Source organism: Siniperca chuatsi, linkage group LG14, assembly GCF_020085105.1.
Source record: "Siniperca chuatsi isolate FFG_IHB_CAS linkage group LG14, ASM2008510v1, whole genome shotgun sequence".
Lineage (NCBI taxonomy): Eukaryota > Metazoa > Chordata > Actinopteri > Centrarchiformes > Sinipercidae > Siniperca > Siniperca chuatsi.
The window spans coordinates 6,698,672-6,987,029 of record NC_058055.1 but is presented as its reverse complement, the minus strand read 5'-3'; the positions used below and the strand labels follow the sequence as shown (position 1 = coordinate 6,987,029).

The 288,358-nt window shown below is 40.6% G+C and overlaps 16 protein-coding genes across 45 annotated transcripts in view; 5 read left to right on the top strand and 11 right to left on the bottom strand.

Moving 5' to 3' along the window:
• LOC122888446 (flotillin-2a) overlaps window positions 1-9,288 on the bottom strand; it is a 19,653-nt gene extending 10,365 nt beyond the window's left edge. The window contains exons 1-3 of one of the 3 annotated variants that reach the window (XM_044222901.1): window positions 9,103-9,288; window positions 5,443-5,524; window positions 2,329-2,419 (exon numbers count right to left, since the gene is read on the bottom strand). In XM_044222901.1, coding sequence (XP_044078836.1) covers window positions 2,329-2,419; window positions 5,443-5,524; window positions 9,103-9,151 — 222 coding nt within the window. In that variant the 5' untranslated portion in view covers window positions 9,152-9,288. Of the gene's footprint in view, window positions 1-1,721; window positions 1,813-2,328; window positions 2,420-5,442; window positions 5,525-9,102 lie in introns of all 3 variants that reach the window. The other 2 variants (XM_044222900.1, XM_044222902.1) reach the window with 2 other exon arrangements.
• A 1,956-nt stretch (window positions 9,289-11,244) lies between these two features.
• Window positions 11,245-21,328, top strand: si:ch211-283g2.1 (sodium- and chloride-dependent GABA transporter ine). Its single transcript, XM_044222896.1, has 14 exons — window positions 11,245-11,291; window positions 12,501-12,703; window positions 13,189-13,323; window positions 13,415-13,619; window positions 17,376-17,508; window positions 17,592-17,726; window positions 17,920-18,023; window positions 18,126-18,250; window positions 19,207-19,319; window positions 19,439-19,579; window positions 19,665-19,764; window positions 19,947-20,047; window positions 20,170-20,337; window positions 20,431-21,328. The coding sequence occupies exons 1-14, from the start codon at window positions 11,260-11,262 to the stop codon at window positions 20,581-20,583; spliced, it is 1,848 nt and encodes a 615-aa protein (XP_044078831.1). The 5' UTR covers window positions 11,245-11,259; the 3' UTR covers window positions 20,584-21,328.
• Window positions 21,329-21,408: 80 nt separating this feature from the next.
• Window positions 21,409-36,520, bottom strand: dhrs11a (dehydrogenase/reductase 11a). Its single transcript, XM_044222903.1, has 7 exons — window positions 36,138-36,520; window positions 24,298-24,507; window positions 23,335-23,429; window positions 22,938-23,067; window positions 22,647-22,739; window positions 22,480-22,545; window positions 21,409-22,380 (listed from the first exon to the last, which is right to left on the bottom strand). The coding sequence occupies exons 1-7, from the start codon at window positions 36,267-36,269 to the stop codon at window positions 22,339-22,341; spliced, it is 768 nt and encodes a 255-aa protein (XP_044078838.1). The 5' UTR covers window positions 36,270-36,520; the 3' UTR covers window positions 21,409-22,338.
• Window positions 36,521-37,522: 1,002 nt separating this feature from the next.
• On the bottom strand, window positions 37,523-46,054 carry ggnbp2 (gametogenetin binding protein 2). Of its 2 annotated transcripts, XM_044222886.1 has the most exons (14): window positions 45,918-46,054; window positions 44,943-45,068; window positions 43,979-44,059; window positions 43,546-43,799; window positions 42,977-43,075; window positions 41,489-41,602; window positions 41,159-41,368; window positions 40,842-41,016; window positions 40,546-40,734; window positions 40,285-40,414; window positions 39,237-39,362; window positions 38,954-39,102; window positions 38,659-38,868; window positions 37,523-38,286 (listed from the first exon to the last, which is right to left on the bottom strand). In XM_044222886.1, the coding sequence occupies exons 2-14, from the start codon at window positions 45,033-45,035 to the stop codon at window positions 38,083-38,085; spliced, it is 2,034 nt and encodes a 677-aa protein (XP_044078821.1). In that variant the 5' UTR covers window positions 45,036-45,068; window positions 45,918-46,054; the 3' UTR covers window positions 37,523-38,082. The 2 variants fall into 2 exon arrangements, with proteins under 2 accessions (XP_044078821.1, XP_044078822.1); XM_044222887.1 differs by lacking the exon at window positions 42,977-43,075.
• A 437-nt stretch (window positions 46,055-46,491) lies between these two features.
• Window positions 46,492-49,927, bottom strand: pigw (phosphatidylinositol glycan anchor biosynthesis, class W). Of its 4 annotated transcripts, none has more exons than XM_044222891.1 (2): window positions 49,789-49,927; window positions 46,492-48,162 (listed from the first exon to the last, which is right to left on the bottom strand). In XM_044222891.1, the coding sequence occupies exon 2, from the start codon at window positions 48,157-48,159 to the stop codon at window positions 46,666-46,668; it is 1,494 nt and encodes a 497-aa protein (XP_044078826.1). In that variant the 5' UTR covers window positions 48,160-48,162; window positions 49,789-49,927; the 3' UTR covers window positions 46,492-46,665. The 4 variants fall into 4 exon arrangements, with proteins under 4 accessions (XP_044078826.1, XP_044078827.1, XP_044078824.1 ...); XM_044222892.1 differs by lacking the exon at window positions 49,789-49,927 and adding an exon at window positions 48,845-48,985; XM_044222889.1 differs by lacking the exon at window positions 49,789-49,927 and adding an exon at window positions 48,505-48,795.
• LOC122888437 (unconventional myosin-XIX) lies at window positions 49,138-62,389 on the top strand. Its single transcript, XM_044222885.1, has 24 exons — window positions 49,138-49,393; window positions 50,676-50,823; window positions 51,760-51,908; window positions 52,409-52,522; window positions 53,568-53,700; window positions 53,787-53,856; window positions 53,985-54,087; window positions 54,200-54,296; window positions 54,396-54,472; window positions 54,966-55,056; window positions 55,274-55,439; window positions 55,683-55,756; window positions 55,865-55,986; window positions 56,168-56,281; window positions 57,196-57,372; window positions 57,457-57,594; window positions 57,709-57,816; window positions 57,946-58,016; window positions 58,107-58,186; window positions 58,797-58,960; window positions 59,198-59,327; window positions 59,652-59,737; window positions 60,380-60,703; window positions 60,811-62,389. Exons 1-24 carry the CDS (start codon window positions 49,334-49,336, stop codon window positions 60,922-60,924), a joined length of 2,910 nt encoding a protein of 969 aa, XP_044078820.1. The 5' UTR covers window positions 49,138-49,333; the 3' UTR covers window positions 60,925-62,389.
• On the bottom strand, window positions 62,268-66,758 carry znhit3 (zinc finger, HIT-type containing 3). Of its 2 annotated transcripts, XM_044222895.1 has the most exons (7): window positions 66,425-66,721; window positions 65,681-65,712; window positions 64,425-65,606; window positions 63,649-63,680; window positions 63,443-63,508; window positions 62,849-62,926; window positions 62,268-62,652 (listed from the first exon to the last, which is right to left on the bottom strand). In XM_044222895.1, the coding sequence occupies exons 3-7, from the start codon at window positions 64,490-64,492 to the stop codon at window positions 62,474-62,476; spliced, it is 423 nt and encodes a 140-aa protein (XP_044078830.1). In that variant the 5' UTR covers window positions 64,493-65,606; window positions 65,681-65,712; window positions 66,425-66,721; the 3' UTR covers window positions 62,268-62,473. The 2 variants fall into 2 exon arrangements, with proteins under 2 accessions (XP_044078830.1, XP_044078829.1); XM_044222894.1 differs by lacking the exon at window positions 65,681-65,712 and having other exon boundaries at window positions 66,425-66,758.
• Window positions 66,759-67,344: 586 nt separating this feature from the next.
• On the top strand, window positions 67,345-77,897 carry vkorc1l1 (vitamin K epoxide reductase complex, subunit 1-like 1). The gene is made up of 3 exons (XM_044222893.1): window positions 67,345-67,638; window positions 70,830-70,939; window positions 73,290-77,897. Exons 1-3 carry the CDS (start codon window positions 67,415-67,417, stop codon window positions 73,514-73,516), a joined length of 561 nt encoding a protein of 186 aa, XP_044078828.1. The 5' UTR covers window positions 67,345-67,414; the 3' UTR covers window positions 73,517-77,897.
• Window positions 77,898-78,735: 838 nt separating this feature from the next.
• gusb (glucuronidase, beta) lies at window positions 78,736-90,815 on the bottom strand. Its single transcript, XM_044222888.1, has 12 exons — window positions 90,527-90,815; window positions 88,765-88,950; window positions 88,444-88,625; window positions 87,382-87,524; window positions 87,001-87,188; window positions 85,669-85,821; window positions 85,284-85,462; window positions 84,010-84,156; window positions 83,397-83,481; window positions 81,822-81,998; window positions 81,469-81,604; window positions 78,736-79,607 (listed from the first exon to the last, which is right to left on the bottom strand). The coding sequence occupies exons 1-12, from the start codon at window positions 90,740-90,742 to the stop codon at window positions 79,456-79,458; spliced, it is 1,944 nt and encodes a 647-aa protein (XP_044078823.1). The 5' UTR covers window positions 90,743-90,815; the 3' UTR covers window positions 78,736-79,455.
• A 26,507-nt stretch (window positions 90,816-117,322) lies between these two features.
• Window positions 117,323-127,574, bottom strand: ca4a (carbonic anhydrase IV a). The gene is made up of 8 exons (XM_044223421.1): window positions 126,902-127,574; window positions 122,858-122,902; window positions 122,019-122,183; window positions 121,778-121,923; window positions 120,298-120,390; window positions 120,147-120,213; window positions 119,895-120,058; window positions 117,323-119,124 (listed from the first exon to the last, which is right to left on the bottom strand). Exons 1-8 carry the CDS (start codon window positions 126,963-126,965, stop codon window positions 118,945-118,947), a joined length of 924 nt encoding a protein of 307 aa, XP_044079356.1. The 5' UTR covers window positions 126,966-127,574; the 3' UTR covers window positions 117,323-118,944.
• A 3,599-nt stretch (window positions 127,575-131,173) lies between these two features.
• On the bottom strand, window positions 131,174-176,796 carry mtmr4 (myotubularin related protein 4). 5 transcript variants are annotated; one of them, XM_044221151.1, is made up of 20 exons: window positions 176,654-176,796; window positions 170,597-170,697; window positions 155,266-155,355; window positions 149,157-149,273; window positions 148,113-148,142; window positions 147,425-147,507; window positions 146,028-146,194; window positions 145,777-145,873; window positions 142,131-142,244; window positions 141,806-142,005; window positions 140,757-140,885; window positions 139,782-139,893; window positions 139,028-139,223; window positions 138,295-138,480; window positions 137,728-137,898; window positions 137,105-137,259; window positions 135,424-136,903; window positions 135,155-135,265; window positions 134,934-135,022; window positions 131,174-133,039 (listed from the first exon to the last, which is right to left on the bottom strand). In XM_044221151.1, the coding sequence occupies exons 2-20, from the start codon at window positions 170,597-170,599 to the stop codon at window positions 132,862-132,864; spliced, it is 3,708 nt and encodes a 1,235-aa protein (XP_044077086.1). In that variant the 5' UTR covers window positions 170,600-170,697; window positions 176,654-176,796; the 3' UTR covers window positions 131,174-132,861. The 5 variants fall into 5 exon arrangements, with proteins under 5 accessions (XP_044077086.1, XP_044077087.1, XP_044077088.1 ...); XM_044221152.1 differs by lacking the exon at window positions 176,654-176,796 and adding an exon at window positions 171,804-171,936; XM_044221153.1 differs by lacking the exon at window positions 148,113-148,142 and having other exon boundaries at window positions 176,654-176,795.
• A 1,879-nt stretch (window positions 176,797-178,675) lies between these two features.
• hpda (4-hydroxyphenylpyruvate dioxygenase a) lies at window positions 178,676-185,382 on the top strand. Its single transcript, XM_044221155.1, has 14 exons — window positions 178,676-178,764; window positions 178,966-178,992; window positions 179,324-179,386; window positions 180,239-180,343; window positions 180,438-180,480; window positions 180,584-180,666; window positions 181,806-181,895; window positions 181,991-182,097; window positions 182,744-182,821; window positions 183,123-183,285; window positions 183,494-183,565; window positions 183,679-183,801; window positions 183,894-184,010; window positions 184,671-185,382. Exons 1-14 carry the CDS (start codon window positions 178,693-178,695, stop codon window positions 184,782-184,784), a joined length of 1,257 nt encoding a protein of 418 aa, XP_044077090.1. The 5' UTR covers window positions 178,676-178,692; the 3' UTR covers window positions 184,785-185,382.
• A 1,944-nt stretch (window positions 185,383-187,326) lies between these two features.
• LOC122887709 (E3 ubiquitin-protein ligase RNF43) lies at window positions 187,327-269,108 on the bottom strand. Its single transcript, XM_044221154.1, has 9 exons — window positions 267,558-269,108; window positions 219,927-220,040; window positions 193,731-193,805; window positions 193,432-193,566; window positions 192,839-192,940; window positions 192,545-192,715; window positions 192,350-192,452; window positions 190,507-192,009; window positions 187,327-189,825 (listed from the first exon to the last, which is right to left on the bottom strand). The coding sequence occupies exons 1-9, from the start codon at window positions 267,777-267,779 to the stop codon at window positions 189,800-189,802; spliced, it is 2,451 nt and encodes an 816-aa protein (XP_044077089.1). The 5' UTR covers window positions 267,780-269,108; the 3' UTR covers window positions 187,327-189,799.
• Window positions 269,109-269,599: 491 nt separating this feature from the next.
• On the bottom strand, window positions 269,600-273,686 carry hsf5 (heat shock transcription factor family member 5). 2 transcript variants are annotated; one of them, XM_044223409.1, is made up of 7 exons: window positions 273,532-273,686; window positions 272,469-272,963; window positions 271,877-272,203; window positions 271,522-271,613; window positions 270,781-271,161; window positions 270,427-270,543; window positions 269,600-270,331 (listed from the first exon to the last, which is right to left on the bottom strand). In XM_044223409.1, exons 2-6 carry the CDS (start codon window positions 272,953-272,955, stop codon window positions 270,427-270,429), a joined length of 1,404 nt encoding a protein of 467 aa, XP_044079344.1. In that variant the 5' UTR covers window positions 272,956-272,963; window positions 273,532-273,686; the 3' UTR covers window positions 269,600-270,331. The 2 variants fall into 2 exon arrangements, with proteins under 2 accessions (XP_044079344.1, XP_044079345.1); XM_044223410.1 differs by lacking the exon at window positions 271,877-272,203.
• A 1,901-nt stretch (window positions 273,687-275,587) lies between these two features.
• Window positions 275,588-277,415, top strand: supt4h1 (SPT4 homolog, DSIF elongation factor subunit). Its single transcript, XM_044223411.1, has 5 exons — window positions 275,588-275,764; window positions 276,260-276,366; window positions 276,472-276,527; window positions 276,912-276,965; window positions 277,092-277,415. The coding sequence occupies exons 1-5, from the start codon at window positions 275,696-275,698 to the stop codon at window positions 277,157-277,159; spliced, it is 354 nt and encodes a 117-aa protein (XP_044079346.1). The 5' UTR covers window positions 275,588-275,695; the 3' UTR covers window positions 277,160-277,415.
• Window positions 277,416-286,999: 9,584 nt separating this feature from the next.
• The window catches only part of LOC122888316 (RIMS-binding protein 2-like), a 65,743-nt gene continuing 64,384 nt past the window's right edge, over window positions 287,000-288,358 (bottom strand). For all 18 annotated transcript variants that reach the window (XM_044222620.1, XM_044222615.1, XM_044222621.1 and 15 more), the window contains one exon: window positions 287,000-288,358. This exon is cut by the window's right edge and continues 2,350 nt beyond it. The gene's annotated coding sequence lies outside the window, so the exon portion shown is untranslated.

Genomic DNA, 288,358 nt, shown 5'->3' with positions numbered 1-288,358 from the left:
TCTTAACAGTGGGGTCATTGCCAGCATGCAAGTAGGAAAACACAGAAGAGAGGAGCATTGGCATGACCACGGCCAAAATACAGAACTGATAATGAGGCATCTTCTTTCAAACACAAAATGAAATACTGGCATGCGGACAAAAAAAGGCAAATGAATAAGAGCAGAATATAATTTGCAAATGGAAATGCAGAAAATAGTGGTATATTATGTTACAAGTTCTTAAAGAGAAAAATCCACCTTAAAAAAGATTTCATTTTTTAGAATTCAGTCAACCCTTATTTACAAGAACATATTTCCTCAAGATGAGGCAAAACAAGATATCCATGACTGTTGTGACCTGTAGCCAGTCATTTGAGCAGAACGTCCAAGATGAGGGGCAGCTGTCAAGAGGTAAGGATTCGGTTTGTTGTTCAAAGTCACTTCAACTGGATTTATAACTGGCGCAAGGGGTTAACAGTCCCATCGTAGACAGTCCCATAGATGTATTGCAAATGATCAGGCCGTATCATGCTTTAATTATATTTCCCACAGTATTGTTTACTTTCTGTCATTCCCTTTGTTATAGAGAAAGATTGGCTATTACTGAATTAGGAGACTATTTCCATGCAATCACCGTGTTTACCTTCTTTCATTGTCTGCGATAGAGAACCCAAGCTGACCAATCACAGTTCTTGCAGCCTCCACGACCACGTGGTATCTCTGTAGTTATGGTGTAGCCTACGCCATTGCTACATCTACTATAGCAGAACCCCCCCCCCCAGTCTCAAGCTTGTGCAGAATGCTAGTGACCAAGAGAAAAGACCACATTACTACAATCCTTGCTAAGGTTTGGCTGCTGGTTTTTAAAGCTTTGCATGGTCATGCTCCTGCTTTATATCTATGATTTGTTGAGTCCCCTGAATGTTTGAAAGTTTTTTGTTTTTTTCACTATTGTATTTTAGTTTGCTTGTAATAATTTGCTCCTGTTATCTGTGTTTTTATCCTATACAGAATTTTGAAGAACTTTGTAATAAGAAATCAAAATAAAAGAATATCATTATTATGTATTTAGTGTCCCTGTCTTTATGCTGCTAACTTTTATTGTGTATGCCTAGTTACCCAAATGGATTGTGGAGTAGATATATAGTGAATTCTATTTCAAGGTGGATTTTTTTCTTTCTTAAAGTTGTCGCCCGAAAAAAAATAATTTCATTTTGGCTCTGAACAGGACCAAATAACAGACACAAAAAAAAACAAAAAAAACCCCACTGAGATTGACACTAAAATGCACATCAGGCTCTACACAAACCTCTTCTTCTGTCACACTGGGACCAAGTTCAGACTGAAAATAACACTGTCAACAAAATGCAAGGGGGTACATTGGTGTGTATGTGTCTGTGCTGCTACAGGAAAATCCAGTTTGAAGGCTTATCAGACATATAGTGTTGACACAGTGCTACTGTCAGTCTGAATGCAGGCTTGGTCAGATAAGTTTAACTAGATGTCTTCTGCCCAGATATGAAAGTAAATTATGCAGACAACAATTTGACCCAGCATCTATTTTAGTGTCTTATTTAAAAATACAGGTGTGCATCTTAACTTGAGCCCTCTGTATGAAATACCACCTCTGCTGTGATTATGGGGTGATGCTAGAGAAAAGGAGGGTGGGGTGGGGGGTAGGGGGAAGATGTGTGGGATAGTGGAGTCTGAACTGGCATTCCCAGAAAAGTGTGGTGATTTACCTGAGCCACCCCAGTGACAGTAATAGCTACACCCTCCGCTGTCTCTACATCCTCACACTTGGGCTGCAGGGTCATAATCTCAAGCGTTATCCTGTGAAGAATGTGGAAAAATATAAAACAAAAATTGACATGTTCGGAGGGAAAGCAAATGAAGGGAAGGGCCAGTAACACGAGGGAAAAACAGGACAAAGTGAAACCATTCACCCAAGGACTCCAGATCACTAACAACGGAGCAAAATGAAATGCTATCCAGATTCAAACCTTGTAGGATTGTCTTAATTGTTTTCAAATGCAGTTTTATTCAAATAACTCAATTTGTGTTTTGCATAAGATTCCTCAAATCCTCTTTTTAGCCAGTTCTATAGCCTCCATTTATTGACCCCGTTGCCAAAAGTGACTCAGAGTTCAGCTTTGTGGTGAAGCCCATGTTAGTGACAGCTGATTGTCTCCCTTCCACTGCCGAAGGAAAAAAAAGCCATAAAGATGAGAAAAACAAACACACATAGACAACGTTAGCTTGTTAGTTGAACAATTTTCCTGGGTCTTCCTTTGGTCTCGAGCACCAGCCACTGCTTTTTTTTTTTTTCGGTCTTTTGAAATGCATTACCTGAGCCACCCCTGTCACATCCAGGGGAACACCCTCCGAAGTTTCGATATTCTCACAGCGACAGAGGATGGTCATAACCTCCAGAGACATTCTACGCAGGCAGGCAGGCAGGTGGGAATAGCAGAGGCAAAACAGTAAGTTGGACAACAGCTGTTAGGAATGTCAGTAACCAAGGTCAAGAGAAAGAGGGAGGAGGGAGGGGGTAAAAGACACAAGCTGACCTCCTGTTTTAGCCCCGAAGGCTGTTTCATGTATGATGTGGTGCTGGTAACACAGCTACAACAGAGCTTCTCTTGTCTCTGTCTGTTAATAAATGTTTAAATAAACTGGGACAAAAAGTAAGAACCATAGATGAAAACTCAAGTCAGTGCTGACAGGATTCTTGATCCCAGCGCCTCTCCAAGATTACATTTGTATGGAGATTACAAAGGAATGTCCTCAATCATTATCCTCCACTTCAATACTAGTCCAGCTGGACTGTGTATGTGAGATTATGTTTCAGAGCTGTTCTTTAATATAAATACTGCCTTGGATTCATTATTGTCGGAGTCAAAGACATGGGAGGCTGATTGCAGCAACACTTGGAAGAGGAGACTCTCTGGTTAACAGCTCCACCTCCCACTTCTTTCCAGAAGAACTGGATCAATGAGTCACAGGGCTGGACATTAACATGATTACTGCATCACGAGCGGGAATCCACACTGCCCCCTGCCCCCGTTTTTATAATGCTGTCCAGCTACTAGCGTATGCACACAGGGCTTTTAGCTGAAGCGGTCACTACTCTGGAGAGGAGCAAGAACATCTCTCCTGTTTTTAAATCATCCAAGAAAGAATCTGAAATGTTGACAGAATAAAAAACAGATGAGAAAGGATTCCTGGGACAGCCTGTCTCTAAATGGGGATTTATAAATCCAGCCATGCATCAACTTTATTTTATTGTCGAGGTCTGCCATTACGTTTCCTAGCAACTAAAGACAAAGAGCGGCACTTAACGGGAAATGGGTAACCTGAAGGAGACACACTAGGGCTGAGACAGGGTAAGATCGACACCAGACAAAGCAAAGCAGGTTAGCAAAGTAGAAACAAAGAGGCAGGTTTTGTAACAGCTAGATGTTTTGAAAAAATGTTTTAAGAACACCTCACGCAATTAAGGCAATTAAGTGAAAATTAAATACACTTTTGGGCTGTTCAGTCTAAATTTGTGATCACTAAGACATGAAACAGTGTCACCATAAGCGGGCCACATGACCCAGACTCTGTAGACAGTTTCATTGCCAACAAAAGCTGCTTCGCAGACATTAAATCAGTGACTTTGAACCCAGTGCCACAACTCTGAGATTTTACACATTTTAGAGTAGGTAGCTTTAAGCTTTACGGTAGATTAAAGGTCAAACAAGCAGTTTGCGAGTCCACAAAGTCTGTTTGTTTCAGCTGCAGGTTTTGTCTCTTGATTAGGACTAGACTCGAGTAAGATCAGACTAACAATTTTGTTTTCTGGTTTTAAGCTCTGGCAGAGAAACAAAGTCCAGATACCATTTGTTTGTTTATTATCAATTGAATAACAAAAAGAAATTAATTTTCAGTTTCTTGTAACTTTTTTGCTTCAGTGTCAGTGGGTCAGAATGAGTGCTCAGCAAACTACAAGGCTAACAGTTATTTTTTGTATAGTTTTGTAAATATTTTGTTTGTAACTTTTCCTTTATGTACCATCTGTTTATCTTTCCAGCATTTTCTCAGAAGCTGGTTTGTTGGAGCTGCATTAGCAAAGCAGCGGACAATGTTGAGCCGCTGTGTTTACACATTTAGTAAACATCAGTTTTTAATATTGATGGTGTTTGCCTCAATTCATAAATAAACTGTTTATTCTTCACTGAACTGTATAAGGATAGGAATGAGAATTCATCAGTTCTTCTGAATATAAAATAACCTTTTCAGGTTTTACAAAGCTAAACTTAAAATATTGACATTCTTAATACCTACCTATGAACATTTTCAAAATGAAAAAAATAAATCAAAACATTTAAGAATAACAAGTTGTGTTTTAAGTTTAAATCTGGGCATTATTCTTTATTTATCTTATTGTCAACAAATCCCATGACAATAATTAGATTGTGCATTTGTTGGGAACTATTTTCAGCTGTAGATTAATATGCATTTGGTATCCTAGAGAGTATTTATAGCACCAGGACGATGTATATGTGACTGACTACAGTGCCCATGCTCATCATTATAAAGGAACGTGTCATCCAGTGCAACAGTGTGGCTCATTGATGTGTTTTTAATGATTTTTTAACAACAATGGAGCTCTATGGCACAGAGGAATAAGCTACATGTATATCAGGCTTTGACTACACACAATACTTATTAGTAGGATTAATTCATTGTTGGCTTGTTCTTGTCATTGGATTTGTTGACAATGAGAAAAACATAGAAGTTGTGTGACGATGACACATGGCCTGAGGCTGGTCCTAGAGAAAAGCTCATGGAGTGTCCAAAATGGAAAGACATTAGCTGTCAAGGAGCATGAATGTGCTCAATAAATGTAATGACAAACTGCTCAATAGATTTTGAAATATCTTGTTCCACACATTGAACATTCTGGCCTAATGATGGCCTTAGAAGAAAGGACATTAGGAAACATCTTCTGGGGAAATTTGACCACTAGTTGTACAGATATCTCCCCCTGGACCAAATGGATGGACAGACAAACAGAAATCCCATTACACCCCTCCCCCAATAGCGGGCCACAAAGGAGAAATATTCATTAGTATGGGAAGTCTTATTGGTCAGTAATGCAAATGTAAAAAATATTTTGAAATGTTTTGCATATTGTAGTAAAGAGATATATTTGTGCACATTGTACTACAAGCCAAGTTTTTCTTTCATATTATGTGTAAGGGCCTGTTTATTCTTTATTGTGCTTAAGATGCCTCCAGGGTAAAAGAATCTGTTATTGAATGGAGACCTGTGAACCTGTTGTGTTGACCTGCAGATACCCTGCTCTTAAAAGCTTCCTTCCTGAGTCTGTGAGCACTGTGCCATCTAAGAATGGCTCCCTCTAAAAGGACATTTAAGCATTTTCTTTGGTTTGGAGCCAGAGCAGACAGGTCTTACCTCTGGATGTCAGAGATTAGCCACCAGGCCCAAGACCAGCCTCCCACAACATATGTCTTCTGATCTGAGCCACAGCAGCCACCTTTGGAATAACACAGATAAAATGGACGTCACATGGTTATAATCAACAAAAGGAAAAAAAAAAAAACTGTAGTAGCATCAGTTAAACAGTCAGAGAAAAAAAAAAAGAAAGAAAAAAAAACCAAGTGACCAGCTCAAACGCAGTAGGCTAGCCCATGACTAACTAACTAGGCCCACAACTTTACTGTTTTGGTTCACTGCTCTCACAGCTATTTTCACACAGTTAGAGACTAGCTGGTGAACACAGTGGAGCATTTAGCAACTAAAGAGCCAGATATTTCCCTCAGGAGTTGGTGGAGATGACAGCAGATATCCAATACAGAGCTATGAGAGTGAATATTTGCCAGGTGGACAGAACATGTCTCAAAATGAATGCTAATGTTGTTCCACAACTACTGGATGTATAAACACACAACTATTTACTAACAAGTGTACCATATTAACTTAGGCAAGGCTATTTTATTTATACAGCACGCTTCTCCCTAGTGGACAAAAATATCACCCATAACAGCTACAAAAACCATAACTTAAAATAGTCTGTGTGCAGTTGATTTAACTCATCTACATGATGCATGCATGTACACAAAGCTCTTGAATTCATACAACAGTTCAATGGAAGGAATACATTTCTAATAAACACATAGAATACATAGTCCTATATGGAACTGTAGCAGCAGATTTGGTTTCAAACCAAGTAGCATAGAGGTATTGAGAAAGATAGAGACCAGATCAGACAGTGACCCAGTTTTCATATTTGTGGTTTCTTATGCAGATGATCATGTGGCGTTCAGCAAATCATAAAAACACGCACCACTCCATCTTCCAACCACAGCCCCCACAATGTTTATTCCTCTGGTGTTACACTAGGAACATTCACTTCGTCTCTGCTTTCACTTTCAGTCTCTTTTGATGTAACTTCGCTCCCACTCACACACTGGTAGTTTATTGTGATCTACTGTGTCACAACAGCAAGACACACCTGTGTGTTCTCAATGTAAATGCTTCATTCTTATTGACCCACTCATTCGATGTTCTTCTTTACTTAGAAGTCAATCAGCCTTGTTAAATGCCATGTGCACTTGGCACAGCATGTGGTTTATGTGATTTAGTGCTAACCATTTATCCAACTTATACATCGTAATAAACTGTGCTGACCAGGCTCATATACAAATTAACACCTGAAACAAACCCCCTTTTCTGCACAATACACTACACACACTAATTTAACTGCAAGCAGAACACAGCAGAAACATCCAAATTCAAAATCCCACGTGTCATTACCCTCCCAAACACTGTATAAATTATAGCAACAATAGTTTTAAAGTGAATGTGAGATCATTCCAGATGAGATGCAAGTTAAGCAACACATATTGGTCCCACTCACTGGCCCCAGTCTAACAGTTTAATCTGGAGTGTTTAGTGTGACATTCCCAGCTGTCACATGGTATGGGGTGAGGGCTGAACTATCTTCATACACACCATTTTAGCCCCAGTGGCTCCTAGCTACGTGTCGGTCGCAAACAGGCACACTATTAAATGAACAAGGGGAGCTGGCTCCCGTCTGAGAGCTGGACCCCCCCCCCCTCCTCGCAGAAAATGAAATGCATGACAACAAACAAATGACACTTATATCAAATTAAATTGAAATATAGGGCTTCTGTATGTGTCAGTATAGAGCTGTGTAATTATTTATTAACCATACTATTTTATTAGAAGGCTCTTATTTTTGTTGTACAACTAGGATAGTTACTCTTGATATATCCCACTTTTTAACCATCAGTATGACAGAATATTTCAGTGTATTGCAGACGAAGAATCTTGCGTATTTATTTCTTGCAACAGATAAGAAAAGTAACTTAGGCAGTGACCAGCAGAAGTGATACTAAATGAAGAGCCGTTTGGGAGCCAAAAGTGCCGGCTCTCGAAAAGGAACGGAGCCATAAGATCCAGCTCCCTTCACAGAGCCATACTTCCCATCACTAGTCGCTCCACCTGCATAAACGAGATTCCTGACTGCATTGCACAGTGGAGGGAGGAGGGGCTCCATGCGAATGAATGAGAATTTACACAAGCTAAATAAATCCTGTCATCAACTTCAGTCTTCTTGATGCAGGGTAGGGCAAGCCTTTACTCACAGCACGCACGATAAGGCAGTGGTATTTCACATTTTGCCTTTCACAATAGGCCAAAAAAGGAAATTCTGCTTTGGCACTCAAACTCCTAAAAATAAAGAGTAATTTCTTTTTACATTTGAGAAATTAATCTATCGTGGAATCAGGATGTGCAGCTTACGCTCACTCACTGTTCCTCTATGTGGTCACTGACACGCTCTTAAAAGTTTGTTCACAATGGAAAATCCCTATCCTATTTCTCTTTTTTTGTTCATCACAAGTGAATAAGACAGGAAAATTGCCCCAACAGGCTCAGTTACAGAAGCGTGCTGAGTATGTCTTATGCAATACACTGCCAAACCACATTTATAAACTAAGGCAAGATTAACAGAGACAAAGGTCAGTAATTACTATAAATGGGGCCTGAGGTCCACCAGGGATCCATATGAGGTCAATAGAGAATGCAGCAACATGACAAATAATTCAGATTTTACTATTACTTGACAACACAGAAAGTGGTGACACAGTATAGAATGAGTGTCAGAGATTTGACTCTCAGCTGTTGGTTTCCTTAAACATTACAGATAATTTCGAATAAAAGAAAACCCTATGCCAATGTGTGGGTCTTGGGTGTCCTGTGTCAAGTGTATTAACATCATCTGACGGTGTGTGGAACCAGGGGAGTATATCAGCGGAATTGAATTAGCCTAATTTAGCTATATCCCTTCTGCAGCAGAGAGCCATCATATCCTACCACCACTGTTCAAGAAAAAGACCTACAATAAACTCATTAGCCCAGCTTCCCTACATCTCAATTCCTAGAGTTAGACCTATAATGGTCTAACTTAGTAAAATGCCCAAGTGAAAGCAATCGTTACACTTCGAAACCAAAATAAGAACAGATGCCAAACCAACACCAATTTAATCCCAGCCACTAAAACGTAGAGAGGACACTTGAACACGCATTACGGCGATGACATTTTAGAAGAAACGACTGAAACAGAGAAAACAGGTGGATTTATTATGAGAAATATTTCTGAGGAGAAACGCATAAACGTTGGTACGATACGGTGGATTTTGTGGCTCTTCTCTCAGTTGCCATTGAAAGCCAAAAAACAACATATTTTTCCAGATACATAAACATTTATCAACCTTTGTGGGGGGAAAATAAGGAAATTAGCCTTTTTTTCTTTCGGGGTTGGGGTGGACCTGTCAACGGCTGGCTAAAGTAACGTGACATCGAACGGTTAGGTGGCTTACTGTACGTTAACGCTACACGTAATGTTAACGTTAGCTTCTGACGTACTATAATACATACATGCGTTACACTCCGAACAAAGGTTAGGAGAGTTATTATTAGAGTTAAATTATTTTTCAGGTTATTCTCTATAAGCACTTCATGGAGCCTGACGTGCCAGGAAGGAGCCCAACGAGCTAAAACACATCGTCCAAAAAGCGTTAACGTTACCTGAAACCACAAGGGCCTCATTTGGTCCAACGGTGTGGCAGTTTCCCATTTTACCGACAGAAAAAACACGTATTCAAACCCACTCGACGCATACAACACTAACTTGGCTTATCAACACTGTTTTTTTCCACCAACTCTCAATTATCGATGTTTTTTTCCAATGGAGAGTCGAGCAATGGGTGCGTCACGTCGACTATAATAAGATGTTACGCTTCCGTCTATGACTTTCAAAATAAAAGTAATGTTGACGAACACGTGTTGAATTGATCGTTTTGATTTTATTTTGAAGGTCCCATTAGCACACTTCAGTCATTGTTTTGCTGCCACTTGACTCAGCTGATCAGACACGCCTCCCCTCTATTCTGCCCCTCCTCCACAGCAGAGGGATACTACATCATAATAATGAAATAGGCGTGGTTGTTTAAATTTCCTCTCACGTAATTTAAGTAACCTAAACAAGAATAAGAGTAATTTTCCTTAAGAGAGACATGTGTTTGTGGTACTCAGCATTGTGTTTATTTATGTCCTTCGGTATCATGGTCATAGATTGCTTTGATAGCTACAGTTTTAATATCTCTGTGAAATCTATCACGGGTTGCAAGGACACGCCTAATGCAGATGGACAATGTGTGCTCCTGTAGAATTGTGCTATAATGTGTGCGAATAAAACTCACACAGTGTTTTTAAATATGAAACTCTCATCAACTTTCTCCTATTTCTAAATTCTCCATGACAGCAAGCAGCTTAGATTCTCTGTTTGTATTTTCACGTCCAGAACAAGCGCAATCCAATCAAAAGATTTAAATGCTTTTACTCATTCAGGCTGAGTAACAGCATAGATATTCAAAGTAATTTTTTTTCCTTGTTTAAGTTGCTCATTCACAGTAGTATACCTGCACAATCACAATATTTGACCTTCATTACCAAAGTAAAATTTGATGGGCTGTAGTAATGCAGAAAAGCCGTGGCACACCCAGTCCTCCTGCAGAGGTAGCCCTTCATGACACTGTAATCACAATAGAAGACCTGCATGACTACTTCCAGGGAATTTCAAAACTTGAGAGAATGCCACTAATCACACCTTAGCATTTGCCTCTGTATGCATGGTGAACTAGCTGATGCACTCTGGGCTTGGGGTGGCTGTACCTGAGTCAAAGTACTGGACTGGCTGTGATCAGTTAGATGATGCTTGATGATTGCTCATTTGTGGCTGTTGTCAACGTGGCAAATATCTTTTCGCACTATAACCCAAACAATGCTCCCTCAGACCAAATGTGAGGTGACACATGATAGTTTTTTTTTTGATGGATCCTAGTTCCATGTATTGATGATGTGAACATCATCACCATGCCATGGTATCTTATTTTCTAGTCCTCTAAGCTTCATTGAGTCTATGATGGCCTTTGTTGGTGCATATAGTTTTTTCATCTACTCCATAGCTGCCCTCATGATGTTGTCATTTTTTCCATATGGCTGGCAGATGGATTTGTGAGTGCTGCTGCCACAATACAAAAGAACAAGACATGCTCTAGGGCAGGAACAGACTGGGATTAACCCTGGACCACAACCCATACTGGCCCCCTACAACCAGCATGTGAAGATCCCACACCATAGCTGTTGGAGCCCTGATCTCTCATAAGGGAGTGAGCTTTGGGCTAACGTAAGGCCTTGATAAGGGTGGTGGTGAGGGTCCTCAAGAACAACTAGGACACCTGCTCAGAAGGCAACAAAAGTAAGCCATGGACAACATCCAAAGTCCTTAATTCAAAATCTTCTCTTCTTCCAGCAGGTGGCCCACAGACACAAACCACCTAAGTGTCACAATGATCATGTAGACGAAATTCTCCTGTATAAGCTAAACATGTTTGCATTGAGTTTTTTAAAGGAATTTTAACACAAATTAACAAGTACAAAAGACCAAAAATAAACACAATCATCAATCTGCTTTTTCAAACTCACTTTCTTTTCTTTTGGTATTATGATGTTCAGCAACCAAACAGCTATATTGGCACCCTCTGCTGTACACTGTTAGGGCAACACTATGTGGCTCAAACATGATAAGAACTCTGATTTTGACTTTTTTGATTTGGGTACATAGCTGAATGGGCCTGCAGCTGTTGAATGACTGACATCCTGGTATTCTACAGACCTTCCAAAATGTCTGCTGCTGCTGGAGACATCAGTTTGAGGTTTGTAGTTTGTTCAGTTTAGAAATGGATGTGAGCTTGTCATATACTCGTCACAACAGGAAGTGGATTACCGCATTTCCACACTGCACAGTTCTTTCCACAACCCCACTGCTTTACTTTTCCTCCTCTGCCTCTTCCCAATACTCCAGATTTCTTGCTGATGATGAACATCATTCCTCCACAAGATAGTCCCTCATTTGTATATACAACCCTTATTTAATCAGATAATATCATTGAGATCAAGATTTCTTTTGCAAGAGAGACCTGAGTACAGCAGAGAGAAAGAAAAACATACATAGCCAGACATAACAAAAGGACATATACAGTATTTAAAGGGCCACTAGCCACATCTCTGCTTATCATAAAGGTTATCGTTATAGGAATGTGGTTTGTTTGACCATGATGGCCCCACGTGAAATCTGTGTTACAGCACATGTTGCTCAGAACAAATTATGTAAGTTTCATTTCATGTGTGGCATACTTTGTCTTTACTTGACAGCTTTGGATTTCTTGTTGATGTAAAGATTTTGGTGTTAAAGAGGCAGAGCTTGTGAAATCCATGAAATGTTAGAAATTAGTTAAAATATTCAAAGTAGTAATATATGAATATATGATTAAAAATGATTTAATAGTTAAGTTCTGTCTCTTTTCTTTGACTGAGCTTCTTAACTACATAGATAATAATTGATGACCCTGTCACCTTTGTCAAAAATATTTAAAAAACAAAATATTTTATGTATTGTCAGTGCAAAATTGAATTTTTCCACTCTTACTGCACAGTTAATGTGAAGAAGGTTAGAATAATGTAAAAAAGGGAAGCCTTTTCACACCCAAACTGAAGAGTTAGATTTAATTTTTTTTTGGTAAAATGTATTTATTTGGCCGTCAACATAGTAAGTAATGTTGTCTGTATTATTAAGTATTATATATTGTTTATAACCAGGCATGTCAAGATGAGCAAAATGTGCTCTGCTCATTGGTTGGCCAAATGAGTAAAAAAATATTATTAAACAATCAACTTTCCAAAATAAAAAAAAATGCTAATTTCTCTAACCCTTGTACATTTTATATGCGATTCAAAACTACAAAGGAGCTTTATGACACCTATTAAACTTTTCCCTTTTTGTGAACCTCTGAGCTGCTGCATGCTGGAGTGTTTCTGCAAAGCTAATCATTAAGGATAATAAAAAGAAGGGTTATATCACCCAGAGTCACTTACAGTCCAGCCAACCTTTCCATGGAGTCTGAGCCCAGACGAGCGACAGTGGTGACACAGGGAGCAAACATGGAGCAGCAGTTCAACAGACCAACATGGAGCAGGCAGATAGAGTTCACCCTGGCTGGCATCGGCTGTGCTGTGGGTCTGGGCAACGTTTGGAGGTTCCCTTATCTCTGCTTCAGGAGTGGAGGAGGTGAGAAACGAATACGACATTTCATGCTCAAACAGAATTTTGAAACCAGACCACCCTCTGTACATTTATAAAGGTCTCAAAACTGGGTCCAAAGGTTAACAAATTGTGCTGTTAGTGAGCCCTACTTCAAACACACAATCACTCTGTAGTGATACTGATTGTGTTGAAAAATGTTCAGATTGTTGTGAACAATACCTCACTGTGCATTTCATGTAAGAATATGTGTCACAAGCCCATACTGCACTCTGAAATTGTTAAGTTGGAACGAACATGAAGTTGGTTTACAATAATAAACATGTAAAATTTTATGGAGGGATACTTTCCCTGAATATTACAAATGACCCAACATATAAGGAAGGAAATGCAAGTGCAGGATGACTGTGACAAACGTTAAAGATTAGCGGATACTATAAAACTAGCACAGTCGAAACCTCCTTTGCCAGCAAAATGTGTGTGACAGTTGATGTGCCATCACTTCCTGCCAGGTGCCTTTCTGGTGCCATACCTGTTTATGCTAGTGGTGTTGGGGATCCCTCTGCTCTACATGGAACTGACTGTGGGCCAGTATACGAGGAGAGGGCCTGTCCATGCTCTGGCTAATGTCTGTCCACTGTTAAAAGGTACTCTGTGGCATGAATGAATTTCTCTAGTCATTGAAAGGTGTCCATACTGAAAAAACATTATTTTGACATTATTTTTGTTTGTCCTCAGGAGTGGGTATGGCATCAGTGGCTATCTCTTTCATCATGTGCACCTACTACAATGTCGTCATCACATGGGCCCTTTATTATCTCTTCAGCTCCTTCCAGGCACCGCTACCCTGGCAAAACTGCAACAACACCTGGAACACACCAAACTGTACCAACCATGCCACCAACAGCAGCTACTCCTCCACAGCTAGCCATGAGTTCTTCAAGTATGTTTCACTGTGTGGGAGAAACCAGTGCTGGTTCTCAGAATAATAAAACCAGACTAGATAATGATGATTATAGCAGGATTACAAAATCCCTGTAGTTTGACAAGAGGCTGGGCTGTTTACACAACTCTAACTCTGGCGATTATATCGGCGGTGAAAAAAACAAATTATTTTAATAAACAACATAAAACTTTATTGAAATTACATCTTATCATGTGATGAGTCATGTGAGGGATATCAGTCAAAGTGAAGGTTAGTGATAAGAGCTTGGCAAATAGGTTAAGGAAGTGTGGGAAATGTTAAGCCAGTTTTAACTTCATCATTAGTCTAATATAAAATTTTTATACCTAGCTTTCTTCTGTGTGCAGCAGAATTTTTTCAAGTCTTCTTTGGTTTTGATGTGGATAAACTTTTCATAAAGAAGATTTTAATGAAGAAACCTACATTTTTCACTGTTTAGGCAGTGGAGAGAAATCTCATGTTTTCAAATTGGTTTACTCATTAACTTGTTTAACTGCAGGTTGAGTTTAGGGAATTTGGAAGTGAATGCCACAACTAGACAGTGATTGCTTAGGAAATTATTCATTTGTCAAAATGAAGGGAGAGCTTCAAGGGACAGCTTGCTTGGTTTACAGTTACAGGGCGACTCTTGATAGACAAACACATTCAGGTTCCTGTTACCGGCTGATTTAAAGTCTAGAAATGCTCAGGTCTTTGGACTGTAGAAGGAAACCCATATGAACAAGCAAAATCTTTTTGCTGTAAAGCATCAGCTTTAACCACTGACCTGAGGAAACTGATTTTGTTTTTGTGACAATGGCCCCAATTGGGGGTCTTCACCCACGCTAGAGACTCTGTTAGGCTGTAATTCTCTTTGTTAGACAGATTAAAATTAATGTACAAAATTTGTTTTTGACCTTCAGCAATAGTATTAAAATAAATGTAATAATTGGCCAGAGGGTGCTGTCAGAATGAAGGTCTTTGGCAAACTGTATTAGAAAAGTTGATCATGTTGTGTTACATTTAGAGATGTGCGTGTAGCTATTGCATAGTTTATTTGTTTGAGGATAAGCACAGAGGTCAACATGTTATGTCACTTGTGAGATTTTATGATATCCTATGCAGCGTTGGATGAGCAGAGATGTGAAAAATGAGCTACAGAGATATAAAAAATACTGCGTGGGCATGACGTATTTGTAATATGTGTTACTGGTTGTCATCTCTGTACAGCGTAAACATCATCAGTGTTTTTATCAATGCGAAGTACAGTTGAGGCTGATGGGAATGTGATTCATTTTAAGGGTAGTTACTGGACAAATTAAAAGTTTGACCTGATGATGGCACTAGATGAAAAGGCAGTGATCACAAAAATTCACAAAGACCAAGAATGTCTGCACCAAACTGCATGGGGAAAAAAAACTGCAACTGGGAGCATCCAGCTCCCACTCTCAGTTTTGCCTCCCACCTCTCAGCCTGACCTCCCATCTCCCTGCTCATAGCTACCACCTCCCACCTCCCATTTCATAGCTCCCATCTCCCAGCTCGCACCTCCCATCTCATAGCTCCCAGCTCCCAGCTCCCAGCTGCCAGCTCCCAGCTCCCAGCTCTCATCTCCCATCTTGCTGCTCTCAGCTCCCACCTCCCATCTCATATCTCCCATGTCCAAATAATGGTGGAGTGAGGATGAATTAAGGAGTCTCACAGCCTGAGGGAAGAAGCTGCTCTGTAGTCTGGTGGTACAACAGTGAATACTTCTGTATCTCATGCCAGATGGAAGCTAAGTAGGTTGGTACCAGTGATCTTCTGAGCAGTTTTAATCACCCACTGCAGAGCCCTCCGGTCCTGGGCCGTGCACATCCCATGCACATTTGTTATGTTTCCAGTCAGGATGCTTTCTATTGCTCCTCTGTAAAAGTTAATAAGAACTTGGCACAGAAATTTTACCTTCTTCAGTTTCCTTAAGAAATACAGCTTTCTTGACCGGGGTGGAGATGTGAGAGGACCATGTCAGGTTCTCTATGATGCTGATTCCCAGGAACCTAAAACTATTCACTTGCGCCACCTCAGCTCCACTGATGTAGACAGGGATGTGTGTCTTTGCCTTCTTTTTCCTAAAATCAACGATCATCTCCTTGGTTTTGCTGATGTTGAGAAGTAGGTTGTTTTCTGTGCATCACTCTGCAAGATTGTTGATTTCCTTCCAATATGAAGTTTCATCGTTGTTTGTATTCTGGCTGATGATGGTGGTGTCATCCACAAACTTCACAACATCTCCATGTTGGGTTCTGCAATTATGGGTGTACAGCGCGTACAGGAGGGAGTTGAGCACTCCTCCACTCCAGTGTGCACTAGAGTGGAGGAGGTGTAACCGCCAATCCAAACTGTCTGGGGTCTGTTTGTAAGGAAGTCCAGTATCCAATTACAGAGTGTGGTACTCAAGCCCAGAGTGCTGCAAAGTTGGGAGAGATTGTGTTGAATGCTGAGCTGAAATCAACAAACAGCTTTCTGATGTAGGTGTTGTTCTCCAGGTGTGTGAAGACTGAGTGGAGGGCAGTGGAGATGGTATCCTCTGTGGATCTGTTGGTTCTGAAAGCAAACTAGTGAGGGTCAAGGGTGGCTGGGATGTTGTTCTTTATGTGCTGGAGAACCAGTTTCTCAAAACTGCAGACATCAGAATGGGGGTGAGAGCCACAGGGCGGTAGTCATATTCACTCTCAGCAGGATTCTTCTCACATCCGCTGTGGATACTGACAATTTTGACAAAAAAGCTTCTGCTTTTGTAGCCTGTGATGTTTTTGAGCCTGCCACATATCTTTGGTGTTGTTAGTGTTGAGGTCTCTTGCCAGTCTATCCTGATGTCTCAGCTTTGCCTCCTTGATGCCAGCTTTTAGTCTTGCTCTGGTGTGTGTTGTAAGCTTCCTTGTCTCCTGACCGAAAATCAGCTTTTTTGGCTCTGAATAGAGCCCTCACCTCTCCATTCATCCAGGCTTTCTGGTTGGGGAATGATTTATTACTCCCTACACCATTGGGTCTACCTATCCACAGCATTATCTTTAACTAATGGCAATGTAACTGTAGCAAGCTCGCTACAACCGGGTCCGTGACAGACAGAGACATAAGCAAGAGGAGAGCGTTCAAAGGCTCGCAGGCCGCTGGGTGCTCCCAGCTCCCACAAAGTGATTGTACTGGCACTCCATGACATTTCACTCTAATCCACAAATGTGATCCTGCTGGTGTCGCTAGAGGAAAAGTCAGAGGATCACTGAAGTCGGTAGACCTCATCCTCTGGGGACCTTGAATGTCTGTACCAAAATTTGTGCCAGTCCATCTTGTAGATGTTGACTGGATAAGTAAAAACTTTGACCTGCTAGTGGTGCTAGATGAAAAGTCAGGGGATCGACAAAATCAATAGGATTCATTTTCTGGGTACCATGCATATCCAAATCAAATTTCATGGCAAATGTTAACCTTATGGTGGCACTAAAGAAAAAGTCAGGGATCACCAAATAATTAGGATTCATCCTCTGGGTACCATGAATGCCTGTACAGAATTTCAGAACAGAATGTGGGACACCACATGTTAACGCTTCCCTGCCCATTGTCCATCTGATTGCAATGACTAACTTATTGCAACAGGAAAGAATTTCGGAGCCATCTGTTTTCTTATTGGCTAGAGTGTGTTCAGTTTTAAGGCATAATGTCAGGGTTTAAGTTCAGCATTAATTACTTTTTCTCTTTTTTTTGGCTTCTTTGAAGATATAAGATGCTTGAGCAGACAAGTGGAGTAGAGGAAGCAGGAGTGATCCGATGGGAGCTTTTCCTTATTCTTCTTCTGGCTTGGATCCTCATTTACCTTTGCATCTTTAAGGGGGTGAAATCAACAGGCAAGGTAAGTGACGAGAGAGAAATTGAGACAGAGACAAGGAGAGGGACAGATGGTGAATAACAACCCTTGTTTGTTTCTGTTTGCAGGTGGTGTACTTCACGGCTTTGTTCCCGTACGTTATCCTGATTTCCCTGCTGATCAATAATACGCAGCTCCCTGGAGCATTAGATGGAATAACCTTCTTCATCGTGCCGGAATGGGACAAGCTTCTCTCAGTGGAGGTATGAAATAAGAAAGAGAGGAGATGAGGAACTGGAAATAGCAACGTGTTCTGTTTGAAACAGGAGAGGAGTTAACTGGTGCCGCAGTAGCAAGAGAAAAATTTTTTGCCAAAATTTTTATTTTGGCATCGGTATTGATGATTGGTACCTGCAGTGATCAGTGGTTCTGGGTGAACATCCCTCTGTGTTGCAGGTGTGGGTGAATGCTGCAGCTCAGATCTTTAACTCCATTGGGATTGGTTTCGGCTCCCTCTTGGCCATGTCCAGCTACAACTCCTTCAACAACAATGTTCTGAAGTAATAAGCCAAAATCCTCATCCACTCAATTCCCCCAACAGTGACAATAATGATCTCTGGGCAGTAAGAAAGTGATATAAAAAAGATCTTCTTTCCCTACAGGGACACCCTGACTATATCTATCATCAACTCCCTTACCAGTATCCTGGCAGGTTTTGTTATTTTCTCTGCCTTTGGATACATGTCTCATCTGCAGGGCATTCCTGTCAGCGATCTGGCGGTGGATGGTAAGAAAACAAAACAAGTGATAAAATAATCTCAACTAATATCTTCAGCTCCAGGGGGATTGTTTTTGTTTTTAGAGACTGTCACCTTTTCTCTTATAATACGTTTGTGAGTGGGTAATTACTCTGATCATAAATGAGTTTAATCAAAAAACAAACAAACAGATAATTACCAGTGTTACAGGTCATGCTTTATGTGGAACTGAAACCAGAGCTACAATCCAATGAAATATGAGTCATAATAGCTAATTAAAGCCACGATGATTCGACAGAGGAGAAATTCTATTGAAAAAGGCCAACTGAAATGAATGCAACCTCTTCCTCTTACAGTGTAGACAAGCTCGTCATAGTTTATGGCTGTTACAGAAACAAAAGATGCACCTAACTTATCTAGAGAAAACACTTGAGCTAGCATGAAAAGGCTTCAGAACCTTGCAGAGTAGAAATCTATGTTTTCACAGATTGTAATGTGGTCTGGAACACACAAAATATTGTCTTCAATTCAATCCAATGCAACATAATTTATCTCTGTAAGAGCAATTGTATGCAGCAGCTCACCACCCAGAAAAACAGATACAAGAAAGAAAGACAAATACTGTTAATCACAAAACTAAAAACAATGAAAGGCTATAAGCTTAAAACATTATATGTGGAATTTGCAATAAGTACCTTAATAAATAACTATAAATATATAACAACAACAACAAATGGTGTGTTGACACACAACATCAGTATGTTTCTTTCAAATGCATGCAGTCTAGCTATGAACTTTCCCATCTTCCCACTAATTATATAAACAACTCACATTTCAAAGATTTTAAGACCATTGTATATTTTTAATCAAGTGTCACTTAGTGGTCGTGTAATTTCATGTCACAGTTTCCTTCTTTAGAAGGGTCATGTTTTACTGTTTCAATCAGAAATGCTACATCTGACATCTTGTGTGTTTGTGTCTCTAGGTCCAGGATTGGTTTATATTGTTTACCCACAAGCCTTTGCCAACATGCCAGCGGCTCAGTTCTGGGCTGTGATGTTCTTCTTCATGCTGCTTTGCCTTGGACTCGACAGTGAGGTAGTTATTGAGGAAAACATTACAACTTTAGTGATTTCCACAGAAATCAAATAGTCGGATTATTGCACTAATCCTTCAGAGCTACAGTATGACTCAGAAATTAATTTTTTTTTTGCCAGTTTGCAATGGTTGAAGTGCTGGTGACCAGTCTCATGGATGAATTCTGTCAACAGCTGATAAAATTTTTCAAGTGGAAGGAGCTGTTTGTTCTTGCTGTTTGTGGCGCAGCTTGTCTTCTAGGAATTCCTTGTGTCACGCAGGTACAGACTGTAATTACAGGATGAATTTTAACCATATTATGGCCAAATTGTAAAATCCTCACTTACCTGCTGTGTCTCTGGTCAGGTGGGAATCTATGTTTTCCAGTTGATGGACCATTACACTGCCATAGTGTCCATCATGTTTCTTGCATTCTTTGAGGTTGTAGCTGTCTGTTGGTGCTATGGTGAGAAACCATGTTCAGTTGTGTCTCTTTTTTCAGTGGCCAGTTAATGTGATGTTGCACTTTACACATTTGTAAGGCTATATGTATATATCTGACTATCTCATTGCCAAATGCTGTAAAAGTCTGTCAACGTGCAAATAAAATATGCATTGCTGTTTACTGAAGTAGCTTTCCATGTGCAGGAGTGACTCGACTTTCAGACAACCTAGAAGAGATGACTGGAAAAAGAGCAAACATCTTCTTCAGACTGTGTTGGCTAATAGTTGCTCCTGTGCTGATCACTGTAAGTCAACAGGCTTTTTTTTCCATCAACATGATTCAGATTCAAGATGTCTACCCTAAAGCAAAACTGAGATCCAACTAAAGGTGTCACAACTAAACTTTAAATGTTTCTTCTTGTGGCAGGTTATCCTGATTTTCTCCATCATCCAGTTCAAGCCAGCCCGCTATGAAGACTATGTCTTCCCTCCCTGGGCTCAGGGGGTTGGCTGGGTCATTGCCATGGCCTCCATCATCTGGATTCCTTTGGGTGCCGTCCACACATTGTGGGTGCTCCCTGGCTCATTCATGCAGGTGACGAACATTTGCTTTTCTTCTACCAAAGACACTGCGGGTAGTACCCATGTCAAGCTGTGTGTTAATATTACTGGTACATTTCTCCTACAGAAACTGAAGCTGTCCATCACACCATACAACCTGAATGAAATGTCAAAAATGCCGTATTATGAGAGGGGAGGAAGAGACAGATATCCAGCCATAGTTGTCATCAGCTCCAACATCCATCTACCTGAAAAACCTCCTACTCAGACCAACTTCTAATACCTCAGATAATCCTGATAATCATGATGTTCACCTAGCCACCAAGAGTGGCAGAGTTTTAATAAGCTCAAGTTAATCACAAGTTATTGTTTGCCATTAGTTTGAAATCTTAAACAAATGTCTGGTAAGAAAGTCACACAGAAGTATACTAGAAGAATTATTTACATTGTGAATTGTAAAAATGTGTTGCTGCATATCTGCCATGCAGATATATTAAATTGGCCATTTTTGTGAGCCTGTTATAATTTGAGATTTTGTTGAACTTCTGTTAACAGTTTTGCTCATTTTTAATGTGATAAGATGTTGTGGAAAGACAGTGTTTAGAACATGTTATTGCTGTGTACATTTTTAATATCTGGCCAACACTTCCCCTGTTGTGACAGAGCTCCAAAGGACAACGGAGCGGTGCTCAGGACTTCACACACATTTCCCTGCTCTTATTTGTGGTTTTTACTTAGCTAAGGGTGCCATCTCTTGGCCATGTCCGTTGATGCAATTATGAGTGTTGAAGTAACGCCACTATTTAACATTCACAGTTCATACAGCTGAACTTTTGTATTGAACCATTTCCCTTAAAAACATAAACCATTGTGGACCAATTCATTGTGGCTGACTTATTTATTAGGTCAAATGCAACAGGGCACTGTTGATAAAAATGATATACACTGGTGGTTGACAGGAGTACATGGGTCATGCAACTCTATGTCATGTCATGTAAGGTGTAATAAAAACCTGTCACAAAGTCCACAGCTTGTGTCTTGTTTCTGCAATGACAAAGTGACCATAAAGGTCTGTCTGGTGAACACAACACAAACCATAACTTACTTCTGGGCAATCCGTTTTATTTATTCATTTAAGGAGAAATTTCAACTGACGATACACATTTATAGGGTATACATGTGCATGGAGTTAGTTTCTTCCCCTACATAAGTTTCCAGTGTTTCCTTATTATAATTCCTCATAAATTAATCCAAAGTGCAGAACAACTGAAATTACACAGGCAAAAAGGTGGATTGTAGAAACTCTTCTGCTTAATAGACAAGGGCATCTCTCATTTATACTTTTCCTGGTTCCTTATATGGGGTTGAAAACTGGATAGATCCAAACAAGGGAAAACTGAATGTGTTTGTGAAAACATACGGTGAGTAAAGGTAAAAGGATGGACAGGACTGTTGACAGTTAGTTACAGTGAGTACGACAGTATTGTCTATGGTTAGTGAGTATGAGACCACATCTATCTATAATCAAAAGTTAAAATATTTATTAAAAAAATTTAAACAAAAAAAAGGTCATTCTTATAAACAGCAATTACTCTTTCCATTTAATTTCAAAAAGATATGTCACATGACCTACAAAAACAAAACAAAAAACATGTGCAATCAATGGCATACTCTTCCCTCTGAAGTGATGGTCATGCAGATGACCACACAGCACAGCAGCAACTCCCTCCTTTGTTATTTGTTCCTACTATAGTTTGGAGTCAGCTCAGTTGAGGACCGGGCTCAGCAATTCACAAATACCAGGTTGCTGCATTCAGTAGTATTTTCGTAGTGGTTTATAAAGTCCACCCCCTTTATTTCCTTGCACAGCCTCCTTAAGGCTCCAGCCCTCTTTGACCACTTCCCTGCAGATCCAACACAGCTGTAGTTGATTTGTTTTATCACCCTCCCACCCCCACCCTCCTTGCCCAGCAGAGGCCGCTAAGGAGTCACCATGGCTGCTGTCGGTCTTCTCCTGCAGCTTCCTGTTTCACTGCTATGATACCTGCTCTACTGGCCTCATCTGCACATCTCCAATCTGATGACACAAATAAGGAAGATCAATACAGAAACCAAGCACCGTTCAACAATCATGCATTTGGTGGTATAAAAGCTAGAGAGAGAATGAAAGAGATACCTGGACATGAGGAGGGGCACTGAGGACAAATGTGACTGCACTGGCTATGTCTTCTGCTTTCAAACACTGAAAAGTGGAGAAAAGAGGTATTATTGATGCAACAGCACTCAGGTATTTTCTCTTTGTGAAATACATCTGTTGACTGTCAGTCAAACGCGCACTCTTACTTTCATACTCTCATACACTGCAGCTGCTTTCTCTGGATCACTGTTGTGGTGGCGAAAGGCAAACTCAGTCTCCACTATTCCAGGAGATATACACTGCAGGGGAGGGAAATGCATGAGAACTTAACTGCTTGCCGTTTCCACACCGGTACATACACAGACAAAACTTGCTTTCCCAAACTCATTTTAAAGTTAGGGCATACTGTATGTGGAGTTATTTATGTGATCCAATATGTGAGTAATAGCACATGCCAAACAAGAACCTGCACACTCGGAGGGTGACAACTAACTTACTGTGGCTCTGATGTGGGTGTTTGCTTCTCGAAGCTCTTGCCGTATCCCCTCAGTCAAAGCAGTCACAGCGTATTTAGTGGCACAGTAGAAATGCTCATCAGCACTTGGCACCACTCGGTGCCCACCCATACTGTAACAGGTAGAAGAAGAGAGATTGATTCAAACCCAGATTAAGGTAATAAATTCCTAATTCCTACAGTCTCTGATTTACTTTTCATGTCATTTTAAATGCCTCTACTTGCTCACTTATACAGCAAGATTTCTCACAAGTTAAGTTTATTTGTATGGTTTAATATCATATACAGTGTCTCTTAATGCCTGCCAGACTGAAATCTCCTTAAACAAACTGGCTGAGGTATTTTCAGATTAATCTATATAGATTATCTGTATAGCTTACCTGTTAATATTGATGATGTGGCCATCGTCCACATTCCTTTCCTTCATTGATTTGTATGCCTCACGGGTGCAGATAGACAAGGCTAAAACATTCACCTGCAGGTGAAGACAACAGCTGAAACCATTTATGTATCTGCCAATGTATGTTTCTATCAATCTACATATCCACTGTATTCAAATAAGGCAAGAAGCCAAATTCATGTTGTGTGAAAAAAACTATTAAATTGACATCATTTGCAGAAATTAATTGTGATTTATTGCTAAATCACATTTAAGACTGCCACGTGATGAAACTATATCAGTTCAGCTGACTGATGTTCACTGGGTCACTGTGTTAGACCATCTGAACCTGCTGTTCCTGTCCAGCTTGTGGCCTCTAAGCTGCTCCCATTGTGACATTGATAGACGGCAGGTTAAAGCCAACGTGGTGGCAAGATAGGGGGAAGTGACCAAACAAGGTCAGCATACAGATTAAACACAGGCTAAAAATACACTGCTGTACACATTCACGTGGGCTGCCATGACAACAGATGGACGAACGTTATGAATGCAGGACTCTGGAGACTTTAGAGGAGGGGGTCTTCGGTGGTCAAGAGCTCAATGAATCAGAATGTCCCAACAAGAGAAATAGTGCTGGCTTTCATTAGTGGGCTTTTGCTGTGCCAGGGCTTCTCCTCAGAGCCAATGAAGTAGCCTCTGTAAGGGGAGGGGATCAGTGTGTGTGTGTGTGTGTGTGTGTGTGTTATTCTTTGAACAACACAAGCTCTACAAACACAAGACTTCCACTCACACTGGGCAACCATTTCAGCTCCTCTCTCTGCTTTTCTGTTTGCAGCAACCATAAAATCAATATAACAAACGGAAGGGGATAATTCTAACTGCCTCTATTCTAAATAAATACTAAGTTGCTCTCCAGCTTGTTTTAGCCTAAGCATTTATATTTGTGTGTCTGTGATCCACCCACGTCAATCATGTTCCTCCAGCCCTCTGTCTTTCCGCTGAGCAAGGGCTCATTGTGGGCCAGCCCAGCATTGTTGATGCATACGTCCACGCCCTTGTGCAGTGTTTTGATTGCTGAAAACATGGATAGGATCTCTTCCTCGTTGGACAGGTCACACTTGTAAGGGATCAGTGTGCCACTGTAGCCTGCACTCTGACATTCTGCTGCCAGCTTCTGAAAAACACAAATCAGATCCAATTTAACAACATACATTTGTTAGAGGATAATAAACACAACATTTTAAACAATATAAGTTGCCATATAAGTGGCCATAAACTGATTATCAGGACTGTTTGGTAAAAGCTAGAAATGATTCACCTGCAGCACCATATTTAAGATAGACTCCCATGATAAACACCCTACCCACTTAGACAGAAAGAAAGCAAGGAGAACGTGCAACCATAAAATCAACACCAACACATTAGCTGAGGGCCAGAGGTAACCTGACAGCACCAGTGTAGCCAAAAAACTCCAGTCTGAGTATGTTCCTTACCTGATAATAAAAAGCATATTAATTGAAATTCCACTTTCTACCAAAATCCAAATCATAATAATCATAATCATCATGTATGAGAAGAAGCAAGCTTTGCACTGATGGGATGCCTCTTCCTTTGGGATACTGCTGGGCTGAGCTAGCTGCAGGCTGAGCAGGCTACACTCCAACCAGGTCAGCTGGCAGTCCACCACTGTGGGGTTTGATACAAACTGACACAGATCCCCCTGCCAGGCACAGCTGCACCAGTCACCTGATGTCTCGCTCTGGGTGCCAGTCAGACAGGAGGGGGCGTGGGTGACAAGGGCGGGGCTGGTGGTAGACAAAGATGATGCCAATACTGTGTAACACTCTGCCTGTGTGAGCATCTGTGCAGCCAAAAAAATTTAATGTTTAGAAAGTCGACCACCTACAAACTTTTAACACCTTACAAAAGCTACTGTGTATATTTTGGTGTGTGAGTCCTATTCGATACAGATATTTCCAGTGCAGCTACAATCGACCCTGATAGTGTGTTTTTTTTCTTCAGTGATCTAAACCAGTGGTTCCTAACCTTTTTTGTCTGATGTAGCCCCACAGCCGTCTCAGATTAACTCAAGTGCCCTTTAATTGACACCACCTGTCATGTTCCAAATATGTTCTTATGAATGGACGATAAAATGGTCATTTAACAGTACCGGTATTAGTTATATATAGAAGTGGCTATTGTTATAATAATTTTTCCATTGAACTGAATTTTAAATATTTAAGTTTGTTTTGGTCAAGTTTGTATACGTACTACTACCAGTTGGAGTGAAAGAAGCTGGACGCTTCAACCATTTATTTATTACTTTTAACACTAGGTAACCACTTCAACTTCTCTGCTTGCTTGCTAGCTAGTTTTCACACGCACTCATTTGCAACACATGGGTTAGGGTTAGTCAGTCCCACATAAGGAAACAGCAAGGGCTTATTTTTAGATTTATCACTTTGTACTGTTGTCCAACCATGCAAGACAAAATCCATCAAAGCACAAGATACTAACTTTTGCACAATGTGTAATGATAACACACCAGAATTCAGAGCAGCCACGTGATATGTTGAGGGTGTGACCAGGACCATGTAACCACCCCCAAACTCAAGCAAGCTAAATATAAAAAAAAGGTCAGGATTTATGTGTACATATGCCTATCTTTAGTTGAAAGCAACAAATTCATTCCAAAAAAGCATTGTGAGTAATGTGGGCAATCACAAACTGAAATAGACAAAACCTTGCCATGTGATTCACAACAAAATGATGATATCTACCTGGGCAAGAGCATCTCAGAGGGTGGAACTGGTTCTGGCAGTCCTGGCCAGGCACACAGTTAATAGACTCGCACAAATAAAGACATAATCACACTTCCTTCCTTGCAGCCACTGCAGCCGCTCCTCAAGGAAACGTAGTATACTTGTGAAATCTGATTTTTATAATCAGTATAAAATTGGATTGAGGGATCATTTTGGCTTTTTTCTAACAAAATGCGTAATAGGGTGAATGCACCCTTTCTCACACTTGGGAGTGTGCAGTTTTCCCTGCTCTTATTTTAAGCTGTTTAACTGGGCTTATCCAGAGAGAAGGCATTATCCAAATAAAGCTGTCAAAATGCTAAAAACACTGAAAACGTGTCTCATCTGTAAAACTACAACCAACTCTTTTGCCTGTGCTGTAGACAGGTGAACCACTACCTTTTGTCCATTAACTTTAACGTGAAGCTGTGATCACTGGTCTGTTCAGCTGCAGTAATGCCTTTAGTTAAGTATCTGAACTGCCTTTAGACCAAAGATCTTCACTTCACACTCGCCTTAATCCCTGGAGGGACAGGTTCTCAGGTAGGAAGGGGCAAGCAGACAGACTGCTGGAGAGTCTCTTCTTTATTCAGAAAGGAGGTTAACGTAAAAGGGGACGCCAGGCCAGTCTTTTGTTAGAGGGGCAGAATTAGTTGTGTTACTGAGGTTTAAGTGGGAGCAGCAGAGCAAACAGGCTGTGATCATGGTCCAACTACAGGAAGTCTCAGGCTGTGAATCTCTACGTGTGTGTGCGTGTGTGGGTGTGGGTGAGTTCTGGCACCAGCTGTACTGCCATGGCCAGTACCAGCCCTCATACTGGCCACGCCTACAGCAATGGCACTACAGCACGCTGTCTGACAGATAAGCAATCAGGCTTGAAAATGCAGCCGCAACACAGTTGGCAAATGCACTCTACACATGATTCATTCATCACGATCCAAACTGAAACTGGATATCTGCAGGTTAAGCGTGTTTGGCACCACACTTTTAAAAGACAAGGATGAAATATTAGTGTGAGAAAACCACTGAACATATCTCAATGACTCACACTCAGCAGTGCTGCTAAATGAGCCTTAGGGAAACACAAAATAAAACTGAAACCAAGTATGTTTGAGGGCACGGTGTACTGGAGGTGAACAGGACACGCCTAAAACAATCAAATGTAGCATCAGAATCCAATAAACTAAAATGTAAACAACTCATGACATTATGTAATTCGCTCAATGCAGCATTCACGGTCTGAACTACTTGGTGTACTCTTTTTTTTCTCCATCTTGTGTGTTTTTCTTTGGACAATATTTACATTTATGTTTTCTAAATGTTTTACATGTACAAACCTATTTTCATATCACCTGTATTATCAGTTACTTTCATATGGTTTTGTTCTTGGGCAGTTATAGAAGATTGCACATGCGTACACAGAGCTCTGTAACTCATAAAATCACTATTTGCTATTACCATGACAGTCTGGATAAGACCAATATTAAAAAATAAAAATACTTATGCCTAAAATTCAAAAGACAAATAATGTTACAACAGGTCATAAAGCCTTTACATGTTACAGTAATGTGTGTACATACACCCACACACATACATGCCTACATGGTCACATTCATGGCCTGTAACCCCTGCAGGGGGCTGTTACATAAGGTCTACAATGCATTGTCCCACACCATGTTCATCAATCATTCACCCACTCACGTGGAACTGGTGTAAATGGATCAGCAAAACAACTCGCTAGAGAAGAGGAAAGAGATAAAAATAAAGATGCCAAAGTGCTAAAGGCAGACAAGCTTTAAGTAGTGAGCAAGATCAATAGCACAAGGCAGCAGCCATGTGCAGACAGAGCTGAGAAATTAGATTTGTCTCAGGTTGACTCAGGTCTCCCAGACAAATGAGGGATTGTGTTATAGACCACTGTGCCTCATCTTATTCTCTGAAAAGACTGGTAGGCAGTTAAAAAAAAAAAAAATGTAATGCAGTCATAATTCAGCCAGTAACCCCTTCCGTCTTAATCCTCCCTGTCCCGTCTCTTAAGAACCTGTGACACACAAAACAATTTTGCCTGTCATAATGCATTTTCATCCTCATTACTGAGACTGTTGTCCAGTGATCACAAAAAGTGTGCAGAAGGAGGGAGGAAGAGAGGGAGGGTTGGCAGCCAGAAAGTGAAACAGAAGGAGAGTGAGAGAGAAAACAAAATATGAAGCATACCGCATTAAAGCTGATCAAAATACATTCAGATTTCAGTATGTTTTACTCTATAAGAAGAGTAGCTTCAAGGGAAAATCCACCCACTGAAATATAAGCAACTCGTCCCCCTAAAGCCATGAAGGAGAGAACCAAAACTGTGTTTGGAAATATGAACATTCACTAGGAGCTACTCCACAAAAAAACCAAACAAAAACCATAAGAGAAAAGAGAAATTTAGTCTTCATTTATTGATATTGACATTAACAAGAAGGTCTCTGAGGAATGCATCCAGTTCATTCTGCTAAGCCCTACCACTCATTATCCAGCTGAACTACTATTGTGTGACATACAATTAGACTCTTTCAAGTGTTGCCTGAGCACAATTGTACCAAGTGTGGGGTCAAAGGTGACAGCAGGCTGTATAATAGGATTGCAGCAAGGAAGAACACACACCGAAAGACTGCCACCAAAAGGTTTAAAGGTTGAACAGGGTTTTACAGTCCTTTAGGATAGTCTCATCAAGACAAGGAGATAAGAAAAAATAACTCCACTCATTGACAGACTCAGGCTTTTCTAGGGAGTTCCAATCAAGAAATAACCATGGGACAATTTAGGAAGCCTAGCAACACTTATAAATAATTTCACAAGCATTAGCCTAAGTGTAAATAACTTTAAATGTAAATGCCGTGCCTGTTGATGAGTAAGTTAAAAAACATTACAAGTGCATGACAACTGATGTTTTGTATGAGTATCTGGCACCAATGAAAAAGGCTTTTACAACCCTGACAGACTAAAGACAGAGCAGGCAGCCAGGTGTTGTGCAACAGACTGGTGTAACCAGTGTGGTGGCATTTCATTTTCCCAAACAAAGTGATAAAAAAAAAAAAAAACAGGCAAAAGCAGATCTTTATTCTAAATAAGAAAGTAAACAGGGCGAGGATGGCATTTCTGTCAGCAACACATCAGTACTAGATTAACTACAAAGAGCAGTCTTTATTCATATATTAATAACAAATGGTGCTCTGGTTCTCTTGTTTGTAGTTGAAACATGCTGAGGGGTGAAGCTTCCTTCTAATGAACCAGCATGCATCACGTGCCTCCTCCATCTCATGTGATGGGTTATTCCTGCACCTGATGCCGGCCATCGGTACAACAACTTTGTTCTCACCACACCCACCATACCTCTGAGGGTGGCCCTGGTACTAGCTATGAGACACATTATTATGCATGCTAAGTTTATGATAACCTGAGCCAACAAAAACAGACATAGGAGAGTCTCATGGAGACAGTGTTGATCTGACGCGTCCAAAATGAAAACCTTTCAAACAGGGCCAGCCTGAGCTTAGTCTATTCAGCATGTGAGCTTAGAGCAGCCATAAAATGTTTCCAATATCAAACAAACACCCAGCAACAAATCCAATTTGGCTGCTGTTGAAGCGAAAACAATCCAATTTGCATTCTTTCTCGTCAACCCCTCCCCATTTTGGGAAATACTGAACTTGCTGAACTCAAGTTGTCTCTGTGTTTGTGTTGTGGATTCATGAAATCCTTTCACCACAAAGTGCTTTCTTTTGCACTCTGCTCACTCTGCTACAAATATACATTCAATTACAAGTGCTGGCAGGCTTCTGCAGTTGCACTTAGCGTTTACATGATGTCTTCCTCCCTCTCACATTAGGCCTCCTCATTTAAATCCACACACAATCTCACAGACTGTACATGCAGAGAAGAGCTTTCTAGCAAGTCTTCAACAGGACAGGACAGGACAGGACAGGAAGCGTCCCACCTATCAGAGCAGGAGGCCTGGGGAGGGAATGTCAATGCCAGTAAACCTTACACCTTGAAAGATAATAAGCACAGAGGACAACACAGTCGTGGTCTAGGGAGAATGGCTCATAGGGGTCACTGAGTTGTCTAGACCACTGACTGTATGAGACCCCAGTGATCTAGCATAAGTAATTAAAAACACTCCTGATATAAGAGCTTTAAATAATTTATACAGCGGTGAGAAGATGTTTGACTGACTTAAGTGTTTTTTCATTAATATGCAAGTAATACTGGTTGTATTACAGTAATACTGTATTGCAGTAAGAAAACCTCTTTGCTAGAGTTACTGACAAAGTAGTGAGTATATCTCAACAGATTTCAGTAGAGTACAGTCAGAATAGACGAATAGAATTGAGATCTTAATATCTGATTCTACCTGCTTATCAGCATCACCTACCCTTATTACATAAATCTGTGTCTACGTACCCATATGTCATAGATATCCTCGAAACAATCTAGACTGCTACTTTGGGAGAATTCATATATAAAAGGAAATGCTATTATTTGTTGTGTTGGTGAGAATGTTGCTTCTCTTGGGGGCAGAATCCATGGAAACATGATGGATTATTAGTTAAGTCTTTGTCAGCTCACAGCTCAAGTGGAAAATGTATAGTCAGTGGAAAAGCGTTCTGCATGGGTAAGACAAAAGCTTGTGAGCTGAAGAAGCCATGAGGTAACTCGATGAGCTCAGGAGAAAATTGACATGGGAACTCAAATAGCAACTGTGCAGGTGAAGACAGCAGTGCTGTGATTTCTCTCACAGCCGATGACAAGTGATACAGCAAAAAGCACAATGTTAAAACATAATGATTGGACTATTCATAGATACTGTATTTAATGTACATAATCTAAATGGGGCTTTGCAATACTGCAGTGGGTTTGCACATCACACATTTCACTAAAATTACAAAAAGCATGAAGAAATAGAAAAATATATAAAGAAGAATCAGGACACAGACAAAAAGAGAGACAGAAACACAAAGTGAGGCAGAGGGTGTGAGACAAAGAGAGTAAAGCTGTCTGACCTGACCCACTTCAAATCCTTTCTGGAGTGAAATCTATTCACTGTGAAATAACGGGACGGGCTGTCCAGACACAACCTGCAGGAGGTGGTTGAGACAGCCTCAGATTTGCAGAGAGAGAGACACTTTTATTGTGTCACCTCAGCTTCTGAAGCATGACTGAGCACCTTTTACCTCCTTCAGAATGGGCACCAAATCGAAGCTGGTCAGCCAAGGTCTTAAACTGACGTTCTGGCTCATCTGCCCAGGGCTTCCAGTTTTAATTTAGAATTTACTCACTCAAATACAAGATGCTTAGGCTAGTAAAAAAAAAAAAAAGTGTAGAAACTACTGCTTGTGCAGAGCTGCAATCAGGAGCCAGTTTGATACAAGCCCACTGAAAAAAAGTGTGTTGGTCAGCTTTGACAAAGTGTTAAAACAGGCAAAGACAAGAAACTGAATATAACTAATGCATTCAAATGTCATTAGCTCAAAAGGCCATCAGCAGTGACAGTCCAGATTTAAAAAAAAAAAACCCAAACAAATCACCTGAGTTTTCTTATCCCAGACTGTTTTCCTTTATTGCTGACAGCTGAGCACAATCGTCTTTGGACATATTTTATAAAGAATCTCTTCCCAATCTCTTGCTAACACAGGCTCTCTGTATGCCACCCACAAATCTGTTTAGCACTAAAAACCCAGAAATTATGATTGCTAAATTTATCTGATCTAAAATTTCAGCAGCCAAAGCTTTGAATTTTGACAGATGCCTCTATCATGGGTCGCCTCAAAGCACCCAGGAAATGTCAGTTTCACTGTATCGGTCTTACAAAACAAATAGATATATTTATTATCTAGAAGCGGATGTTCTTTCTGCATTTAGCCTTGGTCAAAACAAATGTGACTACTTGCAGTAAGGATAGAAGTAATTCTGCCCTGTAAAAAGCACATTTTAAATGAATGCCTGTTTAAAACACTGAATCATTCAGAGACATAGATATACAATTTTATTGACCAGTGAAGGGACACCAGCTGAAATTGTGGCCCTTCTTTCTGGGTCTTGATATAAAAAGCCACATCCATTTATTCATGATGAATTTTTTTATACGAACACGAAGAATTAGGTTTTGATATTTCTTGTCGGCCTGCATACAGTACGACACAAACTATACTTTCCAGGAATCAATAGATGCATAGGCGACCATTGAATTATGTGACAGACCCCACCCCACCCCAACCTCCCCTCCCCCAGAGCAACGGCACTGACACTAATCTCCTCTACACCAGCCCTGCCCTGTAGATAATGCAAAAACATAGAAATGCTACTTATGGTTACCTCATATTTACAAGGTGTAGACATGCACTTAATGACACTCATATTAGTAACCAGGTTATGGGAGATTCAGATAGCAAATGCTGTTCTACATTTCATTACAACTCAATAAGTTTCTTTTGTGAAATCAAGGTTAGCAAATAAATATAAATATATACAAACATGCATATAGTTGTATTCGTCTGATGGTGATCTCACCACTGAAATCTAATTCTGCAGTGCTTGGTTGTAATGAAAATGTGCATACATACGGCTCTCAATGGCACACTTTTGGACTGCACTGCCCTATGCACAGAGGCCACTTTTAAACCTTTTATAACCTCAAACAATACACTGTGTGAACTGTGAAGACATTTCTCTTTCGGCAAAATAAAAGCTTCTTCCACTGGTCTTAAAGGGTTTCACAAGAGTTAATGAGAAGCTGTGTTGCTGCTACTTGGATGCGGCCCTGTCGTCTCCATTCCTGCACAGAGCCCATGGTGACCACACGTCTCCGTTCAGCTCGCTGCTCCCCCACTGCCTACTCTATAGTCTCACAGACAACAAAACAATACTGCAGCCACAACTCTCCACTCCGCTTTCTCCATGTCAACCTATTACATTTGAATGCATTTCTCCCTTTCATCATTGTTTTATCTGGTCTGCTATAAGTGGGAATATTGCTGTTGGAAAATACTGACCATAAAAGCTTTATTTCCCCAAGTAAAGAAATAAACACCAAAAGGGAAGTCAAGAACAATTGCTTAGTGATGGACACTTGCATCCCCCACTAGCAGCATGCCAGGTTTGGCACAACTACAGCAAGAACCCAGTTTACATAGCAGAGAGAGTACAATAAAGGCTTTGTCCCTCAACTCACACAGACAACTCTCTAAGGTCTTGTACAAGTGATGAAATCTGTCATAGAATGGGAGAGATGGAAACCTGTGGCTCTATACAACCTGAGATCTCTCTCTTGTTTGGCCAAATATTTAGTTAGTTGAATCTAAGCTTCCGTTTCATGTATCGTAATCCATAACAAAGAATAGTTAGGATTGCTCTGACTGTGATGTAGTCAGCTCTTTAATGCCAACTGACTATGTATTATCTCGCCTTGTTTTAGACAGGGGCTGAAACAAGCTGCTGCAGTTAACTTTTGATAGGAGGTGCCATGTGACCAGAGTATGAATGGAGGGAGGCTATCTATTGCGCAATTCAGACTCACTGTATGTATATATGGGCATGGGTGTGTGTGTATAGTCAAGGTGGGAAATGCTTGCATGTAAGAAACAAGACGTGAAGTGAAATATGGAATCATTTATGCATTTTTCTTCTTTTTTTAGACAGAAAAAAAACCCTCAACTTTGAAATGACTTACATGCCTGCTTGTAACTCATGCTTTCACAACACCACCATCAGCAGAGTTCCTGAAACTGATGTTGTCCAATACCTTTGCTAAGCTTTGCCAAACGATGTTACTGCAAACTGTAAACGGTGCAGCAGCAGAAACGGGTATAACAGCGACAGTAAACTAAACCCCATCCCATGCTTGTGTCTTTTGCAAACAGCTTGACACTGGGATATTGCAGGTCATCAAGTTTGATATAACACGGTATCACATGGATGACCCCTTGTTGAGAAACTGGGCTGAACCGGAAGGCAGTTGCCTTTGCCATAGCTCGCCTCTTACTGTTGACGGTGAACTGTGGTAGGATGTACATTGTTCATCTCTTCAGCCAACCACTCTCCCAACTTGGTGAAAGACTTACAATTCACTTCATATTGATTTAATAAACGTCATATTGATTAAATAAACAAAAATGGACTGTTGTCTGAAAGGATATATCTATTTAATGAATATTGGCTAACTACACTAGTGGGCAACTAACTGTTTGAAAAAAGTGATAATTCATATGGCTGCTACCATAAAATGTTACTGTGTTGTATTATTCACAGTAGTGAATACACACATGGATGTACTAAGGTGATATTATATAGTACAACACCTAAATACTCAAATATGACAGCGTTGTCAACAACCACAGACACGGCAAGCTACAGCACTCTGCTTTAAGAAACACACATTAGCTGTCTAATGAGTGGCTAAATGTAGATGTAGTAGGCCTTCTGCAGCGCAGTGCTGGAAGCTAGGACAAGTATGGAGCGAGGAGAGTCTGGCTTAATTATTGTCTGACAAGATAAGCAAGTTGCAGTGCCTTATGGCTTATGGTTAGACAAGACTTAGTGGGGAGAGGACACTGACACCTGCACTGGAGGAGTGTCTGACTTCCAGTCAATACTTCGAAGTCTTTGTGCCGCAATGTGTGTCACAGAAGTTAAACTGCAACTACTTCATTTAACAATTTAACTTTGCCTCACATATTCACCTTAAGAATGAATACATTTCTTAATTACAGCCATAAATTCACCGGTTCAATATGCGGACGACAAATTCACGCGCAGTTTAAACATAATCACCACTGCTGGCACTAATTACTTTCATAATCGTGATCAGAGCAGGACTTAAATAATGTTTGAGCTTGTCTTTTATTATCATAGTGGGTGTGATTTAAGCTCTCTGTTATACAGCTAATTGAGCATTGACCTAAAAAATGTGACGTGTGTCGGATCATGTTGGTTCTCAACCACATCAGAAATTAATATTGCTGTACAAATTCTAGGTGGGAAAAATGAAATAAAAAGGAGTTTATGGAACAGTTTGTAAACTGAGATTTACATGGCGTGGCTTGTTGTAAACTGATTTTTATAAAAATATATCCATGGTTAGGGTTATATAAGGTAGAAATTTGGGTCATTTTTATCAGGATCTTTTTTTTGTAAGCCTATTGATTGAGTCACAGTAGAGAGCCTGAAACTTATCAGGAAAGACATTCTTATACACTCTAGACAAGACTTTATTTACAATGTCCCACAAGACCGGGGACACTCCTGAAAGACCCATGGCCATCCACTGACACCTCTTTAGAAACTGCGGTGAGGTAACTTGACTCTACCTGAAAGGTCTGTGTAACACTGGCAGTAGATGAAGGATGGCAGGGTGACCCACTAGTTACTGTCCCACGCAATGGTCAGTTGGGGCTGACCATTGAGCATGACAGCAGTGGCATCACATTTGCCTCATGTGGTGGGTGGTACTGTGTGCCATCAAATACTTTCTCAGAGTAGAGTAGAATACCAGGGTATAATAATAACCCTATAATATTCATATGGGAAACTGGTAACAATAGCTAGTCGGGATTGAGCTATGGTTTAACGATACACCTCTTATGATGCCACTGTTCCTATAGTCTATAGTTATTTAGGATTTAATACTAGTAAAATATGTTATTCTTGTAAAAGTATTAGGATTAATGGGGTACATTTTCCTTAATGAAATTGGTTACCTAACGTAACATGATGTCTGACTTGTTCATTTCAACAAACAAAGCTGCAACGGCTGCATTACCTACATTTCACAAATAGCTTAAGTGTCCATATAACTAGCTTTAACGTTGGTGCTAAATGTTTCTAACTGAAGTTGTAAAGCTAATGTTAGCTAGCAGTTAACGTTAGTTAGCTAGTTTGTTGTTGCTGTCATAGAGCTAGCTTCTCCAATGAGTGGGACCGACTTATTTCACAGCTGTCAATGATTTTAAATTAGATTGCCCACCTCTATTTTGTCGACATTCCTGGCACAGCCGACAACCCTCATGCCTTGCTGGACCAGTGCCCGGGCTACAGCCGCTCCAATCCCCACCGAGGCTCCGGTCACCAGGGCCACTCTGCCTTTCCACCGCTCCATCTCCCCCGTACTGTACACGAAACAACAGCTCCTGTGCTATACTTCTGTCTGCTTAGTTCAAGATGTCACAATTGCAGCTATCAGTTTTATGTACGATTAATTCAAACGGAGGGATGCAGCAGCTACAGCCTCCTGTCTCAGTCTGTGCAGCATCCAGGACAGCAGCGGGCAGTGTGCCTAAGTCCGGATCCATGCGCTCCTCTGGATGAAATATGAAGGGCTCTGGCGTGCTTGGTTCACATCACCTCCCACTTTCTTTTTGAGCCCTGGCGCATGGAGCGCTCTCCGTGTGTGGTTATCTACCGCCACCTACTGGAAAAAACTGAAGTGTTTCGCATGTTACCTTCAAGTTTTCCACGTAATCAAATGTTTGCGTCGGGAAATAATCAGTAAATTAAGTAGTTTTGATAACCAGCAAGTTATTTGAGAAATCTAGCCCTACTGAGATATTCCCTATTACAGTGCGCTTCAGTGCAACCGATATTTTAAAATATTTCTTCAGAACAAAAATAACATTAAAACAGAAACATACACCAATGACATTTACACATATTATAAAGTCATAACATTTAAGTCAGTATATCATAGATCTCACTGTATCAGATCAGACCAGAGTGTCAAGGTTTAATTTAACACCTTCCAGGTTGGTAAATTAGTTTAACTGGGGACGCTGACACTTCTGATAGATAGCGAAGGTAGCAATATCTTCCCACATTTGCTGAACGTAGCTCCAGGCACTGTGGAGAGTAAATTGGAGGATTTGTTCCATCATTCACAGCAAATTACACAAAGGATTATTTATACAGATATACATCTCGTACCCGATGGCAGACAATAAATGATCAACAGTGAATAAGATATAACTTCAATCAGTTTGATACTAAAGCCCATATTTTGAATAAATAGTATTCCACTTTTCAGAAATTACAAAGCCACAGTCTATTTAGTTTAGATAAATATCGTTTCTACATTACTGACAATGGAAGTTTTCCCCCAAATGTCCAGTTTCCTTAGCAAGGACTAAAACTAGTCTCAGACTATGTCAAACTTCAAGGGAGCTATACATTGAACAGTGTTCTAAACTCAAGACTAGGCTTTCTACTCGTCTGGTGAATTGGCCCTGTGTTTATATAATTGGTAAGGGCCAGGAGAAAGTGGCTCACAGAATAAGACCTTTAGTATTTATCTATCTTACAGGACCAAAATATAAATTAACTCTTGTAAGGTGAAGAAAAAAAAACAAACATCAAATGTATAATGCATATTAATAAATATTCTTTATTTAGTAAATTTTGCACATTGCGCTCTTAACATGACACCCAAATCCTTATTACAAATGGATGTTTATTCTCTGTAAAATCTTTATCTTTAGAATTTCTGTACACATTTAATGGTACAACCTTTACCACTACACTGAAGTGTCACCAAAGAGAAACAAAATAGAAACAAAAAAAGATTAAAAAAGAAAACACAAAATAAGACTCCTAAATGTATCCCTAATGTCACAGCTTGCAAAGCTTGATTACTGATTCCACTGTGCTCTTACCCAATGACCCTACAGAAGACCAACAACAAATAGCTAGGCTTGGTCAAAGAGAACAATTACAGGTGAGAAAGTGGCCACGAAACGAGATGGAAAAGTGTGTTGGTGTATAAGTGCAAAAGAGAGAGATGATCAACAGAACTTAAGAATCACATTTACTTTAAAGGAGAAACGACTGAACAAGACACCAAATGTACTTCAGAATTATCTAAAGATGTTGCAGTAGTGGTCACAAAGTGTTTTCCGCAGGGGAAGATGTTATTAATGCAGTTAGTTGACACTGGTGGTGGCAAACCACTTTCCACAGACTGGTTTACTCCGCTCAGTGGCACGGCAGTAGTTGGTGAATTTCTCTTTCAGGAGCTGTCGGTACTGGTGGCGGTTGTTGTAGAAGGACTGGTTTCTTTCTAAAAATGCCTGGATTTCATCCTGTGTCAGGCAATTCTCTTCATCTGAAGTCACTTCTGAATCATCCTGCATTAAAAACACAACCAGAGTGCAGTAGGTTACATAAGAGCCAGAATCAAACCAGTGTATTAATTAATTCTTTCTAAGATAAAGTAAAAGGTGGTTAAATCTAAAGAATTCAAGCTCTTTATTATTATTTTTTTAAAGCATAAACTATACATCTTTCAAACAGCAGACATTTTTACTTAGATGTGCCAGTTCCAGGGCCCTGCCACTGTGTATAACGGCTCACTAGCATGGCTTACTGGCAAAGCTAAAGAGAAGAGAGCTATCACTAATGTTATTAGTTATAACTGTGCTTGTCTTACTATAACAAGTCAAAACATCTCGTGAGCAAGGTCTATTTTGTGAGTATTTTAAACTACATTTCTCACTAACCAGAAGTTCCACGAGACTTATGTTTGCCTCTGGAGGGCTCGCATGAAGGCGGAGGTTCTTTTGATGTGCTGTCCATGGTAACCGTAGTGCAATGCTGGCAAATGTATCACCACATAAGGAAAAGATTTCTTTGGTTCGGCAGGTGTGCAATGGTGGTGGATTGTGGCCTGTTGTGTTCCCATCTGACATACAACCTTCACCTTGTTGTCCCTGCGGAAATGTGCATACTTTTAGTTGATACACAGCATTATATACTCTGGATACAGCTTGTGAATTCTACAGGTTGTCCTCTCACCTGATTGTTGCATAAACCCTTGCCCTTCCTTTTCTTCTTTTTACTCTTGCATTGAGTGTTTTCCTCAGAGTGTGGCCAGCAGTCCACACAACTGTCTATTCCATCCTCCTCTTTGTCTTCAGCACAGTGATGGGCGTTTGAGTCATCTCCTGCAGAAGGTAAACAAAAACATAATGTGAGAAAAAAAAAAAAAAAACTATACTGTAATGTTTTGTAATGTTTAAAAAGACCCTGAAATGGTTTCTGTTGTAAGTCCTCTGCATAAGAGCTGCTCAAACCAGACCTGCTTCGTCATGGTTGCATATTCCCTCAGAACAGGCAATATCAGAACCTTCTCGCGATCCTGTCTCACTGCCCTCGATACTTGAGGAGTAGCCGCAGTCACTACCATTGCTGTGTGGGGACAAATCTGGAGAAACACATGGAAAAACGCATTATTTTTTAAACCTCATTATTTGTTCTACCAACAATCTTGTCTTGCTAATGCAGTAACCTCCATAGATACATGTTTAATGGCTTGTGGTGATGTTTGTGTTAGGGCTGCCACTTTTTATTCAGAATTCCAACTTTCATTGAAACGTGGACATTTTTTTATATTCAAACTGTTCCTGACCCATTCGAATTCTAAATATACAGTCTATAAGCGCAACAGACCGTTTGAATGGATGCTCCTAAAATTCATTATCAGCTTGACCCATTGCATGCCCTACTAACCTTTCAGTAAACTAAGCTAATAAATAATGGAGGACACTAGCGAGCAAAGCCATGCTGATCAGATAATCACGACACCAAAGTATCTGAAAAGCAGTGTGTGAAAGTGTTTTGGGTTCTACACCGTAAATGGCAAAATTACCAACAAAGATAAGGTTGTTTGCTGATTTTGTAAGCAGCTGCCTTACTCTACAACGATAACAAATCTAAGGACTCACCTGCTAGCTTGCACCCCAAGTGAGGCACCAGAAACGAGTGGAGCAATGTCAACTGTACAACCTTGTCTGACGGTCTACTTTTTGCCACACTCATCCCCAGGCCCCTTGCCAGAAGCTCGTAAAAATGCCATCACCAATAAGATAGCAAGATTTATTGGGAGGATATGCGGCCCATTGGCATTGTTTCAGGAGAAGGTTTTCAGGATAATGACAGAACTGGAGCCACAATATAAAAATCCAAGTCGCACCACAATGTCACGATACATAGCGCAGTTGTATGATACCACACAAGAAAATATATAGACCATACTATACTGGGGAGCGGGGTTTACAGTATATGGGTTGCGTTCAAATTTGTCTGCACTTGATTTTGTGACAGCCATACTCTGTGTGCATTTTTACCCTGTTTGGTGTTGTCTGGGCAGCTACAGGAAGTGCTTCCATTGGTGGCGACGCTCTCATCACATCCGGCCTCCTCTTCATCGTGGCTACCACAGCCCTTGCAAGTGCCCTCCACAGACTCAAGAGAACCCTGCAACACACCAAATAGGCCGGTCTTAAATAAAAGGCAAACAGTGTGTAGCTGTAGATGAACACAGACGTCTTAAATAATGTGCATGGGGAGCTTCATGTCCCAGACCCTCAGTGTCGGTGGAGGATTACCTCGTCCAGATTTTTCTCCTTGTCCTCTGCCTCCTGTTCAGATATTTCAAAGCCACACTTGTTTTTGCGTCGATTTTTTCGCTTTTGCCTCTTTTTCTCTTGCTTCAGCTCTTTGGCCCTTTCCTCCTCAGACAGCTCCTCGACAAACTGCTCTAGCCGGCTGATCCCCTGCATCTTCTCCACTGCCATCTAGGGGCATGGTAATAGATACATTATCACACAGCCATAATCCATTTATCATCTGATAAATCAGTTTGAAATTATACCATACACACACTGGCTTAGAAGTTATGTACCTCAAAACTTTTGCGTAGCGCATCAATTCCCAAGTGGAACAACATCTGCCAGGTCTGCTCCTCTGCTCGTAGTTTTTGCCAGATCCTGTGCAGCCGCTCATAGAGGTGAATACCCAGACAGGTCAGGACTTCTTCTTGTGCAATGTCAATGGTCTTGGCATGTCTCTCTCTGCGTCTTAAAAAAACCCAATGTCATCAGCCGAATGTATAAATACACTGAAAGGAACATGCAATTATAGAAAATGACTCAAATAAAACTGAGTGAATCAATGGTGAAAATGAGCTCTGTAGCATTCACTGTTTAAATCTTTACTTACTCATAGCCTCCTGCAAACTCAGGCTCTGCCCGGCCAAGGAGGTGAGCGATGAAGTCAGTCTCGCAGCACACATGGATGTGGCGTTCGTGGGGGCAACAGCATAGTCCCTCATACAACGCAGCGCAATACCCCTTCTCTTTACTGCAGTCCAACTCCCCCACCAGGATGTTGTATGCCCTCAGCACTTTATTCTTACAGTCAGTGCAAAACCTGTGGACAAAAAATTAATACGTAGTTAATCCAGTTATTTTTAAACCTCTAACACAATGTTTAAGGGAGGGGGAAAAAATCATTATGGAAATAAAGGCTATGAGTATAGTCACACTTTACCTGTGTTTACGCAAGTAGGTCTCCAGCGTCTCTAAGAGACAAGCACTATCAATGAGGACCACCTCATCCCTGCACTCCTGAGACATCAGCTCCCACACATCCATCCAGCTTCCCCTGTAAGCAAGCATACGACTATTATAGCTATGCCATCACAATACACAATCATGATCTTTTAAACCTACAGTAACTGATTTTTTGGTCATTTGGGGGGTAGCAGAAAGCTGTATACACAACACTGACACACCTTTTAAGCTAACATGGTGAAATTGTTTGCAACGGTTGCTTATTTACACTTCCAGCAGACATGGAGCAACATTAGCATTCAATAAGAGTTGTGTGAGTATTCACTCATTTTAGCTCCAGTTTTGGGCTCCACCAACTCCTGAGGGAAATATCTGGTGATCCATTCCTAATGTCCACACTGGCTTAAAGCATGCAACTGCTGCTGCATGTCCCCAAGCACTGCTTAAGGATTTCTAACAGAAAGAAGTATCCAAATATTACAGCAGAAGTGGCAGGAGATAGACATGTGGTACTGCCTTAGTTCAAATTGCAGTAATTATCCATTTTAGAAGGATAACATGATATTTATTGAAACCAACACAAGATAAGTAACTTCTACCTGTTAGCCTAGTTAATAGAGAGCACCAACAGTAGTACTTGTAGATAAGTGTATCTTCTAACTGCAGGACTGTTTCCATAGTGTTACTTTCTGATATAACAAAAGACACGGTCCAAATACCAAGCAATGTGTTCTCATTCATAATTATGTTACAAGCATATATAGTATGCAACTAGGCTATATACTAAAGTTGTTAAAAAACAACAACTCTGATTTATCCTCCCCCACTGGCCAGAGGTATTAAAGTTAGTATATCTTTGATCTACAAAATTTTATATTAACATTACATGATTCTGGGTAAAAACTACAACTGCAGTTAAAAGCTGTACACATCAACAAGCTTTAAAGACCACACTGAGACAACTCCCTAAAAAGCCTCAAACACCACATGTTGGTTTCTGTCTAATTTTACGTTTGTCAGTCAAAATGCTCACAGACTTCCCAAACTGAAGCTTAAGTTTGTATATATTAGAAACTATCCAGAGAGAAAAAAAAAGAAAACATCAAACGATATACAGTTATGACTGGCCCAAAACAGAGAGCTTCTGGAAGCTGGAGAAAGAACTTAACTCAGTCTTTTCTGGCTTGTGTCTACGTGAAGGCGGACACAAACTGTCCAAAGGGAAATAAGATGCTACATGCGTCATCTTCCAATGTAATTCTTAAAACCTACCACTCAGTTTGTGCCCCCTTCACTATGGTTTGATAGAACTTAAACACACTGGTCCTGCCAGCTGGGAAAAGTTACTCTTCCACTTCTCAAATGCAACCTCTTAACACTAACATCCTGAATGTTGTTTAGAGAAAAAAGCAAATGATACAGCAGTTTGATGCAAAAAACACATGAAAATAGTCATATTACTCACCCCAAAGGTTTAGGTTTGTGTGTGTCTAAGGAGTGTAACTGGCAGCGTTTGTTCTTTTTACTTTTTGGAATGGCGTCAATCATGTCATTCAACTTTGACCTGTAAAAAACCCAGAAACTTTATAAAATCCCAATATTGTTTTCAACAGTTACTAAAACATAGTAGTGCAAGTTGCCTATTTGCTACATCTGACAATAAATAAGAAAAAAATGACACTGTGTGTATTTAAGATGTGCATAGTTTGAAGTTCATTTTTTTAAAAAAAGGACTTAACACACACACACACACACACACACACACACACACACAAAACTAAACAGATGGAACCTACTAAAGAGGAGAGCAATGGGTCTACTACCGAGTACTAGAGAGCAGTATTTCAGCTTGGTATAGCATTATCCTAATGTAGTATTCCAACAAACCCAGAGAACAATATTTGAGTTCTCTCTTTTTAACCAACAAAAGCACTTGTTCATATTCAATGAGAAACTGTTAGTTGTGGCTGGTCTCTTTTGATACATTGTATGATCAATTTGGCAATGAAAGAAACACAATTCTCTGTATCTTACCCATGGATGTAGAAGAGGGTGTAGAGCTTCTTTACGTCTGCTAAACAGGCCTTGGTGACAGAGAGCATGCCCGTGGGTTTCACTGTGAGGGGCTCCAGGGCCGGGTTCCCAGATTCTACTAAATGTGAGAAGAGGCGCTCCACACTTCGTCTGCAGCCCACACATGGCACCAGCTGAGATAATGCACTGTACACCTCTCTGGATGTCACCATCAGGGCGATATTCAAGTCCTGTTGCTTCAACTTGGAGTGATACTAAAGGCCAAGGGATCATACATCTGTTACCACTTTGTTGACAAGTCCCATGAAGACAAACTACACACTTTTCGGCTGCGCTTATGTACATAATAGTAGGAAAAGAGCAAAAATTCACATGCTTTCATATATTTTAATAGGGAGCACTAAATTAAAATTAAATTAATTAAAATACTCACCAACGAAAATTGTTTCCAATGAGAGGTGTTTATTTCGTGGCTGTCAACATCCATGACACTATCAGAAAATTCCATCACCATCTGACAACAAGAGGCAATAAACAACAGTTAATGTACATTATAGACATTCTCAGAGACTCACATCAGCCATGCTGGGAGTTGTGACTAGGAATAACCATGTCTCAGAGAAAGTCCTGTGTCACATGCCCATAATCAAGTCAAGATCATCTTCTTGGTTGTTTAAGTTTATACCACTGCCACAAAAAATTATTGATGTTGATTGGCTGGCAGGTTATTATTTTCCTGAAACGTACACTATAAACCGACGCCTCAAACTCAGGTTTTTACCATTCTAAATGAATGTGCCAGTTTTACTGTAACTGTATATCGCTAAAGCAGCAGTACTAAGGCTTCAGTGCCTCTGTTTAGCTAGAGAGCTTTGAGCTTATGAACACAGCAGTTAGGTATGAGTGGGACAGTAACCTCTGAGGTGTACATTGAGCTGTACAACTAATATGTCATATAACAATAAAAAACAAAACATGATTTTACTTATATTGCATCTACATCAACACAAGAAGTTACAAAAGTCAAACTGGTTGAATACTTTGTGATGATATTGCATAAAGTGTGTCATTTCTCATCCCTACACAGCCACAGGAATTTACTTGTTTGTCTAAACCTTAAGCTTTCTTTATTCGCTATCTAACAGATTGTGCAACAAGTTTAGCAGAACCGATAGAATGTTTGTCCCTCAAACAGGTTGGGACTTAACATTTTGATAATGATCAGTGCTTGGTAATAACTAAGCCTTTACTTCTGGACATTAAATCAGGTAAGGAACTGATGTGGAGTGCTAACACCTGACCCAAAGAGGCTTATGATTTGATGAGTTGGCCTCTTAACACCTGTGATCTTCATAGAAAGTCTCCTTATGTAGCGTTATATGGGAAAGCTTATTTACCGTGAGTGTATCATCGATATACAGGGGAATCTGTCTGGCGAGAAATGGGTAGTCCTCTTCCCCTTCTCTGCAAATTGCTACCAGACGTGCCATGACTTCTTCCAGTTTGATTCTGGTGCTGCTCGCCTGCAGGTGACACACAAGAGACCGACTGACCACATTTGACATCAGTACAGGCTACACCAAGCTAATGCTAATCTATTGCAGGTCATTGCGGGCTAACTACAACATCACCTCGTCATTACAATAAAAGCTATCTTACAGACCACTAGACACTAAAACACGGTACAAAATGCCAGCCATTTACTGACGTTGACAACATCTGATTTAACGTTACTAAGACCGTTGCAGTACAAACAGTACATTCGTCTTGACCCAGATTTAACGAGCTAAGTTAGCAAAAAAAAAAACCTGGAAACGAGAGATTGGAGGGGAAAGGGGGTATGATGTTTTAGTTTATAAAATCTGTTTGCAACAGTTTTCGCTGAAATTATTTAAGTTATAAGGACAGGTTGAATAAAACTAACGTCTATCTGCTGGACAGAATAAAGCAGTAACACAGGCGGCAAGCCAGTTAACGTTAGCCTGCTAGCTAATTTAATTTGCCAGTACGATTTAAGAAATTGAGGAAGCCGGTCAATGTATTCTATGCGATAAATCCTAAAGCGATTACTATACACTGAAGTTTTTAATACGTTAACAAATAATAAATATGTTGCAGTGTTAACATATATTGTATACGCCCTGTCGATGCCAGCAAACTTGGCTAACTTAAGTTAGCATCGCTGTCCTACAAAGCTAACGTTAGCAAGCTTGGATACGGCTAATATAAAGTTAAACTGGGTGACTGGCTACTTAGCGACTGTCACTTTCATCAGCTTCTCTTTATAACGTTTAAAAGATTGACCATAATCTGCCACACTGACAAAAAAAAAGGGACGTCTGACTAAAACCAATTATCGTTTCTTTACTTACCCGCTTCTGTAAGTCCCCCTTAAAAAAAAATAAACAAGTGCGACAGTGAGTGAGACTGCTACGGTGGCGGAATCTTCATTACTGATTTGACCTTTGCCCTCCGCACGTAGTAGCTGACGTTGTAATGCGTGTGGCCTCCAGGGGGCGCACTATGGATATATTTTAGGAAGGAGAAAATATTCATTCATACAAGTAAAGCTGTTATAAATCCAGTTTGTTTCACATGAATAAGTGAGCCCTAAGGATTTCCACTTCTTAATTTTTATTTGCTTGTTCTTTTATATTAATCAGTTTTATATACTGTACATAAATTATGTTTTGGATGGATGGATTGTAATGATGATGAACTGTTGCTTTTAAATGTGAATAATTAAATTAAGTAAAGATGTTTCAGTCACAGAGCAGGATGTTAGGATGAGAAACTAATAAAACCAGTGCTGCACTGAGTAATGAAATAAGATGGGAAATAAACAAGAAATAAGAGATTAAGAAAAGACAGCAGATGTGTAAAACACTGTAACACGGTGTCTGGTTTCACAGTACATTGTAGTCCAAGTCCTTACTTATTCGGAGGTGCCATTTTATCAAGACATTTATTTATTTGCATAAATAAACATATCATGTACAATAGTATCTTCAGCATTACAGATCATATTTTCTTATAACATTAAATCTTCCCAGTTAATTGTCCTGAATTTCAATGCCTGTCACGTCAGCCCCACAAAATACACAAATGAACCTTGTAATTTCACCAGAATTTTACTGTAATTCCACAAAGATGTAGAACATATATTACAAAGCAATTAATGAACATGTACGACAGCAAAACACACACTGATAATAAACTGCTACAACTAAGTGTGTCCACTATGGAGTTGGTCAATCCTGTCATCACATTTGCAAGCAAGAAAAATAACAACTGATTCCTGCTGACAGCTTGAACAAGGCAGTGTCTTTCTATTTCACTTGTCTTTTTGTCAGAGACTGAGTCTGATTGTTTTTTATACAAATTCCATGATGTGGGCACAAAGTGACAGCCCGATGTACTTTTAGAAAACAGTAAAACCATATCAGCTATACCAAGGCAGGACATAAAAAACAACGACTGAGCAACACTCCACAGGCAGAAGGGTAAATTAGCTAAGCAGCGAGACACTGGCTCCACGAGTGTCTGACATGTGCACAAAGCAGCATACAGGACAAAACTTCCCAACAAGAGGTTAAAAAGTGCTTTGAGCCACTGTCTAACCTGGGATCTTGGTTGCATCACATAGAGTCCAACCTGAACTCCTGCCATGTAGATGGCTACATAGCCCACTACAGAGAATATACCCTCCTTGTTAGCATGCAGAAAATCTTTTTCTCTGTCGTTGTTGTGGATAATGAAAGCCTTCAGCCCTGATGTCTCCAGAGTGAACTGATAAAATCCACTGATCAGAAGGGCAAAGACCCACGACTGACTGGCTGGTACAACAGTCAAAAGCATAGAAGCCACAACTCTGACAATGGCTAGTGTGAAGAAGAAATTCCAGTGGACGCCATATTCTGTCACATGCTCCTGGTAGCCAGTCATTTTGACACTCACTAGCCTTCCCATACCAAGAACAACCAGGGGCCAGACAGCCAGGAGCTGCTTTGTGATATGATTCATCTTGGATCCTGAGATGTTCTTCCTCCGCGCCTCTGGACAGACAAGGGCATTTGCAAAGACATACGCTCCAACTCCAAAGTCCATAACACCTGTCCCATAGGTTTCTGTTTTAGCATATCGCCTTGGGAAGACACTAAAATCTACGGCAAGAATGCTGATGGCTGTTTTCACATTTACAAACACTCGAAAGATAGTCACAAAGGGAACCTGGTCGACTTGAACGTGACTCTGAAGGAAGGTGCTGACAGTGTTCTGTGGGTGCCGAGCAGGAGGATGACTGTTGATACGGTAGATGTAGTAAAACGCACAAGCCGAAACAAAGGTTAGGCTCAGGATGACCTGGTGAAGAACGCTGCTCAGAACGGTGCATGACAGGACGAGGGGAAGAATAAGCACGGAGAAGTCTAGAAGCAGGTGACAAATCAGCGGAAGTGGCAGCGGAAGAGTCCCTTTGGCCAGATGGTAGAGGATCAAAAACAGTCCTCTGTTGATGAGGCACAGTGGGGTGAGAAATGAGCCCAGTGCCACCTCCTGCAGACTGGTCCCATTGAGATTACTGACAAACGCTTCCTTCAGTTCTCTCTGAGACATGGCCTGCAAACATTCAAATTCATGTTTACTACATGAGAGAAATTTTTTTTTAATTATGTTCAATAAACACTGGAAAATGGAACAACATTTAGGACACTATGGCCGCACCCACGGTGAATTTACAGGGATATGGGTAACTTACTCTTTCTGATTTAGAGGTATAAAGTGTCACCTAATTGCATCACTTATTCGACTCTTGATGTGCTGATTCTCAGCTAAAGCATTCTTCGTTTGTTGGCGTTGGCTTAACTGTACAAAACATTGTAAACTACCCTTCAGGATGAGTTTTCACCTTTCCTTTGAATTTTCCCACAAAGTAGCTATCTTTCTAACGTTAGCACTCACCACGAATGCAGTCAAATGAAGTTCTCTACGACGTTGAATAACGTCCACAAGGGAGTTGTGTGTCTGCTTATCAGTCACTACAGCTTTTTCTGTTCTTCGTGGGAAATGCAGATACACAAAATACCTGTTTTACAGCATAACTATTTACAGTTGCTTGACGTCCCGGCCCAACTATGATGCCTACAATATAGCTCCTGCAGCTCCTACGCTTACTTCCGTATTCGGTCCAATGACGTATTCACGACAGCTCGGATTTCTGGCAACTTCCAACCTACCCGTGATTTGCGTTTCTTTCATGTTAAAAACATATTCTGAAAAATAGTATTAGTAGGCTACTAACCTTAGTATAAGTTAATATGACGGTCAAACATCTCTGGTTTAGTATCTATTTCGGGCAACTGATAAATCCAGGATTGCCACTAATGTTAGAGTCTCGAGTTTTGGATACACAAAATGAAAACTAGATATAAATTGATAAATATAACGTTCTTATGTTAAGTCCAGTTCAGTGGCATTCAAAAGAATGAAGTCTAAAGCTATATGGTTCTAAAGTAAGAGTAATTTCAGTATAAATCCCAGTGGTGGACAGCTCGGCCCATGAAGCATCAGGAAGAAGGCGGGAATAAATGTGTGGTTTGGGAGGCAGTCGGACAGGCAGCAACAGGCACGGGAAGCTGTCCTTGAGGAATTTCTGACAGTAATGGAAAATATTGAAGTTCAGGACTGCAGAGTAGAATAACTAGAACTAAACTTAATTAGACTGTTGGCAGAGTTCTTATCAAGGTTTTCGGCTGACCTTTCGACAGACACGAAGGTAACAGTAAAATCAATGAGTTCTGCGGACAACAGACGTAACGTTGGAGCAGGCTACAGATATGGAGGGGGAACGGTAAGTTACACACGGGGAAGACCCGCACACAGTTTCTCAACTGGTGGTTTATAGGTTTTCTTTTTTGGTTTATAAAATGTAAAAGGTATGATACGTTTAACTTAACCTGGAATACCTTTATCAGTCTGTACCGGTTCTCAGTTTTGATTGGTTGGTGCGTATTCAAACGCTTTGTAAAATGTTTTCTGAACGCATACCTGTGACCGACGAACAATAACGTTACCGCAATCCAGCGTTTATTGTGACAGATGCAAGTAGTCCCACAACATGGGACTTTAGTTTTAAATGTACTGTATGTGTTAGCTATGTGTCAGCTGAAACGTAGTGTGTGTACACAGGATATTATTCGTGTAGCATTAGGTATTACATTCATACATGGTTTAAAAATGACTTACAGAATGATGGGATGTAGGCTACCTGCTGTTGGATTAATTCTGTCTGCACACATTTAGTGCCGCAGACTGCTGACAGTTTACAGACGGGCTGCAGGTCCAGGCCATGTGATCTTGGCAGGATAAAGCAGACTGCCATTTGTCAGTCTCAACTGACTGAATGAATTACACGTGACATATTGACCACTGAACTGGTTTTGCACAAATACATGTAGCAACTGCCCACTGTTTTAGGTCTCTAAAATGAACCATGGGGTCAGTGAAAATAGCATGTGAAGTATGCTATGATGTATGATGTTTGGCAGCTCTCTCAAAGCCAAGAATAAAAACTTGAACATTTAATTGCATAGAGATGGAGCATTTTTAGGCGCTTCATAGCTCAGGAAAGTGACAGATTGTATAGACCCACAGAATGTTTGACATTTTGATGCACAAAATAAGATTTATTTTGCTGTACGGTTATGTATGGATCTAGGAAATGTACCCTTATTTTGGAAGTGCTACCTTTGCCTTGAATCAAAACCTGCTCAAAAGTGGCACAATCAGACTTGAGTCATTATGACATCACAGGTTTGGGCACAGTTGTCTGGTTTCTGAAGTCTGGAGAGCAGTGTTTATGTTTTAAATACAGTATGTGCCCTAGATCGTGGGAATAACAAATGCAATATGCATAGAAACACAATCCTCCTCTCGCTGGCTTTTGTTTAATCATCTTGCGCTTTTCTAAATGTAAGTTTCTTTCTTTCTATCTTTTTTTTTTTTTTTTTTTACTATTGTTTCCATCCATAGGCATTTATTTACTTGGCATGACTTACAGAGTGTCAGTTCATATTTTAAACACAATGTCCTTTCTGTGTGTGTTCGCCTCACATTTTGCCTCATTCACATAGGTGAAAGGATTCGTCCAGAAGGTCCATTCTCCTCACCCATCCTTAAATGAGTCACTGGAGGGAGAAATTCAGGCCTTCCTCACTGATGAAGACCTACTCCACACTTATGACGACCTCACCAAAGTCAACCCAGTGACCCCGACGACAGGTAACACATAGGGCTATGATGTCACTGGGAGCCTATGTCTCTAAATCACTTGATGCAGTATATGCAGTAAATCTTGAAATCTCTACCGTTGCATGTCAGTGAGTGCTGAGTGTTTGATTTGTTGTGTAAACCTCGTTTTTATTTATAAATACACAGCCAGTGTGACACAATGTTTTCCAGCTCATGTCACCTTGGATTGCAGCATTTGCTGTGTATTATTTAACCCCGTCAAGATAAAACTTGCCAGGATGATGATAATAAATAGAAAATATGAATGCATGAATGATTGCTGTGCTATCAAAATGCTGCAGTATACACAATGATAGGGAACAGGGTTTACTCAAGTGAGTGAACCAAGGGCATGATTTACTTTGCTGGCATATACATGCCTCCCAAAAAAATTATAATTCTTGTATTTCTTATAGATTTCTAATACGGTAGGGTCACAGGTAAATATGAAGCATGTCTTAAAGTGTCCATGTGCAAACATTTTTACTCTCCATTGTTTGTCTTGACATAAAAATGCAGTGTCATTGGCATTATGTAAGAAAAGATTTGTCATTGATACTTTAAAGATTTTAGTTTATATGTCAAGGTGATGTTAGTTTGAGCCCAAGGCAGAAAGCATAACAGTACAGCTTATTAACAGCAGAGGTCAGGATAACAGCATGGAATTGCTGTGGGATATTTTCTTGTAAAGTACTTGGACTGATTATGCTGCATTTGTTATATGGAATATTATATTTTATATAGTCAGAGAATTTTATTATAGATACACATATCTTTGCCATTTTGATGCTGCCGTCTTCTCTGGTGTTCTCTTGTTCCTGCCTCTGGTGGTTAATCATCTGCAAAACATTGGCTTGCCTGTTTTTTTTGTGGGGTTTTTTTCCCTCTTAGTGCCTAATGTTGTTATTTAATGTTTTTCTCTGGCAGTGCTGAAATGTCTGCAGGCCAGGTACAGCGTGAAGGTGTTTTACACCCATGCTGGCTGCACCTTGGTGGCTCTTAACCCCTTCCAGCCCGTCCCAGACCTCTATTCTCTGGATGTGATGAAGGAGTATCACTGCGCTGCTCAGCCCCAGGTATTTACAGAGTCACAGCTGTCTCTCACTGTAATTCAGCTAATTTATGTATATTTCTCTATAAGGTTTTTAATCATGCTGAGGAAGGATACTGTATATGGTGGTTCAAACAGGGGTGTGGATGGGGGGTGGAGGCGGAGGGATTGGGGTGTTGCAGGGTCCGGTGGGTGCATTGTAAGAGTTTGGCTTTTTCAGGGGCCCGTTTCCTTCCTTTCAAAAATGACCCAACTGGTACTGCCAGAATGTCAACAACGATTAATATTTTATCAGTATGTCTGATGTTTACCAACTTTGCAGTTTTAAAGTGCAAAAAACATCAACCATGCTGTTTTGTGCTCACTTAATCCTCTTCCAACAAAAATCCTCTGGTTCCTCGTCTGCCTCCTTTTGTCAAGAACAGCTTCAAAGTCAAACTCATGAAACTCTGGAACTTCTTGAATGCACCGACGGCTCGAGGAATTGTCCAGCATATTAATAAGTCTGTATATTTTTGTCAACAGGAGTTCAAACCACATATCTTTATAGTGGCGGAAGAAGCCTACAGGAATGTTAAGGGCCAGCTGGAGCCAGTGAACCAATCCTTGGTGGTCAGCGGTGAGAGCGGCGCAGGAAAGGTAAACCAACACATACTGTGTTAAGCTTAAACAATAAACGTAACCTATTATACCAATCAGGGGTTAAAACTATCAGTTGCTTTTTTACTTACGGGGCCACAGATTCAGCTGTACAAGTTGGGGTACTGGCCAATTTACAGTATATGGACTAAGCTGATTAGGCATTCATATATAAACTGGCTTATGTCAAGAATTTTAAGTCTTGGTGTGATTGATGCCCTGAATATTATTACTGCATATTTGTCAGCAAAAAGTGTTCAGTATTGTTATTTGTTCTTTGCTCAGTACAAGATCAGACAAGCAGTTTATTTTTAGTTTGTATATCTGTTGGCACTTCATTGACTGATGAAATACAAAAGCAATTAATTGTCAAACCAGTTAATGTGCTGCTCTGCACAAAAAACACTCATCTGTCCCATAGGAAGTGATGTGTCTTTTTACATTTTCAGCAGCACTAGTGGTTTGATTTGAACAAACAGACACTTTGCTGGTTACAGCTTCTGAAATGTGAGAATGTTTTACTTTTCTTTCATGTTACAGTTTTTATAAAAACTAACTGCTTAGGGTTTTTGTGGGCCAGATCAAATAAGCAATTTGAAGAAATCATGCATTATTCCCATTTTATAGACTTATTATTAATTAGTTGGTTAATGGAAAAAAATAAGAATAATCTATAAGGAGGATAATTGGCATGAGCAGTGATTGTCAAAATGGCGACTGGCCACAGAATCTCAAAACTGCACTCATCATTTGATTGACAGTTGATCTCTGGGGAAAACACCTCTGCAATGAGCACATCCCAAAATAAAAAAGAATATTGTGGGTAGAGCTCAAATAATTAGTATATTAATTGATTAGTTGTTTGACATAAAATGAATCATCAACAATTATGACATTTTTAGACTAAACAATTAATCCTAAAAATAGTCAAGAGATGAATCGATAAGGATCGTTAGTTGCCCTTAACTTTATGTGATCTCTGTGAATTGGGTCACAGGATTAGTAGAAACAATCTTTAATGGACCAATGATTTGTTTCTTTATAGACATGGACATCTCGTTGCCTCATGAAATACTACGCTACTGTGGCGGCCTCCTCCTCAGTGGTGAAGAGTCAGGACACAGTGGAGAGGATAGAGAGGAGGGTGCTGGACTCCAACCCCATCATGGAAGCTTTTGGTGAGACAACTGATCGCTGGTGTCTCGTTAATGTGAAAATAACCACTATAGACAGTCACTCAGTCATCACTTTACCCTCCATGTAGGCAATGCCTGTACGCTACGGAACAACAACAGCAGTCGCTTTGGAAAGTACATCCAGCTCCAGCTAGACAGGTACTTACAGCTGAGCCTGCTGCACTTCCGTCATCATTACGGGAGATAGCATCAGCTCACTTTCCCAAAGTGAACAATAGTACAAGTTGTTGGTCAGTTTGATCTGTTCATGTAATTTTTACACGAAGGTGTCAGCTGTTAGTGGGTGCGTCCGTGCAGACATACTTGCTAGAGAAGACCAGGGTGGCCTGCCAACCGGCTAATGAGAGGAACTTCCACATCTTTTACCAGGTGAGTTAACACAGCTGCACTAAACCTCATATGCTCATATGGTATTTCAGTTTAATTTTAACTGATTCATATGTAATTCCGATGTAAATGCTGAGAGCATATTGTTTTTCAGATGATTAAAGGGGCCACAGATGAGCAGAGGAAGGAGTGGAAGATGCCACGTGGCCAATGTTTTGTGTGGCTGCCAAATTCTGAAAAAGCAGTTGATGGTAGGTATTTATTTTTCATGTGTATTTAGGCTTTTGTTTGTCTTTTATTCTATTTTTGTGATTCTCACAAGTAACTGCTCTTCATTTAAAAATTTATAGAGGATTGTTTTCATGAGACTGTCGAGGCAATGGTTCATCTGGGCATTTATTCAGAAAGGCAGAGACAAATATTCAAGGTAATGTATTCATCATCAGTAACACTTTACTTTAACCCCCTCTATTAAAGCATTTATAAACATTTAATAAATAGTTTATTACACACTGCAATGTAGTTTTAAGCAGATATAAGGTCATTTAAGTGTTTATAATGTACAGTATTTGTCAACAATTATAATTTCTCCTATGAAGACATATTTTATATTATAACAACAGTGTTCTACTATATTGTCATTCATCTGGTTACACACCAGCATCCAGTTATGGGTGCCCACAGGAGGAGTTGTAGTTGTTGACAAATACATTAGTAAACACTTATATCTGCTCACAACTACATTATAGTGTGTTATTAATTATTTACTAAGTGTTTTTATTCTGCTTATAAATGCTAAATGGGGGGGGTAAAGTAATGTAAAGTAGTGTTACCTAATCATCAACTTGGCATTTTTTGATTATCTTTCTTTCTCTGTAAGCATAAAATTTGATTTCTCTGTTTGTTGTAATGCAATGTAGATATTAGCAGGGATTCTGCAGCTGGGGAATGTGACTTTCTCCTCTTCAACCGATGAATTACAACCTTGTAACCTAGATGAACAGTCCAAAGGTATTGGATATGATTATGTTTATGTATTTAATGAACTCTTATCAATCACTTCAAGTTACAGAGTGCTTAAAATCTCCATTATTTAGACATTTAAAGCTGACATAAATACAAACCGTATGATGCTCAAGGGATTTATTCTGAAAGATACAATAACACAATAACTATCAACAAAATGAAGTAGGTAGTTTACAGCCTTCCACTCCTGCCTGTGTTTTAGACTTCTTGCAGAGGGCTGCTGAGCTGCTGTGTGTCCCTGCTGAGGAGCTTCAGATGTGTTTAAGAGTGAGGACGTTGAAGGCGGGGAAGCAGAGCGTGCTCAAGCCCTGTTCCCAGCCAGAGTGCAGCATGAGGAGAGACTGTCTGGCCAAGGCCATCTACGCCCAGTAAGAATGAGGATTTACTCATCAAATAATGCAGCGATTTGTCAGAATGTGATAATGTTATGTGAAAAGGGCTGGTAACGCAAGAGCTGGTTTTTGTCCTGTGTGTTGTCGTCAAACACTCTTTCCACCACAACACTCAAATATGAAACCATCATGCCTTTTTGTTTACAATAAACTGTGAGGAAGACACGTCTGTTAATCGCAATTTATTATTATAGGCTCTCTATCACGTTTTCCCAACAGATTATTTGAATGGCTGGTTACATTCATCAACAACAGCATATGTGCAGACAAATCCATGTGGTGCAACTTCATAGGTAGAAGCATTATTGTCTTTTACTTCATTAAATGCATATCTCTTTGTAATTTTCCCCCCAGTTTCTTTTCATAAACTCACACGGTCCTCTCCTCACTGTGCTCTCCAGGAGTTCTAGATGTGTACGGGTTCGAGTGTTTCCACATCAATAACCTGGAGCAGCTGTGCATCAACTACGCCAATGAGAAACTGCAGCAGCACTTTGTGGCTCATTATCTCAGAGCTCAGCAGGTAGCGTCTATCAGTTTTCCGTTTCCATGCGGCGATCTCAGCAGAGCCTCTGATGGAGTCGATGTCCAGGCCTCAGACATTCAGGAGGCTTCTTCAGCTTGTCAGCAACTTGCCGTACCTTGTGTGATGTGAAAAATGGATTTTGTACTTGGGTGTTTATGTTTATCTCTGCTTCTTCCAGGAGGAATATGTGTCTGAGGGGTTGCAGTGGTCCTTTGTCAAATACAAAGACAACCAGAGCTGTCTGGATCTTATCGAGGGAAGCCCTGTCAGTGTGTTTTCTCTTCTTAATGAGGTATGCTGGTCATTTTCTTGTTTTTGTCATTATTATTTTTTAATTATTGTAATTTTTTATTGATAAAAATAATAACAAAGACAATCTATAACTTAAATAACTTACATAACCTACACACCCAAAAGCAATCAAACAAGCAAACAGAACACACACACTAATAATAGTTTAAAAAAAACCACAAACAAAAAAACCTAAATAATAATAATAAAAATACAAATTAACAAACTTGAACGATTCCAGGATTTTTTTAACTTCCATTGCCTATTTGCAATTGCCCTCGAGAGTAAAATAGTGCCTTAGAAGCGAACAAAAGCCACAAAAGTCCAACTTTCTTTCGTCTTCACATCAAACATGAATTTTTTTAGTCAGTAGTACAACAGTATTTGCTTCTGCTTCTTAAACCACATATTATTGTTTGTGAGCATACACTCAAGGCAATAGAATACAAAGCTAATCATCAATAAGGCAATAACACTGAGACAAAGCCAAAATAAATCTCCATATCATCATTACAAAAATGACATTTTTGATAATTTTCGTTGGAAGGATCTTGTATAACAGTTTTATTGGTAGTCCTGGTGGACCCATAACAAAAAATCAAGCTATACACCTGTCTTCAAGGAAGTGGTATATAAAACATGTCTTCCCTGTAGAGCTGAAATTCATAAGGAATTTCATTTAGATCATATTCTTTTAAAAATAAATTGTAATATGGATTTATCTTTTTACGTTGAAGCCAATTGTATTTTTTTTTTATAGGACAGCATACAAGTAATTGTCCTTCAGCCCTTTTAACCCTTTATTTCCCTGCAGAAGGGATTGCAGTAATTTTCTTGGTTAATACGTACATTGATATATTATTAAATATATGTATCTATAGTAAGTAAGTCATTTTTTACATACCTGTCCTGTAGGAGAGTCGTCTTAATCGAGCCTCAGATGCAAAGACATTCAGGAGTCGTTTGGAGAAGGATCTCTGTGGTAATGCCAACATCAGCTGGCACAAGTTCAGCAAGGAGCCACACTTCACTGTGGCCCATTACGCTGGCAAAGTCAACTACCAGATACAGGGGATGGTGGAGAAAAACAAGGTGTGTAAGAAAAGCTTTTAAATAGTGTTCAGAAAGTTGACCACAGATCCATTCACTCATCCCCTACTGGATTTTGTGTTTCAGGACCCAGTGCCACCAGAGCTCATCAACCTGCTTCAGAAGTCTGACAACCCCCTGCTTCACCAGATCTTCACTGACAAGCAAACTGAGAACCCAACTACCAAGGGGCTCAGTAAAGTCACCGTGGTCTCCAAGTTCAAGGTGGGAGCCAACTAAAGCCTTCATCACCAGGGTTACATTAGCTTGTCGGGGCCTGTAGACTTCCTCCTGGGAGGGTTGGGTCATGGCACTGATGATGTTAATGTCTGATTGTAGAACTCTCTGGAGAGCTTGATGAGGATCCTCCACACCACAACTCCTCACTACACTCGCTGCATCAAACCGAACCCAGACTGCAAACCTCTGACCTTCAAAAAGGAGGAGGTAGAAGTTCTACACACATTTAATGCTGTTCTCTCTTTCAGCAGTACCACAATCACAACAATGAGAGGCAATGCTGTCCCTTTTCACAGAGGGGAAAGGTTTCAATGATTATTTTCTGTCTGCTGTCAGGTTATCATGCAGTTGGAAGCCTGTGGGATTGTGGAGACTATTCATATTAGTGCTGCTGGCTTTCCAATAAGGTGAAACATTTTTCCTTTGTTAACTCTTAATCTTAACACATTGCTTTGTTTCTCTAGGATTTTGGTTGACTTGTCATTTCTGTTGTACAGAATTCCTTTCAAAGGCTTCATGCAACGTTATGGACTGATTGCAAAATATTCAAATAACAAGTCCCGGAGTCATTGTGTTGGTAAGTACAGTTTCTTGCAGGATCCATTCAAGGTTTGGCTTATTTACTCTGGACAAAGAGTGATTTTATTTCCTCTCTTTAGGTCTGCTGGTTTATTCTCCTTTTCCTTCATTAGCCCTCTTAGTACATTTGATCCTCAGTTTTCTACTCTCCTTGGGACTTTTCCATTTGGTGTATAAAAACAGGACTTTCTAACAAAATTTGCAACTTCTTATGAACCTTCCAGGTAAATGCATGCACCTCTGACTATCAGAGCTTGCTTTGCATGTTGTTTCTTGTTTCTCTACTCATTCCTGATCTTTGTGTTTGAACTTGTATTCATCTTAACTCACTGTTCAGCTGCTTTTTAGCTACACTAGCATGGCTGTACACTCTTAAGTCTTGTATGAATGTTCAAGGAACTTACCTGCTCACTAATCCTGAATGCTGCCAAATATCAGGTTTGAAAGATTCATTGAATTCACAGTAATCACATCTGAGTGACATATGCTGTCAAACACATACTACTGTGTGTGGTAAAAGTGAATCTCTACACAGTTACGAGTGCTGCTCTGCCACTTGAATTATGTCTCTAGTGCTTCACTCTAATTCTAATTCCTCTCTGTATTAGATGTGGAGGCTGACAGCAACGACATTCTTCGACAAGAAGTGGAGAAGCTCCTCAGTGTCGTGTTACAACACAATGCTTCTGACCCCTCACACAACCTTGACAGTGAAAAACACAATTCATGGGTGCACTGTGGAAGGACTAAAATCTTTCTCACCCAGTCGATGGTCAGTCATTTATATACACATTATGTGTCATCCTCACACATAATGTATGTATGTATGTATAACTTGGTACAAAAATGCCTGGGAAATAATTTGCAAATTTACTACATAATGCCAAGAATTTCCTTTTCGATTTGGCCATATTGTACTTGTTGGGTGTTTCAGTTACTTATCAGACCTGTAAAGTAAATAAGGGTTTTGGTCTTTGGAGTACTGACCTGCCTGGCTGTTGTCTCACAGCTAGATTTGCTGGAGGATCAGAGGAAGAAGATTCTGTCTCAGTGTGCCTTCTCCATTCAGTGCTGCTGGCTGCGATACCAGCGCTGCAGACGCCACACCCGCCAGCAGTCTGCTACTCTGATCCAAGCAGGTAAACTCTTAATGCTCCGGCCAGGTACTGCTGAGTGGAATTAATAGAGCTGTGTGGCCTCGCTCCCACTGTGAGTGTGCTGGCTTTGACCTGTCTGTCTGGCCAACTGAGTCTGTACACAATGTCTGCAGGCTGACTTCGTTTATCCCTTCAGAAGCAGCAGAAGCTGCCACACATAGAAGCTCATCTCATTAACTGTTAATGAAAGATGTTCTTTTGAAACTTCCTTCTGAGTACATAAACATTTCTCTCCACAAGGCACAGATTAAACTTGCAGAGTGAACTGCTAGGTTAGATGTTGATGGTGTTTTACGCCTCCTGCAGGGGTGCGGTCCTGGCTGGTCAGGAGGCAGATCCAGAGATGGAACAGAGCAGCTGCAGTCATCCAGAACTCCTGGAGGAAGTGGAGGGTGAGATTCGGAAAGACCACTTATCGTATCTTATGTTTTCTTGCTCATTCTTCATGGCTCTGTTAAAGCTGCACACACCTAGAACTCTATCCCAGCTTATATTAGAGAACTGGACACAAACGGTTTATTTAGATCTCATTTAAAGAAATGATGATTAGCAGTTAGCATTTTTTTCAGTACTAAAAATCAATTGCTCCTTGCTGTAGCCAGTGCGTCTGTATGTACCTGCATTGTGTTCATTTATTTTATTATGACCTTGCTTTTATTGTGCCAGAGTGATTTATGTGTTTTATGTACTGTATGTGTATGTGCTTATGTCTGTGTACTGTATGCTTCTGCTTCTCATGTTTCAATTAGTGCCTAATAATGCAGCACAATGTTGTCTTATTTAGTGCATCTTTCTATAAACATTAAAGGGGAACTCCACCGATTATACACATCAAAGTCTGTTTACAGGTGTTGGGGAGTACTACTGCATATGTCAAAAAGTTGTATAAAGCCTTGTGTCTCCAGAGGGAACTGCACAAAATCTGATAAATGTGAATTCACTTGGCAAATTTACAGCAATGTTTATTAATGTGCACTGTCCCTGCTAAATAAACATGGAGTTATGGATAATATGCATTTTGGGTTTTGTGGCAGGCACTATTGAAATCATTGGCTGAGACAGAACTGGATGATGCAAAGGACCTTGTGGAGGAGGACGTGCCAGCATTGAACCCTGTTATCAGGGAGCGGGGCTCGGTGCAGCTCTCCACCATCCAGGAGCCTGTCACAGTGCGAGGGTGGCCCATGGGCCTGGCTCTGGCCTCTGCCCCATCCATCACCGTGTCTCTGACAGCCACAGGCTTCCAGAAGATGATGTCTGTGATGACCTCCCTCAACCTGCCCTCCAGGAGAGGGGGGTATAAGGTTGAGACCAACCAGTACACGCGGGGGCTCGCCTCCATACGGGCTCAACCCAAGGTGAGGGCACATCCACACAAGTTCTGTTAGATCTCCAATAAAGTTTTTATCATCCAGATGATTTTTATGGTTAGTCATTTGAGATTCAACTTTTCTTTTCCACTCAGGGATCTGTAAAGCTGCACTATCAGCGATCTCCACTTCTCTACGCTGACAGGCAACCAGACATGAAGACTGACGTGACAGGGTTCAATGAGATCCTGCTAGAGAAAACTTTGTAAGAGTTCCCTCTTTGCAGAACACTGAAGGCTAATTTCATGGACACAGATGAAGACCAATCTGCCTCAGAGGTGCTTTTGCAGTGAAGCAGCAGCTCTTCCACAGTCTGACACAGAGGGAACAAACCTGGTATTTTAAGCTGTCATTGTGTTAAATGTGTGTGTTTTAAAGTGATCATTTACAGCTCTAATTAACTTTTGTAAGAATGCCAAAGTGGATCTCACTCTGTGTTATACAAGGGTGCAAAGACCTTGCATAATATTTTAACCTAAGAGGAGGTCGGCCTGCCAAATCTGAGATAAGGCACATATGATTTTTGTCAACCATTTGTGGAATATGTGCCATGTGTCCTGCATATAGGAAACAATGAATGGGGTGTGAGTCATGATTATGATGTTACTGTGATGTTGCCTCTTTGGAACATCTGACTGTTGATCAAAGTATTGCGCCTGTGACAAGTGCCTTTCTTAAAATCTTCACTCAAATCCCAAATGGGCTGTTAGTATATGTATTTATTTAAGGTGACTGTGTGATTTCATAGATTTATATTGGGTGTAAAAACACATTGTTGATTCAGATGCACATATACAACATCCAGCATTTACTATGAGTGTGTTATGCTGGGGGGGAAAGTAATAAAGCAAGTATTGCACATGTAAAGCACATATTGCACATTAAACGCACACACCTGCTCACATACAGCAACAAATGGACAAAAAGTCCTGAACAAGCAGACACATCACTTATGTGAAACAGGGAAAGGATGAACCCAGGTTTATTCACATTGCTGCTCTTTGTTTGATAAAGGGTCTTTTATAATATGCACATTTACAAAATGTTTGACTAAACTACTTTCCATGTGGATTTTAATCTGCTGCAATCCAAAGCATCAAGGCAAGGACTGTATACCATACCAGTTTTTTACACTAAACATGTTATTATAGCCATAAAGTTTTATTATATTCATAATTTAAATATTCAACACATTATCTACAGTTGATTCCTTGCAAATCTTTATTTACTCGCTAAATAATTCCTTTTAATCTATACCAGCTATAGATTCACTGAAATGTGTCTGAGTCATATGATAGTTTATCATTTGAAATCTGTATACTCTGTTTTGTCAGTGGTACCAAGGGATCAATGAACAACTTGAATTATGTTAATATAATATAATAATATTTGAATGACTGTTTTGTTGAAATAAATGTCTTTTAAAAAACTTCATGTATAAATTTTGCTTTCACATCAAACTTTGTTTACATGTAATCAGCCATTACACAAGTGACTTTAGCTAACTACACTGTGAAGCCTTTAATGTTGACTCAGGAATTGATAGTTTGAAAACATTTCAGCCTTTATTTATATACAGTACATCCTATAGCATGGCAGGACACAGGACAGGAAGTTAGATCAACAAATTACAGCGTGGCACAGTGTGGCTTATTCCAAGATATATTATATTTTTTAAAAAAAGTACAGCCCCCCCAAAATATAACCCAAAAAGGATCCGATAGGCACGATTTTACAAATCACCAGCTTCACTGGATGTTAATGATTTTGCTTTGCTTTTTCTACAATTTTCAAACACTGATCAGAAAATTCAACAAACAGTGGCTCCTGCATGGCAGCCTTCATCGCATCGTCTTTGCTGTCTGCACCGTCAATGGAGCGTAATAACTGTCTCAGATGGGGGTTACAAAGAAGATCTCTTAGCTCTTTTGAATGTCCTGTAGAGGAAATAAGAAAACATGAATTACCCACATCTGACTGAAAACCATTTATATGGTCATGAGTTAATACTAACAGATAATAATATAAAATAAGTTTTAGATGAAGGAACATTGGACATGCGATGCTGCTGCCAATAGTGTTGAGAAAAACTGAAGGGTTAAGAGCAGACAAAAGGTAATGTTGGATTAATACCTAACAGCTGGAGCCTCTGCAGAGGCACTTTGTCGATGATGTCATTTTCATGCAGAAGATCCTCAACAGTCCACGGCTCTGCAAAGACAGTAAAGCCAAAAGTGCTTTCACATGGGGCAACAGAAAATTGTAAAAGTTGAACTCTTTTGGTATTTCATTTCATCTCACAGACTCTCTTTCAGTAACTTAAAGTAATACAAATATTTGTGTTATAAATATCAATTCTCAAGTTCAGCTTGTCCCATCCCCTCTCTACCTCAGTGTAATGTGAACAGTGAAATGCACAACTTGGTGACAAGATGTTGGACATTAAGCATTATAGATTATCACAATAGAATTTTGTTTAGGTTGTTTCTGTATACAGTAATTGTTTTCACAATTCTCATGACTAAATGAATAAGGTAAATCTCACTGAACAGCATGAGGCAATAAGCACTGTGTTAATATGAATGTGACTTTTTGTATGGTTTCTTCGTCCGTGTTGCCCACCCTCACCTATTATAATTCATTTGATTTGTACTCTTGTACTCTGGCTGATGTTGACACACTACTCAAGGAAATAGAATCACAGGAATGAGAGAAATAGCCCCATACCAGTGTTGAAAGCATCCTTAGGTTCAGGATCAATAGGTGCAGGCTGCTCAACAAGCAGGCAAGTGTCTATGGACCAAAATTAGAAAGAAGAAATCAGATGGTGGAGAGATGGATGATGAGCAGCATTAATATTTACTCTGCATATGACCACAGCTTGTTTAAACATCACATAACTACATCACTAAAATACTAACAATCTAATTTACCTTTATGCCTCTTGTAACAGCCAAGTGAACAACTGTAAGAGAAAAAAACACAATTAAAAACGGTCATGTATCTGGCAGATCATAATAATTAAAAAGTAATACACAGTGACATCAGTACATACAGTAGGCTATATGTTTACGTGTTTAAATAGGATTATTCTAAATAGTAATAAGCAAACACGTGTATTCTAAATTACACATCAGAGTGAATTAATGAATGGATGAATTAAACAATCAATTAAAAACAATTCATGGAGTGATGTCTGATTCGCTCGATCAACAGTGGGAATACTGGCCTATGACGTCAAATCTGCAATCGTTTTGACCTACGTGGGTTGCCGTCACACGCGGTGTTGATGTCCAAAATTGTTTTCACGCGGACATTACTTTAAGACTTAATTAAGTCAATGGCATGGTCTGTAAATATGTTCAAATATTTTTCTCTATTTTGAATTTTTAAGTTACAAGCGTTGCCATTTTTAAAAGTTCTGGGAACCAGTGTCATATTTTACGAACAATGCTACGGTACTGCATTGTAAAGTAATCGTAATTTAACGTTAGCTTTAGCTCTTGGTGGATAAGGCAGGCTGCTATATTTGGTATTATTTTAAGGTAGGTCCTACAAACGTACTCATCTACCACAACAGAAAACGGTCTTCTACAATATTGGCATTCTCAAATGACTCTTTAAATTTTGACTAGCAACGTAAAAAAGCTAGCTAAAGAAACAAATCGGAAGCTACCTAGCTTACAGACAGTTATTTAAAGTTACTTACTATCTTATTTTACAGACTGGACATCTGTATTTCGGTGTCTGCTCGCTGCACACACTGCATATCTGCATCTTGGTGGGTAGAAAAAATAAATGACGAACAAATTGGTCAATTTGTTAGCAGCTCATACATGTGTGAAGGTGGCGGCCAGGACGGAAGTTCCGGTTGAACGATCCCTCCTTCAAAATAAAAGCTGGTAAATTCACCCAAGGTTCGGCGAGTAGTGCAACACTGACAATTTATAAACACTGGTAAGCATTGGCGAGCTTCTGGTTCAACTGAAGTACACTTAACCTTTTCATTCATCATTTATTTATGCTACTTTTCAATCATTGCAGTGTACTTTCCACCACATGCAGTTGCAGATATTTTGAATTTTCACTGCTTAGTCCTCATCATCCACTTAAAGACACGACAAGACATGGTTTAGGAGCCTTGTTTGGATAGGGTTAGGGTGCTTTGCAGCATACCAGTAAAAATGATACAATTTAAAATGCACAAAAAAATCTTTGTCCAGGCTGCAGGCCATATCCTTGAGCATTTCTGAAAAAAACTGCCCCCTGCCCTTGGTGTCTGGATGTGCATGCCACTCCACTGGTAAACAAAAAAAGGTAAACAGCAGGCTCTCATTCCCCCTGAGAAAACTGGACACAGAGAGGAGGGAGACATTCATAGAGAGAAGGAAGATGTGTCCATTGGTCATGTAAAGCAAAATGAGAGGGATGGAGGGATAGATTCTGCTGAAACTACAAACACAAAACAGTCATAAGCCTGTAATGCAGCCTACTTAACAGAACTCAACCAGTTGTATTAAAGCTACTAGAAAATGTTTTTATTATCAGTTATGAGCAATAGTAATAAAACAATCCAAGGTGGTCTAGTTATCAGTTTTTATTGAATCAAAGTACAGTATAATATCTTCAGCACCCACAGAAATGACTATATCTATCTTTATATGTTTATCAAGCACACACCACTGACCTAGATAGCTCAACACTAACTATTCTTGCACAGCTGTAACTTGAGAGTAGCAGGTCTTGTTACAGGGTAGAGTATGGAATGGAGAGCCGTTTGGTGACTGATTAAAGGACATATTCCCGGTGTCACAGCGCTCCATTCCCTGGGTCAGGGAAGGCAGAGACAATTGGCCTTGGTCAACATCAGAAATCCAACTTGTGTCCGGATCTGTGTGGAAATCAATTAAATGGTCATCACAATCCATATCCTGCAACTAAAGGATATTTTCATTATCTACTCACCTGCAGATTATTTTCTCAGTTCATTATTTGGTCTATAAAATGTAAGAACACAATTAAATAGGTTCATCACTATTTCCAAAAGCCCATATTGACATATTCCACTTGCTTGTTTTGTCTGACCAACAGTCTAAAAGCCAAAGATATTTAATTTACAATGATACACAACAGGGAAAAACAGGAAATCCTCATATTTGAGAAGCTGGAACCAGCTAATATCTGCCCCTTTTGCTTAAAAATCGATTAGCTAAATTGTTAATATTGTCAGTTGAATAATCGATTAATTAACTAGTCATTTGTCTATTTTTGTTTTTACTATGCTGGCCTGAGTTATGGTGACAACTAATCCAATTTCAAAGCATCAAAATGTATCACTTATTCCTCCTGTACTAAAAATGGAGCATGGTTTGATTTTATTATGGTACAAACAGAATAGGTGAAATAAAAACATGTTAAAAGGGAAAGGCTTGATTCACATGGCTCTACCTATCAGAGTGACCTAATAGGTAGAACAAAGCAAACTTGAATTTTCAAGCATAGTTTACAATGATCCTGACTGCGATCACAAAAGCAGGCGTTCACCTCACATTTATGACTGCTCTTAGAGTCTAATCTGCAGGATCTCCTTGTCTAAATATCCAAGCAGGAGGTTGTTTTTTTCTATCACAAAGGCCGACTGTTGAACAAATAATGGGGTTTTCGACCATGAATAGACACTATTTTCAGACTACAGAGGCACAGTGTTACCTGGAAACATCGGGGAAAGCCATCACGACGACGAGCTCTTGGTTCTCCTGCGTTTCATTTCGCTGTTGTGAAATTTTTCTGCTATCTTCCTCTCGTGCCCTGCGGGGCAATGGCGGTTTGTGTTCAGCTCGATTTCTCTCTTGGTCCTCCCTTTGCCACAAGCATGACACGAGTATTCAAGCAGATTATAATAGTCGTATTGATCGTAATACGCTTCCTCGAAAGAAACAAATCTCTCCATGTCTGTCGCCATTTGGAAACGGAATGTTGCAGTCTACACCAGACGAGTCCAAGAGCGAGTAAACATGATGTCACCCTGTGTTTATATACATGTAGTCACGTGATCGTGGCTACATGACTGACTCTGACTGAGGAAATATGGACTATATGCTTTGCTAAATATACTGTGTTGGTTATTTGGAAATATTGCTATTTCTAGTTTTTTTTTCACGTTGTATGTGTTTTTGTCAACGCATACTCATGACTCACGAATTTTCTTCCTTTCTTGTTCATGAATATCATGAACAAGTGAGCTATGTGTATGTATGACAAATTAAACAACGTTCATTTCACATCAGTGTTTGTAATTCAAATTGATGTAATAACGATGTTGCTAACGCGCCATTATTTTGAGAAAGTAAGTTCAGGGACCTTTAGTGACTGAAATGTGTGAAAATATAAATATCCAAGGAAGTTATGGTAATAATGTACATTGCACATAACTACTCGTGCTTGTATGTAACCATTTATAGAAATAAATGCACAAACCACAATGGGAATTACACTCAACTGCGAGATAAAGAACAGAAACCTATGTATGACCCGAAGACCGTTTATTTGCATATTAGATGATTAAACTGTGTCCGCATAGAGAGCCACGGTCAGGGTTTCTGTAGTGTTGTGCCTCGGCACAGCGGCCCGCCCCTGACGGGGTGGCACGTCCTGACGCTTTTCCACGTCGCAGTTCTGTCTCAGGCGAGCTCGCTGCGTATGTATGCGTGTCTCCAGCTAGGCCAGAGAATGATGGCGGCGCCCGTCCTGAGAGTGTCCACCCCTCGGTGGGAAAGAATAGCTAGGCTTCTTGTTTGCCTGTTGGGCATACTGTTGTCTCTATATGCCTTTCACGTCGAGAGGGAAAAGGCTCGGGATCCGAGTTATAAGGCTATGTGCGACGTCAGCAGCTCCATCAGCTGTTCAAAAGTGTTCAGCTCAAGGTAATTTGAATTCAGCAAAGAGCGCTCAATGAAGCTGCCTGCTATTGTGGCAATCTGGGAAGGGCTGCGCGGTTTAAACTGTCAAATGCACTCAGCTAGCTAACGTTTGCCGGCTGCCCGCTAGCGCTAAGGCTAACTGCAAACTATAACTGCTGGCGTGCTGCGAGCTGGCTGTTAGTTAAATAACCTGTCTGAAATAAGTTAACTTTTAGCTTATCATTCAAAAAGCACATCATTAGCTATCTAGCTCGATGAAGCTAACTTCGCTAACGGTTAGCTAACGCAACCCATTTCTTAACGTTATACTTCTTAGCCAGTTAGCTATCAACAGACAGCCGTCAGCATTGTAAAATTATCCTTCGATAAGTTGCTGATTGCTAATATTAACTGATTGTACTGGATGCTCTCCGAGTATGTAAGGGTAACACATTTGTAACACCAACTTTAGCACAAAAGTTGTCGATAGCTTGTTCAGACCAACGTTATTATGTATGTTGTTGCTGGATAAAGCCATTCATTCCGCCGACCAAAACTAGGATAGTTGGTGGTTAGCTGGCTTAATGTTGATCATTTTGGGTAACGTAACTTTTTAACCTACTAGCTAGCGCTCACGTTAGCTGTCACGCTGTTGTCATTAGCTGTTATGCTAATGTCACCGGGTATCAGTCAGTCCAAGGGGTTAAACCCTACACCCTAGCCACCTAAAGGGACAGTGCACAGAGCTGCTCCAGAGGTCAGTGGAGCGGACTGTACCAATGTTGGCTACCTTAAAGTTTCAGTGCTGCTCACCATCACACATTGTTACCAGACAGAGAAATTGCCACAGCTACACAGATAAAGCTGCTGCTGGAGGTTCACTTTAGCTGTGTGTCCATCAGAAAGAAATCTGAGTTGGTTTACTCACAAAGATGAGTCTGCAAGCAATCATTTAAAATAACATCCCTTTACATTCTTCAGATCACACTTGTATAAAGCCAATTTTGTAAAGTTGCCGTACCAGCTTAACTGTGGGCATTCAACTGTTAATGAATCAAGTTAACCCCACCTATTGAATCTCACAGAATGAGATCCTTTGCAGGCCCTGAACAGATACAGCATTACTGGAATGCAACCTGTCTAGGAGTTATTACATATTTGTAAGATGAGCGAGTGAATTCTCTGAGTATTAGAGACAGTCTCACCTTTGTCAACGAAAATAAGCTCTGAACCATCAGTTGTGACTGAATGTCTTTACAAATAATGAAGTAATGACTGAATGAAAGACATAACTTCCAATTTCTAATTCAGTCTAAACAGTGTTGGTTTTGAGCAGTCTAATCTCTAATGGCTATAAAGTCATTACCGTATTTTTGGTGATGCAGCATATTGTATTTATGTATGTTTAATTGCCTGTTTTGTGCATGCCTGAAATGCTTATCTGTTTAAGATAAAGCCTTGAAATAATAGCCAGAAGGCCCGCCGTAATGAAAATAAAGGAAAGCGTGACTGTCTGCAATGTGGGGAAACACAATTTATTATACACAAAGAGAATATGCTCACACAAAATGGCAAATGAAATGAAAATGCTAAACATATTGCACACTAAGAGATACATGTGTTTTTATTACTTTAAAATGGTAACATGCTTGCTCAGAGGCTTTTAAACTATCATTCTTCCCAAATATTTCATAGCTTGGTGTTTAGAAGTCGACTGTGGCCCCCCTTGGTTGTCAAGACAGTTGCTCTGAGGCACAATTGGTCACGTGGTTGTGGCAAATGAGAAGAAATAAAACAAAGGTCTGAGTTATTGAACCAGCCTCTTATCACCATACTCCTGCTGTATAGCCTCAAATGAGACATGAAAAACTTTTATACTGAATTCATTCTAATGTTCACTAAAACATCATCAGAATATAATAAGAAATAATTAGTATATGAATAGTGATATACCTGTGTAGTTGTACACAAACTAGTTGGCCTATGTAAATAGATCAGCATATATTCATGCTTTTCAAAGTGTCTTCTGTGCTGGAACTCTGGAACTTACTCATTGATTAACTGGATGTCTTTTTTTGAAGTCATATGGCAGGAGTATCTTAAGTAAGCAGGATCACATGCACTACTTTGCACATGTTATGACTTGTTTTATTATGCAAGAAAAATGTGTGTAGCCCTATACAGTAGAGCAAAAGCAATATGTTTACTGAACGTGTTGAATGAGTTTATCATTCCCACTGAGTGAAACTTCTGTTTTTACTTAAGCAAAATGACTGTACATTTGTGGTTTTCCTTGAAAGAAATCTATCAGCACATAAAAAAATTATGTTGAAACTTGCCATAAATAGAATCTCAACAAACGTAAGACAAACTGCTTCACAGCAGGGCAAAAGCTTCAGTTTCACCAGGGCACAAACTGGCATGAGACCTAATGTGTTTAAAGTTAGTGGTGAACAACAGAATGGTATTAACAGGTGGGGACGTGAGAATATTTCACCAGCACCAGTGGCTGTGCCTCCAGAAATTCAGGAAAATGAAATGTCTCCCTCTTGAGACAGTAAATTATGTTTGATTCTTAAAATCAGACAAACTCAATAAAGGGGCTCTCCTTTTACAGGCTCTCATCTGTCACGCGCACTGAAGCACTCAAGTCATGTCAATGTGATTGTCCATTGCAGTAAAGAAATACTTTTTGTTACGCAGCATTTGTTTTCTCCTCCTAAAAAGTCCTGATGGGTTTTGGACTGTAGTTCAGACATAACAATACATTATAAGACATCAACTCGGACTCAGAGAAACTGTGATGGACATGTTTTACGGTTTTGTGATATATTGACAAAACAATGAATCAAGGAAATAATCAGCAGATTAATCGTTAATGAAAATAATCGTTTGTTGCAGCTCTAATTCACTGAACACTAAAGTACTTTTTATGTAAATTATAATTTGCCTCTCCTAAAACACAATTATGCTAAAAAGCAAACCTCATCCAGCCGGTACTTTAGGTTCCTGGAAAACAAACATTGGGAAGACCTGGGTCTGATTGCTGTATATTGTTGTTTTATTTTTTAATCTGATCTCCGCTCATGTAGTCCGACTCATTGGGTTTTGATACTCAGCTGTGATCCAGTCTGTTTAGTTTGCTACAGTTTCCTTCTGTACTCCTGAAATAAAGTTGTAACTGCCTTCTTTGCTGATGTTTTTGTGTGGTTTAGGTGGGGTAGAGGATTTGGACTCTTGGGCTCCATTTTTGGAAATGACAGTGCACTGAACCAACCCAACAGTGTGTATGGGATTGTCTTTTATGCCTTTCAGCTTCTACTAGGTAAGATGTCATTTTCTTCAAAGTAATGTGTCAGTATTGCAAATTGACTGACTCAATACATTGCCTTCCGCTATATTTGACTAAACCTGACTTGACATAATATTTAGTGGCCATGTATAAATATAATTATATAGTTAAATGGGACACTCATACTACTGAACTGCAATTAATATTTTGTTTTTTGGACTTAATTCTAAATAATTTCTACTAAGACTGCAGACATAACATAGTAGTGTAGTAACAGTAAGAATAAGCCAGCTGATCAAAGGGCCTTGATTGCTGTTCTACAGATAGTGGTTTTAGTTGAAGTTGACTCTTATTAATGCTGTGTTTGTCCACGTCTAACTGTGGCACTGACAGTTCAGAGTGATCATACACATTTCTCCTTATGTGACTTGTTTTAACTTGAAGTCTTTTCCCCCTTTGGTTACCTTCGCAGTCATATTCTCCTCCCCTCAGTACATTGATGGTGTTGCCGACTCAGTCACGCTGGTTTGACATATTTTGCTGCCGAGTGGCCTGTAGGCTTGCCTGGCCACCTGGCGCTGGCACAGAACAAGAGGTCCTTTTAGCCACAGCAGTTACCACTCATTTGACTAACACAATAGCAGCCCAGTTAAGCCAAACTGCTACAGCGGGTCAAGATTTCCATAGTAAAGGCAAGATCACTCAGTTTCTGAACTTTCGTTATTCTCACAGCCTTGGACTGTCCAATATTTGTGAGTAGGCATGACTCCAGAATCTGCACAGCCTTTAATCTGATTAATGCCAGCATACAGCATGGGACTACTGTCGAAAAGGACTTTACTATAGGCTCAAATGTTCTTATCCGCCTGAAATTAATGCCATAGTTGTGACCTTTCCCATTATAGTTTTCCTTTATTGTAATTGAATGTTATGAAGAGAATAAGGGAAATATGGATAAAATCCTCTATCACGCAATATGTTATTTTGTATCACAATATGGAAAAATATTGTGATAAAGTAAATTTTCTGGAAAATCAATTGAGAAATTGTTAATGGATAAAATAACCAGACAATTATGTTTGTTTTTGGATAGCACAGGAAATTAAATACTTTACTTTCACATTGATGCAAAAATCATAGAAATAAAAATACAATCCGTCAATAAAGTAGTCCTGCTCATTGATTTACAACATTACCACCAATGGTCTAGTACACCCAGAGATATTAATAGTTATAGGGCATAAACGGAATTTTTCCTCATGGTCTATATTGTCATATCACCCATCCCTAGAAGATAACATATTGTCAGAATGTGTTCTGGTCATTTCCCATGTTAAAAGACCTCTCCTGTACTACCCCAACTTTATAAATGTCTGGTAGTGATTGATGTTACCACCTGTACGACCCCGTCCCCAGTGGTGGAAGTACTCAGATGTTTTACTTAAGTAAAAGTAGCAATACCACAGTGTAGGAATACAGTTACAAGTAACAGTCCTGAATTCAAAATCTTACTGAAGTAAAAGTATTCATTATGTAGAATGGCCCATTTCAGAATAATGTATATTATATTATTGGACTATAATTATTGATGTATTAATGTACACTTTAATGTTGCAGCTGGTAAAGGTAAATACACCACAATTAATTTCTTGATTTATATTTTATTTTAATAATCTAAATCTGCAAAGTAACTAGTAAGTAAAGCTTTAAAATGAATGTAGTGTAGTGAAAAGTACAATATTTCCTTCTGAATTGTAGTGGAATAGAAGTATAATGTAGCGTAAAATGGAAAGTATCTCAAAATTATACTAAAGTAGAGTACTTGAGTAAATATACTTTCCACCTCTGGAGCCACTGCACTGTGAGCCGTCACAGGCCTCAGATAATTTGTGTGACTCAAGCATGTGCAGACAAACCACAAACTGTTTAGCTGGGTATTTTGCCAGTAAGAGAAACCAGGACCTTACTATTTCAGCTTAGGTATGGGAATGATGGATAAATTGGGGCATCGTAGGTTCATATCAAATATATGTCAGAATGAAAGGGAAGATCTGCCTATGACGAGGTACATGAAATAATCTTAGTAGAAAAAGAGAATCTGTTTAGCAGTAATCGTTACAAACCTAATGAAATATCACAAGCACAGACACTTTGGAAACTTAGCCTCAGAACTATGACTGCCCCTCATGTGACAATAGAATAATGTGACCAGTCTATTCAGTGTTTAAGCTGAATGTCATCACGAGGATACTAACATAAATAGAAAACTGTCTGAGGCTGAAAGCGCTGAGAAAAGAGCAGACTCATCAGGTTGCTTGTGTGTTCCAAGGTTGTGTCTTTTATGGTCATTTGCCTAAGCTTTAGTTTTTGTTTCTTGCCGTAGGAATGACTGTCAGTGCAATGGCCGCCCTTATTCTCATGACGACATCCATCTTGTCGGTGGTGGGTTCGCTCTACCTGGGCTACATCCTCTACTTTGTCCTAAAGGACTTCTGCATCATCTGCATCACCACATATGCGCTGAACTTCATTCTCTTTATTCTCAACTACAAGCGACTGGTTTACTTGAATGAGGCCTGGAAGCAGCAGCTCCAGGCCAAGCAGGACTAAGCTGTTGAGAACGGCAAGAAAAATATGATAAACAAACAACAACAAAAAAGAAATGTGACCTCTGAACATTTGACTTGCCACCAGGAGACCTTGCTTCCAAACAATGTTTATTCTGCTGTGTGTTCAAAAAAAATGAAGAAATTTAACTTAAATGTTGGGCCTGACATCTCAATGTTGCAAACATGGAAGGATTTGTAAGTGAAAGATGATTTTCTTTTAATTTCTTTTTCCTTGTTTAACATTGTACTCACTTAAGGAAGGGGCTGGCTGTGTGTATGTGGGGAAACACATCAACCCTCGCAAGCAGAGGCAGAACGCCACAATACAGAACGATGGAGGACAGCTCTCTTTTGAACAAAAAGGATCGCAGAATGGAAGAAAAACAGGACATTAAAGGGGTTTACTTGAAACGGCTAGAAAGGTCCTATTATTGCACAGCGGATCTGCACTAAAACTCGGAACCGAATAATGGGTCCCAAAATTAGAAAAACACTCATTAGGTTATCCTACAGTTTGCAGATAAGGGGGTCCAAAATGATTAACGATTAACATTTATACAGAATACGTTTTTTTCATGTTTACACTTTGTAGTATGTTTCTTTTTGAAGAGGACCACTAATAATAAACACAAGACGATGTGAGATATTGTGTGTAGATCAGTCAGATTGTTTGTTTTGTAAATAGCTGCTGAGCAATATTCCAGGCTAGATTGTGATTTAGTGTTGACACAAACCTTTAAGGAAAAAAAACAAAAAAAAACCCCACCAATAAAACAGGAGAAAACATCAGTAAATCTGGAACAAAAAGTGATCAAGGTCACAGTTAGGTGTATGAGTCTGAAGATGTGCTTGGGACATCTTCCGTCCTGTAACCCTGGTCAGGCATGCAGTTCAGAGTTGTGTGGATTAATTTGTTGTAAGTGGTTATTGTTTCATCTGAAGCCACCGACACAAGTCTTTTGAACAGAACTATAGTTACTTTCACCAAGTTTGCATAAAGGCACCCTCACTCTTTTTTTCCTTTATTTTATGTTATTCTGTGAAAAGCATTCCTGACCACCACACAAGTGGGATCCATAAAGACTTATGTGCCTAAAGGAGTGTTAAGGTGAATTACCTTTTTTTGGGGGGGGGGTCCATGTTAAAATCAGTTTTGCGTTTTGCTCGTTTTATTGTCACAGGTCCAAGGCTTTATTTTTATGATCACGATTTTGTAAATTAAGATACCAGTGAAGTGTTTCTCCCTCCCTAATAGAGTCTCATGAGGTAGCAAAGGCTGCTACACTGTGATTGTCTGCTCAAGGGTAGAGTGGCCTGGTGGCAGAAGCATCTCTTATCTTGCTGTTTTCAGTTGCGTTAATGCTCATCTGGGTTTTGTTCACTGTCCAGCCTGTCCACATTTGATGTCAACTGAACATTAACAGTGATCTTGCCAAACTAAGTTACAATTAATTTGCAGGATGTGAACAAAACTTGGGAAGTGACGTGCTTTGTTGACATGAGCGGCAGAAGCGTAACAAGGCGTGAGATTCTGTAAGAAAACAAAACAGTATGTTAAGCCATATGTGGAGTTTGTGGGATTTTTGCTCCAGTGCGAAAGATATCCAGGTTGCTGATGGTTTTCTAAGATGAACAGCTGCAGACACTGAAGCTTTTCATTAAGTGGTTGATCTAACATAGCAAGGATTGTATGGAGAGAGATCACAGTATGGGAAAAGCAGCCACAGCTTGTAGTGGCTTTGCTAGAAATCCACAGTATTGTCAGTTCAGTTCAGCACCAAGTGACAGAGTAGGACCATTGTCTCTTTTCCATCCAGAATCCACTGATTCGAGTATCCTACTTGTCAGATGCATGGCACACTGTCTCCAGGCTTTAAACATATGTTGGCCATTGGACAATCTTACACTCACTGTCAAAGATGTAGAACAGTCGTAGTAATAACTGTAATAATGTGATTCATCTGTGGTGTTAAACCAGCTTGTTAATAGTTTCCATCACTGCTAGTCTCCATGCTCCTTCATGTTGAATAGAATTCAAGTTCTCCTTGACAGATTTTTTTTTTGTGGAGTGAGGGTTGTTAAAGTATTGATGACAGCAACTGCCAGGAAAGTAATTTCAGTGACATGCTTCCTGTAATAACATATGCAGTCATCATTTGTGTAAGAAAATGGATATTGAGGTACTTTTTTCTCCCCCCAGGATATTGTCAAAATGAAATTGTCTGTTCATGCATGTTGTAACCCATTTACTACTTATCATATGTTGGCTGTGTTACGTCACTGTTACCCATTTCCCAAAGTATAACGATTGTTATATATTTAAAGTAGTTTGTCCTACGTTCCAGGCAGACAGTTTCCATTCGTTTCACTATGGGATGATATAAACTTTAAGAGACGCTTCCATCACTTAATCCTTCACAGTGAAGATCATATACATATTCACTATGTCAATATTTGTCCTTTGGGTCTGAGTAACAACAGTATAACTGATAAATGTGATGCAGTTTGGCAAGCTACTAGCCAAATCTAGACTTCAGTTTCAGTATGGATAACCTGACTTCGAGTATGCCACTGATTTAGCATTGCACTCCTATGACATTTATTCCAAATCGATGCAGCAAAACCAGAGATTTCTTTATTATTCCACACATTCTTCTTTCTTGTCAAAACATGGCGCCTACATTACCCATAATGCAACTCGACCGCCTACAGTTCGGTTCGGAAATTTGGGTGTGTTATGCTAATAGTGACTAATGTAGCCTCGAGCCTCAAGCAGAGATGAGGAGCGGGCTGCAGAGGTCTGGTAAGCTTAGTTCTTTGTGACTCCACACCTCCAGATTGACTCACACAGATCCCTCTGGAGCCACAAAAGGCTTTATACAGCTTTTTTCCACATATGCAGTAGTACTGCCCGTGACCTGTAAACAGACTGATGTGTAAAATTGACGGAGTTCCCCTTTAAGCAAATTTCAAATCTTTGTGAGTGGATTTTCATGTCATACAGAAAAGAATGGGAACTAATGGTGCCTGGAAGGGAAACTCATTTAAACACTATGGAAAATGGTTGGCAGTTACGTTACGTTGACATAATTGGTAGTAAACTGGCAGAAACCTGCGAGCACCAGTACAGTCATTTTAACAAACTGTATGGTAGGATGATTTAAATGTTTGCATAATTTCTTAGCAAGTCATCTTTAAGATCTTTCTTATAAAGCATTGCCTTGTCAGGCTCTTATCAGGTTCTTTTTCATCTCAACTCGGAATGAGATCAACAACCACTGTTTTGTCCTTTTTCTGGGAACGCCTGTGCACTTACATAGAGACAAGTCTCCTATGGATTCACTTGCACAAGTCAAATTTTTTATTTAGAGAAGTCAAACTGACAACTTGCTAGTTTTTGCAACAACAGAAAACTACCATAGAACTGACAAGTATACAGTAGATAGCCTAGTATTAAGTTCATGATTCCAGTCATATGCAAGCCTATTACAATAGTTGTGTACAGTTACTTTAAAGAAATGAGTAAGGAGATTGGCTGTTGAGTCAAAAGTTTGAAGTCTTTGGCTGGTAAAAGGATCACCGAGTTGTGTGATGATTTAATGTAAAAAAGATCGATACTGCATTCTCATGAATATTCATTTAGGCCCTGAGGTATAACTGCCATGTTAGTTGCATCACCAATGCCAACAAAAGTGCCTTCTGTTTGATCACTAGGCCTTGAGCCAAAGACGAGCAACAGTAATAGCCTTGTAAAATGAAAAATTGTAACTGTAACAGGCACTTCTGCTTGCCTTCCTTAAAATGTAATCTGATAAATTGGTAATTCCCAAAGATTTGATATCCAGTATCCATGCAAAAATCAATTCAGAAATTGCCAGAAAAAAAAAGCCCTGTCAAATCAATGGCCGTTCCTTTTTCCTTCCTGAACTCCACTATATAATTACCATCTTTATTTTGTCTAGCTAGGACATGTTTGTTAGCTAAAAATACACTCTGTTTAAACTACATGATTGTAATGTTCTTTCTTCATCATTAATTATGCCCTTTAGCTGTATAGACTGTTAACATTCTGGGTTATTTTAGTTTTTAAAAAGTCGAGGGGTTGGAGGGCTAGGAATCCATGTGTCAGCATAAAATGTTTATTCAATTTCTTTGTGGAGGAAAACTTACTGGGTTTGCTTCTGTATTGCCAAATATGTTTTAAAATGCTGTATTTTCTTACATGGAAAAGTGTTACATGAATGGTAGGAGGGTGCAAAAAATAATCTGTTTAAATCCAGCTTACTTTAAGGGAAAACTGTGGAAAAGTTTGACATAAGAACATTTTTAATTGTGTCATTGTCATGTGGAAATGATCTACCATTAAAACATTCCCTCTGAAACTACCTGTCACTTTAAGTTATTTGAATGATGAACACAGAGTGACTGAACTAAAAGGGGATCACTGCTTAATTTAATATGATTTTGTTACTATGACATTAACATGTTCACAACTTTTCAAGTCTGTCTTAAAACAATAGTCAGGTGCCCATATGAACATTGAAACAGGTTTTGCTTGCTGTAATCATCCCTCCTGTTTATACTGGCCATGGTGGAATGCCCCTTCAAGCTCATTCTAACAAGTCAATTAGGTAGTAATTTAGCAAAAGTAATTTCCCTAAATCTGGCAATGGTTGGGTTTTAGTTCTCTGAATATCATTATTTATGTTGAAGTTCTTTTTCCCCCTTCACTTTCTGAAACATAAACCATATAGATTTAATTGAAATCAATACTGGATGCAGATGCAATAAAATGCTATCGAACGCCAACCTTATCTGACACAGAATATTTAAAAATCAGTATGTGAACATATAGAGTATCTTTCCAGTTGCTGAGCGAACCATGTGTCTAAACCGTAAGGGTTGAATGTGGATCAGTCATATCCGGCTGATACTCGCTGATTCTCTATTCAGTATTTGTCCAGCTGTAAAACAAAGGTCAATCGTGTGATGAGGGTACAAGCAGAGTCACTGATAGTGAAATGTCTGATTGAAGTCGGGCCACCATCAACATTCAACACATTACTTAACCCTTTAGGTGTATGTTGAGTTTCTGAAAACATGCACAGCCACAGTGACTTAGGGAATCAGCACTAAGACTGCAAAATACATTTCAATGTGCTCTACAAAACTACATAAGGCAAAGTTAGGAATGGTTTGACAAAAAATACAAATTGCATATAGAGTACATGTTTTGTCTTTAATACCTTGATTCATAGCAAATGTGTTTTTTCCCCTCTTGATTTTCATATATAAAAATAAAACACTTAAGATTAAATTCAGCATTGTAATTCACATTAACAAGTACTTTTTATCCTTGAAAAATACTAAAATACAGTCAGATTGGTTGCACAATGCAAAGAAATGACAGATGCTTCCAACGCAGTTGTTATATCAACACACCTTTTTATGACCTTTTTATGACAGCAATGGAAAGCATCACCTCACATATCTGTATCAGAATATCCTGTAATAGCTAAAGAAATTATTACACCTTCACTCAGGTGTATCCAAAGGACACCATATAACAGTTATAATTATTATTATTATAAAATGTGAATTGCATCATTGTTGAGGCACGAGAGGCTCATTTTTAAAATCAGCATTGAAAATTGCTTTTATGTTCTGATAATGTTCCAGATTGCTGGAAAATCCCAGATTATAGTGTCTGTGATTTAGTTCACACTGCAGACCACAGGAATGGCATAGCTAATAATTACTATTGTGTTTCATAGTAATTTGACCTTATATATACACTCACAGAAAAGGTTTCAAAGGAAGTGTTCTATATGTGCTTCAGAAAACTGCCTCAAGAAACAGAATTTTACCAGCATTTTTCCATAAAACAGTGTTTACACAGGATCGAACCTGTCCTGGACTGGGTGCCCCATGTGGCAGGTGTCAGAATGAGCAGGGATACTTGGTCCAAGGAGGTAGTCTGCCAGTTTCATTGGCCAGTCTCCAGTACCTCTCCTTCAGGATGAATGCTGCTGATTTAGGCTGCCTTTGCCTGCTGAAAATGCCCTTCTTGTTCCCCACCACACGGGTGATCCCTGCAGACACAAGAGGGATCAACAAGAACCTCGTCATGCACAGGGCGCCAAAACAGAGGAGCCCTTTGTCAGGTCAATATGCAGACTGATTAAGGTGTGAAGAGTTTTTTTTTTTTTTTTTGGAGTAAACTGCTTCCTAAATGCCAAAAGCAAGAAAGCTAAGTCTATAGCTACAGGTATAAGTAGTTAGAAGTGGGCAAAAATAGCTCTGTCATCAGGGTGTTCTGATTTGTCAGTCCAGGGGACAAGGGGGCCTAGAAAGTTGGCAAGAAATCAGTGCTGGCTTTCACACACACACCTCCTGAGTGCCACAGCCACGCCTCCTATAGGCTTAAACAAAGGAAAAGTAATGCCAAGCACCAGCGCCGTCTGAAATGTAGATTCATCATTTCTACAGCCAGGGCCATTTCTGGACATTTTGCTGCCCTTGGAGAGACGTCCACTGGTGCCTCTGGGGGATTGATCTTTTCATTATAATAAATAATATTTTATTTGTATTATTTTAAATGGAACTTTATTCAACTTCACTCAACTTTTGGTCCGTGTCATGTTGCTAACATCATCTGTCAATTAGTAATTTTACTGTATATGCACAAATGTCCCTGTTATGACTTATCCTGGTTTAGTCATGTTCGGGAAATGTTATGGAACATAACCTAGTTATTAATATCCCTGTATGATTCTAACATTATCAGGTTACTGATCATCTGTGCAGGAGTGTCTTTGACTCCACCACATCAAACTGTGCATCAAGCTGTGTGGTCAGGGGTGTAATGGTGCACAGTGGCCGTTCGACAGCTGTCATTCCAGGAGCAAACGCCTGGATTTATAGCCCATACCTAATCACAAATTGCCACAAGTGGATTGGTCCTGATCTAGATCCTGTGGACTGGCTCAGGACTAGGGCTGCAACTAACAATTATTTTCAGTATTGATGAAAAATGGTAAAATGCCCATCAAAAATTCCCAAAGCCCAAGGTGACATCTTCCAATGCCTTGTTTTTTCCGACCAACAGTCCAAATCCCAAAGATAGTTAGTTTACTATCATAAAAGACTAAGGAAACCAGAAAATATTCACATTTGAGAATCTGGAACCAGTGAAGTTTGGCATTTTTTCTTAAAAAAGTGATTAATCGACAATCAAAACAGATGCGGATTAATTTTCTGTCGATCTCACTAATTGTTGCAGCTATACTTGGGACATCCTTACTTTAATTTCAGAGTGTTGATGACTGTTTATCACTATAGGCTTTCTTTAGTTAAACCTACTGTCTTACTGACTACTACATGACTCGACGGTGCACCTGAGCACATAACCTATTATGAGTGTTTCCTGCGGAGGTGTGGATCATATTATGATGTTTGCATGGAACATGTATTTATAGGCCGCATGATTCCTACACAGCGGTGTGAGCAAAATAAGCGGCAGCCAGCAGGTTATATGACAGCGAGCATCAGCCCCAACAGAGTGTCCCTCTACAGAGTCTGCCTGTAGTCTCCTCTCAGCATCGGGTGTTGAGTGCCATCAGTTCAGTGTGAGCAGTGTTTTTTTTTTTTTTTTTTTAAAACAATGTAATGTGCGCATTGGATGTCAGTGTCCCAAACTTTTAGAAGTAGAATGACCGTCTGAAGTTAATTACAAAACATTTTGTCATCTTCTCTGGCGCTCCTCCAGCTGGTGGCGCCCTAGGCGACTGCCTAGCGCGCCGCAACCTAAAAAACGGCCTATAGCAATAACAGAACCCTTGATATACTGTCGTCACGGAAGGAAATAAATAGCAGAATTCACTCAGCATACTAACAGGAGCAGTGTATAAACTGGGCAGTTCTACAGGTTGTTGTGACCTGCAGCTGCAGTACCTTGTGCAGTCATGAAGTCAGCAAAGTTCCAGATGAGTTCACCAATGACATACTGCTTCCTCTTCTGGTCGAACACATTGTGGTAGCTCTGCAGGACTACCTTCTGGTACTCCTCAGTAAACATCATGGGTGGATCCTGGAGAGTGAAAAGACCCCAGCCCCCAGCATTAACATTAATGTCTCTAGGAAAATGTGTTGCAATCAAAATATCTAAGACAGATGTGGGGAGGCTGAGGTTTAGCAAAATCTGAAATTCATCGCAGCCTTAGGATGCAACTAATTTTTTAAAAATAAATATAATTGCTGGTGCACTACAGTCGGGTATTTGGAAGTGTATGTGTGTGAATCCTCACACTGTGAAGCCCTGGCACCACATCTGCTCCATATTCGCTCTGGATGATGGGTTTCTTGTACTTTCCATACCAGTTCTCAAACTGAGTGTTGAGCTGGATGGGGATGACCTCCGTGTGGCCTGGATCATGGTACCAGGAGAAGTAACTGTTTACACAGATTACATCCACATAGGGAGCCTAGGGACAAGATAATAGACAAAATATGACTTCAAGAGATACTCTTCAACACGCCCGTAACTTTCCTTCTGTTAAACACAGTTTTATCTTTTTTTTTTACAAACATAAATTACAAATAAAGGCAGTGATAATAATCCCTTTTTGTAGATTCAATTATTCATTCATAATCAAGCAAGGAATTTTCTTGTAATGGCAATTATCTGTTATGAGGCAAAATATGAACCATTATTCCCATAACACTAAAGTGAATGTTTGTCACTTTTACTATCTTTTCCAATATTAGGATATATGGGGTGGCGGTATTGAAAATTTAATTCAGAGGCTCTTCATCCAGGCAGAGGCCTTTACAAATTAGTGCTGTCAGTTACCGCAAACTAATCAGTACCTTGGAGCTACTAACTGCACCCTAAAAGATATTCCTCACAGCACAGGAATGTGAACAATTCTTAGGCATGTCAACAACTTAGTTTGACATCGGGTCAACAAGAGTTTCAGAATTCGAACAGATGAACCTCTGAAGCTCAGCAGGATACCTTGAGGATTTGACTTTTACTCCCTTATTTTTCATCAGGCACTTTATCGGATCCATTAAAAGGCCATTATTTTAATATACAAGAGTCAAGTGTCATGATCTGACTTGCAGCACTGAGAGGCACAAAAGGTATATTTTGCCCTTCCTTTCTGCAAATGTTTTTCCACACGGGCAATCCTCACTCAACTTTTACAACATTTGTTTTTACAACATTTAAGAATGTGTCAAATTATATCATCAGTTACAGAAAAATACTTAAAATTCTAAACCAATTTTTCAAGGGCTTTAAAATGTTTTTGTTGTTTCCCCTGATGCCCAATTCAGGCCAAGTCAGCCGGAGCAAAATTGGTGCTATAAAGCATATGTTGCATTTGATATTTGCTCATTTATGAGCTAAACAAATGTGAAAAGTTTCAGTATCTGACCTTAAAATATGAGTTGTTAGTATCTCACATGTTCTGCTAGTAGGTAGCTAACCTTTTTTTTTTTTTAAGTTTAGTTAAATGAACTTTAAGGAGTAACTTAACAGCAGACTGAAAAGCAGTGTTCTGCTGCTCTCTCTTGGTTGGAAGTTTCAAGTCTGTTTCACCTCTGACCACAGCCACCATCAGTGATAGGTGCGATTGGGTGTGGCCAGAGGTGTTTTGCACTTGTAACCACACCCAAGAGTGATGTCACTGTGTACTGACACACCCTGGAATACACATCTACGTCACTGCAGCAAGGTGAGAAGTTAGCAAAAACAAGATTTTCAGTGGGTGTTAAGAACGCTCCCATTGTAAAAAAATAATAATTTCAGATATTGACAACACTGGTTTTCACTTTGGCATATTGTTGATATTGAAGTGAGAACTGTAAAAACTCACCCCTTTGTCCCTGGCATAGTTACTGTCTGTGATATAAGTGACGGGCCGGGTAGGATCCAGAGCTTTGGTATGTTTTATCAATGTCCTGTAAGAAAAACAAAAAGCAGGTGATTAAATTGCAAGTTTGTTATTATTACAATGTCATATACTTTACTTGATGGGCAGGTCGAGAATTTGTCTGCCCTGTTTGTCATCCTGAAGCCTCAGGCTATTACTGAGCTCTAGCTGTTAGTGTTCAGGACAGCTTCATGATCTGACTGCATTCCACATATCAGAGTAAAGGGATAGGCTGTGGCTGACAAACAAACCAGTATATCTCCTACAGATACACATACAGACAGTTTAAAGCTTTACTTTTTGTTTTTTAAACACAAGTTTGGGGCTTTCAGGGGCATCCGGGTAGCCCAGTTCTTGTCTATATCAAATAAAGTTAAAAATGCAAAAAAAAAAAAAAGAACTTCAAGGCACAGATAAGTAGAAAAAAAACAAAACAAGTGAATGATCTTGCATCCACACAGGGCAAATAAGTCAACAGTCCGTTTGTGTATAAATGAATATTTGATGAGTGGATCCATTCAGTGCTTCACATCTAAAAATAATGACCTGTACTCACTTGAAATAGAATTCAGCAGGGGGCATCTCTGCAGCCGGCTCATTGGCTACTGACCACATGACCACAGAGGGGTGGTTCTTGTCCCGACGTACAAGCTCATCCATGACAACCAGGTGATGGGTCAGGGAGGCGTTTCCAAAACTGCGACTACATTGGCAAGGCACAAAAGACACATTTCAGGTTTTCAAACCAGCCAACAAGACAAAGCTAACACTCCATCAACAACTGTATGCAAGATCAGTGAGGGCTCACCTGAAAACTGTTGTTTGTCAGTAACAGATTAAAAGAACAAGTTGTCTTTCATGAACCTAATCCACAAAGAGAATGTTTTGTATGTATTCACATGTCTTTGAATTCCTGATACTGATCCTTAAAGGATAGGTTCACAAGTCTGTCTTAAAACAAACTCACATGCCCCATATTTACAGTGAATAGGTATCATCCAAAGTTACAGTCTTTTTATGGACCAAATGGAGTATTGTGAGTATTGTATTGAGAAAGACTTGAAAAATGTGAACCTGTCCTTTCAAGGCCAACATTGCCATCCACAGAGCCACACCGCTAGCATGGCTAAAAATGCTGTCACCATAAACATACAGTGAGAGATACAAGAATGCTGGAAGGTGAGAGATCTTTCTGTATGTTTCCTCCTGCAATGCTGTCCTGTTTTTGATCAGATCAAACTGAAGTAAACTGTGTGTGAAACTTAATGAAATTTGGCTTAAAGTTGTAAATCATCTGATTCTTCTTTTTGCTCTTTCCCCTTCACTACAAGTTCCATTGAATTAATTTAACTGGATTAACTTCCATTAAATTTAGATGGAAATTGTTTTGTAATGTGATTAGTTATCTTTTTAACTCAACTCCAGCCCCCAGTTACTAGGAAATACTTTATTTTCAATACGCTGTTGAGAATATGCATCTTTCATTCTCATGTATTTTCCTAGTTATTTTCCAAATAAAAGTTCAATTTTGGCACTTCTTTTGCAGACTGTTTGCAGACTTTCATATTCACTGGAAGAGGGTTTGTCCAGTCTGCAACTCAGCCAGGATCTTGAACAGTGTTAGACAGGGACAAGTTTCTTGCATATATATTTTGTTGCTCTAATTTAACAACCAGGTTAGAGGGTTTTCAGTAGTGGTGATGGACACCACACGTAAGTCTGTCCTCTGTCTTCATACACTGTGACTAACAGTGAGATGTTCACGCTGTTGACCACTTTGAACCCTCAAACACACCCAAAGGTCACAGAGATATGAGCAGTGACGCTTACATGTCTTTGATGCCCACCCCCGGGCACTCATCTATCACCACGATGCCATGGCGGTCACACATCTGCAGGATCTCCTCAGCATAGGGGTAGTGGCTGGTGCGGAACGAGTTGGCCCCCAACCACTTCAATAAGTTAAAGTCCTTGATAATCAAGGGCCAGTCAAAGCCTTTACCTCGAATCTACAACACAAGGTAAACAGAGGAGGGGAGGATTGGATTATTGAACTGTATCCACTTTTTCTACCAAATTTCCTGTCTGTTATCAGAAATTAAATATCCATCAGACTGAGCTAGGGGAAAGCTCTGCAAATGTTACAACAGATATGTTGCTTCAAATCTAAATGAGTCTTTTGGTAAAGGTTTTGCTTCCCTCTAGTGGTACTCACATCAGCATCCTCATGTTTATTGACTCCGTGGAAATAGAAGGGCTTGTTGTTGATGAGGAACTGGGTGCTGGTAACCTCGACAGTGCGGATGCCAACTGGTAGAGTATACACATCCTCATATGTTGAGCTCTCATCAGCCGACATTAAGCGAACCTAGATGTTACAGTGCAGATTTCAGAAACATTTTTTCTCTCTGTCATCTCTTTCAGCAGACATTGTGAATAGAAGAGGTTGTGCTGAATATCAAACAACTACAGCTAGATGGGGAGTCCATTCTTACACAAGATAACACAACACACACCTCAAAGTGGTGCAAAAAAAATGTCACGTGAAGAAAAGTGAAGGGAAATTAAAGCCATAAACTTAATGTTAAATTCAGCCAGCAAATAAAACATTTTTTTCAACCCATTTAGATTTTTTCTCATATTTTAATTTTAGAGTAATCATTAAATTTTCTAGCAAGGGTGCAAAAACGGTGCATAGAAATAGTTTTTTTTAATTTCACATGCAAGACGCAGTTTAGCTATGACCAACAGCGCTCTCTCTGACAAAACTATAAAACAAAAAGAATTCACTCTGGAGTAGAGCACAACATTTATTTATATGCAGACAATATCTTGCTTTACCCTTAAGATCTACAAAACTCCCAACAGGACGTAATCAATTCCATAAACAACCTCACAACTCTCAGACTACACCATAAACTGGACCACATCAACCACTTTCTGTCTCAGAAGACTTGTGGAGTCCTACAACCCACACACTATCCCTTCACCTTTGGTAATATCAAATATTTGGGTATTAACATCTCCCCGAAGCTGACGGTTATCCCATCTTAATTTCACCCCTCTTTCTCTCTCTTCCCCCTATATCCTTACACACGCACACAACTCCCAAACACACACTTACTTGTGTGCGTATTACAATAAGAAAATCTAAATGTATCTCATCTCTTTATCAAATTTTTATTAAAAGGTACCTCCTGTTATTATTAATCATGTCTCATATTTGTCTTCCTGTTAATCACTTGTCTTGCACTATTAATAAACATACACACAAAAATATGGTGGTAGAATTGGGTAATTTTACATTTTGACTTATGCTTGAACAACTTGTGTCCAAGCATAAGTCATAATGTAAAATTACGGCTGTAGTCTTGTGATGTAGTCTTGTGATCTTCATAAAGACCAACTATAATTAATAAAAGATGATTCTTTCTTAAGGCAACTGCCATATTACTCTCACATATCTAGTGGCAATGCTCATGTGACCTGCATCTGAAACTTTATGCAAAAAAATTACCTTGACATGTATGTAAACATGTTGTCTTACCTCCATAGAGTACAGATAACCTGGATTCTCATGCATCAAATACGGCCACCACAGCTTGACATCTATTACTTTGAGCACTCCAGATGGCTCGCTAGAGGAGGCCACACAGTGGCCATCTTTATCTATCAAAGTGACCTTCAGGGTGGCTGTGGCAGCACCTTGGACTGATACCTTGTATTTGACTAGACCTGAAACACAGGGGAAACAACACTCTGAACAATGTCACATAAAAAGACATGACCCAGAATCAGATAACGTCTCTTCATTAAATCAATAAAGCTATATGTGATTTTTGTAAACTACCAGTTCACTCTGTTACAAATGCTTTGGTGCTACTGATTTGAAATTGAGTAAATTAGTGGTTTCATTGTAAGCATTTACCAGTGCTATCCAAGAAGTCAGTCACCACAGTGATGTCATCCACATAAGCCTTAGGAGTAGTATACAGCAATACAGGGCGATGTATGCCAGCATAGTTGAAGAAATCGAAGTAGATGTTTTGCACAAAAAAACCATCAGGGTACCTGTTGAGCAATTACATTTCCTCATTATCTGAATACTCACTGAAAGGCAACTGTACACATTTAATCTCGCCCAAATACTACAGCAAACTAGAAAGGGCTAGACTCTCTGAATAAAAGAAAAGAAAATCTGTTCAAAAACACTGGAAATAGCAAATGGAGCTTTCCAAATGCATTTGTATGGCAGCAAGAGATGAAGTTAAAGCACCTAAAAAGGAGTTGAAATGTCAGTTGAGACATAAGTAAAGAAAGGAGTTGAAGTGCAAGTAGACAAAGGAGTCGACGTGACCGAAATGAGATGAAACATCACTTAAGTTAAGAGGTAAGTGGTGAAAGGAGCTGAAATGTCATTGCGGAGTGTCACCTGCATTGTAAGCACTAAAAACAGTGTATGTGTAAGCGTGAATACAACTGAACTGACAGTTGAAGTATAAGTGCTCAAAAGCAGCTGCATTTTCTTACAAATCATCACAGTTGAAGTTAAAGTAAAACTGATGAAAGCAGTTGAAGGGTCACATGATGTGCAAGGTGTGAAAACATTTGATACATCAGTTGATCAGTGTCCACAGATAGGTTAAGTGATGAAAGCAGTTAAGGGTCAGTTTAGGAATGACTGGTTCTTTGTGGTAACCATTCTAACCCAGCACAATGCACACCAATGTTAAAATCTAAATGTCTGAAAAAACAGAAAATATTAACTGCAATTTCTCAAAAACTGTAAAAGATATCAAAAAACTGAAAAGATGTTTTAAAGTGTAGTGATTTGTTTGAATTACTTCGAATTACTTATAACTATAAATGATTTTAAACATGTGAATCGAAGCAAATCAAATTTAGTTCGCTTCAGCGACGGGAGCACACAAATGAATTTAAGCTTCCGTATCAACAGTGTTTTAATTAAAAATAAAGAGAATAAGGTTACTTGGTGTGGTCGTCCATGTGCTGGATGATTCCTGGAGGAAGAGTCTCCAGAGTCAGAGTGTTGTTGACAGCGATGGTGATCCTGCACGGTATAGTTGGGTCCTTGCGGATTAAACTGCCTATCTCAGCCTCAAAAGGAAGATGGCCACCTTCATGCTCTGTCACTTTCACCCCGTTCACCCACTGCAGGAAGTAAAGACAATGATTCCATATTAGCTTGATCACATCATTACAAGATGTGGGATTAAAGTGGTGAGTGTCATATAAATCAAAACTGCAAAAAGTGATGCAGATTACTTGTTTTTGTACATGTGATACTCACCACTACTGAATGATAGTGAGCACTTCCCACTCTCAGAACCACTCTTGTTCCTTTATCAGCGACCCAGCGGGCAGGCACCACCACCTCTCGCTCATACCACACCCAGCCAATGAAATCTCTCAGTGTGGGGTCCTGGGTGATGTCATTGTAGCTGGCAGGAACTGGCATGTCAATCACTGGGCCAGTCTAGGGAAAATGAAACTTCAATGAAAAGACAATATTTTTATTTCTAACAGTGGATCTGCTGTACTCAGTAGTGAGTTTATAGTTACTAATTTACTTTATTTAGTTAATAATCAATACTAGCAATAACACCATGATAATAACAGGGAATTAATAATGACTATTTTACTTGAGCTTCATTTTGCTCCAATGGCAATGGTTGGATCCTAACCTGGGGGTCAGGACCCCACAAGATATATCTGAGGGGTCACAAGAAGATTAATAAGAAAATTAATAAGAAAGAAAAATATATTTCTGTGAAACACAATTATGTATATTTTTTCTGACTTTTTTCTGTTTTCCTTCTAAATTTAACAATCTGAGAAGAAAATGAAAAATTACCCTACTGCTCACAACGAATGTCCACACTAAGCATGGGACAATATGAACATTTCATGTCATGATTATCCTGGCTAAAATAATTGCGATTCACGATATTCTCCCGATATTCATCAAAATATGCTTAAAACTCTTAAAATCGCACTAAAACATGTTAGACTCACTTCACCTTACATTCTGTTGATAATTTTTTTTTTATTGCATCAGATAGGATACACATCTTTTTAGTGAAAAACAATCAAATAATCTTGAATAAGATAATCACAAATCATAAGGTCGTCCTGCATAAATAAAGATAAATAAATAATTAAAAAATAGCAACATTGTGTGAGTCTGTTCTTTCTTACATGATAATTCCTGTATTTTTAAAATCAGGTTATATTTTTCACTTTATGATGTCAAATGGTACAGACAACAATTGCATCAGTATATATAATTTACCCTTAACTGAAGAAATACAGGAATTATCCTTTAACAAAAATAAAGTCCAACTGGCATTGGGCTTTTCAAGTCACTCATGTGAGGATATTCACGATTATCCTGATTGTGAAAATTCACCACGATGAACTTATCTTGAGTGTTTTTATCCCGATCTGCGATAAAATTGTCCCATATCCTAGTCCACACTAAGGCCATAAACTGTGACGAGGGGTCACAAAGTAGACTTTGCCTTATTTTAGGGGGTCACGAGCCATAAAGGTTGGGAACACTGTCCTATGATATTATAATTATGTTTCAAAAAGCTATATGAACTTGAGAGTGTGCCTGTTAAACTGGTAAGTATGATCTTAATTAAAACGTTTTTATAATTTTACAGTATCACAGTACTACCCACTAAGAGGCTGATAGTAGTAAGTTTTATCTCCAGGTATCATTATAATACTCCTACAGTATAGAGTATATGGGCTTACAGTGTGTTAGTGTGATACTCAGCTGTAAGTTTCTGCAGACTTGTACTTTGTGGGGTTTTGCACCTCCTATGGTATGCTATGTAGATTTATATTACGTGTCTTTGACTTATATATGGGCTGCATGATTATTCAAGGTTCTGATTTACAGTATCAGTCTAAAATGTACCCTACTGCAGCTTACTGCCAGTGATTATGATTAGATGAGGAACCCTTTTAAAAACTTTTTAAGCTGTCAAACAAGTGACCTGCTTTATTTCGTCAGACCTGCTGTTAGCTACTGTCCAGCTCACCTCTGCCAGGCGACTATTGTACCATGCCCTCTCGAAGCCCTGGTTCCGGTTTGGGGACTTGTCAGCCCTGAAGCCCCACAGTCCGTTCAGCTCCTTCACCTCTCTGGAGGAAGACTCCCGGGGGAAGAGCATACCAGCGTCCAGCAGACACACCGCGTCAAACACGGCAAACAGGCCCAAAACGCGGAACACCCCGAGACCTCCAGGTATGACCATCCTGAACAACTCGTGCCCACTCGGAAAGTAACTAAGCGCTTTTTGTTGCTGATTCAGTCACATGATTTTTTTTCCTGTAGTCACGTGACCGCAGAGCTGCCTTCGGTTACTGTCGGAAATTTCTCGATTAAGAGGTGAACTGAACATGGTTTTACGGTATCATTAACGTGCCCGAAACAATCGTGAATATATATGCTATGTGTCCTGGCCTGGCTGGCAAATGTCAAGGTCGTCAAAAGAAAAGACAGAAACAGAAATGATAATTGCAGAATTAATAAACTTTTCATGTATTCTAAATCCTCTGGTTTTAAATCATCATTCACAACACTGAATAAATGACACTAGATGGCGGCAGACACTCGTACATCAAAGTCATCGGTAGAGAGCAGAAGCATCAGTTCACTGATTTTATGAAAGTGTCCAATAGCGCCTCCACACCCCCATATTTCCTTTCAGCACATGGACGGATGAACCTACTGGGCGGGCTGGGTAAAGAATTAACTTTGGGCTCCCTTTGACCCCCCACGTTTGTTGGAAACTTAATTTAACACAAATGTATTCAGGAATATGCACCATGCACATTTCGACAAGTAGAAACTACAAGTAATAATGGAGTACCCTTATCATTTGAGTTGATAATGTGCTTTGGTGGTGTATATTCCCAAACAAATTTGCAATTAATGAAATTACTACAAAGCAACTGACACACAATGAAGTTGGCCAGGATTTGAAGAGTATATACTGCAGCAAAATCAGGAGGTGTACCGCAATACTTTATTTAAAACTATCCACCTCCTCACAAACATAGTGATAGTAATACTAATGTGTTTATGTCTTCCAATGTATGAAGCAGTGGCTGATGTCTTGTGTCCATGTCGGGCTCAGTTTTGTATCAGTTGCAGGTTGTACTGTAAAATCACAAAGGCTCAGGGTGCACTGGTGGCCTAGGGGTTTAAGGCACTGACTGTGAACTGCAGCGTGCCTGGTTTGGGACCTTTGTTGCCTGTCATTCTCCATCTGTCTCTCCCCTCATTTCCCATCATCTCTGTACTAACCCTAACCCTGCTGTCAGTTTGCTAATAAAGGAATAAAATGGCCAAAAAACACTCTTTAAAAAAATCACATAGGGGTTTTCCATTAAAAAGCACTATTTACAAAATTAGGCATATAAAAACATTTTCACTACACCTTTTTCTTTGTACAACTTTTGACGTGAGGACAGCACACGTGAAGTTCTGTTGAACTCAATTGAATTAAATAAATTGTAGCAATAAAGATGTGTGTTACGTACAGTAAGTCTTCAATCGTCAGTTTTTGACAATCTTTGACAATGACCTGGATGTGCTGAAGTTTAACACTCTAGTCTCACTGAATGGACCCATACATGCCTCAGTTTTGGTTTGCAATGCATGGGACGTTGTCTTATTGCCTACCTAGGTATGTTTCCCATCCCTGAATGCCACAAGTTGATACTTTAGTATACTTTTTATTTAACAGCTTTTTCTTAATCCCAGAGGGAGTGACTCCACAGACTCTTGCCAAATGAAAGGCACAGTACGTTCTCTGTATTTCTTTTCTTTTTACCCCCTGGTTCTCCTTAGTTCTGATTCATTCTAGGGCACTATACTTTTTCATTAAATCAAAATATTTCACATTGACCAAGTGACATACTGGAGTTGGCACACTCTATTCCCAAGACACTGAGCTAATCAAATCAACTGAATTTAATGTCGGAATTTATTTTTTAAAGTTATACTGTCTGGCACAAAAGAGTCTAATTTACTGTGCATCTAAAGCACAAACAAGGCAGATTTGTAATAAAGTGCTTCACAGAGTGACAAACTCATCCAAACAATCCATTGCGCTGCCATTTGCCTGAAATTAATGTAAGGTTAATGGTGAGTTCAGTGATAATTTCCTGTGTGCAGTCTGTCCCAAGTCATTTTCCCACCAATTCATTTGGGATGTTTCAAAGTACTTTTAATCTATTTTTGGAGCTATTCCTTTGGTTCCCACACCATATCACTGATGTCTTGTTCAACATACCTATCCTTGGATTACAGATTCCTATGGCCAAAATTTAATGTCTATTTCAAGCTTATTACCACAGTCTGGTATGATTGTTGTCCTTCGCTGCAAGTGAAAAAACCCCCCATTAATAATACAGTTGTAACCATCATGGCTTGCCATTTTTGAATGTGAAATCCTGGGTGTTTCCAACTTTGATTGATTTGATCCAGGTGAGACCAGACCACCAAGTACATTCTCAGGCATCCATGCACGATTTTGTAAAACTCTAATGACACAGGTTTGTTCTAACATACTTCACAGAGCAACAAATGACTTGACTCTCAGTAGACATCCACAACCTGTTCAGGTCACTCTTGTCGTTCCACAAGGCTTCACAGGAAGCTGTGTTCTTCCACCTCTCACTCTGCGGCTAGACATTTTTCCACATTGCTTTGACTCCTTCCCAAACGTTGATAGTGTGAAAACACATCTCTACACGTCTACCTTTAACCAAACCTCACTGACTTATAGACCTTTAAGAAAAGGAAAAATCAAGTGTGGTAGCCTCTCCGAGAGAGACCCATGGAGCTAAAAAAAAAAGCACTCACAATGCTTGGAGGAACTGTGGGTTACAAAATAAGTCATAACCTTGACCGAGAAAAAAAGCCGGCAGAGGTCATGGCCACATCAGACCACAATGAGGCAAGGACGGCTTAGCTTTTGGCAAATATGTCAATCCATCAGACCACTTTGTTGTCTAAAAATCCTCTCTGTCCTTTCCAGTCTGTAGAATCGTAGTTATTGTCACGTGCATTTGCATTTTACTAGGCAGCTTGTGATCGTGAGATTAACATTAACAGATATGGACGTATATTGTTGGTTGCTTTTGTTACTGTAAATTGCACTAATTAAACTGGAACTATCATAGGATCATAACAAAGTGGCATTTAGGTGTTTCTACCTTATTTACAATGTGGTTAACTGGTTGTGAATCAAATATAAAATCAGCTCCAGAAGTCCTGATTGCAAAGAGAAAGCACTATGGATCAAAGAGGAGCTCTTCAGCTGTCATCTTTCTGATATTCAGAATACACGTTATTTTAGGTTCTGCTTCAGCTAATTAAACATGACTATGTTTCATTCATCACATCTCACTGTTTTTTAAGCACTGGTTATTTTCTTAGTTGACCTGCTGTTAAACTGGTTCTTACATTTTGTTATGAATACATTTGTTAGTCGACAAAAAAATAAAAGGCAGTCAGCAGTAAATAGTTTTGAAAGGGTATTTATTTATGCATTATTGATATGTAAGCAAGGGGGAGCGAGAAATATAGAGGGTGAGAAAGAGAGAATAAAGGGGGACACAACTCCCCAAAGCCAGAAGTCCCGCTGCCCGTGTTAGCACCACACCAGTGGTGAAAGAAGTCACTGATCTGCTCAGATGTGAGGAGTAGTAACAGCCTTTGTTCTGACCTGCACAGATTGGTCAGTAAAATAAGTACAGAGTACAGCAGTGTAAAAGTACAGCAGTCTGCCCAAGGTGCAAAATGCAACCAGGGCACATTCTGCGTCAGTGATATTATATTTAAAAAATCCATATCTCAATCTGTATTTTGTTCAGACGTAGTTAATAGTCCGATATGTTCATATCCTCTGATAACATCCACGACTAGATTAGATATCAGTTCAGTTTCTTCATTGATGGCTTGCGTGAATGAACTGCAGTAGAACATAATAACATATCTTAACAGTCATTGATCTGGTGCAATATTTTTATAGGCCTATGCAAAGCTTAGTTATTTAAATTATAGCTCTCTACCAAACTGCAAGTACACTAGAAAAAGTCTGACACATCATCTACGGTGAGCTGGCTTTTGCAGTCAGGACCCCTCAGCTCTGGAGCCCCTGCCTGAGGATCCGAGGCTGCAGAATCACTGACATCTTCTAAATCACTTCTCAGAACGTATCTTTTACAAAAAGCTTTTTATTAATGCCAGCACACTGTTTTATATTTACAACATGTCTTATCTTATTTTATTGTTTGGTATTTTATTCCATTTTATTTTTGTGTTATTTTTCATTGCCTCATTGGAGTCCTGCATTTAAAACAAATCCTGGTTCAACCATGTAAAGCACTTTGTAACTTTGTTTTGAAAAGTGTTGTATAAATAAAGTTTATTATTATTATTATTATTATTATTATTATTATTACTGTGAGGGGCACTCTTATGGTTTAAGGTGGTCTAGCAATTTGTGTTGCCCATTTATTTAAACCATGTCTAATAATAGTAATCCACAGAAATATTAACAGAAACAGACTGCTGCTAATTAACTAGTTCCAGTGTAGTGCGGATGTACTTGTGTGTTTCCTATAGTGCTCTCTGCATCCTGTCTCTTTTCGTTGTCGAGAGTGTCCGCTTGCTTGGATAAACATTACAGGGATCCTGAATTATGTGGCTTTGCTACTGAATTCTTCAGGCCATGATCCCAGCCAACGTCAACGTGTCAGTGTATTACTCTGAATTCACGGATAGACAGGATATTCCTCAAATTAATCTGTGGGGATTTCATGTGAGATTTCAGGAAATTAAATGCTAATGACAAAGGAAAGAAGGGATTTTTTTTTGCACTGTGCCTTTATGTCTCACTCACCAATGTCAGTAAGAGCAGACAGAAGGAACGTTGTTTTCTTTGGCTCTCTGCTAGAACTACAAGTTGTGCCCAATGAACATGTGTTACAAGGTGAAACCGGTCATTGAGACTGCGTGCTGTGTGCTTTCTTCCTCCACATCGTCTGTCCGGGCAGTAAAATCCTTAGTTCAACACAAGACGTGTTATGTTGCAACACTTGACATATTTTCAGCAACTCATAATTACTCTAATATAACCGTCTAATGCAATAAAAAGCATAATACAACTGAATGAGAGAATAAAGTACTTATCATGTAGTAAAATACTTGGCACGTATTTATGCCATAACTCTTTGGCAGACAATCCAATCAGGCATTGCATCTAATATTAGTTATTAATAGATTATGAAAAGAGTTGAACATTCTAAATGGGTGTAAATGTGTTGCTAAAAGAGGTTAAGATGCAGGAAGCAGTAGGAATTCAGTCAGGTGTGATAGTCTTTGATGTGACCTTCTAGCAGCTAAAACATAAACATTTTAGTGGCAGAGATTTGGCAGGAGTCCATAGAAGAGATGGATTTAGTATATTATATTTGGATCTAATAACATTACAGATTCAAGTTGTTACATTATTTGCTAAGATTTTGCACTTTACTATATATTCATAGTGTCATTTTCTGCATAAAGATTAAATTGCTATATGCTGCCTTGGTATATTCTAGGTTTTCTACTTTCATTTTTAAAAATTACATCATGCACCATTGTCTCCCTCCAGAGATATGAGTGTGGGGCAAAGGGAGGAAGCCCAAATAAGGGTGTAGCTGCACTGAGGGTCCTGGGAGGCTTAGTCAGATAGTAGTAGTGGCAGATTGGCTGTGTGGGCGCATGCATGACAGAGTAGGAAGTCGTCCCTTAAGTCCTGCTGCGTCTCCCTCTGTGCCAAGGTTTCACGCTGCCAAAGCCCCGGCTGTGATCAGGAGCCTGCAGAACCGCCACCACCTCAGCAGAGATCTGCTCTCTCCTCCATGCTTTATAAACGGCTACTTTCCTGCAGAAATGCTGAGTTTGAGGAGGTGACACACTGGTTATTTCTGTTGCAGCTGTAGAGTGATTACATTGTTCGGACCACAAGGAGCAAAATAGGTTTTCAGCTTGCCGAGAGGGTTGCAATCCGTCAAAGTGTGTGTCAGATATGGTAGTTATATTGGAACCCAGGATTTATATGCTGTAATTGCTCTGTTGTGAATGAATAAAAGTAAAAAAAAAAATCCTTCCTTTCCTGCAGATGACATAACAGCAGACTGGTGCAGGCTGCTACCAGTGGACACAGTAACACTGATGTATGACAGCAGCCTCTGACACCATAATGTTGTGGGAGATGTGAGAGCCACAACTGCACACAAACATCGATCGATTTTAATTCCAATTCGCAGCAGTCTCTCTGTCCAAACAGGGTGAAGAAGAGATAAGAAGAGATGGCTATATCGTAGCTGACCCTGAGAAACAGGGGGGCTGTGGAGGGAAACGTAATAGCTGTCATGAGAGTAGGGCAGAGCAGAGGTCAGCGAACTTTTCTGTGGATTTGGATGCCTCATCACTTTTAGTGACAGGAAGCAGGTGCACAACTATTTGCTGCTCATATTTTTGTGCCATGCTTGGTTGATTAATAATTAATCAAAGGACTAAATGAGGAATTGTTTGTATTAGAATCAAAACACTGCAGATATTTTAAAGAACTATATCACATTATGTTCTATTGTTTACGCAAGCTTTGTTCGCAAATGTGGTATACTCGAATACTTGAAATTCATTCAGTTTTGTCTTCTCTTACGAACAGTTACTGGAAACATGGTTTGTTTCAAGGAAATGATGATTTATTTTGACAACATAAACCCAGCCTCAGGGTAGAACATGCACACTGATCGGAGGTGGGTGATTTTTCCCCATCTTTGTCCTCTCTGTGCCAGAGTGACAATGGTGCATGAGAGAGGGAGACTGAGCCGGAGGGAAGAGGGAGAGGAGGAGAGAGAGGAAGAATAAAGACAGGGAACAGGCATTCCTCGTGTCTTCTCTCACTGTTCTCATGTGGAAATCCGAGTGTTGAATAATTCATAGCCTGTGGGAGGTGAATAATGAATATGTGCAAGTGATTAAAGGATGCATGCTGATGAGCTAGATCGCTCACCTGCTTCACCAACAGAAAAAAAAAGGAACAAATGAAAAGGAGCTAAAATAGCACTCATACATTTCATTGAGTACAAAGTGTTCAACCTGCACTGTGAGCGAGACTTTGCTGGTTGCAAACATGCCATCACGTATTTCCACGTGCTGTATCCATCTGTGTACATCCATCTGTTCGATGCATTAGTTTGGTCTGAAGCTCTCTGCCATAAAACTGTATAAATGGAGTAAAAAGGAGAATCCATGTTTAAATAATACATCGCTGGAGCATCACGCAGAGCTGTGTCTACATACTGGGGTTTCCTATGCAGGTACGGGTGGGAGTAGAGCCGGTGCATCTGGGGTTTATCTCCCGCTCACAAAACTCTCTGTTTCAGGGTGTGTGTATGCCTGTAAATTATTCTCTGTGAAGTTCTGTGTGTGTATATGCTAACACATCTGAGCTCATGCATGTAAGGTTATTTTTGCGGAACATGGATCATTGGTTCCAGTGTTAAAAGTAACTCCTCACATTCACCCACGCAACACCCACTGTTACGCACAACTATTCTAAATATACACCTCACATGTATGTGAAGAAGCAACATGCCCTCAGGCAAGACAAAGCAGCATGCTGTGCTTTTACTTATTAAAGCCATGTAGGAGGGATGTGCATGTGGGGTGGAGGTTATAACCTGACAGCTTCACTGAAGCTGTGGCGAAACACCAGGGAGCAGCTGCACATGTGAAGAGCAGAGGCTGGTGTATGATGTGTACTGTTATGATTTTATTTTCTTGTATGTGAATGTGTACAGCAGCACACAGCATGTATTGTGACAAAACGAAGGGTGTGTGTGGCAACGCTTTGGGCAGTGGAGTGAATTGATCTGTGCTTATTTAAGGCAGTGCTGAGGGTTTCCCTTTTTTAATGACACCAAGCAGCTGGGTGTCCATTCAGCAGGTGCTGCAGGAATAATTCATACTGACACACTTAGGGGCCGAAATCCACAACAAGCTGGACTTCACACACATGTTTGACATATTATGGCCTCATTAACTTGCTATGGCTAACGTGTTAGCAACCAGTTGCCTGTTTACACAGCCAGCAGACACAAAGCAACATTAGCATTAATTTGGAGTCTCTCTCCATTTTTTATTGTTTTAGTTTTCACCAACTCAGCAGCTAGTCGCTAACGTCTTCTGTCTGCTGTTTGTAGTGTCCAGAGGCTGAAAACGGCTGCCTGCTGCTGAAAAAGAGGTGGATAGGTGTTCTTCACAGGAGACATTTTTATGTCACGGTGGGAAAGGCAGTTGTAAATAATAAAATGAATAATGGCTGAATTTAGCTGCTTTGGTTTCAGGGTCCTGGTATTGAGCATGCTGGCTCACTGTCACACTGTCATGGCTTATTGGGACACCGGAATAGAACATAGCAATTGTTAATGTTTTTTAGGTATGCGCTTTTCCTACTATGACAAGTCAAAATGTCTGCTGCAAAAAACGGGCTATGACAGCACTGAGACTGAACCAAAACAGTAATGTTTGTAAAACCAAAACAATGAACTGAAAGACGCTATAAAGTTCTGGACAACTATGGGGAACTGCAGATCGGGTGATAATTCTCTGTGGGTTCAGTGACTCCTTTGACATTTACACATAATCATTTGACCTATTGTTCACATGAAAATATTGACAAGTGCAGCTTTAAGGGTTAGTACGTGACTTGTTTTCCAGTGTGTGTGCAGCCTGCTCAGATTGGTACAGTCTTGACAGAGCAGAGGTCCATGTTTCTGGTGTGGGGTCAGTGTTCTCCAGAGTGGACCAGCGTCCTGGGGTCTTCAGCTGAAAAAATAAATCAATGTTCCCTCTCTCCTTGTCTTGAATCATCAAAGCTGGCTGACACAGCTTTCCAGGCAAATTCCTTAACATGACCTGAGGTAATACAACTGACAAGTTAGTGATTTTATGGGAAAAATTTTAATGGATAGTGTGATATAAAAGAAGAAAGGCTAACAGACATGCCTAAGAAAAAGCAACATTATAGACAAAGCTCTATGTCATCATGAGTATATTTCCACATACTCATAGTTGTGCCATTAGTCACATATTTCTATGCTCATGACATAATTTGTTATTAGAGGAGGGGTAATCTGGAGAAGTTCTGATCAGTGTTTGGCTCCTGAACACAATCGAACACTCAGCTTCCTCCTCCTGTTTGTGAGGAGACTGAATAAGAGGCAGGCACTGCAGGAGAGTGTTCACAAAGAGACAGACACAGAGGATGTCTGGGGGACCATTTCTCATGAAACCACACACACACACACACACACACACACACACACACACACACACATTCCTTTGCTTGGAAAAAGTGTGTTCCACAGATGTAAGGTATTTCGGGAAATATGCTTTGTGGAGTCTTGTTGTCACTGTGAGGTTACTTAGTTACAGTGCGTAACTCCCCGTAAACCAACAACTTATCGTGCCATGGTTCTATGGATGGCAATGTTGGTCGGTTGGTCAGTCCACCATTTTGGTCCAGACTGAAATATTTCAACAATCATTGGATGGATTGCCATATAATTTGGTACAGACTTTTTTTTCCAGTGCCACCGTGAGGTTGACATTTGTGGTTTTGTGTGAAATGTCTTGACAACTATTGGATAGATTGTCATGAAATTTGCTTCGCACATCAATGTCTTCCTCAGGATGAATTGTAACAACTTTGGTGATCCTCTGACTTTCCATCTAGTGCCACCATCAAGTCAAAATTTTTATTTGTCCAATATTTTGGTTGAAGACTAAATACCTGCAAAATGAATGACATTTCCATCAGCCTTACTTTGTGTTTAGTGCTTATTAGCTAATGTTAGCAAGTTATGACCCAAAACTTAGATGATGAACATGGTAAATATTATACCTGCTAAATTTGACCATGTTAGCATGCTGACTTTAGCATTTAGCTCAGCTCTAAGTACAGCCTCCCAGAGCTGCTAGTATGGCTGTAGACTCTTAGTCTTGTTACATTTATGTTTGTGTGCGGATTAAACTAATGAAATGCAAAGAGTTAGTGAGCTTTAGAGGTGTTGGTATGCGGCTTTTGGAACTTTGGATAGAACCAGGGTAGCTGCGACGTTTTATGAAGTACCAGTATGTGGCAGTCTGGTCTATCAATCTAACTCATCTAACTCTCAGCAAGAAAACAAATAAACATATTTCCCAAAATGTCTAACAATTTCTTTAAGTTGAGGCTTTCAAAACAAAAACAATTAGTAATGTAGTTGAGCCATTATTTTTTTGTTAAAATCAATACATTAGCTCATGGGATAAAACCTTTTCCTAGTGCCATACGTGTCAAAACTACCCTTGCGATGCAGTCATATTTTCTGATACACCTCCACAGAGGTTAGCTTCCTGTATCGCAGCCCACATATTTATTTTTACTGGCATCAATGCAACAAATTATTTCCCAGCTCTTTTCTTGTGCTTACGATAAGAGACTCAATCAGTGTTTATGATCATATCAACACAGAGGGGTTGCTCTTCAGAAGTTGGTGCCAGCACACTGCAGGGACACCAGTCAGCTCCAGCATGCAAGAGGCCGAAGGCCTTTGCAGAGTGGTAAAAGTCATGTACAGCGACATGCCACAGACTAACTCACTGACTACCTGTCTAGCTCGATTCAGCAGCCTTATTCTCCCTCCCTGCTGTATCCTGGTGTACTAAGAATGGTTGTGTGCCATGACGTGAGACAGTTTTGTTTCCCATTGTCCCAGGGTGGACAAGGTGTCTCTACCTTTTCCCCTTGGAGACTTTTTGAGGCTGTGTCACACAAACTGTACTTCTGCACTTTCCTGTGCTTTTCAAATGGGCAGCCCGCAGTCCTCACATCAGGTCTGTTGATGGAAGCACGTAGCCATGGATTCACTACAGCATTAGTCGTCTGAAAAACTCTGGGAAAGTAACGCAGAGAGTTTCTCATTATGCTTAGATTTAGTGAGGTGAACCCCACCACCAGAGGAATGTGCGGCGATGCATTTCTTGCCCAGGTTTCCAACTCATTGACACACCCTGACAGATATTAGAAGCAACGTTAAAGTGATGTTTTCAGAAAATGCTTCTGTGCCAAGTCAGCACCTCAAAAGAAGTTGTCTCATTAAAAATTTTGGGCAAAGTTTGCCAGAGGTTATACAATCCTACAGAAGAGTTGTACATACAGATGTACAGCAAAAAAATCAGAAACGCTGGAAGGAAACAAAGGCAAACCGTGACGGTTCAACACATGGTGATGAAATAAGAATTTTGTATAAAACAAAACAAAAAAAAGGTTTTATTTGATAATTATCAAAACTAGTTAATGAACTATTGACTTTTACATGTTAATGGTGTGTTGCATTCAAACCATGTCATATATAAGACAAATCAATGGATATTCAATTAAAATTCTCGATTTGTAGAGAAGATGTTTCAGTTGAAGTTCAACAGAAATCACAGTTACTAAGTTATTACCCTGCAGAAACAATATGCTGGTTATACATTGTATCACCAGTATACAGGGACAGTATAAAAATAACAAATCCATCTAGTCATCAATTATGTACGAACACTACAAACGTGTAGAAAAATCCTTAACACAGGTTATAAGTCAAAACATTTGAACACAGATACTGTACAGGACAGTATGTGTTCGGCAAAGCTGACCTTCTCTGCTCCAGCCTGATAAACTGTAATCAACAATGGCTTTATATGACATGACAACATGCTGGTCACCACTTATCTTCACCTTGAAGACGTGGAAGGAAATGTATCTCATGATGTTAGCAACAAACTCTTTATACAGAGAATGACTTTTAGAGCGCAGACTCAATCTTGACCCCTCTCACCTGCTCTGTCTATAGGCCGTGTGGACTCACATATCGATGTACAGTATGAGGTCAGGCCAACATGGGGTTTGAGGTAGGAGGACTAGGGAAGGTTACAATTGAATATGCAGTGGTGGCAGTGGGAAGAGGACAGTAATCATGAGAAAGTCATGGCCTTGTGCACAGTCCACCCACAATAAACAAACCAGGGTGAAACATCTGGAACTGGCTGTAACATCAGCAAAGGTATTAGGCTGCAAGCACAGTCCTGTAAAATATCTCTTCAGATTTGACCTTTAATAAACTGCTCTTACTCAGATGTAAAAAAAAGACCATACCATAATTTTTATTATACTACACTGCCTGTCAGATGTCAGTTTTCCATTAATGCAGTGACCTAATTGAAGAATATGAAATCAGCAGATGATGTATTGTTTTCTCGAACTCATCCACTTCCCTCTAACTGGAAACAAACAAGATTCTGGGTGTCTATCTCACATCCTCCCTCTGGACTGGGTGTGTGTGTGATGTCACTGTCTCTCACCCTGTGTCCCAATGGAGACTCATCCCCTATGTCATCCTGTGTCGGCCACCCTTACACAATGTGTCTGACCTGTGGGTTGGGGTCGAAAGTTCAGGTCTGCACCATATGTTTGCAACAAAACAAACACTATGAGAAAAAGACAATGTTTGGGTAGGTGTGAAAATGGAAAATCTCACCTTGGTGTCAAACCCTGTAATGATTTTCTATAATGGTGGTGTGTGGGCAGGTCATGCTTAGAGGCTTATGCTCATGGTAAACAATGTAGATTTTCTTAGCCATTGCATAAGATTCATGTGACTTATAGAGTGTTAAACATGCTGGTATTATGTCTTAATATGACATAATGTTTATAAATTGTAACTAATGGCTTAGGTAATGGTTAATATATACAGTATATATATATAAATATATATATATATTATTAATGCTTTAGAAACCTTTTGAGTTTCCAGGTTGTGAAAAGTCTTTCCTCCTCAGGCAACTTTATGTTAATGGATAAACATGGTTAGTGGATATACAAGGGATTTTTCACAACCTGGCAACCCAAATGTTGATCATCTACAGCCATGCTAGCAGCCCTGTGAGGCTGTACTTAGCCAACAAGTGGTGCTTGAGCTAAATGCTAACGCCAGCATGCTAACATGCTTACACTTTAAAGGCTAACATGCTGATTTTTAGCAGGTACTGTATAATGTTTACCATGCTCACCATCTTAGTTTAGCATGTTAGCATGCTAACATTTACTTATCAGCACTAAACACAAAGCACAGCTAAGGCTGATGGGAATGTCATTAGTTTTGCAGGTATTTGGTCAGAAACCAAAGTATTGGAGACATTTAAATTCTGACCTGGTGATGGTGCTAGATGAAAGGTAAGAGGACCACCAAAGTTATTACAATTCGTTTCACTCAAAACTACAAATGTCCACCTCATGGTGGCGCTTGGGGAGGTCAGGGGATCACCAAATTCATTAGGATTCATCCTCTGGGGACCATGAATGTCTGTACAGAATTCCATGGCAATCCATCCAGGAGTTGTTGAGATATTACAGTCTGGACCAAAGTGGTGGACCGGCTGACAGACCGACATCGCCATCCATAAAGCCTTATTATTGCTCTATAAAGCATTAATAAATGATTCATTAACCATTAATAAAGCCAAGGCCTTAAAAGTATGCCTTATTAGAAAGTGGTACAGACCTGCTTTTTCCATGTTTCATAAGCTGATGTCAGAGAGTGCACACAGTCATTGTTCATCACAGTCCCTGCTAACACCACTTACTCTCTGTGGAGGTGTATTTCTCAGTGAAGTGCACAAATCTGAAAAATGATCATGTGATTGAATTCTAAAAAGCTGGTGGCTGATTGGGCTCATTAGGAAATGAAGTGGGGAACTAGAAGCTGCAGGGCAGGTTGGCAGCTTCCCTGCTGTGGGAATGGATGGATCTAGACAAGGATAGTGGGTAAACACAAATGTTCCTTGTCTCACAGGCAATTAAGCTCACCTAATTAAGAATTCCATCTATATTGAAACTGAAATTTAATGAGCTACTTAAGATGCCTCAGGTCTTACTACGTGATCCGTTTTACATCACTGTCAACAAAGTTATTTCATCAGAGATAATGATGTGGACAACCGTTGTACAGTTCGCTGCTCCATTTTTTGACACTGACACAGAGCCTGATTGCTTACTATACCGTTAATGATATCATCTACTTAGTCAAAGGTCATGGCCAGGGCGGGTGTGGCACAAATAATGTCCCCCACAGTGGCGCCCCTGTTTTTATAAATAAACAACATCTCATTTTTTCAGCTAGTGACAAAATTTCATCCCATTCAGGAGAATAATTCACGGCAGGATGTGTGAATGATAAATATTAATAATCCAGGCCTGATGTTTTGAGAGCCGCTCATCTGGGAGAGAATTCAGGGCCAGAAAAACCCAAACAATGTTCAACAAACGCCGACGTTACTGTGGGAAAATTTTTAGACATGACAAATTCTAACCATTGTGTGGGTGACCACCAAATGGCTTTAATTGGTTAATCAAAATTTTCTAAAATTCATTCAGGTGTAAAAGAATTAATCATAAAAGTATACTTTATAAATGATGCCAATTCTATAGTCTGGATTATTAGATGCTACAGAATGTTAATTTTTCAGTATTGTCTTTTATATTGTTTATGTAGTTCAAAGTTCATTATTGACCTTGGAAACAACAGTTGACAAAATAATCTCACCATAAGGTCCATTTAGTAGCTGTTCTGGAGCTTTTGATCACATACAGTATCACATTATTCAAGTGTTGAGAAAATGAGAGGGAAATTTCAACATCTATGCCTTCGTAACAACTGGCCATCTGCTGAGAAAGATCATGTGATATGATTGAAATCTCCAGAACAGCTGTATCATTTATATTAATTTGTTTTAGTATTTTTTTTTACTTACTTAGATTGTTTATATGAACATATACAAATATGTTCCTTTACCTTGCTAAAAGGTGAATCACAATTATTTATGAATTTCACGTGTAAGTAATATGCAGAGTAGTATTTCTCATTCCCGCTCGGCCGATAGACTTTACATTGTGATGACGTCACCGATTTGAAAATCGTTTTTCGCAGCTTGAGGAAAGTTTTACAAATATAAACCCTCCATGGAGCAAAAATCCATAATAGAAAGTCACAATTAACCTTGTTTGCAGTTTAAGGTGTCCTGTCAACAGTTTTACAGACGTCTCTTTTATAATGGTGGCCTATGGGGAAAACTTTTTGGGCTGCAGAGGAATTTTTCGTTGCAATACCGCGAGGGGTCACTGGACAAAAATTGCCTGCAAGGCTGAGCGGAGGTGCCATATCCAGTTCTTATTATACATCCATGATTCTCACTCACTGCTTTTAAGTCTTCCTGCAGGTATGTTTCCTTCTTCCCCCAGTGCAGATGTGTATCATACAGTCACTGTTTAACACCAGTAAGATATGCTGGCTTCAATGTCTTATTGGGTTTGTGTGATCCTAGAAATCCCCCAACAGCCACGCAGCTATCTGATGCTGACAAAAGTTGTCATCTGTGCAACGTCATTCAGGGCACAGCTGATCACACAGGCAAACAAACAAATGCGGCTGGGGGTATGTGGACAGGGTGGAAATGGAGAGGGGAGCTTCACCCTGTGGGATGCCTGCAGACTCCTTTGAAAAGTTCTCTGCTTCTCATTCCAAAACAGCAAAAAGTCAGCAGAAGCAAGGGAAAGAGAAGCCCCTTGTCCCCTTCAGGCCAGCAGGAAAAAGGCTGAATGAACTTAAAGCAGACATCTGAGAGGCTCGCAGTGTCCCAAACTGCATAGCAGAGGAATCAACTGCCAAGAGCCTACTGGACAGACAGGAGGACTTGAGTGTGAGTGATTGATTTGTGGTGATAGTCAGTTGATACGTTACAATAACAGCATCATGTGTGCCTTGTTAACAACACATCATGGGTGTCAATCTCATGTTGCAGCCTTATGCAATCCACCACAACATTTACAGTACACTGTGTTTGTACACACAGTAGTAGGGCCATCGTCATTGGTTTCTTGTATGCATACATGCAGTGCACTTGTGTGTGCATGTGTTTGTGTGAATGATTGACTTGGCCTCAGAAACACTCAGTAATGCTACCCTCCAAATCCTGCCGATGCATTCTGTTTGAAACCGGAGAGCCTGTCTAATTCAGCGTAAAATGGAAGATGTTGAATGTGATCTGTACCTCTGGGCCGCAGCACACAGACGCCCCTGAACCTCCTTCAGCTGTGAAACAAACACTTGATGAGGAAGCTGTCTCTTGTTTTAATGGGTCACCATGGCACTAATGACGACCCGCTGAAAGTCCACTAACAGGAAGAAAAAGAGAGGGAAGTCTCTGATATTTCCTCTTTCCTTCCTCTGTTCCTAAAGGCGTCAGAGGTGAGGGTTTGCTCGGTCTGTCCAGTGTATGGGTTTGGCAGCCACTGAGCCACTAATCTGGCCATGGCTCCCTTAGGAAAGGTGGTGAAGTGGTGTAACAATATATGGAAGATATTTCACCAGATTCTGGAAAGATCGGGGCACTTTGCCACAGAGAGGAGAGGTGACCCAACTGTCCCATTGACCTGCAGCAGGCTTTTCATTACATTACATTACGACTGCAGAAAAAGAAAGACATTTGCAAACATGAAAGAAGAGTGTAAACTTATGTTATTTCAGGATTTTAAGCACTCGAACCCTGAAGATCCAAATATTCCTTTAAATTAGATTTTCTATTTATGGTTGGCATTTTTTCAACAATAGCCATTACATTTTTTCAGTTCAATTGGGCTTTATTGGAATGGGAAACAGATGTTACCATTGCCAAAGCATGTGTAAAATAAAAACATAAACAGAAGAATTGTGATATTAAAATATCAGAGATAATTAAGACAGGATAATAATAATAATAATATGTGTGTGTGTCTAGGTCATTCACTGTCCCTCAGGTTGTGGCATGTTGATATATATTGGGCAGCAAGAGATGCCCTTTCTCCTTCTCCAAGGAGTATTTATAATTTTGAGAGATCATTTAGCAGTTAATCTCATCACCTACTGATATAGGGGACTCTTTTCTGGGCTCAGCTCTTGAGTTTGGAGGGCGTCTAGGGAGCAGGATTTAAGGTGATTAAAAAATTTGAGTGCTCTCTTTTAAATGTGAATCATCAGTAGGTATCTGCCAAATTCTGCTCTACATGCATCTGTTGGTTGTTTTTTCTGTGTTTGTGTAATATGTATCTGCAGAATTCTACATGTAACGATTCTGTTGGATGTTTGTCCCAACGGGTGCAGCTATGATGACTGAGTGGACCCCATACTGCACTACCATACAGCGCAATGGGCTGGATGACAGTATCAGATATTTCCAGATTTTAATTGGAATTTGGAAATTATAAGATTTTCTCTTAATTGCATTTAGAGCTCTTCAAGCTTTTTCTTTTAGTGCATTCACTGCCATGTTGAAACTCCCTGATGCTGTTATGGTTACACCAAGGTAGGTATAACTCATACTGTGTTCAATGATATGATTATTTATGGTAAATCAATGTATACATTCAGTAAGTACTGTTCCTCCTATATAGTAGTAGTAGTATGTAGTAGTTTCATTGTTAGTGGCGGGGTACGCCCTTCTCATGCTGGACTCAAGTTACCTTCCTAGGCACAAGGGATTCAAAGGAAATTTTGCTGCATGTAATACGGCATCACTGTTTATAATTTGATCTCATTGATATCAGCCTCACTGTTTACCGTTCACTCTCTTATCAGAGCTGTATAAAGTTACTGCAAATTCAAATCAAACATTTCCTACTGCTGCTGATTCACAATAAAAGCATTTAAATGGTGAAACATGGGTTGGCTTTTATTGTGAAGCAGTCATAGGAAACACAATGTATTTGTCACAGAGGTTAGCACCCAAAGCGACTCTTCATTAAAAATGAATAAAAATAAGTTATTTTCTGTATTTCTCATCAGCCAATCAGTTTTAAATATAGTGTAATATCTATGTATATTTTCTTTGGTATCCTTGGGATCTGGACAAGAATTCAAAATACATTTCTGTGAGTTTGAGCTATGCTTGTTTGGGCTGAAGAGGTTCTAAGTACAACATATATTCTTGATGATACTTGACAATTTTAAGCATGTTAATATGTCTTCAGTGTTTTTTTGGAGCCTTTTGAAATATCCAGTGCTAAAAGACTCAATGTTAACTGCTTAAAAGCAACAAGAAAATTTCTAGAAAGTTGATATTTTCTTAAATTTCCAAGAATAATCTGAATTATATTGGAGCTAAAGTTTCAAACATTTTCTTATCTTCAAGATCTTTTATTATAACACTCATTTTAGGAATTTTACAGTATGAATGTTTGAATATATTACTATTAAACTGTCACCATTTTCATTTGATGTTTGTGTTATCTTTTATGAAAGGAATACTGAGTAGACATGAATTGAATTTGAATTGAAACAGCTAAATTTAAAATACATTATACTATTGAATTTTATTTCTTTCAAATAATTATTTTAATATTAAGTTACACTATAGATACAGTACAGCTACTCTTACTTAGTTTCTGTTTTCCAGGTGGAAGCACTGTGAGCGGTAGTTTACACAGCTCCTCATAAAAATCCTTTGTCATGCTTTCTTACATCACAGTTGCCAGGAAGACATTGTTTGAGAATACAACAAAGAAACAAAACAGGAAGCTCGGAGTTCCTTTTTCTGAGGAACTTGATTCATTAATTTCTTAATATGATTTCTTAACATCTAGAAATGTGTCTTAAGATGACTGAGACTTCATTTAACAGCAGACGCCCCTGTGATGCAGGTCTATTGAGAACTCATTTGTCCTGTTAATCTCTGGTTGTAGACTCCAGTCTGTAGTTTTATACACTTCACTACTGAACCACAGAATTAGAAAACAAAGAAAGAATTAAATTATGTACCAAATAAAGCTCCACAGTTCAATATTATGTACAAATCGAAAAGGTTATCACCCAACCTTGCACCTCTACTGAGCTTTTTAGCTTCTTTTAGCTCATTGTTTTGGTTTTATGCTGCCAAATTTACTGAATTGTTCAGTCTCACTGCTCTCACAAAAAATTCCACCTACAGGAGGGAGCTGTTTTCAGCAAAAAAAAAAAAAAAACCCTCTGATAAACCCACTGTAAACGCCTGCACAGGACCAAAGAGCACGTAAAGCAACTAACGTTAGCTGGTGTAGAAAGTCTGACACCTAGCTTAGCAGCTGGACCCAGACATTCTTTACAGTCTTACAGAGTTGCTGAAGACCAAAACTTGGGCAAAAAAAAGAATGAAAATTGGTCTCCAAATGAATGCTAATATCTGCTGGATGTGTAAATAAGAAAGTGTTTGCTTTAAATGCCATTTAGTAGTCAGATAATGGGTTTAACCGGCATTAGGCTACTGTGTCAGTCCAAATGGAGTATTTCCAATTTGGTCCATGTTAAAGTGTGTATCATATCAGATTGATGAATACACTCATTGCCAGTTTAGTTACACATTAGCAATGTATCAAATTGATAAATCTAGAGTCATGTGTCCAGATATGCAGGTGTGTCATTTGTTAGCATTATCAGATCAGATTTACAAGCTACAGCCACAAAAGCTACAAAAAAGAGTTAACAAAATACATTAGCTGATAAACAGAAATATGTGCATGTCAAGAGCTTGAGCAGATTGATTGTACATGTGTACAGAGTATCATAAAGCGTGTGAGAAAACAAGCACACAGTAGTTCACAGTAGTTGTGACACCATTGATTTATTTCATATTATTTCAACATACTAATGTCTTACTGCTTATTTATCCATGTATTGGGTGAACCTGGCGCTGGCTCTTTGTAAGTTACACTATAGTGAGGAGTGTTGACCAATTAATAACTAATTCATTGCTCTCCTTGAAAAGACTGTGCGCTGAATATTACATGCCCTGTGTGCCGTGAAAGTGAAAGTGATTTAGGAAATAAATACACTTTCATCTAATAAGTAACACATTAGCTTTAGCAGACAGCAAAAGTGGCTTTAAAACAATGGTGCAAGGCTGGAAAAATACTTCAGTTTGACATCACTGCAAAATAAGAAAAATAAGCAATTGATCACTGACATAGCATTAGTTAAAAGTAATAATTAACAGTCTCTCGAACAATGTATATATGTCCAGCATGTTCATTTGTCCTAACTGTTTTTAGCTTCAGATAAACAATGTGTATGAATATCGGAAGTTATTGTTGCATACCCAAAGAGTTATGTATATTCACATGAGTTTGTACTGAGCACAACTGAACAGAGTTCTGCACAGCTACAGTCAAGGACATTTCCGTCTCCTGTCCTCTCATCCTGCAGTTGTCTGTCTGTCTGCATGTGGTGGCTGGTTGTGTCTCCTTCCTTCAAAAATATAAATATTACTTCTTGAAAAGAACAAACTGTATTTTTTCTTCTTCTGAATCAAACATTTGTTTGATGGTGGACCATAGCATGATTCTTTTTAGCCATTCCAACTCACCCCCACCCCCGGTGACTATTATTTTCATTCAAAAAGCAACAGAGCTGTGTGACGGGGGAGGGAGGTGGGTGTGAGGCTGAATGCCAGGGGTGGATGGTGGGTGGGAGGTGCCTGGTGGATGGTGGGGGTTTTGTCGTAATGTACCAGCAGGCAGCAGCCTTCCACTGTCATTGTGGCTGGTCAGAATGACTCATGAAATTCAATTGAACAAATGGAAAATGTGAATGCCCCCCACTTCCTCATGCAGTCCGGGTGAACAGGGTGTGCTGCCAGCCAGAACAAAAATTGTGGCACCAGTAGAAGGGTGGATGGATTGTATTTACAGTCATAGATAGGTACATAATAGATCATGTGTATTATCACATCCTCATGTGTGGATTTGGGAATTCGATTGGTCACTATTGCTAAGTACAGTCTGGACAGGACATGTGAGAGCGGCCTGTGTCCCACAAACCAGAATTTGGCAGGATTTCTGTGGCCTTTGATATCACCCTTCAAGTAGCTGCTCCTTCCTCAAGTGTACAGTTCACTCTCGCATCTTTAATGAGAGATCTGCTGATAATTTTCCCTCTGTTTTCTCTGTCCACAGTGTAGCAGCTTAACTAAGATTCATTTTGTAAATTACCTGGTTGATCAGTTTAATGTTTTGTGTTCATCAGCTTTAGATTACATTGCTCCCATTAGGACAAGATCAAGGCGCCAGTCAAATCCATCACCTTGGGTAAGTGATGATACTCGCCAACTAAAAAGAGAGTGTAGAAGTGCAGAACGAAGGTGGAAAAAAGCCAGCCTGCAAGTCCACCTCCTCCACATGAGAGAGTTATTGTCTGCTTATAATTTATTAATCAAAAAAGAGAGACTTAAGTATTTTACAAACCTCATAACGCATAAAGCATAAGGCCTCTTCTGTTGAAGATTGTAATGTGTGTTTTTAGCTTACTTTGTTGAGAAGGTTAAGGGTATTAAAGCCTCCATAACGCCCCCTACTTTTTGTATAAATTCTCCCGACGCCTTCCCCACATTGTTGAGTGAATGTACCCCTATTTCCCTAAATAATCTGCTTGATATTGTGTCATACATGCACTTATCCTCCTGTGACCTTGACACTCTACCCCCCAGATTTTTCAGAGGTATTAGAAGTTACTGCCTCTTGTCTTCTCTCTATTGTAAATGAGTCTCTGTCCTCTGGTTTGTTCTCAGACTATTTCAAACAAACCTGTATTCAGCCACTTTTAAAGACACCTGGCCTTGACCCAACACTCCCTCATAATTACAGATCAATCTCTAAATTACCCTTTGTCTCAAAAATCATTGAAAAGGCTGTTGAACAACTACTGGAAATAGTGGAAGCTAATAACATATAACATTCTCAACCCATTTCAATCTGGTTTTTGCCAACTGCATAGTACTGAAACTGCTCTGCTGAAAGTTACTAACAATATTCTCATTAATGCAGATTCTGGCCAACACTCCATTGTACTATTGTTAGACGTCTGACGGCTTTGACACCGTCGGTCATACCATCTTGCTGGATAGACTAAAGCACTGGGTTGGCATAGATGCCCTTAGATGATTTCCCTCATATCTTACAGAGAGATCTTTCAGGGTTACTATTGATGATTTTGTCTTATCTTCTGCTCACATGTTGTGTGGGGTTCTGCAAGGTTCAATCTTTGTTCCCATCTTATTCAGCTTGTATATGCTCTACCCATATTATTCCTCAGTTTAAGATTGTTGCCTACCATTGTTATGCAGACGACACTCAGCTTTATGTATCATTTAAATCTGATGACCTTAAAAATCTGGATACTCTGCACTGTTGCCTTACTGCTATCACAGATTGGATGTCACCAAATTTTTTTTGCAGCTGAATATGAACAAAACAGAAATCTTGGTCACTGGTCCAGACCAAATTTCAAAGAGTATTAGTCCATACCTCAGGCATTTAGCAGGGAATATAAAACTATCTGCTAGCTGCTGCAAAAGAGGGACAGAGGATGCTGTGGCATGTCTCCTTCAGACTCTCCTCCAACACCTGGACTCCTCTGGCCACTATGTCAGGTTCCTCTTTATTGATTTTAGCTCAGCTTTCAATACCATTACCATTACCATTAGTACCACTACTTTACCCATCATCACCGTCAACACTGGAGCGCCCCAAGGCTGTGTTCTGAGTCCCTTTCTATATACACTCTATACCAATGACTGCCTTAGCCCCTCCTCCATTACAAAATACTTCACATATTCTGATGACACAGCCATACTCGTCCTCCTCACAGATGGGGACTTAGTCACAGCCTACCAACAATCCGTTGCCCACTTCACCCAGTGGTGCACAGACAGTCACCTCCTCCTCAACGTCACCAAGACAAAGGAGCTCATCTTTGACACCCACAATAAACTTACCACCCCTCATTGCCCCACTTCCATCAACGGCCAGCGAGTGGAAATGATGGCGAGATATAAGTACCTCGGTGTCATCCCGGACAATAAACTGAACTTTGATCATCACATCACAGACATCCATAAACGCTGCCAACAAAGACTCTGTGCCATCCACACTTAGGGCTCTCTCAGTCAAACCCCACCTCCTGCTTCTTCTATACCGCAGTATTATTGAACCCATCCTCCTGTACTGTGCCACCTACTATTTCACCATGATCACCCTCACCAATAGAAACAAGCTCCTGAAAATCACTAACATATCTTGTAAAACAGTTGGTCTCCCCACTTCCAACTTGCCAGCCTTCATTGACACTGCCACCACTCACAAAGCACACGACCCCTGGCACCCCCTCATCCCATGCCTCACCCTCCTCCCCTCTAGCCGCAGATACAGACAACCAGTCTGAAAAAAAATGTGCTATAAAACACTGTACGTGCTTTAAATAGCCTGGACACACTGTAATAAACTTGTGTTGCTGTAATGTTTCTTGTTTGTTTATACTTTGTTTTAAATGTTACTTTTGAACAGACTGTGAAAACAAATTTCCTCTATAGAGGACAATAAAGAATGAATCTGAATCTATTGTTGAGTATCTGTTTTTGTTTTACAAACTGTATTTTACTTGCTGTGTTATGCTGTGTAATATTGTGCATTTTTTATTAACTGTGAAGCACTTTGAAACTGCTGTTTTGAAAAGTGCTATATAAATATATATAAATAAAGCTTACTACTTACTTACTTTGACACATTAAAGTGAAAATTAATATGGTTATTGAGAATATACTGTATTAACACTGATGATCAGTACATGATTATCTGGTCAACCTTAAGCTTTACATCAATTTTCTCTTTTTACAAGACCCCTCACCCCCTGCACTGACCTGTGCCCCCAGAACAATGCAGCTAAATAACGTTGTTGTCAAAAATAGAACAACTTTGCCTCCAGCTCTTTATGAGCGCTGGTACTTAAGGTACCTTTGTTTCTGTTAGAAGTGGACTGTCTTTCACCCCAGCCTGAGCCTTCTTCCTGTTGATTGACGCCACCTCGGTCCAAGTCTGCACTCAGGTCACGATGGAGTGTCACTTTGACAAAAGTGCAATGATATCAGCTTCCTCGCAGTTAACTTTGTGCATATATTTTGATTTCTTTCCACGCAATCTCGTAGAGGACAGAAATTCAACAGTTTCTCCTGTTTATTTTACTGTGTTTGGCCTTGGGTGCAAATGTACTTTGATAGGGTTTGCTTGAGGTGAACTTATCTTATCTTTCCCATGGCTCTCAGACAATGCCAGCACTTATCTCATAGCTCTATGGGCAGCATGTAACCTTTTAAATAATCAAGGTTTACTGATGGAAAAGGAGGGTATATAAAACGTCTTTTCAATGCTGCACACCCTCAGACTAATAGGCACCCAGGATGGCCTTACACACACACAAAGACAGAAACTACATCTTATTTATATTGTGTAGTGCCATCTTATCATTATGTACACAATAAAAGCTATCCTGAAACCAGACACCACAAGAGAACTGGAGGAACTGGCTGTCCCCCATCACATAGACTGGAAGGGATAAAAAATGTGAACCTATCCTATAAAGTTTCTGACTTGACTTGAGAGGTGAGCCGCTTGTGTTAACAATTACTGCCTGAAATCCCCCTGACTGTACACCCTGAATTTTGTTTAATTGAGTTGAATTTTTTTTCTATTAGTGTTGCAGGGTTTTCTTCCATATCTGTGCATCCACCTCTGTTATCCCTTTATGAACTACTGTCTACAGTAGGCCAGACTAATCCAGATCACTTTCCCAAAGCTACTGCTCCTAAAAGGGATTACAGTGGTTAACCTATCGCTTTAGCTGACTCTCACAGACCGTCCTCAGAGCCAGGTCTGTCTGCTTTACTGACTCCATTTTCATTTGCCTGACACCGGGAGCAGTGAACCGCCTCGGCAGCAGCTGATCTCGTCGCCTCTTAGCTAGATGCCATGGTGCTCCTGGAACACCTCAGAGGACCTGAGCACTGATCAGGAGCCAAACAAGGCTCATAGATAAAGTCATCACAGCTCGCTATTGGACTGTTGTGTTGATTTTGATCACACTGACCTCTGACCTCCAGTGCAATTGAAACTCAAGTGTTGTTGAAAGGAAGAATGAAGCTTTTGAAAAAGCTATGTAAACCCAGTGATTTACACATTGTCTGACTCTCACATTGTTTGATCTCTGTGAGATCAAAAGGCTTTAAGCCACTTTGCATTCTTTCTCATCATTTATCACAGTGTTGGATGTAAACTGATGTCAGCTGCTGTATATAAATGACAGGATATTATCCCCACTGATGGGAAATGTATACTAAAGGCTGTAACAGTATCTGTGCTGTGATAAGTAGGCTCCTAAAAAGATATTAGCGGTTAATGGTCCCCTGTTGTGTTTGTGTCATTTTCTTTGAATGGAAGCCATTGTGCTAAACTTTGAAGGACAAAGCAACATTCTGCTCATAGCCTATCTCTTTAATTAGTTTAATTTAAGAGGAAATGAAAGTTTGGCCCTTTTCGATTGCTTCCTCCAGATTCTTATCTCAGTAAAAACAAGAGCAGCAGGGGCCGTTGTCACTGGCTAACTGCTGCTACATTACCTAACAAGAGAGGGGTTATTTTTTACTGCTGGCTAACGTTACATCATGCCCGCCACAGTTGGCAGACACCTCTGTGAGTTATTTCACTGACAGCACAATAACTAGGTTAGCAGGTGTATCAATTGGATTAGAGCAAAGTTGATTGGGCCACAAATATCTCTTAGTGACAGCTTGGTGTAGAGATGCACACATTGCAGCATTGATCAGCAGACTGCGTGGGATTTATTTCAAGCTTGTGATGCAGGAAGTAAGGACATCACATAGAGAGGCAGTAAAGGTGACACTGTTTGTTTTTCTCTACACCACATGGACAAAGACCGGCCCACTGACCTTTAACTGCAGCTGGCTATCTGATGGGCTGCTCTGTGTGTTTCAGGGAGGGTCACATTCAATATGAGGATGCCTCTGGTTTCTCCTAGGGAGAATGGCATCCTTTGTCCCAGGGACCCCAGGGACATGGGTCATTTGAGGGGAGATGTAGGAGTTAGTGAGGTTGTATGGGTGCTGTCTTGTTGACTAGAAGACCAAGGTACTCCTGCTAGATATTAAGCATCCACCCTTTGATCCCCTGTCCCTCCTGATGCTTAACTGAAGAAGCAGTAGAGGCCTGAGCAGGGGAATGAACGGGAGGCTTTCATTCGAGCTTTTGTCTGTACCCTCTCTCTTTCTCCATGCATGGCTCTGTGAGAGGCTGCTGTCTTCCTAAGCCTGTCCATCACAATAAGCCTTTTGATTCCTTAATGACGGGAGGGAAAAGTAAAAGGAGGGGGAAGGGTGACATAAAGTAACTTAAAAGGGGATGAAATTTGAAAAAGCACCTGCAATCTGTCTTGGGGGCCCGGTAAGAAAAAGAAAGGTGTGTATTGTCTCATAGATTTGAGTGTGTTTGTGTTACTCCTCTTGTACCCTTGATAGTGGTGTTTAAGCCTGATAGTGACAGTGATAGCGTGATAGTGTGTAGCCTCTATAACACGAAGAACAAGTCAATTAGAAAAGGATTAAGGGATTAAGATCCATGAGCGCTCTCAGACTCTCCTGACAGACTGAAGGGAAATCAGACAGGAAAGTGAGAAGCTTGTCTGAGACAACAGAGCCAACAGAGTGTATTCTAATATCAGTTTTCACAGTGCAGAGATGCAGGGGCAGGACTGACACTGAGGCTGCTGAATGCTGTTTTGATCACTGGTTCAAACAGCTTGAATTGTGCCTGTGCAAGCAGAAGAGACTGTCATTAAAAAGGCATGTAAGTAGTTTATTCTTTTGTTGGAACACATTCTCCATATTATTTATGACACTTTGCAAGCATTATGACCTGACAATCTCATACACTTGAACATCATAAGTAAACTCGATTGGTCACGAACAACTTGATGCTTCATAAATGGGATTGCATTCAGTACTATATAAACTTTGCACACATAAATAACAATAACTGTGCGTCTCATATCAATATACACATTCAGTACATAAATACATGTGTACAATGACACAGCATAGAAATATAACTTGATGCCTTATGAAACAATGGAAAATATACAGATTCCTTGCTCAATCATCACATTAAATCTTGCTGGAAAATTGCACAGATCTCTCACTAGAATACATAACGAGTCCTCCTGAATAAATGAGTGAGAACTCAGTGGGGTGTAATTCAGTCGATAACATTCAGTGCATCCGAGACCCTGTAATACAAACCATGAACACAGTCACACATGTTCTCAAGATAAGCTCACTGAACTTTACGGGTCAAAAGTGGGAAATGGAGTGACTGAGGTATGTGTATGAATTTGTCAAGCACGGTTTTTCGTGTGCACCTTCACTCCAGCAGCCATGCACATGTAGCTCATAATGAACATCTGGAACATCAAGACATGCAGATTCATGCAAGTGTTTGAGATGCATGAAAATAATGGCATTGAGAGAAGTGACATTTTAAATCCTGGTTGATTCTCAAAAGTGTTGCTGCCTCCTCACGCGGCAGACACTCCCTCTTCCCTCTGAAACCAAGCTGTCACTTGCTTTGTGACCCACTATTAGCATTAGCATCTCTGCATCTTCATCTTTGTCTCAGGTGTCAGTAGCCTCTGACTCTGGGAGGGGATAGACCGCAGCTCTGCTCTCAGAACAGCATGAAGTTGTTCCCGCCAAGAAAGGCAAGACTTCACACCCCTCCCCCCTTTCTCGAACCAACTGCTGACTGAGTGGCTTTGCAGGGTTCACCTGACGGCCGCGCCGTGTGATCATGGACTTGGAAAGAAAAAACAAACTGCTGATTCCTTTGACTGCTGGCTTTGAAATGGAGCTTGGTTTTTGTGACTCAGTTCTGCTGTTAATAGCTCCTTGCTGTTCACATGCCCCGCTCAGAACAACACATCACGTGCCAGGTCATGGGGCTGACATTGGCGACTCGCACTGACATTAGCAGAGACTAAATTTACCTGACATTGGACAAGGTGGATGAGGTCTAGTGTACGAGGATGTGATGTGTGTGTGTTGGTGTTTATAGGATGATGCTGTGAAAAATAAGGGCATGGCTAAGGGATCTGGTGTTGAGTTTAACTTCAGTTGTCACTTCAAGTGCGTGGTAACCACATTCATGATGCTGAAACCAGCTGAATTTGCATGCATGAATGCTGATCGAACCCTTATAACACCTTTCGTAAGGCATAGTCCTCGAACGCCTTCGTCATTTGTGTTGTAAGGGAGAAATACCAGGTGAGTCATGCCTGCACTACGATGTGGTCGATCATCTTAGCAACCATGCAATGAAGATGTTATAAACTAGGGTTCAGCTGAGGAGTGATACAGAACTTGTGTTCATGGATGTCGCACTGCAGCATGGGATGCCTCGCTCTAGTTGAGTCGGGACAGTCCCAAGGCAGTGGCGATGGCGGCCACGAGAAGGGCTGAGTTGGCCAGGACCAATGCGCCTCCCGACCGGAACACCTTCCGACCGTTCAGGGGCTGGACCGGCCTGAAGGTCCCTACCATCGGCTTTCCATCGTGGAACTTGAGCTCAGAGAACACCCGCAGCTGGAGGAACAGAAGATAAACACAAATGTTAGGCCCCAGTTTTTGGAAAGAGATCATCAAGGTGTTATTGACTGAGTGTGTGAACACAGTGTTTTTGTCTAAACTTGTACAGGGGATGAACCTAACGAAGTACATTTACTCATGTACTGTACTTGAGTACAGTACTGAAGTACTTATACCTTGCTATTTCTATTTTGTGCTACTTTATACTTTTTACTCCACTACATTTATCTCACATCTGTAAATTACTTAATACAGATTAAGAATTTATGTTAAAAAAAACATATGATATCTTATAAAATACAATGCATTGTTAAAGATTAAACCAGTGGTTTACTTTCTGGTTTGTGACCTTACAAAAAAGCAGTGTCAATTTGGGGACCCCTGTCACATTTCAGATCATTTCAGTCTTTGAGTTGTTAGCAGCTCCAGCGAAGAGACATTTCCCCTTTAAATCCTCCAATGGTTTCATTTAATTTACTGTTATAAATAATCTGATATTTCACAAAAAAACTAACAAAAGTTACAGAACAGTACAAAAAATTAATACAAACTTGTGTAGCAGAACTTAGTTTTTTCTTCTTCAATAATCAAAATTCAACTCAAGTATTTATTAGATTGTTGTGTCGGTACTTTTGCTTAAGTACAGGATCTAAATACTTTTCCCACCACTGATCAGGAAAACGTTTTTAATGGCTGTGGTTTTAATGGAAAATCAGAAACTGTACCTTGTAACCAAAAGACAGAAGAGGTAGTTTTAAAATCCTAACCTGATCCATGCTCAGAGGGATGGGTTTCTCAAACAAAGTCCAAATCACAGCCTCAGTGCACCCTGGGGTGGTCAGAGAGCCCTTATAGCGGTAATAGGTGGTCAGATTCTGCTCAGATGGGATTAGTTGTGCCAGGGAGATGGGAAGCAGAGATGTATTGCCATCTGAAAACAGAAAAGCCACAGATGAAACATTAGCAACACTGCCGTGCAGTCACATTTTTAGTTGGTAATACTTAACTTCAATACTTACTTGTAGCTTTGATGCTTTGCAGAGCGCTGATGATGGGGTCATATTTTCGGTTTGCACTATTGGACCTCTGAAAATGGAAATATACATATTTCAACACTGTTTCATTTCAACTTGAGGTCTGTTCTGTGATAGCAGGATTCAAAATGGTTACCTCGTAGAAAAACCCAAGGACTGCAACTCCCTCTGGGTCTGACAGTGCTGTTGTCAGATCAGTGTAATGGTGCTTCATGTGAACAATGTGCAGCTGTAGAGAAAATATAACTAATGTTACCACTTGTTCACAGTCATTTTTTACAGTGTGTGTAGAATCTTACTGTAAATGGGACCGAACAAAAATGTCACGATTTTATCAGTTTACGGCTGTTGCAACGTTTGTATAGCAGATTTCATGCTCTAACAGTAGAAGCAGATACCCACAATATCGGCTCAAGTTAATCAGCTCTCCATCAAAAACGTGTCTTAAAGGACTTGATTGATAAAAAAAGCTTTCCTAACCAATATAACAATCACGAATTAATCATCAAATGAATTGTTGTAACCATAAAAAAGTGAAATTCAAAGGCCCAATGAGTATTTTGGGCCATTTAAAGGAAAAGTCTGGTGATGTTATATATTTTTTTGTCAACAAATTCCATGAAAAGACCAAAAGCAACAGTGAATTGATTCTACTAACATGTCTGTGTATCCAAAGTCTGATTCACATTCTCATTCCTCTGTGCCATAGAGCTCAATCGTTTCAAAAAACAATGAGCCACATCATCACACTGGGTGACATGTTCCTTCATTATGATGAACACAGACAGTCTGGTTTATACCCATATATGTCATGCTGCTGTAAATACTCACTAGCACGCCTAATCCATGCCAGAAAATAGTTCCCAACAAATGCACTATTTACTCCTGTTTGAGTAATGTTTGCTAAAACTACAGTGTTTTAGGAAATGATTGTACCTTTAAAAAAAAATTTAACTATATATTTTGCGACCTGTTTTTAAAGATTCATGCCTTCAGTAGGAATGAATGGGCTTGAGGCTGAGTGCTACAGACAGAGTTGGGAAGGAGGGAAGTGCTGACAGGACTAACACACTGTTAGTCTTGGTCTTAATGGGATTTGTCGACAGTAGGAAAAAAAATTGAATATCGCCAGCCTTACCCTTTAAATTTACAGTATATTCACATGCATATTTGAAAATGTTCATATATAGAGAAAATCAGCATTTTTATGATCATAATTCAAATTACTGGTCTGTTTTACTTCTCTGTTTCAAGCTGTTATTTGTGAGCAAACCTTTAACAGCTTCAGTCAATAATTTAACTAAAGGAGGATTCAAATGTTTTAATTTGGATTAGAGGTTGTGGTTTTTAGGTGCCACACTTCTTCCCTGTAGTAGATAAAAAATATACTCAATGAACAGCAAGTGGGGTACAACATGATTTCTGATTTTAAGTTTTGACATCATATATGCCTGTTTAATTTCTTTAATGGGAATGACATGGATATCTATCCAGCTGCCTTCATGCGATCCAGATCAACACATCAGTTAGTCTTCATCCACTGTCACTCTCTCACAGGAACAGCTGACCATGTTAGAGACAGGCTGTGTGTGTTTTGTATAGTAAGGTTAAGGTACCTCCATGGGATACTGCTCCCCATCGATGGTGTGTTCGGAGCCGGGCCCTCCGTTGTTGCCCCAGTGCAGGTGGAACTGCACAGCCTTGTAGCTGGTCGGCAGGCCTCCACCTGAGATGATGCTCAGGTGAGGAACTCCAACCTGAACTGGAGTGGACACACACATAAAGAGCACAAAGAGTTCAAACAAACAGCTTCAAAGCACTGATGGCTATTTGATGCTTAATGGAAAATATGCTCACCCGAGTGGCCATTGTTCTTGATGGTGCCTTTAAAGAGCTGCTGGTAGTTGTCGAACTGGAAAACAGTCAGTCGCTCGTCTTTCAAAGTCTTTCTGGTGACAATGTTGATTGGTGACTGGGATTTTCCTGCACAGTTGCTGTTGGCGTGGTTCCACTTGTCTGGCGCTAACGCAAGAAAAACGCCTAAGTTAAACAAGTTGGACTGATCGCTTTCTGTTCAATGGTTTTTTTGGATAAATTTTAGTTTGGTTTCAGAGCGGGTCATAGCACTGAGACATCACTTCTCAGGGTTCGTAATGATCTTCTTTTAGCAGCTAACAGTGTTCTATTGCTTTTAGATCTTACTGCTGCTTTTGATATAGATGACCAATTGATTTAAATTGACATCTTAAGCAATGGGTAGGCATGTTGGGTAAAGTTTTAGATTATTTTTTAGTCCTGTCTCTCTGACAGGACATCTTGTGTGTCCTCCATCACCCAATTCATGCGTGGAGTACCACAGAGATCAGTTCTCGGCCCTTTACTAATCTCCATCTACATGTTACCTTGCCCGGGCCTTTGCAATCAGGGCCCCTCAACTCTGGAATGACCTGCAATCAGGCTAGCGAGCTCTTTATCGTCATTTATATCTGTCCTAAAAACACATTATTTTAGAATAGCATTTGCTCAAATTGTTTTCTGTTTTTTAATGCATTTGTTCTTTTTAATTTCATTTGTTGAATTGCTCTTTATTTTCATTTTAATTGTTTGTATTTTATTGCACTTTACATATGTTAGTTTTATGTTTTTGAGAAGCACTTTGTAACTTTTTTACACTTTTTGTATTTAATTAAGCTTACCATTGCATTGATGATCACAGGTGAACTGGGACTGATAGCACCAATCTGAAACACAGAAAATGAATTTAAGTCAAGACAAGAAACTCGCAAACCTCTATCTTGAAATTTGATGCCAACAGCAAACAATGTAAAGAACATGAACACACACACTTGATGCCAATGACAGTATCAGACAGCTCCCTGGCTGCATTATTAACCTCTGGGTGACACCAACAAGCCTCAGCCTATTGTGAGAGCAGAATGGGATGTTTCTTCTTAACATATACACTAACAACTGTCCAGCTAGATTTTATGTGTATTTACAAAAATGTCCTTTTATTAATAGTTTTTTTTTCTTACTGCAAACAGGGAATTGTTCTCCTATTGGTTTAAGTCAGCTGTTATTCCCGGCCATACAAAACCCCCTGATACACAGGAATTGTCTTCCTATTCACAAAAAAAGCTGGTGTTTGTGCTTTATCTTTCCGTACTCTCAGAATAAACACAGAGCCAATCTTTTGCATCAGTGAGGTCCCATTCTCACATGTTTGTCTGAGGGTTTATTAATATTTCACAACTGGTTAGCATGTTTCCACCCCATGCTCGGAGACAAATATCTGTAGCTATCTCTCAAATCAAATATTTATGAAAAACACACATGCCATTGAAAAAACTACGGGGAGGGTCTCCCACTCTGCTGTTACACTGGTATGAGGACTTCTCCCGGTGTTTGTGAAGGAAGTTAGTGCTTGGTTTGTTTGCCATGTTGGTAAGCCTTTTCCTCCTGCTCCTGCATGATAATAGGTACTGAAAATAAATGAAGCAGGGAGGCAAACATTTGGGGGTGGGGGTTCAGATTGTATTTACACTTGCCATCATTCACTATACTGGTCCCAGTAAATAAAGAGATGCTCATTATTTGATTTATTTTTTAATAGTTTTATTCTTGAGTGGAGTGTGAACACTGCAGAAGAAAAAATCTTACAACTCAGAAATGTCTAATTACTCTGTGACTACTGGGTACTGAGGGTAGTAAAAAATTATGATTAATTTCTACTGTTGACTCACTTTTACCTGCTACATGGTCTGACAGCATGGGTGGTAGCTGGTCATGGACCTACAGATACAGATGTAACTCGAGTTTCGTGCTTTCTCGTTTCTCTCCTCTCTCCTTCTGTCACTTTCAGCAGGTATTTCTACCTCCGGAGCTGCAGAGTCTGGATCTGTGATTGTGGGCCACCTGCTGCCCTTGTGTTCCTGTTCAACCACTACTCCAATTATTATTATTATTATTATTATTATCTTCATCATCATCATACCACTACTATTACTTTTACCATTATTTTAAATCTCTGTGTGGAATTTGCATTGTGCTACTGTATGCTCCCTCTCTCCCTCAACCCAACCTGCTCGAGGTTTCTGCCTCTTAAAAGGAGGTTTTTCTGATCTGATCACTGTGATAATAAAGCTTGTCATCAGCCGTGGCCTTGATAGAAGATGCTTTTTAAATTTTCATAGAAAATGACAGTGGCTGCCTAAAAAAATGGCTCCCATAAAAAGTTAAAATTCAGCCAAATAATGTTATGTCATGTTTTGTTTGTAAGCAGTGATGGAAAGTAACTAAGTACATTTACTCAAGTACTGTACTTAAGTACAATTTTGAGGTACTTGTACCATTTGTACTTCAACTTCACTACTTTTCAGATGCTAATTACTTATTGAAGATTTTTCATACAAAACATATGATGAAGTTATAGAATATGATGTACTGTTGTAGATTCAGCTAACTTACAGTATTACAAAGTAGTTAAAGTTAGTTCCACCTCCATCAACAGTATAAACAGAATTAACAATCTGCTAATATATAATAGTATAACACTACCAGGAGCAATTACTCTGCAATGAGTACTTTTACTCTTGATACTTACAGTACATTTGGCTAATAATACTTACTTTTTAAAATACCACTTTTACCGAAGGAGTAAAAATAATTTGATATTATACAAGTAGAGTAAAAATACTCCTTTATTTTTTACAGCGTGGTATTGCTAGTTTTACTTAAGTAACGAATCTGAATACTTTCTCCATCACTGTCTGTAAGTAGAAACATTTGTTTTCATGGATCATAGTCACTGGTTTTGATTTCAGCCAATCAGATTTCTGTCCGCACAATTCTTGACCAATCGGCGCTTGGCTTTGATCTTTTGTGCGGCGCAGAGCAAACGAACAATATGAATGGGTTTCAATGGAGCTGAGAGCTCTGCCAAGAGAGCAAAGTGACGAAACGGTCAAGAAGAAAACAAAAGGTCGCGAAAGGAAAACAAATAGGCCACGTCTGCCTGCACGTCGACCAGAGTGAAAACGTAATGTGAATACACGCTGACGCGGAGACGGATCTTTTCATGCCATTGTGTTGCGTGCGCCATGTAGAGCCAGACATAAACTGTGCGCTGTAGATGCTGCGGTTCACACAAAAACACGGTTCAAAAGAAAAGGACAGATTGAGACTATGCCATGCTAGGCCAATCCTGGTACCCCCTCATGTGCCAAAACGGATCTCCAACTTCGAGAGGGTGCGTGGAGAGGCATTCAGGGTCCCCAACAAAATCATTATTTGTTGGCTAATACATTCACTACAGTTTAGAAAAGACAGAATTTGACTGTCCTTATCAGGTTTCCTTTTTTCACCACGAACACACAGCACATCTTTCTCTCATCCAGACGCCTTGGGCAGAACCTGTATCCACCGGGGCTCTGTGCATCTAGCTGCGGGTCCTTGGCATGAAACATACCGACAGTTATTCAGACAGCCCGCTGCTTATTTCGGAGCTGCTCCACTCAGGGTGCTTGTGACCAAGCGCACGGCGCTCCTCCTCGACACTTAATGAACGAGCGCGCCGCACGAGCGGACTTCTGAGTATCCCCAAATGAATTATACAAAGCCTAATTTACTCACATTTTAAAGACAGATAGAAGAGATGTATTTGGAATTCATAAGGAAAACACGTCAGGGGAGCGTTTGTTAACAAATGATTAATAACTGATCGCACTGACCAAAAAGCCTATTCATTTCAGTCACCAGTCAGTCATGATAATTTACTGTCCTGAAGCCAAACCTCGGGGCTTTTCCTGTGATATGAACGCCTCAGAATCAGCCGCTCTGGATGTGGAGACATTGGTGGTGCGCAGCTCGACGCGTCTCTCTGCGGCAACAAGGACGCAAACGTCTGTCATTGGTTCAGTGTGGATCTGAGCAGGTGCACGAGAGAGAAAGAGAGAGCGAGGGAGAGAAAGAGGGGTGTGCGAACCACAGAGGCACTGAGGGAATCTCAGCGCGGTCCGATCTGCTTGCTTTTGTCTGTGGCTCAGCTGACACAGGCTTTCTGTATCATATCACGCTCTTGAACAGGGAGCTCAATGGTGAAAATGCAAGTAGTAGATGAGCATGTTGGGCACATGGAGGAATGACCGGTGCCACGATGGACAGGGCAGGTGTGCGGAGAGAGCGTCATGCAGGCGGTTTTGGTGCGGGGGAGCCTCTGGGGCGCTGGGGCTCTTTGGTGACACCGTTTTTTTTTCTCTGCAGAACATCATTCTCTATTTTTGGATTTCTATCTTTTTAGATTCTTGGCATTCCGCAATAGACTATATCAACTTTCTAATTGAATGAAGTGACTGGCACGGTTGGAAAAAAACTGGTAAAAAGCAACCTCACCCTGCTGGTCTTATTGAGAAGCTTTCTGTTCTGATGTATTCATTCACTTCACATTTATTGTTTAGTGTTACTAAAAATGAAATAGCCTACATTCATTCAGATATTAATAATCAATTGCATGCTTAGATGTAAAATTACCTCACAGATTTTGATCAGAAATATATTTTAAAAGACAGGATGAAATCCTGCAGAAAACACAAGCATTTCCTTTCCTTGTAATATTAGAGGATAAATATCTCATTATTCAGTCAATTATCCCATTTCCATTTCCGTATATTTAGGAGCTGGAAAGTAAATACAAGCACCAGTTGTTTTACACATTTTCCAGCCATGAATGAAAGCAGACTCACCTCCTGCTCCTGTGCAGGTGGTCCAGAAGGATGCCAGGAGAACGGGCAGGATCAGCTGCTGCATTTTGGAGCGTCTCTGATTCTACCGGGGGAAGGCAACACAATGGCTTGTTTTTTCCAATGTGATCGCATTCTTGCAGGGGGTCTCATACTTATCTATCACCATACCCCGACAGGAAAGAAAGAGTGGCCCCTCCCCTTTCGGGCATCGCCTCTAATCAAGCTCTCCACTGATAAGAGCTCCAATGAGGCGGCCTATCAATAGGCTCCTGGTGTGCAGGAGCCAAATCTAATGCAATCACTACTGCCATGGTGTGGTTAGGAACACTTCCTGGTGATTTGAGAAGTAATTGTGACACCGCGGGAAATCAGATGGAGTTAATCATCAATGCAGGTCGCTCATTGCTCCACAGGTAACTCAAGGTGGCCCTCAGAGGAGAAACTGCGGAGAAAGAGAATTATGGGAGGGGAACATCGTTATTAGTCGACTGAACCCCGTCACCTCTTATTTCCCCTTGTCCCATTACATTTAAGGTTAGAAAAAGCATTGTATTTCACTCTGTCAGTACCGTACATTATGCATTCTGTATCAGCTTGTTCCAGAGCTTTATTGATGCTACATGATGTTTAAACTAAGTAAAATATTCAAACCCACTACTCCATGTTTTTTTATGTCTGTAATGTGATCAAATCAGAAATACTTTATTGATCCCAGAGGGGAAACTCTTTCGTGGCAGTGAGTTTCCCCTCGAGTTTCTCCTCGGGGATCAATAAAGTATTTCTGATCTGATTCTGAAATGTAAGTATTCTAGATGTCTTGGGCATCATTTTGTCAGTGGTGGAAGAAGTATTATTATATATTATTATATAATATTATAAGTATTATTATATAGTATAATTAATATTATATTATATTCGTATTATTAATATAATTTACTTAAGTTAAAGTAGCACACAATAAAAATACTCTGTTACAATTAAAAGTCCTGCATTCAAATCTTAACTTGGAAATATAGAAGTATTAGCAACAAAATGTACTTACAGATTAAAAAATAAAAGTAGTCTACTCATTATGCAGAATGGCCCCTGTCAGTGTTTTATTTTTTTATTTGATTGTATCATTAATATTATTGATGTATTAATATGTAATGTTGTAGTTGGCGAAGGTCGGGATGATTATAACTAATCTATAATAATGCATAATTTTATAAAATGATCATATGTTTTGATCTGAAAAGTAACTAGTAACTAAATGCAGTGTAGTAAAAGTATAAAGTAGCATAAAATAGAAATACTCACAAGTACCTCAAAATTGTACTTAGGTACAGTACTTGAGTAAATGTACTTAGTTACTTTTCACCGCTGTATTTTCCCGACATTCAGACTGACATATTTGGTATCTTATAAGAAATTTTGGAATCTACACTAGATTTCAAAATAAAGTTCTGTGCTTTTGATTGTAATGACTGACCTACTGGCAGGTCTCTCTCTCTCTCTCTCTCTCTCTCTCTCTCTCTCTCACACACACACACACACACACACATCTTCAACTTGAGAGCCTCACATCTAAATGAGGATATAAAGTGAAATTTTTTAAAAAGGTTTATTTTCCAGCCTAGTTCACCTTGTCAAGAAAAACTGTCCAGTCAGTGCAAAGCTTTGCAAAAACCCTCAACATCTCTCTTCAACTTTTCCACAGAAAAGTTGGAGCTGTCACCTTTATTTTCATTCACCGAGTGGAAACCTAGAATACCCTCAGCTTGAATTATTGATCATGCTGAGTGAGTACACTGAGGGACATTGGCAGAAGTTCCTCCTAAAAAACATGAAATTAGCTTGTGTTGCTCTTCTTGAAGACTTTTGCCAGGAATGGGAAATGGGTGTGTGTATGTGTGTGTGAGGTGGGCATTAGGGAAAACCATCATGTATAGCATAACAATGTGAATTTCACTTCCATCGCTTTTATGTTCCTAAATCAGCTTCACTTTCAACACTTGTTCACAGAAAGGTAATGACTGAAATTAAATGAAATGAAGAAATCCACAACTGTGATGCAAAGATCTCTTGATTTGGTTGGTAGAAAGTGCTGGTCTTGTTGCAGAAGTGCCTCCTTGTGTTTTTCTTGATGGACAAGCTCCATCTGGTGGACAAATGGAAGGAAAGCATGGGTGTTTTTTCCCATTGATGTGTTTCCCAGTGCTGGAAAAAGTTTTTACACTCTTTACTTAAAGTCCCCCTCCACTCAAAAATGTGTTTTGCTTATTGTTCCTTCTCTTGGATGTTTGAGCTTCACCGTGCACTGTGGTGAATGTGCAGAGTTTGACATTAGAAGGTTGTTTTCACGTTCGTCTGCTGAAGGGGGAAAGTTCCTCTGTGCTCACCTTAAATCTGAATTCAGTGGTGGTCCAGTATGCAATTTACAGAAGTGTCATGTAGAAACTTGAAACTTTCAGTGCACATTCACTGAAAACAGATGTTTCAGTGAAGTAGGAGACAGCTTGTATCCAGCAGTTAACCTGTTGAAATGAGCATTTTTTGCATTCTGGATGTTTCAATGAGGGAAAAGGAGTAGATGTAATTTGAAGAATTAATAAGAAGTTAATTACATATTTTTGTTATTCAAAGCAGAGCAGTTTTGTATATATTAAAACACGCCAAGGGGGGATATTTAAGTAAAGTAGTAATACAACAATGTAAAAATAAGTCAAAAGTATAAGAAAAAAAGTAAAGACATTTTTCATGCATTATGGTCACTGTCAGTGTTATATTATTATACATTATATCATAGGATTATTGTTACCAGTGCATTAACATGTAAGCAGCATTTTCATGTTGTAGCAGCTTGAGGTGGAGCTTAATTTAACTTTATGTACTGTTGGGTCATTTTAGTTACTGTAAACGAATGCATCGTATTTCATATGCTTATTATAGGTTATTAAAATCTTATTTAAAAAAAAACTATAATGAGTAGGGTAAGAAGTACAATATTTCCCTTTGGCATGTAGTGGTGTAAAAGCATGAAGTAACAAAAAAAGGAAATACTCAAGTAAAGTACAGGTACTTCAGAATTCAGATTAGTACAGTACTTGATGTACTTAATGTTTTCCACCTCTGATTTTCAGAAACTTCTGCAAAATGATTCAGAGCACAAAATCAAGAACACAGAGTATCTGACACAATTAAATGTGAGTCTAAATAATAAATGAAGCCATGTCTGATAACCCATCTCACCACTGGTCCATCTGTTGGTCTGTGGTGACATTCATTGTGTTCTACTTGGCAGTGTAACCAAAGTTACAGCATTTGGACAGAGGGATATTTTTTCATTGATTTGGCTCTGTACTCCAGCACACTGGTTTAAATTAAATGAACAAATTCCTTTTATTTTTCTATACACTTTCACCTTTCTGTCACTCTTGTACTGTAGAGGTTGTTCCATCAGTTATGTTTGGTGTCACCTATCATTTACCAGGTCGTGTGCATTTACTAAAGTACTGTACTTAAGTACAGTTTTGAGGTACTTGTACTTGAGTATTCCCATTTTCTGCTACTTTATACTTCTATGCCACTCCATTTCAGAGGGAAATATTGTACTTTTTACTCCATTACATTTGACAGCTGGAGTTACTAGTTACTTTTCAGGTGAAGATTTTACGTAATTTTTTAAATTTTTATTTTTTTTTAAATAAGATTATAAAATTCAACACATTGTTTAAAATGAAAACAGTAGTTCTCAACCTTTTTGGTTTGTGTCCTCAAAAAAGTGTCTAGTTGTGGCTCCTTGTTATGTTTCAGATGTCTGAGTTGTTGTTAGCAGTTTCACCAAAGAAATATTTTCCCTCGAAACAGCTCAGATATTTTCCTTTAAATTATTTTTCATTATTTCATTTTGTCGATACTACTTATGTACTTTTATTTAAGTAGGGATTTGAATGCAATACTTAAACTTGAAATGGAGTATTTCTACCCTGTTGTATTGGTACTTTTACTTAAGTAAAGGATCTGAATACTTCTTCCACTGTCGTTTACAGTGCACTTGAACAATGTATCAGTTGATTTCAACAAACATTGTCTACGACTGATTTATTCTGATTTTTCAACCTCATGATTTCCTCCTTTACTGACACTAAAGCCTCATCACTTTGGACAGTTCGGGCCTCGTGATGAGACCAAATAAGAATCCAAATCCAAATGTTACACCTGGAATCATCTCTAGTCCCTTTAAATATTTTTCCAGAGCTACAAGCAAATAAACAAGCTTGGAAACAGATCCATGATATAATCTTTTATTTTAACCCATGGGATTTAACTTTTACAGTGCATTTCTTTATAACAATTACTCATTAAGTGACAGGTTTTAGCCACCACTACGGATCAGATAACTATGTACGTTACATTTCTGAGTTCCTCTTAAAGATTTTGACTTCATGAACACCGTGTGAAAAAATCCCGAATATTAGACAATGGATAACCACACAGGTTAACTATTTTCAGTGACATCCGATCATCCATTGAAACGATTAGCCTCGTTATTGAACTGAAACCATCTGTTAATCTTTAGTTGTCTCAGTGTTATTAAGCAGCTAACTATCTGTACCATTAAAACATACAGAGAGGTGGCCAATTAGAAACCTGCTGCCATCCATAAGAAAGAAAAAGGCTTTAAAAATAGACAAAACAAAATATGGCACTATTGTCTCAGGGAACAACCAGTAGACACAAACACTTTTTTTTTTTGTTAAAAAGGGGACAGTGGCCAAACTCCCCTAAACAGAACAGGAAACTCCGAGCACTTTGTTGAGTCTTTTCCCGAGCAGTCTTTACTGCCAGTTAACAATCTGAGGAGGAGTCATCAGTCAGATGGACACCAAGCTTCATGTGGACATTAAGCCATTCATTCACATCTCAGCAGAAAAACCTTTGGGAATTCCCTCTGTCACAACACAGAATACCCACAGTAACTTCAAATGACATTTTCTCACATCAGAAGAAGACATTACAGAAATCTGCAGTCTCCTAGCATTATTGTATCCTCTTCCTCTTTAACATATCAAGCACACGTCCCACAAAACAAACAAACAGGCAGCACTGTATCGATCTGTCCACACACATCCCTCAGAATGTCTAATGTTGCAACATGGCTATACTGGAGAAAAGCATTGATAAAGACAGAACCACATTGACTGTGCATATACATAATTTTGAAAACACATTGCAGCAATGAACACATATACGACCCACCAAATGCACATGAACATAAACTCGATCCAGTTACCCATCACATATTACATTCAGGCTCCAAGAAAAAGATGCGATGACAAAGTAAACAGCAGATTTCTCCCTTTTACTCAAGTTTGGTCTCAAATTCCCTCAAATACACAACAGCTAGTAGTGCACAAAATAAGAATACAAAATTAGACTTTTAAATACTGTAGCAGCAATTCTTTTCTTTTAAAGTTGAAAGCCTCCAGTAGTACAGGTAAAGGCTTTGGAGTCCCCGACACGTGAAGGGTGGGCGATTGTCCTCTGAAGTGCGAGACAGTGTCTAAGGAGGGTGCAGGTGTTTGATACTAAAGGTGGGTGACTCTGCTGGGGTGGACAGGTTGGAGATGTGTCTCGAACAGGGCACCGCTAGAGGACTGAGCCACGTGGAGGCAGCTGGACGCTGCAGCGCTCCGGGCTGAAAATGTCTTTGAACAGAAGGGGTTTGTTCTGTAGGAAAAACTCCCCTGCTGACACGCCTCCATCTCAGACTTTCCCTTTCCTCTTCTCCACCTCTCACACAGTCTCAAAATGCATCGCCGCTTCCAAACCGAGCCTCCCAAAGAGTAACAATTCCTCCTCATCTTCCCCCCCGCAGCCAAAACCACAGCAGGTTGGGGTTACAACAGGGCGCTCAGCTCATCAGTCCAAAACGAGCAGGACAGAGCCGAGGCGGGCCATGCTACGCATCGCTTCTCTCAGCTGGAGGCTGTGGCGATGGCCTTCTTGAGCTGCTGGCTGCGGATCTCGCGGGTGCGGGACTCCAGGAGCAGGTCGTAGCAGGTGTTGCAGACCAACACCGGGTCATACAGCTGCTGGTCTGGGATGGGCAGCTTCAGATGACAACAGTCTTTACAGAACACATTGCCACAGTTCCTGAAGATGGAAAGCACACAGAAAGTTAGAATACTTTTTTACATAATAACAATTCTGTGATCTGCATTTTAATTAGAAGCCTGGACCACAAAATGAAGACTTCAGAACAAAAAGTGTAGGAATAGAATAGTTTAGAGTATACAACGACACCAATAAATAACCTTCCATGTCTACGGAGTATTTTTAAGCGGTGTGTATGTGTTAATTTACACGACTTTATGGGATAAAAACTTTTAAAAAACTACTAATTTTAAACAATTCAAATAACTGAATGGCTCCTAAAACGTGTCAAATACCAAATCTGAGATGGTTCAATAGAAAACGTTTCTGAAGTATCAAAATAAAGTAAAAAATAAAACAGTTAGGAAAACAATTTATGTGCTGAACAACAAAGAATTGGTTCAGGCCCAATCACACAACAGTGTATGTATGGCTTTTTGCTTTACTGTTGACGCGTTTCATGTCAGTTGTCTTCCTTTGGCACAATAGCTTTAATGTCATCCTGGGCACAAATGTTTCCAGGCTCTAACAGTAACTGCCAATAATCTAAAAGAGCCACTGAACTCATACTATTTCATTATTCTATTTAACACTTACTGAACATCTCCTGTGTAGGCTTGAATTAATCAATTTCAAATAGTGACAAATACAGAACGTGTCTAACAGTTACCTACATGTACTGTAGCATACATTTTGTCCATCCCTTGTATTTTCAGAGTGGTCTCAGTCTGTTGATATGGATTTCTTTCCAGTTTGGACCAACTGTCTCAGTTTTTCAGTGGAGCACATAAATAATTCTCTGGCTAACCAAGAGCCTTTCATTCTGAAACCATGGGCTGAAACCAAAGCTTGGTTTATTGCCTCGAAAATACAAAGCAAAGTGTGTGTTTGAATCGCAGGCTGCTACTTTGGCAGAATTGTGCTGCAACAAAAGATCAGAAAAAAATCAGGACATTGTTAAATCTGATCTTGAACTAGCTACCACTGAAGAAAGTATAAGATGATATTAAGGCCTAAAAGTTTAAAAGAATAGTTCGACACTTCAACACTTTCTTGTTGCTTAGCAAAAAGACTGGAAACATGGGGAAACACCTAGCCAGGCTCTGCCCAAAGGTAACAAAAACTGCCTACCAGCACAGCTGAAGCTTACTGCACCTGACCAAGAAATAACCCAGCACATAGTAACATGATGTTTTTACACTACAACTAGCTAGCCAGGCTCGCTGTATCCCCCTGTTTTCAGTGTTTCTAAGTCAAGCTGACTGGCTGCTGGCGGTAGCTTCATATTCAGCGTACAGACAGGAGAGTGGAATCAATCTTCTCACCTGACTCTTGGCAAGAAAGTTAATACACATATTTCCTAAAATGTCAAACTATTCCTTTAAAAAGAAACTTTTGAGACTACAGGAACTATAGTGAGAGATCTTCTTCATAATGAACAACAGGGACTTCGATAATTGTCAGGATTTGATTAACAAAATTGTGCTGGTTACAGATTCTTGAATGTTTCTAGCATTTCTATATTTCATAATGTTAACCTGTTGGTCACCTGTTGGTTGATGCCAGTCTAGATTTTAGAAACTATTTATTGATAAATAGAAGAAATAACCATCAATTAATTGATAGTGAAAATAATCATGAATTGCATTCATTCTTTTTTGGACTAGTAACATCACAAAACCACACTGTGTCTGGCCAATGGGCTTGGGCCTGAACACCTCTGTGCCCCACAGCAACACTGCTGATCACATGAGGAAACAATGAGGTACAAAAAGGTATTTGGAACAAGTAAATGGCTCACTATGACTCAGCTATTCTCAGTGTATAAGGGACACTCCTGCATCCTGAGGTGTTTTGTGTTCATTAATGTAAGAAAACCATGGTGAAGCCCCACCTGCAGTGGTGACGTCTCTTGGCTATCCAGAACTCACAGTCACAGTTGAAACAATGGGAGGCCATGTGGTCGGGCACCCACCTTGTGACCTACACACAAATATAGACAGACATCTCTATCAGAACAGTGTGTTATAATTAGAGGTGCCCCAAGCCATACAGGTGAGGGGGAGGAAGGAAGGTGAGGAAGTGGATACGATGAATCACTAAAAGGATGCTGACCTCTGTGTCCTTGCGCTCCACTCGATCCCAGCTGCCCTCAGACAGACGGTCCTCACTGTGGGTCGACAGAGAATCCTCCTCGTTACTGTTGTCTGACTCCCGTAGACACGTCTGAAACAGAGAAAAGTCAAGGTCAGAAGACAGGAATGAGAAAAGAGAGAAGACTTCCTGAGGATAATCAAAAGTAAATATTTACAAACACTGCAGAATACAAAACTTCTAGCACTGGGCTGTCTGGCATTAATGTCATCACTTAAAAAGCTACTCACAATGTCATCCTCGTAGTCGATGTCTGGCTCTGAGGGAGGGGTGCCATACTGTTTACTCTCCAGCCTCATCTGCAGCTGTCGCACCTGCTGCCTCAGCACCTCCACCTCCTGCTTGTAGCCTGCCTCGATCTGCCGCAGTCTCTGCTGCACGGCGTCCATGGGCACCGGCAGCCCGTCGTCATCCAGGTAAGCCGGGGCCTGGGTTGGGGGAGGGGAGCCGGAAGCGGAGGGCGAGGAGTACGACACCGGCAGGAGCTGGTGGCCTGCCAGGGAATAGCTGTTGAGGGCAGCGGCAGCAGGCCCACACAGGCCGGTGTAGCCTGCACTCCTGGCAGCAGACAGCCATCCAGGCTGCAGAGGGCTGCTGGGACAACAAAGAGCCTCTCTGCGGCAGCACTGGGACCCGTTGGCAATGGCGAAGCCCTGGGAGCGGAGCAGCTTACTGGCAAGCCGGCGGCTCTGGTAAGCGTTGGGCTGCAAGGCCCGACTAATGCCAGAATGAGTGCCACTGCTGCAGGCGGACTGGACCAGACCCTGGACACTCTCCCAGTGGGAGCTGAGCAGGGACAGGTCTGAGAGCTGGCTCTGGGAGATCAAATGGTGAGCTGCTACCTGGGTGTAGTCTACAGGACCTGTTGCAACTGTTAACATACGCTCTCTTCCTTTCACTACATCTGTCCTCATGTTGTCTTTCTCCTTCTGAGGTTGAACATGGGGCTGTGACTCAGGCTGCTCCTCATCATTAAAATGATTCTGGGTAAGATCCTGGCTCGCTATGGGAGAAAGGCCGGGAGGGAGTTCTCCCTCACCTGTGAGAGTCTCGGTGGAGTCCTCCATGGGAAGGAGTGGGGTTAGCTGCTTCAGAGCCAGCAGGCCTGCAGATTCTGGGAGGCCGTTTGCTTGGCCGTCAGTGTGGCCGATAAGCGGCGAGGTGGTTGTGGTGGCTGCAGGCTGCATGCCGTTGCAGGGGAGAGGTAAGCACGGCTCTGATTTATGAGTGGGTGACATGGGGCTCTCAGCAGTCCTACAGGGACTCTCAGCCTCCAGCGGAGGTGGTGGGAGTGGAGGGTTAGTAATCTGAGGCAAAGCCTGTTGGAGGACGGGAGTGGGGAAGGGAGTGTGAGCGAGTGTGACATCCTTACTGAGAGGGACGGGGGGAAGGGGCAGAGAGGGCAGGGGCTGTGTGGTGAGACAGGGCTCCTCCAGTGTGTCTTCATAGCTCTCTGCACCTGGGCCATCCTCTGGGGTCTTGGCAGGACTCTGATGTAGAGGTTCCCCCTCACTGCTGTCCAATCCAGTGTCAGGTATGACCTCATCAGAAATGTCGGCAGAGGTTTCTTCCGCAGCTGGTGCGGGCTCCGGGGCAGAGCGACCCTCCTGGCAGTGCTTATTGAGATTCGGGTCGCTGGACGTACGTGTCAGGGGCACCCCATTCTCAAAAGCTGACAGCAGGTTGTCCATGGAGCGGGTCTTGGGAAGTCTGGAAATCAGAAATACATAAGGATTTCTGTTTTTCCACATGTGCAGAAAAGGCATTGATACAATTCTCTGTTTAAGACTCTAGAGGGCAGTGTGACTCTCTGTAACATGAATTTTGAATTCATCTAAATCTGTATTCACGGGCCGCGAAGAACAGTAAGTACAGATACTGAGTAACAGATCAGATTTGCATCAAACACACCTGTCCAGGGAACGGTAGGTGAGTTCGTCTCCTGTGACACTCGGGGGGAGGTAGAGCTCCATAGAGTCATCCACAGCAGTGCAGGGGGAGGAAGTGGGCAGGTAGACAGCTGTCCACAGCTGTAATGCCCGTGTGTGGCAGACTGGCTGCAGCACCTGGCAGACATTCAGGTGACAAGGACAATCCCAGAAGGTCAATATACAGTAATGATGGTGCCTATTACTCAATCAGAACCGTTCTTCCATTGCTGTAGGTGCTGTATTATGACCATTTCTATGCTTTTCTTAGAAATCATTCACAGAGTATCAGGGTGGCATAGGATTAATCTTACAGAGTCAAGGTTATGTGCTTTAAATCTTTGATGAAAGACAGTTTGGGGATGATAGTGAATATTCAATCATACGCATTAATCAGCATGTATGCTACGGCCCTCAATTACCACTGTTCCTTTAAGCAAGTCATCTTCTCCTCTATAAGTGAAAGGCTCAGTGTAAGCGGTAACCCCCAGTTGTTACCATATTTTACTGGCCACCAGTTAAATACTACTACAATAAAGCATGAATAATAATATAACAGTAATAGCATAATAACAGTGTAAGAACACTGTAAAAAGGGGTATGTACCATATCATGACTGGGGATGTAGAGGAAGTTCTGGAAGTTCTTGTTTCCGCTGCGAAGCAGGGACCAGACAGAGCAGGTGCGTTTGTAGATGTTCCTCGTCTCCCTCTCGCGAGCGTTGTTACAAAGGAAGGTACCGTAAAGACACGAGTACGTATGCTGCACCAACTTGACCTGGACACACGTGAAAGACAGAACACAAAGTCAGGCCTTTCACAATGGCAATGATTTACATTCTTTATGGTTCGATAGCACCAATTCAGTATAACAGCTGATTGATGGGAAACATTATCATCTGACGACAAGATTAGCTTTGGTTATAAAATGGCAGTGTTGGTTCTCAATTCTGATTGGCAGCAACATTTTCAAGGCAATGGCTCAAGAATTATAATGGTATGCAAAAAAAAAAATCATTCATGATATAAAAACTGACTTCATTACGTGTGTGCTCTGTCTTCACAGATGGTTTCATTTAATGCCTAGCAAAATGTCTCACACTTTTGGTTTATGGTGAAAATTGCCACAAAAACAATGATTAGAAAGAAAGAAGAGTGCCGTACGACCACCCACCAGGAAGGCCTCGTTGAACTCAAACAGACAGGGGAACTGTTTGAGCAGCTGGTGAACACAGTCTAGCCACTGCAGGAAGACGGGACACTGCTCGCTCACATCGTCAGCGTTCTCCTGGTGGCCACAGCGGTCCCCAAACTTATGGCCGTAGTCCAGCCACTCAGTCTCTACAAGCAACTGGAAACCCTGTGGACGACACGGTGGTCAGTACTGAAGGGAATAATATTACAGTGCAACAATGCAGCAGAAACAGGGATATTGTCTATTTTTGTCCACACATTCTTTTTCCTTGTCAAAACCTGGAGCCTACATTACCCACAATGCAACTCGACTACCGATAGTTCGATCAGAGACTTGGGTGTGTTATGCTAGTAGTGGCTAATGTAGCCTCGAGCCGCTAGCCTGAAGCGGAGATGAGGAGCGGGCTACAAAAGTCTGGTGAGCTCACTTCTTTCTAACCCCACACCCCGAGATTTTTTTCATTTTCAAACTTGTAGTCTTCAGCCCCGACCGATGCTGACTCAAGTGACATCACTTGAGGTAATTTGTCAGATTTCACGCAGCTGCCTCTGGAGCCAAAAAAGGCTTTACACATATGCAGTAGCATTCCCTAAGACCTGTAAACAGACTTTGATGTGTGAAATCGGGTCCCCTTTACTACTACATTTATAACAAGTATATCTAAAATCCAACTATATGGAACATTCTGTGGCCAAATCGCAGAGACTCTTACCTCTAATGTCCTGTAGTAGGGGTCCAGTAGTATCTTGGCGAGAGCTACAATCTGGGGTGTGCGGTCCCACCCATCCGAACAGTGCACGAGGACAGGACGGCCGTCTCTCTCCACTGCTGAACACACCAGAGTGGCTGCCTTTAGCATGACAGACAGGTGCTGCAGCCAACGGGTGCTCTCAAGTGCCGAAAGCCAGCTGGAAACACCAGAGGGGACTGATTAGATAATTACAAATCTATATAGAACCTGTCCCAACTGATGAAGTGATCTGGAGCCTAGATACTGTATACATACAGCATACATCAGCTTTGGTTACTCAGGGTTATTAGGCTGAAGCCTCTGACCTGTATCTCTGGAGGCCTCCCTGAGTCATTACACACCTCCATCAGAATAACAAGCCTTAAGATAATATAGTGTGATGTCATAGTAGCTGGCTTAACCTATGTACTGTGCATACAACCACAGATGTAGTACACACACAATCACAGCTAAAACACGCTAGTAAAATACACACAGCTGGTAAAAACACACAGATGTAAACCCCGGAACAAATAGAAAGACATAACACACATATCCACTGTCGCTGTGTACAGCTGGCCAGCCCAGCAGGAATGGGACTGGACTGTGGCAGCGCTCCCATCTCTGTGTGGTGTTGCCTTACAGTGAGGTGAAACCATTAAAATGGTGGAAGGGAGAGGGAGGCACAAATGAAGGCAGAGCCGCTCAGAGAGAAAGGTCAAACAGATCGACATACTTTCCTGGATCCGGGATCTGACTGCAGACGGTCCTCAGAGCCTGGAAGCTGTTTCGGATGGCGTGGATGTTGGCCATTCCCATGAACATCACCTCGCAGTTGGGGTAGTACTCTAAATACAAACAAACATAAACAACTCTGATGAAGGTCATAACACATAAACAACACTTAGCTTGTAAGATAAAGTAGCATCATGTGGTCAGATGATGGGTGTTTGATTTTAACATTATCATATGAAATCCTTACCGTTTAGTGGTGTAAAAGTGACTAAGTGATTATTTGTTTACTGAATATCATATTTCAAATTGGACAGGCACATTAAACACACAAGCAAGGCACCATGCAGAGTGAGGGCACCATTTACAATCTAGGACAGAACAGCGCTTTCTTAAATAGATGCGTGACCAAAAGCAGCACCTTTTGCGGGCAGCTTCTTCTACAGCTAGTTACTATCTTTGTCTGTCTGCCCTTCGATCTAGGAAGGTAGTGTACAGTGGGTTTATCAGAGCGTTTTTGCTGAAAATAGCTGCCTGCTGCTTCTGGAAATGTGGTTTATGAGAGCAGAATTAGTGAGCCATAAAACAAAAACTCAAAAGACTAAAAAGCTCTGTAGAGTTGATGGGACCTGCATAGTTGGGTACTAAATCTTTGTGGGTACGTCACTTTGAGCGACAGCTTTCACTGAAGTCATTTGATCCGTTAAAATAATAAATTTGGATTATTACACTTTGAAGTTACTTCTCATTAAGTTTATTTTGCCTGCTTGAATCACTGAGCAGAATCCGAAGCATACAGGTGGTGAATATACACTCTAGAGGGCAGATAATGTCAACGGATGACAAAGTGTTGTAAGTGCTGTGAAAAATGAAAATGTGATAAATAAGTGCTGGCAAACACAATGTCAGTTGCCTTTGATGTCACATCGTACAAAATGCAAATTTATTGAATTGTTTACAAATGTTTGGTCGCACTAACCTTCACATTCACAGCCTCCGCCCTTGGCTCGGTTGGCCACTGCAGCGGTGTATGAGCGAGCATCCAGAATCAGCAGCTTCTGTGGCACAGTGTTGTCATCGCAGCCAGAGCCGCCCGTCAGTGAGGAGTCTGGAGATACAGGCGAGAAGACAGATGATTTTTATTGTTATGAGTGGACAGTGTTATGATCGTTCGACTCGAACTGACGGTGACAGGAAGAGAGAGAACGTGTGAAAGGAGAAGGTCGGAATCGTAGAAGTAGCAGGGACATGATTAACAGGAAATGACTATTTGTAACCTACTGAAAATATCTCCTCCTGATGACAACCACAGTGTTGCTATTGGTGACGATCACAAGAGACCTGCTTTCAACAGCTACCACGGAGGAAGGAAGCAATTACTCTGATGCTGCAACTGAACTACTTCTCTCTGCACTCAGTGTTGTGCTGCCACTCACTTTCTGCCTGTTGTTGTGCACCCAGAAATGGTGTTAAAGACCCTTTCAGACATGCATGTCACACTTGTAATTTGACATATTGGCATCATCTTTGAAAAATAACCAAAATAAAAAACAGAAAGACAGGAAAACAAAAACAAAACAAAAACGAGTTTGAAAAAGATGCAAAGAGTTGTTATTCTCTACGTGCACTGGCAGTTGTCCCCCTTAGAGCCTAGAAAACATCTCTGTAACTAAGTCTGATTATAATGTATAACATTAATGTTATAATACACACACTTACTTTTAAAATGGGAGCATGCAAACAATTCAGGAAATGGAGCATAAATGTGATTTAATGCTACTTAATTCACTATAAATTGTTGACAATGTATTTGCGGAACAAGCTCAATGTATGAAGGCATAAACGAAAACGGTGTATTGCTGGCACTTATGTTAGTACGCTTTGGAAATAAGGAAAATTAACGATGGAAATTATTTTCTTCCTTCGGAGTAATAAGGACATTTTCACAAATAACTGGCCTTTGAATGTATTCTTAGGAGGTACACTGCATGCAGGAATCTGCATACATAAATCAAACAACTGCTTTACCAAAATCACTATCGCAGGAGTCGGAAGCTTCCCCGCGTTGTCGGCAGGCTGGTGCTCCACAGGTACCCTTGGCTCCGGCATCCATCTGACAGGCCTTGGCGATGGATGTTACCAGGTACTCATCATCTGTGTTTCTCCAGCCCCACCAGCTGATCTCAGGCTGGCTGCAACGTGCAATCACTGCCCCGTTCTTCTGGTGCCTGAAATTCAAGGTTATAGTCAGTAAACACAAATGCAGATCTAAATATCAAGTAGGAAAATGCTCTTGTGCAAACCTGTGAAAACATGTGATACTGTATGTATGACTGTGTGTCAGTAAACCCACCTGTAGACCACCACAGGGATCCTCTTCCAGGATCTGAAGGAAGCCACACTCTCCAGCTCCTTGTCGGTGATCCATATTGGAACCAGGAGCTTCTGCGGGTAGCTGGAGCACAGCCTGAGGACAAGAAGGACAAGATGCATTATTTTTATAGAGGAAGATTAAACGCAGTTTATATTGCTGCAAACATTATGCAGCCAGTACACAAGGGCTGTGCGAGCAACAGGAGTCTTTCAGTGAGAAACTAGAATTACTGCCCTGCGGTTGTATGCCTCCGCCAACAAGTCAAGTTGCAGTTTAGATCCGTGTCCGTCCAGACTCATAATATATGTAGTGAATACTTGGAAGGAATTGAATAAAAAAGGTATAAGGTGTATTTTTTGGCTAAATGGAAGTTATCACTATACTGATGATACATATGTCTGATTCCAGTGAATATACATTGTTGAACTGATTAGCGAAGGATTATCATGGATGTATTGGCTAAACAGGTACACATGTACATGATTACTATGTAAAAATGGATTCTTATAGAGTATAGCTACACAATATGTGGTGCTTTTGTTTTCTCCTGGCATTTTTAAATGCGCAGCCTCTCTATGAGCTGTAGGTGAAACTCACTCACTCACAGGACCACGAGTAGCTAGCGTCACTTCTTGAGTTATGGCCAAAAACGTGTTTTGTGAAGTCAGTGACCTTTGACCACCAAATTCTGATCAATTCCCTCAAGGTGTTCCTGAGATTTCACGTACACGAGAATAGGACGGATGGACGGACGGACAACCCGAAAACATAGTGCCTCCGGCCATGGCTATCTACGGAATCCCTGAGAAGAGAAAAAAATCTGGTGATCCATTTTCTAAATCTGATCTAAATTGTTTTCTCTCCTGTGTTTATGACTTAACAGGTGGGGAAAAAAAGGTTTTGCCAGGATGATCTTTCTAAGTTCCTTAAATTTTTTTTACCATCTGTGAAACAGGTGGAGAAAAAAAATAAAATGTTGTTGTAATACTCATTTCGGCCAAAAGAGGCTGAAGTGCATCACCACCCCATGTTCTAATTAGGACCAAAAGCATTCATGTTTCCTTCCACTTAAGTTTTAATTTCTCTATGCACTCTAAACACAAGGTACGTACATATATTGTATGTTAGCAAGTTATGTAACATTACTGTCATGTCTTCACTTCAGCCTCTTGTGGCCGAAATGAGTATTACAACAACAAACAATGATCCAGACAAAACTTTTCCCCCTACCTGTTTTCACAGATAAAAAAAAAAAAAAGTAACTTAGAAAAAGTTTCAGTCGTAGTCATCTGGACACTGTTTTCAGAATCAAGACGTTTCGGCTCCCATCCGGAAGTCATTCTCAAAGAGAAGAAAATGGATCACCAGAATTAAATTTTTCCTCACTTGCCGCTCTGGGCTACCATAGAGATCGCCGACAAGGAGGCGTAAAAAAACAAAAAAGAAATAGTGCTTTGAGCTGCAGCAAGCAACATTCTTAGACATACACAAACGCTCTGGTTTTCAGGGTCACTACTGCATCAAAACCTCTCAGATCTGGCAGAGAACAAATCACAGAGTGCTACTGCCTGACTCCATCTGTCTCTGGTCTCCACCTCCTTTCCTATGATACTTTCTTCTATTTCTATTCACTTGCTGACTGTCTAAGGAGGAGGGAGGGAGACACAGTGTGTGTGTCTGTGTGTGTGTGTGTGTGTGTGTGTGTGAGTGAGAGAGAGAAAAAGTGAAATACTGTGCTGAGTCATGGGTCTCAGCAGGCTGCGACTTGTTTAATTAGCCGGTTGTCCTGTGTGTCTGTCTCCCTCAGCAGGAAGTCCTCTCTTGGGCCCTCTGAGCAGACTGACCTTTTTTTGTAGCATTTATTTGCCCAGACAGCAAAGGAGACAGAAAAGTCTGATACACTGGTGCGTACACATACACACACGCACGCACACTTGGTATACTACATTATTTCTGCTTGAGTGAGTGCTACAATGGTTATTTATTTGTGTGCGTTAAAGACTGGACTTGGTGAGAGTGCTGCTGGCCTGAGAGGTCAAGTATACACATTGACCCATGTTGTTGAAGGCATTTAAAGAAATAGTCCACTGTAAATATATCTTTTGAGTATTAAATACTCACCTCCTGTAGGCTTGAAAGACCACTCAGAAAAATTGTAGGTTCATTTTTGAAGAATGGCAGCTGTAGTCAGCTTGGATCCACTGCAGTTACAATGGATACCAATGGCAACCCAGACTCAGACCAAATATGTCAAAAATGTATCATAATGTCCATAGAAAGGTCTCAAACCACTCCAGTAGCATATTCCATCTCTACTATGGAGCTCAACAGTGAGGTTTTGGAAGTGAATTATTCATGTTCATATTCTGAATAGAGGATTTTGATTATTAGCCATGTCTAAACATCCAAGGTAGACCTACCATGAGCTATGCGATTGTGAAACGATGGTATACGCTCCTGTAGAAACCACAAGTCAGTATGAACTCAACTTTGTTTTAAGAAAAACATGTTTTATTTGCAATCTCATGGAAAAATACTACACTAGCCAGAATCCTAAAGTGTTACAGCGACGTCTCTAATTGGTGGAGCTAGCTGTTACCATGGAAATGTTTATTACCAGTGAACGTGAACCTGCGAACGGCTAGTTCCTTCACTCTTAAAATAATTATGTACACAGTCTTGTACCTTTGCCTTTTTTCTGCTCCGAATCAAATGTTTTTTGGTCATGATTCATCTCGTAGCTGGTTGGCTTGATTCCAGGAAATTCCGGGAAATTCACTTCCGGAAAATTAAAGTCGCTGTTGAGCTCTACGGATCTGTTTCTTCCACACAATCTTTGTTTCACCAATAAATTGTTAAATAAGCTCTTTCTACTAGAGCTTCAAAGCTATGAGGAGGTGACAGTGTGACACGGAAGTAGTGTTTCTAGCAATTTATTGGTAAAGCGAGGTTTGTTTGGAACATACTCAATATATGGATTAATGGCAGAGAAGTGGATTATGCTGCAGAAGTGGTTTGAAAAGTTTCTGTGGATGTTTTGATATATATTGACACGAATGTTTATCATGACTCTGGGTAACCAATGGAACCTAACCTCATTGCCAGGGGTTTTCAAAGTCTGACACTGTTTGTTTTCATTTTGACAATTTGGCACCGTTAAAAGAATGCCGAATTATCTATTAGCAGTTCCTGCCGTGTACCCATAGATGTACAGACAAGTATCATTGGATTACTTTGATACTAAAGAAAAACAGTATAACATTATAATATAATGTCTGTGTTCAGTGTACTCCTGTAATTTAATTCCAACCTGACTACTATCCCCCCCAAAGTAACTGTAATTCAGCACAAATTCAAAACTCCCATTTCCTGACAGTGCTGAGACGTGCCAACACACACACAAGCTGTTGGTCACAGTCTGTTCAGCTCTGGCGACATTGTAGTTACAATGTCTCTATTCCTGCCCAATTCCTGTCACAGCTCTCAAAAAGCTCTTTGAAACACCTTCACTCACCATTCTTGCTCCAAACGACCATCATGACTCTTTACAGTTACAGTATTGTTCAGCTATCTGCAGCGACAGAGGTGTCTATGTGCTATTTATGGTAAAGTATCTGTGACATACTTGTAGTTGCAGTTTATGTCTGACACTCTCCAGATGTTCTGTGTGTCGAAGTTCATCCTCTTGACCTCCATTTCCATTCTCTGACGCACGTGCTCACCTACACACACACACACACACACACACACACACACAGAGCGAGAGGAAATTATTTTAGGGAATTCAATATTTTAACAAAATAAGAAATCCCAGAGGCCTAATTGCTCTTAAACTTTTTATGTAAGTTGAGTCTTGATTGTTGTGTGTGTATGGACCTGGGCGACAGAGATGAACGTGCTGGTCTTCATCATCAGCGCTGCCTCCCAGACACCAGGCATGATAGGCCAGGGCGAACAGGTCCTCCAGCCGGGACGGGTGAGCTATGGCCCGGTTCAGACGCTTGACCCACTCCTGGCATTGCTTGAACGTTGCAAAGTGGCATCTGTGGAGAACCCAATGTGAAGATTAGAACGATAAGTGCAATCTAAAATCTCTCGTTACAGCTTCATGCATTGTGCACTGGGAGAAAAACAAGAAAACCTAATTTCTTCAGATGTTCAGTGATTTCCCAGCCTTTAAACAGGGGTAATAATGTGGCTGCTAAATGATGAGGAACCAAGAGGCCGCTGGCACATCTGCTGCTGAGAATCTGAAGACTCCACTTTGAACTTTTTACAGATGTCCAGACGAACAGACGAGAATTTCAGTCTGCTGTGAAATAAAAGCAGGCCATGCTTTTTTTACTTGAAATTGTTTTTAAGCAAGTGTAAGCATGCTTAGTGGTAGTTATATATTTGCCATCTGATCATGTTTAAAATAAGTCCAAATAACAATAAATATGACTATCTGCACCATCCTTATTTTGTTCAGTATGGACAACAGATTATAAGGATAGTAGTATCAACTGGAAGAAAATGTACACCATAATTCTTCAAAGCAACAGCCTTTATATTTCTTTTCTGCTTTTTTTATGTTTTTCCATGATAAATGACATTAACAACAGTCACTTACAAAAATGATTCTCAATTACATTTCTGTTGATTGACTAATCAATGAATCTACTTATTTAATTACTTGTTTCAGTATTATTGCACATACAAATACTGAAATTAAAATAGCTGGACATGAAGTCTGTTGTCATGATAACACAAATGCAAACCAAAAGAGAAGTCATAAACCGAAAGTAGAAAAAAACATGCATTAAAAACAATTTGATGCTTACGTGGCTTTCCAAACTTTAAACCATTATTTATGACAACTTTGTTGAATATTGTATTTCCACCCTGTAATATACTTTACATAGACAGGGATAACCCTGTGTAACTGTGAGGACACAAGACATGGTATCCATAATCACTAATGTCATTAAGTAATTCAGGAGGAGAGGAAAGGATGGAGAAGCTAGAATAGAACTAGAATTATGTTAACATCCTTTTATTACTACTGTAAGACTTGTAACTGCTATTTTTAAACCTGGAAATATTGATTAGCATTTAAGAGTAGTAGTGTGTGATATAAATAGCCTCCTCTTGGCCAGACAGAATTGAAATTGTATTATTCACACAAATGCATACCAGACCAATGTACTGTATTTACGCTGGTTAATAACAGCATCAATCTGCCTGCAGGGATAATATGATGTCTTAATGTGTGAGTGAGCTGCTCTCCTTACCTGACAACTTTGGAGTCTTTGCAGATGATGTGCAGCTGGAACATATCTCTGCTCTCCACACTCTCTATCAGCCTGAGAGGCACCTGTAGGGGGAGACAGAGAGCGTGTGTGATCAGCCTGATGGCCCGCTGTCAGAGAGCACAGCACATGTGCAAAGAGGTTACCACCCTCTGGTCTAGTGCAGGCTGAATCCAGGCTCAATACACATAGTACAGCTTCAACCACACTGCACTATTTTAACTTTGTCTCTAGATCTCTGTTATGATACAAATGAACAGCTATAAACCTGGCTTCGTCCACAGGATTGTTTATTGTGCTTTCTAAGCTTTTAAGATATCCTGTGGACTGAGGTGTTAACAAAAGGCGCTGCTAAGATTTACAAAATCACCCACGCAACTTCACTTTTGGTCAAACCTTTATGAAACAGCACTTTGTGCACCTTGTATGAATGGGAATATACTATTTCATGTACTTGTTTTTTTATTGAATCTCAAGGTCAGCCAACACACTGCACCACAATTATTTTGCTTTCAAAAGAAAATCACAATAAATTCAGCGTTACTACTAAGTTGAATGTAAATTACAATTTGTCCTCAGTGTTCTGTAATCACTTTAAGTGAAGAAGAGCTGAATGACTTAAGCTGTCTAGACTGTGGCAGAGGGTGGTGTTTTATCATGTGGTACTCACAGATATCTCATTGTCCACACCTGGGTAGGTCTAAAACACAGTGACACCATGGAGCACACACAGAGAGAGAAGGAGGGAGGGGAGACACAAGACAGGAGGAAATGGAAAAACTATTAAACCAAAAAAATTCAAGACAAAAGGAAATGAAGAGTTAAAAGGAAAGAAAACATCAAAGAGGCTGAAAGATGAAAGATAACTGAGTGGATCATGGAGTGTGCTACTTGCAGCACATGACCAAGCCAAATGGCAATCATGCAGAGAAAGACAAACATGGACGGGAGCAAAGGGCAAGAAAACAGGTTAGAAGAAGGGGGAGGAGTTGTGAAGGGGGGTGTGGGTGAGAGGTTGTGGCTTGCTGGCATTCATACGGAGGTCATCAGTGCTGCTGGGGTCAAGGCAGTAACAGTCAGTTTGAACTGCATTAATCTGACTCTCCTCTGCTAAAGTAAGTCAAGTTGAAGAGGCGTCCTGAAAATCCTGGTGATCTGCCCTCACCTCCTCCTTTTTCAAATCCCTGTCATCTTTTCCAGAAGCTGAATCCTTCTGGAAAAGTTGGAATTTGGGAAGAAGGAGGAATTTCACTGCCAATGAATGCAAACAATTGGCCTGTTTGTGTTAGAGCAAGGCCTGACGTCAGCAGGACCGAGCTGGTGGACATCAGTGCCAGGCCTTTGAAGCCTGGATGTCACATTAAACCTCTCCTGCCTGAAGATCAGAGGGCCCGCCACTTCTGAGGTACAAACAACTTCATGCCAACTACGCTATGATATGATTAAAACCGCTTTACGGGTACCCCATGTAATATACTTGTAGGTTTATTTGCCTTGTTAGCACAATTATGTGTTTATAAAATGTATATGGGGGAAAAGGGGAAAAGCCTATGTGCGTCAAAACTACGCATTAAAGCCTCCTCTCTCCTGTTATTGGCTTCTGTAGTGGCATGGCAGCAGCAGAGATCACATCGACACTCGTGCCAGTTGGACTGAAGTGAAACTCTACTTTTGTGGCTCTCCTGTGTGTTTATTGCCAGCGACGTGCACTCACGTTGATGACAGAGTCCTTGAACTTGATGTGGAGCCTGTAGTTAGAAATGGCAATGATGGCTTCATCAGCATGGCCAAGATATTCCACCCCTTCCCCCTGAAGAACTGGGAATGGCACCTGTAGAGACAAAAAAACAACCAGATTGTTGAAGTTTAAGCAGCAAAAACATGACACCGGGCTTTATTATGTCTACTGGCAGTATAATCATAACATCCACATTTCTATTTTTCCAAAGCTGTACTCTGTGTTCTCCAAGCTGGTTATTATTATTGAGGATTTCCATATATTCAATTCAATAAACAGACGTTTAACATTGCCACTCTGGTTTACAAGACTTCGAGTCTACAGCCATGCTAGCTGCTCTGTGAGGCCGTACTTAGGCACAGCTGTGCTTTGAGCTGAATGCTAATATGACAATATATAACAAGTTGATGTTTAAAAAGGGGCAATATGTAAGAATTGAGACTACTGTGACATGCTGCCCCCTAAATCAATGGGGGGCAGCATGTCACATATCAGGTCATAACTTCTGATAGCTGCCATTAGCTAGTTAGCTCAGTTAGCCGTGCAGCTACCACATCATAACTGTTACTTCTCCACATTCTATTGATAATGTTAGTTCATTTTTTTAATATTTTAATCAAAAATTCTGGCCAAATCTTACATATTGCCCCTTTAATATGTTCACCGTCTTAGTTAAGAATGTTAGCATGCTAACATTTGCAAATTAGCATTAACCCAAAGCACAGCTGTGGCTGATGGGAATGTCATTAGTTTTGCAGGTATTTGGTCATAAGTCAAAATATTGGACAAATTAAAATTATGACCTGATGATGGTGCTAGATGGAAAAGTTAAAGGTTCTGCATACAAGATTTTAAACATTAATATAGCAGCAAACAACTATTTGCTATGTAAACATATAGTGGCGTAATGGCTTCCTGAGCAGAGAATGACGTCACACTCCATGTGTGTTGTCATCTGAGTTTCTCTGTTCTTTGTTTTGGTCGCCGGTCTGACCTTGCGTGGGTGTTAGTGCATGTGAGTCTCTCGTGTGAAACTGTTATCTTTGAGGAAAGCGATAAAACGGCTATTTCTTTTCTCATCTAACGCGGTGAATAAAGGATTTAATTTGACCATACCAGAGTTGGTGATTGTTGGAACAGTGGAAAGACGGTTTTGGTGAGTTTTATTTTGTTTCTGTCCAGCTTGAATGAAGTGTGTTTTACGATGATCTGCAAGGTAAAATAACTTTTCCCCCAATGGAGTCTGGTGGGCCATAGCACCCTTTTGTTTTGGTCTAAGATGCTGGTGCCCTATTGCAACATTTAGTGGCAGTGAATGCCATTCAGTGAATGTGTGTACGAAATTTCACGGCAATCCATCCAATAGCTGTCGAGACATTTCGCTCAAATCCCAAATATCAACTTCATGGAGGCGTTAGATGAAAAGTCAGGGGATCACCAAAGGAACCATGAATGGCTGTACAAATAAAATATCAAATAGTTATTAATTATTTCAGTCTGGACCAAAGTGGTGGACCAACCATCCGACTGTTGGACCCCCTCAAAAAGGACCAACATTGCCATCCCAACAACCACACTGCTAGTATGGCTAAAAAAACATGTTAGCTAGTCAACAGATTAGCATTGAAATGCTTGGTCAGATTCTTAGTCGTGTTTACTTCTTTGATTAGATATTTTCTTATTTTTAATAATAATTTTGCTAATTTAAGACATTTTATTCAGACAAAGATATTGTAGAGCTTCTTTTTATTAAGACAAAATTGAACACTGATGCATGTGAGAAGTTTAAAACAGACTGTTTATATTCCTCAGAGGGAAGTATTGAATGTATCATTTTGGTATTGTTACTGAAACTCAAGTATCACATTGGCACTAGTATTTTCTGTATTTTTTTTATATTTTTCAAACAATAACTAGCACTAAACATACAGTAACCAACAGGCAAAGTTCATGCTTGCACCGTCCTGCCTACTAGAAGCTAAAAGCTCTGACTGTGGATGGAGTGACATTACAGATATGACAAAAAGGGGGACATGGGGGAAACTTTGTGCACGTGTAGCTGTCCAATTAGCACATAGCAGTTTTACAGAAGGACCTTTGTGAGCAAAGAGGGTTTGTTGGTGAGCCTGAATGAGCAGGCAGACAAGAGGCAGGGCTGGGAGGGAGACTGTCTGCACCAGTGCTGACAAAACAGTGAGGGATCCCAAACTGTCCATTAACATTCTTACTTGTACCCATTTTATTGCAGGCACAGCCAAGCCGAGGTTTTGGCTGCGACGAGACCCCTACATTAAGATAATTGGTTCCCAACAGAGGTTAATAGAAAACATTTTTCATTTCACTCTGAGGCAGGGCATTAGCTTTAAAAGCCGACCACGTGGAAGAGACACACAGCTACAGTTGCCAACTTTTTAAAAGATGTCTGAATTCATATAAAGATGCAAGCGTCCAACCACTTTCAGAGTGCTCAATTTCACAATGACCACTCTGGTAGCTGCTGCTTTTTCAGGGGATTTGAAAATGATGAATTTAGTGAACTATAAGACCTTTCACGACTGCTGTTGATCAGGAGGATTTAAGCTATAACATTATGTACAGAGATTAAACCGTTTTCAATCACCTTGCATAAAACATTCCTCCTGGCTGATGTGAAACAGTAAAATCTGTTGGGAGATATTTTACCGCTCGGATCACTCTCTCTCATCTGACAAATTGAGGATTGTGTTACGCCAATTCATTCCTCATTTACATGACCTCTTCACATTTTAGTTTCTCTTAGTCATCACTTCTGTGCGATCACCTGCGTGCACTGATGTTAGTTCTGGCTGCTTTAACATAATCATAGTCATTGGGGACCACAAACTGCGACTCAGGTCTTGTCGTTGTTTAGTTGCTGGTAGTGAGGACAACAGTGTTGCTTAGAGACAACATTACCTCATCCTGCATTAGCATGCACTGCTGAGTCATGCAGAGGAGGACCCACTGGTGCATGTTAAAAGAGGACATGCAGTAGGACAGATGGGGGATTATGGTAAGATGTCAGAAAATCAGGCTTACTTGAAACAACATTAGCCAACACGGTTAAAAGCACAGCCTTAGTTACTGCACAGAACACACAAGCTAGATGTGATTGACAAACCCATAAACACAAGTCCACATCTTCTCAGTCAGCTTATGTTTTACCACTCATAACAAACAAAGAGAAAATACATAGAATAAATTTAAAATAAAAAGAAAACTATTCTTCTTCTTTTAAAAAGGAATATTGTGGATTGGCAAGGCGTCAAAAGCTGTCAGGGCATCAGATTGTTGATAACTGTTGGCCCAGAGAGCTTGTGTTAAAAAAACAAATAAAACCCCTGACATTTATCACTGCACCTGCTGTTGCTCATCTCTAACTGAAAATGTGTGCGTGAGCCAGGACAGGATGCACGATGAGGGAAAGAGTACAGCTTAACCTGGGAAATGGAGCACGTAGTACTCGGCTTTCAGACACCAACAGAGCCAAATATAGGCAGCAGGCCCCTGGCACCCAGCACTAGGACTTTTAAGAAGTGGAATATCTAAAATCCGACAGTAAAATCTCACATTGTATTTAGAAATGTTTCAACTCTGTAACTTGACCAACTTTAAAGTGACAGGCGCACAAACAAAGCTGGTGCACAAACAAAGCTGAAAACTCTGAAGTAGTTGACAGACAAAATCTGTGGATACAGTTTTGCTATATAAAAAGGAGAGAAAAGGGGTATGCCTAATCTAAAGCATTTTTGCATTCATCATGAGTCAGGGGATTTAGCCAATGTGCATTAAATATTGCCTCAAGCAGCCTCAGTAGAAATGGCTGAGACGAGGACGTGCAGCTACTGAGTCTGTGTGCTGCTCATGTCCTGCTGAGAATGCTATAGTTAACATGCTGTACAGACTGGGAGCTGCATTAAACAAGCTGTGCTCCAAAAGTAGGTGCATGAGTCATAGGCAGCCAGCAAGTACAGCAGAAGATCAGAAGATACTGTGTCACGTTTCCTCTTTGAAGCCTTCAGTAGCAGAAAGATTAAAAAAAGAAAAAGAAAGGGAAAGAGACCCGTGAATAACACTCTCTGACTTGCGAGTCATGACTTCCGGTTCAAGCAGCCTGCCTATGAGGACAAGCACATTTGCACACACACACACACACCATGGCTTGCACGCACACAGGAGCAAAGGCAGCAGGGTATTAAATATGGTGAGGTAGGGAATGCCCGTAATTTGCCTGCGGGAAAGCTGTGGTGAGAGACATCAGCTGTCAGTGAAACTATCATGGGAGTGCCTGCACACAAAGAAAAACACAAAAGCAGAGACAAAATCAGTGACTGCACGTGTGAATGCAGGGGGAGGGGAAGTATAAGAGTACAGAAAGACAGAAAATGTTGCAAGGTGACAAATATGAGAACAGTATTTAGTACAGAAAAGCTATGCCTTCTGCTTCCTCAGATTAAGATACAGCATCAAACTTTGTTGGACACTACAGATCCACTCCAGTTTTCTCACTCTGCTTAGCAGGAAATAAAGAAATCTACCAGGACACACAAAGTCCTTTGACTTGTCCTTTGAATTTTAATAATAATAATAATAATAATAATAATAATAATAAAAAAAACAAACACTTTTGAACAGGTTGATACTTCTTGCACTTCATTGCAACCCAAGTGGAAACATGCTTCAATTGAAAACTATTAAAACAGAAACAACAGATAGTGACCCAAGGCTGGGCATATCCCTCCACCTTCTCCAAACACACGATGCTCAACTCCATTAACCACGAGACGGCCAGAGAGCACAAACTCAACACCATGGAGGGCACAGCGCAAGTTGCCCGTCACAATTTTCATTGTGGAATAGACTTACAAGTCCTTCTCACTTCAGTGACCTAAATGCTTTTTAGCTGCCCTGTTCTTTATGCTCTGCAGTGACTTCTGCTTTTTTTGAGGAACAGTGTGGGATACAGCTGTACAATAGAGAGTGATCTCTACATGTAAAATCTTAGTTGATCATTAAAAAGGGAAGACAAAGTTTTGTGAGTCATTTTTGAGGTGGATAACATGAACATTTATATTTATAAAACTAAAACTGTGAAATAATAGTTTCAACTTGATACTGGCCCAAAAATAGTGTTGTATGGATAGTAGTGTTTAGCTAATGCACTTTGAATAAAGGACATGTAGATTTATGTTTATTAAGTATATTAAAAACAGAAGTGAGGGGTATATTAAATTTGAGGGATAAACTGTTTTTTGGCATAAATAATAAACACAATTAATTAGGTGATTAAGAATTTATTTAGAAACAGTGAAAGCATGTCAAGGTGATATAATAATTGTTTGATGTCCATGGTTAAAATAATGTTTAATAATAATGGTCAAAATGCCACACCCTGGACAACTAGAGAAAGCTGTGTAGTAGAAGAACCCATGTAGCATGTTGACATTGCTCCGTCTGTGTGATAACCACACATGTAACAACCACTACAACTACAGACAGGCGTGAATCCCACCTTCTTCAGCCCTTGCATTCTGTACACACAAAAGCATTTTCAACTTCCTGCTTTCAAAACTTTCCCTCTGTTCTTGTTAAGGCCTTGCATAAACATATGCCCTTATTTTAATATGGCAGACTAATTCAGAATCTCTTTTCTAAATAAAAACTGAAGAAAATTTGGCTCTTTTAGAAGTATGATGCCATATCTGAGAGCGTGGGCAGCAGCTGCATTCAAATTAACTTTTTCCACTTAAGTATGGCAGAACAATACATTGCTCTTCAGTTGTCATCATCAATCCTTCTGTGTCTGGCCTCAAGCCTGCTGAATTGTGATTCTTGCCGTAATATCTTGGCAATCACACTCTACACAGTGGCGGCCCAAGCTTCATCAGTGTCAGAGGAACACTCTAGTGCCACGCCAGGAGCCAGGATTGAAGATGAGGTCGTGCCACGCTTGGTCTTTTCACCAGCTCCTCGTCTACTCCACAGACATGTAGCTGGATGTCAGAGCAGATGGGACTGTGCTCTGGAGCAGTAGTTGTCAAGGGTTGAAGAAAACTGTTCAGCTCACCTGAAGGCTTTCATCTTCCTTCACCAGCTCCTTCTGGGGGAACAGGTCCTTGGCCTGGATATACTCCAGACTGGGAGGCCCTTCTTCACCCTGTCAGACACAAAACACAATGCAGAGGTGGTCAGATAAACACATCTGTCATCATTTAGGCCGACACAGCAGGGTGGGAACACAGACAAACCCCCAACCCCAATACAGCTTGATAACAATATCAGACCACGAGAAAGAACACTGGAAGGGCCATCACAAAACAAAAAATCTTCCATAAAATCAAACCCAAAGTTTCAGTCTCACAGTCTCAGTGTTCTTGTATTGCGCATTTATCAGGGTGGTTAGCCTCTGATGTAAGATGCATGCCAGGTGGAATTTGACAATCTGCACCATCTAACTCACAGGCATCACGTAGGAGATTAAATATTGACTACAAGAGATCCAAAATTTCCTTGAAATTGGGGACACATGACCTTGTGTGGTCAAAGAGGCAAGCTATTTTAAAATGTTGACTACTACATCCTAAACAGCATTTTTCCTGATTAATTAACAATAATGCTTAAGGAAGAACGCAACTTTTACATATTTATATTCTGTTTGCTTTGGCACTGTGCAGGTAGTTATTGCATGTGTAAATGATAAATAGTACTGGGCATCAGATACCAAAAACCTGTAGACTTTGTGACTGGGTGTTACAGTCTTGTTCAAACAAAGATACTGGGATAAAAAACTGGTCAAGTGTGTGAAATATTTTACTGAGTCATGCACTGACATTGACTTCTTACAGAGTTTAAACAAAACCTTGCTAGGGTCACTTTTGATACCCGATAACCAAACGTTTCTATGACCGTGTAAGAGGACCATGTAACCTAATTTAATGTTACATTTCTAAGGTTGCTGATAAATTAAAACATGCAAATGCAGTCTTATCAAGTGCACACCAGTTATAATGGATGGTTGGCTAAAATTAGACTGCAACACCTCAAGAAGCAGCAGAGATGAGAACGAGAGAGGAACAGAGAGAGCTGTCAACCCTGTCCTTGCAGCTTAGTGCCAGTGCCCCTCGCAGACTGAGCAAACACTTTCATTATATGCAGGTCATATTTCAGTCACAGGACAGAAAACGGCAGAAAGGCTTTATTCTCTTTTACCCATTTGTAAAAAACAATTTTTTCACTTAATAACTTCAAGTATACAGATAAAGTGCATTTACATGTATACTAGTATCTCAATTTTGAGTCTTATTCAGGTTTTGATCATAGTTGTGATGCATTGAGAAACTCTGCTCCCAGTATACGTGACTCTGACATTATCCAGGTCTGTGTTTGTTAGCTATGCCAATCTGCTATGTGCAGGCATGTCTTTCACTCCACATCCAGCCTCTCTCTGTCATTTGTGCAGCGACTGAGGATGAATCCAGTTTGGTTTCCTATTGTCTCAAGACTGCTACCTTTACTACTCTGCTGGATTTGGCTTCTCCATTTGAGCACGACCGTATGTCGATGCTGTTCCTTAATGAAAACAGCAATGGAGTCCTGAAGGGGGACCAGAGGGAGGCAGAATGTAGTCACCTGTTTTTTTTTTTTTAGTGGACTACATCTACTGACTCAGGTTGGTCTCTTGCTAATAACAGACAGCAAAATGTCATACATTATGGCAGGAAACCCCCTGATGTCTCACCATGTAAACCTCCTGCCATGTTTATAAACATTACCTCTGTCATCCAAAGGTCCAAGCCGGTGATTAAACACATGATAAACATACCACCAATTGGGCTATCTGGACAGAACAGATGGAGATAGTGTTCCTACAGTAACAACCCCTCCTCTACAAGTCACCAACTTGTCACTATCTGATTTAAAAAACATAGAGAGATCATAAATTGTTTCAGTCATTTTTCATGAATGCAAGCCAAATTTTTACTGGTTCAAGTTTTTTTTTTTTTTTTTTTTTTTTTTTTTTTAAATGTGAGGATTTGAGTAGACTTAATATCTTTGGGTTTTGGAGCGTTGGTCGGACAAAACAAGTAATTTGAAGACGCCACCTTGGGCTCTGGCAAAATGTAAATGATAGTTTCCACTATTTTCTGACATTTTATAGACAAAATGATTAAATCAAGAAAATAAAAAAAATTGGCAGATCAATCAATAACAATAGTGATAATTGATAGTTGCAGCCCTAAATTTAAGTCTAGCGAGAACACAGAACAGGTGTCAAGGTCTTAGGGGTCCTCGGGTGGAGAATCCTTTGCTGCTGCTGAGTTTGTATTGAAGGCTTACTATGAGGATGGGACGGTCTGTGTGTGGGAGAGGTTAATGGGATAAACCACCACACAAAGCCAGTCTACCTGCTACTTCTACACCATAAACTGTAATAAATGGCAGTGTTGATTGCAGCCATGGAGCTGGGTGTCAAGGCTGTGCCACACTGAGATGTCTACACTCCTTAAAAGATGCTCCAACGTGTAGTCTAACTGGCCTAAATTAGCTACTTTTGATGTATTTTTAGCGATTCGTAAACAAGAGAAAACATACATACTGCCAGCAATGGTGGCTTTGCAGCCATGTTGCTTTGCTAAACATTTGTTCACACTTTGTAGTTCTTCACCAAGTGGGAGATATTGTTGCTGTCAGAAATTCCCGATATCTCTGACTTGGAATTACAATTTGAAGGCTTATGTAAACGTTCTTTCCCCACTCAGCTGCTTGTAATCACGGTCTAAACGAGCAGCTGAGTGGGAAAGAACGTTTACATAAGCCTTCAAATTGTAATTAATTTTATTTATTTATTTAATTTATATTATATATAGCATTTAAAAACGGTAATGTCTCTGAGAAAAAGATACTCCAGCTGACACTAAGAGCCTCAATGTCAGACTGGTAAACTAGTCTGAACTCCTCCGAATGCTTCTGCAGTGCAACCCCACTAATCTCTTGACCTTTCACCGGAGTCAGCCTTTGGCATCAGATTGATGAGGAAGCTGTGCATCAACAATTCGACTTATTTTCAGCTGAGAATAGGTGGACCATAACAGTGGCCATAAGTCAGAGGCATCCTGCGAGGGTCATGTCGTTACAGGCTGATCTCACACACTGTTGCTGGGCAGTCTGAACCGCCAGCCAGCCATCCAGGCACAGCCTCGTTTGCTTTTTTCTTTTCTTTTTACATTTTTTTAAAAAGGCAATTAAGTTGGTGTGGCGTGCCAGACAGCCCATCATAAATTACTGAAGAAGATATCGATATAGAGCCTCCCCCTAAGAAATTAAATGCTAATCAGTTGAGAGGAACATGCAATCCACACACACACACACACACACACAATCCACTCCCTTGGTTCCTATAGGTCTTGTGCTGCACTACCAGGTAGATACTTGGCACCATTTACTCAATTCTCTTATGGAGCAGCCCTGACGTTGCACTCCTCTGAAAGGGCTGCTAGAACACAGTGTACTTTATTGGAAAAAAACTGCTGACTAAAAGCTGTGTAGATGTTGTTTTGCTCCATAAATCCATGACACAGGCTACTGATGCATTGGTGGTAAACATACTTCTTAAACATTAGAATGAAGATACTACACTTCAAACTGTTTACCTGAAAAGTTATTATTGCAGTTTAAAGAGACAACAAAAGGACAGAAAATGTCAAGGAGAGTAAAACAGACTGAGCTGCATTAAAGCACAGACATCAGTGTAGCAGTGTTTGAAGGAAGACTTGTACCAAGTAAAACCTCTCTTGCAGACAATCTTGATATTTCAGCTTCACAAGTCTCTTTGCATGGAAGAAAACATTTGATCAAGACAGGTCTGTCATTACATTTACAAGCAACCACAAGCAGTGAGGCGCTTGTGTTTTCTGATATTTGGTCCATTGCATTGTGTCCACAACCAGACAATCAACTTAAAGAAGATTAAAAAAGGAAAAGAGAAATGCTCTCACTTCCAACCGACTCACAAAGATGGAGCACAGTTTGTCCTGTGCCCGACATGTTTTTGCTTCGTCACTGCTGTGAGCCTGCGCACCCTCCCCCAGCTTTGTCCAACCAGCAATCAAAAAGCTGGAGCTGACAGGCATGCGTGAATACACACATATGCCTCCATGCATTTCTCAAATATTTATGTTAGAATGGATAACACATGTAATGTCTTGATAACATGTATTGCCGTGACAGTGATAGTATCAGCTAGCAGCTGACAAGACAGTCCTGATATAGCAGGTTAATGGTGTGTATGTGGAGGCAAACACATGCAGGGCTCATTTTTAATGCACTAAAATAAGGTTTTAATTAATTGTCTGGGGAAAGCATGTGTGGAAAACTGCCTTCCAGAGATTTCTGAATGTGTGTGAATGGAAAATGACAATACAAAGGTAGAATAGGTAGAGAGATTGAAAAAGACACTGGCACAGTCTTCATGAATAAGTGTCTGGTTGCCATGGATACAACAACCTCTTTTTAGAGATAGAGTCCCTTTCTCTCTAAAGCTTTTGGAAACAATTTGCGGTCTTTACTCACCAGATTATTTACTTAATCTGGCCGGGGCTTTGTCCTAGAGCTCTGCAGATTAGAGAATCACCTCAATGATGCAGAGGTGACCTCCTAAATATGTGGAGAACATGTACTTATATGTCTGCTTGTAAGTGTCCAGGTATGTGCTCTTTTGGACATATTAAATGAGGCTTTGACAAATTATCTGAAGTATGACAAATGATGCCAAACAAGGTGTCAGGCAGTAAGAAAAGGACGAGGGTGGATGGATACAGGGGATGCAAGGACAGGGCAGAATGAAAACCAGCAAATGTGAAATGAAAAAAAACAATCATGACAAAAATATTATTTTCTGAGAATTGAGTTAGGCAGTGCAGTCTGAGTAATAGGTCAAGATCAAAAGATGGCAGAGTATGACGAATCTTTTCAAATGCACTTCTTTCTCTCTGTCCTCTCTCAGACTGTTAATATTTCATAGACCACTGTGTTCTAAATGATCACTCCCATTTCAGTCTTATAAATGGGCTGTACTCCAAGAGCTGAGGAAACTAGGCAGCATTTTCTATAAGTACGCAGAACTCATCTGAAACATACAATATTCTGTAGCATACAGAGAAGCGAACAGATCAATCTATGTAGGCATACATACATAAGGGAACATGTAGCAAATGTAACGTACTGGTTGATAATAAAGGCCCTCTAAAAACATCAAAAATATAAAAAAAACAAGCAAGGATAATGTTTAATTGAGAAAGCAGCTTAAACTGGATTACAATTCAAAGGCAACAGAGAAAAACTTGATGTTTGTGCAGGTAAGCACAGACAGATTTTAGGCAATAGATACTGAGAAAACAGCACCAAATGCCAGCTAAGTGCCAGTTTCATATTGTTGTATTTTGTCCTCTATCAGGACGTTGTGGTCATGACAGCTTCGTCAGTATCATAACACATTGACTGTGTTACCTACTGTGTAGTTCTTAGGGGTGTTATTGCCTTGGCATCAGGCAGAGTGGTAAGACCCAATACCAGACCCATCACAGGTACCAAAGAGGGTGCAAGAAGGTCTACAGCCTACAGCACATCCCCAAAAAACACTTGGCTGTACTTACACCCCTGATTCACTTAGCTAGTGGGTATAATATAATCTGAGTAACGGAAAAATCTTAACCAATTCAATTAGGCTTTTTATAGTTCCATTTGGCGCAGACAACATATCGCTGAGGGAGATAAACATGATATATTGGAGATAGAAGGAAAAGTAACGGGAGATGTTTTTTCCAATAGTTGGATCACAACAATGGTCATGATGATAAAAACTTAGCAACACTGCAGCCCTCTTCCAGAGGAGGAGACTGACAGAGCTGTGGTCCACTTAAGTAACAGAGGACATGGATACTAAATTATACAGCCACTGACATAGAAGAACTGCCGACTCAGCTGCGCCACAGACATATAAAGTGTGTCTGGTCACAAAGAAACGAGAAGAGGAACCAGCAGCTGCACTCTTCCTGATCCACATGATAACTTTATAACCAAAGCTTTCTCTGGAACAGTAATGGAAATTAAAGTAGAGCTTTCCCAATATTAACATTGATTGTTGTTGAAAATGTTGTGATGTTAGCATCACATTGTGCAATGCTATAATGACAGGAATCCTTCAGTGCTGTCTTGATACAGTAAGTCAGTGCACTGAATCTGATTTCCATTTTGTGCACCTTCTGCCTATTGCTACTGTCTGATCATTTTTTTAGCCATGCTAGCGATGCTAGCCATGCTCTATGGATGGCAATGTCGGTCTGTCCACCACTTTGATCCAGACTAAAATATCTCAACAACTATTGGATGGATTGCCATCAATGTTTTTACAGACATTCATGGTTCCTAAAGGTTGAATCCTAATGACTCTGGGGATCCCCTGACTTTTCACCTAGCAGCACCAGCAGGTCAAAGTCACTTATCCAGTGAAATAGCTCCATATCTACTGAATGGAACAAAATGTTGTATAGACATTCATGGTTGCCAGATGAGGAATTAAGGCCTAATCACTTTGGTGATCCCTTGACTTTTCCTCTAGTGTCACCATGAGGATGACAATTGTGGTTTTGAGTGAAATGTCTTGACAACTATTGGATGGATTGCTGTGATACTAGGTACACTGCACACATGTACGTTGCCCTCCCAGGATGAATTGCAATAACTTTGGTGAGCCCTTTACATTCCATCTAGCACCATCATCAGTCAAAATTTTAATTTTACAAACAGAGCTGTTAGCATGGCAGAAGAATATTAGCCTTGTTATAAAATGTATAGCTTATATTAGTGGTAATTATATCCATGTTTTTACTTAGTGTAAGTATTTTTTAACCATTTTAGCAAGTGCTATACAAATGAGCACTACTGAGGTCTGAACAATTCATTCAACCTAGTGACAAATTATTTAGATAGGTTTTTTTTTGTTTTTTTTTAAACTATAACCAGATGCTACTTTTCTCAGCCTTAGAAAAATCCATAAGAACATTACTGTAAAACAAAATATATGAATACGATAAATATCTGTGATATTTTTGACCAAGTTTGGAAAGTCCAATATTATATTTAGTGGACCAATAATATGGGATAGCTGGCAGGTGAATGTGAAAGCATGAAATTGAATGTTTAGTTGAAAAAGAGACTGTGGACGTCACTGAAAGGTCAGAGGTTAACTTGTGAAGCATAATCTAAGTTAGGCCCAGGGACATGAGGCTAAGACCACCCAGTGTTGTTCCTAAACCTTCTCAAGATGCAAACCAAGAGAAACACTTGTTCTTCATCAGTCATTGTCCAACATTATCTGTACATCCCAATACCACAAGCTGCTCAATGCAGGTCCTCCACTGCAGCAAACACACTTCACCGCTCTAAGGCTGCAACAGTGACTACACAATGTGCTCACTCTCAGCCGCACACACATTTTACATGTCTTACTCCAGACAGGCTCTCTCCCTCCTCCCTGCCAATCAACATACTGGCAGCTCAAAGCCCTTTATACAACAGAGGTGAGTGATGAGTAATAAAGTAGCTTTATCATCAAATGCAGGAGAAGACACTAAGGAATTATTTGTATGTGGGGTATAGAGTCCGTGTTGGTTACATGCTAATCACCGCAGCGCTCACGTGTGTCGACCAACACCCCCACCCCCCACTTATTGCCCGGCAGGCACACACAAGCAGGCGAGTTATGGAGGGGAGGGCTTTAATACAGACCCATCACAAACCAGACTCACAAACAAAAACTAACACCCAAATAAAAGCCTGTGGACTTACAAAGCAGTTGAGCATGGAGCAGGACACCCTTCCTGCGAGGCTCATGTCGAGAAGAGGCAGGGCTGTGCCTGAATGACACACAGCCTATAGAGCAGCAGCACGACCAGTGCACGAGGAGACGGCATAACCATTCTTCTCCTAGCCGAAGCCTCTCCACCCCTCGTCCACTCCGAACCCCTCTGCCTTCCCCCCCTCTTCCCCCCCACCTTTTGCACGTTACCCCCTTCTTAAGAGGCGCTGTGGGACAACACGCCAGTCCCGGCTCTCATTCAGGAACCCACCCCACCCCCCCACCACTCCTAGAGTGGGGAGAGAGCACGCTGGTGTCTGAAGACAGCCCCTGTTGCACTGCTGAGAGAGGGAGGATAGTCCATAAAGATACAAAAATGAGCAGCAGTCCACACGATCAGCTGAGTTAGAACTGAGGAAAAAGCAAAAGTGATGAAATGACTGCGGATGTGCCTTCTCAACTGTAACGAATGGATGGGGGGAAACTGCGAGAAGAGAGAGCAGAAGAGAAAGGAAGACAGAGGGAACTGCCGGATGCTAAGCTCCACCCTCTGCATGCGCATCTACCTCCCTCTCTCACATTCACATGCTCTCATTTCTCTCCCTGTCTCCCTGTCATCCCTTACTCCTCCCCCACTCCCTCCTTGTTCACCCTTCACCGACATCTCCTCATAAATATGCTTCTCCCTCAGAAACAAGGTGGTAAAGCCTAGAGTGTACCGCCGGCAACCAGAAGATGCTCCGACTGCCATGCATGCACCATCTGACATCAACCGCATTAAACTGTGGCTTCTTCCCAAGCGTAAACTCATACACAAAGACAGAAAAGAGAGACACCCCATCCAGTGGTTGGACAGTGTCCAATCACGAAATTGTTGCATTGGCAGCAACTGATCTAGTGAAGGAGGCAAATATGTGGCAGAGGACAGAGGAGGGAGGGTGTTGAGGAGAGTGAGTCTATGCGGAGATCTCCTGTGACACAGCATTCTACAGGCACAATTTCTGCCTCTGAGTGTCTTCTTGGCACTGTCCGACACAAGTGCAGTACATCTCTGCAGTAAACAGTGCTTAGCTGCAGCACCTTCCTGTGCTTGAAATCAGGGAAGGTCACTGGATGTATATGGTGTATACGGTGTCACGTATACTACAGTAGGGACACATAGCCCTTCCCCCCAACCTCCTCCCTGGCAGAGTCGTGACAGCCACTCGCCGTCAGCTGTATGACCCCACATTATGTAACACCTATAACATAGTACACGCAGAATAGGCTGGATGCACAACATAGCACTATCAAAATAGGATTAATTTTACTGAGGGAGGTGCTTTAATGTCATTTTGACATGGTAGAGCCTCATTTTAACAGGATGGATTTTCATAGGGGGTGAGGTAATTGTAATGCTTTATTGTAGTTAAGCGTAATCCATGTAAAGAAACCATCCAGACCAAGAAACTTGACTCGTTATGTGTATTAGAGGTCTGACCATTCAAATCTAGCTCTAAGAAACACATTTCAACTGCTTTGCAGAGGGACCTGCTGCCATTTGTACTTTGTCATGACTGCCAGTGAATGTGCAATATCATTTCTGTCTGTAGAGAGCAAGGTGATCTAATATTGAAGCATTTGAGGATGAGGTGCACATATTTACCTATGTCTGGATACTGGACAGTGCTTGTCAGTAAATACTGCAATAGTAATGACAGAAATAAAAGTCCATTGGATAGTTGTTATACTGGTTGTAGATGTAGGTACATAATCCATATCCAGGCTAACAAAGACTAAATACACAAAGTCACCACAGTTGACGACTGTTATTAGCAGCAAGTAGCATATTTTATCATTACAACTCGGAAGCAGCTCTAAACATACCACATAGCTTCTAATGTAATATTAGCTACAATATGTCCTGAATAATGTGAATAATTACAAAAAGGAGAACAACTAAAAGGTTTTCACTTTTGTATCTCTATAATCCTAACTATCTATACAGTGTTTCTGCCCTGTAAGAAAGGAATCTATGATTTTCATAAAATCACATCAAAAACAACATCTTTTACAGTACGTGCAGTCCAACAAAAATGACATTAATACTGAATTTACAGACAATTCAGGTTTCTGCTGATTTAAAAATACAGATACCATATTAACAGCTATAGTACTCCCCCCAGTAAAATTAATTCAGTATGGCTAAATATTACAAACAGTAAGACATTTCTGCATGTCATTCGACCTCATGGCTATCAACATATTTTCCCTGCACATCCATCAGATGTTGCTCTAGACACAGTATCTGATAATAACTGTAACTGCAGTAGTTTTTGATTAGAAAATTATCTGGCAGTTTAGTTTTCACATTACTGATGTACTAATTTTACCTAAATTTGTTTAAGCAAAAAGTTTTTTTTTTTTTTTTTTTTAAAAAACAACAACCTTTTTTTTGGGTTTATCTTTTATCCTGCTTCAGTTTTAAGAACATGAACACAGAACATGTACACAACTGTTCAGTGGGAAAAATTGAACAATTACTCATTTCTGGGTTATTCCATTCTTTACAGCACACTCAAATTGGCTACTGAACATAAAAACAATGTCCATTTCATGCAGATTTTATAGCTCCAAATTCACAAACGTCACTATTTTTGAATGCCTAGTGTGAATTATTGTTAATCTTGGATCTTTTGTATGTCTTTTTATTAGAAGTGAGAGCCTTATGCTGCAGGAGACAATTTATTGCTCTTGTGTGCAGTATGCCTTCCTTCTCATCAGGTAAATGGACTCATGGATCTGCTGCTATAAAATGCACTTCCACAAATCAAGCAGAACCTTACTGAGAATCATTTTCATGTCACATGGTAAACCTGTGACTTGTTACATTTATTTCCCTCAAGCGAAAAGAAGAAGTGAAATAAAGCATTATGCACTGCAGCTAAACCCAAACATACCAGCTTTACAAAAAACATCCTTACTGGTATGCGTGTGTTTGTCAGTGCACAAATGCTTGTGTGAGCTGTCAAAGTGAGTGACTGGCAGAGGAATGTACTCTGTAGTAGCTAAACCAGCCACTCCGTCTTGTGATGTTGCGTGACAGAAAATCACTCAGTACCTCAGTCTCAAGTGTTATTTTCTTTGGCAAAATCATCCCAAAGACTAAGACTTCTCATATCCCAGAGAAGTGCAACTTCATCGAGTTGCAAGGCTTTCCCTTGATTAGATTAGTGAGACTATTAAAGAAGATTTTTTTAACACTTTATTTAGACTTTCAGTATAACCTCAGCAGGTATACCATTCAAAAATGAACTATGTTTAGATGGAACATAACTTGTGTGAATAAACTTGTAAAAAAATACTTCACTTAATTTTCAATTTTAAACAGTGAATCTTCGAAAGCGTAAAGCTCTGGCTTTAAAATCATTTCCCAGTTTATCCATAAAAAAAAAAAAACAAAAGCTGGATGCACAATCTAAATATTGCAGCCTAATTTATGATGAGTGGGTCAACAGTCCAAACACTGGGCTTCAAATTCCCCCTCGGCCTGCCCAGCCCCGCCCAAACCAGCCGCAAAGTGAGCACCAGATTTGGCCTCGTGTGTCTCAGGTTTTATTTTAGGAAACGAGGGCAGCAAGTCACCAATGCAGAGTGTCAGCCTACATGTTGACACACAGCTATAGAAGTGGGATATGAATAAGACATGAAGCATTAGGAAGGGTGTCTATATGGAGCTAAAATCTGTTGAAACTCCAAAAAATAGTTGCACATTTGAGTTTTAAGTGTCTACAAATGCATATCAGTGCATATAGTTATGTTTGCATGCATTTTACAATTTAAAACCATACAAGACATAACCTGGAACTATTCAGCAATTACAATGTTGTAGGTAGTCAAGTCAAGTCAATTTTATTTATATAGCCCAATAATTATGGATGAAAGAAACCTCAGGAAGAGCAACAGAGGAGGGATCCCTCTCCCAGGACGGACAGACATGCAACAGATATTGGGTGTACAGAATAGACCAAATAATAAAATTACAGTACGGACAATCATGATGACAAAGTTATGAATAGACTGTAACATAAGAATAGATCCGGGAAGACGTCGAGCAACTTCAGGTAAAAATGATTACAGCATAGTGGTCCTATATGTAAGAAGTGTTTTGTTACAGTTAGCTGTGGCAAATCTGACCTTTCAGCCTGAAGCAGGATTTAGCTTAATATGATGCATTAAAAGCATTAAAATGCTGGCTGTCCAATATATTGACTAGAAGTGCTCACTCATGTAACTCATTCTTGACTGGCCGCCAGCCGTCCATCAAAAATTGTATATCAGAACATCTCAAACATAGTAGTTCTTGTCAACAGGCTCTGATAAAGACCCATACAACAGTGAACAAAACAACAAAGTTACCATTATTTGAATCAAATGAAAAGAAGAAACAGGGAATCAGACAGACAACCAGACTTCAGGAACCAGAGCAGGGTCAAAAGTCCCTTCAAGGAGAGCTACAGTCAAATCATTAACAACAACAACAACCTGGAATGAACCCTCTGGCTTTAACTACAACCTTCACAGAGGGCTTCTGGTGTCTCATCAGTGCGTGGTGAAAAAGCACACATACAGGGTGACTTAATGGTTATGTAAGCAGGTAACATCATACATTGATGCAGAAACAGCCATCTTTGCATGGTGCTGGCACACAAACTTCTCTTGCTAGTTCCACACAACCCCACCAAGGTAGCATTACAGTGCATTGTGGGTACTGAGGGCAGGGTAAAACAAACACCATTGTCCTCGTTTCCATGCTCGCATTATCCAGCTTACAATACGTCAGCATGAGTGAACAACAGTATGAACTCAATACTTCCCATTTTGTTTCAGCGAAAAAGCTGGAGGCTGGGAAGCAATTAACCGCTGCTTCACAAGACAGGATTAAAAGGATCATATTACCTGCGGAACAAACTGCTGGAGCAAATGTCTCACAATCCCACCTGAGAAAATAACAGACCTTACAACCTTAGATCAACAACAACAACTGAATAATATAATGACTAAATATGACCCACAAAAAGGTAGTTTATACCATACTTCTAAAAATAAGAACTGCATATTAATTTTGCACAAATACTACTAGTCTGTGCATCTGTCAGTCATTGAGTAACTTAACTTCAAACATGGCTTTTGTTGATCTCCACCTGTTGCAGTGATGTAGAAAATACTTGAGGGTGTGTTCGGTACACCTGACATCACTGATGAGTGTGGTTACAAGTGCAACACAGCACACTTCTGACCACACCTGAAGTGCAACACAATAAGCAAGGATAGGTCACTGAAAACATGCTTTTCAGAAATGTATGCAATTGAACTTCAACACAGGACTAGCTGAGGTCTGCATTCTGATTTTACGTGCCTCGGTGGGCACATTATTTGTTCATCGGCCCAGCCATCAATTAAGCCCAGAGCTCGACTGGGTGTCCCATAAAAAGGCTGAAAGCTGGGCAACCAGCCATGGTGGCATTTTGTGGACCCAGTTGACCAGAACCTCGGGACACACATCCTCCTGTTACACTTCCTATTTCTGTCCCATAAAAGCTGCACCCATTAGTTACAAGAGGAATTTGTCACTCATCTGGTCACTGCTTCCCCTCTCTTAAAGCACCATCTGTCCTGGCTGAAGTACATTTACTGTGCATTGAATGACAAAGAGCAAAGGGACAGGCCATCATGTGCCTGGGGTTCTCCCCAAAATTACTGAGTATAATGGTGCTATCAATTTCACAAGGCATATTACAACATACAGTATTTTCAATATTCTATGCTAGAATTGGAGAAGAATATGCATTTAACAACTAATTTGAGAAGCCCTGTATGTCTATGCACATTTCTTAAGCTCTGAGAAATGGAGCACTTCAGTCAAGTATACTGTATACAATGGTCAAGTCAGTGTAAACATATCCACTTATATACATACATAATTACTGTAAAATAAAATGTACAGCTTGCATGGCTCATTTGAAATGTAAGAAGAGTTGTGACCTACAAAGAGTCTTGCATGTTATATTTACTATGCTTCAGTATAATTACAACCTTCAGGCCCATAACTGCTGCATGATTAGACAAACCACTGCTTGTCTCACATACAGCAAATTCTGAGACTCAGCATTCCCAAAGAAATACTTCATGTAGCAACTTGAAGCAGCATAATTATTTCTCCACCTTTTTGCACCAATTACTTTCAATAATAATGTTACATAATACAAAACCCATTTAGTCTTAGTTTTGCCTCACATCTGAATAGCCATTAGCATCCACTAGAGGGCATCAGTAGATAAATGGAGAGATCCCAATTCAGTACTTACTGTAGCAGAGCGATGCCTTGGTCATCTTGGGTGGGCACCTTCACCAATCAACCACAGCTCAAGCATTTTATTTCACATTTTGGTCATTTAGCTGATGTTCACATTCAGTACGACAGTCACTGAATGCATGCTGGGGTTCAGTGTCTTGCTCAAGGACACGCACATTCAATACTTCACATGTTACCATGAGCTTCTTCATGTGAAGAGGAGGTTAACAGGGTCTGGCTGTGCAAAACAGAAGACACGTGGCACAGAGCTACATCAAAGACTTGTAACATCTGTTACCTACGACACAGCACTTTTACTGATGCAGCAGCACGTTCCTGAATGAAACAAACAATGCAATAAAGTTGTAACCCTGCTGAGGAAACTTCTACTGGGGTGAAGAGAGATGTTGCCTGAGGACGATCTACTTTCACTCACTCAGTGTCCCACAAATCCCTGTTCAGTGCTGACTACAGCTAAATTGTTATATCCAGTTATTTGTTTGCATATTTGTTGAACCCAAAATTTCCCACCCTCCCTCTGTGCAGGCACGGTGAACAACCAGTAGGAGTCACTAATGCAGTGACAATTAGATGATCCCTCACCGGCTTCCCACCCAAAAACATGGCCATGTGATTGTGACTGACGCCTCAGATGGAGAATATGTCCCCTTTTTAAAGCAAGTTTAATCACTAATCAAAAGTGGTCTTGCTCATCATGATCTTAATTAAAACACATTTTTTTTATTGTACCTACATTTAATAAACAAGAGCACATTCTACGTCATTACTGAAGTGAAATTGAATCTCTATTTATTTCTGATAGACCAATATTATAAAGTATCATATATGGTAACTGCTGCATGAGAGAAAAATAAAAGAAACGTAAACAGTCTGAATTGGAAAAATTGTTTAAATTAACATGTAAAATTAACTGTGCAGCCCTGAACCACATATGTGGCGAGTAGTAAGTAAAGTATCAAACTTTTGAGCAGTCGGTTAACATGTTGCAACACTCTGTGATTTGTTTAGGCCTGTAAGAGTATCGTACCAGTGTGAGAGTGAAAAAGTCCCAACTTGCCATTTTATCTTCAGAAAGCATATAGGGAGTTCAGAGCAGCATCTAGTTTAATAGCAATCAGGAATCTACAGCAGAGTATATACAGTATATAAACATACATGATCCCCTCCCTAATAGTGTGATTGGCTCACCATGCTGCCAGCCAGTGCTGTAGACAGTAGGTCTGGGTGCTCCTCTTCAGATCCCTCCCTCTCCTCCTGTCTACTGGACTCTGCCGTGCCAGCGATGGCTCCTGCCAACATAAAAAGACACTACCTTCAGACATGGGGTGTGTGGGTGGTTGTGGAGTGTGTGTGATTGCGTAAAGGGCTGGATTCCAAAACCCAACCTTCCTTAGTCTAAAGTACAGCAAGCAAAATGAAAGCTGGCACTAAAATCATACAATTTCTCATTGTTGAAGAAGTTGAGTATGGATGTACTTTCCATTTTATCAAATCAACCCCCTGTTACCACCGCAAAATCCCCACAATTCAACAGCTCTTGGAAGAGTGTGGGACATACAGAGTGATGGTTAAACTCGCTTCCTGGGACAAGAAGTACTCTACAAAATCAGGTCAAGTCAATGTAAACATACTCCACGCATGCAGTGCTGCAGACAGACATGCAGGCACATGCGTGAAGCCCAGATAGAAACCTTGGAGCAGAGCACCTGACCTGATGGGAGAAACTCTGATTTACAGGAAATGCAAATTCAACATTCCTCATGAGATTATCAGCAGCTGAACAGATAGCTGCAGGAGAAGCAGACAGCAGACGAGGACAAACTCCACAACTCTTCTACACACACACACACACACAACACACCAAAAAGGTGCTCCAGCTGAGTTGGCACGCTGAGGTAGATATCCTGATCTTCTAAGAACATGACTGGGAGGTTCTGAAATGTATTCTAATATTGGATATCTGAACAGTGCTGTGCATTGCTAGTGACTACACACATAATAAGGCAAACACTGACAAGGTCTAAAACAAAACCACTTGATTCACAAAATAACTGCATGAAAACTAACACTGACATTTCACTGCCTTCTCTTCCTGTGCATATGTATGCTTAGTCAGGAAGTTCAGTGCAAGTTTACTATAAAGAGTGTAACACACAAAGGCAGCTAGACAAAACACAGACATAGCATTCACTTTCTTGTATTTAGGACTAGACTTAACTACAATACATCTATTACAAGGACACAACTTGAAACTGGATTGAAGTTCTCACTGTCTCACTTCCCTACACTTTTTTCAGACACACCCCCTTTTGCACACAGCTCAAACAAAAAGAATTTTTTTTTTTTTACTACTCTCAACTCACAAAATACTATTCCCAAAGTTGACTTCTCTTACCTGTTCAAAGTGCTGAATCTGCAAACCTTTTGTTGAAACGTTTGTCTACCTTTTAAGGTTGAATTAAAGCTCAATGCCTTGCAAAGTAGCAGTAGTCTCCGTCTCCCAAACACATACTGGTTGTAATCCAGTGCACGACATACCTCCCTCCCTCCCTCGCTTACTCTTTCTCCCTCCCACTCAAGTGCCAGGCTTCTCAAAGTGAAAGAAGCCATACTACAGGGCACGGACTCACCCACCTCTGCTCATGACTCATTTTATCAAAAGGGATGGCTTTCATTGCTAATCGGTCATGAATATAGAAATCACCACATGTAGGCAACCCGTTATAATTGCTTTCAAAAAGGTACAATATCACACTCTAAGCAGCATGAGTCACCTACTGACTCAACAAAAATAGTGTCGGACAATTTAACTATACAAAAAGAATGTGTACTGAAAATGTAATGAGGTATAAGTTAACAAAAGTCTGATTAGAATAACTTTTCATTAACAAAGTTACACACAAATTTAGCAGAGAAATGATTAAAAAAAAAAAAGGCAGTGAGGAGACCAAACCTTTGAAGCTGCGTTAATTGATGATTTGGCCACCTGGGTAAAGAAGAACTCAACAGCAACCTGACATATTATTGCCTTACAAAGCTGTGATGGCTTACATGTTAGCTAACAATTTCCTATTTATTTTACTTTAAGTTAAACTGTATTTATTTAGTGCCAGTTCATTGCACTTTTCCTCTCTTTATAATATTATTTACAGAGACCCAACAATTCCCACCATGAGCAAGAAGTTGGTGACAGTGGCAAGGAAAAACTTCCTTTTAAACAGGCAGAAACCTTGAGCAGAACCAGACTCATGGTGGGCGGCCGCTACCGGTTGCTATTGTTGTGTTTCTGGCCACCTGATGAATCTAAGTCCAACATTCACTCTCCTTTTTTGCTCTGATTTGGACTCAACCAAACCCTGAGAAAAATATCTGGCTCTTTAGCTAGATGTTCACATGCTCACTTTGTTTGCAATTTGGTGCTGGGCAGGTAGTGTACAATGGGTTTATCAGAGCTTGTTGGCTGAAAACAGCTGCCTGCTGCTGCTGGAAACAGGGCTGATGAGAGAGATGAGACTGAAGCATACAGTATGTTTGTGGACTGTGAAACCAAAACAATGAGCCAAAGGTGCACAGCTGGGCAGCTCCACAGAGGTATCAACATGCAATTCTGCATGTTAGCCACCCAAAAATTTAACTTTATTAATAATCATCCAGTTTTCAAAATATGTGCAAACATTTATTTCTCAAACAACTGCTCTGGCACTATTTATAACTCTGGTTATCAAGTTTTGTAAGAAAGATTTTGTGAAAAGCATTTTTTTTTTGTTCCCATCAAGGCAAGTACACAATTTGGTGGATTAACTCATGCAAGAGAGCACTTTGTCTAATGTATAAACCAAAATTCATTCTTCCCCTCAATCACTCTTTCTGCATACTAGCACACAACGCACACATTGTGACAGCCCGTCTGTGATCATTCTGCTTTTGGGACTATTTTATTGCCAGAAAGAAAATTGACTGTCATTCAAAACACTGATCACATTTGTGGCACGACTTCCACCCATCAATCTGACACCAGCGTATAGGAAATGCTTGTGAAAATATTTACAGTGGGATATTTATACAATTAAATGGCTTAAAACAAAACAGATTCTATATGCAGGGCGTGTACTTCTGAATTAAAAAAAAAGGAGAAATTTATTAATTCCAGTTACCTACCATACATTCCTCAGCATTACATATGCTTATGCATGGCAAATCTTGTCTTCAGATACACTGTCACTGTTACTGCTGTGTACCGTACATGACATTCAAGTACTGACAATTTTAAGACCTTGTTGTTTGTTAAAGGCTACTGCATGCTGCTATGTGCTCACTGAAGGATTCACAAAAGGAAACAAGATTTCAGTCCATATCACTTACGGTCTGGATATCGCCTGAAACATTTCTATCTCTATCTTTCTAGTATTGATACAATACCTCAGTCTTTGTACCAATACGATACTTTTGATAACTTTGATGGATATAAACATGTTTCGCTGCAAAACCATTTTCCCTTTTTATGTTTGAGAAAAGAACCACAATTATCTCAAAAGCCTTTGCCAAAAGTTCTGCCAAACACAAACCCTCCAAATACATTGTCTAAATGAAATATAGTCTAAAATGGGCAAAAACTTGATTAAAATCAAGTCATGTCTGATCAAAGTACTAATCTTACAAAGCCTTACTTTCAATAGCCTACTCAACGCTAAGGACACAATTTGGTCGGTACAAAAAAAGTACTGAGGTTCAATAAAAAAAAGTCAAAGTTTTCAAATAAATTCTACACTTAAGGGCTTTAACATAAATGTATGGGCTTTTGAGGATAGAGGTGATGGCAGCTACTTCAGGAGCAGAGGATGACGTCACACCCCCTCTGCCTGTCTTGATATCCGAGTTTCTCTGTTCTTCGTTTTGGCAGCCGGTCCGGTCGCGCAAGCATGTTAGTTCCTCCCTGTGAAACTGTTCGTCTGTGAGGAGAGCTATATAATGGCTGTTTCTTTTCTCATCTAACGCGGTGAATTAAGGATTTATTTTGACCAAACCAGAGTTGGTGATTGTTGGAACAGTGGTAAGACTAACAAAGTCAGTTTTGGTGAGTTTTATTTTGTTTCTGTCCCATTTGAATGAAGTGTGTTTAAGGATGATCTGCAAGGTAAAATTATTGTTTTTTTCGATAGAGTCTGGTGGCGAGCTAGAGTAATATAACAGCAGTTTCTGGTTAAACAAAAATGATCTTATTGTTTAACAAAAACATCTCTCTCTATAGGGATCCTTTCCATAATGTTGTTATGTTGCATTTTTAGTGGATGTAAGCTACTTTGACGGGCGCATTTGTCCACAGCAGCCATTGCAGCCCGTTTTGCGGCTGCCGGTTGAGGCGTAGAGACAGAATATTTTGGTGAATTAAGGGTTTATTTTGACCAAACCAGAGTTGGTGATTGTTGGAACAGTGGAAAGACTAACAAAGACGGTTTTGGTGAGTTTTATTTTGTTTCTGTCTAGTTTGAATGAAGTGTGTTTTACAATGACCTGCAAGGTATAATAACTGTTTTTCCTCAATGGAGTCTGGTGGGCTGTAGCGCCCATTTGTTTTGGTCTGAGATACTGGTGCTCCAGTGCGAGATCTAGTGGCAGTGAATGTCGCATACAGCTCCTTTAAGTACTTGCAGTAACGATAAGACTGTAGAGTGTGAAGAGGGGGAAGGGAGAGGGTCTGGGCAAGAGATACGAGTCTTAATGTCCTCTGATGAAGTCATGCTTTTTGTCGACAACATTAGTTGCTGCACCTGACTAAAAGCTTTAAGACTTCATCCCTCCAGATTGATTCTTAATGCCCATCAGTACTTTAGAGAGGTCGGTCACAGATTTAGGGAAGAAGAATCATATGGTTGGTGAGAGGTGACCTGATGAGTACAGGATATGAGATATCCAGTAAAGCAAATGGTGAGGGGGAAATGAAACTGAAAGCACTAAGCTACTGCCATTTTGTGATTTTTGGGTCGGCACCCATCATACTTGGAGTTGAGTACGCCAGTTCTTTTGTTTGAATTATATAAATAAAAAACACAACATGTTTAGCATATGTTTCTCCATCCTTTTATGAAATCCCCTGAAGACATTTCTAGAATGGATCTGGAGGAACGAGGTCTGAAGCACAACACTATAGTCAAAGATCTTAATAACCATCAGTTACTAATTTTTCCAACTATAAATGTGGTGGACAAAATATTGGAAACAGCTCTCAATATAACGCAACACAATTTAACAGCGTCAAAACCAAAATTATTCTCAACGTTATAACCTTCATGAAGGTAGGATTTACTGAAGGCCTTTTGTATTAGACTGCATTCGTTGTAGCGAGGTGTACCTAATAAACTGGCAGAGTGCATTAGAATCATAAAAACATCATTGAAAGCAAGATAATTATTTAGTTCACATCATTCAGTTGTGTTCAATGTGTAAATCCAGTAGCTTTCCCTTCACATTACATTTGTTCACAATGTCACCTCTTAAAAAATAAAAAAGTGTTACTGTGATGATATAGCCATACAATCCAGTGGTGATTACAATACATACCAAAACTGATATAGTCTAGTTATATGGAAATTAGAGTTTATAAAAGTTGGCAAAGGCTAAATTATGTGCACATTGAGGGCAACGGAGATGTTATGTAATAAGGAGAAACACTCAAAGCAATTGTCAAGTATTATTATAATGATAGCGCTGAGCATTAAGCATTAGGATGACTTTTGCAAAACCAGTTTCTCTTCCTCGTGAGTTTAAAATACATTCCAGTCCTGTGGGAGATTCCAAAGTGCTTTCCTCTGACCAAAAAACATCGATCTAGAAATGTAAGATTGTCAGCTCCACTACAACTGTGAATAACAGGTGCTCTGTTCTTGTGACAACACAACAGGTGTGAACGTATGATAACAGGGATAAAGTTGGAAGACATGTAAGGTGAAAGTGAAAGTAGACCACAGCCTCACTACAGGCTGGCACTGCGCTAGGAGGCGACAAGTTTAGACAAACCGAAGGTGTGCGTGTGTGTAGTGTTTGCAAACGTTAGCATCATGCTAGCTGCCGGATAGCAACATTAATTACTAGAGGCTGGTGTGTAAAATATGCTCATCTGCCAACAGAAAACGACATAACGGCTTAAGGTTCACCCGTCCAACACAAGTCTAACAGCACGAGAACATGTAACACACAATACATTCTTTAGAAGTTACTTAATTTTAAAATATAAATCGAGTTACTCACTCAGAAAGAATCAGCTGACACAACGGTGACTCAGTAGACTACACCACTTCCTCATTCTTGTGTGATCGCAACAGCGCTAGCCAATAATCAAGAAGGAAACTGAACATTATAGACCAATGGCGCTACAGAATTCTTACGGGCCAATGAGGATATACAACAGTCAAGCGAGTGAATTACACACACCCACAGCAGAGCCAATCGGGTGCCACAAAGCTCCTAAAGCGCACCAATAGAAAATCACAGCGCGGCACAAACTGGACACACACATACCCAGAGTACGGTACGTGCGCACACAAGCATAGACAGTTATACCAGTCATAGCCCAGCAGGGTTTAAAATATTCTGAACAATTAAAAAAAAAAAGGTTTAATTTTTTCACAACTTAAATGAAGAGATTGGAAAGTGAGTAGAACCATAGCTGTCAATTATTTAAACAATATTCCTAAAATACACTTAAAATAAGCGGCAATGGAAAGAAAAGTCAAAGAGAGACACATGAAAGGGGGGCTGAACCAGCTTTTAAAAGGTTGTAGCAAAAGTTAATTCAGGAAAATGTGTTTTAAGGGCTGTTTTGATGCAGATCAAGCCAGTTTAACCTCCTCTGCTTAGACAGCACTGATTATTATTAGTATTTATTTTTTATTTTTTTGATTAATTGATCAATAGTAAATTACTTCATAACAATTCTGATAGCTAAGTAATTGTCAAAAGTCATCTAACAAGCAAATATACCAAATATTCTCTGGTTCTAGCTTCTCAAATACGATGATTTGCTGTTTTATATCATTGTACATTGATTATCTTTGGGTTTGGGACTGTTGGTTGGACAAAACAAGCAATCTGAAGACGTTACATTGGACTCTGGGACCTGGTGATGGGCATGTTTGACTATTTGCTGACATTTGATGTCAAATCGATTAACTGATTAATCAAAAAATCATTGACTGCAACAATTAAGTACATGATCCTTGTCTTTCTCCTGGAGCCCCCTGACACAGACAGCGGCATGGGTATACATCTGACATGCCTGTGCAGTTTACAGCACTGTGGCCTGTGCCAGACACTATTTTTGTTCATCGGCCTTGTCTGTAACAGCCTGGACCTGACCTCATGTGCTCTCCGATACCAGTAAACAGCCTACAACGTCTCACTTCACCCCTGTCTTTGATACAGTCCTCTGACATTTCCCCTTCACAGCTAAGCAAACCATGACCCCCCCCTCCCACATTTTTGGCTTTTCGATTTGCCAGATACTGTTATGATTCCAGGTACACTGAAAACAGCAGTGAATAAGGTGTTAAATCTTCTTACACTCATGATTACAGCCAGTTTTTACATCCTTCTGTCAACGTGTGAGTCCTTCTGAAAAGGAAAAGGCTCTTAATGAAATATATAATCTCTAAGAATAATAATTAAATGAGGACTTATTCAAAATCAGTTCATTTGCAAGTAGAAAATTCTGGCTTTATACTGCTCTTATAGTACATGACTGCTGATCTGTTTATTTCATGGCAGTTTAAATAGATATTGCTCCCTCTGCTGGTGGAAACCAGAAACCTGGAATCTCAGAGGGACTGGTGTGAGACATCTCAGATTTTACCCTCAACACTACTACCACTGTGTTTTTATTTAGTGCTGCACTTCCAATTCAGTTCTTCCCATTCTGGATGCATGGCTTTTGTTTTAAGCAGTAATGAGTCTCTGTTATATTACAAATAAATAGTTCTTCACTTGAGCTTATTGCACGTTCACCTGAGAGGTATATTCAGTATCTCAGGCAAAACATCGTAGACTAGAGTGTAACATCTGTACTTCATTATTGTCCCTACACTGTGGTTAATGTATCTATGTTTCTATGACGACTGAGGCTCTGAGGACTGACAAGTGGTTTAGACCCTGGAATCAGGAGAGATGACAAAACTTGGGCCACTGCTGTTGAACTATTTAGCTAAAGTGCAGCAGGAAGCGAGGAGGCGGACAGGTGGGTGTAGATCCTAAAGGACCAATCACAGTTGGTCATCAGGTCAGTACTTATCTGCATGCCGACGGGCCGCACATTAGTTTTGATCTTTCTCTTCTCTGAATTGTGGTCCGTCTACAATCACAGCATGGTAAGAGACTTCACCATTATCAGAGTCTGTTATGATGAGCAGGTGCTCTCAGTTGTAGGACATTAAACATTTTCACAGCTGAGTAATTCAAAGAGCATTGTATCTTCAGTGGATAAGAACCAGTGAGATCTATTGACTGTAGGTTAGTCTGAGCACTTGTGGATGACGTTATAATGATTTATATCTTTTCTTTCTTTTTAGACAAGCTACACAGACAAAGGGGAGAAGGTAAGATTAAAACTGCTTCTTGTTTTGGACGGGAGTCTGTGATGTGTGATGTAGTTGGATGTGTTGGATGAACAGTACTGTTAGTTCTGCAGAAGAAGGCCTGAATCATAACCCAGTGGCTTCATGTGGGAATTGTAGGAATAAATGAATCATTCTAAACCTACAGCTGATATGAGATTTAATTACAAGTCTTTGGGTGAAACTATTCATTTAATACCTCTAAAATACAGTTAAGGTGTTATGTTTCTCACTCGTAGGATTCATTAAACTGTTGCACAACTTTTTTTACTATCAGCCAATGTGATTCTTCCGTTGTACTGTTGCTTTTTAGCCCACAAGGGGAAAGTTTGTCAGGTTTCATCATCTCACCTTCTGGGTCGGCAATGCCAAACAGGTCAGTATCCAAACGCTTTTCTGTCATCTGTGTCATTTTCATGATTTCAGGACCAGCCAAATCCCATCACATCATTACATGTCATTATTTTCCACATAATTATTTATGTGTGTTATATTTGGATCAAGATGAACTTTTTTTTGATTCAGTGTCTTCATCATGCTTCTTTATACTTTTTGCTGGGTTAACACAAGTTACTGTGTTCAGAATTCACATAAACATCTACAGGTTTAAGTTTTTTTTTTTTTGGAATAACAGTATACAGTCCAATTAATCGATAAGTCGATGGACGGAAAATTAATCAGCAGCTATTTTGATAATCAATTAACTGTTTCAGTCATTTTTCAAGCAAAAATGCCAAATGTACGCTGGTTCCAGCTTTTAAAATGTGAGGAATTCTGCTTTTCTTTGTCATATATGATAGTAAACTTAATATGTTTGGGTTTCAGAGTGTTGGTTGGACAAAAACAAATGGTATTTAAATAATTTTCTGTAATTTTCTGACAGTAGACAAAAAGATTATTCAATTAATAGAGATTATTAATTGATAATGAAAATCATTGTTAGGTGCAGCCCTACCACATTTATGCATTTTAATGTGGATTACTAAATTTAATTGAAATTAAACAAACACACACACACACACACACACACACACACACACACACACACACACACAGTTCAGCCAATCATTGTGGTTCAGCACACAGGCCAGACAACACACAGCCTGGATTGAGCAATCCACAGTCAATACATTTGGCAGCAGGAGATGAACACTTGTAACTGTATCTCACTTTGTCAAAGTTCATCAGAAACTCCCTTCACAGTAAAGACAGTCCGATCCCTTTGCAGGCAGCCACCTTCTACTGTGATAAGATGGGCTTCGAGCCTTTGGCCTATAAGGGTTTGGAGACTGGCAGCAGAGAGGTGGTGTCTCATGTCATCAGACAGGATAAGGTATGCAGTTAAACATCCTGCGCTTGAATTTACAGTATATCCATGATCAATGATCCTCCCCACAAACACAACCACCCCTCCTCTCTCCTCACAGATAATGTTTGTGTTTGAATCTCCGCTGAATCCTGGAAATGAGGGCAAGTTTTCTCCTCAGAAAACCTGAGACTATATGAATGATGAAATGCTGTCAATGTGATTTTCACTGTGTCTGCATTTCATCGTGGTTTTATCTTCCCTCAGAAATGGGAGAACACTTGATGAAGCATGGAGACGGAGTCAAAGACATCGCTTTCCAAGTGGAGGACTGTGACTTCTTAGTCAAGGTAACAATGATACACAGAAGGATCGTTTTGTAACGTTGATGTGCTGATGGATTTGGTCGCAGTTGGGATAAAATTGACCACAGCCTGCAGGAGGACTATGAACTGAAATTGAATTGCAAGAGGCAGAAATGAACGGGTTTCATATTATTTGACATTAGTTATGGCCAGTGTGTTTTTTTTGGAAACACTTCACTGCCAAATGGCCCATTTCAGAATAATGTATATTATATTATTGGTGCATTAATGTGTTCATCACTTTAATGCTGCAGCTGGTAAAGATCGGGCTAATTTTAATTACTTTGTATTAAAATATATTGTAGCTTGTGAATTTCCCCCTTGGGATAAATAAAGTCTTATTTTATCATAATGAGAATTTATTTGTTGATTACATTTTGTATTATTCATCTAAATCTAAGTAACTAGAAATTAAAGTTATCAAATAAATGTAGTAGAGTGGAAAGTACAATATCTGCCTCTAAACTGTAGTGGAGTAGAAGTAAAAAGAGGCAGAAGTAAAACACAAGTAACTCAAAATTGTACTTAAGTTCAGTACTTAAGTAAATGATGGTGGTGCTTATTTTCCACCTTATTTTTTGTTTATATCCAGTATATACAGCAAGAGAAGAAGTAAGAGAAGTAACAGATTTGAATTCCACTGAATTCAAATTCACTCAGTTCTACTAACTTTTATTTTTGATTTTAAACTGCAATTCTGTTTCATCTGTTTCAAATCAAATTCTAGAAATAAAGCCAACCTGATTTGTCTCATCATACTATACATTCTCAGTTAGGGGTAAAATGTGTGCGGTGCTCTGAGTGTGTGTTGAAATAGGGGCAAACATGCCGGTGGTCTGACTTTGAGTTTCAGTGGCTTTACCTCAATCAAGGTCAGACTGGAGGTTTGGATAAACTCTCTGCGTTGAAGGTCAGGTGACTACAAAGATACAGAATCACCACTGACGTTACACAGAGATCAACAGTAGCATCATCTAAGATACATAAAGCAGTACATCACAGCATGTTTAGGAAGATGTTCTGCCTTCAGCCACTGGAGGGCTTCCAGGAGCCGTCTTCAGACAGAAAAACTGTTGTTATGCTCCTGTATTTCCCAACTGATCCCAACACCACTCCACCGACAGACAGCTAAAGAGCGAGGAGCTGTAATCGTCAAGGAACCCTGGGTGGAGCAGGACAGCCACGGGAGAGTCAAGTATGCTGTGGTTCAAACGGTACGTAAAGAGGGACGCACAGTTGAAAGCCTCATGTAAATGTACACATGAAACTGGAAACGAATAATAATGTTGTGTTCATGTTTTTTCCCCAGTATGGAGATACAACACACACACTCATCGAGTACCTCAGCCCCTACAAAGGCCTTTTCCTGCCAGGCTACAAAGAGCCTCTGTTTAGGGATCCTCTGTTAGCCAAACTGTGAGTCTGTCAAACTTTTACCACAATACATGTGGGGGATTTTTTGGTGTAAAACCTTTGCCGAGTACTGTTTTGTATTAAACTAAACAATCTATTCAAATTTGTGGAAAAGAGTTACATTGATAAAAAGCCACTTGTTCTGCATTTGCAACATACCTCATCAAAATTTGTATCTTTAAGTTATAGTGAACTTATAATGAGGGTCTATTTTCTTTTCTTTATTGGTCTAATTTGACCTTACATGCTAGTCAGTGTTAAACCGGGTTGCTTTATAAATCTTAATAAGATTTCATGATTTAGATTGAAGTTTGCCACAGAATGTCTGTGCACAGTGAAGTACCAGTGTCAGTGATGGATGATATTTTATTTCAGTTTCAGGAGTATTATATGACATGTGACAGTATATATGATACAAAGTCACTGAAAAAGTTGTATGTTCCTGTGCCTGGCACCCTGATTTGATAAGACAAAGTGCCTTTTCCAGATTTTAACCCAAAATACTAAATAAATGCATTTTGATCAAATATTATATAAAAAACAGAGCGGATGAGTGCTTTACCTGTATGTAACGGATATTCTCAATTATTCTGTTGAACCTTCATGGAAAAGTACCCATGCAGTGTTTTTCTTCTTCTTCTCTTTGTAGTCCACCAGGAGGTTTGAGCTTCATCGATCACGTTGTGGGAAACCAGCCAGATGACGAAATGGTGCCAGTTTCAGACTGGTAAGACTCCTGTCTGACGCACGTACGCACACGGCCGGCACAGCAGACAGACACATGGGGCAAAAGGACAAGTAAACACTCTGCAAATGGTCAATCCACCTCTGTCGCAGGGCGGAATGTTAGCGCAGATATTCAAAAGCTCCAGTGCAACATTACTGGACTATAAAATTAAAAGTCTAAATTTTGTTTCAATAAAAGTCACCAAGAGGAAAGGAGGTGTATTCAAACAATTCCAAATAAAGTATGGCTTGTTCGTTTTAGCTTATTATCACATTTTTTGTTTGTGTTCTCCAAATTCCAGGTATCAGAAGTGTTTGATGTTCCATCGGTTCTGGTCAATAGACGACAAGCAGATCCACACGCAGTACAGTGCGCTGAGGTCCATAGTGGTGACGAACTATGAAGAGACCATCAAGATGCCCATCAATGAACCTGCAACGGGGAAAAAGAAGTCACAAATCCAGGTGTGACTTTATCAGCTCATTTCAGTACTACAACACCCTCAGTCTCATTTTATTCGGGCCTTTCTGTTTATCACAGTGGTTTATCACAGTGGGTCCCCAGCAGCTTGAGGAACAGTTGTGCAAATGGGGGTTTGTGACATTAAAATGTGTGACAGCTCCTGGTTTACAACCCTGCCTCAGTGCATGTCCTGCATCTCCTTCTTCACAGGAATATGTGGACTATAACGGGGGACCAGGTGTTCAGCACATTGCTCTCAACACGTCAAACATTATTCAAGCCGTGAGTCTCCTGCGTTAGATTATCGTCAATCATTAATCGCACAGCCTCTCCAAATTTGCAAATAAAGGCAAGTTTTAGATCCCGCTTTTTTCTCTGTTTTTGTCTTAAAACAGATAGTGAACCTGCGCGCCCGAGGAATGGAGTTCCTCTCAGCACCTGACGCCTACTATGACACCCTGCGGCAGAATCTCAAAACCGCCAAGATCAAGGTGAAGGAGGACCTCAACCGTTTACAGGTGAGGAGACGTATTATTTCAGCAAGCCTGAGATTATTTACAGCCTTTTTGTTTGTGTTCTAAAACATAAACTATATGTGTTTTGTTTTAAGGAATTGAAAATCTTAGTTGATTTTGATGACAAGGGCTACCTCCTTCAAATCTTCACCAAACCTGTGCAGGACAGACCAACCCTTTTCTTAGAGGTCATTCAGCGGAGCAACCACTTTGTAAGTGCACAAACTGCTGGTATAACTGGTAAACGGAGGGTAATCTTTATGACTTTGTGATGGGATTTACAGGCCTGTGATCCTGTTTCCTACCTTCATCACCTTTAAGAAGCCGAGACAGAGCCGCCTGAACACCTGTTTACAGCTCCCACCCAGTGTGAACAGTATAACAGTAGCCCACTTGTAAAAGCTCAGTAAATCTATCGCAGATACAGATTAAAAGGCTCACTGCTTCACAGCGAAGGGATCTTGGATTGGGTTGCACCCTGTGGCACCCATTCTGCTTGTCAGAACAGGCAAATCTTGTCACTCTCCAGTATTTCACTGAGTCTGCAGATGTGTATACAATGCATGAAAGTGAGAAACTGAATCTGAACCACAGCAAAGAATCTCTCAGAGTAACCACCAACACTTGATCTTTTGATTATCTATGAAAATATTTACATGATTAATTTGCGAGCCCCCGGTGAGTGCAGCTCTTGTCAGAGCGGAGTGGATGTTTGAACCCTGTCAGAATATTTATCTGCCGTGATCCAACATCAAAGTGTTTAACACCCTGAACGGTGTCTGAGAGAAGACCCCCAGAGCCATAACAAATGACACAGAAGAAGGCAGATCTTTGGGTAATTAGCCATCTGTGTGTGTATTTTCTCCCTCCAGGGCTTTGGGGCAGGAAACTTCAAGTCTCTCTTTGAGGCCATTGAGAAGGACCAGGACGCCAGGGGCAACCTCACTGTGCTGACACCCGAAGGGCAGGCCAAAGCCTTCTACTGATCCTCCGACTGCTGCTGCCAAACCACACTTAGACTGTTATATATGGCAATCAACAACACCTTCCACAGCTACAGTATATCAAACACATATACAGAGATAAGCTGCAAGTGCTATCAGATATGCTTTAAGTTGTCTGTAGATTGCATGATGTATGGCTAAATAAAGAAATGTTCATGTTCATGCAGGTTGGCAAGTGTGTGGGAAACAGCTGTACACATTTTAAAGGAACAGTTTGACATTTTGGGAAATATGATTATTTGCTTTCTTGCCGAGAGTTAGATGAGAAGATCAATACCACTGTAAGTATGAAGCTAGGAGCTACCAGCAGACAGTTAGCTTAGCTTAGCATAAAGACAGGAAACAGGGAGAACTAGCTAGCTTGGCTCTGTCTAAAGCTAACAGAATCTACACACCAGCACCTGTGAACACAGGAATGGACTGCGGCAGGCCAAGAAATTATCCGGTACATATCCCCATAAAACCACAACCTGTCGTTTTTACTCTTCAGTTTTTTTTACACATTAAACCAACAAGATGTAATGTGTAACTGCTGCAGATGGTTAAGTAATATTTAAAATAAAAAATGTGTCATTATCTACTCTGCTCCATGTCACATCCATCACATTTCTTCAGAAGGTTTTTGTAGCGCAGGGCACTAATTTTGAGATCAAATGATTAGAAAAGTACCATCTGCTCTTTGCCAGAAAAACATGTTTGCTGCTGTTCAGTGCAAGAATTACAACAGCATTGTGGGTAAGGAACATCACAGTGTAGATGCTTGCCTACAAAATACTTCACCTATGTTGGTGTTCAGAGAAATCTTTATATATATATATATATATATGTTTATATACATGCATGTACATTCCAAATGCACAAAATGAAACTAAAGTAATTCCAGTAATGCAATACAAAACCATACATATTCACTATACATACATGTATAGGATAGCTACAGATATAGAAATACAACAGTGCTAGTCAACCCTGCCTTCTGCATGTGACCACAAGTTCTCATCCACATCACACCTTATGTCCCCTCTTGCAATACACCTGGGGAAGAATCGTATTGCATGTCTGGCAATCTTCTGCAGATATGTCCAGACATCCAGCAATCATTGCTGGATGGACATCTGATCATGTGGCTGGATGACAAAAACGTTCCACCTCCATGAGGAAAATATTTCCTCTGTAGGGTTGAGGAATGGAGAGTAAGGTGAAAGTAAAAGTGACTCCATCTTGGAATGGGTTATAAACGCCAGATGGTGAAACACCACATCTTCCCATACAATCACAAAACATTCTGGATTCTGCCTCACTTTCCTCACGTGGTCATCAAGGAATGGGAACAGGTGCTCAGTATTGTATGTGCCAATTAGGAGTTAATGCATTTTTATTTTTTCAATTTCTTTTTAGATGTAGGTGTAGTCAAATGTAACAAATTGCAGTGTAATTTACAGTAAGTTTGTGTTATGGTAGGCATTGAATGTAAATTTAACATTTTTTACAATAGTATGTAAACATGTGCAAAATGGACTGTAAACACAGAGTTTTGGTGCTGGCTGAGTTTGAGTGAGAAAACAGTTCATGAAGTTTGAAAGATCTGTCAAAGCAATGAAACGTGATCCACCACTGTAGTGCTGACTGTGTGAAGACTTATGAAAAAGTGAACTCAGTATTGAGAAAAGCATGTTACCAATTGTAAAAAACTGCAATAATGTTTAGATTGTGCCTTGTAAATTAATGTTTTGAGTGATAATTTTTTTTTAGCTGTAGGTATCTGATTTGTTAAAGTTGTGTAAATTTGTTCTGAAGCTCTGTGAATGCTGAACCCTGTTATGCATAATTATGTCATCATAATTAGGAAATATATTCTGAGGTCTAATACAATGACCAAGTTATCTTTAATAGTTTGAAGAAAGCTGATTTTAAACTATGTGGAGTAACTTTCGGTGAACTATTCCTTTAACAACACAGCCGTGCAAACACAACTCATTTGACACTGTGGGAGTTTCTCTGGATTCTCCTGCAGAAAAATGCGCTTAGCACAGAGGTTTTATTTCAAAATAATTTATTTGCATATAATTGGAATGAAGACAGGTTGATACATCTGTGATGGCACTGGTCAGTTTCCATATAGAAACATTCAGTCTATACAGAAACCACTCTTTCAAAACTGGACAAAATGGATAAATATATTAGTAAATAAATATATTAGTGACATGTCACTATATTGAAATGTTCTATTATATATAAAATACAACACTATTTCATTTCTGTTTTTGTTCTCTTTTTTGTACACAAAGTATCCAAAATATACTGACATATCCCGTAAAGTTCTGGAGGGATTTTTACTCATAGAAAAGGCAGTTTCAGCTCACTATTCTTGCAAAACATAACATAACAAACACATAAACAACACAAAAGGGAAAGATCTTGAACAGGATGAAATCACATCAGATATTCTGCGGCATCGCTAAATGGTATTTTTCATGTGCTGATAGTTTGGGGCTTGTTGTAATTTAATACTTTGAGTTTTAAGTTGTTTTAAAAAAAAAAAAAAATAATAATCTGCTTAAGCCAAAGTGCTGCTTGTAATTCAGTCATTTCCATCTCAGTCTCAGAGACTGTTTGGGCACGAAAAATAACAGACAAGGAAACCCTGATACTTTAGCTGGAGGACGCTGCGTTGACACATTCAGAGTGAGGTATTAGTACGAGGGACTGCAGCTGAAGATTTCTGCATGATTGTCCAAAATATTGAGTCCAAAATGATTTCCACTTCAATTCTGGCATGTTCTCTCTGGTCATTGAAAGCACATTTAATTCTGAGATTTAAGGAGAGGGTTTAAACAGGAAAAAAGGCACAACACATACTATGTTATAAGTTCACTGTGTTCAAGATTTTGCCTCTTTGGTTAGAAAGGTAAGAGCTTAGTGTGTTGGGAGGTTCCTGATTTAGGATTCTGAACAGTTTGAATCAATAAGGCACATATGAGGCTTTAGTAAGTGCTACTGGTTACACTGCAATACCCATAAGCTCTTTGGCTGCTGTTTGTGCTAAGCTAAACTGTATCTTAAGTCTGACTGCTGAGAAAAATCCTTTCACATTTTCACTTTAAAGCAAAAGTCCACGCTATAACAGAATTCCTATTTCTTTGATCTCAGATTATTTAGTCTAGTACATGCAAGCAAGAAGTCTGTGGTTAAACTGAAAATAAGGGAGCCATGTTGGGTGGCATAATGAGGTCGACTTTTATCTACACAGTTTAAGTGTTCAGAGTCATTTTCCTGGGATCTTAACACATTTTCTGTCTGTCAGTCTGCCAGAGTGGCTAAATGGGAGAAGAGGGAATGGTAGGTAACAAAGATTTAAACCTTGATTCTGTCATTTGCAGTTTTGAGAGATGGTTTAAAAAATGTATTTTAAAAACAATTTATCTGAATGAAAAAAAAAATCAAAATAATGTATTGGATTTCTGATTTAAGGTGGATCTTCCTTCAAGTGCTGTAAGCTCAAAAGCAGGGATTGGCGATGCACATTTACCACGACAAAGGATTTTTCACCGATTCGGGTATCATTACTGTAACTAAAATAAATTCTTCCCATTTTTCCAGTGTTTGATTGTTCCTGAGATTTTTCTCAGGTTCTACCCATTACAGTTTGAAATCATGGGAAAAGCACACCAAGCTTTCATTAAACTGGTGCTACAGCAACAGACTGAGCTGATGCTTGGGACTGTAAGGTCTACCTAGCATGGCTTTTCTCCAGTTATATCATTAAATAGTCACTATCTCTTTTCTATAGCGGCAATGTAGAACATTTTTCTAGAGCTTTAGTTGCTGGAGGACAACGGGAGGGTATATCCTTTTTGGAGGATAATAGATCATTGTGATGAATTAGGCATTAAAGGAGCATGTGTTTGTCGTCCTGATAAGGCCTGCTCACTCTGCACTGATCAGAAGGTTTAACAGCACTGAGGTCAAACATGTGAAGTGACCACTGGCAAGAGAAATGACAAGACAATAGCTTGTAATGACAACGACATAATTCAGTCAAACTGGTTCATTTTGAAAAGTGAAAAAAAAATTACAGACTACAAAAAAAGAAACAGAAAATGATCCAAAACACAAACATACATGTTGAAAACAGCTGCCATTATTGAAATAATGAAAACAAGGCCCATGCAAGGCTCAGCAACCTCAGTGAATGCTCATTGTTTGAGGGGCTTAGCATCAACCTTTCTCTCCATTTGGACAGGTTTAACTTTTTGTTGAGTTTATGGGAACTACATGGTTGTGACAAAAAAAAAAATCACTACAGCAGTACCTTTAAAGACCCCCTGTGTGAGGCATGTTAAGAAATCTGAGCTGAGGTAGGCTGGAGAGAAAACCGTCTCTAAGCTGTGACTGGACTCAGCGAAGGAAGACGAAGATCATGCAAGTGAAATTAAGTACCTCTAAGATAAATCAAGTTATTTTGTAATAGAGTGAGCAATGCAGAGATGGAGTCTCACTTCATGAGGGCTCAACACCCTAAGCAAGGATCATTCTTTAGCTGTCACTAAGGAGCATGGGAACTTGTGGTATCATGTTGGTAATGAATATTCTTCCTATAACTGACAAGGAGAAATACAGAAAAACACTATTTCTCCTTTATAGTGTATTAGTCGTTTCCCCAGCAACTCCCTGTCTCCAAACATTTAAATAAACATTGAAATCATTTAGTATATTTTGATATACAATATTATGAAGGGTTGGGCATTATTCTTAAAATTTTAGCTTAATTTAATCACAATAATTTCACTTTTAATAATAACGGATCAAACTCAATCTAACTCAGCTGAAAGAGCATTTCAGCATGTGAGCTTTGAAGCTTGGGGGAAGCTGGGGAATCGTCCGAACAAAGGCATTGCTGGTGGAATTATGTGGAAGACATGAGAGCAATAGCCAATGAGAGGCTTGTCCATTCTGGCTCCTGTGTAGCAGCGTGATAATGGGGATGCAACAAGTTCTCACACACCAGACTCCTCTTCTGATCCTGTGGACACAAAAACAACTCAAGTCAAAAACAAAGAATACAAATAAAATGTTATGCAGGTCTAAAAGGATCACTCCAGGTTTTTCCTAGGGCTTATTTTTGTATTTTCTCCATCATTCTTATTGGTAATAAAATCACTGTACTTACCAAATGAATGGCTGAGATCTGAGAACACGGCAACATCGCTAAAAATTCACTCATGCACCCTGTCAGATGAACATACATGTGGTAAACAAAGTCCCAGGTTAGCCAAACTTATTTGAAAGATAAAATAATAATATAATTTTTACCCAAACTGTGCACTGTAAACGTCATAGGCTGACTTTATGGTTCATCTTTGACCGTCTATACTTGCTGTAGTTACCACAACTCCTTCTTGCTAACATTTCAGGTGTGCTCACTTTCAGTCTAACCTCTAAATAAAGCAGTTTAGAAAATCTGGCTAAACTGTTGGTTTGTTTATCTGTCAGATTGTCTGACTGCTCTTGTTTTTTGCCCAGTCCGACTTCGCTGTAGCAATGTTGCCGTGTTCCCAATTACTTTGGTGACTTCAGCATTATCACAACCAACACAAATGATGGCCAAAACTATGAGAATAATAAACTAAAATGATAATCTAAATGATTATTTAAGACTGAAAGGCTGGTCATGTTATTAAAGATGAACAAGTGAGACACCAACCCTGATTGTGGTGTAATGTTTGGCAGTACAAACAAATGTCTGTGTTGTGGTCAGCAGCAGGGCCGTGGTGGAACCTGCAGGGTGGCCTGTCCATAGAGGTCCCAGGCCCCAAGAGCTGAGGCTCTGAGCGTGCCTGCTGCACCCGCTTTTGCCACACAACATGGGCCCCGGCACAGCAAGGCCAGTCCTCCATACCTCCAGAGTCCAGAATGAGGGGCACGGGGAGCAAGGCAGGGTGCAGCTCAGGAGGAGAGCAGCAGAAGCCTGGGCCCTGACCGTAGTGGATGTGGATGCTACGGTCATCCTGCAGATCCAGGCTCTGGTGGAAGCGAACAGAGGGGCCATCAAGCACACAGCCACCCACTCGCCCAAGAGGAGCGGGAGGGTGTCCGTGTCCCTGGTGGCAGCAGTGGGGTTGAAGCTGTAAGGGGATTGGGGACACCAGGACAGGTGGTCCTGTAGGGCTGCTGGGGTCATGGTCCTGATACTCTGTCCCAGGACTGGGCCGATCTATGGGGTCTGGCTTTGGGCACTGGCAATGGCTGTGCTTAGGAGGGCACACAGGTGAGTCTTTGTCCAGGACAGGAGCAGCAGGTGCAGCTGCAGCAGCAGCTGCCCCGTGCTCCTCATCTGAGCCTCTGCTCGGGCCCTGGCTGCGCTCCCCCTCCTCATAGTGGTGGTGTCTGTGGCGGTGGTAGTGGATGTGGCTTAACACAGTCTGCGGCTGTTCTTCGGGGCAGCCTGCTTTGTTCACCACAGAATCCAGAGACCTGGGCCGGGCCTGTGCACATGCCTCCAGGCTGTTCCTGCGGGGGGCACGCCCAGAACCTGGCCCATAATACACAAACGGATCGTAGTCACTACTCAGAGAGCTACGGAAGGTGGACCAGCTGCCATAAACCCCCTGCAGGGACACGTCAGTACAGTTGAGAACTGAGTCGCTGGAGGAGCCATGGCATGGCCCTGAACTGGAGTCACTCGCTGGCCCATCAGCCAAGTATCCGCTGCGTTCTGTGTGGTAGCTGCCACCTGAGCAGCTGCCTTCGTCCTGCCGGCTGTGGGCCGGAACTCCGCGGGTCTGCGGTGTGATGGAGGCGATGTGGTGCAGTCTTGAGCTGGATGCACTGCGCTGGGCCGGACAGGATGAGCGATAGTTGTGGCAGGACCTACGGGAGTTGTAGTGGTGGGTCCTGCAGTTACCTCCAATCCTGTGGGGCCTCCCGGGAACCTCTGCAGCAAGGTGGTACCCACAGCCAGAGCCAAGAGGCCTGCTGGACAGGAAACGTAGCCTTTGGGTATCTCTGGGAGAAGAGCCAGTGTAGTGACCCAGAGAGGGATAGGGTCCAGAGGGTCCACGAGGATAGTGGGGCCTCATAGAGAAGGGGATGGCATGCTGGGGGAAGGGGTGGTTGCGTGGGCTGCTGTAAGGCGGAGCGTGCAGGAAACCCTGGCTTTGCTCTGGACTCTGCTGGAGTCTGTTCCTCTGGGGCTGCCGCTCCGTCCCTGTGGACCACAGCAGCAGTCAGAATATACAGAATACTGCAGGGTTGTAATAAACTAACAGTAACTTCTATTTATAAAGCACTTATCATAGCAGATTCAAAAAGGGGTTAAAAATTCAGAGATATGTCTGGTTCTTGTCCAAAACATTGCGTTGTTAGTAAAATTTAAAATTCTTCTGTTGCCAGCAATGTGGACTAAATTATTAAAAGAAAACTAAACTTCATAACAATCTTAATATGTTGAAGTAGAAGAAAAAAGACAGATTCCTGCAGTTTGAATTCCTTCAGTATAATGGGCACCTTCTTTACCAAAACTTAACTGGAAATATGCTTTTCCTCACCCATGATGTTGTGCATGCAGAGGGGACAGGTGCGGTGTTGTAGCAGCCAGGGGTCGACGCAGTCTTTGTGGAACTCATGAGCACAGGAGATGATCCTTAAATGCTGGGACAAAAGTGAGACATGGGTAGATTAAATAGCTGACAAGGACAGATAAATCTACAGATACAGTATGTTCCTCGCTCTCTCCCTCTTACCTGCCCGTCCTGGAACTCCTCCAGGCAGATAGCGCAGACAGGGCTCGAGTTGGAGCTGCTGGCTGACCCCCAGGCCGCACGGTGGCGCTGAGAGCCTGAGCAGCCCTGAGAGCTGTAGGTTTTGGTCTCCAATCGACTAATAGCCCTCATGGTCTGCTGATGGACAGAGTCCTGCACGCACAAGAAGCAAGGGTTAGAAAAAGATCAACTGAGCTGTGAGCTGAGCTGAAGACGAACCAGCCTTGTCTCTGTAAGATTTATTTTTCTTCTACCAACGTTGCTGCTATCACTCACCCAGGTTCTGCTGGACTTGCACTTGTAGCGGAAAGCGAAGATTAGGACAATGGTCAGAATAGCAAGGACGATGGTGAGCAGGATTCCCACATCATAATGTGGCTGAGAAGGGAAAAGAAGATGGAAAGAGAGCAAATATTTATATCATTTCATAACCAAACCTAAATATCTTAAACTTAAATATTAAGCACTTAAAGAAACAAGAAAAGCATGTAAGAAATTCAAATGAATGTTTAAAGCGCAGCAGCAATATCGCACAGCAATGACTTGGGCTTTTAGATCTTGTAAATCTGTGAAATGTCCTTTAAGAAGATATGGGTGAGGCATGGCCGGCTGAGGGAACCCGTGCAGTGTTCATGCCCATAGGCCCATGGACATCATAATCCACATCTGTCTCCCACCCTCTCCTCTCTACACTGGATGGTCTATTTGTATCCAAACATGTTAGAGTGGCCTCTCAGCTAACATGATGTGAAATTTCCCGATCTTTCACATGACTCCCTTTCTGTCCTTCTATTTCCCAGAGAGGTTCCTCTTCTTCCAGCCAGTGAAAGGAAAGTCAGACATGTGTGTGTATGTGTTTCAGTGCTTACCCATCTAGGCTGCTCCACCATGATCTCAATACGAACTTTGGCCTCCTCGTTCTTGTTGACCAAACCCATCAACTCCTCAGCATCCTCCGCCTCCACCAGCACGACTGGACGAGGAAGGGAGTCTGTTTCTCGCAGCTGTGTGTGTGTGTGTGTGTTTGTGTGTGTGTGTGGTGTGATGGTAATCCAAGCAGGAAGAAAGACAGAAATATGAGTGTGATATTTCTGTGTGCTTTCTCGTCTCGCATATTTTATTAATTAATATGACTGTAGCTGTGTCGTAGTGATGCCTGCACACTCACCTCAGCAGCAGCATTGGCATCATCACTGACATCAAAGATAACAGCCTGAGCTCCTTTATCCAGTGCCATGCGAGCCTGAAGGAGACAAAAGAGGAGAGACTACAGTTAAAAACAAAACATACACTCAATTTGTCAAACTAGGACATGTTTAATAAATTCTTATACTTGTGTGATCTGAATAATGCACGAAAACTACATATTTAGTAGGAAACCAAGCAACAGAGAACATCACTCCTTCAGAGGCCAGTTACACAGTGGACAGTTCATGTGACTACAGCAGACCATACCAGTGCATTTAGTGTTTTGACCCATCACTAGGTGGCAGTCATGCACTGAGCCTCACAACACAGACCAAAGTACAGCTCCTCCTGCTACTTTTCCACCTGACTCTGGAAGCCACACTGACTAAGAAGTGTGTTAGCAGGACTCTGAAGGCCATAGCACAAATCTGCTGCCTGATCTAAACCTCTTTCTAATGTTGGAGAGTGTAGCCAAAACAAATAGTGGAGGATTATTTGATTGAGTGAAAAGAAAAGGTGTTTTACTTTATGACAGCATCAGCCTAACATGCAAATAAGGAACATTTTGTATTCAAACTAGGCTCTGAAAATGTGCTGCATCCCCCCCTTAATGGTTTTATTATTTCATTATGTCATTTTATAGTGTGTAATTCTAAAGATAAAAGAATATTTAAAAAGAAACAAGCATGGTGGCACATCAGTCAACTAATGACTACTAGTTACTAACCAGTGGTGCTCAGTGGCACAGGCAATGTAGGTAGTAACCAACACAAGGCAACAGCTGGATAGGGGTAGCAGAGCACAGTTTGCTTATTATTATATTATTAACCTTCATTATCTTACATACATACTCTATAGATATAGATATGACGGTGCTGTTGGGTGCTTCACCTAACTGTATGAGTGTGCCTTACTGCACTTGTACCGTCCCCTCTGACCTCTCTGCCAACGTTAAGTGTTTAGTCTGATTGAGGGACAGGAGAGAGGTGTACCAGCTGTGGCTGTCTGCTGTCTGAGAAGGTAGTGTACAGTGGGTTTTTTTTTTTTTTTAGCTTTTTTACTGAAAACAGATGCCTGCTGCAGCCTGAACTGACGCTATGAGAGCAGTGAGAGTGAACCAAATCATTAAAGTTGTGGGCCAAAAATAAAAACAATAAACTGAAAGACCCTATAAAGTTTTGTAGCACTGTGGGGAACTGCTGAGTCGGGTAATAATTATCTGTGGCTTCATCACTACGAGCGACACCTTTTACCAGAAGTCATATACAGTATATACTGTATATATATATATATATATATATATATATATATACTATAAAAACATTGATTAAAGTGAATTTAAAGCAATCCTAAGCACAAGAGTCAGAGTCAGTGGCTTAGTGGTTAGTGGACTTACTCAATAATGTCAGTAACATAGCAATATCTATCAAAACTTTGCTAACTTTAGCCACCATAAGCTACTGGTCATACCAGACCAAGTAAAGCTGTAGTAAGAAACCCTGAGTGTATTGAAATGATCAAGGGTGCATTTTATTGCCTATGAGTTTAACATTTCATTCGTAAAAGACTGAATTTGCTATTTTTTCTTCAGAAGTTACATAGTCTCAATTTAACACCTGAAAAATGGCATAGTAACTAACTGAAATATACTGTATATTTACTACTGAAAGCTGCAGATTGCACATTTCCCAAGGCATAAATGCTGTGGAAACAGTGAGCCTCAGACATGGCTCTTAGCTGACAAGCAGGATAGTCATTCAGTGAAGCACAATAGTGATAGCAAACAAAGAGCTCCTCTAAACGTCTGATATGCAAAAACCTCCTGCAACACTAGTGCTATATCAGATTCTCCATTTATTTAAAGAGTGAGGTATGTCATCACGAGCATCTTTCAAAATGTGAATAATGTTCACTGATAACTTGCTGGCTGACCCGTAGAGAACTTAAAGTGTGTCTGAGTTGCTAACATCTTTAACACACATTTAGAGTATAGAGATATTGTCATTTCTACTAGCTGTAGTAATTATGTAGTCCTCTCAATGAAGCAACCCCGCCTGATTTTACACACCTCCATCAACCCCGGATGTCAGGCAGGGAAGGGGGGTTATTTACAGATTTTTTTTTAAATGCACTCACTTTTACATCATTTGAACATCTTGGTTTTATGGTAAACTCTAAAAATCCAGTGATCATTTTAATTATCTACAGACCGCCCAGGCCAAACAATGTTTTCATCCAAGAGTTTGCTGAGCTATTATCCCATTTTATATCAAAGTATGACAAAATTCTTATTTTGGGTGATTTTAACATACATGTCTGCTGCCCTTCTCAGACTTTTGTCACTGATTTTATGGATACTTTGGAATCTTTTAACTTCAGTCAGGCAATACAAGAACCCACACATGTGAAGGGCCACACCCTTGTCTTGGTTCTGTACAGTGGTCTCAGCCCTGACAACTTTGAGACAAAGGATATCTGTGTGTCTGATCATAAGGCAGTTTTATTCAGTGTGGTTTTGGCCCAACTACCCATTAATCACAGTACACCTGTCTGCTGTCTTATCTTTAACTTTACATCTCCTAGCAAGTCTGCCTATAATCTAGATTTGAACACAGAGGAACTGGTTTCCCTTTTCAATGACACCTGCTAGACTATCCTGGACTCTGTTGCCTCCTTCAAAGACAAAAGGTCAAATACAACACTCCGGCTCTGGCTAAATGAATCCACCCAGGAATTAAAGAGACATGGAAGGAGAAAGGAACGGAAATGGAAAAAAACAGGTTTATGTTTTTTATGAGCTTTGGAAAGATGCAATGAAAAACTATTAAATAGCAGTTAAAGAAGCAAGAGCATCTTTTTTCTATAATTGTATTTTAGCAAATCACTCTAACCCCCCCCCCCGGCCATGTTTTACATGCCACTAGGGACATTCTTAGTTATTTTAGCAATTTTAAACCTCTATCGCACCTCTTTTTATCTGAAATCATATCCCACATGAAAGCAACCACGGGCAGCCTTGATATTATTCCCACTAAGTTTCATAAAGATGTTATTGACTGTTATGGACGGAAGGAGAGGGAGTGCGCTGTGATTGGATGACCGTGGAGCCTTGCGTGTCCATGACATTGACACAGTTGGGCCCAGTATTTTATTGATGATTAATAGCTCCTTAGCAAAAGGAATTTTCCCAGCAGCACCATTTTCTCACTGGTTTTAACAGACGACATCACATCACCCAGACCCCATATGAGCCAGCTCGCAGCCTTATATCCTCAGGTGGGGCCCTTCTGGCTGTTCCAAAGTCGAGGCTCAAATCTAAAGGTGATGGTACATTTGCCATCAGGGCCCCTAAACTGTGGAATGACCTGCCTGAGGAGAGAAGAGAGAGAAGGCTTGCAGAATCAGTGCCTTCTTTTAAATCACTTCATGAAACTCATCTTTATAGACTTACTTTTATGTGATGTCATGCTTTTATTCATCTCTTTATTGCTTTTATTGTTTCCATTTGTTTTTCATTGTTTTTAAGTTGTCTTGCTCTGTTTGGCATTTCTGTTCTGCTTTCTGCTGTTATATTGCCCTCTGGATATCCTGTTTCTGCTATGCCTTGTCTGTCAAAGCACTTTGTAAAGGTGAATAAAGTTATTATTATTATTATGTGCTTGGTGTGTGTGTGTGTGTGTTCCTTTGTGTATGTACTACCACTGGGTCTGGGTTGACCTGAAGTAGTCTTGTGTATCAGGCCTGCTCTGTGTGTAGGTTTTTCTGCGTTGGCTCTGAAAGTTGTTTTTGCTATCAGCGTGCTCTGCAAAAGCCCAGAAATGCTTTCACGAGCATCACCAGAAGACAGCGAGAAAACAAATAGCAGTCTTTTCATCAATATCTCATCACATGCTCTCAAGCGTCTGGCATCTGCCAACGCTTAATGAGGAGGAGACACAAGTTTAAACACCTAATCACCCGGGTCAAACACAACACTAAACAGTGATTTCTAGCCTACTGTTGCTGGCAGCCCAGGGCAGGAAGGAGCGCGCTCACACACACACACACACACACACACACACACACACACACACACACACACACACACACACACACACATATATATAAGACTTCTGCAAAAGAAATTCAGGTAAAAGCATCACTCCATTGATCCATTAATCAAGTTAATGAGAAACTTCTTTTGTGGAGTGGCAGCATTGATCACTTCAACACTTCAAAAAGAGAAAGTCATTGCATGACAAGGAAGAAACAGACGTTTCCTTTGTGTAAGCAAAATGTCAGAAGCGTATCCCTCCTACACTTACTTTGCACATTGCAGAACATGAATTAAAAGCATCTTGCACACTAAATACCCATTGGTGAGTGTGCATACAGTGTGTGTGTTTTTGTGCACATTGAAGCATGCAGTAGAGCGTTAGCAACACTGTCCCACAGAACCGCTGGTTATATTCAAAGGCCATAGTATTGACGGTCAGAAAGAGGTCAAATAAAAAACATATCCCCTTTGATCTGGCTTCCAGCTCTGGTGCAACAGCCTTTCCCCTGTTTCATCAGAACAGTAATTGTAGTACGTGCATGGGCCTAAATGGGGTGCGGTCAAATAGGAGGAGAAAAAAAAGCTGGATCTTTGACATATGGGAATTTGCTTTACCTGGGGTTCAAAAGTTCCCTACGCAGCACTGAGCCCTTACGTCCTCTAATCGTGGCAATAAATGCAGGGAAGCCCGCTCTTGTGGTCCAACACACACACACACACACACACACACACACACACACACACACACACACACACACACACACACACACACACACCAAAGACAGACACAAGCAATTGAATAGTCTCCAACAGTTCAAGAATATATTATAAAATATTTCTCCATTGACTGCTGCTGTGGCCTTATTATATGTCAGTATTAGTAGTATTAATACCACAGTGCGGTAGCCGAGCCATATGCCGCTACTGAGCCACAGACCCGGAAGAGGCCTGAGAGATCTTATTATGTGATTAATAGGAGATATATTTAACCTTTAATGGTGCAATGAAAAGTGCAGGTCTGACACTAACAAGACAGTTAAAAGGACTGCCAGCACAAGGGTTTCAACATCTCCACGTTTGTTATGGGCGGAACTGAAACAGACATCACTGCGGTTAGGTAAACACCCATCCTCATGAGGTGCAACTCGAAACATGTGATTAAACACTATTTGGCATTTGAGTGAAAACAATTGTAGCATCGGAAATGACTGCGGTTCTGAGTTATACAGTGACGACGTCATCACTGAAAAACTAACAAACAACGCTCAGACCACAATAGTCTTCTTCTACCTATAACGCTGACTGGGTTTTGAGGGAGGGTGCGCGCAAACATGGGCAGCAAAGTTTCGCTGTGTTTTGTGAAACAGAGTGGAATTATTTCAGACGAGGCTGGCGAGGAGAAGCGGCAGGTAGTGCAGAGCTTTTTGCCAACGCAAGTTGTCCCAAACATAAACGCACCTGAGGTCACAGAGCCAGAAAGAGGCACTGTGAGGTCACACAGGTACACAAGCAGGTCTGCTTTCAACACAGACAACCCATAACTTACAGTCTTATCAGGGTTTCTTACATTCATTCTGCTATGGTGACCGAGCACAGCAGAAAAATCTAAATACAATATGAAAAATGATCATCTAGACTTATTACTGAGCTTGCCTGCGGGCTTTTTTCACATGACATTTTGACTTGTCATAGTAGGAAAAGCACAGGTATAATCAAAAATCAATGAATGATGGCTCTGTTCTATTCTAGTGTCCCAGTAGGCCATGCCAGTGTGACAGTGAGCCAGCCTCCAGGACCCTGAAACCAAAGCAGCTAAATGGAATTCAGCCATCATTAATTTCACAATTTACACTTGTGCTTTTCTTACTGTGTCTTGTCAAAATGTCCCTCTGAAAGTCTGTCTTACTAAATTTGAACATTTCTAACTTTGGCGCCCCCCCAGTATATCAGAAAATACACTCTAGCTGTGTCTCAAGTCCATACAGAACATACAATGTACTAACTGTCACAGTATATGGTTGTTGCAGTTAGTATACAAGAAATAAATGTAGTTTATCATTTCTTTCAAAAAGGAAATAAATGCACATGCCACCGGCGCCAATCAAACTGCGAGTTTGCCACTGCCAATTCAATCTCACAAAAAGGAAGCAAGAGGTTTTTCCAGAGTATTAAATACATGTCTTTTTTGTTTTCCAAGACTTTCCTCAAGCTGTACCACCCCCAACCGTAATTTGTTTTACATTTTAGCAGTTTCTCCTTTATGCGTTAGATTGAGGGACAACAGTGTACATCAACAGCATTTTATAGCATACTGACATACTGCAACTCGACCGCCGACAGTTTGGTTGGAGATTCAGGTGTGTTATACTGGTAGCGGCTAATGTAGCCTCGAGCAGAGATGAGGAGTGGGCTACAGAGGTCTGGTAAGCTCACTGCTTTCTAACTCTACACCCCCAGTGGTCTTCAGACCCAACAGACACTTTCATGTATTTATTAATTCATCAGACTTCAAGCAGCTTCCTCTGGAACCACAAAAGGCTTTATACAACTTCTTTCATAGTACTCCCCTTTAACTAAAACTAAACTAAATTAAACTCCATCCGTTGATGAAGGCCACGAGTATGGATGAAAGCGCCAGAAAAACCAAGTAAGCACACCTCGTGTTAAGACTTTTTTTGTCTAACTGCTTACAATCAGTATCCCCCCCCCACCCCCTTCTCTCCCCTTCCAACATTATCTCATGTTACTACAAACATGAGCTAATGTTGGTGAATCAGAACCATTTGAAGCTGCGATAATCACATAAAAATTCTACACATGTTTAAATGGTTTTAAATTGTAACACCTACTGAAGCTGACAGGAGAAAATGATTCACAAACAAACCAAGAAGGAATCTATGTTTCACCTTGCTACGAGCAGCACTTGGCTAACTGCAGAATTAACCACAGCTCATCTTGTATAAACACCAGTTCGAGCCAGTGATCTGCCCTCTCCAGCATTGGGTGGGCTGCTCGGGGCCAGCCAGTGCTGTTTGTTTACATCCCTGGCGAAGTGCGGTCTGTGAGGCAGGCCTGGCATCACAGTGTGTTCTCAACGGGGCAGAAACAAACTACGCTGCTCTGATGTCTTTATTTCACATAAGCGATGTGCCAAGGTTTTTCCGTCGCCTGACAAGATCCTTTGCCTGTTAACGTCTCAGTGTTTGTCATGGGTTTAATGTGGTGCGGATGGCACAGCCAGGCCAATTCAATCCAGCCGGTGAATTCCCTTCATCTGCAGCCATGTTGCAACGTAACGGAGAGAAAAAGGAGAGGGCAATAATGAGAATATTACACACAGACACACATAGACACATTCAGTCTTGCCATGGCGAAACATCTGCTATATTAGTTGAACATCTATGATTACAGAACTATATTCAGTGTCCAAGTGTGACCCAGCAGCTTCATAACCTTTGACTTTTGACAGCAGATTTTATTTAAGTCTGTGCATTAAAGGAGCAGTAAGTAAGATATTTAAAGTCAATCTGCAGCAATGAGCGCACAGCAACAAAATATCTGGCTGAAGTCATTTATTCTCATATTGAGCCATCAATTTTTTTTAATATACCAATAACAAGAAAAATATCTGCCAATGAGTGAGAGTGAGATCATTTGAGTTGTTCCAGAAGTGGCTGACATTTCAGGAATTTTAGAAATTAGTTTCAGCATAAAGCAAGACAGAACAAGGCAGGACAGAGCAATAGTAACAAGTAACTGTTTTTTTTTTTTATTGGTACCAGATTAAATAATTTCACTCAGTTTTTCCTAGAACAAGCCAATTTTTTACTCTTTTTTCACTCTCTATGTCAGGACATTACCATTAATTACACACACTCTGCCATAAACCTCGTCTCCGATAACCCTTCCTGCCACTTTAAAACATGGCACTAGACTCTATTTAACTCAATCTAACTTGTCTTTTCCCAGCGTGACTGTCCACATCATTCAGTGCATGAGTAAATTATACCATGGAATAATATGTGTGGGAATAAGGAGTGAGAGTTAAAGAGGTAAAGAAAAAAGAGAAGGACAGAGAGGGAGGGAGAGGAGTGAGGCGAGCAGGCTGTGGTGCTGCTGCATTAAAGTGTCTAATGACAGAGTACGGAGCTCCAGGCCTACAGGTCTGAGGCAGACTCTCTGCTCTGTCATTTCTCCTGACTGGCCCAGCACACTGAAACCATTACTGAGGCACTGGGACCCGCCGCATAGCTAAATGAAGAGCAGACGGGGGCGAGGGCTGGTGGTGATAACAGGGGAGGGGGGGTAAAGTGGTACTGGAAACAGGTGCAGTCTGCGTTGATGTTACAGACATTGTGTTTAACTGGGCATCCAATTTATTGTAAAGTATTACTCGACCCTCAGAGGAGGCGAGTCAGAGGATCACTAAAGTCAGCAGGATTCCTCATCTGGGGACCATGTCGGTACAAAATTTAATGGCAATTCATCTAATAGTTGCTGAGATATTTCAGTCTGGACCAAAGCGGTGGACTGACACACTGTCATTGCCATCTATAGAGCCACGCAGCTAGCCTGGTTAATAAAAATAATCACTGCACAGCAGACGACCTTACATTTGCTCAACTGAAAATGTTCCAAAAATAAACATGACTCCATCAGCTGCAGTTATGTATTAATTTAGGAATTTAAATGATGTGTTCTCATCATTTTAACCTGATGAACATCACAATGTCGTCTTTCAATACTTAAATGAATTTGTGGACTGGAGGCATTACCTTTTTGTCAAATAATGACTTCTAATAGCCTCGCATCTGAAAGTGATCATCAGTATGTTGTCCAAAGGGCCAATTTCAACAGTGGTACTCAGTAGGTTGTCAAAGGGATATTATTACTTTTCCCAGTTGGGGATGGTGTGAAGAATTACCATTTTATTTTCATAATTAATACCTACAAATATAGATTCCAACAAAAATGGGTCCTTGATTTGCTTAAACATCACTACAGCTGATCTATCCAGAATCCACAGTCCACCCCACATTCCTAATTGTATTTGTCAAAATTTGTAATTCTAACAAATATTATTAGACAATTAATTTGTTAAGAACACACTGACCAACATCATATAAGTGACCACATTCCATCTACTTTTATTTGAATCTTTCTTGGTACACTTATACACTTATATAAATGTTTAAATAGTTTGGTAAATTACATAAAAAATAACCAGATCTACACAGCGTTGCTTTAAATATTGTTAACCTAGCTTTGAAGCTGTATATTTAAGTCTAATTGTGAGTGAATAATTGCTGTATGTGTGCTGTGTGATTGCCGGGTGCTCGCACACTGGCTGAGTGGCAGTTGAGTTGGTTGGAGGAGGGAAGGGTGTGGCCCTGCTGGGTATCCATTACTCACAGGGGTACTTTGATGTGAGGCCACTGGAGTGGGGCGAGTAATGTATGGGGTTGGGCATGTCAGAGCAGGTGAGCAGATTCTACGCTCTCAGGAAAAGTATTGAGCCTAAGGGGGTGGGCCTGAATCACACACACTCCTCCTCCTCCTACTTCCCATTCATCCTGACACACACACACACACACACACACACACACAAACACTAAATCCAGAAGCTGGGCTTGGCCACCTTTCTCGTGCAGAGGAGAGAGACACTGGAAAAAGTTATGAACCTGATCTGCCTGTCTGGAGGTAAAAGAGGTCATTTAGAGAACTCACAGTATTGAAGCTCAGACCGCCCTCACTCTTTCTCTCTGCACTTCCCTTGTCTCTCGCCCACTCTCGTTAGCAGGCCCTGGCTACACTGTGCCACAGATTTGAAATGCAAAGCACAAGGTGACAGAGAAAGACCAATGTCATCTGATACACTATCGCTTGCTAAACACATCCTCGAAACATCAAAGAGCCAGGCAGCGAGTGCCTACTGCCTGGGGGGCAGATGAGACTGATGTGGCTGCCAGTGACAGCCGTGATGATGGAGTCGAGAGACCCGACTCGATCGCACACACGCCACCATGTTACCTCCCATTTCACTCTTGAAACCCAACGATGCCCGGGCACTGAGAGTGTTAACAGCCAGAAAGCACGTCAAGAAGAAAACAGCAAACAAGACTTTGAGTTTAAAAGCCTCGATAGCAGCCACTATACGCTGAGCTGCAACTTAAAGGACTAGTTTGAGATTTTGGGAAATACGCTTGTTCGCTTTGTTGATGAGTGTAAAAAGAGAAGGTCGATACCACTCTCAAGTCTGTATTCTAAATATGAAGATAGAGCCAGGAGATGGCTAGCTTAGCTTAGCATAAAGACCGAAAGCAGGGGGAATCATGGATCTGCCTAAAGAAAAAACATCTGTCGACCAGCACCTCTAAAGCTCACTATTTAACACGTTACATCTTGTTTGTTTAATCCGTACAAGAAACAAAGTGTAAAAATGACAAGTTAACCCCCTAATAAAACCACAACTGCTTTGTTTTGGTTTTTGTGCAGCTACCCATCTCCTGGTTCTAGTTATTCGTATCGTGTATGTTCACCATTTTGTGAACATACACGATAGTAGTACCGATCTTCTCATCTAACACTCGGCAAGAAAGCGAATATGCGTTTTTACCAAAATGTCAAACTATTCTTTTTAACCCAGCTGGACCAGAGTAGTTCACCCGACCGATGAGTGCTAGCATCCTTTTATATAGCATCCTTTTTCCAGGCTAAAATATGTACTACTACAAATGTACTACATTTAGGAAAGAAATAATTAAAAACACGATACATGCACCGTACATTGATGTCTGCCACAGTGTTTTTATAATACTGCCACTGGGGTGCGCCAAAGTCGGACATTTTCACACAATTAATAATTTACTGATTCTTTTCTTGATTAATTCGTTTAGTGTATAGAATTTCAGCAAATGTCAAAAAATGCACATCACTTGCATTGTAAGCATATATACATTTGAAAACACTAACGTCAATTAGTGGTGTGTGTGATTCACTGCAGAACTGTGTTCACCTTTGGTAATCAGGTGTACTACTACAGTGTATGACAGTGAACAATAATATATTTTTGACATTTTCAGTCCAATAGTGCATTACTAACACTTACTACTGCTACACTGAACAATCACTATAATTAACTAAAGCTGTATAAGCATATGAAATTGTTCTAAAATTAATTACAGCTGTAACTATCATGATATACTTTAATTATAGCAGTACTTGACTGTAATAAGTATAATTAAGTAAACCACCTAGGTTACATAGCAGGGAAAGAGATGTGAAGAGGGAGAGTAAGATCCCTGGATGTATAGACTCTTCTGATCTCGCGGGCAACACAAACATACCAAACCCCACCTCTGGTGCTTTCTTCTCACTTCTCCAAACATCTTTTTAAAACCTCAGCTGTGAAAGTTGCCACATGAGAAACCTTACGATCCCACAGAGGAGCCACTATCTCTTTATTGTTTGTATTGCACTCAATCAAGAGATTCAGGGAGGAATAATCCTCCTTTGAGTGGAGAAAGACACCCTTTTTGTCAGCTTGGTATCGGTATGTTGATACATTCCTATAGTACTGATGAGAGTATAACTACAGAAGGCAGAGAAAGTGTCCTGCATCATTTTTCTCAGTTCGTGGCCGGGCATGGCCAAGGATTTTTTCTCTCACCGACGGGCGGCAACACAGAGACTCAGGGGAAGCCAATTAGAGAGCCTTTCCCGGCCTTTTAAGAGGCAGATAATGTTCTTGTTTTCATAAAGCATCCTGTTATTTAATCAGGCCTGTAAGTGAGAGCCTGACAACCCTCCTACAGTGTAGAGCAGTCTCCCTCCTCTCCTTCCCTCCCATCATTCCTACCCTGAGCCCTCCATCTCATTCAACAGCTCTTGTAAGCCTCCAGGAATTCATTCTTGGAACAGGCCGTGCAGTAAGCTGTGTCTTTCTGCAGAACAAACACACATACACACACACAGCCAGCACAGTGACCACTGAACACACATGCTGTCTGTAAATGAGGTAAACCTAGACACAAACAAAGTTTAAAAAATGCATGACTTTGTCGGATTTCAAATAACACAAATACTTGACATTACATTCTGTGGTATTAGACTTTTCTGCCACTGTACAACTACTGCAGATAAATGCAAATCATATTTCAGTGAAGTCAATGGGGCGTTTGTTTATGAAAATAAGACCTACCACATCTTTATGATTGTAGCTATTTACAAGCAGTGAAAACATCCCCAGTTAATATTAGATATATATTAGAGAGACACAGATTTTGTTTTTATTGTCTTACAGAAGCTCAAATGATGCTATGCTATAACAACAGAAAATACATACAAACAGCATGTAAATAATTTTTTGGCGGTGGTGACACAACTAACATCTATAGCTATCAAATAAACATAGTGGTGTGAAAAGTACAATATATCCCTATATAAATGTAGTGGAGTAGAAGTATAAAATAGCATCAAATGGAAAACTCAGGAAAAGCACAAGTAAATCAAAAGTACAGTCGCTTACTTGGGTAAATGATGGTTCTAGAGGAAAGTCCAGTAACCACCAAATTTATTACAATTCATCCTGAGGGGAACATGAATGTCTCTACCAAATTTCATGGCAATCCATCCAATAGTTGTTGGCACATTTCACTCAAAAATACAAATGTGAACCTCATGATGGTGCTAGAGGAAAAGTCAAACGATCACCAAAGGTCAGAGGGATTCATCCTCTGGGGACCACGAATGTCTGTACAATATGTCATGGCAATTAATCCAGCAGTTGTTTAGATATTTCAGTCTGGACCAAAGTGGTGGACTGACCAACATCCCTAGAGATACAGCGCTAGTATGGCTAAAAATGTGTTGCAAATTTGGTTTCTGCTGGCTGTACAACAGATGATGTAGGCCTTTTACATTCATTGCCTACTGTGTAGGTCATAGGAGTATTTATATTGAAACATATTCACAACATAAGGATTTAATATCTGATGTTTACTCACCACCAAAAAGGGGTTAGTGGGTAAGTCAGTACAGCTCACATGTACAGGGTTTGATTTTCTGAATCTTATCTGGCCTCAAAAACACCTTTCTTATAAAATGTGGGTCAATATAAAAAAATCACAAAATTCCGAATTAACCATGCTTGATAACTATAAGATAGCTTATAAATCTGAGTCTAAATAGTCTCATTGTATTCTAGTGAATTGCATACTGTACAGCCACACTGTCTGCCTTGTGAATCTGTTTTGTCAAACCCCTGTTAAAAGCTGGTTGGGGGCACTTGGCACTAACCTACCTGAGTCAGAGTTAAACAGGTTCATACTGCAGAGGAGAAACACGAACTCGCTCACTTCGCCTGCAGTGTCGGACTCACAAGACCTGTTTGCCGGTTTGTTCTAAACTCTGGGAGATGCTTAGTGCTTGCTTGCTTGCCTGGGGAAGTAGTTATTGGTAACACAAACCTGTCTACTTTCCACTTCACTTTCAGCAGCAGCGTGCCCTTGCCCAAGCCCGAGGCGAGCCAGAAAAAAAAGAAAGTTAAGGAGACAGAGATGAAGACAGAAAGAAAAAGAAGGGCAAGACAGAGAGAAAGTGAGACAGCGGAGGGTGAAGGGGCAGAGGGAAATGTCTTTTTTATGGGAATGTTTCACTTAATCTCATAAAGGCAGCGTGAAAACCTCCATCTGTTTGCCGAGCAGTTCAAAAGAGACTCCACATGCCTCCGCTTGCTGCTATTTAAAAACAACATTCTAATGCAGATCTTAAAGAGGGCCAGCGGCTCAGTCTGCACAATGAGAACTGGGATGTGCCAGATGAATCGATGGAGGATGGGAGGGTGGAAAGAGAATTAGGTAGGTAAACAGGGGGGATTGTGAGCAGCAGAGAGGGACTGGTGACTACAGAAAGGGAGGAGGCAGACATGAAAGAGTCAAATCAAAGCAACAAATTTTTCTGTCAACAGTCTTGTTTCTGACCTGGTAGACCTGACCTTGAAGCACTAGACAAGACTGGTGTGGGTTGCCCTCTGGCCCTGCCTGCCACTCCTCTCAATCAACCCATTCACCTCTCCACCTCTCTGACTCTCTCCTGCTTTCTGTTCGCTTCTCTTCTCCCTCTTCATGTTTCACCATGAGGCTTACCAGTCGCCTTTGTCATTAATAGAGGAATGTCCTGGCTGAGAACGACATTTCGTGTGTTATCGTGGCTCTTGAGCAGGGATTCAAGGGCAGCTCCTTCACATTCAGGGATCCTCTTTGGATGCAGTCTGTGAAAACAAAACTGGACTTTCTCTTTTTCAATTAAACCTACAGTACGCACCTGACGAACCAAACTAAAATACAGCAGATTAGTTACAAACATGAGATAATAAATGATTTCTTTGATCCAAACACTAGGAACCAAAGGTCCATGAGACTGCAGTGTGTGCTTCTGCACACTGGTGCCTCTGTACACCTCCAGGCCTCCTCTCCCCATAGCCAGGGCAAGACCAGGCCCGATCCCATCTGCAAAGCTATTTTGACAAGCCACCCCTCTAAAAAACTCCAGGGTTCAAACTGCTTTAAGATCAAAGACTAATACTGCAATAATAATAAGTTACTGCCCTATGAACGCCTCATTCATCAGGGAGAGGCAGCGATATAGTACAGTTGTAACTGCAGGGCCATTAAACACTCATCATATGATCCAATTTGCCATCCCTGTGTGGAAAAACATCTTCAGCTCTGCAGGCAGAGTGAGAACGAAGAATGAACTCCTACCAGTAATGTCAAAAATCTGAGCTGATAAGGAAGTGCACAAAAATCGTCTATGTGACGAAATCTCCAATACTCCAAATCTGTCCAAACTCTTTGTGCATCCCTCCACACCTCACCTCAGGCTGCAACCACACACACCATCAACCCTCTCCCCTCTTGCAGCCAGCTGAAGGTGTCTCCCAACTGGTTGGGATGGAGGCATTTTAATAACAGCCATTTGGCACATAATGGTATCATCTGGGCTCTGTCTGTCTTCATGAGCATGACACAGCGTTCTATTTTTAGGGCAGCATTTTTCTCCGATCGTCTGCACCAAGCGCCGACGACAGCCTGATGAAACCCTGACGAAACCCTGACCCCCGCACGCTCCCTTTGAAGTGACAAGTGAGAGATGTGCCACCCTAATACGAACGCCTTGAGACGCAAACACTTCATTCTCGAATACCGGGAGCAGCCCTGCAAGAGGGCGGCATGCTCACCCTCAGGGAGCTGATAAGCAGCCAAGCGTGCATAGACTCTCTGTTAGAGAAATGTATAGTGTTTATGCATGTTTGTATGCGTGTTAGCTAATTTCAAGGGTTATTTGCATGATAGTACAATGTAAAACGTTGTAAGCTGGTTCAACTTAAAACATTTTTCCTTGCTGCCTTAACAATGCAAGTTAAGTGAACTTAAGTTGAATAATTAGCGCAAAGTTATCTCATGAAAATGTAAAACCAGAGTTGAGTTCACTGAATTTGAGGTAACAAGTTCAATAAATTTAAGGCATCGAGTTGAATCAACAACTGTTCAGTCACAGTGACAAATGTTAGACAGATTTGCTTTGCATTTTCTCAGTTTAAAGAGTCTGTTCTTCACTTGACTCAAAGAACTTCCAGCTGTGGCAGCTGTTGAAGCCACTTTTGCACCAGAGTTAATACAAAGACAATATGCTCCCACCTTGTTAAATTAGAATTACGGGGATAGGGACTGACTTTGATAGTAACCTTCGTCACAGATAGCATTGTCTTTATTATTATGAAAATAAACAACCATAACGTATCTTAACATATATTAGAGACACACAGCAAGTTTCAATCATGTTCCATCATCCTCAAGGGGGCGCTGGAGAGTTTAAAGGGGTGCGGAGGGCGAGACGTGAGTCAAAGACACTTTGTGAGGTGAAACTGACAGGTTCATGATCAATATCTCCGGTGTCACAGATAAACATCCATGAATCTGTTTAGAAATCATGGAAAAAAAGATGCTCATTAAAACTCCAGAACTTGCCTGAAAATCATCACCTTTTTAAGTCAAAGTAATCCGGTGATCGTTGTTTATACATCCATGGGAACATTGCAACTGTTAATAACTAATTCTGCATACTTTTAATGGTGCCAAAATTTGCCAAAATGTAAACAAATGGCGGAGTTGAACTGAGTGAACATTTAGCAGAACATTCAAATCATCATCTTAAGTCAAAAGACTTCAAATCAAGTGATCTTAAGTTTATAATGGTCTGAAATTAAAAACTAGAAGTTTTAAGTTGAATTAACTTAAAATTAATAAAGCATATATTTACGTTAAGTTAATGACAAAAGATTAGCTGATTCAACATTCCTTAGCTTTTCACAGGAAAAAAAGGACATATTACATTACACATTTACACACATGCAGGTGATATTCCAACAGCTTCTATTTTGGAGAGGTACTTCCCACCGAGCGGCACTGTAGACATCTCACTGTTTGTGTATAAAAGTTTTGCTTGTCGACAAGTTCAAATTGGACTGCAGAATCAGAGACAAGACCGTGTTCTCTCAGCATGCCTACAGTAACTATGCACATCCAATACACAGCCAATGTGTCATTTCAGTGAAGGCTGAGAAAAAGGGAAGAACGGAAAAGTGAGAAAGGGGGAGCAACAAGCTGCTAATCGGCAGTCGCTGGGAAAAGAGAGCCAGCATCTGAAAACACCAACTCTCAAAGCAAACAACACATCTTCTAGATTTTATGTACGTGTGGGGAGGACAGTTTGCCCTGCCATCAGCTTGGAGTCAATGTTTAGCTTAGCAACGCTGGCACCAGGCGAGCAACCGAGCGTGGACAAGACATGTGGATGAGAGCTGAAGCCACAGCTGGGGTGTGTTATGCTGAAAATATCTCGACAGATGCTGCAGGAATAACACACGCACCTTTAGGCCAGAGAATTTTCCACCTATTTAAGGTGACAGGATGAGTGGAGAGAGTGCAGCAGAGAAGCAGACCCTCTGCAAATCAATCACACATCGATGGCAGTAGTGATGACAGCACTGAACTGAGCTGACAACAACAGTGCTGCAGGTCGAGGTGACATCTGTCAAGCTGTGACCTGTAGGCCTATCTAACCTCGGAGTCTCACTGTGTTGTGATCCTGTAAACTTGAAGAACTGCAGTTCAAATTCTCCTGGTCACCTGTAGGTTGAATGGGGTATGATTGATTATTAATAAACTAACAGATATGCTTGCTTGCTTACACCTGTGTTTGTGACAGCTTTGGGCCACTAAGTGTTGTTTTGTAAATGTAGGAATGCAGTGGTGAGATGCACCTTTCCTCCAAAATCTGATCAGTGGTAAAATATGGCATGTGATGGATGGAGTCTCCTCTTGGGATTAAGTTGATTTAACCTCTAAATCCTTTTCCACATATCTTTGTGTAGACTCATCTCGTTGCTCCAAAGGTCAAAAATATCTCACCAAGCAGCCCAACCCACTTTCCTACCCCACAACGAGACAAGAAGGCCTAATTCCATCTATCCCCTGAGACTTCTGTAACCACGCTGTCCTTTTGTATCCCGCCTGCTCACCTGAACAGACAAATTCAATTCAATGCTTGTTTTCCAATTCTATTTTTTTGCCTCACGAAGGTCACCAAAGCCACTGTTCCAAAAACCACACATGACTGCGAAATGCAAAGCACACCACTTGTTTTTGAAGTGGTGACAAAAAGAGGAATGCACTTTCCCATTGAGGAGGGAAACCTGAAGTATTCCTCTCATTGTTGAGCCGCTCACAAAGCCAAGCTCTCTACGTGAAAGGTCCCCCCCCCCAGCGATAAAGGCTTGTTCCTATGCTTGCTAATCTCCCCTGATTGCACAGAGCTTGTGTTAAAAGTATGGGTTAGGGTTAGGGTTAGTATCACGTCTGTGAATTCACACCGTAACCAGCAGGTGACCTCAGCAGGAACCAGGTTTCCCTCAGATAACTAGGTACTCTAAAGGGAAGACACCGGCATCAATAACACAGAATAGTATGAAGAATAGTATTCTTTGGCTGAGCCTCATGGGAATGGGTTCTCCTGTTTGTGTGATGACAACAAGACTTATCACTGTTTTCCTGTCCTTGGACTTCTAACACAGCCCTCAGTTGTCATGGTTGTTCATGAAGTATCTGCTGATTTTCACACTCAAACTTTGTTCCAGGTGGAGTTGACCTTTTGTTGGATGACAATATTTTACTGTGGATGAGTACATCTCTGCACTATACCACGATACTACACTTGAGTAATTCTTGACGAATTCTACAAGCAGGAGTGCACAGACCAAAATGACAGTGTTTTGGGTTGGAAATGAGGAGTTCCTCAGTGAAAGCACAGTGTTACCCTCTAAAATGGTGGAAAGTGACCCAATATATCATACAAATGAACTCAAACTTCAGCATTTCTATGTTTATATAATGGCTCCTTCCTCACCCTATTACACATCCATGTTGTGTGTTAGCATGCTAACATTAGCTAATTCCGTGTGTTTGTTTGTCCCCCTATCTGTGTGAATGCTGCGCTTGCCTCTTCTGTGTTTGTGTGGCCTGTCCTCTTTCCAGGTCTCCATGGTGGAGAGGAGGTCATGTGGCTCAGGTCCTCCTGGAGCCATAATATTCTTCACATATGTTTTACATTCTACATGTTTCTGTAATTTTGTCATCATAATTTGATATACTGAGATGTTATGTTGTTGTTGGTCTATTCTGTACACAACACATCTGTTGCATGTCTGTCCGTCCTGGGAGAGGGATCCCTCCTCAGTTGCTCTTCCTGAGGTTTCTTCCATTTTTCCCCTATTCAGTTTTTTTTTGGGGGGGGTTCCTTATCTGAATCACGGGTCTAAGGACAGAGGGTGTTGTATGCTGTACAGCTTGTAAAGCCTCCTAAGGCAAATTGTGATTTGTGAAATTGGGCTATATAAATAAACCTGACTTGACGTGACTTGACAAATTAGCACCAAACACACAAGTACAGCTGAGGCTGATGGAGTTTTTGCAGCTATTTGGTCATATAGTAATGTACTGGACAAATTAAAATTTCAACCTGCTGGTGGCTCTACATAAAAAGTAAAGGGATGATCAAAGTTACCAATATTAAAATTCATCCAGAGGGGGAAATGAAGGTGTACCACATTTCATGATGTTGACGATGTTGATGATGACAAAAGTGAACCTCATGGTGGTGCTAGATCTCCAAACTCTTTAGGATTCATCCTCTGGGCACCATGAATGTCTGTGCAAAATTTCATGGCTACATTTCTGGGCCAAAGTGGTGACCAACCAACAGACCAACATTGCTGTACGTAGAGCCACGCAGCTGGCTAAAAATCAGACAGGACTGCCTATAACATCCTGATAGTGAAGTAAAAGAGGCATTAAAACTTTGTGAAGTTTGAAGAGAGGCCAAAATCTAACAAACCAGAAATATTACACCTGATGTCTCATAATAAACCTTACTGATTAATCCCAAAAACAAAGATTAACTGACCTTTGGTGTTTGGCAGGTAGTTATTTCTGACACAGAAAGCAGTCATGTCACTGTCAGGTCTGTCTTCACAGAATCAGAAGCTACAGTATAACATCTAAATGTAGTAGTGCTTGTGCTAAATTTTGAACATTGCTTTACTAATTCCCATAAAATCCTATGTGGATTTAGCAGATTTTTTTTTTGACAGGTACAAGTTTAACACTTTAGACACTTTATAGCATCTCTTTTTCCTGTCTCCTAAAGTGTGGCTTATATATTTCTGTGGGAGTAAATATGTTCTAATATAAAACATGGAATAAATGAGCGCCCCTCTTCCACTTCCCTCCATCGATAAAAAATATTCGCACTTTGTTGTGCTCACTGTATCAGTCCTGAGAGCTAGCTAATTCAGTAACCAGTAAGCGTGTCAGAGACTACTGCAACCTAAACACTGTGAAAATCCCACTGAGTTGTCTTGCACCCGTCCAGTTCAGTTAGTTATGCAGAGGCTAATGCGAATGCCAAACTACCAGCTTCAACAGAACCAGCTAACAGCATTATTTTCTATATTTAATATTTTGACCTTGTCGGGCCTGAATGGCAACAAAAGGGAGTCAGAGGACCGCAAAGAGGTTAAGGCATTATTTTTAATTTGTTATTTTAATTCAAATTATATTTATTTAATTTATTGCTCAAATATCTAATTTACTTGGATTTTGCAGTGATTATAGGCCACAGCATTAGATTAAAAACGGCTGTTATTATGGAAAAACATGCACTTTGTGTAAATCATCAGTTAAAGAAATTCTTTGAAATTTGCATCCCTACCCACCATGTATAGACTTATTGCACACACCAAGTTTAATTTGAAATGTGTTTGTCTTTCACTACTACAAATGTATACCACACACACACACACACACATGTGTGTGACCACAAAATGCATACACTATTACCAGCACCAGCTCCGTCACAATGCCACAGGAAGAAAGGAGACTGCAGCTGATGTTAACACTATGCCGGGGTTATGATTCTGCTTGTGTAGGATGGTGGATAAGGGAACGGCCTGACAAAGGTGGCCATTGTTCGGCTTTATTAAAAACCCTGTGAGTGTGGTTTCCCGTTTAATATCTGCATCATCAGGAAAGGAACAAGAGACAGAGGACACTGGCTCAGGAAAATATCTCCACAGTCACAACACCATCTATCTCAAAATAAAAGACAAACTAAACAAGACAATCGTTAGAGACAGGCTAATCAAACAAATGACATCATGGGTACCGTCGTGAGGCAGGTTAGTTTTACCCTACTGATGATGTGTTGTGGCAATAGTAATTGAGAAATAATGAGTATACTGACTGAAAAGAAGGCAGTCATTAGGCTGCTAGACTCAAAGCTAGTACTTCCTACTGAGTTATCTTCACATTGATATGGTGAGCTAAGACAGCGCCTAACTTTAGCAACAGAGGAAATGGGAGGGAAAGGGTTGTCGTCAGGGTCAAACAGGCACAGAACAGAGGAAAGTGGTTAGTTAGTCTTGTTGTTTCTTAAGAGAGAAGGAATGACATACACAGTTCCAGAGGGAGGACATATCTGAAAAGGGTGAGTCTCTGAACAGTTAAAAGCAGGATAAATATTGTGAACATCAGTGTGTGCAGCATTTTGCCCCAATAATGAGGCTGTCCATTCACACTGCTGCTTGATAGAAAGGGAGGCTTGAGAAAGTTAAGCCCAATGTTACTTCTACATCACTTTTGAAGCTGTTGAAGATGAAATGATCATAGCAGTGTATGTATTATCTGACAAGGAGCAGAAGGAATATGACCCAGGAAAACAGGAAGAAAGGGCTCGGACCTTTTGCTCAGTGACAAAGTGATTTTGAAATGTCCCCACGTGCTTTTCGAACTTTTTATGCAATGATTTACAATTTATTCAATATTGGAAGCAAGAATATGGTTGTGTGTTTGTGTGTTTTGTATATGTTAAAGACTAAGGTGCATGCAATGGTTTGAGAGGTGAATGGTCTATTAGCAGTGCATGGCCAAGGTTGCAAAAGTTAGAGCTTTGACTAACAGAAGAAAGAAAAAGAAAGTCATAGTTTATCCCTTTGAAGACAACCGTGCACCTGTCTGGCACAGACAAGCAACTAATGAATTTTCTTGGGAGAGAAATCAAAGCGAAACCCAGAAGTCTGCTAACACTGACGCATTACATACTAGCCAAAATGTCCATTGTGTACCTGCTGCTTTTTGCATTTACTCTCAAAGCTGATATATCCCGCTTTTTCCAGATGTTCCCCTGTGTTCCTCCTTCTTGACTCGTCTCTGATGAACTGGAGACGTTGGACTCGGCTACCAAAGGAAAATAAGCCAAAGGCAGCTGCCATTGCATTTTCAGCCCCTGTCTTTGCTAAAAATCAGCAGTCAGGAATAGCTTGAGGTCAGTGTCACCCCCTACAGACAATCAGACATGAGAAGACAAAAACATTGTCATGAGGACCATGATTTATTCCTCCCTCAACAGGCTTTCCTTGTTTTCAACCACTTCCTGTCACTGGGACTACTCTACCTGGCCTTAAAGGTCCAGTGTTACTCGACATTTAGGAGGAGCTATTGGCAGAAATGGAATATAATACTTATAAGTATCTTTCCATTAATGTATAATCTGAAAATAAGAATCGTTGTGTTTTCATTACCTTAGAATAAGCCGTTTTTATCTACAGAGGGAGTGGGTCCCCTTCCACGGCGGTCGCCATGTTGCATCGCCATGTTGCACCGCCATGTTTCTACAGTAGCCCAGAACGGACAAACCAAACACTGGCTCTAGATAGGGCCGTTCGCAATTTTCGTTCGCGTTTTGCGGCTAGTGTAGCTTCTCCTACATGCTTGGAAGGGGAGGGTGATGCCAGCGGTATTCAAATGGTTACAAACTGCAATTTCAATTACCGCCTTTGTCACTGTCAGTGCTCCATATGTATATATATATATATATATATGTACACACACACACACTCAGCTGCCAGTTTATTAGGTACAAAAGTCCTGAACTAATACCTACTGTAGTTCCGTGAAGGTTATAATGTTCAGTTTTTGTTGAAACTGCTTTAGAGAGGTGTTGATTCAATTGTATGATAATTTTAGAGGATGTAGTTTGTGGTGCTGTTGAGCTGTATTGTGTTATACTGACAGGTGTTTCTATTATTTTGTCCACCCCATTTATATCAATGATGGTAGGCTAAACAGTAGGACCACCTATCTTTGCAATCTTCTCTGCAAAAACTGAACATTATAACCTTCATGAAGGAAGCAGGACTTGATCAAGAGTCATTTCAAGCAGCAAGCTTTTTGGAAAACCTGGTCTTAATTTTGAGAAAAACTATAACACCTTTAGTAATGACTATATCCATAATGTATCGATTAAGTCATTACAGTAATACTGTAATGACATTATGGATACTAGACACGCACCATCAGTGTCGTTTGCCTCTTGATCCCTGTGACTGACACTCTCTTTGGATCTCAGAGCCTGCCTCCTCACAAAGTGGCCACCTTTCTAATGGATTGAGAAAAATTTGGGAAGGCACACTTGAAGTAATGCGATCCAATAACACACACACACACATACACACACATACACACACAAAAACACACACACACACACACACACACACACACACACACACACACACACACACACACACACACACACACACACACACACATGCACATGAAAACCCTAGTTAAAGAAAACAGGATTACTGCATAATCAGGCCAAAACCCTTTTCATCTGAGAGGAGCAGAATCAATAAGCAAAGCTTTCTATGAGAGTCAACAAGTTCAGACACAGGCCAAAGAGTCAATCAGTGTAAGAGCTGTTTTTACAAAACCATGGATTCTTACTGATGGTGTTTCACAGAGCTACAGTTTGAGTGGAAGAAAGTCTCAAAAAGCACATATTACAGCATTTCTTGAGAGCAAAGTAAGCCTTGTGTGGAGTTTAGAGTAGCCCTCCTGGCACAGCTGCAATGCCTTTTCTCGTTGAGTCATGTGTTGGTCTATGACTTAGCTTGAACCTTTCCAGGGCTTTAGTGTAAACAGAAAAGCCAAGCTGGCTAGTGGAAAGCAGACGGATCACTTCTAGCACAACATGCTGGCAGAGAAAGCCCGTGGCCTCTGCTTGTGTTGTGTTGTGTAATGATGCAAAACCACTGGAGCGGTGGAGGCTTTTGATTCAGGCAATTGCATAGAGAGAGCTGTATCTGATACAGAGATCGGTAGGAAATAACTGTACAAAGAGTCAATTTGGATACTTTTTGGATACTTTTGATTTTAGATTTTTCTAGTTAACCTTTTTTAAAGTTTCCTTTGTAAAAGTGTGTAAAAAAAACAAGCCACGTGAGTACAATCAAGCACCATCACTCTGGTGTTTCACAACTTTTGTTATGAATAAGACAGCCTAGAGTTAAAATGCCCATCACAATGAATAAGTATTTAGGTTTGGGGAAAAATACCCAACCTTACTGAGCTGCATGCAAAAATACCATATTTAGGAATTTTATATATGTGTATATTTAGATACAATGTGCAATTTTCTAAACATAATGAGAAAAATCACTATAATATTCCTTTAAAAGAAGAGTAATATATTGTCCCCCATATGTTGTTAAATTTTATTACAATAGTTAATAATAGTTAAAACAATAATATTTCTCTAGGGAATTCTACTTGTGTGTGATGAACAATAACCTTCTCAAATGTACAGCATTGTAGGATTATTGAAGACTTCAACTTCAAAGTTCACTGAGTGAGCAGTACTTCTACTGAAGAAAACTGTTCATTTCATACAAATATGTGGAAGTGGGTGAGAGGTGGCCAGCAGTGCAGAATGTACCAGGAGAGGGCAATGGTCTTCATATTAAGGGTATCTGGAGAAAGGGACATTTTCCTCTTAATCTGAAGATGTCCTGTCATATTAATGTTTTGAAGTGCAGAATAGACATCCTAACTGTAACTTTAACTTTCTAAGCTGTTCAGATACTGGGAGATCCATTTAAAACAAAGGGCATTAGAGAGACAGTACAAATCACTGCAAATCAGCAAAGGAATCTCCCTTCTTGATGATGTCGCTGAGGATAGGAGCCTCTGAAAACCAAAATAAAAACAAAGGACAACAATGAAACCTTATCCTTCAAGGTTTTGAGCTTCACTTTGTTTGGTTTACAGTCTATTCTGAGTGTGTGTGGTGCAACACGAACCCTCTGTGGCCGTTAGAGTATCTATAGATCAGTGGGACGGGTTACAGTCAGACTAAACTGTAAACAAGTCCCATCCAGAGACCACGGCTGACCCAGCACCGCACATCCCAAACCTTCTTATTCATCGTCTTCAAAAGGCCGAGAGCAAACTCCTCAACAGCTGCATGATGAATCCCCAATAAATCCACCACGACCAAAAGCTTTGAATCTCGCTAAGGAAGCAAGGATGCAGGTGGCTGGAGTGGAGTTTATTGCAACACATACTTTCCAGACGACCAAAACAACAAGAAAGACCCCCCTCCCCTCCCCACCCTCCCTCCCTCCCTCCTTCACTTCTCCTGATTTCAAAGGCGATCTGCAGGGAGGGAAAAAGCCCTCGGAAGCAACAGCCTTTTGTTCAAGGCTACTTTTGCATGAGGGAGAGACTGTGTTTTGTTTATGGGACAACATAGTGTTGCCATTAAGGCTTTAATCAAAACTGTTTTCTGGAGTCAGCCTTGAGTGACACCCCTCTTCCCCCCTTTGGCCCGCTTGGTTTGGTTCCCACTGAAGGAGCAACAGGAGGAGGAAGAAAGGAGCGGGGAAGTGTGGGAATGTCTCTACATCGTCGCCACGGCGGGCAGCTCCTAAACATGGCTTTAAATTAGGGGAAAAGAAAACACAGACTAAAAAAAGGCAGTCGCCTAACTATACTCCTGCCTGCTAATTTGTCACCACTTGAAAAACAAGGAAAAAATAGCAACAGTTTTAAATCACACTACTTTAAAGTTAGAATATGCCAGCCAGTGTGTATGGTAGAATACTTAAACACAAGGGAGATGTAGGTCAACTCCATTGCACATACATCTAAATCATTGTGGGTGGAATCTATGGAGCTCTGGCTGCGTTCATATTAGAGGGAAGCAGAAATGGAGAACGCCGAGTGTCTGGTTCTGGCTGGCTGGCTGGCTGGCTGGCTGGCTAGGATCGGACCAGTGACAGCTGGGGCTTGAAAGCCTTACATCCAAAGCCAGGGCTCACTGCCACTTGCTACATAGCAGCGGTGAGCTAAGCCCACCCCCTCCTGTCCAAGCCCTCACTCTGAATGATCACCGTCCTGAACAAAACATTAAGCTCCTGCCAAATAATTCCCTCTAAAACCATCTTTTCTTTAAAGTCTCAATCCAAGAGCGGAAGAGGTACTGGAGAGAAGACAAGATGGCAAGATGGTTTATCTGTCTGCTGCCATGTCCGAGAGGGGAAGGGGTCACAGAGAGGGGAGTTTCTCAGAGGGTTCAACTAGGAAAAATGCATGAAGCATATTCAATGTCTTGTGTGTGTGCGTGTGTGTGTGTGTGTGTGTGTGTGTGTGTGTGTGTGTGTGTGTGTGTGTGTGTGATCTATACCTTATCGAGCAGCGGCAGACAGCGGGGTACCCTGTGCTCCAGTTTGACAATGGTGATAAAGTCACTCTCTTGCCGTTCATCCTCGCTTGTGTTGCACAGAGACAGAGGGTGATACTGCAAAAAATGAGAGAAAGAGGTCATCATCTCATACGAGGAAAGGAAAAGAGAAGTAATCAGTCATAAAAATCAGAAATTTAAAACAACGCAGATGTTTCTGGCAGGATAATCTTTCTGGTTGGGAGACTGAGAGGAACACATTTTTTGCTTTTTTGTTCACTGCACTTGAGTTTTAGGCATCCAGCTCTCATGAAGTGTAAGAAGCATGAATGCCCAGGTACACAAACAGCACATCTACAGCTCCTGAGAAGTCTTTCCACCTTATCACACTGATGTATCACTTGAAAATGTGAACTGGTCTGAAAATACTGTAGTCCAGAATGTTTTTTTGAATAACTTATAATGTTCTCTCTGAGAGAAATTTGTCGTATCTAAAAAATACTGAACAATTTCAGGGATTTGATTTTATACAACGACAACATTGACATCTACATCTTTTGAAATGATTACAAACTAAATCAGCTGACCACACTAATGGTCACTGACGGTCAGCTCCAGTCCAAAAAGAACCCGTACAGAATGCTAAAGATGGAGAACAACATAAAATCAGAACAATTTAAATTAGGTGTGAAACATCACTGTACAGTGGAAATATTAATCGCACATACCAATGACAAGTACTAGACATATGCCCATAGGAAAAAACTTAGATTAGCAGAATCAACTGAAATATTTGACATACTTGAATGTGTGGAGACTCGCTCTTCTTGTCTGCTCTATTACTGAGGCATTACATTTTAATTTTGTTGATTCTTAGGTTTAGCTTCATGATTAGAGTAGTTAAAGGTAGAAAAGAGACTTTTTAAAACATTAATAGTAGTAAAGAATAAAGATATTTGTCCTCCGATGAGGGGAGATGGAGGCAGGGGAAAAAAACTATGGCTGTCAATCAATAACACTTAAGAGGTAGACAACACTGAGATCTGTCTGTTCAATACTTTCGGAAAATAAAAGTTTATTCCATACATTTGTCCATATATACCAAGAACACATGTAACCTACAGTTTGTGACTTTATGGATATCAAAGATTGGGCTAAAACCAAGAACAATAAAAAAAATGTTTGAGACAAGCTTTTAAACGACAGTCTAGACAGAGGCACTAAAGCTGGTTTTCACACCATTAGAGAAAGACAGTTGCTCTTGATGGAAGCTTTTATGTGTTAAATTAAGGAGTTTCCTGTCTAAACCGTATCCAGTTGATATCAAGAAGAAAAACTTTGGCACCCTACAAAATCAATTACATGGATGGCGATGTTCACTCCCACTCAAAGCCTTGGGGACTGAAAGAACGAGAGATATTCTTTGGAAGGAACATTTGATCCCCTCTGAAAGGAAGGAAATTCGTAGCTGCTGAAAGGCTGCATTTAAGAGCTCAAGGGATAGTAGCAGTGTTTGCAAGTCACAGACATGCTGTCACGGGTACGAGGACTTGCACGGCAGTCCAGGAGGGAGCAAACCGCTCCTAAAACACCCCCACGCATCACTAATTTGCTCACATGACAGCAATGAGGGCACCAACTCAGTGCTCCTGGATCAGTCCTTGTTACAGCTCACAGATCACCCTGCAGCGCCTAGTCGCTGCGCTCACCCACACCCCAGTGGAGCGGTCCCACCCTGTCCTGCCCTGCCCTGCCCTGCCCTGCCCTGCCCTGTATAGACCCATCCCGGCCTGGTTCTGCCCCGGTGGGCCTCTTCATGTGGCTGTGGGCTGAGGTCATGGGGCTCCCCCTCATCTCACCCAGCGGAAATCCCTAAATTAAAAAGACCCAAGGGTGACATCAACAGCTGGCACCCCGATCCGGGGAATTGACGTAATGTGCTGCAAAGGGCTGGTGCATGTCCGTCAGAAAGAGAGAGGAGAGGAGAAAGAAAGCAGTCTTGGGGGACACTCGGGGTGGGGCACGGAGATAAAAGAAACTGTGGGTAGGAAGGTAAACACCGTGTATATAGCAATTGTGCAGTGCAGTGGATTCACATTCCACAAATAACTAATATGATATCTACTATGAGTGTTGGCATAAGTAACAACAGCACTAATGATGACTAGTTGGAAAACCAGTCATGGAAGTGGTAGTAGTAGCAATGCAAGCTAGACCAAACTGGCAATTGTATTAATAAAATATTGTAACAATATCCACTTTTTACTTTTATTTGATCAACAGTGTTATATAACATCCAGTTTAAAACCAATTCAAATGAATACGTTTGGAACATGACGGGTGGTGTCAGTGACGGTGCACACGATGCTCATCTGATAGGGCTGTGGGGGCTACGTCAGACAAAAAAAGGTTGGGAACCACCGAGTATTGAAGACAGGGTTATATGTCGTGAAGGAGACTAAAACATCCTGGAAATAAATCCAAAACACCTCTCTAGTTAGAGTTGAAGGTGAAATTAACAATTTTGTTTGATTCTGCCCTGCATAATGTTTTCAGACCCTCGCATGTTGCCTGAATGGCAGCCCCCGTTAAGGCAAGCAGCAAGACAGCATGAACCCCTGGCCTGGCCTGCATGCTGTGCTGCCAGCTGCCTCTACCAGTCCACATTTACTAGGCCCAAATTAGAGGCCTACAGTTGAACTTGGCCCTTAACAAAGAAAAAGAAATAAAATAAAATAAAATCCTTTAATGACACTACTTCACTGATGCCATGACCTCTGCTCTTTTTTGCTATAGGTTTGTGGGAAATGTTGAAAAAGAGCTACATTCCGATTTTAACGCTTACTTGAATCTTTAGGCTTACTTGGTCATGTTTGGATCTTGCTGTGATATTAAACATGTTGATGCATGGGTTTGTGCAATCATACCTAATAAAGCAGATAATAATCCCAAAGCTGAGCCAAACAGGCTCAGAAGGAGCGGCTGGTTTTAGTTTCCTCTGGTTCTCGGAGGCTCTGAGGGCAACCACCTCAATGGTCACAGTGTCTATGCTTTGCATCGTTGACAAGACCAAGTATTATCTTCTATTTTAGATATACCCACACCACTTACAATCAGATGGCTGTGAACACTCTCCATGTGCCACCATTGGTGCCATCTACCACTTAGAAACATGCTGCCGCTGGACTATAAATGGCAACCAGGACAGACTGAAACGTCTTCATTTGGTTTTTGTATGGCCCTGAGAAAAAAGGGGCCTGGGAAACCAAATCACTGAGTCTCCATTTCACAGGGACTAGAAACCACAGGGCACGCAAACAGTTCCCCACAGACTGTTAACAATGCTCACTCCTCCTTCTCCTCATCTGTCTAGATCTGTTGCAAAACTGACGGGGACATGTCCCTCGGTTCCTTTGTAGCCACGATTAAAGGCATTCCTTTCCAGCTCAATCAAAGACTACCCCAAAAATATTCCGAGGCAAGAATCTAACAGCCTCAAAAACAAATACATGGACAGAAAAAGGGGAGAATAAATAGTAGCTGCGGTGAGAAGTCAATAATATTTTTTTTCCCTCGCTTAGCCCTGCGGATCTTCTTTTTTCATCTGCCAATAATCAGCAAGAGAGCTTTCTAGTTCATCGGCTGCCAGCAGGGAACCAGGCCCAGGCAGTTATGTCAGTGTGTGTTAGAGGGGGGAAGCAAAAAGAGCTTGCACCTCTCATCAAGCTCCACCACTCAATTACCAGCTGCTCAGGTCATAAGGCTCCTCAAGAACTATTGGATGAAATGCTATATGTAAAATTATCAAAATGAAGCAGATTGGTTAAGTAGGAGATGAAAGAAACCTAGCAGTATGCAATTATTCTATCATACGGTATAAATCAAGACTCAGAGTGAGGAAGGCAAAAGGCTTCTTCAATGGAGCTCTGCCCTGAGGCCTGGAAACCCTGCCAGGTTAGTGCGTATCAGGGAAGAATTCAATCAACTCTGCCACATGCAGGGCTACACACACACACACACACACACACACACACACACACACATAAAAGCACATACTATCTGTTGCCTGGGTTCTGACTGACCCACTTCTTCAGTGAGTGACTCAGCCTCTGTCTGGGCTCTAAATCTAATGAAATCTCTTTGTCTCTCTCCTTCTCTTCAGACTCCACCATTAAACACACACCTGTTCTGTGCACACACCCACGCACCCTCCCAACCACTCACCCACCCACCCACCCACACACACACACACACACACACACACACACACACACACACACACACACACACACACACACACACACACACTTACAGTACACACACATATACAGGGTCAAAATCTTCCATGCAGGCTGGTAAAGTGAGAAAGGAGTCAGCATATGCTGCAACAGGGCCTAGCAGTAAGTTTAGAAATTGAGACCAGGCTGGCAACCAGACTTCAGCTTTTTGTTGCCAAAGTTAACAGAATGGTTCCCATATTTTATGTAATTGGTCTAGGTGATATTTAATATTTTACTTGCATAATAATTATCCGGTGTTATTAGAATTAAAATTCAGTATTGCAAAGTAAATGTTTCTTTTGATTAACCTGAAACAGTTTTATCCAGGTTCTATATCAATCTCTGAAGGTGTAAATCAAAGCTTTCTCTTATTCAACTTGGCAGAATATTCTATAATGACAGCAAATGTTTAAGTGCAGGAAAAGCGATTGCCAAAAGGAGCAATGAGACCGCATGTAATAGTTGAAAGAGATCAGAATCTAGTTGCTCGGGTTACTGGGCAATACATACTTTGGATCCCTGCTTAGATTTGGCCAAATGTATTTATTTGTTAAGGGATGATAGAGCCTGAGATGACAGGATGGGTTGAAACACTGACCCATTGCTTCCTGTCCTGCCAGCTTGGTCTGACAAGTGTAGTAAAGTAAAATCACTGTGTGAGAGTTTGTGTAAGAGCATGGGTTAATGAATGAGAGCACAGCTATGTATTTTTGCTAGAGGCACCTGAGCAAGTGCTTGCATGTGAACATATGTGTGCATGAATGTGTCTACTGATCTACTGTTGCAAAAAGTCCCTCTGTGGTCCTGCAGGAGAGTGATTAAGTCAGCTCTGGGTGCAGGAGTGTGTCTAAATCTCAGCGGTTACTTCAGGGGGGCGCTGAAAGCCAAGGCACTGAGCCTTTTCTCAAATGTCATATCCGTCCTTGGACCAATAATCAAGTAGCGCTGGCTTCTGCACACACACTGTGGTCCAGCTCTCAGTGCCATAGATGACACAGATACACACTCCTCATACCACGCTCCTCAATCAAACAGCCTTGTATCTCATGACCCTACACTAAGTAGATTTACATGAAAGGCTGATATGAGAGTGACGCTGGACTGCCCGGTGCCAGGGGAGCGGAGCAGAGGGTCTTTCTCTGCATCTGGAAAACTGGGCTCTGAGGCCCTCGCCTCTTCTCTCTTTGCAAATGCAAACTAACAGGAGGCATTACTGCTTTGGTCCTGTCAAAACAAAAGGCGTGTCATCTTTCCCTCTGCTTTATTGACAGTGTCAGCCCCATATCCAGTAACGGTTACCACAGAGAATGACTTGGGGAAACGTGATCCCATAATGAGGCCCAAATAATTACCACCAGCCCCAAATTTGCCTGGGCGCTTTCTTTAAGTAGGAGTGCTTCCCCCAACTCCAGGCCCGTCAGACTGTCTCTCTGTTCTATAAAAAGGGATTAGACAAGAGAGAAGAAAGAACCTGGAGAGAGAAGAGGAGTTGGTCTTAAAGAAAGAAAGCTGAGGAGTGAGCTTGAATGTTGTTGTTAAACAAAGTTGCTGAGTACTTGTACCGGTGGAATGCCAGATGAGGGAATAAATGTTTGGTTTTTGTGATGCTGCAACATACTTTAAGAGACCATCTTGTGATGTATTGAAATTTGCACTTCCTCAAATCCCTCTTTTGCTCACTTGTCTTTGCCTTCCTCACTAGGTACTTCCCGTGTTTCTAGTAGATGTTCAAGGATTTCATCTTAATATGCAGCACAAAAGCTCAACTAGGTTGAACTTTGCGCACCAAGGTAGGTACAGCCGCACCTGTGCAGCAGATTTTTATTCAGGCATGGCGAAAGTAATTAAATATATTCAAAAATCTGGCAGTTCAATAAAGCTTGCTTGATAGTCTATATGAAAAAAAAAAGAACGAATAGTTAAATATTCGTATTGAACAGCCATATCTGATTCAACTGACACAATTCTGAGTCGAGTACAGCCCTACTTAAGAAAATGTGTTCTTCTGTTATGGCTGCTAAACACAAGTAGCAGAGATAGTCAAGCAGGATTTGGTTTTAGATGCAAAGAATGAATGGACAGTCAGAGTGACACACCCTACAAAGTGTGACAACACACCCACATGCAATACACAGATCAGCACGAATTGATTACAAATTGCTATAAGAAGGTAAGAAGGTATGTTGTGACAATGAGACCCCTCTCCAGCCCTGCTTTAATACCACCAAGCACATTACATATTGGCACTTTTTAGTTTTTATAATTATTATAGCTGCTACAGTAAATCATAGCAGAATGAGCTCTGTGTGTGTCTGGTGACAAGTCACTTAGAGCCACTAAACAGGTAAAGTGTGTTAGTTGCACTGGGTTCACTATGGAAACAGCTTAAAAGATGGAGCCCTGTGTCCTTTCCACACTTCCTGCACAGGTTATGTGGTCTTGAACAAACGTACATGCTTGCATACACCGTAACATAACCACTACCAACAACTAGGGTCACTCCATCAGCCTCAGGCCAGCGCTACACTATACATTTCAAAGCTCTGAGTTAAACATAAACACAGCACTTCCCTGTCATAACAAGCCAGTGGCTTGGTAACCCAGCAGTTTGTTAGTATTGCAGTGATCCTTCTTCCCTGTAGACATGGGGGCCACATCCACACGTCCTCCAGGCTTCCTCCGGCCCGTCCCTGGCCTGCAGGACGACTCTCAAACTCTCTCAGGTTCCACAACGTCATTCAGAGAGAAAACCCACACTTTTCAACGTGTCAATCACTTACGGTTGGGAACTTAAGGTCAGCTATGTGGAAAGAGATTAGCCGGGAGAATGAGGAAGGGTGTTCACAGAAGGGAACTCCAAATTATAGGAGAAGGAGAGACAAAGAGAAACAGACAAAAAGGAAATACGAGGCAAAGAAACAGGAGGACGACCTGTCTCTTGTAAGTGAATATGTAACATAATTACTGTAAATGATGAGCTACTTATTGAAGTCATCATTTTCACTTTAGTTGGGTATTTTTGGGCTGACTGCTATGTTTTAAACTGTATCTATTTCAGAGACTCTGAATCACAGTGCATATTTTGTAGACTCTAAAGACTGTAAAAGCATTACATCAGTAATTTAACACTCAATTAACTCACACGAGTTAACATTAGCCAAAAGGCCGTCCAACACCTACTGTGTACTGTGCTGCAAGTTGTTTGTTTACATATGCCTGGTTGTTAACCTTGCTAGTTAATTGGATAGCTAACAGCAACAAAAACATTATAATTTAATCATATCATATGAGTGATATATTTAGGAGAGAGAGACACAAAGTCAACACATTTCACTGAAAACCACAAATATGAACCTCATGGTGGCGCTAGAGTAAAAGTCAGGGGATCACCAAAGTCATGAGAATACATGGTCTGGGAACCATGGATGTAAACCAAATTATGAATCAATCCATCCATGGATGTTGAGATATTTTACTGGATAAGTGAAATCTAGACCAAAGTGGTGGAACAACTGACATTGTCATCCCTAGAGCGATTGCCGCTAGTGTCGCTGAAAACATACAGTATGTGACCAACCCTAATGAGCCACAGCTCATTTACACATATGTAAACTGGTGCTGTAGCTGTTCAGGAGGAAACATTTCACCCTTAGCAACTGGTGCAGGACTTTCACTGAAGATGGGGGTCTGATGAAGAGTCTGATTGTAAATCAGTTCAAGTCAACTGGGAGAGCGTACCGTTTCAAAATGAAACGACTGCATGAAACAGAAAAAGTCACTCTACACAGGAAGTAAGGTCGGTGACACTAGAGGAGCGTTGCAGTGTGGTTCCCTTTAACGAGAGACAGGTGCCGTCTTTACACACTTGCACATAAAATAAAAAACAGTAGGCTGCTGGGTTTTTTTTAAACATCCCTCTTTCATTTGGAAATGCAATCCCATGTCCCCCCCTTAACCCACCCACCAACATGTCTCTTTTGTAGCAATATGCTGTGCTTAAAGAGGGGTCAAACTTTATTATGGCATATGAGAGGGAGCCATTTTTCTCTCTTCTCTCTTCCACTTTCCAACTGTTCTTCCTCATAAAGTCAACCTCATAAAGCTTAAAACCTTAAAACGCAGCTTGTGAGCTGGAGCTGAATGCCACTGTACAGTTACATATGCAGCCAATGAGCTTTTCTTTATTCATAAAGCCCTGTGTGAGGACAGGAACAGTCTGATGTGGAAGTTGAACTATACAGCTGCCTTTTAAAATCAATAAATGAATAAAGAGAATAAATAGAGAACTTTTGCCCATTTATCATCATATTTTCATATATTTTCACATTCTTAAAAGGTTGGTGACGACGCATTGTCTCTTTCACAAATTTTAGCTTATTCATCAAAACAACTGAATAACTGTTAGTGTTATTTTAAAATGCAAAGTACTGCTTTTTAACCTGATTTATAATTAGGCACATTATATAAATGTTGTGTAGTGATTTTGACTGAAATATAAGTTCTGGCATGTGGCTCTGTATAATGTATCATACTGTTTTCCATCTCGTCTACGAATTAGCAGCAGGTGTGGTTTATCTGCTGGCTGATGAACACAATTGGATCTTGCAATCTCACAATTTTTGTATTAACTATAAACGGGTGCAGAGAAATGTACAGCTCAGTTAACTGGGTTAGGGCTTACACCATAAATCATTTTCCTGAGGCATCCCCATCCTCCCATCTGCTCAAAACAAATGACAGACAAAAATGACTTAACCCACTGACTTCCTCTTTCCTCACGATTGATTCTTTTAACATCTGTACACTTATTATACACTGCCAAACCTTTCCATACTAACAAGTCATGTAGTTGCATGTTCAGCCTTAAATCTTATTTTCCTGGAGAGAGGAAATCAGCCATAAAACAAAGGAGAGTCTAGAAAATAACGTCTTAGAAAGGTCTCCCCAGTGGGAAAAAAAAAGAAGATTAAAAACTCCATAAAAGCACTCTTTCAGATATGAGTGTTTTTACTGTGCAGTTGTCATTACCTACTATCTATGTCATGGAAGATCTCTAATTCAATCCAGGGAAGGATCCCGTGGAAAGGAAAAAAGCAAAACAGTGACATATTTCTCCACAGATGTCACTGTCTGCCACCGTCCCTCCTCTCCACCCCACAGGGAATCCCATAATCACCTGTGGCCGATGTCGGAGAAATGCAGTCATAAAGGCAAAGAACAAGTAAACACAACAACTAAATAAAGGGCTTCTGCATGTTATTTTTACTCTTCTTTACTCTTTATGTGACCATATTGCCCGGGCACACACACACATGCTGCATCCTTAGCAACCCCACCAGTAAATAGTCATGAAAACACCAGCAGAGAACTTCTCTGATGTGGCCGCTGACTGCTTGCAACACACCTTGTAATTGGCAGCATAATTGTTTTCTTTTTCACTGCTATATTTCACTTTGGCTCCGAGGCAGGCGTTGAAGCAGCCTGATTTATGGTCAGGGAATGTGCTGGGAGCTTTTCATGACAAACCAGCGCAGATGTTTCTGTCTGACATCGGTGAGACGTGGACTGACATTTGTGCGTCTGGATATCCACCTGAGTCCGTCAGTGGAGGGGGAGAGAAGGAACAAGGGAGGGGAGGAAGGCTGGGAAGCTGAATCTCCTGCCCTCCTGCGGTGCTACGGTGCATGTGATCCCTCCCTTCACCTCCTCCGTTTCCCTCCTTTTCTCTGAAGGTGCCCTGCTGGTGGGTGCTGTGTGCTCCAGCTGGGCCCTGTCTTGTCTTAATGGCCAAATGGAGTGTACAGTTGTGTGTACAGAAGTATGTATGTACTAAATCGGGGGGGGGGGTCACGTTGCTCAGGCGTGGGCACGCAGCCAGCAGCAGGGAGCTCCTCGTGGTGGAATGCCATAGAAAAATGAGACAGAGGAATGCAGACTCCACTGAGCAGTGTAAACAGGCTGGGCTGAGAGAATGCTTCCATGCCGCTTTGAAGTCATTTCATCGCCCCGTCACACACACACACACACACACACACACGCATACAGACACACCAGTGACCTACTGTGATTAACTAAAAAAGCATGATTTTAACTAGTGACCAGTAAGTTCTGCTTTGTTTGGGCGGTGACATGAATGCAACCTCAGAAACACAGCATGTCCAGTATGTGTGCATATTCAGCCCAGCTCAATGTCCGCCAGGCTGGAACTTACACTCTATTTATTGATCAAACACAGATGCACTCACTTCAACACATGAGCACACATATGCACCCATGCACATGCCTGCGCAGTCACATACAGCACGTCCACACACACAAACATATACAGAAACTCACACCTGCTCTCCCTCTGCATGCACGACACTTCAAGGCTTCCGGGCCGCGCTGACGATAGCGGATTTTATGAGCCGAGCCCATCTATCTCCCTCTCTCCCCTTTCTGCTCCCCCCACCCCTCCACTCCTAGTCCTGCTTCAATATGGCCTTTCAACATCTTTGTTGAGCGTGCGGCAGTGATATCAGGCTAAGAATGTCTCCGGTGTAGACACGCAGGCACCGGAGCCTCTACCTCAGCGTCTGAGCCAGTCGGCTGAGGAATCCACTCAAGTGGGCAGGTAAACACTGCTGCCCTTTGGAACACCACTCACTGTATGTCTGTGAGAGAGAGAGAGAGAGAGAGGCTGTCTAAAAGAACAAGTGGCACATCAAAACCACTCTCAACAAGGGGTGTGAAGATATACAAAACTGAGGTTTAATACATATTGTGGTTTAAGAGTCATGTTTTGTTTTTGTTTTTGTTTTCTGTACAATAGGAAAAACAAAAATAATACATTTATTTTCATTTATTTTGAAAAACATTCAACAAACACTCATGGACCATTATTCTCATTTGGGATTTCTTTCATTGTTTTTTCTGAGAAAGTGAAACCTGTTCTTGGGGTTTACTATCCATATTCCCAGTGTAATTTTAACAAAGTTAAATAATAATGTTAATTTGTTGGCATTCGAAAAACTAGGTAGTTGCAGAGCACATAACATACTGCATGTCAGTTTTACCTTTATATCCAGGGTTGGCTTCACTGAGAGTCAGTCAGCCCTGCCTGGTCTGCTGGCTCCACTGCAGTTGGGGGTTAAGGGCCTTGCTTAATGAGAGCTGCTATTTCACTTTCCCTGCCCAGATTGATCCTACCAGTCCAGGGATCCAACCACCGCCCTTCTGGTCACAAGCCCACTTTTCTAATCTTTAAGCCACCACTGCCCTACTGCCCCATTGTAACTGTTGGCTTCCTCCTTATCTATGATACAGTATCCACCCACTCTTCTAATTACATTTGTCCTACTTTTTAGCAGCCTTTCAGCCCTTCCTGTCCTGTCTCCCTCTGCCTGCATCATGTATGCAGCCGGCCTGTTGGTCAAAATGGTGATGTTTACGATCTTAGGCTTATGGGAAATAGGGTTTGTTAAATGGCAATTTAAAACATAATAATATATAATTATTCATATGTATAAAATCAATATATAATAATATATATATATATATAAAATAATATTACACTGGGTTTTTTTAAACCATTGCTGGTTGGAGTGAACTAAACTGTACAACATGCTGTTGTATAGCAATTAATTGTAATGTGATTTTTCTTTTTTTTTTCTGGAACAGTAGCCAGAAGTTACGCTTTTACTGCGGCTCTCTTTAATTTACTTTCTACTCTGGCGTCTCATTTTCAATTGCCATAAAGATGATTCTAGCTAAACAGGCTGGGCTAACCTGACTAATTCACCATGTTTAGCTAACAGTCACAAATTGACACACTGCCAAAATGTTCTTTTGAATTTACTATATGTTCAGCCTACGTCAAACTGTAAACTGTAATTAGGCTGTATTAGACTCCAAAGACTGTTATGATTTGGTGTACCTAACCACAGTGCACAGTACCAAATCGAACATCTCGTATCAAGCAGTTTACGACAGTGTAAGTACATGTACAGTTACACCCCTTCTCTCCATGCATATTTGATTTAACTGAAGGCAGAATTTGAAGATCCTCCACAGGTCAGACCTATTACTGTAAATAATAGTGCTTATCTTCAGTGACGGAAGTCTTAAATACTGGATGCAGAAGGTTGGATAACATCTGCCTGCACCAACAGCAGCACACACTCAACACCGGTACACTTAACACATCCATATATACACGCATTAAAAGTTTCTAGTGTATATACACATAAATCACTTGTCCTACTTGGTAACAGTATGTATACAGTACACACACAGACACTAACAAAGTAAAATTGATCTGTGGCTGCTGCTGCTGCTGTCTGTCATTGGAGGGCTTTCATTTTCACAGAACTGTGCCATCTCAGGAGGAAGACTCTGAGTGTCTTTGGACATCAGCACACAGTCCCGAGTCCGATGAATGAACTCCTCAGCATTCACCTACTGTAGTTCTGTCTGGGCGCCAGTGAAAAAAACTATTTAGATAGAATAACATCCAAATTATACTCCAAAGGCTCAAGAGAATAAATGGCTTTGCACAAATGACATTTATTCAGACCTCATTCCTCATTAAAATATATTTGGCGCATAATTACAGAAGGGGAAGAGTGTGTTGAGTGTATTGAGCCAGACTCCATCTGCCCCAGACAACAAAACACAAGGCGTCATTCTACCGCAGAGGCAACATTATGGTGCAGTACTTCCTACTTTAAAGGCCTTTCAGCAGTATTCCGCTCTCCCTCTGTATTCTGTGGGATGAAAGGTACGGTAGGGGAGCCCAGAACAGAGCGCGGCCTGTCATCACCGCTTCGCTGTCATATCATAGGGAAGCTTTTAAATTGGTACTTGTACTGCCTGGCAGGGCAGGTCTGCTGGAGTATTCTGGTAGCCGCTAGATAAATCTCTTTAGGAGGACAGTCTGTTTGTGATTTAGGGGCCAGCCGATACCACAAGTAGGCAATACTCCACTACTGGCCCACACTGAGAGACCTCGGTCAGGATGTTGAGGTACATTGAACCCCAGCAGCAGTGCATCTACCTCAGGCATGCCTTGTACTTTCCTCCCTCTAACCTGGAAACTCTCTGGGCCTGCAGACAAAACATTGCTGTTTTTCTGCAGATTCTTGGCAGCAACAGAGAAGTCCTCAGTTCAATCACAGACAAACCCAGACTGTATTCAAGCTTTGCATGCATTTTTTTTCTTTTTACTATCATTGGCTAGGATTCATCGTAAACAGAGATTCCGAATCCTTAATGCCGTGTCCTCTGTAGAGAAGAGAAGGTATGTCCCTGACAGAAAGTGTGCCTTCCATACTTTGCTACTGTCTTTTAGCCTCTGGCAAATGACTAAACCAGTCTGGGGTCAGTTCCAGGGAGCTCCTTAAGTCAATTTATTTAAATCTCAGCTTTTCATGGGGTCACTCTCTTCACTCCTGAGTCCTTTCTTCTGGGACCCATTAAAACATTCCCATTTCTGTCCTTGTCTTTAGGGGTAGATTTATCGCTAGCACCCCTTGTTTTCTAATATGGTAGCTAACCCAACCGGTCTGGACACAAGCCTTGACCATCACTGAAAGAAACAGAGAGAGTTGGCAATCCCAAAGGGCATATCCTTTGCCTACAATTTCACAGGCCTGACCAGCTAGCCATGAGCGCGTAAATACCAGCGAGCTGCCACCAGGAGGGCTGGAATCACATGGAGACTTTAATCATAATAAACGAATCCTGCAGTTGGCAGACACAATGCTACGAGATAGAGGAAAGTTCCATAGCCACACATTATAAAATATATATATATATCAGAATTTCTCCTCCTTCTCTCTCACTTGGGGTTGTATATAAAAGAATTCCATTCAAAAACACAATTTGGGGTGACCTTAGCAACCTATCTCCAATTAAACCTTCAAATGTGACCCATACATCCTTGTTCATGTGTAAAAATGTGTCATGGAAGAGAATTACAATGTCATGAATCATTGGGTCCAGTATCTTTTTTTCAAGTAAAAAAATTCATGAATGGCATTCCTCTGTATTAAAAAGGAATTTAAATTTCCACTGTGGCATTCTGCGGTTAGTGCCAGCAGTCAGGTCCAGGGGTCTACAACACAAACAGGATCCTGCTGCCGGAGTCAAGGCCCATTCACAGAGACAGATCAACTCATCTTTAAAATAAAGACCTGGCTGGCCCCGCAACCTGATCTATTCTCTTTCCAGAGTCAGTAAGCAGTCTCACATTAGACCTTTACACTTCCTCTGCTGGGTCTCCTTGCTCTAGCCCTGAGGGTGTGAGGACCATGGGTATCTGTGAGTGTCTGTGACAGTGTCTGTGTGTGTTTGTGCCGAAGTGTGTGTGTGTGTGTGTTTGTGTGTGCGCAGTGGACACAAAAGAAGGTGACCTCATATGACTTGAAAGGAGACTCGAGAATCCTGTCTCAACTGGAGTCAACTGGAGGGTCCACAATGCTGACAGTCCTGCAGTTGTCTATTAACTGTCATCAGAGTCAGGTTCGTCTGCTGAACCGCCTGAAGCAAACAAAAAAACCCCTGTATGGGGGTTTTCCTATCTTTTGTCCGACTGATCAAATCATTAAAGTTTAGTGCTAATTGAAGACTACTGGAAAGGAATGTTCTACTAAGCAGCGGGCAGGTGACAACAACAATGTGGCAATAACTTTTCATCACCTTTTCCTGCAGCTGTGGGTGGGTCAGGGGGTTGGTTTGTGGTGTTTACTGCCATGTGAGGGGAGGGACTCAGTATAAATTTGGAACCAGAATTTCCTGATCCATTTTTATGTCAGAGCCTTTGTAGACAAGCCAATACATCTCCTCGGTCGAGTGCACACACACCTGCACCCAGCAGAAAGAAGGAGAAGAGAGGAAAAAAAGCAATGGAACTCGACTGCAGGAGACCGCAGTAAATAACCGCATAAAATTAAGCTCCTGGCAGGGAAATGATAAAGACTGAGGGAAAGCACAGCATTCCCTCAGTTAGGTCCATTCAAGCTGCGCTGCTATGTGGGTGGCCCGCAAATCAGTACCAGCTTTTACAGGCTTGTCCCTTAGAGGAATCAGTGCTGTGTGGCAAAGGCCAGCTGCCTCTCTGCTAAACTGCATCGCGCTCCAGCTCTCTCCTGGTAAACCGCATCATAGTCTAACCAACAGCAACCCTGACCTTTAAGACCACTCATCACCCCCGATTGTCACATCCCTCCCATTCCCATTCACACCTGCTTATCATTGCAGGATAATGGTAAAATAACAGAGCTGTGGATAGGGAGGCAGTGCAGCAACACTAAATGATTTAGTTAAACAGCTCAAAACCAGCTCTTGTGGGTGTTCTGCTGATGTTAGACACCCGTCTGTGTGCTGAAAGGTAACAATAAAGGAAAGGAAAACTTTTTAAGATCATGTGAATATTTTTTTTCACATTATCCACAGCACATGTTTTTATTTTGTGGCTTTGCTATAATATAGAGAAAGAACACTTTAAAGCTCTTAAAACGGAACATATTGACAATATAAAATAAATAAAAACATTTCAAGGAGTTGCTAGTACTGCCAACCTCATTGAGAATCAACCATAAATACTGCAGCTTAACACAGCTCTCAGCCACTTTTAGCTAATTGTTTTAGTTCACTATGTTTGAGATTAGTGCTGCAACTAACGATTATTTTCATTATCGATTAACCTGCTGATTATTTTTCCATGAATCATTGATTTATAAAATGCTGAATAAATGCTCAATGCTGCTGGCCTAATGTGAAAAAGCTGTTGAAGGGCATCAAACAATCAACAAACTAAGACAGCCAGACGCTTTTCATAGGAGTTGGTGGACCAAACCAGAGCTAAAACATCAGTCAGTAATGGACGTACATTCAACAGATATGATACATATATAAATATGTTGATATATCAAGACAAAGTGCAGTGGGTTTCTCAACTTCTTGTCTTCTAGTTTAATTTGGTTTATTTCACATAGTTTAAAATGTCATTTTCAGGAGGCATGGTGGGCCATATAACTGGTCTCATATATATTGTATAATGTTTGTCATACTGTTGACTTTACACTGTGATGTGATATTGGGAAAAAAACACGTGCTTTGTTATATTTATTAATTTATTAAGTAATTATTCTATCTCTTTACATCATTACAAAATCACCAGTCTTCAATGAACCATGTTGAATGAAAGTCAAAAGACACAATGAGAATGAATCTGTTTTTACTGCCCTACTACCCCATCCTGCCTCTGTGGAGGTATTCATGCTGCTGACTTTTCCGCATAGTATATGCAAAAACACATAAACATAATGAAAAGCACTCTTACTTTTCAGTACCTCCAATGTGACAAATGGCCTCATGATCATAATTTGAACACACTAATCCAGTGTTTGTTTCCTGATCTACCCTCTATTTAGTTTAATTGACTTCATCAGCCTGTATGAAGGTGTGACTCATGGTATCAATAAGCTCAGTAATTGCAGAGGAATTAATCCTGTCTGATACTCATAAAGCATTAGGTAAGCTGTAGGTGTGTCCCTCTGTGTATTGCAGTATTCAGTACAGTCCCATAGCCTAGAATGAACTATTAAATCCGTATGAGGAGACAGATGTTTAGTCATCCTGACACTCTGCCAGCCTATTATCACTGCAATATTGAAAGAGCCTGATGTGAGTCATCCTGATAGGCTGTTGTACTGCTCAAGCTTAGGCAGTATTACTATTAACTTAAGTGGTTATCTCTACTCTCTCTGTGATTCTTGGCACACAAACACACTTTAGACACGCTTTTCACTAAGGTGCCAGTTAAACACGTCACTCAGGTTAACAAAACAGTGAAATATCATTAATCCTACTGTCCTACTCCGAATGCCCTAATACATTAAAAAACCAAACCAAATACCAAACACATATATTCAAGAGCTATTTGTTTGATGTTCACTGACTTAAAATGCTGACCCTGGAAATAGAGCCTGTTCTATGACAAAACATGCTTAAACTTAGCTTTTTTTCCCCAACAATTCTGTTGAAAACTGTTTAAATTCAAGGAACATTTTAGAAAATGAATGCAGACACTAAGGAAGAGTGGGATGAAAAGAAATCATCAAGATTTTCTTGACAAAGACCAGAAGTCTAAAAGAGGTTCTCTTGTGTTACTCAGTGCTGCTTAGCCCCGGAATGTCTTTCATGTGAAGGCTGTTTCACTGTTAGTTCTTAATTCCTCAAAGCGGGACACTCAAAAGTGACTAGGCACTGATTTACTAGAGGAAGGTCTCAACCCAGCCTTTCGTTCCCTCTTGTTTTAAGGTAATTCATTATTAATTAACAGTGATTTTTTTCTCATAGTTTGGGTATGAACAGCCCAACCCTCTTGACCTCCCATACAGGAAAAAATGTATCACTTCGCCTGAAGGTATACCACTAAAACCCAGGCTGCTCAAACTAAACGCAGTTTATAGACACCTTTGACAGAGGTGGGCTGCATAACAGAAACAAATGTTACAAGTCATGTAACTAAGTTATTTTACTTTTGAGTAATTAGTTAAGTAATGTAATGACACATTCAATAAGTAATATGTAATTACTAATTAATTACACTGAAACTTGCTCAATACTAGAATCAAGTAATCATGAATTCCTTTGGTGGTATGTGTTTGAGTGAGTATTTGTGCTATTTGTGCTATGCTACCTACACACAGGCCAAATGGTGCTGTTGATAAAAGCTTGTGTAGTACCAGTGGTCTCATAATCACAGTGGGAATGGGAGGTAATGATGAAAAGAAAAACCGAGTGCAACTAGCTGTCCACTTAATGTGCAGACGAAAAGGAAACAAGTGGACACCCAAAGATGGATGAACCATAGATGAGTCATTGTATTGTAATACGCACTATTTGGAGGGGCCTTATATGTGATTTTTGTGTAATGGTGTGATGCAGTAAGGACCATCCACTGTCATTGGTCATTGTTGAGATACAAGCAAACATCTGTCTACAGGGAACAACAACAGCTGCCTAGACCTCACTCTCTGTTGCTGGTTTACTTTAGACATTCCTCTGAAATAAATGAACACACATGCACGCTACACACACATTTACAAGCACAAGCTATTGAGACATTCTGCATTATTTTGAAGTAGTGAAGTGATGTTGGCAGTGTTTTACGGTGAGTGTGTGTTTATCTCATTGTGTGGACCCCACAGGCTAGACTGTTCTAGTAAAGGAGACGGGACTGTCGCCTCAGAAGAGATGGATGGGCTGGGAGATCAGTGCAAGGAGTGTGAAGGGAAGGCGGGAAGGGAAGGAGGGGAGGAGGGAAGGGTGTGTCCCAACATGCAGCCCCTCTGGGTAGACGGGCAATGACATTCAAAGCACTTCCTCCCTCATACTCCCTCAAAAGGAACATGTTGTGAAGGTAGAGAGAGACGGGCCGAGAATCTCAGACATTCATCACAAGGGAGCGCCATATAAGTGGTAAAGGCGCAGAGGAAAATACACTGGCATGATTGTTGTTTATCAAGCCCCACCTACTTGGCCAGTGAGTTCACCGTCATTTCAGACACCTTCCAGTTTTACCACAGGTGCAAATTCATTTCCTTTAATGTGAGTGTGTTCAGAAACAAACCACAAAAAACCCCAACAATCTAATGCCAAGCTGTGTTTGTGGCTGAAGCGATTCAGAAAGAGCAAAGCCTGTGAAAAAAACAGCAATGGGGAAATATTTAACATAGTTAAGGTTGAATTCAGTGGAATAAACTACAAATCTCGAAGGGGTTACAAAAACCAACTGGCATGTGAAACCCCTATCGTCTGAGGAGGAAGTGGAGCCGGCCCAGGGTGTTTTCCACATTACATGCAGCCCTAATATCAAAGGAGATAACAATTCCAGCTGTGTCGCTGTTGCTGCTACACACAGGATCATCTGGAGGAGTCATCCCCCACCAGTGGCTGCAGCCTCTCAACCACCAACACCACCAAACACGATGCAAAAGCACAATCAGATCCACACACTCATACTTCTTCATGCACAAATGTAACAACAAGACATTTTTTAGTATTACGTCTATGAAGCAGATACACAAAGCTACACAGAAGTTAAAACACCCTAAATAGGAGCCACTTTTTAATTAGTTTCCTGCCTTTGTAGCAGCTGGGGCGTGGAATATGAAGGAGGCAAAAAATCTCTATTCTTAATAAAGGCTGTCGCTCCCTTCAGAAGCATAATTAGAGGCTGAAGTGGTTGCACGCGATGGATCTGGCCGTAGGCATAGACCTGCGACAGCTGAGCTGCTGTGCTCCTTTGGTGTGGATCCGCTCAGAAGCATGCAGTCTATTAGGCCCTTCAGGCCAATCAGGCAGAAAGTGGGAGAGGAGTAGGCAGGTAGATCAGGTATGAATCAAAAACATGCCTGTCAAGCTGCAAGACCCCCAAGGAGAGCAAGATTCATGGTGGGAAGCATCCTGTGGTTCAGTCCATAGTGAATGGCACAGTTTGAAGGAATGGTTCAACATGTTGGGAAATACTCTTACGCAGAAGGAACTCACACCAAAATGATCTTTCATTCATACATCTACTGAACACCTCAAAATGTTATAAGATACATGATTGAAAAGAAAGAACTTTTGCTTCAGCTTTTTATTTTAATTTTTTTAATTTGGAATTGATTTGGATTATTTTATTTTTTGTACAAAGACACAAGACACCCTGCAAACAGTTTGCATGCTGCTGTTCTACCACAGTACTTGTGAAAACAGAAGAACTGTAAACTAGTTCTTAATAGTGTGTGGACAGTTTTCTGTGTTGAATGTTGAGTAAATTAGCATATTTAGGAAGTTACCTACATATCACTCTTCATTTGAGAGTTGACAATGTGATCCAAAACAGGTTGGCTATCTGTAAACATGGAGACCAACTGGTCTACAGAGACAGGGCACCAGAGATCTCTCACACACTGTTGTAGTCAGTGCAGCCAAACCAGTAGAGAGTACAGGTGGATTTGGGCCAATAAATCTCTCTATATTGTAGATTCACTGCACTGCTAACTGAATTTATCTGAAGAGAGACAAACATTATGCTACATTAAGTGAAATCCTCTTTAGAGTGAGTGCTCAATAAGCTGAAGCAGTAAACGGATGTACTTTTTTCAGATGTCTCATATAAGAGAATTTAAAGAACATACAGTATTTAAGCGGACATCTCAAACTGTAAGAAAAATTATGATGTATGCAGACAAATTAAGTAGCCAAATAAGTGAGCCACAAAAACGTATAAACACACTTTGATCTGTAAAATCAGCAAACATCCCCTTTAATGCTGCTTTTTGCACAAAACTTTTAAAACATCGATTTGGATCCTTTTTTTTAAACTATCCATCATGAGTCCAACAATGTTATAGGAGTGCAATGCTAAATCGGTGGAGTACTCTTTGAAGTATTTGGTTCATGCATGGAGAGGAAGAGGAGCACCAACTCCTGACCAAACCTTCCTGCTACAGCCGACACTTGTCTCTCTTCTGATATTACACAAAATACTTCAGGACAATATACAATACACCATAAGAAAACCATTACAGGAAAGCTATGATTCAAGCTGTATTTTCTCAGTACAGCTTCCATTGGCTTCACTAAAAGTAAATATGACGACACAAGGCAAAGAAAGTAAAGTAAGCAAGACCTAACCCACAAGGCCTGTATTGTTTCAGGTGTTTTTCTGAAGTGCAAACATAGGTTAAAGATTCATACTTTATTGGAGAACACAGCATATTCACTTTCAATTATAATATAAAACTAACAATTTTCCCATTTGTACATTTTCTATCTGTACCTCTCTGTTTCTCCCTCATGACATTGACGTCCTCACTGTGCCCCTTCTGTTTTAAACTGTCTCGTCTCTCAGTGAGGAGAGAAACATCAATGGCCTTGGAGCAGGACTTTCCTATGAAGGACTTTATTATGAGCAACTGTGTAAAAATAAAAGCATGCCGACAACAGACAAGGGAAAAAAGAAAAATCTTGCGCATAAAAGAGGGCTGATAAGGAAGGTAGATTGGCGATAAGAGACAAAGACTGTACATGCAGAAACGTGCCAAGACCAGGGAGATGAGGGCCAACGATAAAACACACCGAGCTGAAGGTGGCAAGCGAGACAGGAAGGGAAAAAGACTAAGGTATAGAGAGCGAGAGAGATAGAAGGTGAAGATTGAAGTGTGTGTGTGTGTGTGTGTGTGTGTGTGTCTCACAGTCGCACCTGTGAGTAATCTTGGGTTCGTCAGTGTGCTTCGACAGGCATCTCTGTAGGCTTCGCTTCCTCTAAATGGGCCAGATGAATATGTAATCTGTCCCCTTTCATCCAGATCCTTTATTTCAACCCTGGCCACAGTAGTTGTTACAGTAGCCCACTCTGCTGCTGATCAGAGTAAAAACTGCACAAACACGATATACTGTACACAGGCTACACAAAAGACAAGTCGCAGGTTCAAATCTCCCCCAGCAGCGACACCACTAAGCATGACTTACAGGACATTATCATACCCACCTCTATATGCGTACCCTAACGTATGTGGCAGCATAGGAGAAATGCAAAAAGAAGTATACTAATTTATGGGTGACTAAACATTAGAATTGTATGGCCGCTGAGCACAAAACAACACAACAATATGAATGTCGATAAATACCAATGACTCAACAATTACTTCACCGGGTGTTCAGAGTTTTTGGCACTCAAAAACGACTTACATTCCAGCCGGTACTCTGTTTTGGAACAAATATAAAACTCCCCAGCTATTGGAATTTCGAGACTCTCCCAACACACACGCAAACACTCCAGAGTGTGTTCAGTGAAATCCTCCCCAGTGCACCTCCTACTCCACATGTATTTATTTTAGAGGACAGCGATAAAAGCGAACAGTGTTACATGACATTTTAGTTACAAAGGTTAAAAACCCACCAAGCATCAGGTTTTCAGTCAAAGTTGACAGAATTATTGCCATGTTTGAATCAGTTATAACTTGTGATAATGGCCCTGTGTAATAACACACCTATCAAAAATGTCGGTTTTGAAAAGGAATCCTGTTGTATGAGCATATTAGCTCTCTGCATATCCAATGCATGGCCAAAGACAGTTTTGTTGAAGGAGAAACACCACCCTGTATAATTTTTTTATGTATGTTGGAAAAAAATTGGGTAGTGGTGACACTTTTTTCACGATTTAGAACCGTACGTTTTTGCAATTTCAAATCACAATTGCAATATTGGTCAGAAAATTACGCACTTAAACATTTTCCTCAATCAATTAGCCCTATTTCAGGCCTGATCAGATCTGTAGTGTTGCAGTTGTGTCAGAATAGAGCTGTTTATAATCAGTGCTATCAGTAATAGTCAAATTAACTGACTATCTAATCTTATTGTAATGTATAGTGAAAATATGACTTTATCATATTCAACTCCAGACAAAGGTTTCTCAAGAGGGGCGGTGGTTGTGCTCTCACAGTGCTGCTTAGAGAGCTCAGTGGAGCTCAACAAAAGACTCTGTCGATGACTTCACACATGATGTATTATCTGATTTTGGGTGATGTGTAATATGGGAGTTCCAAGACATCAGTTTCATCCGGCTGAAAGATGAGGACTATGGGACCCTTAGCTGATGTCAGAGATGATTTATAAAGTTCCAGAGATACTAGGAAAGCCCATGACAAACTAACCCCTTTGGGCAAAACAAAGTAATGCACCATGGGGATAAAATGATATGAGATCTTACTGTTTTGACTGTCAGCAGTGTCTGATGGGCCATGATAATGACTGAGGGGACAGTGGAGCCCACAGTTTAAGGTAGAGTTTACACTGCAGGTTGATGTTGTCACATACTCCAGCATGAAAACTGTACAAGCAGATTATACTGTATAGGCCACAGAAACATGCAAAACATCAGAGATGGAAGATGGAAGAGCCACTAACATCAACTGAATTGGAAAAGTCCTATTATCTCTCAAATGCTGTAACTCCCTGTCCTTCTCCACCAGCATTTGGTTTCCATAGACTCCTTTCTAAGTAGATTAGGAAAGCACGCTTGTTTTCCTGCAGACATGGCAAGCTGTCTGCTGTCCATCAGTCCACATCAAGCACATCCAATGTGTTGGCCACCTCCTCCTTCTCCTCCTGTTAGAAACTAAGGCCGAAGACGGGCACCATGCCAAATACACCAGATAGTTTCATCCACAGCTGCAAGCAGGCGGCCGCCCAGAGTAACAATGGAGTCCACTCATTAAAGCTAACCCGACTCTGACAAAGAGAAACGCGGTGAAAGAATAGGAGAAAGGAAAAACATTGAAAAATGAAACAGACAAGAAAAAACTCCTTAAACTGATACTAAACAATGTTCAATCAGGAAATATTATTCTTTGACAGATTAAAAAAATAGATTTCAAACAGAGAAATAGCTTCTGGTGGAGGGAAAGACAGTAACGCAATCTGTGATGGACGAGACTCAAGAAGTGATATGAGCTGATATCAGATGCAAAAGATATCTGGTTTTGTATCCTCAGGCTATGCAGAGCATGCCTCCCACGTGCGGAAATGAAACCAATCTCCACTCCGTCAATAACACCACCAATAGTATCTGCAACAACAGTGTGGTATCAGTCTACAATGTATGATGCAATTAAATGTATACGATAAAACAGAACTGACAGCTCTCTTGCATTAACTATACTATCCTAGACAGGTAATCAAAATTAAATCAAAAACACACTGGCAACTGTTTCCCCAAAGCTGGAAACCATTAACAAAAAGGTGTAATCATATTATCATCAAGAGACAAAAAATCCAGGTACATGTGTGGCATATAGCGGTATTTAAATAATTATGGGGAAACTTAAAGGCATAATATGTATAATTTCAGCATTGAAATGTCCAAAAACGAATAGACCTATGTTTTGTTGAGTTGTGTAGGCCTACTCACATTATCCCAAGTGTTTCCAACAATGTTCAAACCCTGAGAAATCTATAATTTTATTCAAGGTAACGGTGCATTTCATTTGGTCGCCTGTCAATGGCGTCATAGCCCCTTTACCCCCGCTAATTGCTATAACTTCAGAGGAAACACAGGAAACACCAGATGATACGTCAGAGAGTGAGGAAGGAAGTCGGCGAGAGAGCTAGCTAGCCACTCTATTTTACTATTGTTTGTATTTCTCACTTGTGATGGAGCACGATTATTCATTGCCATTTGCTGCGCGTTCCGTAGCAGAAGCTGTCCCCATAAAACTTTAATGCATTACGTCGTCCGTGAACATGATTTCTGCCTGAGTCACATCAGATAGATTTTCATCGTCAATGGTGGTTGTTTAACAATGAAGGCTCATTAGAAAAACAAGAATAAGAGTTTACAGCCCTGCTAACGATTGTGTGATGCTGTACTGAGCTGAATGCTAATGTCAGCATGCTAACTCACTCACACAATGGTAATATGCTGATGTTTAGCAGGTATGATGTTTACCGTGTTCACCATCTTAGTTTAACGCGTTAGCATGCTTACATTTGTTAATTAGCATTAAACACAAAGTAGAGCTAAGGCTACTGTCATTAGCTTTTCAGGTAATTAGCCACGCTGCTAGCATAGCTAAGTAGTGATTGTGGTTGAAGCTGTCAATGACTGAAAATGAGTTAACATGGTTAACATCAGCTGTAATTATATTTCACTTTCTATAGGCTGGCACATTCACAGTGACATTCCTCCACACTGTATGATTAGCCACAGCTTCAAAACAGTCAAAGATCTCTTCTCTTACAGTAATGTATGAGCTGGCCACATAAGCCTTCATTTCTACCAAGGGGTCCCACCAGCAGCCTGTGTGTACTTGAGGACACTCTAACATTAAAGACTGCTGCGTTCTATTTCTGTCATATGGTTAAGTTTTACAGAATTGTGCGCTGACAACCAGGGGCCTCGAGAACTGTGTGTATGTTTGTGAAAGAGAGAGTGCAGAGCAACAGTACCATGCTGGGAGTGCAGTTAGCATGTAGCATATATAAGTTTCTCACCACATCCTTCGTTAGCGGTGGGGACATAGCTTGGTGCTGTGCCCACGTAACCTGACGCCTGCTGGTAATGGCATTTCATGCTTTCACACGAGCCTGGGCTGTCTGTGTGTGTGTTTGTGAGAGTGTGCGTGAGTTGTGTGTGTGTGGGGGGGGTCGAACATCGAGGCAAGCATCTAACAGAGGCCTGGGCAGGCCGGCAGAGGGCGGGGAACAGCTGGCCTTTCATTGACAGGCTTTGAGTGCTGGCAGTTAAGATTTCACTCCAAAGAGGGGGGTGTGGTGGGACGGGGGCTTTGACATTGTTCCAACAGGAGCCAACTGTACTTGGAAAAAATATAAATAAATGCTAAGGAATAGAGTAACTTGGAAAACTGTTGGGGGGTATTGTACTTTCAAGCAGGGAGAAATGATGCTGCCTCTTTGGACAGAGTTACTGTCATTACCAAAATGACAGTGCATGCTATTTTTGGAGAAAAGCAAAGGCTAATCATTATTTGTAAGCAAAGGTAACTGTGCCAAAGCTACAAATCACAGAACCGAGACTCTAATCTGTGATGTTTTGCCAACATAGCACCGCCCAACCCACAATAAAAGACGGACTTTGTGGACTATAGTTGTGTTAGTAGAGCTAAAATAAAATTAGCCAGCTGGACACTATCACATCTGGGTAAAGCACAGGACAAACTGCACTCTCACATATACCAACAGGAGATGTTAGTAAATGTTTACTGTTACTGAAAACATCTGAGGAAGAACGATATTGGTAAAATAACAGAGACAGTTTATGTTCTTGCAAAACAGATATGTGTTTTAATGAGGGAAAAACAGAAGTGTGTGGTAAATCGTGAGCACTACTGACAACCCTAAAAGATCAAAAACAGATAAAAATGCAATATTTCGTTAAAGATTAAACTAGTGACTCCCAACCTTTCTGGGCCCTTACAAAAAAGCAGTGTCTAGCTGGGGCCCCTTGTCAAATGTCAGATGTCTATGAGCGGTTCCACCAAAGAGACATTGCCCATCTGAAATTCTCAGATAGTTTTCTTTAAATAACTGTTAGAGGGTAAAAAAGTCTGAAAATTTAATACAAATTTGCGTAGCAGAACTTCATATTGTCACATCATTTACATCACATTGTTCAGACCATAATTACGAGCAACTGAGCTGGAAAACAACGTCAGCCTCCTACATGTAATTCCAAGTCGGTGATATTGGGAATTTCTGATGACAACACTATCTCCCACCTGGTGAAAAGAACTGCAGTGTAAACAGATCAGTGGCAAAATGGCTGCAAAGGATCCATCACTGACAGTTACATCTAAATAAAATCCAACATTATGTGTAACACAGTGAAAGTAGCAGTTCAGGCTATTTAAATGATATGACTACAAAGCTCAGTTGGGGTAACCTTGGAAAAATGCGTGAACGCTCCCATTCTGCCCACATTGTGTGAGTGTAGCAGATGCCCCCCAGTTCCACCCCAACTGTGTGGGTGCCCCAACAAACCAGAACAAGAACCCTCACCGGCTTCCCACCTGCAAATACACAATCGCACTGGCGGTACCGCTAACAGGAACTGAACCGCAGGTCTCAGCTTATCAGAAATACTTTATGTCTTTGAAAAGTAAAAAGTATAAAGTACAAATTTTAAAGCACATTTATCAGTTCAGCTATGCTTTCATCATTGAACAAAACATTTATTTGAGGAAATATAATTGAATTTCAACCACATGGGACTAAGCCTCTTTATGCCATTCACCAAGTGTGTGTGCTTATCCTACAGTCTCAAAACACACACGCACAACAACCCTTCAGTCCATTCATTTGCTACATGTTGTTGGATTCAGTATCAAGTGGAGTACATATTTTACACCTCATGGAATGATTCCATCTTGTTATTTTTAGCAGCAAGCGCAGCTCATCCATCATCCAGCAGGATGGTGCTGTATGTCCCTGCCCAGAGCTCTCATAGCACCCTGAGACCCAGCGACCTGCTCTGTTCTGCAGCCTGCCATAGAACTAGGCCACCGAGTGAAAACATCAACATGCTGATTGTTGGGCTCCAGAACATTGATCTCATCTTTTACCCCAACCCCCATCCTCTGTGCACCGGCCAGTTGGTTCCCACACTCCCCTTCTGTAGCAGACATCACTGCTCCCCAACCTTACAACCACAAAAGGGCCAATGAGCAATGACCTCACCATGTAGAGGCTCAGTGCTCATGTACAACTTCACACACACAGGTAATGTCACAGACACCTACATTTTGGCACACACAAACACAATTGTGAACATACATCCACACACCTACCATGTTTCACCAAAATGTGCATTGTCTTTCAAATATTGCTGTAACAAGGAACTATGGGGCAGCAATAATTGCTTTCTCTTGTAAAGATGGTGCTGTGTTCCTAAGCTAAAATAGAAAGGAAAGGAAGCCATGAGGAACATTTCATTAGAATTTACAGAATTTGGCCAGCTCTTAACCATGGTTGCCACTTATGCCAAGATCGGACCACATGATATTTAAGTGATCATAGAGTCATAAATTCTCGCCATTTCTTGGTCGAGAGACATGGCAGACTCCACGCTGGACCCCGGCCAATCACAGCTTGCCATCTTTCTCAACTTGCATGACATAGATAAGTGATTGGGATGGTGCCAAGTGCGACTTCGCTGTTCCACCTGACAGCACCAACAACTAATGTTCACCATTCATCATCACTTGGCAGGGAGGTGTGTCTTTTTACTTCCCAATTGGTAGAAAGGGAGTGAGTGTGTGCGTGCACAGCATATGTATAGTGTGCAGAGGGTGATGCCACGCCAACATGTGGGAAGTTCAGTTTGAGTAATAGATTAATACATTTAAAGGCTTATCAGATGGCAAAACCCTGCACAGTGGTTTATAATTCTATGAGACAGGATTAGATTTTTACAACTTATTTTGTTAGTTATGACCGTGTCAGTTCTTTTATTTTTAATCGTGACAATCGTGAGGTAAAAAGTAGAAATACAGAGTTCACGTTACAAAGTAATCAACCATTAATGTGCATTGCGTTGTGTAGTGGCAAAATTAGGGCCAAGTTAAACTTTTTGCTGGATCCCTCTGCATTGGCACCCCACTGTGTTAACAGAGTGGTCCCATTCAAATAAATGAGGGAAAGCTGTTGTCTGTCTGAACACTGCCTAATTTGGTATAATGCTCCTGACCAGAGGGTGATAGTCCAATGGTTTCCCTGAAATGAAATAAAATGTCATTCCTCTTTTGTGCACTGTGCTCCTGTGGGCCAACATCACAGAACGTGTCTTAGAAGTTGTCACACTAGACGAGAGAAGGCAAGTTGAGAGAAGTCTTTTTGTGCCAAATGCTGTGTTGGGCAACTTCCACTGTGACACACGACATGGGACCAAGCAAGCAATTGTTGCGCCTGACGCTCACATTCCCCACATTTGTTGGGCTGATATCTGCATTAAAGACACTTCCAGGTCAATTCAGTTAGGAACTTTGCAAAGAGTTGTCCGCTCTACTCCTTTCTCCTCACATTCAGCGAAGAGGGGTGGCACACCGCTGCTCTTCTTACTGCTTCATTGTCGCCCCAGCCCCCTCCTGGCTTCTCAAGCTTCTTGGCAGAATAAAAGGCCTCTCTGATCAAAGGACCCAGAGACAGGTTCCAACTGAAAAACCTGCAGCAAAACGGTTTGTTTATTCTGCATTGCCATGACAACATCAGATAAGAGATCTAAAAATATAAGGGGCTAAAGAAGCAGGTAGACGATGACAGAGTAAAGCGTGCAGGTTACAATGACTGAATCTGTATAGTGGAGGAAACAGAGGGAGATAAAACGGGGAAATGCCTGTTTCCATTGCTACTGGATACAAACACTGGCAACAACAACACAGGCCTGGGGTCAGTTCCTCAGTTAACTTTGCAATAGATTAAAGCCTGTACATGTGAATGATCCTTCAGTGAACTGAAGGCTCTGTATCATTTCAATACATACTGTAGAATACCATATATATATATATATATATATATATATATATATATATATATATATATATATATATATATATATATAGTATTCTACATGGTATGGTATTCTATATATATATATATATATATATATATATATATATATATATATAAATACTACCTAAATGCCATTTATTAAATCAATGTAATGTAATGTTTAAAGAGGGAGGCATAGCTGACTATTTCCACTGCTGGAAAAACAAACTTTGATTGTGGTTTTAAAATAGCTGACTGATATAAAGAAGCTATTTACATTAGATAAGCCACCAATAACCGTAAAGCAACAAACAATGCAGAGTTTCCAAGCAATATCTCAAGGATGGTTAACAAAGAGTTGTGACACTTGCAATAATGTAAATTAATGCAATTGATTGTGGTATACTGTGTGGCAGCTAACAGCTTTAACAGCCTGCAGCAGATTCACTTTCTTTCAACAAGCCACTGCTGAAATCTGCCCTCTTTTTACTTTCTTCCCAGTATTCACTGTATTTAGGTGTGTTAAAATGTATGTGTCTGTTAAATGTTACAATCATATGCAACTAGGGTTGCAGACATAACACAAAAGCAGGTAACTGTGTTTCCACCATGCCAGTGCACAAAGTGTCTAAGAGGAGCAACCCAAGCAATAGGTGGGGCTGAGAGGGAGAGCTTGTAGTGGGCTGTCTAGCGGAACATACCCCTGCCCTGGGTAGCCAATGATCTCCAAGGAAAATGTCACCCTGAAAAATGATTCATAAGCCACAGCTTTGACTGTGTTGCTGAATGCTAAGGAGGGAACAAGTATTGCATACCCGTTCAGCTTGGGAAACATAACTCACAGCTAGAGTTGCCTCCCATGTCTCCAATGCCTCCCATTCAGACCACAACCCGTGCAATACTATACCTGCTAACAAGGCAGCCTGACATTCTGCCTCCACTATTTATTTTCCACTGTATTTATGATCTCTTGTCTATTCTGGAGCCAACCCTTCTTATATTGCCCTTTGATTTCCCGGCACATTTCCCTCCATTAAAATGGTGTTGCTTTACTGTGTCAATGATTGTCGGGCCCTGTGTCTGAACTTTGAACCTACGAGGCAAAGGCGCTCTCTCTCGTACACTGTGGGGAGGTGAGGCATGGGGATCTAGGGCTCTAGGTTGGGGGTTAACTCATTTACGATTCGCACCATAAAGCTTCCTGAAAGGTTGGTCAGGCTGAATAAGCAAGGCTATGTTAACCTTTCACCTTCCCTTGCACCAGTATCACAGGAAAGGGCTACGTGAGGGTGTGTGTTTTTGAAATTGTGTTTGTATGACAGTGTATGTGAAAATGCAACTAGACATGTCTTTCTCCTCCTAAGAGCAGGTGTTTGTGAAAGCTGTCCCAGGAGAGGCACCCTGGCTACAGTGTTGTGAGACCGCTCCCACCTGTGAAGATCAAATATGAGACATTTATTATACAGGGGGGACTTATCTAGCACTCCCTATCTGATGGGCTATGTAATGGAGAGGCCCTGGACAGCTCCACTTTCACTGCCCTAAAAGGCTGGAGAGGTGACCCGAAAGGAAAACATTATGCGAGAAAACAAAGGCGTCGTAGGCGTGGAGGAGAAACCCTCTGAAGAGTACTGTCCTCTCTCCTGCCTGCTCGCCATGTAGACTGGAACTACTGGTTGCATGCAGGTCATATTATGTCTGTGTGTGTGTACTGCAAGTGTGTGGGTGGTGTGTTTGAGATCTCACTAGTCACCAATTTTCAAGTTGTGCCTAATTAGACTATTTAAAGCAATAGCTCTGTGTTTGGGAGGTGGTGAGTAACTGTATGTTTTACACATAATTATGTACTGGCAACAGCAGACACTTAACTGGAGAGTTGTAATTTTACCATATACCAGCCCTTCAGCAGAGGTCTCATGCAACCAACACTTGCTACAGTGCTGTATGCAAAGTGTTAAATAACAAATTACAAAGAGATCTGCAACACATACATTCACACACATATTAAAGTCAAAAAAAGAGTTTGCAGTTCCTGTTAAAAGCCATGCTACCGTCATGGCTCTATGGATGGCAATGTTGGTCTGCTGGCCAGTCAGACTGTCCACCACTTTTGTCCAGACTGAAATATCTATTGGATTTATTGACATGAAATTTGGTACAGACATTCATGGTTCCCAGAGGATGAATCCTAATGACTTACATGATCCCCTGACATTTCCTCTAGCGCCACCATGAGGTTGACATTTGTGGTTTTGAGTGAAATGTCTTGACAACTATTCAGGTTAGTTCAGACATTCATGTCCTCCTCAGCATGAATTGTAATAACTTTGCTGATCCTCTGACTTTACCATTTACCATCATCAGGTCAAAATTTTTAGTTGTCCGATACTTTGGTTTATCACCAAATGCCTGTGTTTATGCTAATTAGCAAATGTTATCATGCTAACACACTAAACTAGGATGTTGAACATGATAAACATTATACCTGCTAAACATCAGTATACATGCTGACATTAGCATTAAGCTGTGCCGAAGTGCAGCCTCACAGAGCTGCTAGCATTGCTGTAGACTCGTCAAAACCAATTTTAGCTCTGCGTGACAAAATGCAGCCCCATCATTTTTTTGAATGAAGCTGGTCCGGTTGCGCAGTGGGTTGCAAATGCAGAGGGCTTCGGCAAAACAACGTAGGGTCGTCCAGCAAAAAAGTTGTACCTGGTTCAACTTTTGCTGCAACGTAACACAATGTCATTCTGCAAGGCACTGCGTTGGCCAGTCAAATCCATGCAAGCCCACATTCCTGCTAGATCACTTTGTAACTGAACAACGTATTTCTACGGTTAACCTCATGATCGCCAATTTCAGTGAATAGCGTGTTGCTCCATCAAACTAGGAGCAACGCTAGATAATTGTAGGTGAGCTATTGTGTGTCTAAAATAACTTTAATATACATGAACCACATTCAGGTCAAGGATTAAAGCAACACAGTTGGTGCTTCTATTGTGTGCCTAATCATTTACCCCCTGGCATTAAAAGACAGGGATGACAGGGCAGAGAGTAAACACCTCAGAGTTAATTAAAAACTACTGTCTTAACTGCTTTGTCAGGGTATAAAAAGGCGAGGACTTCCTGCTGGGGAGAGGAAGTGAGCTGGGGGTCGGGGGGTGGGGGTATGGGGGATTATCTCCCCACATTAACAGGCTTCACTGAACAAACTGAGCAGAGTATGGCCCCGAGGATATCTGACATCACACTTTCAGATACAGTCTGTGCCACACACACACTTCAAAGCACTTTATGTTTACATATCAGTTATAAAGAATCAGATTCCAAGTTTAATACACAAACAACTATCCACTCTTCAAAGTATGTTTACATGCCATCAAGAATGCCATGTGTACAGACAGATTCAACCTAATATGGGTGAGCACCTGGTTCAAGTATGATGAGGCTGCCACCTGATCAAATAAGCAACATAATACACTATAATAAACACACAGATGGACACATATTCACAGTAGTCACCTGGCTGCTGTCAGCTCCTCTCACCTACATTTCTTTTAAAACACACAACAAAAAATCCTAATAATAAATACACAAATGCTGCAGAGTAGATCCAGGAAATATTGCTTCATTCCATGGTCAAACTCTATTTTTTTAGACCAACTGACAGGAAAGGGATAACATCAGTGTACTGTCACACAGTCTCTATGCAGTCCAAAATTAGATGAACGATATGGCAAATACATATCAATATGAACCAACAGGGGGCATAACAAATACATTACTGTAACGGACGGCATGATTGTATAACAAATACATTATGAACTCTAAATCTGGTTGACCAGAATATAATATTTTGGGTCACAAGGGTCAATATTTGGAACTTTGTAATGTTGTAATGAATTACTTGTGACATCAAATAAACTAAATTTACTTTATAAAACTTGAAATACACTGTACAGTATGTCAGGACTTTTATTTGAAGTGTGCACACAAAATTATATGAAAATGTAATCAAATTTAATACATTTAAAATTTTTCTTCTGTTTATGTTAAAATTACAACTTAAAGCATATCTCCTTATCTAAAAAAGAACTATTGGAATTTTCTGGTCCTCAAAGGCCCTATTTAATGATATGATTATATAATTACATCCACATAAAATAGTTTTCTTATGATCATGACCTACATTTCTCACTATCGTGTGAAAGCAAATTTATGGCTTTTCCAATGTCCAACTGGATTGAATTGGATTAATTATTATCCAAGTCATCTTAATATTTGATTATTAAACTTTTAAGTCAATAACTGATTGATGAAAAATCTGATTAGCCAGATCAGTCATTCTTTCTCCTGTCTATGCCCACTTCCTCATGAATAGAATAGACCTCAAGATAACAAGATAATAAAGTCATGATCATCATAAGATATCAATGTTTGATATCTTAAGATAGCAATATAATGGAATTGCTATCTCAGAATGATGGTCTGAAAAAATAGGCTAAATATGCACAAAATTGGAATTAGTTATCAGGATTAATGAAATAATAAAGTTGTGACAATAATTTAATATTGATAGCAGGTTCCAGTCTTGTCCGTTGGTTTTAGGAGGAGGGATGACTGTTGTGTTTACATTTGGATCACAGATGGTGCGTTTATGATGTGATATGAGAGAACTGGTATAAAACATTTATGAGCAACTACATCTGCAACATCTACATCTGACAATTTTAATAGTCATTTAATCATTTTTAAAGCAAAAGTGCCAACCATGTGATGGTTCTCAGATGTGAAGATTTGTTGTTTTTTTCCCCTTGATAGTAAACTGTTGGTTGGACAAAACAAACAAGTAGAGATCTACTGCTCTGTGTTTCTGATATTTTATAGATCTAACAAATGGTCAATTAATCAAGAAAATAATTGGCAGAGAAATCGATAATGAAAATAATCGTTAGTTACAGCCCTGTTTGGTACTATAGCCAAAAACTTCAAATGTATGAAATGTTGAGTTTCAAACTCTGGAATGAGAAGACAATAAACAATAAAGAGTTAAGTTGCTGTGTTAACTCGATTACATGTTAAATACTTTGTGGCATTGCATGAGAGTAGCAGCATAACTGCAAATCGACAGATACTTTTAATAATACAAGACTACAACAGATCATTTAAATCCTAAATTCATTCCATGGGTTGAGGTGAAGCACTCGAGTTTTTACTCTTTCACTGTTTTTGTTCTGTAACCACACCAAAGAAAATGAATGCAAACATAAAAGGGATTATAAAAAGAAGTGTGAGTGGGTGAGGTACCTGCCAAGGACAGTTTAACCAACGTGCATGTTCAAGCAAGAGGATTAGGAAAAAGAGAGAATGGGAGGAGGAGGTAGAGAGAGAGAGAGCGATGGGGAGACAAAACAGGAGGGAGTGCTCAGATAGTGCTGCAGTGCTGGGATAGGTCTTGAAGCAGAAACTGTGGCTGTGGCCTTTTTGGAAGGACTCCAGGGCTTGTAGTGCAGGTCTCCTTTGATAATGGGCCACAGTATGTGTAAGAGTGTTGGGCTGCAGCCAAGGTACACAGCCTTTTGGTAATAGTTAACAGAGTGGGCAAACAGTGGAAGTCAGCGGCATGGAGGTAGGTCAGAGAACTGCAGTAGACGCACTGCTGCACCCCTTCAGCCCAATCACCCCCCTCTCAGATAGATCTGGCATTCCACTGGGACTCTTGGCTCAGCTCCTGGCTCTTAGGTTTGAACTGGAGCTTCATAAACATGCTGTTGACTCATATAGGACAAAGTGCTGTTATGAGCACTCAACGGGACTTTCTTCATAAAATACAGTAGGATGAAAACAGTGCTCTAACTGGATCACAGTTTCTAACTGCCCATTTTTGTTGTGATTTTTGGGGGTAATGGATCAGGTTAGGAATGAGCTCAATCAAAACTGTGCAACTACGTTGAGATTTCCAGTGTCAAATGCTGTGAATACACAGATATGGAAAACACTAAATCCTCACTAGGGAACATTCCAAGCATGTGTAAACACACGTGCATAAAATGGAAAGAATGCACAAAAGGACAAACTGAACACCGATGTTAATGAAGTATAAGAGGGTGAAGATCAAAGTAATGGACAATGCTAATCAAATTAATGTATTCCCCTATTATTATTCTCATTACACAACTTTAAGCACTGGCACCATGATGTTATTTATAGTAACATGCTTTTGGGCACTGCACACCTCTTATGTTCTACTGCTTTATTTTCATACTATTATATAGATTCACAAAGACTTAATGCTCTGGAAAATAAGATTTTGACTCAGTGACATGAGTGGAACATTATGTGTCATCTGTGTGTCCACGACTATTAGTGGCTGACCATGTCACATCTCATTTGGCAGAGATTATAAATGTTATGTTGTTTCTGTTACCACAATGTTAGCCTGTCTTGGTGATTCTTCATGGTCAAATTTACCCTCATAGGGGAAGAAGTGCTACGCTTATGTGTGTAGGTGTGTGTGTGTGTGTGTGTGCGTCTTGCTTTCAAGTATCCCTGCATGTCCCAGACAGTCCAAGGACTCGAGAGCGGTAGACATGTCATTACCCAATCCTCTGCCAACCTGCTGCTCTAATCTCAGAGTGAGCAGACCAAACACCAAACCACACACAGCTCTGCTTTAGTCTTTAGAGCTGGCTTTCAGGGCTGCTGTGGTGTAATGCTGTGCTAACCCTAACCTAGGGCCCAGAACAAAGAGCAACACCATGCTCCACTCCACTCCCGCACAGCAATCTGGGGGTTTAAATAGCAGGCTGTTAGGGAATGAGGCTTGGCAGCTATAGTCACCAACAGACCGTCTCAAAGTAGAAAAGGAGCCCATATGACTCCATACAGCCCTAAAAACATGCCTTGTTAGCTGTCAAGTACTACTTTTTTGCTGCTTTGGAACAGCTCCAACAGAGGAGATTATCAGGTGAACGGCCCTGATGAGACATCATGGCCCTGTTCTCTCAAATACAGACTGCCTTTTGATCCGCCCACCTGATCCCAGTGAACTGCTGCGCACCAAGGGCAGCCGACATTGAAACAGCGAGGATCTGTTTTTTTTACTTGGAGGCTGCAGAAAGCCTAATGTTGGAGTAAATGTAAATACACAGGTTATGTAACCCACATGTAGATGATATTCCACCGGCTCTATCACTTCCCTACAAAGTCCAAGTCTGTGGTCAAGGCCATTTGAAGAGAATAATCTGAACGCATTTCAAGTGGAAAACCAACACAGCATGCTGGCATAGAAAAGCCAAGATAGTAATGCATATTTTGAGAGAGTTCAACAATGAAGTCATTTGTGTTTCTGTTGCTGACTAGTGTTAGTTGTTAGTGTTGGCTGTACCACACTCCAGAGGGTTAAACATTAGGGGAGTCAGTGACTGTCCAAGCCTCTCTCAGAGCACCCTAAACAGCATTCCTGCTGGGTGCCAAGGTATTTACTTTGGACAAGAGAGAGAGGCACTGTGAGGGACTGCTTCTAATTAGGAGCAGCCAGTCAGGAGGTCATGGCCAATTGGAATGGGTCTCCTAGATACGCAGTCCTCTCCTGGGGGCTGTTAGACAGTACACCAGGCACAGTCAAGTTTGGGTTTTGGGTTGTTTTTGGAGCGTGCAACAAGGTCACTGAATGGCTGTGCTGAATCACTTATTCCACCTGGGGTAAGACTAATAAACGGCTGATGGCAGCATTGTTATCACAAGCTTCAAGGGAGCATCCAAGTGTTTGCAGTCCACAGAGTATAGAGCTCTAACGTGGCCTTACAGTGGATATAGAGCCTTTGAAAACATTGTTATGAAGAGCATGCAGTGCCACAGTCCTGAACAAGCTTGATCAATTTAGAGTTTTTTTGTGGGTTCGAGACAATCCATGTCTTTGGGCCCCCACAGTGGAAGGATGAGAAGAAACACAATGAGGCTGGTAGGGATTCAATTATTCTTTCGTGCTCAAGGACAATTCAGCAGGGTGAATGTGCGCTGTCATTGAGATCCAAACCCTGGTATTTCATGGCATAGCGCAGAACAGGTGCCAAACAAAAATGACTATTGACAGAGAGAAGCTAGTTACTGATCACGCCTCCGATAAGCTAGCGGAGGTAAATGAGAGTTTGGCAGGGTAGTCACTCTCCTACAGTAGCTACTCAATTGATTACTTAAACCTTACTTGCCTAGTCTTGCTTCCTTGGCTACTTATTAAACCATGGTGTCAGTTTGAAATTGGATATTTGACGAACATTCAGTTGTTGTTCTTTTTATTTCAACAGCATTTTATTACTCTCTGGGACAGCCCAACTTATTCAGTGGTTAGAGCAGTTGCCAGCTTTGATGAGGACTCTGCTGGCCTCTCGCGTCATCTTTTTTTGGCAATTGCCTTCCAAAATGCTCCTTTAAGGATGCTCAATAGAGGTCTCCATACATGCCATGTGGAAAACCTACCTGAACCCGACATGCATAAAAAAACGTTTATTTATCTTTTTATTGTACACATACTAAGTGCTTGAACAAATCTGCTGCCTCTGAAAAAACCTATTTAGCATGTTGGATTTGTGTGACTTGGAAAATTACTTTGTCATTTACTTTTTTGAAAAAGGGCTGTGTTTTTGTCCTTTGTAGCTGCTTGCCTGTTCCTTGGGTCAGGACCACTGTGCTGTAGTGTAACATGGACGCAAATGAACAAGTAGGGGCAGGCTGAGAAGTGGTACTGATGGCAGTGGATGGGAAAACTGCATGAAATTTATTTGTGAGCGTATGCATATGTGCACGTAGAGCCCAAGGCCATGTGACACCAATTCTCTCAGCAAGTCACATGGGACTCACATTGTCTCTGTAGGCCTGAGTGTGCATTTTTAACAAAAACTCCCTGAAGGGGAAGAAGAAAACTCTCCCTGCAGGTGAACAGAGACACACATCAGTTAAACACACTTTTCTGGCAGACATACTGACCCTTTGTCTGATTCAAAAGCATGCACTTTTCATTTAGTCCAACTGAGAGAACAGCCATCTATCATGCTGGCAGGCATGTGACTGGATGTATGATGATCAGCCATGTTCACAGAGAGCAATCATTCACCTCCCACTCACACAGCAGTCATTAGGAACAGGCAAGCAGCTACAAAGGGCAAAAACACAGCCCTTCTTCAAAAAAGTAAATGACAAAGTAATTTTCCATTTGTGTTTTATATTGTGATGCACTACCTGTTCCCCAGAGAACAATACAACATTCTAAAAAAAAAAACACAGGGTTATGAGTCTTTGAGACTGAGATGAGTCTGATGCTACTTCTTCACTGGATGTTTCTGTCAGAAGGTTATGGCTCATTGTTTCTATCAATTACAGGCCATCTTAAATCAGAAAGATGAGAAAAGGTAGTGTGGACTGACATGTTAACACCATAACCATAACAGAATTCTTAGGATAGAAAACTGGTTCACTGTTAATTTTCTCAGTCTCAGTGGCACTGCTAGTAATCAACTTAACTTTGCAAGCTAAACAATTAGCAAAGGACACAGATATAGTCATCCATCAGTCTTTCCAGCATAAGTCCTTAAAGTTATAATCTGTAAAATTTTCATGAAATCAAACCCCTTTTTACTATTGTCAGTTTTTCAGTGGCGGAGTCCGCCATTCCTCTGCAAATTACTTACCTATGCACAAGGGATTCACAGGGAATGATGAGGGTTACTGTTTGTGATTATTTCTCATTGATATAAGCCACAGAGTTTACTGTTCACTCTCTTAACCCTGTATCAAGGGTGTGCTAAGTTATTGCTAATGCAAACCGACTGCTGCGAGTTTACATTTAAATCATTCAACTACCGAAACATGGGGTGGCTTTTATTGTGAAGCAGTCACAGGAAACACAATGTATTTGTTATGTTGGTTTGGAATCAGGGAATCAGACTTCATCTTTGTCATAGAGGGTATACAGTGAATTTGACATTTGTAAACTTTTCTAATTCAATAAATCAAACTCTGCATGAAGCAGAGAAGTATGAAGACCATTATCAAAACTAACACTGAAGCCCTTCTGAGGAAAAGAAAAAAAAAAGGTCAAAAGTGGGACATGCTGTTTGTTGTTTGGAAGTGACCATGTGACTTTTGGAGACATAAAGCATTTTTTGTCAGCAGTGTTATCTCCCTAGATCTGGGGTTACAATATGGCTTTTGTAGTCATGCAGCACTGAAAGATCTAAGTCACTTTGATCCTGCTTAATAGAGTTTGGTAAATGATCTCAGTATGGGAGCTCCACCTCCTGTGCACACACACACACACACACACACACACACACACACACACACACACACACACTGGACACACTCACAAAGACTCACTCATGCTTGTACACACATACATAAAGAATCAGACCGTCGCACAGGTGAAAGCTCCTCTTCTTGCGGATCGTTGAGCCAAGCATTCAAGCAGAAAAGTAGAAAATTTGCTACCACTTTGAAGACTGCTCTGTGCTCACTGCAGATTCTGCTTTTTAACAATATAACTCTGCTGCTCTGATGCAAATGTATCTGTCATAAACATGTAGTACAAATAGTTTTCAGCTTCTCATACAAGAGCCAAGCAACTTTGTATGAAATTACATTGCTGGGAGGTGTTATTGCTGTATTTGCCAAAGCGGCAAGCACAAAGTCATACAAAAAAGTGGCTGAAGGAGCCACAGGGAGCCGGCGAGAGGGAGGGAGTTTGTCAGAGAGCATTTATCTGTGGTATGGTGATGACTCTTTTCCTCCAGCCTCTCAGCAAACTAAGCGCTTCCTGCCTTTTGAGTGCACGTAGCCATTTTTGTCCTTGAAACTAAAGCACATGCAATGAATTACAACCATTTTAAAGAGCTGTCAAGAAACAAGAGAGGGCTGGTTAGAGGAGAGGAGGTGAGGAGGAGGAATTTGAAGCTGCGCTGTGGGAGAAAGAGGAGCGAGACAAACAGAGAAATGAAAAACTGCAGAGAAGCTTCTGAGCCTTTGATGTTAGCGGGAGCAGAAAAGGCTGCTCTTGCCACTACAGGCGGGGCAGAAATTAACTCCATTAAAGTAAGCTTTTATTCAAGTTTGAAAAAAAATGGTGTGAAAATATTTTGTCAAAACCAAAATAAAGGACATATATGCATACTAAACAAAAGTTTGGTCCCGATCCTATGTTACATCGCGCTTATCTACAAGCCAAAGATCTTTTGTTGCACAGTTGAAAACTGGCATTCTTCCTCTGGCAGACTCAAAGATATTCAGGAGGAAAAAAGATTGTATAAGCCATGAAATGGCTGGAAAAAAACACATACAAAATTCTGATGTACAGATGATAAACAAGACTAAGAGTCTACAGCTATGCTAGCAGCAGTGAGGCTGTACTTAGGCACAGTGGTGCTTTGAAATAAATGCTAACATGCTCACAATGACAATGCTAACTGATGTGAAGCAGGTATAATGTTTGCAATGTTCACCATCTTAGTTTAGCATGTTAGCATGCTAACAATGTATGTACCAAATATAATGGCAATCCACCCAACAGTTGTTGAGACATTTCATTCAAAACCACAAATGTCAACCTCATGGTGGCGCTAGAGGAAAAGTCAGGGGATCACCAAAGTAATTAAGATACATCGTCTGGGGAGCATGAATGTCTGCACAAGCTTTTGTGCCAATCTGTCTAATAGATGTGGAGCTATTTCACAGGATAAGTGAAAACTTTGACCTGCTGGTGGAGCTAGATAAAATGTTATAGGATCACCCAAATCATCAGGATTCATCCTCTGGGCACCTTAAATATCTGTGGCAAATTTCATGAGAGTCCATCCAATAGTTGTTAAAAAAAATCAGAATGGTTGTTTAATTTTGATGCGTTTAAACTTACTGTGTCTCAAAAGCCTGGAAGAGAAGGCAAGATGGACTTTTGAATTAGTATCTGATTTCTCCTGCATTTTACAGTACATATTTTGTCAGTGATTTATGAATTTTGTTGTAGGCAGTAGAGGTCTGATCATTATTTGAGTTGGTTTTCTTTATTTTGGGACTTTTTTGTAGTATTGTTTGAAAATGTACACACTGCATTCTGCATCTGGCATATATAATTTGTGATGTCTTGTAAGCTCATGCAGGTTAGGCATAGTTGTATGCATGACACAATAATAGATTTTTTTTTATTAATTCATAAATTAATGAATAACTGATTTTTATTCTTTTAAGGTTATAAAACTACATTTTGGTCAACCCATCGCAGTGATCACAACCCTTCTCACCTGGGGGACAGACAGTTAACTTTCCAACCAGCAGCATATGAATTCTACTGCCACATGGTGCAATTGTCATCTGTTGCAACATGGTTCTCTGCAAATCTCTATAAAATGTGGCCTTGATCCCCAGGGAAGGAATAGCTTGGCCTCCACGCCCGCTATGGATCAGCAGGCTTTCTTCTGTACTCCCAGTGGATCGGTTTCAACTAGAAGGTTGAGGACAGGTGCTTCACTTGACCTGCACTGTCAGGACACATTCAGAAAGGTTGCACAAGATAACCATCTCACTGGGAATGCAAAAATGCCAAGGTATTCTCAACTGTTTAACCCTGGCCATTTTACATAATTGAATTCCACTGACCCCGAAAGCACCCTGGACCTATGTCAGAAGCGGTGCCATCGAAGGAAAATGAGCGCATGTGTGTATATGCGAGTGCGTGCATGTGCTCTTTTATAGTCAGCAGTGACTCACTCCTCTCCATTGTAATGGATTCGTGGCTACATAATGGCACAACTTAAAAGAGCAGCGTACATTTGCTACTCCTTCAGTGCCCTGGTGGTTTCTCAGAGGGACAGACAATAAAAGCGCTCAAAAAGAAGCGCGAGACAAACCCTGTATCATTAACATTTCATTTAAGTGTGTGTTTATGTGTGTGTGCCTGTGTGTGCCATTTCAAGTTTTTCCACCACTCCGTCTGAGATCAATGAAGTGTGTGAATGTGGAAGAACACACACACACAAACATAGGAGGACAAGCCCTAACTTTAATGTGAGATTTGGTAATGCTGTTTGTTCCTGCTCTGATGTTCCCCCATCCTCTCCAACTCACCCTGTCTGTGTGCCGGTTCAAGGATAAGTAGTAATGCCTTTACCATACTGCATTGTGTGTTGTGTGTACTTAGCATGTGTGTGTTTGCATGCTCCACATGGGTGTGCTACAAAAAACGTGGAATTAGGTATGTGACTCTTGACTGGCTGAGTGAAACAGTGATAGTGGCAGAGTGTATACTGAAGTAACAGACACTTTCCCTCGTTATTTGCACGAGGAGAGCTATGAAAAGTAGAAAAGAATGTGTTGTATAACATTCAAGAATTCCAGACCTGGTCTAATGACTTAAAAAGAAGTGGGCCGGCAGGATTAAGAGATTTGCCATGTTTCCCCTACCTGCCTCTCCCTTCTTCCCAGTGCCCTAAGAAACATCTCAACAGCCATCTCTTGTGGAAGAGGGTGGACAGGACAGCACTAGCCCCTGCATCCTGTGCTGCAGGCTGCAGCTTTGTCAGATCCTTGCTCAGGAGAAACCATTAGTCCAGAGCTTTTCTGATAGGTTGGACACACATGGGGGTCTGTTCAAGGCAAGAGCCAGAGGCAACATGGAATTGTAGTCTCAGATCACTAGAGGAGGAAGATGATAGAAAAGCAATAGCAGACAGGCTGAACTGATGACCATATGGAAACAGAAAATCAAACAGTCTTGACAGCAGATCTGTGTGAACTGGCCACATAAAGGAATCTGAATAATCTCTGTAGCAAAAGCGCTGAGCATGTTTCTTATGTTATATGCTGGCTTTAATGTTGACGTTTGTCCTGGAATGGCTTCCCTTTCTAGCGGTTAATCACAGAAAAGTCTGTGTTCTTTTTAACTGCCGCTGTGGCAAAGTAGGGGGAAATTGTGAGCTTATAGCGATTTCATTAATACTTTTATATTTCTGCCAGTGTCGCCGAGGGGCAGATAGGACGGATGGGGACCTGATTCTACTGCTGTTTATGTTGAGGTCTCATATGGTGTCCATACCAGTGGACATGGCAGAACTTTGCATGCCAGACATGATCACCGTGAATGTGAACTGAGGCATGCAGCAAAATTCAGAGCAGGCCTCTTCCACTGCTATTCTCACTGTTACTGTATTGTAGAACTAAGAATCTGACTGCAGTGAGTGAATCTCTTCGCTAAATGTGTGGGTTTATACCTCGGAGGTTGTTCCATATTCATTAGCATGCAAATAATTGGAGGTTTCTATGCAAGAAAATATAAGAGTGAGAGCATATTCAGCCATTTTACTGTCAAGATATTCCTTTCAACATTGCAATTGCTACATATATCAACTCTTCCAACAACTTCATGGATTAGGGGTCAGACCCATTCTCAAAGAACAAAGGCATACTGAATTTTCATCTATCAAATCAAGAGTTCACACACAACAAGGAGTTCAGAGGGTTAATATGAAACAGCTCCAGGCACCTGCACACACTTCAGGAAAATTACAAAATATATAGATATATTTTGATATATATTTATGTTATGCCACATATACAAAAGCAAAACCATGCACAGCAGCACCTCCAACAATGTAAAGCAGTGAGGAGCCCCGAGGAGCCCTGGACAGGCTGTTATCTCATCCAGGGAGATAGGAAGTATGGACAGGAAATCTAGAGGGAGGGGGAGGAGAGGGCCCATATGGGAAGTGCAGTGTAAACAGTCTCCGTTTTTAATCATCCCAGCTCACGTTCGGAACTGGACACACTTTGATGTTCTCCCTCAGCGCCCCCTCCGCCCTCCCATCCTTCGTTCCCAAACGGCCGTGCTGAGAGCCAGCCAGGGAAACATGCTGATAGTGGCCTTGGACAGTCGAGGGCTCAGGGAGAGACGAAGAGGCATTCAATACCTTGTGGGACACTGAGAAGGGAGAGGAAAGAATGTGAAGTGGTGCAGAGTTAACTGGTGTTCAGTCAATTGCCTGGTCTGCCTTAATTATAGCTGATGTATTTAAGGGAGCTCTCAAAAATACAGCGTGAGGAAGAAAAGAAAGTCAAGATGGCTTTAAGCAAAAATAGGTGGAGCCTCTATGATGTCCTTTAATTGGGCACAATGCCCTATGGAGGATAAACTCCAGCTCCTTCTCTCAACAGAGGCCAGAGGACAGTTGACAATCCTCTCAAGTTCAAAGTTATCCCAGAAGCCTTTGCACTTCTCCTCTGGTCACAATGCAAGCTTCATTTTGGAAAGGGGGGGGGGTCAAAATTCCTCAGCACTTATTTGTCCAAATAGTGCTGGCCAGACCCCAGCCAGTGTTCCAATGAACGTGTTCATTCAGAGGACAGGGCATATTTCCAGGGAGATCACAGTTTAATAGATCAGAGGGAAATACGTACCAAAGGAAAGTCTTATGACTTGAATACACTGAGAGAAACTGGGAACTTCTTCTATCCCAAGTACTCTCTTGAGTTTGTTCCTTAAGTGTGTTAGCAAACTCAATCAAAACAGGATCTGATGATTTATAAAAGAAATAACTCCAGTGCTACCTCTAAAATACGTACTGTTGCCAAGAGGCTACAACAGGACTGATACAAAACCCTTGCATTTTGAAATGAAATTTCAGTTTAACTTCTAATGCCAGCTGCTGCTTTCCTAGAGATCAACCTCCAAATTGAGACACTTCTAATAAAACAGCAAGACAACACAAGGCTCAGAGGGGCCACATGTTGATCTTCATCATGAAGATGAAGATCAACATGTGCCCAAAATGACAAGTAATAACTGTAGCTTGTGAAAAGTGGTTGTCATCCTTCAGCGTGGTCCAGAGTAAAATCTGGGGCAGCTTCTGAAACTCCTAAAGTACACTTGCTGTACTCACAGATGGGAATCAAGCTTCATATAAGACATGCATCAACCAATTTGGCTTTGTGGTCATGATAATATATTAAGTCTGGACAGTCTTAACACAGAGGAGAGAGAGAGAGCAATCTAAGATAGAAAAAGGACAGTGAGGCAGAGAACCTATCTGTGGAACTCAACCGCCTTTCCAGCCTTCCCCCTCCCTCCACTCGAAGACAAGAACATAAAGCGGGACGTAAAGCAGCCTGCAGAGGCAGTGAGGACCTGTCGGAACAGGCCTGAACTGCAACAAAGAGTATCCTGCAGCATAACACCACTGCACTGTAAGAACAGCCTGGGAAGAGAGAGTCAAAACTATACCTCCCTAGCCTTGGACAGAACCACAATTAATGGTCTGACTTAGGGAAACAAGAAAACAGGAGAGCAGACGCAACAAACGGCACTTTTGAGCCAGCAAAAAGAAAAAAACAAAAACACGGATCTTATCAGCAGAGGATTAGGCTGTCGCCATTCTGACTATGGCAGAGATAAAAATATTAGTTTGAATGTGGCACTGGTGCACCTTCCTTCACACCTTTAGGGAAATCCGGACAGATATTATTTCTACAATCTTGATCAAGCTCGGTCACCCATGTGCTACCTTAATATGTACAGCACCCTAACATGTACAGCGTGTTGCTGAAGCTCTCTGCTGAGACCTGGCGACAGGGGGTTCATATCTTTTCATAAATTTATACACTACAGCACTACACTACAAAAGGTTTTATGGGGAAAAAATAAAGAAAGCTGGAAATCCCAGAAAGCTGGAAGTGTCTTTGATCTCACCTGCACTGTGATATGCATCAACAACACGTTCTCAACATCCCAAAGCCAAATCGGTGTTAACGGTGGAAAACAGCAATGGGTTTTCTCCGTGCTTAATACTGGGCTTTCTCCGTGGACAAGCCATGTAAATCCTTATCAATTATGGCAAACTGCAGCATCTGGCTCACCATTCACAAAACCTCCCACACCTGGTGAGTGAGAAGAGACAAGATCCTACAGTGCCTCATTTCTGCCGTCCCATTTCTTTGGAGAAGGTAAATAAATTGACACAGCCAAGCTTTATGGCCCGGGAACCCTAATCCACTCCTGAATCCTAAATATGCACACTGAATAGAGCCCATATTTTACATTTGCAGGGAAACGGCATGTTTTTTCTAAACAGTAAAAAAAACAAAACAAAAAAACCCCCACTTTTGCTTAGATTAGAGGTTTGCATGGGTCTAAACATGATTTGCTGTGCTGTTTAGCAGTCTTCGGCCACACCTTGATATTAAAAATGTTGGAAGAGCATTAGATGCCATAAATACTTACTGCAAAACAAACCTGTCGCTTTGAAAAGATACACCTAAAAAGATTGGCAACCTCAACCAAGCCCATGTTTTTCTGGGATAAGTAAAAATAGATTGAAAACGAACTAACCTCAATAACACCTGTATGTCATCGCTGTTGTTAAAGGAATTTCGATATTCTGTCACATGCTGAGTGGGAAGTGTGGTGCTGTGAGCAGCTCTTGGAAAGATAAAGTGTAGGCTACTGTAACCCATGGTCACTACCGTATTTTGACGGTGTATAGCAACAAGTACAGGTGTTAACATCATTTGGTTTGTCAGACAGTGGATGCTGTGTAAACTGTTTTTTAGGTTAGAGAAACATGTGGGGGCCAAAGAGGGACTGGTGCACTGAAAGCAGGACAGTGTGTTCTGAAAACTAATTTTCAAATGAATGCTTTTTACACAGATCCCTTCTGATCTGTGGGTTCTGAATGCTGAATTATTACACTCCAGATGGCATAGTCCAACAGTGATGGTATTAGTCCAGTGGATCTCTTGAAGGGGTCCTAAAGCATGACACCATTTAACTTCATCAATATTTTTTCAATACTGTACTATGGGAGAACATTTAAGTTTAGTGATCCTGATTTAAACGTATATGTCCATTTGTGCAGATAGAAGAACAGTAGAACATCTTCTGCAATACAATTGTCACAGAGAGGGTCCCCTGGAACAAAACGGGCCAATGTAAATGTATATCAAGTGGTGAGAATGTCCTTCAAATGCAACACATGGGTTGAAGACCAAATATTCCCACTTATCCACATTGCTTACGTGTCTTTGAGCAAGGCATTCAATTCCAAACAGCTTTGAGAGCGCAGTTCACTGCGCAGAGGAGCCTGTGCAAACTTTGGGCCCCGTGAAACAGCTGAACATCTCTGACAACAGGTGCCTACCCGCACCCCTGTCACTATGTCCAGTGAAACCCTGAGAGAATTCCTCTTTGTAGTAGGCCTATATGTTTGGAGGTAAATGATAAGTGAGAATGGGAAGTCCCGGTGTGGTCAGGCAATGCAGATACTCTTTTATGACACCTTACCTGCATTAGTTTTCCCTCCGCGTAGCCGGCACTTCCTCCGACGAACACCCCTTCCAGAGTGATGGGCTTCCCCGTCGGCTCGTGATTCAGCAATGTCACCTTGATGACCGCTCGGAGGGCCGGCCGCTCGGACTCCAGGCCCGGCTGGCCCAGCACCACCTGCAGGGCCGCCATGAGCAGCCACGGCCAGAGCCCGGCCAGGCGCCGCTGGGGGACGGTCATGGCCTCGGCTGTAGCGGCGGTGCCCGGCCGCACATGGTGGACTTCAAAGCAGGCAAGCACCGCGGATAGACAAAACGGAGAAAATATTGGTTTTATATATATTTATACGTCCCACTTTCTTCTTTCAGCCTCGACGACTACTGCGAAACAGATAGAATCCGAACTTTTAAAGCTGGAGGACTGCCATCATAACTCATGCGTGAATGTCCTAAAACTTCCATTCAGCCCCAGAGTTAATATTCAAACTCTACACGTTATAGAAATGCATAGCACCCAGTGCCCACATGGAGCAAAGCACCTCAGAAAACTGGATGTTCCGAGATAAAATAAGCTTGAATGAACTTTTATCCAGTGTCATTAATGTGGTGTACGCTCAAATGCACCATGAAGACACGTTGTGTTGTGTTATAGCTTGAAGTGTGTATTGGTTTCCAGCAGCCCGGTCTTCAACAACAAATGTCTTCATTTGTGACGTGTTTGCGTTATAGTTGAACTGTTGTATCCTTTCCCAGGAGGGCAGGTCCCGGCAAACAGTGTATCGATCTTCATCCGTATCCGAACTACTATTACAGTGTACACCAGTCACTGCACCGTACAATCACATTTTGCGAGTTGACAAACAGCGTGAAAAGATAGCACATCCTGTGGGCGCCACATGTTCTGGATAGATCCACAAAAAACGCACGAGAGCGACGACTTGGACTTCAAAGGCTGGGTTACAGGTTGCCGCCGGAAAGTTAGAAGGCATGCTGACAGATAATGCAGTGCCAACAAGTTGGGTAATATTTTTACAACCAAGGAGTTGCGAAAAATAATCATCGAAGAAGTTAAAATCAGAACACCGCTTTACATAATTATTAACTAAAGCAAATGGACCGTTGCCTTACTTCACTTATAACTTGGTAATTATACTGGGTCCGAAACCAAAGCGACTTCTGTAATAGACCCATCAACTGATTTTCTACAGTCGGTCTTCATTTAAACCTGTTCGCTGTAAAAAACAAAACAACAAAACAAAAACAACACAGGCATTCCCCTGAGCTCGGTGCCTCCGCTGCACTGTGAGAAATTAGATACGAACCTCCTGAGAACACAGAGGGAAAATGAATCGTTTATCAAAATCATCAGCGATTACAGAGTAGAAACACAACAAAAAGTACGGAGTAAAAGTGGTCCAAACTCCTTGTAATCTCCATTTAAAGTTGATAAAGTGGAGACACCGTGTACAGTTGTGATACCGTCCCAAAAGTCTACCTCCCGGACTGTCTCTCGCTCCCCTGGGATCTCATTGACAGGCTCTACCTGCTCACTGTCCTGCTGCCTTCCCGTGCTGTCGGAAATTGGGATTTTAAAGAAACGGTGCACATGACCACGACCAGATGAGTTAGGAGAGGTGTCGAGGAAGGATGGCTTTTTGTCACCTGACTTTTTTAGACGAAGGAGAACCCGTGAAAACAAATGGTGTTACAGGTGCTTTAAGTTATTATTATGACGCTACTATCGAAATGCAAAGTAAAAGTTACAACAGGTAAGGTATGTAGCGTACATGCTACTCCTATTTTGTTACAAGCTCCGTTTTCAACCCCTAAACACTTAAATGTTACAGAATTAAAAAATAGTTAAAGAAGTAAGGAGCTTCCGAGTAGCACCTGAAGGCCACATTGGAGGCTGAGGGCGGAGCAGCAGCACAGTAGCAGCGCTCATCAAAAAAGTGTGAGTGGCTCCCTCTAGCGTACAAAATCCAGCAGAACCAGTGGACACCTTCGGCACACAGCTGCAGTTAGCAAGACAGTGAAATACTCATAAACAAAACATCCAGCTGCATTGTCGAAAATATATGGAATTTTATTGATAATACTTTTACACACTTGCCTTTAAAAACCTGTCAGTTACACGTTTTCAAAACACTGCACCTTTGAAGTGATGCAGTGAAACACAACAAGGTGGGGAAATGCAACCACCACTTGGTCACCATCACAAAGCAATCAATCACTAGTAGATTTTAAAAATCGTATTTTATATAATTTAATATTTTCTGCCCTATTACAGACAAACACTACCAGTTATGTTAAAAACAAACTAAGTTTTTAAAAAAAGTGCACATTAAAACGGGGAGAGGCTGAGTGTAGGCTTAAAGCTGCAAATATTTAGAAAACTAAATATAAAATACTAAAATAAAATTGCTTTAAATTACAATTCTTTAAAAACATCACAAGTTGTTAAAACATTTTAGTTAATACTGTGCTAAAAATAGAGGTAAAACCTTGCTTTACAATTTTTTAAAATGTACTGTGGTACAAGTCATTCTAATTCTTAGAGAAACAGAAAACATGACTTTGAATGTTAAATTAATGTATTTTCCAAAGTCACTAACAATAAGGAAAACAACCACTATGAAAATGCACAAAAATTGAACATTGAACTACTTTTGCAAATGTTTTTAAAATAAGATTTCAATTAGAACAAAGCAGCAAAGAATCATTAAAGTGGAGAATAAAGTCTGGTACTAGTGAGAACTCTGTCACATGCCAATCAAATCAACAAGTTGAGATCTAAAACGAGAAATATAACTGTCAGTAAACTTGTTGCAGTGATGACTTGTAAACATACATTCAAATGCCTTTCCTACCACTAGTTTTATTCTTACCTAATGATCAGGTTTACTTCCTGTGCAGCTGCTGTTGTAAGCCTGACTGGTATCCCTGAGAGTGTCGCTAACCTCCACACCTATGACCTCAGTGTCCTTTGCATCATCACTGGTAACCTTGCCAGGGCACAGAGGAAACCACAGCAAATAATGCACAGGTCTTTTGCTAAGCTGTTACACATTCTCTAATAAATATACATGCACCTATCAAATCTAAAAATACACATCATAGATGAATATTTCTATATGCAAACTGCTGGACAGACCTCACCCAGCCTTTCCTGACAAGAGTTTCTTGCCTTTGGAAAAAATAAAGCTACATGCCTTCAGGAAATCTACAATGTAGAGGCTTACCTCAAATATGGCATCTTCAGGCATTTGCTCAGGTACGAAAACCACAGATTCCTCCTGCTGTTCGTATGTGACTAGATTAGGATTGCCTGACACAGCCATTATAATGGGTCCAACACACAAAGGGTTAGCTTTCGTGGTGCTAGCAGGGTTGTCACAAAACATGGTGTTACAGGTGTTGGAGGACGGCACTAACACAGGGCTTGGCTTCTCTGGGGTCGCAACTCTAACCAGGTAGCTATTGGCCGGAGTTTGCATCACCTCATCGGCAATCTGGAAAATTGTGTCCAAGTTAATGTCGCATTTTTTCACCTCCTGGTTTTCCTTACTCTCTAAGTCCTGATTGTGGTCCCCACGGCACACCATATTCACAGGATAGCTTGCCTAAAACAGTTAAATAAAAATACATGTTTTAGACACAGTACATGTTAAAAATACTCATCTTCCTTGACTAATCACAGATCTGTTGTGAACCTAACACGGCAGCGGCAGATGGCCGTCCACCATTGAGTCTGGTTCTGTCCGAGGTTTCTGCCTGTTAAAAGGAAGTGTTTTTTTGCCACTGTCGCCAAATGCTTGCTCATGGTGGGATTTGTTGGGTCTCTGTAATTAATATTATAAGGAGTATGGTCTAGACCTGCTCTATAGGAAAAGTGCAATGAGATAACTTAGCGCTATATAAATAAAATTGAATTGAATTGAACACTGATTACATGGCAAGTGAATGCACTCCAATTCACCTACCTGGTAATAACTGTGAGGGGAGAACAGCCCAGTCTGAAGGCCACTACCTGTCATATGTGATGCCACAAGGTTTGGATGGTAGCACTGGCAAACTTCAAGAAGGACAAAAGATAATATTTTAGATTATAGAATGTTAAGCGTTTTGGTTTGAGCTCCTACTGGAGTTGAAACCTACATTTTTGCATTCAGAATTAATAAATAATATTTATTCAACATACAGATCCTCACTAGTAAATTTTAGTACACTGCGAGTACTTTTTATCCCAGACATGTACAATTTAAGTAAAGTGATGTAACTGTGGTTAATAACTCGTTCCCCCCATATCCCTAACAGGTTAACTGATGTCACGCTCACCTGGGGAATAATAGCCAGGCTGATATTGTGCATTAGGAGGATTAAAACTGGGGACATTTGGATTTCCATGGTTTGCACGGGCCAGTAAACCCTGCTGAATGTGTACCGCACTGGAGCTTGAGGCTACTCCAGCGTAGTGGTGGCTTAAAGATACTGGTATCCCTTTCTCTGTACCAAAGACAGTAGGAGAAAGAGCTGCACCATGACCCCTTATCAGGTATCTTGGCGGGACTGGGGTTCCATTGTGCGCCGTCATGGCCTGGCCTTTATTTGGATAGTAAGGATGAGTTGACTCCTGATGTGTGGGGCTACGTAGTGAAGAACGGCCTGCAGAAACAGGTAAAGGCAAAGCATGACAACAACTTGTTGGATTGTGGAATTAAAATTGCAATCTGCAGTTTGGTTCAGATGAAAAGTGATAAAACATGAGCCCTTTCCAGTCCTTGAAAGATTTAAGGAATAGTTCAGTTTTATAGTATTATTCCCTCTGCCACCTTAGGGAAACTTGTGTGACTATCACTATAAGTTTATACTATCTGCAGCTACTTCCCCACTGAAAGACAGCTATGACAAGCCATGCAGTGACACTTGCCTCTTTTCACATTTTTATCTCTGCCATCATCATCCCCACTGAATCGCTGGTATCGGCTCGGGGGCCGACAATTCACGTTCAGACCAGCTTGTAGCTTGGCCTTATTGTCGACAGTGAGTCTCCGCAGACTCGCAACAAGTTCAGGGTGGTTTCGCTTGAAGTTTGGGTTGTGAAAATGATGATACGCCCCGCTGTCCCCGGTGGGGTTGTCTTTAACAGCTGGATCTGCTTTCCTGAAGCCGTACAGATTGAGCTGACGGACAAAGCTTGAGAAGTTGGTCGTTTTAAATGCGTCGGCGTTGTCCAAGGTGGTGGTGCTCGGAGACAGGATCTGTCTCTCGAAGAGATGTTGATCGATGATGATGACCTCGCCGAAGCTGTCCCAGCAGATGGCTTTATTTGCCGGGTTGTTCACCAAACGCCACAGTTTGGCAGGAAAGTTATTATGGTTTATGCTGGCAGGGAGTGAACTTTCACCAATATCCATGCTTTTGTCTGTAGAATTGGAAACAGAGGTAACGTTCGTGAACACAAGGCTTCACCTCAACTGAACATCAGGCCAACTGTCAACAGTTAGCTAACTAAACTAGGCAATAATCCACCATAATACCTCAACTACCAGTTATACAGTTCTGAAGTAAATTACCGCAATCATAGCTATAATTTAGCCAAGATTGCTTTTTCATAAAGTTAATTAGGAGTGGTTAACGTTAAAAAATCTAACCCATAACATTATACGCTCAATTTATAACAAATTGGAAATCCTCAGGAAGTTAACACAGCACCATTCTTAAAACTTCTAATGTGTTAATTAGAAAATGAAGACGCTGTAACTTGCTAGCTGCAGCTACTTAAGTCACAAGTCACTTTTAACGTTAGCCTTACTGGTACTCAGCTAGCATTAGCTAGCCTTAGGCGAACGTTAGCTCACCAATGAACTGCTCTGTATTAGAAACAATTTTTAGCACAGCAACGTTAGTTAAGGTTGCATACAATTCTTTCGATATTACCTATTATTTTTTGAGTCATGCTACACCAAGAAGAAACACCATGATAAACGTACCTGGCTCGCCAAAGCTGACCCTCTCCTGTTATCAGAACCGTTGGAAGTTCCCGAACCGTTGGAGCTGTTGGAGTTCAAACGTTTCATCTAAAACTGATTCTGGTGCCAACTGTCAGGATTCTGTCCTTCAGCTACAGGGGACAGTTTATGACGTAGCCTACTCTTGCTTAGGACAAATCTGTGGTCTGAAAAGTATTTAAGTCCAAAGTACAATGCGACAATTTAAAATACTCCATGACAAGTTCAAAATGTTTGAATGAATGTTACTACAAAGAGTACAGTATTAAAGTATAAAGTATTAGCAGCAAAATAAAAGTATCAAAAGTGAAAGTGCTCCTTATGTAGAATTGTCCTTTTCAGAGGTTTATATTATTAATAGTTTACATAAAATGATTGGCATAGACTGAAGCAGTAACATGGAAGTGGTTGCATTTGGCCAAGATGGAGCTGAGTTTTCTGGACATATTTTGTAAGATTTTGTATGATTTAAAAAAAATCTGTAAAGTAGTATAGCTGTCAAACAAATGCAGTCCAGTAATAACTGCAATATTTCACTATGAAATGCAGTAGAGTAATAGGCCTAAGTATAAAGTAGCATAACATTACAATTCTCAAGTAGCACAAGTAAATGAGTAAATGCTTTTAGCTACTCTCCACCACTTGGACAAATTAGCTGTAATTCCCTTATTTGAGCCAGTGAGCTGACATGCACAATGCCAGGACCCTGGAAATGGCACATCTAAATGGAATGGCAGCCATAATTAAATGTGTTAACTGCACCTGTTCATTTCCTGCTATGACATATCAGAATGTCTACTGTGAAAAAGGTCTATTCCTCAGCCTCGGGTGAGCATAACATCCGTTAACCTGTTAGGAATATGTGTGGAAAGAGTGACAAAGAACTGTTGTCAGTAAACTGTACATCATTTAATTTTAGCTAAATTATAGCTAAATAAATCAAATCATAAATGAAGTGAATGAATAAAGAATAACATGATTAAAGCAGATTTATGAGTTGGTCAGTTGGTCACACTCATACTTACATTCAGTTTCCCATGCTGTAAATCTAAACAGTGTAAAATGTGTGTTTTTTTAAGAGTTGCAATTTAAAATGTGGTTTACTATATTGCCACAGCCGAAACATAAGCTTGAATAAACATATGCTTGAATAAATTGCTGATTTAATTTAAATAATAAACCAGTTAAAGTATAAAAAATAGACTTGGTTGACGTGACATAATATTAATATTAAGAATAATAATAAAAAGACAAACTAATATAAGAAATCACACAATGTAAGTTAATAGTTAATTTATAATGTATACAGCTATATACAGTAGTCAAAAACCAGAAAGAGGGGAAAATACAAAATGACATTTTGTAAATGTGTTCATAATTAAATGGTAAGGGGGTTGAAATAACAGATTTGAGTTAAAAGTGAGGATTAATAGGGAATGTCAGAGGGAAACTTTTTTTTGTAGAAAAATCAGCAGAGTGTGTGGATCAAAGGGCTCTATTAGGGAAATAATCATGGCAGCATTATCAACAGTATAGTCAAGGAAAAGTCCATGAGTATACAGGATCTTAAAATGTAGCCCAGGTCTAACAGGGAGCCAGGGAGGCAAAATGCTCAAATCTACTTGGATTAAAGTTATAGGCATATGGTTATAAAAAGCACCCAGATGGTCTTAATTTAGAGACACAAATAAAAATCCACCCATTATCCATTCACTTCTGTCTATCCATCCATCCATGACATGTCTTTGCTTTTGTATTTGAACATCTATTATTTTAGTATGAGTGGGAAAAAATCACTGGGTCTGGATCATGGATGTATTATTAGTCTTAGAGATGCACGACCAAATAAATAACAAATACAGTTTAGTACATTCATGACAGGTTTCTGGACATAGTGAAACAAATATACAATTTGTGACTTTACAAAATACAAAATAATTCAAGCATAATCCCTGTAATTGGGATGATTATTTTATATCATAAGACATAAAGATTTTTATACAGGCGCACAATGGCGACGCCTCTGTGCTGGTCCTTTACTAGGTCCTCACAGACAGTGACGTAATTCCCCAGCGACTGGAAAATATTTAAAACACGAATCTGTTTGATATCATTATAGTAGTATTTTCTCTAGGAGCTTAACATAATGGCATTGGAAACGGTTCCCAAAGACCTTCGCCATCTGCGAGCTTGTCTTCTTTGTTCTTTAGTGAAGGTAAGGGGAATTACGAGAAAGAAACGCTCAAGCTAGCGTCTCTGCTAACGTGTAGCCGCCGTTTGCGCAGTGTATTTCTTGTGTTGTGTCTTACACATACACTTAAGCTTTAAAATAATGCTTTCATGATGACTTTTATTTACTGAATACCACCGAAAGACTGATTGAACTGTTTCTACACTTTTTTTTTTTTTTTTTTTTTACAATAAGGCACTTGATCATGGTCGTCTTCTCACAAGCTACGTTTGTTTGGCTAAACTCAAACATATACCACAAACTAAAATAACGTTACATTTTAACAACACCAGCTGTTGATTAGTTGACCATCATTAGAAGTAGTCTTGGTACACCCAAGTAAAACATTTAACCAACCCTGTCTGTTGTAGTAGTTTGTATCTTACTTTAAATGTCTTTTATCCATTCTTCACTCTTTCTATTGTTCTGGATTCATATAATCTATTAGCAACTCCCTCTTCTCCTTCTTGTCTTCTTTAGACCATTGACCAGTTTGAATACGACGGCTGTGACAACTGTGAGTCGTACCTTCAGATGAAGGGGAACCGAGAGATGGTTTATGAATGCACCAGTTCCTCGTTTGATGGGTAAACATTGATTTAGCATTGATTATTCAGAAACTTTCACATGGAATTTTCACGTGGATTTGATTGTTTTCTCAATGTTTATCAATACTGTCTGTATGTCCACAGTGTGATAGCCATGATGAGTCCTGAGGACAGTTGGGTAGCTAAATGGCAGAGGATAGGTAAGGATCTATGCCTTTAAAACTGCATTAATCCCTGACATATGTATATAGTTATTGCAGCTAATCTATAAATAGTTGCCGACTTACACATCCAGCAGACACAAAGCAACACTATCATCCATATCTGGCTCTTTAGCTGCTACATGTGCTGCTTTCTTAACCAGCTAGTCTCTAACTTTGTCTATCTGCTGTTTGGTGCTGAGCATGAAGTGTAGAGTGGGTTTATTAGGGATTGTTTGCTAAAATCAGCTTCAGGCTGTGGCTTAAAACTGGGTTGATGAGAGCGGTAAAAATGTACCACATAGAAAATGTGTAAAACAAAAACGAGCTGAAAGAGACTAAAATGTTGTAAAATGTGTGTATATTTTTTTCCCCATCCTACAGGCATCTTCAAGCCAGGTGTATATGCAGTTTCAGTGACAGGCAGACTACCTCCAGGTACACTATATCAAACTACTGCCACAATATGGAGCAAGTCACACACACACACACACACACACACACAGTAAATGTTAGGCTTTTTCTTGATTTGAACACCTGCTGTTTACGTCTCCTTTTCTGAAGGTGTGGTGAGAGAGTTGAAAAGCAGAGGAGTGATCTACAAATCCAGAGATACAGCAGTGAAGACATAAACCTGACTGCTTCCAGTTATCTGATTAGCCACACCAGAGCGGTATCACACTGCAGCACCAACTCCAGGAAGAAGTGAAAGCAGTGGGACTAAATTTGATCATGTCAGTGATGTCTTGCCCTCCAACTGTTCAATTTTTGTTTTTTGTTGTGATTAGAAATATTAGCATGGGTGCTTATAGGGGAGAAGAAGTGGATGTTTTTTATTTCTTTGAATAGTTGAGAAAAAATAAAGGTCTGTTTTTATAAGAAATGTGAGCAATTGTCATAAAATCACAGTTCATTTTTCACATGCTTCTGTAAGCTGCAAATACAGTGAGATCTGCTGATTCATGGACAGGAATGTGTACCAAGGAGGACCGCAAGTCTGCATCTTCTCATTCCAAACAATCACTCCCAGTAAGTCTTAAAGCAGTCTCTTATTCAGTAGACAGTCCACTGCCCTGGATGTCAGATATGTTCTAAGGTGTCCTAGTGCCAAAGATGAGACAGTACACTGGAAGTTCCACAGGAAAATGTTCCTAAACGGCTTCCTGTATTCCCAGAAAGAACTGTAACAAACACTTAGTGGAATTGTGAAAGATAGCAGACCTAACTTCCTTCAAAGAATGTAAGCATTTTTTAGCCACGCTAACAGCGCAGCTCTAGGGATGGCAATGTCAGTCACTCAGTCCACCACTTGGGTTCAAACTGAAATATCTCAACAGCTATTGGATGGATTGTCATGAAAATTGGTACAGACATTCATGTTCCCCTCAGGATGAATTGCTATCACTTAACTTTTAAAGCAGCGCCATCATTAGGTCAAAAAAATTAACTCTGGTTTATGACAAAATCCTTGCAACAAAAATGACTGTCATGCTATGTTACCCAAACAGAGAAGCTGGGGAAGGCGCGTAGAAACAAATGTTTGCGGCGCGCTCTCTCATTTCACAACGTGAGTGCCTTTGTACATCTGGAGGATTTATGAATGAAGTTTGGTGAGCTGCGCCGAAAACACTGCTCTTACCGTTTACAATCACCGCTAATTAATGTCCTCTCAACCCACACTGCATCATCATCAGGTCGGTTTCTCAAACAGACCCTCCTGGAGTTCTGGTTTGAACTAATGCTACTGAAACATCTGTAACTATTTATTTGGGCCACAAGATGGTGCTATTTACTGAATACCGGAATTACGTGCAGTACCAACCATTGCCAGCAGGGGGAACCACCAGCCAAACTTAGTCGCGTTAATCTCGTATGATTCTCACCTACTGTCTGTCATAATTTAACTGGAGAAACTATTTATAAGTGCTTTCCAGTTTCAGCTACTGTTGCATTGGACAATAGCCTGTAATAACATCTCAGGTTTGTAAGTTGTCATCCTGTGCTGCTGTGTGTATCAGGTACTGCTCAGCTGTAGCATTATTGTTTACTTATGTTACTTTTAAGGAAGAAACAATATTCGTTTATTGCCAAAGGGTCTAAGCATTGTCTAATTTCACTGTAACCTGATGGATCGGGGTCATGCACACTGAGGACTCTTTAAATCTCTGTAAGTGAGCACCGTAAGCTCTTGCTGTTGTCTTATTAGATGAGGATTTCGTTGCATGGGAACTTGGTGCTGAGCTGATATTTTGTTGCAAAGGCACAAAACTGCTCTTTGGAGAAAAAAAACACAACTGAGGTTATGGTTTAGTGAAGTGCAGCAGAAGGTTTTATCTACCATACTACCAGGTCACAACTGACTAACCGCACATTATAAAATACACATGCCTTAAATATTGTCAGAAAATTAAAATCACAATAGTCAGTCCAAGATATGGAGCACAGAAAGATGTATATGGAAGCAATTCAAAGGGCTACCTTATGACTTACAGATAAGAGCGACGAGAATTTGCCACCACAAAAATAAAATCATACTTAAGTAAAAGAACAGAAGTATTATCAGCAAAATGTACTTCAAATATTAAAAGTACTTGTTCCATCCCTGTAACTGATATATTAATATATGTGACAGTATCAGATTGCTAATACTGATGCATTAATGTGTAAGCTGGTTGTAGCTGGTCGAGGTGGAGCTACTTTTAACTACTTTATATACAGTTGGGTAGTTTAGTCCACTGGTTCTCAACCTACGGAAACCATAAACTGTTATAACTATAATAATATTTTGAGTGATTATCACTAAAGATTTGTACATTTTTATAGGCATCTGTGTCATCTTTCTTGTGTTCTGGGTTTCTGGCAGCTTTGTACTGACATATACTGACTTAAGTACAGTTCTTGAGTAAATCTACTTTCCACTGGTGCTATTTACTGAATACCGGAAAAATAATATTTATTCCCGGAAGGGAGTTTAAATAACATGAGATGAAAACAGCCTAAAAAAGGCAAAAGTTTCTGTAATATGATATACAGGAAAGCTGTCCCAGTTTCATGTATGCAGGATCATCTCTCACTTTACTTCTCTGGACAGACTACAATGGCTGATGGAAGGAAAGGTGAGAGAAAGAGATAGAATGACCTGTAACATGTGCCATGACCTAAATTGATCAAAGTATACTATTTTTTTTACTGTAATGAACAAGGAAGTAACGTCTATGTTAAATAATATCAATATGTCAGGAGGAAAATTTATGCATCTAGTCTTAATGATGATATAATCATTTCTAATCTAATGTATCTCTACAATGAAAAATACAAATATACCGTAACTAGGTCATATGCTGAACTACAACTAAAGAGAAATACAAGGTGTTAAATACAACAGTTACTCTGCCTGCAACAATGCTGATTTCATAAGGTGCCCTGTACTGCAGGATGTGCAGGAGTGGCACATGGCCCCTCACAGGCCGTGACACTGAAACCAGGTTTCCTCTAGAAGCAGGTTGGGACAGCGTGTGAGGACTCAGTTAGTTAGAGGTATTCTGTTAAATGGAAACACTCATGCAGCTCTCTTCACCCTCTTCAGTTTGCACTTGAAACACTTATCTGAGGCTCATTTACTGTGAGCACTGATGCTACAGTGCAGATGTGCAACCTGCTGAACCAACGGAAAGACATTGTCTTTAACCATTAGCTTGCAAAGCTGCCTTTTACTAATTAATGTTAGCCCTTGCTTTGACCCCCACTCATCCCATTTGTTACTGCTGTCTTTTTATCTCTTGTGGTAATCTTAAAAATGTCTCAGTAATGTTAAATCTGTCCTGACTGCTGCCATATAAAGGACAAGAGGGCCGCAATGGAAATAAGTTGACCTTTTGTCAAGTTTGTGTTATTTTTAGGTACATTAATGTGTGATGTATATGTCTCCATTGTGAATATACTGTATGTATTAATACCCATGGAAGCCCACTATTAATATTCTTAACATTAATACTGCGCTTCCATAGTAACGCTCACACAACTTTTGGCACATTTCACCATCATGTGTATTAACAACAAATCAAAAGTAACTAGGCTCAGTCTGCCCCTGTAAAGCATCCTACAAGTTTGTTTGTAAATGCGGTATAAATAAAGTGTATCATTAGTATTATGAATGTTGTCCTAAGTGAAGGACCAATGTGAAAGTGGGAAGAGGACACATTGTTCAGAATCTGCTAAACTTGAGCCACTTTACCAACACAGGTTGGTATAGTGGCTCTGTGGACACTGTGTTTGTGTGACACGGACGACATGCAGCTCAGGTAGACCAGAGACGCCGAAAGTGTAAATAGGAAGTGTGAGTGGCTGTTTGTCCTGGAATGATAATCTGTTCGGGGTTATTTCTCCATCTTCTGCCCAGTGCATGCTGGAATACCTTCACCCCTGTGAGTCCCAACAGAAAAACATGGCTATACAAATGTTCTTGCATGTGCAGTCATATAAAGTCATAGTGTCTGCCAGGTGCCTGGAAGTCAGACATGTGACAAAATATATCGTAAGTAAGGACCTACATCTCCTCTTTTATTTTCAAATATGAAACACTTTGTTGAATTAAATGTCTTTGCAGTTTTGAACAGAACTCATAATTTCCTTCTCAAAAACTGAACTGAACAACGTACAGATCAAACATCACTGTTATTCAAATGTACAGAATGTTAAACATTTCTCATTCTTTCCATCACAAGCGGAACAGAGACTTCTTGAAACTGAGAATCTACCTATTGTGGTCGGAGACAGTTTATAATCAAATGAGAAATAAACCACAAGTGTCAGTCTGTACGCCTCCATGAGGGGTTTTCTAACTCAATGCAGAACTGGGCGCATGTGTAGATGAGTGCAACATCATTCAGTTGTTCAGTTTGAACCCTTTTCTGCTGTGTAAAACAAAATAACACCATTCTAAAGTGCAGTTTTTATCACCTTTTTCCCCATGTGATTTGAACCTCTTTTCAAACTACATGTGGGTGAAGTCATTTCACGAGAGCTGCAAACTAAAAACAAAACCGAGAACTCGGCTCAGGGCTGCAAGACTTCCACGACCACAGGCGTTGTCAGGAAGGCTTTCAACTCCGCCCATGTGCGGAGTTGAAAGCGGTGTACTAGCATCTGAGCGAATCGAAGCAAAGCGAAGCACGCCCTTCATTTTCACACTCACAGGGACACACAGGCCTGTCTGCCATGGCCTCATTGGTGCTTGCAGATATGGCTTTTGCCCTTATTTGGATATGTCAAGGCTTTAAGCTAAAGGGAAAGTATTAGATCAGAAAATGAGGTGTTGACTCAAGGTTTATGGTGCCTTGGCTGCTTGGTGACAGGGATAAAGTGGAGATAAGGAAGTAAGGGGATGTATTTTACATGGGGGATGGACATTATCAACAGAAGGCCACACACACTCAAACAGTGTGTGTGTGTGAGTGTGTTTCATAAGGCTGATGAAACTTCCTCTCTTTTGCAGACTATGGGCAGCTACAGAACTGAGAGCTGCTTGTCATATTTAAGGATTTCAATTCCTTTTACAAATGATGGCATCAGCTTCACAGTGTCGACATGTACAGGAGGAAAACAGGGGACACGCATTCCCTCGGTTGACTTTGCGATTGTATGTTAAATTTGGTGCTCGGGCAGTTGAAGAAGAAGTACTCAGATCCTTTACTTGAGTAAAAGTACCAATACAAGTATGTAAAAATACTCTCTATCACAAGTAAATGTCCTGCATGCAAAATCATATTTAAGTAAAAGAACAGAAGTATTATCAGCAAAATTTACTTCAAATATCAAAAGTAAAGTTCCATCCCTGTAACTGATATATTAATATGTGACAGTATCAGATTGCTAATACTGATGCATTAATGTGTAAGCTGGTTGTAGCTGGTCGAGGTGGAGCTACTTTTAACTACTTTATATACAGTTGGGTAGTTTAGTCCAATATTTTGAGTGAGTATCACTAAAGATTTGTACATTTTTATAGGCATCTGTGTCATTTTTCTTGTTTTCTGGGTTCCTGGCAGCTTTGTACTGACATATACTGACTTAAGTACAGTTCGTGAGTAAATCTACTTTCCACTGGTGCCCTGCAGAAGCCGGTTTAGAGCAGCTCAGGCCTCTGTGGAGCTCGCAGGTCTGGGAGGAATTTAAGCTTGTGGGTGGCTCGGTGGTGTCGACACCCGGCCTTCGGCCCAGGAGGAGCTTGGAGAGCGCAGGCAGGGAGGGGAAATGGCTGCCGGCCCAGATAAGGTCTATCACGAGAGGCAGCGTGGGCTCGGTGAAGGCCCCAGTACGCTCTTCACACAGGGAGTTAGGATCAATTCCCCGCTGGCACATGCACAGGCGCTAGCGGCCGTCTGCCAGATGAAGCAGCAGCACTTCAGCGGAGGCTGGAGACTCAATAAGTTCAAGAGGGCAGGGATTAGTAAAACGCAGGGCAGGGGTCAGGAGATTGGAGGGTTAAAGGCTAAAAAAGAATGTGGCTTTTAAAGCAGCCATATGCTGGATATTTTCAACAAGTCTTCATTGGGATTGTTTTATTTGTAATTGTAGTGTCATGAGTGACCCTTTCCTTAAATATGAATAAATAGACGAATACCCAGAATCCTCATACAGTAAGCTCCTGTTTCGGCTTATTGAGACTCATACTGTACATTCAGTCCAGAGATGCATGTGTTTCACAGTATTAGGCACAACACGTGTTTTCCTAACCAGCTGTAACCTTCCCCATCTTTTATGAGTTTTGTATCATGACACAGTTCCGTCATCGTTTTCTCTGATGCCTTTGTTGTGTAGTGGACACACACACACACACATTTACATTCTGAAGGCAGAAGGATTTGTTTCCCACATGTATTGATGTCAGAATGACGTCCGCTCTTTTTCTCCCAACAGAAATAGAAGTCACAGGAATAAAGTTATAGTCTACCTAACAATGTCACGTATGTTCTATACACACCCATGCTGTTTCAAATCCTCAATGGGAAACTGTGCCTTTTTTGCATATCTGCCCACAGTTTAACCCCCCATTTAGCATTTATAAGCAGTATACACAAATTTAATAAATAGTTTAAAACACACTATAATGCTGTTGTAAAGAGGTTAAAAGTAAAGTGTTGCCCTTACCGCCAGTGACATGTGTAGGCGTGTATGAGCAGCCTCTTTGCTAAATTAAAAGATTTATTTGAAGTAATTATTTTATTAATCATTTAATCAATCAGTTTTTGGGGTTGTAAAAGGCTGCATTTATGCATCACACACACATGCTGCTGCTTCCACATTACTAAATGTCATCAGTGTAACTTTCATCCATCATCCACAGTGGCTGTTGACCTGCTGTTAGCATTATGAGAAACTGCGCGGTTACAGTTGGACATTTACATTAACGAGGAATTGAAACCTGTTGCCTTTCACTTTAGAAACCCAACAGAGAGATAATGGTAATCATAGTGACAAAAATGTCGCTCAACATGCAAACAAGTCGTCAAAAAAATTGGCTGCGTTTGATTTTCCCATTAAAGGTTAGGGTCATATTTTCCCCTCTTAAAACTAATCTCACATGCTCATATGTACATTTGTTAGCTGTAAATATTTTTCCTTTTCTCTCATAACACAGTTTCAGTGTAAGTGATCCACAGTCCTCCTTCTGTGTAAAAATGCATTCTAAAGTGAGGACTGTGGATTCTGTCCCCCATTACTTTCACTGAAAGTGCTTTAGGAAGGGATGTCTTTGCTGCCAGTATGGCAGTGTGTCCCACACCCTCTTAAACATTAAATTCAAGGAGTTTTCAAGAGGCATAGTTTGAGACATGGATCAAGGTTAATTACTGTTACAACACTGAGAATTTTTATAATGAGAACTATTGGGCTTTACAGAAGCTCACAGAAAACAATTAAAGAGAGAGAGAGAGGCTTCTCGACTGTGCCGTCATACTTTAAGTAAAAAAAATATCAAAAGTACTTCAATTTCTATTCTTGCATAGAATATATAAATTCAAGCACTTTCAATGACCCATGTCTATTTATATCTATTTTCAAAAACGTTCACGGCCTTGATTCCCCCCCTCAAATTCACAAACTTTCAAGGATTTCAAGGACCCGTGGGAACCCTGACCATTTCAATGTACATGTAAGCATGTATCATATTGAGATACACTTGTGAAATGTGAGCCTATCCTTTAATGATGTATTTTGGTGCTTTACAACTGATTTCAGCTCAAATGAAATAAAAATGCCTTTTTACAGTTTACGATGCTGCTATTGTGCCGCTCATCCTGTAGCTTTGATCGTTTCTACGCCTTCTGAGTTGGTGGGCCTCGCTTCAGTCAAAAAGAACCTTATCACTCACGATGAACTCATCTAACAGTGAATATACTTGGAAGACTTTGCCATTTCTAGCAAAGGAATGTCAGATTGTCAGTGAAACCATTATCTCACAGGAACTGTTTTACTCATCAGGTACATGCCGTACTCAACTAAACCTCCCTGCGTCTCTTTGTCGTCTAAGCAGTAACTCATGCACAAATCTCGATGGGCATGCTCAGAGCACTTAAAGATGATATGAGGATATATACTTAATATACAGTACATATTACACACACTGTTAATAAAATGAACTTATTGTGAAATATACATGTAAAATACAACGTAAAGAGTCCTGATTCACCAGATGTGCCCATAGTGTGTGTTGTAATCTCACTCCACTTCATTATGGGCTTATTACCCAACTTCACATTGCACTCTGCTGTGAACAAAACTGCCTAAAGCTACAGAATGTCTACATGAGTAGAAATGACATCATGGCTTGCAGCACAGCATCACACATGGTCAAGATGGAAAGATTGAGCTTAAGCCTTAAAAGAATTTGTTGGTTAAGAAATTTGTTGGTTAAGAAATTATTATTAAAAGGAAATCTGGGATGTAGTGTTTGTAGTTAACACTAAAGAAATCTCAAATGTTGAGAGTATTTGTTTCCCGCGTAGTTTGTGTCATTATAAAGTCGTACTGTCTGGAAAAAAATGATCTTCTTAGTTGCTGTCAGCGTTTTAAATAAGCGCCTGCAGAAGGCAGAGAGTTAAGGCGGAAGAAGAGAAAGAGAGCGGCTGTGACTGTTAGACCTCTTCCTGTGGTTACATCACGTGGCTGTGGAGGGTTCAAAAGGAGACAACTTCTTCTTCTTCATCCACTCCTTGGACAGACAGAAGACACCTGCGATGCTGCCGGACACTCCTCACTTAAAACCGAGAAAACAAATGAAGGTTGAGGTAAAGTATGATGGACGACGTTGACTATTTAATTGATTGAAGAATTATTTGTGACGACATGATAAAAATGCTTTTTATCTGTCGGATAATGACAGATACGCCAGTGTTCCAGCGTTTACTTCATTAACTCTGCATTTCTTTGATCTAACTTCTGGTCAAGTGACCTCTATTCAGAAGTCCATTTGGAATTTTGATCAAAAGTAATTTTTCTTAAAACTGAAAACTTTTTTGCTACTGTAATGTTATTTATTTGTTTAGTGTTTAATGTATCTACTGGATCTTTGCATTCAGTCCAATTTGTTTCTGATCTGATAACAAATGTCTGAACTTCTTGTTGGACTTATTTTACATGAATGAATGTATTCAGTTGCTTTCTGTCTGTTGCTCAGACAGAAAAGCTAACTCATGCCAGCCAAAATGGCTTCCTCAAGATAGCGCTTCCTCTGGCAAGCGGTTCTGACTTTTGCCTCAGTGTGAACAGTTTGAGGCATACAGGTGGGGCCCTTTGGATGATTTTTGTTCTGTACAAAAATGTTAAGAGGCCTCGTTTAGATTTATACGAGCTGTCTGTAAAACTATGCATGCAAATGTCAAATCAGGAAGTGTGCATTTTCTGTTTTAACAAACGCGAGGGCTGTTTGAGCGTTGGGTGTGCATTGAGCTGAGAGGTTTCAGTTTGGTGTACCAGTGTGTCTCGATGGGGGTTTGTGTGTGTCTGTGTGTGTGCAGCTGCAGAAGAAGAGCAGAAGTGGGAGAAGACAGAAGACGGAAGAAGAGCAGTGGATGTACAGTGCAGTCATCCATAAAGTAGAAAGCACTACTAAACTCCTCGCCACAGTGTAGTGTTTCCTACTTTATGGATGAGTGTACTGTTGGCTTCAGGGAGAGGAGAGGCCCGGCATGGAGCCTGCACAGGAAGTCAGAAAAGAGGAAGCTGCTTTGTCTCATGAGGCCACACATTAACCAGAGTGTAGCCCCAGTCAGTTCACATGGGCGGTGTGTGGCGCAGAGCAAAGCTTGCAACTCTTTCCTCCATTTTGTGTTTCATCTGTTTCAACTGTCCTTCAAAATAAATAGATAATCATGTACATATGATGTGTATTCTGTATGATATGAAATAAAGATGGAAATGAAAACGTATCTTGTGTTATCTTCAGTTTTCTGGGAACACACCACACCACTGTGTTTTCTGTGAAAATATACATACTTTATTCCTGTAAAAAGATCCATATTGAAAGAAACCATCACAATTTCAAGTCAACAAGTCCTCTGTGTACTACATCTTTAGTTACTGTTCCTCCATCAACAACGCCTGGACATGCAAAACAAAACAAAAAATCAGAAAAATAATATTAACAAAAATATTTACAGATGAGCTTCCAAAAGGGTAATAAAAACATGAATATATAAAAAGGTATATCTTCCACTGGTTTCAAACAATGAATGCAGGTCAGGAAAGACAAAAAAAAAGAAGTTTCCCGTGCTGTATGAAAATATACCACAAGTCCCAACACTGTTCATTATATACAGACAGCTCCTACAGCTTCCTTTCCACTGCATTGACAATCTACAACTCAAATATTGTAGACAAGTCAGCCTAGAAAAACAGAAATATGACAGTAACATAAATAAGGCCGAACATGTGTATAACATTGGTATGCATGCAGTCAATAAACATCCTGTAAACAACATATTAAGACTAAACAAGGTCTTCTTGTAAGGCTAAATATGATCAACTGAGCTAAAATACTACCTATATGGGTCTAGGTCCTAATCAGTCAACAGTGGAGCCGCCTACTCACTACACAGCAGGTAGAGGAATACTTGTGCATTAAAGGCCGTCAAATACAAGATCAGTACAAAAATTCCCTGTACATTTCGGCAACTTTTGAGCATCCACCCCCCCTTAAAAAAAAAGAAAGAAAAAAGACAAGCATAAATAAAACAAAACATACAGTACAGCCTCAGTCTTGCCTCTATCCCGGCTATTTCACATCTAAAGTGTCTTTGTTGATCCGCCCTCCCTTTTATTCTTGGCATCATCGTGCTCCCTTTATGTAACACTGACAAACAATTAAAACATTCATGACATTAAAGAAAAAATGTGCCTCCAACTTGTGTCATCAGGTGTGACTCCATCTACCCATGTGGGAAACTTCAACAACGTGACTGAAATCAGGTCTGAGCTTCAAAACAAACCTCCACGCTTCAACCCAGACTATATACCCCTGAATATCCCCATGCTGCCGGATGCTTGGTCTCTCATAGTTGTGGTAACAGGCAAAGCACCTAAGATTTTGGCATATTCTGCAGTTTTTGACAGCCAGAGTCAACAGGTGGCTCAGCATTAATAAGAAACTACAAGAAAAACCTGAGAAGTTACCTAACAGCCCTGTGTCACACAGATAAAAGATCTAATCAGACTGAGTGAATAATCACTGCATGTGTTGTAACTGTCTAACAAACTGAATACTAAGGCCTGGGCCGCACAGCCACATCAAAACGGAATACTTGAACTACTTACTACTATTTAAGCAAAACTGT

Excerpts from the sequence above, each read along its gene's own strand:
- pigw (XM_044222891.1), bottom strand. The coding sequence starts at position 48,159 with ATGTCTCAGAGAGAACTGAAGGAAGCGTTTGTCAGTAATCTCAATGGG.
- ca4a (XM_044223421.1), bottom strand. The coding sequence starts at position 126,965 with ATGCAGCAGCTGATCCTGCCCGTTCTCCTGGCATCCTTCTGGACCACC. Across the intron at positions 120,214-120,297 it reads TCCTTGGGTTTTTCTACGAG|AGGTCCAATAGTGCAAACCG; the intron begins GTAACCATTTTG and ends TTCCATTTTCAG. Across the intron at positions 119,125-119,894 it reads TCCCTCTGAGCATGGATCAG|CTGCGGGTGTTCTCTGAGCT; the intron begins GTTAGGATTTTA and ends CTGTTCCTCCAG.
- dhrs11a (XM_044222903.1), bottom strand. The coding sequence starts at position 36,269 with ATGGAGCGGTGGAAAGGCAGAGTGGCCCTGGTGACCGGAGCCTCGGTG. Across the intron at positions 23,068-23,334 it reads CACATCATCAATATTAACAG|TATGGGTGGGCACCGAGTGG; the intron begins GTAAGCTATACA and ends TACCTGTTACAG. Across the intron at positions 22,381-22,479 it reads GTGCCCCTCCTCATGTCCAG|ATTGGAGATGTGCAGATGAG; the intron begins GTATCTCTTTCA and ends TTGTGTCATCAG.
- LOC122888437 (XM_044222885.1), top strand. The coding sequence starts at position 49,334 with ATGAGTTCTGCGGACAACAGACGTAACGTTGGAGCAGGCTACAGATAT. Across the intron at positions 49,394-50,675 it reads ACAGATATGGAGGGGGAACG|GTGAAAGGATTCGTCCAGAA; the intron begins GTAAGTTACACA and ends TCATTCACATAG. Across the intron at positions 59,328-59,651 it reads TGCTACTCTGATCCAAGCAG|GGGTGCGGTCCTGGCTGGTC; the intron begins GTAAACTCTTAA and ends CGCCTCCTGCAG.
- supt4h1 (XM_044223411.1), top strand. The coding sequence starts at position 275,696 with ATGGCATTGGAAACGGTTCCCAAAGACCTTCGCCATCTGCGAGCTTGT. Across the intron at positions 275,765-276,259 it reads TTCTTTGTTCTTTAGTGAAG|ACCATTGACCAGTTTGAATA; the intron begins GTAAGGGGAATT and ends TGTCTTCTTTAG. Across the intron at positions 276,528-276,911 it reads AGCTAAATGGCAGAGGATAG|GCATCTTCAAGCCAGGTGTA; the intron begins GTAAGGATCTAT and ends CCCATCCTACAG.
- gusb (XM_044222888.1), bottom strand. The coding sequence starts at position 90,742 with ATGGTCATACCTGGAGGTCTCGGGGTGTTCCGCGTTTTGGGCCTGTTT. Across the intron at positions 88,951-90,526 it reads ACAATAGTCGCCTGGCAGAG|ACTGGCCCAGTGATTGACAT; the intron begins GTGAGCTGGACA and ends CATTTTCCCTAG. Across the intron at positions 83,482-84,009 it reads CCTGCTGAATTCTATTTCAA|GACATTGATAAAACATACCA; the intron begins GTGAGTACAGGT and ends TTTTTCTTACAG.
- hpda (XM_044221155.1), top strand. The coding sequence starts at position 178,693 with ATGCCGACGGGCCGCACATTAGTTTTGATCTTTCTCTTCTCTGAATTG. Across the intron at positions 179,387-180,238 it reads GGGTCGGCAATGCCAAACAG|GCAGCCACCTTCTACTGTGA; the intron begins GTCAGTATCCAA and ends ATCCCTTTGCAG. Across the intron at positions 180,667-181,805 it reads ACTGTGACTTCTTAGTCAAG|ACAGCTAAAGAGCGAGGAGC; the intron begins GTAACAATGATA and ends CTCCACCGACAG.
- si:ch211-283g2.1 (XM_044222896.1), top strand. The coding sequence starts at position 11,260 with ATGTCTGCTGCTGCTGGAGACATCAGTTTGAG. Across the intron at positions 17,509-17,591 it reads GGGTGAAATCAACAGGCAAG|GTGGTGTACTTCACGGCTTT; the intron begins GTAAGTGACGAG and ends TTCTGTTTGCAG. Across the intron at positions 19,580-19,664 it reads GAATTCCTTGTGTCACGCAG|GTGGGAATCTATGTTTTCCA; the intron begins GTACAGACTGTA and ends GTCTCTGGTCAG.
- vkorc1l1 (XM_044222893.1), top strand. The coding sequence starts at position 67,415 with ATGTATGCGTGTCTCCAGCTAGGCCAGAGAATGATGGCGGCGCCCGTC. Across the intron at positions 67,639-70,829 it reads TCAAAAGTGTTCAGCTCAAG|GTGGGGTAGAGGATTTGGAC; the intron begins GTAATTTGAATT and ends TGTGTGGTTTAG. Across the intron at positions 70,940-73,289 it reads TGCCTTTCAGCTTCTACTAG|GAATGACTGTCAGTGCAATG; the intron begins GTAAGATGTCAT and ends TTCTTGCCGTAG.
- znhit3 (XM_044222894.1), bottom strand. The coding sequence starts at position 64,492 with ATGCAGATATGCAGTGTGTGCAGCGAGCAGACACCGAAATACAGATGT. Across the intron at positions 63,681-64,424 it reads CCAGTCTGTAAAATAAGATA|TTGTTCACTTGGCTGTTACA; the intron begins GTAAGTAACTTT and ends TTTCTCTTACAG. Across the intron at positions 62,927-63,442 it reads TAAGGATGCTTTCAACACTG|AGCCGTGGACTGTTGAGGAT; the intron begins GTATGGGGCTAT and ends CTGTCTTTGCAG.
- hsf5 (XM_044223409.1), bottom strand. The coding sequence starts at position 272,955 with ATGGATATTGGTGAAAGTTCACTCCCTGCCAGCATAAACCATAATAAC. Across the intron at positions 272,204-272,468 it reads AGATAAAAATGTGAAAAGAG|GCCGTTCTTCACTACGTAGC; the intron begins GCAAGTGTCACT and ends CTGTTTCTGCAG. Across the intron at positions 270,544-270,780 it reads CTGAAGATGCCATATTTGAG|GTTACCAGTGATGATGCAAA; the intron begins GTAAGCCTCTAC and ends TGCCCTGGCAAG.
- ggnbp2 (XM_044222886.1), bottom strand. The coding sequence starts at position 45,035 with ATGGCACGTCTGGTAGCAATTTGCAGAGAAGGGGAAGAGGACTACCCA. Across the intron at positions 44,060-44,942 it reads ATATCGATGATACACTCACG|ATGGTGATGGAATTTTCTGA; the intron begins GTAAATAAGCTT and ends TCTTGTTGTCAG. Across the intron at positions 41,017-41,158 it reads GAGTTTGCAGGAGGCTATGA|ACGCAGAGAGAGACATGCCA; the intron begins GTAAGTAAAGAT and ends GGTTTTTTTAAG.
- LOC122887709 (XM_044221154.1), bottom strand. The coding sequence starts at position 267,779 with ATGACCGTCCCCCAGCGGCGCCTGGCCGGGCTCTGGCCGTGGCTGCTC. Across the intron at positions 220,041-267,557 it reads CGGAGGGAAAACTAATGCAG|TATCACCCTCTGTCTCTGTG; the intron begins GTAAGGTGTCAT and ends CATTTTTTGCAG. Across the intron at positions 192,941-193,431 it reads TGGTGGAGCAGCCTAGATGG|CCACATTATGATGTGGGAAT; the intron begins GTAAGCACTGAA and ends TTCCCTTCTCAG.
- mtmr4 (XM_044221148.1), bottom strand. The coding sequence starts at position 163,088 with ATGAGCCTCGCAGGAAGGGTGTCCTGCTCCATGCTCAACTGCTTT. Across the intron at positions 139,894-140,756 it reads CGGAGGCTGTGAATGTGAAG|AGTACTACCCCAACTGCGAG; the intron begins GTTAGTGCGACC and ends GTTTGTATTTAG. Across the intron at positions 137,899-138,294 it reads AGTTCAACGAGGCCTTCCTG|GTCAAGTTGGTGCAGCATAC; the intron begins GTGGGTGGTCGT and ends ACGTGTGTCCAG.